Genomic DNA, 242,500 nt, shown 5'->3' on the forward strand with positions numbered 1-242,500 from the left:
CACCCAGGTGGTCGCCCAATTTCCGAGGACTAACAGTGATAATAACCCACAGGCAAGTCTCCTGACTTAAGGTAAATTCCACAAGGAGACACAGCCCAGGGGGGCGCCCAACTTCCTAGGACTAACAATGATAGCAGCCCACAGGCAAGTCTCCTGACTTAGGGTAAATTCCACAAGGAGACACCGCCTAGGTGAGGTGGACATTAAGTAAATAGCTTCACACAATTTAGCTCGGACCCTCCCTTTATATACCGGGACTTCCAGGGCAGAGGGGAGAAGAGAAAAGAGAATGGAAGAACTAGATGGGTAAGAACTTGAGAGGAACAAACTGAGACGGGGAAGAACTAGATTGAAGGGCTAGAAAAGAGTACTAGAGGAACAAGATGGAGGAAGGTGAGGAAGAGCCAGATGGGGAAGAACAAGATGAGGAAGAGCCAGATGAGAGAGAAGGAGACCGGAGAGGAGTTGATAGGGGAAAGAACTAGATAGATGAGAACCTAGAAGAGACAGAACTAGATGAAGGAATTAAGATAGAACCTAGAGGGGACAGTAGATAAATATAGAGAAATCAGGCAAGAAAGGAGCTAGACATGAGAGCAGAACAGAAGCTGTGTAGAGAGAGAACTGTCACAGAATAATAAAGTGTATGAACTAAGGAGTTTCGTGTACATAGATTCATTTCTTTTTATCAAAGATTAATTATCAGCTGGTTGTAGATTCTTCCCGGACCCTGGCAGGGGACTATCGAGGGGCTGGACCCCCCAAGTCCCGGATAATTTACAATACGATTCTTTACAGTAACAAAATTACAGTTATAAAGTAGCAACAAAATAATTTTATAGTTGGGGGTCACCACAACCTAAGGAACTATATTAAAGGGTTGCAGTATTAGGAAGGTTGAGAACCACTGGCCTAGAGTGTGTGGTGTGTGGGTCTGTAGATGCTACTGGTGTCATCTCAGTACTAAATCAACTCTCTCTTTCATTATTTAGACACTGCTTTCTTAGTGTCTGTAATCGAACACATGGAGCTGAGACCTTACATCGTTAAGACACTCTGTTACCCCTGTACAATGGGGTGGGAGGTTAAGTTTTAACATCTCTAGACCAAGATGGCTGTTAATTTCTGTGATGCCAACTCAACATAGTAAACTGGGACACCCTTTTCCAAAGAGGATAACACATCTAAAGCTTCAAAAATTCAAATATGTATGTGTGTGTGTGTGTGTGTGTGTGTGTGTACACGCACATGTGCATGTGTGTAGAAAGAAAGAGCACACTCAATAACGGAGTATGATATACATCTATAGCAGCAACAGTTTCTCCAGGTTTTTCAGTAATTTGAACAAAATTGTAGAGACACCCAGCATACTGTGTTGGGAAAAAAATAATAATAAACCCCAAATCTTAGAAAATAGCACAGTTCTGGTTTGGTTTTGGTACCAGATGCCATTTTTTTAAATTAGTTTCTTAATCACCATCTGGAGAAAAAAACATTCTGAGCAGCATCATTAAAGACGGCTCTAAAGAGCACGGTCAGTACCGAGCATCCTAAAACAGGTGCACACTACTTCCCACGCACAGAGGTGTGCTACAGTCCATGCTGCGTCTACACTGCTGGCAGACATGTTGTTTGAGACTTGATCCCACTTTTCCAGCAGAGGGTCCAGAGGATGACACGGCACAGCTCTGTAAAGAAATGCACCCTCCCAGCCAGAATTTCCTTTCCATAGTGGGAAGGTTCTAAGGACTCAGTCTCTTCATGAACATCAGCTTAAAAATGTTATTTACAAAAAAAAAAGAAAAAGAAAAAGAAAAGGCACCCTCCCCTCCAGAACATGCATACAAATATACTGAGTAGAGGCATGCAAGATTCAGCCTTCCTCATGCTTTCCAAAATCTAAGACATGTCCTTTAAACAACTCCACAGGGCAGATGTCGGAAAAGGAGACAAGTAGAGTATGTGTTGAAAGCACATTTAGAAATCATCCCTTTCTGTTTACAGATGAGGAAGCTTAGGCTTGGAGACTGAAGCAATGCGACTTGAGAACCCTTGAGGAGTAGTAGCAAACCTGAACCGACCCCCTGGTTCTAACTCCGGACCCAGCCCTTTCCATTCTACCACATAATAGACAATTTTTGAGAGCTGTGAGATGGCTCAGTGGCTGAGGGTGCTCGCTCCCAAGCCTGATGACCTGAATTCAACCACTGGAACTCATACGGCAGAAGGAGAGAACTAACTCGTGCGCGGTGTCTTCTGATGGGGTATTTAACACACACACACACACACACACACACACACACACACGCACGCACGCACGCACGCACGCACGCACACAGAGTAAGTCTTTAAGGTACTTCTAACCAACTAAGGGAGCACCTTCACAAAAATGACAATGTTGATGGTAACCAAGGGAGCCTTTGTTGCGTGATCTGTGCTTTGCCTTTGCGGTATCCTAATTTTTCTCAGATATGCAATAGGCACTGTGATGAATCCACTTTGTAGATGGAAAAGGCATAAAAGGGTAGCTTACCTGCTCACAGGTTTGTGATAGAATCACGACTTAGACTGGGTAGCTGATCTAACTCAAGAACTTAGAATTGCAGCCTTTGAGTTCAGGAGAGCATTCACCTGTTTATGAATGTGTACTTCTACATGTGTAAAGTCACCAACTTTAAGAGAACAGAAAGTTTTGAAACATAAGCATTTTCTGCAGTTTCGCAGAGGGCTATGGCTCTGATGCTGCTTCTTGGGGACAGGCCAGAGCTGCACTCTCATGGCAGATGGCACCTGCCTCCCTGCCAGCTCTGGAATGCCGATTCTGGCCACAGTCACACTCTCCATCTGGGAGAAGAACTAATGTCGTTTCTTCTCTCTCCATAGACACCACCCACCCCTGAAGTCTGTTAAAGGAACCTCTCTTAGGGCCTGTATTAGGTACTTTTCTTATTACTGTGACTAAGTGTCTGACAAGAAAAACGTGTTGCTCCTCCAAAGAACTGGGGTTCAGCTCCCAGCCCCCACATGGTGACTCACAACCATCTGTAACTCCGGTTCAAGGGGATCCGATGCCCTGTTCTGACTTCCACGGGCACTAGGCACCCATGTGATACATGCATATGTATGCAAGCAAAACACCTATGAGCCACGTGGTGGGATTTACCACAGCAGCAGCTCTTTCAGTATCAATTGTGTGTGCTACTTCTCTTGTTGTTGTGACAGAGAATTCAACAAATGCAACTTAAGCAGAGAAGGATTCTCCACAAATACTGCTCATAAAAACAATTTTTCTGTTAGCCTAGCAACTCCCGTGGACTTTTCTTCTCTGGTGGATAAAAGGATATACACCCTTATTTTACACACTGATGGTTGATTTTTATTGTCCACTCGACTGGATTTGGAATTACGTAGGAGACACACCGTTGGGAATGTCTGTTAGGGCATTTCCAGAAAACGTTTAACTGAGAAGAGGAGTCCCACCCTGGAAGTGAGTGGAATCATTCTGCTGGGCGGGGGTCATGGACTGAAGAAAAGGGAGGGCAAGAAAGGGCTAGCTGAGTACCAGCAATCATCTCTCTCTGCCTCCACCCTCTACAGACGGCTTCACGGATCACAGAAAAGAAAATACATACACTGCTGGTATACATACAGTAACTGGTTGTACAGTTACTGGAGCTGTATCCTGCTGTTGACTCCAGAAATTTTCAAACAATAATGCTTAGATTCCAATTAGTCACACAGATATAATCATGCAAAATCATTGGCTCAGTAATTTCTTTGTAACTCCAAAATAAACCCACTAGAAGTGTTTGCTTAGAGTTAAGAATCTGTATACAAGAACAAAATCCTATGGAAATGTTAAGTCACCTTGCATAGACAAGTATGAAGTGGGTACTGGAGAAATTTTGAAATGCTTGCCTGTCTTCTAGAAGTGGAAAAACATCGAACATCTTCATAATATAAAAGACTCAGAATTAGGCAATGTATCGTTTTTTTCACACCCCTCTGCTGACATGCCATAGGCTGAAGACCTTCAGAAAGCCATTTCCTCAAAACATTGTTTACAGCATTCTAAGACCTCCGTATTCTTCCTGGAAACCCATTCCAAAGGCCCAGAGCGGCAGTGTCCAGTTTATCAGAAGCCACCTGCAGCATCAATGGTTAGCATTTGTCCCTTCTCTTGTCACTGTGACAGAAAACCTGACCAATGCAATTTAAGGCCATAAGGGTTTTATGTGGCACATGGCTCAAAGGTTATCATCTATCGTAGTAGGGAAGGCATGGTGGTTTGAAAGAAAATGGCCCTCAAAGGGAGTGGCACTATTAGAAGGTGTGGCCTTGTTGGAGGAAGTGTGTCACTGTGGGGGTGGGCTTTGAGGTCTCTTTTCTCAAGTTTCCCTCTGTGTGACAGTCAGTCAACTTCCTGTTGCCTCTGAGTCAAGATGTAGGAGTCTCAGCTCCAGCACCACATCTGCCTGCACACTGCCATGCTCCTCTGAACCATAATGGACTGAACCTCTGAACTGTAAGCCACCTTAATTGAATGTTTTCTTTATAAGAGTTGCCGTGGTCATGGTGTCTCTTCACAGCAATAGAAACCCTGACCAATACACATAGTATAATAGTGGGAGTGTAAGGCTGCTGGTTTCATTCCAGGAACTTTCAGGAAGCAGAGAGTTTGGACTGCAAGTGGAGCCTACCTATAACCCTCAGACATCATCCCGAAGAACCCAAGTCAGTCATCCAGGCCACATGTCCAAAAAGTTCCACAAGGGGCTGGGGATTTAGCTCAGTGGTAGAGTGCTTGCCTGGCAAGCGCAAGGCCCTGGGTTCGGTCCTCAGCTCTGAAAAAAAAAAAAAAAAGACAAAAAAAAAAAAAAGACAAAAAGTTCCACAAGTTTCCAAACAACATCAACATCCAGGGCCCAAGTGTTCAGACACACGAGCCTGTTATGTACATTGCACATTCAAACTCTGTGGGCACGAACTGCGTTGCTGTGCGAATAGCTTAGGTAGACACAGCCACTCCCAGGCAGTGATGAAAACCTTCCTGCAATCTTTTCTAAGCAGCAGATCTTTCCAAGGGCAGCATTTTAGGCTTACTGTCAGCTCTGTCCTATACTGTAGGACCCAGAAAGCTGTATACAGAGTCAGCCAGTTGATGGGGTCCCAGATGTCATTCTCCTTGGAGCCATGTATAAAGAGTCATCTTTATCCCCTCAGATGCCCTATGCTTACCTCGAAAAATGCAGCAGTGCACTGGGAAGGTAGCTCAGTGGTACAGTGCTTGCCTAACACATTCAAGACCATTCCCAGAAATATATACATGTGCGTGTGAGAGCACACACACACACACACACACACACACACACACACACACCAGCAGTAAACCAGGAGAACAGAGTCCTTGTTCTGAACCCAGTGTGAGAGGGGTTGATAAGTCATGGCAAAATGGGAAGTGGAGGAAGAGCCCAGTATATTCTGCCACGCCAGCTGTGCTGGGCAGCTCTGGACCTGGTCATGGAGAAGATGACAGTGCTTGGGTCTTAAGCAGGTCATCATGAAGCAGGTGAAATATAATTTTCAATATGCAGTGACTGGTCACTTTTATAAAATACAATCATTAGAACAATATAGCCAAGTGGTACCAACAGCATTACAAGAAATGATCCCTGAGGTTGCAGAGGTGATTCAGTGCTTAAGAGCACTTAGCTACACTTCCAGAGGACCCAGGTTCAATTCTAGCACCTATATCGTGGTTTACAACCATTCCATAATGCCAGTTCCAGGAGATCTGACACCCTCTCTGGCCTCCAAAGGCACTGAACATGCATATGATCAATAGACATGCATGCAGGCAAAACAGCCATATACATAAAATAAAAAATTTAAAAGAAATGGTTCCTGAAATCTAAGTCTTAGGTCCACATATGTTTTTTACAGAATTTCAAGGTGACGTGGTTCAGGTGTTACGGGGCTTGGAAAATCCCCAGAAGTGCTTCTTGCAACTAGAAGGACCAGGTTCTGGTGAGGCAGGGTGTCAGAACTGAGTCTCACACATGCCCCATGATCACGACAAAATGGAGAAGCTGTGTGTATGAGCCGTGTTTATTCCACCATAAAGCCTCCTGAGCTCCTCGCTAAACACACAGAGTAAGAACCTGTCAATCAACAGCATTATGATGCATGTTGGGTGCTTATTTTCTCCAACCCTCAAAGGTGAGGTGACCACCCTTGGAAGGTTAGGGTTCGGGCCAGCTGTGTCTGGGATGCAGCAATGGGCCTGGCATGAAATGAGGCCGCATTTGTGGGCAGCAATGGCATTTCTCACTTGGTCTCAGTTAGATTATTGGAACCGTGTATGCAGGCACACATGTGTGTTTCTTTCTCTCTGTGGAAAGATCTCACATGAATGCAAACATGCATGCAAAAAAGATAAAGAATTTCCTTTCCAGACAGCAGTCCTCATGACTGCACAGAGGCAGGATTTTTAAAGCAATTGTAAGACAGGGAAGAGGTGCGCACCTGTAACCCCAGGATTTGGGAGGTGGAGGCAAGAGGATCCAGAGTGCCAAGCCAGCCTCAGCTACATGAGGCCCTGTCTCAAAATGACAACAAGTTGAATGAAAGGTTTGGAAGCCGAAATGTCAGTATGTGTCCTAGTGACTCTTCTCTTGTCGAGATAAAGCACCAGGACCCAGAGCGACTTGGGGCAGAAAGAGTCTACTTCATCTTACATTTCCACATCACATTCCATCATCGTAAGGGTTCAGGACAGGAACCTACAAGCAGGATCTGATGCAGATGCCGTGGAGGAATATTGCTTTATGGCTTGCTCCTCGTGGTTGGCTCAGCCTGTTTTTTTACAGCACCAAAGACCACCAGCCCAGGGGTAGTACCACCTACAGTGAACTAGAAAATACCACCCCCAACACACACACACACATCCATCATCACTCAAGAAAACGCCTCACAGGTTTGCCCATAGGCCAGTCTGGTGGGGGAATTTTCTCAGTTGAGTTTCCCTCTTCCCAAATAACTCTAGCTTGTGTCAAGTTGACCAAAAACTAGCCAGCACAGTAAATAACCAATGAAATCATTAATTTGTCATGAGAACTTATTAATCATTCTCATTTGTCAAATGTGTAAGGGCATAAAGTAAACCTGAATAAATTTCTAAAGGTAACGGAATGGTTGGCACCAGATCCAAGCATTAATTGAAAAGTTTGCCTCCCAGGAAACCCAGTTTACCCTAGGTTCTCGGGTCCCATCAGTCACCCTCAGCAACCCTGAGAGCTGGCCTTAGCCAGTTTACATATGCTGTAAGAAAAGGTGGGACGTAGAAATTCTTAATAGCCCTAGAAGAGCTAGAATGAAAATAATTTCACAGAATGAGTCTGAGGCCCTGTGTTCTCATTCACTTAACAAGAAGAACATTGCTTCTGGGTGGAATAATCATTATTTACCATGAATAATTCACAGACATAACTAACATATGGAAATTAATCAGAAGTGACTAAGCAATGGCAGACTAGTTGTGCTACAGCAATCATTTATTTATGAAATGATAATAAGTACAAAATGTTAGCCGGTGTTGAGATTCATCAGCTTGTTACTCTCTGCAAGATTACTTCAAAGTGTGATGACTTCTGACGTGAGATGCTCAGATATTTAATTATTCCTCTGTGCTAAAAAAAAATAAAGCTTCTCAAAATTAAAAATTATGTAAAACCTGTTTACGGTTTACTATCTTAAAGCAAGGTTATAAAATCAAAGGTCATTTCTACGGAAAGAGAAATATTAGAAACTGGGTGTGACGGCAATCACAGCACTCCAGGGGCAGAGGCAAGGGGAGTATCTGTGTGAAATCGTCATTGCAACAGATACAAGAAGCTTATTTTTGTGAAAAGGCATATACTTATATTTCAAAACAGTATATACTATTTTTTAGTTATCTCCAGTTATACAAGCAACCTGGAGGCTTAAAGCAATTTTCATTTATTCCCTAACAATGAGTATGAGTCAGGATCAGGGAGCATTTGGCCTGGCCGTTCAGCTCAGAGTCTCTCACGACTCAGGTGTTAGCCAGGGCTACAGACAGCTGATGGGTCCACTAAGACTGGGCCATCTGCATCCAATCTGGTGCCCTCACAGGGCCGGCAGCAGAAAGCCTGTGGTCCTCCCTATGTGGGTCTATCTTTGGTACTGCTCATTCTCACTTAGGTGAGAATGCCATGGGTGGGAACACCAAGAAGCAGACTGTGAAGACCGTCTCACAGCTTGCCTTTCACACTAGATGCTACTCTGAATGACAACCCCCCAGTCTTACCTTAAAAAAAAAGTACTTTCTAAAATTTGATTTGTATTCCTGAGAGTGTTATATATGTATAGAATAAGATGTGAATATCTGGGGCTGGAGAGATGGCTCAGAGGTTAAGAGCACTGGCTGCTCTTCTAGAGGTCCTGAGTTCAATTCCCAGAAACCACATGGTGGTTCATAACCATCGGTAATGAGATCTGGTGCCCTCTTCTGGCCTGCAGGCATTCCTACATGCAGAACAATGTGTATGTGATAAAAAAAAAAATCTTAAAAAAAAAGATATGAGCTGGGCGGTGGTGGTGCACGCCTTTAATCCTAGCACTCGGGAGGCAGAGGCAGGAGGATCTCTGTGAGTTCGAGGCCAGCCTGGGCTACCAAGTGAGTTCCAGGAAAGGCGCAAAGCTATACAGAGAAACCCTGCCTCAAAAACCCAAAACAAAAAACAAAACAAACAAAAAAAAAGATATGAATATCTATCCCCAAAGGAATACTTATAAAAATAATAAATGTACAACAATTTAAAAACTGATTTGTAGAGTTTATGTGGACTGATTTCATGGCTGCTTTATTGAGAGTTAATACACTCATGTGAAAAAAGTTTTCACAAGAGGTGCTTCAACATTGCATCTTGGGGCTGTGCAGTCCGTGATGCTCGGCTGAACAGTTTTAGGGTCCACAGACATTATTTATTTGCAGGTGAAACACCAGCACCTCCTGCCCAGATAACACTTCTAATTTTTTTTTTCCTTTTTTTGGTACTGGACATTGAACCCAGGACCTCACAGGCAAGCAGATGCTCTAACCACTCAAACTGTGTCCCCAGCACTCCAGGCTGCAATGCTCCAGACTCCAGGATGCCTCCTACACACAATGCTGTGTAAATGTTCTGCAAGAGCCTCAAACTCAGCTCAGATGAGCCAAACCCAAACCTACTTTCCTCAAGCTGACCTTGGTCCTCCTCAGAATTGTTTTGTTTGTAAAGATGTGGTCCCAAACAAACCACCCTAGTCCCTTGTAGTCAGGTATTTGGTCACAGCAATTGGAAAAGTACCTAAGACCAAGCTTTAACAGATGTCAATTAATACAGTGTGACAAGCCTATTTCCTCCACCTTTAAACACAGAGGCTGTCGCATCAGCATTATCCAGCTGTGCGTTCTCAGTTACTGAACAGTCATTCAGTAAGTAGGCTGTGTTGTGTTGTTTTTGGAATAGAATTTCACTCTGCTCTGGGTGTCCTGAAACTCACTATGTAGAGCAGGCTGCCCTTGAACTCATAGAAATCCACCTTCCTCTACCTCTGGAGTGCTGTGATTAATGACTTGAGTCCCTATTCCTGGCTCACTCAGTAAATATTAGTGAAATCCAGCACTTGGGAAGCTGAGACAGGAGGATTGCAACTTTTGAATTCAGCCTGGTTTGCACAGCTAGACTTTGCCTCAAAAACAAAAAAGGAAACAGAAGTAGAAAGGGGTAGACTGCCTTTCCCTTTCCCACTCAGGCATGTGTCTGGATCCAGAACCTTGGATTGCCTAGGCTCCTGGGATAGGAAAGTGCTGTGGGATGTATGGCAAATGTGTTGCTGATTAATCAATAAAACACTGATTGGCCGTTGGCTAGGCAGGAAGTATAGGCAGGGCAAGGAGGAGAATAAAGCTGGGAAGTGGAAGGCTGAGTCAGAGAGACACTGCCAGCCGCCATGATGACAAACAGCATGGGAAGATACCGGTAAGCCACGAGCCATGTGGCAAGGTATAGATCAATGGAAATGGATTAATTTAAGATATAAGCACAGTTAGCAAGAAGCCTGCCACGGCCATACAGTTTGTAATCAATATAAGTCTCTGTGTTTACTTGGTTGGGTCTGAGAGGTTGTGGGACTGGCAGGTGAGAGAAATTTGTCCTGACTGTGGGCCAGGCAGGAAAACTCTTAAGCTGCAGGAAAGGGAGGCAACCCTTCTGCAGAGCTGGCCTTGTCTGCACCCTGAGTTATACCAAGTCTTTGTGACGAGCATAAAGGTTTGTCAATATCCATTTCCTGTCCTTTTCCATGGAATCTTTTCTTCTAAGGCAGAAAACTAATTGCCTTGCTTTCAGCTTTCTCTGTGTCCAACAGTGACCTTGTGACATAGTTCTAGCTGCTGAGACTCGAGCAGAAGGCCTGAGAAGGCCTCCTTCCCCAAAGGGAAAAGCAAATCCTTAAGCTGGAGAAAGCTGCTGGCCATTTTGACCTTCTGTTTTCTCTCAATCTGGAATGGGGTTGTGAGGCTTGTTGGTACAGCAGCCATCCTGTGACCATGAATCCTACAGCCTGAGACTGAAGGCCTGCAGAGATGGGCCAGCAGTAGTGTGGGCTTGCTGCTCTTGCAGAGGACCTAAGTTCTGTTCCCAGCACCCATGCCAGGTGGCTCACGACTATCTGTAACTCCAGCTCCAAGGTGATCCAACACACCTGGCCTCTTCAAGCACTGACGCAACAGCACATTAAAAATAAAATGTTTTTAGAAGAAAAGTGTACACTAAGCAAAACGAATGAGAAGGATGGGGAGGGACTGGAGTCTTTTCGGGACATTGTTGAGCACTAAATCAGGCCTGAATTGGCAGTGTCCAATCATACTTTGAAAGAGTAAAGAAATCCCTGCTTGTTTAAGCTAGCATAGCTCAAGTTCACTGTTATTTCAACTAAAGTTCCTAGAAGAAAAGTCTAGGAGCTGGGGAGACAGCTGTCAGTAAAACTCCAGCCTTGCAAACATCGGGACCTAACTCTAAGCCCCAGAACTCATGTAAAATGCTGGGCACGGTGGTGTGTGACCCTATCAACAGTGAGGTGTAAGGCAGAGGCAAGTTGACCCCTGGAACTCACTGACCAAGGAGTCTAGACCACTTGGTGAAGTTGCAGGCCAGTGACAGGCCCTGTCTCAAACAAAAGGTGAATATCTTCACACTCAGACACACCCATGCATGTTAGCAACACATATGTGCACTCCTGCACCAACACACATGTGCACAAAGGCGTTTCTGAAGGCTATATTATCCTGTGGAGGTATAGTTCTCTCCTCGGGCTCTTTGAATTCTTACGCAGTATAAACAACCAAGCAAGCCTTATTCATTGAGCATATGCTGCAGGAGCAATGGTTGCTAGTCTCTTTGTCAGCCTCCTCTAAGATATAGCTGGCATCACTCTGACAGGGCGCAGGAGTGGAAGGAGGCCGTGTGGAAAAGACACCGTGGGGTCAGTGTGGGTGCTGTGCTCTCAACCACTGTAAGCTCTGCCTTAAATAACACTGGCCATTTCATCTTACCTTTTGGAAGGTAGACATTTCCCACAACTTAAAGCCTTCCTGTTACTCGAGAACTGTGAATGCAGCAGGGTTTGGCTTGATAATGAGGCTTACTGCACCTGCCCACAAGCAAAACAGGCAAAACCAGACGAAACAGTGTTCTCTGTCTTCAACCAGTTTATCTTTCCCTCTTGTGGAAACCTGAGCAGGCATGCCCCTTGGAAACATCAAAGTATTTGTCTTTTAAGTTCAAAATGGCTTAAGCAGGGAAACACGGAAAATGTTTAAGCAAAATGAATTCTTGAGAAATTCTGGAATTATCAGCTGGTGCTGTGAGAAGGAACTTGAAGGAAGCTCATAGTAAACCGAGGACTTGTCATCATGAAAAGTGGGGAAACCTCCCCCTAGTGGAGAGTTACAGGATTGCAGGAAGAGTGCAATCGGACCTTTTGTTTTTGTCCTCGCAAATGTTAAAAGCATCTGGTGACCGAAATACCCGTGTAAGTGATGTTTTGGAGAAAGGAAAAAAAATCTCAAAAATCCACATTGAGTGGCCAGCGGCAGAAATGAGCATAGGTCTCCAGATGAAAACCGCAGTTTCCAGCGGCTTGTGGATTAACTCTGTTTTTCCAAAATGCTGTCAGCCTTCTGACTCTGCAGGTTCCACACAGAAGAAGTCAAGCAACCTCACTTGGAAAATTATTTAGGGTAAAAATTGCATGTGTACCGTATAGATTTAATTCCCATTGTCAATTGGACTGGATTTAGAACCACCTAGGACAGTGGTTCTCAATCTTCCTAATGCTGTGACCCTTTAATATAGTTCCTCATGTTATGGTGACCCCCAACTACAAATATATTTTTGTTGCTAGCCTGGTGGTGGTAGTGCATGCCATTAATCCCAGTACTCAGGGAGGCAGACGCAGGAGGATCTCTGTGAGTTCTACAGAGTGAATTCCTGGACAGCCAGAGCTACACAGGCAAACCCTGTTTCAAAAACCCAAAAAAAGAAAAAAAATATTTTCGTTGCTACCTCATAACTGTAATGTTGGTACTGCTATGAATTGTAATGTAAATATCTGATATGCAGGATATCACAGACCCCTGTGAAATGCTCATTCAACACTACCCCTCACTTCTCCACTCCCCCACCCCATGAGTCATGACCCATATATTGAGAACCATTGACCTAAGAGCTATACCTTTGGGTATGTCTGTAAGGGCATTTCAAGGGTAGAGTAACTGTGTTGCAGAGATAGCTCAGAGGTTAAGAGCTACTGCAGAAGACTCAAATTCAGTTCCTAGGACACATATAGTGGCTCACAAACAAATGTAACTCCAGTTCCAGAAGATCTGATGCCTCTTCAAGGCCTCCACAGGCAGTAGGCATATGTGTGGTACACAGACATACATGAAGGGAAAACACCCATGTATGCTAAATAATAATAAAAATAATAAAATAGTGAAAACAATAAGGTTAATAAAATTAATAATGATAATAAAAATAATATATAATAAAGTTTTACAAACAAATGCTCATAGTGCATTATCTGCTCCCCAGCACGTCTGTGATAAAAGAAAAGAAGGAAGTTGCCAAGCAAGGACAGGCCAATCAATAGACCACAAGACAAAGCAATAGATTCTTGCCTAACCAAGTATTGATTCCTGCAAGGCCAAGCATCCATTTTCTCGCTTACCTTTATATCTAATTTGTTAGTCTTAATACAAAACTTAGAGTTTTATTTACGGGTGTAACACATGTGCTCTCAGCCACATTTCACAGTGTTTAGTGAGTGACCCCAACTCTTTATCTTGGTGACTAGATAGGCAGTGGACACTCAATTACAAATAGCAGTTCAATATAAAAACATTCACTAAGGTTGCAGGAAATTTTTAAAATATTAAATAGAAATATCAACTTGGAATCATTTTGATCATTGCAATAATTTGGTCTTTCAATAAACAATTTCAGAGTTTTAATAGAAATATATGTAAATCACTAAAACAATTTAAATTTAAATATTTTTACACTTACTTAATGCTTTTGATGTAGATATTTCAAATTTTATTCACTTCTTTTCCTGCCAAGACAGGGTTTCTCTGTGTCACAGCCCTGGCTGTCCTGGAACTCACTTCATAGACCAGGCTGGCCTTAAACTCACAGAGATCTGCCTGCCTCTGCCTCTGCCTCTGCCTCTGCCTCTGCCTCTGCCTCTGCCTCTGCCTCTGCCCCTGCCCCTGCCTCTGCCTCTGCCCCTGCCCCTGCCCCTGCCCCTGCCCCTGCCTCTGCCTCTGCCCCTGCCCCTGCCTCTGCCTCTGCCTCTGCCTCTGACGTGCTGAGATTAAAAGTGTGTGACACCATCACCCAGCATTTTGTTCAGTTTTTATGCCATAATCTTTTAAGTAGTCTCTAGTCTAAGATAATAAGTTATGTGAAATTTTTCATAATATAACATAATGATTTTTCTGAAATAAAGGAAAGAAAATTAATTTATGTAATAGACACAAATATATTAAACATTTTTACTAACATACTTTAAAAAAACACATGCATTTTAGGAAACATTACTGCCCCCCACCATGTCCCCCAAGTGTGTTCTGCTCCTTGTTATTGTTTTCACCATTTTTTACATTGTGATACATTTTAGTCATAGAAAAGCCAGAGCTTTTATGTATTATTTGTCAGCGTGCAATTCTATTTGTTCAGGAAGAGGACAAAATACATCTCCCTTTCCTCATCCTTTACTTTTAACCCAGATACAGTATAACTCACACAAGTTTCTTGAAGACAACATGTTGTTAATTCATGGTTCATTTTTCTTTACCTTTCTGTGGTCCGTTTAAAATTTGTATTTGCCTATTTTTAATTGAATTCATCAATTTATTTTTTAATTATCATTCTATTTTTAAGGATTTTTTAAAAATGTTTTAATCCATGCTGACCATCTCTTGTCTCTCTGTCTTCAGCTCTTTATTTTGTAGTTGCCCTGTATTATATCCATAAACACTGAAAACTGCCAGACAGTGTAACAACTTCCAAAAAGGCTCAAAAATACTCAAGCCTGTCAAGAATGTAAAATAACTGAAAATCCCATCCCATGGCAAGAGTGTAAAGGATGTGGTCCTTTTGAAAGAACAATTCATTGATACCTATAAGGTTCAATTACAACTGTCATCTGATTTAGCAATTTGAACTTTAGATATTTTTCCATAAGACAGTTTAAGACATATGTCTACACAACGATTTACTCATAGTAACCCCAAACTGGAAACAGACAACATGGTGGCCAGTAGTATATGGATACATGGTCATTGTTATTCATACAATGAGGTACTATTTAATAATGAGAGTAGTGTTGTGGATTTTTTTGTATGTTGTGAAAATATGTTGTTATGATTGATTGATTGATTGATTGATTGATAAATAAATAAATAAAATGTTGATTGGCCAATAGCCAGGCAGGAAGTATAGTATAGGTGGGATAAGCAGAGAGGAGAATTCTGGGAAGTAGAAGGCTGAGTCACGAGATGCTGCCAGTCTCTGCCACCAAAAAAAGCAAGATGTAAAGTACTGGTAAGCCACAAGCCACGTGGCAAGGTATAGATTAATAGAAATGGGTTAATTTAAGATATAAAAGCTAAATAACAAAAGGCTTGAGCCATGGCCATACAGTTATAATTAATATGAGCCTCTGTGTGTTTACTTGGATGTGAGTGGCTGAGGACTGGGAGGGACACAAAAAAACTTCAGCTACAGAGTAGCTATTGATGCAACTTGGATGGCTCTGTAGTTACTAATGCAGCGGAGATGACTCTAGGCAATGCTTTAGACACTAGGCAATGCTTTTTGTAGGGTTTCACTGATGTCCAGGAACCAATGAAACTACTCTGTAGTGGTTGAAATCGGAGCCAGGTGCCTCTCACCAGGTTGCTGGGTGATTTGAGAAACTGGAAAAGAACACAAAGGAATATTCCCGAGAAATGAAAATGCCCCAGCTCTTATTTGGGTGGTATATACAATTGTTAAGTGCAATTATTATTGAATATAAAAAGTTTGCGGACTTTAATGTTTGAAAATCATGTCAGTTTTAAAGTTTGTTGGTGCCACGGTCACGCAACCATGCCTCTAACATTGTATATTTGTTTGTTCACCTTTTCAGTCACAAATTAGGACACATTATCTTCACACACACACACACACACACACACACACACACACACACACACATCTTGTGTATTCTACACTAGCCTTGAACTTGCTATGCAGCCAAGACTGAGGATGATCTCCTATTCCTCCTGCCTCAGCCTCTGGAATTCTGGGACTCCAGGACCACACCACCACATCTAGTCTTTCCTTTGTGTGTGTATTAAGTTGACCTATATGAAATTACCAAATGTTCAATAGTTTTGTCCTATAAAAATAAAAATTCTTATGATCTAAACTAACAGGGTTTTTTTTTTAAATGTTTTTGGATTATTTTCTTAGATTACATTTTCAGAGAAGGGTATGGAGCAAAATTCTTCAACACAAAAGGCTGTACTGGATACTCCTACCTTCCTTTACCTGCCATTCTACAAGTTGATATTCTAGCCTTTTAAGTGTCTGCCTTGTACCTTACTTTGAATTATTTGCACTTTGTAGTCACCTGCACACCTTCCCATTTGTTTACACACTCCACTGCCCAGCAACCCACTAAACACATTCTGCATCAGTATGTGTACAGCTGACAGTCCTTAACTATAAAAACAAAAACAAACAAATAAACAAACAAACACGCTAGCTAAATACTGATCACTCCAGGAACACAACTGTTAGGTCTCAAACTTGAGACAAACATGCTAGGTGCCTATTTAACACATCAAAGTGGACCTGGCTGCCAGGTTCTTCCAGAATCCCTCAGTCCTTACCTGTTACAGGGTGCTTCTGGCTGTCACACCCTGCCCCTACCCTTAACTTCTCCAGCCCAGGGGCTGGGCTGCCCTTCCTCCAGATGTCTAACCAGCCATTTTGGGTACCTGCCCCTTAATTCCTCTACTCTTTATACTCCTGACTTTCCCCTCTCTCCTTCCCCCTCTCCCCACTGGGCTCGGCTAAAGGTCATGTTCACTCTGGACTCTCCCAGATGTCTCTGCCTCTGGCTATGATCTCCCTTTTATATGCAATAATAAACCTTCTCCTCCACCATAGCTAGGAGCAGTTATGTCCTTTCTTTTTATTTCTTTTTTTTTTTCATTCAACAACAATTTCTTTTTTCTCTATCCTAGTAGTGTTTTGTGCGTTTTACTCATTCATTCAACAAACTTTTTCAGTTTTACGCAAAGGACCAGTAACTGTAAAGTGCAACAGTCTTTCAAAAAGTTCTGAATTAAACACTGCCTGTTTCAAGTATCTCTTTATTATCCCAATAGTCTAATTTAACATTCGTACCCCAGGTTTTACGTTTCCACATTAGGACCTTCTAATGTTAATCCAAAACAAAAACTGTAGCCTGTGTTGTGGTGTATACCTTTAATCCCAACGCTTAAAAAGCAAGGCCAGACTGAGGGTTACATAGTGAAACTTTGTCTCAAAAAAACAAAACTGTGAACATTTAGTTGTAAGTGTATTAACTCTGAAAGCATAGTTCCCAACGCCCTGTGAATAATTCCTTAAAACGCAACCCTAGGGAATTTGAGACCCGGGTAGTTAATAAAATCTAAGCCAGTCCAGTGGCCAAGGACTTTTCACAAGTCTGCTAAGGACAAAGGAGTCATTAATATTCTTTAAGGGCAACTGTGCAATGAAAATGTAAATCGCTGCAGCAGAAAGCGCAACGTAATTTTCTGAGTGTCTCCAGCGAAAAAGTGGCTAAGACGCGCCCTAACCCGGTTGCCAGAGACAAGGTCACCGCAGGCAACAGCAAGGGGACGAGGGGCGTGGTAACCAAAGGCCGGCCCCGGAGAGGGTGTGGCTACGGACAAAACAGGGAAGGGGCGTGGTTACAGCGGCCATAGGAGGGGTGTAGTTATACGGCCCTGGGGAGGGGCGTGGTTAGGGCGGGCCTAAACGAGGGCCGTGGCTACGGGATGGGGCGTGGCAAGGGCGCACTACCGCGCCCGCCGCCCCCGGGCAGGAAAGGGCAGGTCGGCACTGCTGCCCACGCTCGCTCCCGCGGCGACTCGTGGTCGGGGCCGCGCGGGAGCGACATGCTTGCGCGCCCGGGCCTCTGACCCGCTCGGGGATGGACAGCGGCTCCGTGGCGGGCGAGCGGCCGAAGCGCACGCCGGGCCGTCAGCGGCTCCTGCCCTTCGGCTGCGGGGTCCAGGCGCGCCCCGGCGTCTCCCCGCTGCCGGGCGGACGACGCTGGCTCAGGCTCCGCGGACGGGCCGCCCGCGCGTCCCCGCTGCTGCTCGTCCTACTCGTGCCCTCCCCGCGCCTGGCCGCCACCGCCCCGCGTAGGACGCTGGCTGAGCGCACGCGCCCGGGCCACGCCGTCCCCGCGGTTGCGCTCGGCGCCGGCAGGAACGCGCAGGGCCGTCTGCCGCTGGGCGTCGGGCGTGTGGCCGCCCTGGCCAGCAGCCGGAGAGGTGAGAGGTGAGGCGGGCGGGAGACGGGTCACCCAGGTTGCCCGCGCCCAGGTTGCCCGCATGGGAGGGCACCCGCTGACAGCATGCTCGGGTCTGCCCCAACGCACCTGTTGGAGCCAGGGAGAAGTGGGGAAAGTTCTGGAAGCGGATGCCCAGGCGTGCAGGTCCGAGGGGAGCAGATCCGGGAATGAAGGGATGGTATTGCGCTTTGATTTGATTCCAAACTGTATTGATTCATTCTTGGCCCGCTGGCATCCATTCTGTGCCTGGCACTTCACTAGCTGTTTGGGGTAATTAGTTCAACAAAATCTTTTTTTTTTTTTTCTGAAGCTTACTTACGCAAGATATGCAGCATGTATGTGTTTTGTATGTGCATATGTACTTATCCATATTAACTTTATTAATATGACATACTTTGGAGAAAAAGAGAGGCAGTATGCATAGGAGATGACGAGGACCTCCGTTTGTGCGTTAAATTGGGTGACTGTAGTCTGATGCATTGATGTGTCATTTAAGTACTTGAAGGAGGGGAGGGACATCACTGAACTGCGTCAGATTTTGAAAGTAAACTAGCTGGAATTTGCTCGCATTAAATAGATAAAATCTTATCGTGCCAGCTAATCAGAAAACATGGCATAACTACACCTTGGATAACCTGTTTCTGTCCATTAGTAGCCATCCGCACCCAGCCGTATTTTTTGATGAGTATTGCCTGCATCTAAAATTTAAGAATACCTGTGGCTAGGGGAGAAACTGATAAATAGTTCTGAAAGATGAAGGACGCTTTACACGCAGATAGGTGTTGGAGCCCACAGAGGTTTCCTAGTGAGAGCTGAGCTTGCTTTACCAGCAGGGCTGTATAAAAGGATGATTGGACCACGGGCCTGGGCACCAGGTGTTTGAAAGGGTCTACACTTGGTTGTAGCTAGCAAGAGGGAGGTCTTTTGCCTGCCCCTTGGCATTGTTATAAAAAGCCTTTTGAATAAAGTTCTGGGCCATTGCATAAGGATCCAGGCCCTCCTGAGGCTATCCCGTGTTTCTGTCTGTCTCCTCTCCCCTCTATATTTCTAAATCTCTTATCCCTCACTCCTCAAGAGTACCTTGGGGAAAAAGGTGGGGATGGGTCTCGCAGAGCTAGGGAAATGAGCAGTGAGCTTTATATCAGTCTTGTAGGAACTAGGAGTTGGAGGTGGGTCTGGCTTCTTATTTCGTACCTTGCCTTTCTATGTACTGTTTTGTTTTGTTTTGTTTTGAGACAGGGTCAGAACTATGTAGCCCGGGCTGGCCTCAAATTTACTGCAGTCTCCTGCACCTCCCAAGTGCTGGGGTTAAAGGCTAGGCTACCACACCCTGCTTGCTGTACTTTTGACAAAGTGTTGCCTTCCAGTCTGTTTGCTTCACAAAATTTACTATTTTGGAGCAAAGGAAGGGGTTCTTTCTTGTTGCATTAGCAAGATGGTGCCATTTTAGTGGCATTCTTCAGTCAGACGTGAGGATAGATGGATTTTTAAAAGGGAAACAGCAGAGACAGTAGGAAGCTTTCATGCCCATTTTTGTTCCTTTATTCTCAGCCCAGGGTTGGTGGTTTGGTTTTGTGCCTCAGGTCCTCAATAGATAGATCCACTTCAGGATGTTGTGCCTTGAGAATTTGCAGTTGGTTTCTCCTCTCTTCAAGGTTAACTTTGGACTTCTTTTGTAATTACGGGTTTAACATCCTTTTGCTCTGATGAAGGTTTCCAGAAAGGAGAATTGTGTGTTTGTTACATTCTAATGCGCCTCAAGTTACTGGCTTCCTACTGTGAGTCCTAGGAATTCAGAACTGCTATGTCCACACTGTTGTCCTTTGACGGAGAATGAGGTGGCATTCCCTTCCCTCAGTAGGAGTGGAATGCCAACTGAGAAGTGGCCAGCCCTTTTCCCTACTTTTTAGAAGATAGCTTTCTTGAAATAAGCTTGCTATTTCTGGTTTCAGTTGTTTTGGGAAAAAGAAAAAAAAAATAAGTGTACAAATCACTGCTAGCTCTTGGTAGCAGTGGTGGTGTGTGGGTCTGGGGACTTAGCTCGGTGGATAAAATACTCAAGCAGGAGGACCAGACAGAGTTCAGATCCCCAGAACATAAATACTGGGCTTGCGTAGTGATCTACCTGTTGTTGTTTTTTTACTCTTTTGGACTTTTGTAGGGGCCTGCCACTCAGCTCCCAAATAAATCAAGCACGGAGGCTTATTCTTAATTATAAATGCCCAGCCTTACCTTGGTTTGTTTTTAGCCAGCTTTTCTTAAATTATCCCCGTCTACCTTTTGCCTCTAGGCCTTTTCCTTTTCTTTCTTCTGTATATCTTACTTTTACTCTTACTCTGTGGCTGGCTGTGTGGCTGGCCCCTTCTTTTCTCACTCCTTGATCTCTCTTGCTCTTTCTTCTCCTCCTAGATTTCTTCTGTTTATTCTCTCTGCCTGCCAGCCCTATCTATCCTTTCTCCTGCCTTGCTATTGGCTGTTCAGCTCTTTATTAGACCATCAGGTATTTTAGACAGGCACAGTAATACAGCTTCACAGAGTTAAACAAATGTTCCACAGCATAAACAAATGTAATACACCTTTTTTTTTTTTTTCTTTTCGGCTTTTCAAGACACGGTTTCTCTGTGTAGCTTTGGAGCCTGTCCTGGAACTCACTTTGTAGACCAGGCTGGCCTTGAACTCACAGAGATTCGCATTGCAGAACTCTGCCTCCTTAGTGCTGGAACTAAAGGCATGCACCACCACCACCTGGCTAACACATCTTAAAATAATATTCCACAGTATTTCCCCCTTTTTGTCTAAATAAAAACGAAAGGTTTTAATGTTAACATAGTAAAACTACATAAAACAAAAACAATTATCAAGTAAGAATTACATTTACACTATTCTGTACATTTATAGTTCAGAGAAAATAATGCATTATCTATCCTTAGTCCAAAGTTTTACACCTAACTTTCTATCATAACTAAGAAAAACTGCAACTATAACTATCTAGTCTTCAACTCCATCAAAGACCCAGAAGGATGTAATACTATCTAACAACAGAGACATTTGGCTGCCTGGACAGTCACCCAAAGTTCCTCTGAAATGTTGGGGCATCCTTCTTCAACCTACAGGTCCAGAATATCTGGCAAACTTTTCAGTGAAGCAGGAAATTTGAAGGACTGTCCTGCCTTGTATTGACAAAGTTTGTCAGTCACTTTCCTCTGTGTCCTGCAGAACATCTGGCAGACTCTTCTGTGAAGCAGGAATTTTGGAGGACTGTCCTGCCTTGTTTGGGCCAAGTTCAACAGTCATTTTCCTGTAGGTCCTGCATGTCCAGTCTGTACAGCACATTGTCAGCAGTCAAAGGAAAGAACAGTTTCTTTGCCCAATGGTTAACCTTGCCACAATGAAAGCAAACTCCATAAGGAGTTTCTTCAATGCCCATCATCTTCTCTGAAGTACATTATGCTGCCAGGAGCAGATGCGTCTCATTGTCATGAAAAACCTTAAGTTAATAAAACATTTTAAATGCCATATTCTATAGGTTTTTGAAGTGTTTGAAAACCATTTATCTATCTAAAATATATCTCTATATGATCTAGAAAACATGCCTAACATATCTACAAATTTGATTGTTATAGATGACTAACTACTAACCTATGTTTCTTGATTATCCTAAGTTGTTTATAATAATAGCTTTCAAAAACTAGAACTTTACCTTATATTTTAAACGAACTGCATAGGTACAATACCTTAAACAAAAGTAGAAACATATATATATATATATATATATATATATATATATATATAAAATATGTTGTAACAAAAATAAACTTAAATTTGTATCAATATACAAAAATCCTTTAAACAAGAGTAGAAACATATATACAGTGTATTGTAACAAAAATTACCTTAAATTTGTATCAATATACAAATCCTTTAAATAAGAGTAGAAACATATTTACATTGTTATAACAAAATTACCTTAAATTTGTATCAATATACAAATGTCCCTACAAATACAAAAGATTTGAATTTATAGTTGTTCTTTAGTTTATAGTAGATTCAGTAATCTACCCTACTATTTAAAGTAGATTCAATAATATACCCTTTTATCTTATCACTCCTATATTCCTCCTCCTTTTTTTGGAAATAGATCCCTGAATGTAATCTCATTTGTATAGTTTCCTCCCTTGCCAATACCAGTAACAATTAACAAACAACCCCTATAAAGGATGACAAACATCCATAACCCACCGAATGACCAAATACCATTCTACCCACCTCTTGGGAATATGGGTGTCACATTCTCTAAACTACTTCCTGCTGTCTGTGGACAAAGTATCTTTAGGGTCCTTGAGAAAATTTGAGATAATGGCCAAGTCCTGGGAAGACCAGCTATAACCTTTGTGGATAGATATCACCTGTCAAGTTTCAGGAGGTCTCCCTTGATCAAACCTGATCCATATTATTTCTGAAGGAATCCACAACCTCTTGTCTCCTGTGGGAACAAAACTTGAAAGCATTTTTCATTTCCATTTGACAAATGTATTTTTTACTTCTTTTTTAAGGTTAAGGCATTCCTAAAGCATCTAGGTTGGTTCAGTTAGCAGTCCGGTCCACAACCCCAAGTCCCTCAGCAGCTGTTGTCTGCTTGTCAGCATTCAGAACATTCAAAGTCAACACAATAACATACAGGATCCAGACTCCCTGTGCATTTCTCATCTTTATGCGGCTTATTCTTTTTTATTATTTTACTTTTCTCTTTAAAGGCCTTATTATTTTTAAACTCTTATTTCTTTCTATGACTGTCCATACCCTTTTTCTTTCTTTCTTAAGCCTACACACATTGTAAAACACACTGGAAACTGTTTAGAGGTTTTTCTGTCTGGACTTCTTTTACTATGTATCTTTTAGCCTTTTTTGACTATACCAGCAAACTTTAGACTACTAAACTACACCTAGATACTCTAAATCCATGTGGCTTTCTTGGCTGGCTCTGCTCACTTCTAGGTTTGTGACAGCCAAGCCTAAAGCTTTCAGCCCTGTCCAAGTTTGTGACTGAGAACTGGATTAAACCTTCCTAGCTGTAGGAAGCTGGTACTTGTGCTGTCACAAGTGTATTTGACTTATCTTGCCATTTATATTTAGTGCTGCTGGCTGAACAGCAGCACCTCTTAAAGGGGTCATGTCTCCTCTCTCAGTCTCTCTCCCCCTCTCTCCCTCTCTCCCTCTCTCCCTCTCTCCCTCCCCCCCTCCCCGAGCTTTCATATGCCCTACATGGAAATTTGGGCCCACATTGGTACACTAAAACATCTGCCTGTCATTCCAGCACTCAGAAGGTGCAGTTGGGGGCAATCTCTAGCTACATCCCCGAGTTCTGGGTTCAATTGAGAGACCCTGCCTGGCTGAATAAGGTAGAGATTAATCAAGAAAGATGCCAGATATCAACCTCGGGCTTCTACAGGCAGACACACATAAGTTGCATATGCACCTGAACACACGTGTTCACACATGTGAACTAACTACTATGCGGGTGCTGGGAACTGAACTGGGTCCTCTGAAAGAGCAGCCAGTGCCCTTAATTGCTCAGCCTTCTCTCTAGACCCTGTTGTGATTGTTTTGTTCTGCTGTGTAGCTGTGGTAGAGTGAGGCTGCTGTTGATGTAAGTCACAAGAGTTGCCTTTGCATTAGACTCAAGGAACTGGGGACTAGAACCACCCTGTCATATACTCTAGACTCGTGTTTTCAAGCACCTCAGTCCATGGCATGGTCCAGCAGAGGACTCAGATGAGGGAGGTGGCCTAGGAGTGTAGCCTGAAGGTTTCTCTTGTCCTACCCAGCCCTGTAGTCCCATGTTTCTCTGGTCCTACCCGATCTAAGGTCCCGCAGCCACTTATAAAATAATTACTCAGAGGCTTATATTAATTACCAATTGCATGGCCTATGGCAGGCTTCTTGCTAGCTGGCTCTTATATCTTAAATTAACCCATTTCTATTCATCTGTGTTTTGCCATGTGTTCCATGGCTTTACCAGTCTGCCAGCATGTTGTACCTTTGGCGGCGGCTAGCCTCTCTCTCTCGAATCCGCCTTTCTCCTTCCTGTCTCTCCCAGATTTTTCCACCTGCCTCTAATCTGCCTTGCCATAGGCCAAAGCAGCTTATTTAGTAACCAATGGGAACAACGTATAGTCACAGCATACAGAAAGGCATCCCCCAGCATAGGAGGACCCTTGGAGGAACACTTTCATTCATTCAAAACTGGTTTTTGAGCTAGCTCTGCTTTATGTTGGACAGATCTTTTTGCCGGGGGGGGGGGGGGGGGGCGGGGAGGGCTCAATATAGCCCAGGCTGGCCTCAAACTCCCAGTGTAGCCAGGGATGACCTTGAACTCCTGAATCTCCTGCCTCTTCCTGAATGCTAGGATTTCAAGTGTTGTAGAGACCCACAGAGGTTTCCTAGTGAGAACTTACTCAGGGTCTGAGAATCTGAGCTTGCTTTACACAGCAGGGCTGCATAAGGGGATGACTTGACCGTGGGCATGGTTACCATGGTTTAGAAGAGTCTACACTTGGCTATGCAGTGTGCATTGATCCAGCAAGGGGAAGGTCTTTTGCGCCATCCCCCCCCCACCGCCCCACTGCCCCCGGCATTGTTATAAAAAGCCCTTTTGAAGAGGCAGAAGGGACCATTGGGATTTGATCCAGGTCCTACTGGAGCTATCCTGTGTTTCTGTCTCTCCTCTTTGCTATCTTTCTATCTAAAAGTTTCTTAACCCCCTCTCCTCCTCATAGGAACCCTTTTAAAAGTTAAGAGCTGGTTTCCTACAAGGTATGCGCCGCCACACTTGGTTTTATATGGTGTTGAGCATTGAATCCAGGGCCTCAAATGTACTGGGCAAGCACTCTACTGACTAAGCCTCATCTCCGACCCTAGACATTCTTGTCCTGAACTAGAGATAAATGGTGATGGAAAAGGCCCAGGGTGATGTGAATTCACTCACATGAATAGGCAGACTAGCTAGTGTCATAGTCTAGATCCTAGACGTTGTTATAGGTTAATTACAACGTCTGAAATTATTCCTGGCTCTCCGTACAGAAGGCCCTCTGATGGATGCTAAAAATGAAAACAGTGAATCTGGCTGCTTCTGGACCATCTGGACTACTGGATGATGCAGCTGTGGAAATACAGTGATAAGTGCTGTAGCAAGGCTTCCTGTGCCTGCTTGAGAACACAGAAAGGAGCGATAAAGGCTGTTCTTTACCTGTGTGGAGGAAATAGACAAAGTTTATGCCAAAAATATCACAGCTGGGAAAGGAAGCACCCTCGTAAAGCAATAAGGGTCCATTTTTACCATCAGAGGCACAGGTCCCTGCATTTTATATTTTGTTGGGCAGCAGACATTGCAGATACAATTATTGGATCTGTTGTTCTTAGCCTGATCTCACCATGAGCACAGCTACTTCTTCCCAAGTGGCCAGTAGTTCAGGATGACTGCTGAAGGCCACAGAGAAACATCAGATCTGTGGGGTCTCGCCCACGCTACCTTGAAGGTTCCAGAATGGTGGTTGATCAGCTTAAGTGTTTTTCTGGTTATGAGGGAGGCCTGCTGAAGAAACTCTTTTATCCTTGAGTTAGTAAAGGATTCCTCTCTCCTATTCACCACAGTAGCTGGCCTCACTGCAGCCACACAGTGCCAAAGTTAGAAGAGTAAAGATAAGTATGTAGCAAGGTTTTTGTGTTCCTAAAGCTTGAACAAAGTCTTTATTTTAACTTGCCCTGTTTTTGTGTCAAAATGCCTCTTTTAATAAGAAACTATTAGGTTTAAATACCCTTTTCTTGACAAAATTAGATGGAGCGAAAGGACCTGGGTTTAAATCCCAGCATCTCTGTAAGATGCCAGGCAAGGCTGCCTGCATCTGGACCTTGTTGGGAGGGGAAGCCAAGAGGATCTCTGTGGCTTGTTCACTGCCTATCCAGCTCCAGGTTCAGCAAGAGACCTTGTCTCAGGGAGTAAGACAGAGAATGCTAACAGGACACCAGACAGCCTCATCTGGCCTCCAGGCGCCTAATAGGGACACAGTCCTGTACACATGCGTGTGCATGCGTGAGCGCGCACGCGCGCGCGCACGCGCACACACACACACACACACACACACACACACACACACACAAATAAAATAGCAAGAATTGGTGGTACCAGGTGGCAGAGGCAGGGAGATCTCTGTGAGTTCAAGACCAGCCTGGTCCACATAGAGAGTTCCAGAAGAACCAGATCTACATAGACCCTGTCTGTTTTTCCCCCTAAATGTTATTCTAATTTAAAAACAAAACAAAACTTTTACTGGTTGGTGAAGCACAAAAAGCCAGGAAAACATTGCAGTGTGCCTTGCTTTCTGCATCAGATGAAGACCTTGAAATAAGTTTACAGGATGGGTTGGATCTGTGATCTCAGAACTTGGAAGGCAGGAGCAGGGTGATCTTGAGTTCAGAGTCAACCTGGACCACATAGTAAGACCAAAAAAGGCGGGGACGGGGGGGGGGGGGGGGAGGGTGTATGAAGCTGTCTATAGTGTCTATAGAGTGGGAACTTAAGTGATAAAGAAAATCTTCAAAACCAGTGTAGATACGATGAAGAAAGACTGAATTTTCCTTCCCAGATCAGAGTCTAGCCTTGCACTTTGGGAAGTTCTAGCCGGGGCAGTTAGTTAGATAAGAAAATGAAACAACAGGCATCCAGACTGGAAAGCAGATGTAGCTAGAGTTTTCCTGCCTGGCCCACAGTCAGGACAAATCTCTCTCACCTGCCAGTCCCACAGCCACTCAGACCCGACCAAGTAAACACAGAGACTTATATTGGTTACAAACTGTATGGCCGTGGCAGGCTTCTTGCTAACTGTTCTTACAGCTTAAATTAATCCATTTCCACAAATCTATACCTTGCCACGTGGCCCGTGGCTTACCGGCATCTTCACATGCTGTTTGTCATTGTGGCGGCTGGTAGTGTCTCTCTGACTCAGCCTTCCACTTCCCAGCTTTATTCTCCTCCTTGTCCCGCCTACACTTCCTGCCTAGCCAATGGCCAATTAGTGTTTTATTTATTGACTAATCAGCAACACATTTGCCATACAGAACATCCCACAGCAAGCAGAAGTAAAGCTCTCCTTCTCTCCCAGATGGCATGACCTTGTTTGTAGAAATGCTAGAGATGCCCCTGAACTACTAGGAAAAGCCCGGAGTCCAATCCAGAGTCCAGCAAGGCATCTGTGAATGCAGTCAGGTATATGTTTACGCATCTGCAGTACACACTCTGAAAGTGAAAGTGAAACAATTTGATTCCAGTGATAGCTTCAAAGACCTTAATTAACCCTTAGGGATAAGTCCATGAAAGATCACAAAGCACTCAGAAAACGACAGAACATGATTGGAGCAATCAAAGACCTAAATCAGTGGAAAGATGACTCGTGTTTATTGATCTGAATGATGTATTACTAAGATGACAGTCCCCTCTAATTTATTCATAGAATGCAGTCCTCAAAAATCTCAGAACCTCTTCTTTGCAAAAAAAAAAAAAAAGGCATACTTATCCTAAAATTCACATATACTAGCCCAACAATGAGAATTAAAAACCAAATCTATTTCCTGATGAGCACAGATGTTCTGGAGGGATTGAATACATGGAAAGTCCAGAGGTGAACCTTCACACACAGTCTGCTGACTTTCAACCAGGATGGCAGGGCAGTGTCATAGAGAAAACAGTGCTGGCACAGCTAGATGTCCTCATACAGAGCAATGAGGCCACCTCATGCCATACATAACTCGCCCTGGATCACAGACCTTAGTGTAAGAGCTAACGCTGGAAACCTTTTAGAAGAACACATGGTGTCAGTCTTCATACACTTGGATTAGCAATAGTCACATGACATCAAAAGTAGAATAAGCACAAGGGGGAATAGGTTATGTGGGCGTCATCAAAATTGAACTTTTCAAAAGTTCAAAATATATAAAAAATAAATATGAAAATATAAAAATAAAAAATATTAACTGATAATAGGAGAAAGTATTTGTAAATAGTTTGGTAAGGAACTTGTGTTTAGAATATATGAGGAACTCTTCAGTTCAATAATGGAAAAATAAAAGCCCAATTGAAATAGACAAACAGGCTGAAGAGATGGCTCAGTAGTTAGGAGCAAGCTAGGCATGGTAGCTCACACCTCTAATCCCAGCACTTGGAAGGCAGAGGCAGGTGGATTTCTGTACATTTGAGGCCAGCCTGGCCCACAGAGTGAGTTCAAGGACAGCCAGGGCTGTACAAAGAAACTTTAAAAAAAAAAAAAAAAAAAGAGCATTTGCTACTCTTCTAGAGGATGTGAGTTTAGTTCCCAGCACCCACATGGGGTGGCTTACAACTGAGTTGTGTGTTTGTTTGTGACAAGGTCTCTATGTAGCTCTGGCTGTCATAGAACTCTCTGTATACCAGGCTCTCAACCTACAGAAATCCTCCTGCTTCAGCCTCCCGAGTGCTAGGAGTAAAGGTATGTGCCACCACACCTGTATAAATATCTTTTTAAGTAGACAAAGGTCTTGGGTAGACATTTCTTCAAAGATTCTCAGATTTCCAGTAAGCATATGCAAAGAAGACCAACATTGTTAGATATCGGAGAACTGCAGGTGAAGCCACACGATACTGGTTTTACCCCTAGGGTGCTTATAATATAAAACAAACATCCTAAGTATTAGTGAGGATGTGGAGAAATTGGGAGCCTCTTTGGCTGTAGGTAAACAAGAAAATTGGTGATGCCACTTTGGAAAAAATCTGGCAGTTCCTTAAACGGTTACCATATGACCCTGCAGCTCTGCTCCCAGAGACATTCTCAAGAGAACTGAAGCAGTGGCCACAGGATCATTCCTGAGAGCCATGAAGTGTAAACAGTATACATCGTTCAGTGTGGGATAGCTGTGCAGTGGAATACTATTCATGAGAACCAGGAGGTGTAAACAGCACACATCCTTCAGTGTGGGATAGCTGTGCAGTGTGATACTATTCATGAGAGCCAGGAGGTGTAAACAGCACACATCCTTCAGTGTGGGATAGCTGTGCAGTGGAATACTATTCATGAGAACCAGGAGGTGTAAACAGCACACATCCTTCAGTGTGGGATGGCTGTGCAGTGGAATACTATTCAGTGATGCAGAAATAAAGTGCTGGCACGTTCTGCAGCGTGGATAACCATTGACCATAATGCCAAGACCCCGTTGTATGACTCCATGCCCGTGAAGTCTGCAGAGTGGGCAGACAGTAGGGCAGAATAGATTTCTGGGTGTCTAAGGCAGTGATGGAGAGGGGGGAGAGGGTTGAGTGTGGTGGCTCAAGCCTGCAATCCCAGGACATGGGAGGCTGATGAGGCAGTGGTATCACTGTGAGTTTGAGGCCAGTTTGGGCCAGGTAGTTTGTTCTAGGTCAGTCTGGACTGCAGAGTGAGACCCTGTTTGAGATAGTAGGGACAAGACAAGATGGTATGGAGAAAGTTGACTGCGGGGATGAGTGCCTACTCTTAAATATACAAGAAACAGCTGAATTTTATGCATGAAACAGGTTACATCATATGTGTGCATTCTGGCCCTGTAAAAACGAGACAGGTTTCTGAGGTATTGAAACATAACCTGTAGCATCAGATAACTTGTTTCTTGCTGACTGATTTCGGCTTCCTTTCTCTTCCCTTGTAGAGCTAAGCCTGTCTGCTGGGTGCCGACAGCTAGAGCACAGAAAGGGGAACTTGCCCTCGTCAGTGAGTCGGAAGCTCTACTTTGACACCCACGCTCTGGTGTGCTTACTTGAAGCAAATGGTAAGCCCTGCAGGCGTCGGCTGCGCCTGCACCCTGGGTCAGTGCAGCTGACCGGGACTTCTCCTTGTGTGTGCTTCCTTTCCTTTCCGGTATTTCTCTTTCGACTTTTCAGCCTTCAGGAAACTTTTGGTTGGTGTTCTAATTTGCTTTCTGTTGCTATGGTAAGCACTGTTACCAAAAGCAGGTTAGAGGAGGAAAGGGTTTATTTGGCTTACATATTACAGTCCATCATTGAGGATAGGAAGTATGACAGTAACTGAACTTGAGACCTAGAGGAAGGCTGCTTACTGACCTACTCCGCTGCCTGGCTCAGTATGCTTTCTTCAGTAGTCCAGGCCTGTAGCTAGAGTTTTCCTGCCTGGCCCACAGTCAGGACAAATCTCTCTCACCTGCCAGTCCCACAGCCGCTCAGACACAACCAAGTAAACACAGAGACTTATATTGGTTACAAACTGTATGGCCGTGGCAGGCTTCTTGCTAACTGTTCTTACAGCTTAAATTAATCCATTTCCATTAATCTATACCTTGCCACGTGGCCCGTGGCTTACCGGCATCTCCACATGCTGCTTGTCATCGTGGAGGCTGGCAGTGTCTCTCTGACTCAGCCTTCCACTTCCCAGCTTTATTCTCCTCCTTGTCCCACCTACACTTCCTGCCTAGCCAATGGCCAATCAGTGTTTTATTTATTGACTAATTAGCAACACATTTGCCAAACAGAACATCCCACAGCACAGGCCCGCTTGTCCAGGGATGGCACTGCCCACGGTGGGCTTGGCCCTCTCAGATAAATTAGCAATGCAAAAAGATCCCCCCACAGACATGCCCATGGATCATGAAGGCAGTTCTTCAGTGAAGCTTGCTTCCTCTTCCCAGGTGTGTGGAATTGGCAGCTGGAGCTGACTGTGACAGATACTTAGCCTCTTTTTAAGTTCACTTTTTTTTTTTAGCTTGAGGACTTTTTTGAGAAAGACACTTATATATCTCAGGCTGGCTTCAGACTTACTGTATAGCTGAAGGCGACCTTGAACTTCTGATCCTCCGGCCTCTCCTTGGGATTACAGACATGTACCACCATGCAGAGTTTATGCAGGGCTGGGGAATGGAGCATAGTGCCTGCTGGGTAAGCACCCTGTGAGTTGAACTGCTCCGTCAACCCTACTAAGGGTTAAGCTTTTTTTTTTTTTTTGCTTTATCAACACAATGGAGTCTTTTCTTAACAGTCTTTCTCTATTGAAAAGACTGCATTTTTGCTTATTTAGAATTTGTTAGTGTTTTTTGATTTGTATTTTGAGTGTCTTTTGGTTTTGTTTTATTTTGGGTTTTTATGTATATTTATTGTGGTTGGGGAGGTCAGATGACAACTTGGAGGAGTTGGTTGTTCTTCCGCTGCATGGGTTCTGGGGATAGAATTCATGTCAACAGTCTCGACACGGAGCACCTTTAAGCTCTGAGCCATCTCTTCTGCCCTGTTTGGGATTGTGGTTTGGCTTTTTATATTTGTTTGTTTTCTTTTCTTTTTTAATTTTTAAGATTTTATTTATCTATCTATCTATCTATTATTTATTTATTTATTTATTTTACGTATCTAGGGAAGGTGCCTTCAGAAGCCAGAAAGGGGTATCAGATCTCCTGGAACTGGAGTTACAGATAGTTGTAAGCTGGCCGAAAAGGGTGTTCTGTACCAAACTCAGATCCTCCGGCAGAGCAGCGAGTTCTCTTAACCACTGACAAAAACTAGCCAGTACAGGAACTGGCTTCAGATCCCAGCACCCACGTAAACAGCCAGGCATAATGACATGCCTGTAATCCCAGCACCGGGAGAGGGGAGAGAGAGTGATCCACAGAGCTTGCTGGCCAGCCCGTGTATCTGAGTCAGCAAGCTCCAGGTCCAGTGAGAGACCCTACCGCTAAATAAATAAAACAAACAAGCAAATAAATTAAAAAATGGGGAATGATTGAGGAAGACCCTCAACTATCACCCCCTGATCCCACATACACACACACTCTCACACATAGACCAGAAAGGTTGCCATGACACAAATGCTGTTCACTGAAAGTACACTTGGAACACAGGATATCATCTTATAATTAATATTCAGAGAAATATGCTGACTACAGTTCTCCATTATATGGCACATACATCCTCAAAACCAGGTTTTGAATTAACATAGAATATGCCTTTGAAATGAACATGTCTGTGTTTCCTTCACTGAGTATATTTACCCAGTTATACACATTCATGTTGGGTGAGCGCAGCAGCCTCTGGTGGGCAGGCAGACACCCTGGTTGCTGGGTAGCTGTGGAAGCCCTGTCTCCTCAGCTTCTGTGGGCCTGCCCATCTGTACCACAGACATAAAAAGAATCCCAAAGTTCCTTTCCTCTTGGGTGTTAAATGCAATAATGTATACAATGGGCTTTGGAAAAATGGTCAAGCACTGTGTAATAGTTTGTTCAGCGTTTCTCATCAAATGAAACAGCAGGCCTTTTCCACCAAATGTCTTCCAGCCTAGAATTTAAGAGAAAAGAGGAGATGAGAAGGAGGACATATAAAATTGTCTTGATAAGCAGAAATGGTCTACTTTTCTTGGTTTGGAACCTGAGGACGGCGATGGAGATTGCTGATGATCCCAGCCGCTGAAACACATTCAGGTGTTTCCTTCTGGTCAGAGTGGCAGACATGTCAGAGCCTGTAGGTCTGTCTCACTCCCCCACTACACCATTCTTTCCTCTTTCTTCAGAATTCCGGCCTTCACAGAAACGTGTGTGCTTCCTACGTGTGTGTCTTGGTTTTTTTCTGAGTCCGGTTGTTTCTGTGTGCTTGTCTAGGGTTCACCACTCAACAAGCAGAAATCATTGTGTCTGCATTGGTCAAGAACACAGAGACCAACATGGACATCGTCTACAATGATATGGTCACCAAGGTGCAGCAGGTAATGTGGCCAGGGTGGATTGGCACATTGGAAATCTGAAAGTAGGATATTACTTGTGATAAATACTCAAGCAGCCTTTTGGATGAGGTTCTATTGAAAAGCGTATGGTAATTTTAACCATAGTTCAGAGGCAAAAATCATAACAAAAGTACTTCATCAAAGCTAGTTAGTTAGGTATTATGGGCTTGGGCTTGAGTGCTCATTGTGTCAGGATGACTGTTCCAGGCAAGCGCGTGTTAACGACTGCAGATGTGGCCGGCACTGTAGGTGACAGCGTAGCGTTCCGGTCTTTCTCCCACTAAGCTGTGACTCACCTGCTTTTGCTGCGGATTAGTGCCCTTCTCCTCACTTTCTCACTTTGGAGCAGAGGGGGCCCTTACCAGTCCTCTCTCTACCCCACTGTTCCAGTTTCTTTTTAGCCGTCTTAGCAGGCAGAGGTGAGAAGAAGTGGGTTGGGGGGCCAGACGAGAGTCCGTGTTTCGTTTCTCTCTTTTTCTAGGAAATCACTCTTCAGCAAATAATGTCTCAGATTGCTAACGTGAAAAAAGATATGGTCATCTTGGAGAAGAGTGAGTTTTCAGCCCTCAGAGCAGAAAATGAGGTAAAAGTGTGTAGCCACTCTATTCTCTGTGAAGACACTGAACTACACTCACCTAGAAGGGCACAAGAAAATAACTCACAGTGATCTGTCCAGGGTTTGCACTACTCAGCACATCAAGATGATTCCCAGCCCTGGAAAAACTGCCCAGGCTCCTTCCAGTCCCTCCTCTCGAGAGGAAAACAACCCTGGCTGATTAATCTTCCACTGATTTTGCCCATTCTAGACTTCTGTTTAATGGATGCATACGGTGTGCCTTGCAATAACAGAATCCTTTGTTTTCTCTCTCTATGGTGTTATATTAATATGTACATCATCCTAGTGTGGTGGATATTAGGTTTTTTATTTTCCCTAGTCTAGAGGGTTAGGAATAAATAGTTCTACAAAATACTCTTTTCCTGTCAAATAAATAGATAAATAAATAAATATTATTTCCTTTTAAGTTTATGTTTATAGGTGTTTTCCCTGCATGTATATCTGCGTGCCACTTGCATGCATCGCCCTACTTCTGCGCAGGCTAGAAGTAGGTGTCAGACCATGTGGAATTGGAGTTACAGATGGTTGTAAGCTGCTGTGTGGGTGCTGGGATCCCGATCGCCATGGCTCCTCCCTAAGAGCAGCAAGTGCTCTTCACCACTGAGCCATCTCTCCAGCCCCAGTTTTGTTTTGTTTTTTTTATTGCATATAAGTCCAGTGCATGTGTGTGCATGTGCACTCATGAATTCTACACCATGCTTGTGGAGGTCAGAGGGTGTTGTGGGGCTCTCCCCTTCCACCCTCGCATGGGATTTGGGGATAGAATTCAGGCTGTCAGGCATGCAAGACAAGTGCCCATTGAGCCCCACCCCCCAGCCTACTTTCTGTCTGTCTAGAGTGTGGGGTGGCGGGTGGCTGAGGGGATGCTTCTTCTCAGCCTGCGTTCATCCTCAGTCCTGTTGAAATCCTGGAAGGAGACTCTGTTGTTGCCTGCTGAGCTCATGGTTGTCTTTGAACTCAGTCCCGTTGAAGTCCTGGAAGGAGACTCTGTTGTTGCCTGCTGAGCTCACGGTTGTCTTTGAACTCAGCTTGTAGAGGGCAGAATTGGTTGAAAGAAAAAGCCAAGGAGGAATTAAAAGGAAAACGGGGTCCGTGAGGACAGAGGTGTGCCACGGCTGTTCCTCACCTGATGTGACCCACAAGGGGGTGAGGATACTTTCCCAGGTGCACATGATGTATTATAGGATGATTATAAATGGGGCGTTGGTTTGTTTAGTTGGTTGGGGCTTTGGTTTTTTGAGATGAAGTCTTATTATGTAGCCCAGGCTAGTGATCTACTCGGATATATAGCCTAGGCTGGCCTCAAATTCATTGCACAGTCCTCCTGCCTCAGTGTCCCCAGTACTGAGATTGGAGGCTGCACCACCCCACCCAGCCTAGGTAGTTCTGTGTTCTGAGTATAGTCGCGTGTGCTTAAATTAAATGTTCGTGGTGATGTTTGTTTTGTGTTTTCCTCTGTCACACGTCCTTGACTTTTTTCTCTTTACTGTGTTTTTAGAAAATAAAACTTGAACTACACCAGTTAAAACAGCAAGTGATGGTAAGCTCTCTTTCCTGTCCTCGGGCGTGTATGTAATCACACACATTTACTAATAGATAATGTTACAAATACATCGTATGTGCTGGAGAACTCAATTCTGTGAATTTGTGCAATATATTTCAAAGCATAGATCAGGTGATGTATCAATTACCCTTGTCTATGGCCACTTTCATTAAGGAAATTGTATTGTAGGAGGGTACGTTTTTCTTTCTTAAGAAAGGGTTTCAGTGTGTAACTCCAGCTCTCTATCTTCCTCTGTGTCTCCTGTGTGCTGGGGTTGCTCACCTCTGCCACCACTCCTGGCTAAGTCATGGTAAATCAAAACTGCTCCAAAGAGACCCTTCTAGCAGAGGGTGGCTTTATAGGATTCCATGTGGGTTTAGATGGTTGCTCACCCAGCAGCTGGTCACTTTGTAAAGTAGGAAAGAACAGTGGCATTAGAAAGATTTTGGTGAGTCTTAGTGAGACAGCTTTTTATAAGTAGAGTTGAGTATTTGTCCTTTGGTCCATCTTTGCTTCTCAAATGGTCTAAAGAATTTTATTCACAGATTCCATGAGGGAGGTCATAAGGAGAGTCTTGAGGTTAAAACAGCTGAGCCCTGGCAGGCTGATGTTCAGCTCAGGTGGGATTATTTGTGCAGATAACTGGGAGGGCCAGACACAGAGCTGATTTAAGAGATGGTTGCTCCTGAGTCCCTGTCTCCGAGGCCTCTGGCATGTCCCTCCTGGGCTAGCTTCCTTGGGATAGACAGCAGGCAGTCCCCAGTTTAAGTCCTCAGGAGGTTCAGATTTCTTACACTGGCTTTTTCATTCTTTTTGTCCTCTGCCCTCTGCCCAGGATGAAGTGAACAAAGTCCGGACAGATACCAAATTAAACTTCAATCTAGAAAAGAGCAGAGTGAAAGAATTGGTATGTTCCTTTATTCAAAGTCAATTATTAATTTCTTCTTAGAGTGGAATGTTTGTTGAAGTCTTAATCTTATGTACAAGGCACAAATATCATTAGACACTTGTCCATTTATCAGAGTTCACAACTTTATTTTAAATCTTAATTACATTTTAGGTCAGACTTAAATTTGGTTCAAAAGTATCCTTTAAATTAAAAAGTTGTTCAAGTTGAATTTGAATATTTTATTTCAAATGTAGTAGATTATATGTTATATAGATGTTAGTAAGAAAATTAAACTCAATCTTAATCCATTTAATACTGGTTTAATCCCCAGAAAACTAAACGCAATCTTAATCTATTTAATATTGGTTTAATCCCCACAGTTCCTAACTTTTCAAAAGCTCCTGATTTTCTGACATAGGTTATATTGTTATTATGTTAAATTCTACATAGAACTTTGGCAAAGTGTATTTCTGTATTGTGTTTTAAATACCATGAGTAGTTGTGTGTGTCAATGGATGTATGTTGGGTTGCTCTAGTGGGTTTTTATTTTTTATATTCTTAGCATTTCTGAGACTCACTAATGTGATACCACTGAGCCATAGTACCCCCATCCCATGTTCCTCCTGGGCTACAATACACCCCCCACCCCCCCCCCACCCCCCGTGCACTGTTGACTTTTTATCCTGTCTAAATTCTCCCATCTTCTTGCTCAGACTCTCCTTTATCTTGAGTAACATAATAAGGTAACTTTCTTACTTGTGGCATAAGAAAACTAGGGCACGTGGAAGAGCATTTTCACACTTAGTGTGAACGGAATCCCATGCAGACGAGTCTACACAGCCCTTCATGTTCATACACTTTTCAGTTTGTCTTCGGTCAGAGTGTGTCCCCGTGATGAATGAAGCTAACCTTGGAACTCAGACAAGTGCATAATTGTATCTGGAGCTGCTGTTGGATTTCAATGGTTACATTGAGCTTTGTTATGCAAAATAATTGCTGGGTCCATCCCCTGCCTGTCTTTAAAGTCTTAGGAAACTTTTCAGTCACAAAGATCCAGTCTCCAGCATATGGAAGCCTTCTGTGAGCTCCTTGACAGCTAGGTTTTGCTGCAGTTCACTTGGCTTAGGAAGATAATAGTGTGCTTATGCATCACCAAGCTGGAAAGACATATATCTCAGAGATTGGGAGCTGCAGGGTGTGAATATAGATGAAAACCTGTGAATGTATAGGATTTGCTGAGTGAGGAAGTCGGCAAATGAGGGGTTTGACTTTCTTCTTGATATTAATTTCAAATTTAAATTAGGGCTGAGGTTGTAACTCACTTGCCGAGCACTTACTTAGCATGTATGAAGCCCTGATTTTGATAACCCAACACAGTCAACAGAAATTAGCTGTGGTGATATTTACAGCCAGTTTCCATAGCAGTATAGAATACTGATGTCTTGGAGTTCCAGGAGATAGGGCCAGAGAATTGTCATTTTAATAATCGTGACAGTGTCAAGATATAAGCCTTTCTTTCCCTGTGGATTTGTTAATGCTGTGAGCTTAAAGGTGTACAGACTATCCAGCTCCACTCTGCCCTCTGGTGGTGATATGATGAATGGCATGAATCTGAAACCCTCCTAGCTTATGTATCAGGGTCCTGAGTCACCAGGCTGGTCCTTAGTATAGGATTCCGGAGTTTGGGGGCGCATTTTTACTTCTGACCACTGCGTTACTACATTCTATTGCTTCGGTAGTTTGAAGAGAATATTTTATAGTTAGAAATTTTTCTAGGTACTTTAAGACATTACCATTTTTCCTGTTGACAATGTTGTCTTTAAAATGTTCATTTAAACTACATTTAAATTTAAATTCCCATTTGCTCAACTAAATACTAATGCTTGTTATTATGGAAACGTGTCTGATTTTTATTTGATTGTCAATGGAACTATACTAAGTCTTTCTACTACCATTGATGGCTAAAGGCCTTCAGAAACACTAGGCTGCTGTTTCCCACAGCTGGATTCTTTTGGTCACTGTTGTTAAGACAGTTTGTGATGCTTTGCTGATTTCTTGCATTTATGTTATGCTTTATAACAACGGTATATCTTGTTACAGAATCATTTCTTGAACTAGTTTTTCCTAATATGTTGTTCCCGTCATTCCTCTGTCAGTAATGCTTGTAGTTATGGGAGCATTGTTTCTAAATTAAACTGGTGCCCCTCCCCTTTATTAACCCTCCAAACCTCAAAAGCATTTGATCAGTACCCATCTAAGTGGGACCCAAGATAAGCTGTTCCAGCAGTGCGCAGGACCGAGTGATATCATAGCCAAGAGACGTGAAAAGGGACGACACATCCACAGTGTCTTGGTTCCCTTTCTGTTGCTGTGACAAACACTGGGACCAAAAGCAACTTGGGGAAGAAAGGGTTTATTTCAGCTTACAGCGTGTAATCCATCATCCAGGCAAGTCAGGGCAGAGACCTGGAGGCCATGGAGGAGTGCTACTTCCTGGCTTGTTCAGCCTGCTTAGAGCTCCCCAGCACCAGCCCAGTCAGCTGGGCCCTCCCACATCAAATAGAGAAAATGCCCCAAGGTCAGTCTGGTGGGCTGTTTTCTCAACTGAGGTTCTGTCTTCCCAAATGACTCTAGCTTGTTTCAAGTTGACATCAAAAGCAGCCAGCACAACCAGTGGGTATAAAGAAGAAGGCTCAACTGCAAAGCAGGAGCTGCGGGCTGCAGTGATGCAGGGTGACATCTCCTGCTAGATGCTCGGGGAAGCAGTGAGCACGGAAGGTTGATGGCCGCAGACAGACAGTGCCTGGACTCTAACCGTGTTGCGTGTTTGTTTCAGTATTCACTGAATGAGAAGAAGATGCTGCAGCTGAGGACAGAAATGGTGTCCCTGGTAAGGACTGAGGCCGGCCTTACTGTCATCCTGTTCCTCTTTGCCTCTCCCCACGCATGGCTTTGCCGTTAACCATCGTCTGACGTGTTATAGGAGGATGTGCACGTTTAGTGTGGGGTTCTTTTTCATTGTGGTAAAATGTATGTGAGAGTTATCACTGTAACGATTGTATGTGTATAATTCAATGGCATGTCTTGAAGATTTGCTTTAATTGTGTGTGTGTGTGTGTGTGTGTGTGTGTGTGTGGTCTGTGGTGTCTGTTTATGGGTATGTGCATGTAAGTGCAAATACCTGTAGAAGCCAGAAGAGGTCATTAGATCCCTGGAGCTAGAGTTACAGGAAGTTGTAAGCTGTCCAACATGGGTGCTGGGAACCAAACTCCAATCCTTTGGAAGAACAGCACGTGCTCTTAACTACTGAGCCATTTCTCCATCCCCAATGTCATTTATTCTGCAAAACTGAAACTGGTTTTTTCTTGGGGGTGGGGTGCACAACTGTGTGTGCACTGCTAGGGGTCAGAGGTCAATATCAAGTGTCTGCCTGCATAGCTGTACCTCTTCTGTTTCGAGACGAGGTCTCTCTCTGAAGCTGGAGCTCAGCGACTGGCTAGGCTGGCCGGCCAGTGAGCCCCGGGATCCACCTGTCCACTTCTCGGCCCTGGAATGTGACACCTCCACACCTGAGCCGTCTTTCTGGCCCTCAAACTGTGTCTCTTAATCCCTAGTTCTCTACTCCTTCTCCTAGCAGCAGCAACCACCTCTCTGCTCTCTGTGTGTCTGCTCTTGTAGACAACCTTGTGTAAGTAGAGTCTGGGCATATCTGTCTTCCCACAGCTGACAGGCTCCAGTGAGTGGAATGCCATGGTCTGCCCGTGTTGCTGCCCATGGCAGGCTCCCTTTTTAAGACAGAGCCGTTCCGTTATTACCACATCTCATCCATTCATCTGTTGATGCACACTTGGGTTTCTCCTGTCACCTGGCTGCTGTGTAAAATGTGACAAGCCTGGATGCACAGACAGGATTTAGATTTTTCTGCTCTGGGTTCTTTGGGGTAGATACCCAGAAGTTGAATACCGCAGGACTTTTAGACTTCACAAAACAAAATCATGTTTATGAATGTTAAGTCTCAGTGATTGACAAATAATATGAACATTTAAATCTCAGTGACTGACAAATGACAAAATATAAGACATTACTTATATTCTTAATTTAAGGCATGAATTAATTTCTGTGTGTGGTGTGTGTGTGTTTCTGTATATATTACATACATACATAGCTTAGCGGTAGTGGCCTGAGTGTAGCTTATAGGCTAAGGAGACATCCATATTGTGTTGCCTGGGACCTGTGCTGCAGGACCTTCCATGGGATACAAAGGTCTTTCTCTAGAATGGCTTCATTTCCTTATTATTTACCTGCATTGGTGTTGGTCAGAAATTGCTTGACAGGCAGAGGAGCTCTGTGAGTTTGAGACCAGCCTGGTCTATAGGGGAATTCCAAAACCCTGTCTTGGAAAACCAAAAATGAAAGGGAGGAAGGGAGGAAGGGAAGGAAGGAAGGAAGGAAACAAACTTCTTATCCTTGAATTTTCAGTAGAATATTCTCAGTGTTTTTATGCATTAATTTGACAGCCAGAGTCATTGCCCACTGAGGGTTAAATGTGTAGTCTGGAGTTGTCTTATGTTTGGAGAAGGACATAAATCAACCCCTGGTAGCTGAGCTTTGTGTTAATAAAACACTTGATGTTAGACCTGTGAGAGAAGACGGCCTGAAAAGATGTGGCTAGAAATAGTATTGAGTCAGCATTGTTGCTGTCAGATCTAAGGCCATGTTCGTCTCTCAGCAGAACTTTTGTGTCCACTGTCCCCTGCAGGGGCCAGACAGGGACTAGACATCACTCCATCGAGAGCAGGCTGGTCTCATAATGCCACAGCATGTAAAGCAGTCTGGTTTCAAAAACTGCCACATAGATGATTGTCTTTGACTTTCTCAATAGCTCTTCTGGAGGCAAGACCAGTGGTAGGTTGTTGGTTTGTTCTCTTTCTAATTCCTCTTTCCAAACAATGAACCTGAGACAGGAGACATGAAGACCCTGGACAGTGCAGTGTGGCCTGAGGACAGCGGAGCCAAGACTAACCCCAGCTCCAGCTCTCCATCCAGGACTGCACCGTGCTGAAAAAGAGCTCTGCGTCAGAGCAACAGGGAACAGAATGGCACCCACAGACTCTAACGTTCTCAACCTCTTTGCTTTCAAAGCACGCCCAGCAAGACAGAGCCCTGACCCAGACAGACAGGAAGATAGAAACCGAGGTGGCTGGCCTCAAGACTCTGCTGGAGGCGCACAAGCTTGACACGATCAAATACTTAGCAGGTGAGATGCTTCACACCCAAGCATTTCCAACGGCTGGAAAGAATGTCGTCCGCGTCATAGAACAGTCAGGGGCAGCAGCACGTGCCATTGGCCGCCGCCGCCGTCTCTGCTGCTTTAACATCTTTTTGTTGCAGTACATCCTGCAGTTCCAGTAGATGGAGTACCTCCTTTACAGTGCATTTTCTTCCTTAGGAATAAAGCTACCTCTGTACTTTGTAATTGATGAGACCTTAGATCTGATAGGATGCTATCCTTTCCCTATGGTTTAGGGATTTCAGTGAAGTTCAGTACAGGGAATTGCTTATAAATAGAATGGAAGGCCTTTGATTGTGACCGTCTTACTTCATTGGTGACACTTTGAAGGGAGTACCCGTGTGTGCACCCGAAGAGGCCAGAGGATGACATGGCTTCCCTACTTTGTCACGCTCTACCTTGTTCTCTCTCTGAAGCTGGAGCTAAGCTGGCAGCCTGCACTCCCGTATCTCCCCTCCCACCCCCACCCCACCCCCACCCCCACCCCCACCCCCACCCCCACCCCCACCCCCACCCTCACCCTCACCCAGAGCTGGGGTTATTGGCATGCACGCTTTTTATGTGGATTCTAGAGACTCAGACTCAGGTTGTACTCACTGATCCGTCTCTCCAGCCACAGGACAGTCTTGTAAAGGAGTGATTTTTGCTTTTGTAATTCTTAAGCCAAAGAAGGAATATTTTGGCATCAAAAAAAAAAATCACTAGGGGGCTGAAGAGATGGCTCAGTGCTTAACATCACTGTTTGCTCATGCAAAGGACCTGGGTTCAATTCCTAGCACCCAACTGCCTATAACTTCAGTGAGTTATAGCTCACAACTGCCTATAACTTCAGTTGCAGGGGATCTGATGCCTTCTTCTGGACTCCATGGGCACCAGGCATGTACATGTTGCACATACATACATGCAGGCAAAACACTCATTCTCATACAATAAAAAAATAAATATTTTTTAAAAATCACTATTTCAAGTCAGTTTTGATAATTTAGATTAATCAAGTATTTTGAAGTTATAGCAGCCTTTAGTAGTGAAATTTTGCTCCTTATATGGCAGTGCGTAGCACACACGCATGCACTTTGATCCTATAGTTGCTGTGATTCTGACTTGCATTGGAAGGGTTTCCTGACTCTGGACACGTTTGTACCGGGAAGATGCTGGCTGCCGGGTGGAGATTTGTTCTTTAACAAGCAGTGTTTCATGGATTGCAAGCCTTTGGTACACTGTTTCCAGGTCTTGACTGGCACAGAAGAGTGAAGAAGTGCCGGTAGCCAGCACTCACTGGCTCCCTCCTCACTCAGCCCTCTAAGTGGCTTCTCACACCTGGTACAGTACAAAAGAAAATCCCTGAGAGTGACGTGACAAGGGGGCTAATGGTACTCTTGGTTCTTGTCTTGCAGGGTCTGTGTTTACGTGCCTAACAGTAGCTCTGGGATTCTATCGCCTGTGGATGTAGTAAAGTGTCTCTTTAAAGAAATTTCCATGATTTTGCCTTAAGAGTACCCGATTGTTATCTCACCTACCCCACCCCACCCTTTTTTCTTGTTTCAAGTTCTAATCCTAATTTGACTTCATGCATATTATTTATTTCTGTGCAAACTGTGGATCCATAACCAAGGTGAAGAAGTCGGAATTTCTGTAATTATTCTTCGGAGCTCCTCTCTTTAGTTGGCTTTTTGACTGAGCAGTGTGGACCACGCTTTCAAGACTCCATTCAGCCAAACCAATGGACTTGGTCTAACCTGCAGTATATGACAAAAATAAATACTAGTGTCATCCTCTACAGCTTGAAATAGTCTGTAATGTGGAGAACTGGGGGACTCATTTGAATCGGAAGAATCATTGGAATTCAATCCAGAACACCAGCTCTTCCCGGCCTCATCACCAGGCGCTCCCTCGCAGCCTCGCTCTGCTGCTGCAGCTGCAGCATTAATGATGCTAGTGCACCTTCCGGGCCTTTGTCTTTGGTTTCCATTGTCTACGTAACAGTAACATCGCCGCGGTGGTTGTTAATGTGCCTTGCAGCTGGAAGTCTCGGAACCTAATGGAGCTTTGTAATTCTAACACAAGTTCTTTTACTGCTACCACTCAGGTGTTTCTGGTGAGACAAGGTCTTGCTATTCAGCCCAGGCTAGCCTTGAACTCACAGTCCCGAGTCAAGATACCATGCCCAGCCTCTTAACCATCCGGAATGCTAACTTTCCTCCCTCTCCATCCTCTTACTTTCCCTCATGATGTGCGAGTTTAACACCACACTCGTGGCATTACCTACCTAGAAAACTTAGAATTCTTGGAATGAAACCCTGCTTCAGTCTGTGGTTTAGAGTGAACTTCCTTCTGGTTGTCTACCGGTTTTTTTATAAAATGACACACTGCACTTTCTTCCTGTGGGCTATCTAGATAGTGTACACAGTTTTTAGAATGAGTACGCCTGCGCCTATGAGCAACGCAGGTTGTCACTTGCCCGGTGAGAGAGCCGCCATGCTCGGCATTGGCCTCATGTGCATTGATTTCTTTGTGGCTGGAGACACCCTCACATCCACCTTCCCTCTGTATTTAGAATGAGCAGCAAGGTTATTCTGGAGACGCACATTCTCCTCTAGTTAAGTTGTTGGCGGATGGATGAGAGTGAGCATTTGGCAAGCGGTAACACTGAGGAACCCTTCCTGGCTTTCCCCACGCAGGCACAAATGCCCAAGCTGGTGCACGGTGCAGAAACCCCAAGAGACTGCACCATCAGATTGGTGGAATAAATCACCCCTTGTCACTGTTCCAACCACAGTGCTAAAAATAAAAACTACCTTTTGTTCCTTGGATGTAATTTCCAAGTTTTAGAAATCATTAAGTCCTTGCCTCTTTAGAAAACATTTGTGTAAAAAGATTCTGAGCCCCACATAATATGGAAATCAAGTGCTTTTGTACTAGGACAGTATCAAGGTGAAATAGAAGTTCATCCTTTTCAAGTAGAAAACAAAGTCTCAACCACCTAATAAAATACTTGGTTGATATATTCTCCCCCTATTTCAGAAAAGAGTCCCCTTACACATGGCAGGCCTCCATGAATGCCGTCCCAGTTAGACCAGTTAACTGCTTCATGGTAGCACAGCTTCGGAGCAAGGGCTCCAAGCCCAGATGCTCTTATCTCTCCCAGAGGAAAAAGCCCGGTATGCAGTTATATTTCACAGAGGGTACGTTTCCTCGTGTCCTGATCAAGTATTCCTTAAGGAACACATCCGTGTGTCTGCTTCAAGTATTCCACAGCACTCCTGGGCTCAGCAGGCTGTGTTGTCTTTAATTTTGCTCTAGATTTTGTTTCTTTATGGCACATGACAGTCTTATTTGGCCTTAGAAACTTGTGCTGTCATTGAGAGTGTGGGTGCTATGCATATCTGAAGGTTAGGAGAGTTCAGGACTGTGTTCCCCTATTTCCTAATAAAGTTGAAAAGCATTGAGCTATAAATAAGCATGTCCTGTCGTCGCTGCCTTGGACATACGTAAATGTGTGGGTGCTGTGACCAGACACTAACTGAACTTTCCTCACTGAGGCTTCGGAGCCCTTAGGAAATGTCTGGCAGGTTTCCAGGCAGCAACCATGGGTCAGGCCTGTGGGGACATTTAACAGTAGCTACATGGGGTAGAAGAGTCCAGATCTTAAAGTGTTCCTCTGCCGCCTTGCTGTCCCCTCTTTTTCCTGTGGTACTTGCTAGGGACCAAACCACAGACCTTGATAGTGCTATCATCCTGCCTCAGCCTCAGCTGGGGTTACAAGCTTTAGTCAGCATGTCTGGCTCCCTCTGGCTTTTTTTTTTTTTTTTTTTTTTTTTTTTAAGAGCCTCCAGTCCAGTTTCACTCTTTTCCTGCATTCAAAGGCAAAACCCTTTTGGGGCTCTTTACTGAAGACATTTGCTTTGATTTCTGTACTGCTTTTCTTGCTTAACATCTGGCGACATGATTTTTCCTTCACGTATGCCCAGCACCTCGGGTAGAAAGTCACATTCAAGAAGAAAGGCCTGACTCAAAGCAGAAAAGTCTTGCTGGGGTCTCTCAGAACGCTTTAAGCACCGGGAGCCTGAGCCGCAGCAAGCCTGTGCTTGGGCTGGCCTAGCTAATGTCTTGGCATCTTCTTCCCTCTGATTGTCTTGCCCCCCTCCTCCCCAAGCCGGTCTGCCTGCCTGCTAATTAACCCTGTCACTACTTCAAGCATTTCCCTTCCCCAACCCTTGTATGCCATGTGCCAGAACTGGCAGAGCCAACCCTAGAAAACTTGGGACTTTAAGGTAATCAAATTGTTACAGCTTTTATGGCCCTAATGCAAAAATGTGTTAACCGGAAATAATTTATTCTTTATGTATGTAAGATACTTGGAAATGTTCAGCCTTATTGGAATTGTATTCAGAAAATATCTTTTTACAGATTTGTACTTACATTCCTCCAATGACAACCCAGATCATGTAACCCTTTTATTACTTCAGCAAATATTCTATTATATTTTATTATTGTATGGAGTGAATATATTTTATTATCTAAGATAAAAGATTTATGCTTGTGTGGCTAATAGAACTTTCTGGTTCAGACTGAATGTATGAAAACAGAATATACCGTCTATCTGAACTAATAATAATAACTGCATCTAAACTAATAATCCCACCCATTGTAAAATGATACCACTCAATTGCCTCTAGTGAATTACAAGTAAATATAATACCTAAAAAATTGGATTTACAGAGAAGCTATATTTGAAAGTGAATGTCTGATTTGCAAAATAAATTTTTATTTGAAAGAATTTTTAGCATCTTTGTGTAACGTGTTTTGACTTCCTGTGTGAGGGGAAATGGTGCAGTTACTACGTGGGGTTAAGTGATCACCAGAACTGTGGGAGCAGTAGTGCAGCCATTGGGGTTTGCTCCTCTGTGCCTCACCTTGTCCCCGTGGACAGAGAGTCTCAGACCTGCTTATGCACCACTGAGGGCCTTCTGTGGGCGTCACAGTAACCAGAGAGCTCCCCTTTGAAGAAGCCACATAGAATGACACTGGGGCTAGCACTGGGGAGCAGCAAACCAATTTCTACCTTAGACATGCTCTCCCTGAGTAGGACTCTCCAGGCTGACCTAGAGTCGGGACTGGCTGCCCCAGAGGAACTCAAAGGAAGTGTTTGGGAAGGTGGGGAAATGGAATGTCAAGAGAGCCAGCAAGACTCATTCTTCTCCAGCCAGAAATCTTTCATCCAAGTTAAGACAGTCAAGAAACTAGATATAGCCAGGTTTTTTGTTTTTAGTTTTTCTTGAGGTACTTGGTAGGGATCAACCTAGTGCCTCACTCACACCTGCAATCTCTCCCAGCACTTAGGAACCTAAGGTAGCAGGACAGCCATGAGATTGAGGCTAGCTGGGGTTGCAGAGTAACCTGTTTCAAAAAAAGAAACAAACTGATTTCAAAGCGAGCCATGATTCCTCAAAGATGAAGAGCAGATGGATGAGGCAGGTTGAGGCCCTGAGTGTTTCAAAGATTCAGCTCGATATCAGTATGCATCGTTTTCTATTTCAGTTCTGCATCTCCTTGTCTTCCTCAGCCCCAGTCACATCATTAGCAACCCAAAACCTTTGTCTAGGCACTTCGATTTTTCTATTGAAAGGAAGGCATTTTCTAGAAACAGATTTCCATCCAACCTGTTTGTTACACTGCCAGACATGTGTTTCTCTTAAACGTGCAGTTTCCACAGAAGGTCATTGCCATGGAGCCACAAGGTCATGCATCAAGGGGCCCAGGGGAGGAGTAGGTGGACTGCCACCTGCATCAGCATTGGTCACTGAGAGCCAAGAGATTCTGTTTTTATGGGTATCACAGATAGGCAGGTGTGTGTGCATGTATATATACATTTTATGTGTGTTCATGCAGTGTGTACATGTGGGAGCCAGTGGTAAACATCAGGCCTCCTTGATAGCACTCTACCTCTTTAAAAAAAAAAAAAAAAAGTCTCTTACTGAACCTGGGGCCAGCCAGCCCCCGGATCCTGAGGTCTCCACTTCTCTAAAGCTGGGGTCATAGGCACCCCCACCATGCCTGGCTTTTTGATGTGCAAGCTACGAATCTGAACTTAGTCCCCTGAGTGTGCAGCCAACATTTTACTGACTGAGCTGTCTTGCCAGCCCCATAGGTAAATAGCTGTTTTTAGGCCAACATTTTAAAACATGAGTCATTGTAGTGTTAAGTATTAATCAGACCCTCACTCTTCACTTTAAACCAATCTTTTTCCTCAGTGAAGCAGCTGTCCCCTCTTATAACAGTTCTGACCCTAATAGGGCCAGGTTTTTTTTGTTTTTTTTCCAGAGGCCAGTTTGCTAACACCTCTGCCCCATATTACCTCACCATCCTATGTTGACTCATGTCTGGCTTCAGTCAGACCCTCAGGAAATATGTCCAGTCTGGTAGCCAGTCAGGGTCCTAGCCTGACACCACAATGTAATAGAATATTATTTTAAGGTGTGTTACTTTTGTTTATGCTACATTTGTTTAACTATGTGAAGCTGTGTTACTGTGCCTGTCTAAAACACCTGATGGTCTAATAAAGAACTGAATGGCCAATAGCAAGGCAGGAGAAAGGATAGGCAGGGCTGGCAGGCAGAGAGGATAAATAGAAGGAGAAATCTGGGAGGAGGAGGAGGAGGACTCCAGGGGCCAGCCACTCAGCTATACAACCAGCAAGCCACAGAGTAAGAGTAAGATTTACAGAAGTAAGAAGACAGGAAAAGCCCGGAGGCAAAAACTAGATGGGTTAATTTAAAGTTAAGGAAAGCTGGCAAGAAACTAAGCTAAGCTAAGGCTGGGCATTCATAGTTAAAAATAAGCCTCCTTGTGTGATTTATTTGAAAGCTGGGTGGTAGGCCCCACAAAAGACCAAAGATCAACCAACAACATTTTGGTGCCCAACGTGGGGCACCAATTGTTATCCTTTTATTTAATTGGCTGTCAAAATCAGTAACTGCAACTCCACTGCTACCAGCAGTGGTTAGGCCACAAGGGCCATAGCCAGAGGGAATTCCGTTCCCTCATGTTCCAACTCTTGCACAGCTACTAAAGGAACTTAACTAAACCTCTGCCCCTCTAAAGAACTCAAGATTCAAAGATTAAGGTTGAATTCTGCTCTTCAGAGAGGCTGCATAGCAAGTAGTAGCTCACCTCCTCTCCTTGCTCTCATCCTCCTTAGAAACCCTTCTCCACCTGGCTCCTCCCTACCACTTCCTGTCAGCTAGTTGCTGACTCAGCCTCCTGACCACAGGTGAATTTTATTTAATCAAACACATCTTTCCATCATTAAACAAATGTTCCAAAGCATAAACCAAAGTAACAGACCTTAAAATAATATTCTACAACACTGCAACCACAGTTGCTGACCAGATGTCATGAGCCAATCATAAAATGATTCCTGTACCAGTCAGAGTCTATACCCAATCACTTCAAAGTACACTTAACCACAGCTGGAATTCCCCTAAGCAGGCTTAAAAGAGGCTGCCTTACCCTCTCCTGGGGTCAAAGCCATTTTTGGTGGGCCTCAGCATGCTGGTTTTCTCCTGGAGAATAAAGCTGCTTTCTGTAATTGCATATTGGGTGTCCTCTGGTCATTTGGAGTGATCTAAGGACCCTACATTTTTGCTCCTGTAAGTTGCTCATATTCCTGTAAGTAACTCCAGTAAAACTCATTGGTTCACCAAGTTGGACTTTGGTGCTATCTGTACATTGGTCTGTCGTGAGCTCCCTGTCTGGAGTAAGTAGATGTGTATGTTGCATCTTCACATGAAAAACTCTTGTCATGGGGATTCTTTCCATCTTCCCAGTCTTACATCCCTTTGTGTTAGCTTTTAACTTCAAGCTGGAGGGCTTCTGATCACAAGAAGGCTGCCACAACTTCAGACATCACATCCTCAATATGACGGCATTTTAAATGGGGGGGGGGCACTTCTCATCTCCTTAAGTGTCATAGACCAAGACTGAGATAAACAGACAAAATCAAATATTTAGCATTTTTAGCCTCTTTGGTAGGGAAGTGGACAAGCCTGACAAGTCTGGAAATGGTTGTTAGGTTGTCATGCAACAGTGTTGGTTACAATGTTATGAAACTAAACCAGGCTGCACACAGTAGAAAGCCCACAGTCACTTGAGAATGTCCCTTTTAATACCAACAGCATAGGGGTGGTTTTATTTTACTCCACTTCAACAGTGTTTTGTTTTTTAAGATTTATTTATTTATTTATTCATTTATTTATTTATTATGTATACAGCATTCTGCCTGCATGCCAGAAGAGGGCACCAGAACTCATTATAGATGGTTGTGAGCCATCATATCACTGGGAATTGAACTCAGGACCTCTGGAAAGTGCAGCCTGTGCTCTTAACCTCTGATCCATCTCTCCAGGCCTCTCAAGAGTTTTTTTTTACTAGCTCTTTAATTACTTTTTTAAGATCTATTTTTATTTTATGTGTTTGAGTTCAGTTTAGCCTGCATGTATGTACAACATGTGTGTGCAGTTCCAATGGGGGCCAGAAGAGGGTGCTGGGTTCCCTGGAGCCAGAGTTACAGACAATTGTGAGTGGGTGTTAAGACCCAAACCCAGGTCTTCTGCAAAAGCAGTGAATGCTCTTAACTTCTAAGCTATCTGTCCAGCCCCACTTCTTTCAAAATCACATGAACAGTTTTATAGACTCTTACCATAACTCTGAACTAACTTAGATGTTTGAAGAGGGAGGAGGAAAGTTCACATACACATTTGGGTATTTCTCAAAACTTCATACAGTTACATATCCTCATCTTTGGTATATTATTTTAGCCAGAGAATTGGGGGGTTCTCTTCTGCCTAGAGGGAGCAGGGAACCTTCTTCAGTTACCACGTGTAAAGATGTGCATGCTCACCTGCCATCCCTCTCCTTTGCCCTCCCTGCACGCCCCCTGCACAGACACAGAAAGAAAACTCATCAGGAGGTGTCCACCCTCAAGACCTGATTACTTTGCAAAGCCCCACCTCCCAGAGTCATCGGAGACTCAGGTTTCAATATGACCTTGGGAGGACACCAACACCACAGCTCTTGAATTTCTAACATAATGGTGGTGGTGATGCTAGGGATACGGAGAGCTTTGAGGTACTGTGTTCCAGGTACAGCTCTGAAGTCCATGTGTTCACTTCATCCATCCTACACTGGTGAAGAATGCTAGGATTGTCTCTACTTTCCAGGTGAGGGCACAGAAGCATAGAAAACTGAAGTAAGTCCCCTGCCCCAAGCACCTAGTTTAGAGGGATGACTCCTCCAAACATGCTACCGCCGGAAAATAGACACTCCACTCAGAATCAAATGAAGTCTAATGTGAAAACGTTGTGTAAACAGTAAAAGCCCAAGCGTGCCTAGAAACCATTGTGTAGTCTGTGTGCAATAGCTGAAGTCATTCACTAGTGCTTGTAATTATATTTGCACAACTGCCCAGGTGAACACATTTTCCCTTTGAATGCTCCAGAGCAACCATCCAGGGTACCAAGATAGACAAACAGACTGAGAACCATGCAGTATCCTACAAAATAACCTTTTCCTTTGGTTTTTGTACAGCTAGAGTACAGACATCACTGTGACAGGCAGTAGGAGAGTACAAACTGTCCCTGGGGAATATTCCTCACTCATGTCCCAAGGGAGGTGGCAATGTTCCTATAAAGGGGTTGATATAAGCATTGGAACCCTCTGTGTAGGCCTTAGATTCATCTGAGCTTAGGCCTACCGTTTGAGTCCATTGTCTTCTGTGACATCATTGTTCATTGTGTCCTGTCATTCTTAATCACCCAAGTGGACCATCTGTAGCACTAAATGAATAATCTTCAGCAGCTTTTCCAAAATCCCGTGGAAAGCTGGAGCCAGGTCCCTGCAAGCACTCACCTCTGGGTTCCGTTTCATTCTTACCTACTGTCAGCTTCCCATTGAGTCCATGGAAATTACGTGTCCTCAATCTTCCCCAAGCAAAACAGGAGCTCAGAAGTTTTTTTTTTAATTTCTGTCTGTCAAAAATGTGCTATAATGCCAGGCGTGGTGGCACACCCTTTACCTTTAATCTCGGCACTTAGCAGGCAGAGGCAGGCAGATCTCTATAAGTATGAGACCAGCTTGGTCTACACAGAAAGCTCTAGGCCAGCCAGGGCTACATAGTGAGACCCTGACTCAAAAATAAAATAAAAATAATATACAACTTCAGAAAGTAATCCATTTCTTCTTTCTTTCCTTCCATCCCTTATTTATTTATTTATTTATTTATTTATTTATTTATTTATTTATTTATTTATTTATTTATTTATTTATTTTACATGTATGAATGTTCTACCTGCATCTATGTATGTGCATGCCTGGTGCCCTTGGAGACCAGAAGAAGGCACCTGATCCTGTTGTGGAATATTAGTTGAAGATGTGTTACATTTGTTTATGCTGTGGAATGTTGCTATGATTAATTGATAAATAAAACGCTGATTGGGCAGTAGCCAGACAGGAAGGATACTGTAAGTGGGACAAGGAGGAGGAGAATTCTGGGAGGTGAAAGGCTGAGGCAGGGAGACGCTACCAGCCACCGCCATGAAAAGTGAGATGTAAAGTACCTGTAAGCCACAAGCCATGTGGCAAGGTATAGATTTATAAAAATGGGTTAATTTAAGATATAAAAAAAGCTAGCAAGAAGCATGAGCCATTAGGCCATACAGTTTATAAATAATATAAGTCTCTGTGTGTTTGCTGGGGTCTGAGGTCCGCGGGAGCCGGGCAGAAACAGGATAACTTCAGCTACAGTGGAACATTTGTTTAATGATGCAAAAATGTGTTTCATTCTTTTATGCTGCATTTATTTATTTCTGTGAAGCTGTGTTACTTTGCCTGTCTAAAACACCTGACTGGTCTAATAAGGAGCTGAATGGTCAATAGCGAGGCAGGAGAAAGGATAGGAGGGCTGGCAGGCAGATAGAATAAATAGGAGGAGAAATGTGTGAAGAGGAGATCGAGGAGTGAGAAAAGTAGGAGAGGAGGATGCCAGGGGCCATCCGCCCAGCTACACAGAAAGCCATAAAGCAAGTAGTAAAGAAAGGTATATAGAATAGAGAAAGGTAAAAGCCCAGAGGCAAGAGGTAGATGGAATAATTTAAGTTAAGAAAAGCTGATTAGAAAAAAGCCAAGCTAAGGCCAGGCATAAGAATAAGCCTCCATGAGTGATTTATTTGGGAGCTGGGTGGCAGGCCCCCTAAAGAGTAAAGAGCAAAAACAACCAACTACATGATCCCCTGGAACTAGAGTTATAAATGGTTGTAAACTGCTATGTGGGTGCTGGGAATGGAACCCCAGCACTCTGCAAGAACAACTGCTCTTAACTGCTGAGCAATATCTCCATCCCCAATGTGGTGGTTTAAAAGAAAATGACCCCCAAAGGGAGTGGCACTATTAGGAGGTATGGCTTTGTTGGAGTAGGCATGCCCTTGTTGGAGAAAGTGTGTCATTGTGAGGGTGGGCTTTGAGGTCTCCTTTGCTCAAGCTACACTCAGTGCAGCACACAGTTCACTTCCTGTTGCCTGCAGATCAAGATGTAGAACTCTCAACTCCTTCTCCAGCACCATGTCTGCCTGCATGCTGTCATGATGATAATGGACTAGACTTCTGAAACTGTAAGCCACCCCAATTAAATCTTTTCCTTTATAAGAATTTACTTGTTCATGGTGTCTCTTCACAGCAAAAGAAACCCTAAGACAGAAATTGGTACCAGGGACTGGGGTATTGCTGTGGTAAGCCTGACCATGCTTTTGTTGGAATGTGGACCTTGGGACTTTGGATTAGAAAAGCAGCTGAACACTTTAAGTGCTGCTTAATGGGCCATACTAGTAGGAGCATGGAAGACAGTGATGTTGAGTGTAATTTGATGAACTATGGGGGCCTGACTCAAGAGGTTTCAGAGGAGAAGAATTTTAGTATGTTGCCTAAAGATCATTCTTGTGATATATTGGTGAAGAATGTAGTTGCTTTTTGTTCTTGTTCGAAAAATCTGCCTGGGGCTAAATTGAAGTTTTGGATTAATTCCTTTGACAGAGAAAATCTCAAAACAACCTAGTATAGACTCTGTCACATGGTTACTAGTGTTCATATTTATAAAGATTTATAATGAAAGGGAGCAAGCTGAGCAAGGAGTTTGAGGCCAGCGTAGTTCACAGAGCAAGTTCAAGGACAGCCAAACTTGGGCAGTGAAGGAAACTATTGAAAACAGAAAGCTTGTGAAGATGTAATTGAACAAGGGAGCCATGTTCCAGCCCCAGCAAGCAGCAGAAGAACTTAGCAGCTTTAGTCACGTGTTCCTGGTTTTAGAGTAAAGAATAGAAGAAAGGGATTATGGAATCCTCCTCCACTACATGCAGAGGCCAGGCATGCATCAGAGGTGTGTGAAGCTGTGAAGGTGAAGCCTGGATTGCCTTGGAGACTTCAAGATATTGGAGATGCCAGAGCCATGGAATACCTGCTGAGGAAAGCCACTAACAGGGAGTGGAACCAGCCCGAAAGAAGGAAATGTGTTGCAGTCAACAAAGATGAAAGGAGCTGGAGATCTGAAGAGCATTTTGACATCAGACATAGAGATGCAGAGTTTGGAGTTTGCCCGGCTGGTTTTTGGTCTTGCTTTGGTCCAGTATTTCCTCACTATGCTCCTTTCCCTATGTTTTGGAACAGTAATGTATATCCTGTGCTATTATATGTTGGAAGAATGTGATCTGCTTTTTGATTTTGATTTTACAGTAGATAACAGTTAAGAGATTGCATGAATCTCAGAAGAGACTTTGAACTTTAGACTTTTAAATAAGTTTGCGACTATTATAGACTATGGGGACTTTTGAAATTGGACTAAATGCAATGTTGCATTATGATATGGCTACAAGCCTTTAGGATCCAGGGAGTAGAATGTGGTGGTTTGAAAGAAAATGGCCCCCAAAGGGGATGGCACTATTGGGAGATGTGGTTTTGTTGGAGTAGCCATGCCCTTGTTGGAGAAAATGTATCACTGTGGGGGTGGGCTTTGAGGTCTCCTTTGCTCAAGCTGCACTCTGTGTGGCACACAGTTCACTCCCCATTGCCTGAGGATCAAGATGCAGAACTCTCAGCTTCTTCTCCAGCACCACGTCTGCCTGTGTGTTGCCATGTCCTGCCCATGATGATAACGAGCCACCCCAATTAAATGTTTTCCTTTAGAAGAGTTGCCATGGTCATGGTGTCTCTTCACAGCAATAGAAACCCTGACTAAGACACCCAGAGTCCATACTGAGCAGACCCTTTGAATCCACCTGTCCCTTCCATTCATACCTTTACCCTTTATATGAAGAGCTCAAGCCAGGCAGTTAGAGCCTGAGGAAACTGTTCACAAAGCCTGCTGTTGGGAGAGCCAACCCCTCAGTCTTCTGCATGCCACTCAATTCCTGACTGGTCTCCAGCAGCAGATGGTGCTCTGGTGGCTGTTAAATGGCCTTCTGTATGGAAGAGTAGGTTAGAGATGAGATCTCATTACCTTAGCCCAGGCTGGCCTAGAACTCAGACCTCTTGTCTCAGCCTCACAGTGCTGTGATTACAGAACACCACCTTTCTGAGCCTACGTGGTACCTTTTATTAGGGGTCAGTTAAAACTAAGTGACATCCCTGTATATGTTCATAGGTGTGCAGATTAATGTCAGGGTCTTCAATTTGATTCCATTGGTCCACATGTCGGTTTTTATGCCTGGAGGAGGTGGGAATGGGGGGTGGGCTGGGGGTAAGGTGAGGGGGGTGGGAGGGGGGAGAACAAGGGAATCCGTGGCTGATATGTAGAACTGCATTGTATTGCAAAATAAATTTTTTTTAAAAAAAAAAGAATACTCAAAAAAAAAAAAAAACAAAACTAAGTGACATCCAGCCAGCAGTCCTATGTTTACAATATCTGATGAATGGCAAAGCCAAATAAATCCTTGGGAGCACATGTAAAGAAACTGAAATCATTGCTTAGAAGCTATCTCCCCAACTTCTGGCCAGAGTGACAGGTAGGATGTACCTTTCTTTTTTTTTTTTTTCTTTTTTTTTCTTTCTTTTTTTTCCTTTTTTGTATGTGTAGTAGTTTGGATATAATTGGCCCTTATATTAGGAGGTGTGGCTTTGTTGCAGTGGGTGTGGCCCTGTTAGAAGAAGTGTGTCACTGTGGGGGTGGGCTTTGAGGTCTCTTTTGCTGAAGCTTCTCTCAGTGTGATGTTCAGACCATTTCCTGTTGCCTTCTGGTCAAGATGTAGCCAGTACCATGTCTGCCTGCACACCGCCATGCTCCTTCCATGATGATGATGGACTGAACCTCTGAAACTGTAAGTGAACCATCTCAGTTAAGTATTTTCCTTTATAAGAGTTGCTGTAGTCAGTGTCTCTTCACAGCAATAGAAACCCTAAGACATATGTATATGTGATATACAGATGTGTATGCATGTTCATGTATGTGCAGGAGCATATGTATACATACACATGTGTATTCAGGCCCCAGGTTGATGTCAGACATTTTCCTGAATCGTTCTCCATCTTACTTGCTTAGGCAGTTGAACCCAGCGCTCACTTACACAGTGGTTCTGGGGACCCAAACTCACTTGCCTGCTGAGACATCTCTCCATCCCCCATGGGGTCTTTCCTGGAGCAAGTCAGTGAGGGAGTCCAGATTCAGGGCAGGAAGGTTCTAGTTAGCCATCCAGGGAGCCCAAACCACTTGTACCAGGAAAAATTCCTCAGGGAAGCCCCTGCTTATCCATCAAATTCAGGACTGACCCAGGCAAGCAAGCCAAGGGATCCTGGTTCTCTACAGTCAGGAACAGCCTCCTTAGACTCAACCCAGATGCGCTTCCCTTCCCAAGTACCTCAGGAAAAGAGGGTTGTGAGCGCTCAAACTCTAAACTTAGGACATGGAAGACAGAGTGGCAGACAGTGTGTGCCACCACAGGCTCTCTGGCCCTCTCTCTTGCCTCAGGAAGCAACGTCTAGTGGTCCTGCCCAGCCGAATGCTGGGCCCCTAATACTCTTCCATCCTGGACCCCACAGCACTACATGCTCTGCACCAGGACTCGGGGGCTCAGCAGACGGGAAGCACATGAGGAGATATCACAGTCATTAAAAGTAGCACAAGTTCATCTCAACTGGTAGTACATGCCTATAATCCCAGCACTCAGGAGGCTGAGGCAGGAAGATAACCGTGAGTTGGAGGCCAGTCTTTCCTACATAGATGCGACCCATCATCTAGCATGGGGACTTTGGTTATTTTGTTGTAGTTGTTTTATTGTTTGTTTGTTTGTTTGTTTGTTTTTGAGGCTTGAGAACAATGTCATTAGAGTTTAAGAGAAAAACAGTGACAAATTGTGGGTAGGTGGGAAGCTGGCTGGGCTCAACAGTATTTGCATTCAGTGGTGTTGACAGAACTACTCCATTACCAGCAGCAAGCAGCGCCCTCTAGTGTTCATAGCTCTTAAGGAAGCTTTGGGGAACCGGATCCGTGACTCTACAGGAGTTGCTGTTCCTATTGTAGGAACAAAGGATCCTTCAGCCTTAAGCAGCATTGACAGTGGCCAGTGTGACAGCTCCTGGCCTGAGGTGTCAGAGATCTGTGACCCAAAAGGCTTGACACTCCCTAGGACTCTCGGGGTAACTCGGTCCTGCGCTCCTAACTCTTTGCGGCCTTCTATCCTTCCGCAGTCAAGTAGACACTCACCTTACCGCTCTGGCACCTTGCCGCGTCGGTCATGTGTCATCACTGCTACTGCACTGTCTCGCCTGCTAATTTCTTCATGTTGTGAGCTCAGTCCACACTATAAAAAAGGCAAGAAAAGATCACTCAAGAGAAGCCTTTTATTGGGCCTAACGTTACAACACAGGCCGGCAGTAGGAGAAGGTGGGTCTTCCAGGCAGCTTACTAAATTGCTTGCTTCTGGAGCCAGAGGGGAGTTTGCGCCAATCACAGCAAACCACATGCACATGATGGTTTGTGTTTGCACCAATCAGAGGGAGCACTGTCCCTTTAGCCCCAGTCACAGCAGAGGCACTTCCCCCTTTGGCCCAGGTTGGAAGTGGTTACTGGGTAACCTGAGTTCACCGAGGCTTGTGATATCAAACAGTTCAGCGCTGTCTGTTTGAACAACCTGGCTGAGGCCACCCCTTCAGGTGCAGGGACAGCCAGCTGCAATCAGAGCGCAGTTCTCTCAGAGCGCCTGTGGAGTGTTTGACGCAGCCAGTGTTGGCATTAAGTGTAGTCCAGCTGGCTTTTGATTGACACTCCTTTTGCTCAAGGCAGCCAGGGCAACAAAGGAGAGTCCAACAGCTGCCAATTAGGAAGTCAGACGGCCCATCCCCCAACATCTTTGCTTATTTACAGGAAAATGAACATCAGAAGGAGCGCTTACCACGAGGGCTGAGCGTTAGTATTAACTGATTTTAAGAGTGCTTTAACAGTGCTTAACACCTGCCCAGTACCCTGGGTAAGGATGGGACCCTCTCATCTGTCCCGAAGCAGTCCTCTGTATCCGAAAACAAGCACGCAGACACGGCAGTTAGCAAACGGGGGAACTTTGTATTCCCGACATTCTCCTGAACCGCCATCACTCTTGGACGAATCATACTTCCGGGAAGCTTGCTGATCCACGCCCTTCTTCTCCGTGTTCCTCCCAAATAACCTGCTGTTCTCCTACCTTCCCTTGGTTATATCGGTTCGTACACATATGGCCCCAAGCCCGGAAACAACTTAGCACATCTTTTTAGCCAGGTCCCTTCCGAAACAATGTCCCATACATTTCAGTGAGTGTCTGCTATCTCTTTGCCATAGCAGTTTGTTTCCCATGACAAGATATCTACCAAGGATGATCTGCCCTTATTTTTAAATTCTGGGTAATGGTCAGAGAGAAAAGTGGTTAGCGCTGGGCTTGCCTTATTACTCTGAAGACTCAGGTCCTGTTTCCTTTAGTTACAGCCACCCTGAGTCCTAGGTCTTCTTTGCTCTGCGATTCAGCTTACAGGTTAAAATTAGCTCCACAGCTCTGAAGGGGCGCCAAAGAGAGCAGGAACATGGTGGGAGTGGGTGAGAGCTCACCCGCAATGCAGACAACAGGGTAGTGAGCAGGAGGCACAGCCTCCCTCAGATGTGGTCATCCTCTGAGACGCACACGGTCTGCAGACCCCCAGGGCTGTAAGACACCACATTTATGTCGTGCTATATGTGTGCTGGAGATGAGGTCTGCGGCTCTTACCTTTTATCTGCACTAATGGGAATCTTCTAGACTGCGCTTTTTGTCTTAGGCACTGCCTTTGGAATGGTATGTGTGGGTGGTTACAGTTTATAGATGCACTTGGACCAATCTGCCTACTTCTCAAAGGAACACTGGCTTTATGCTCTTCTCCTGTGGGTCTTGCAAAACAACATATTATGTCAATCTGTTTGGGGGAGAGAAGAAGAGAAAGAATATCACTTGATTTAGGGACACAAACATAGGCTCTGGATAGAATCAGGCAAAAGTCGTTTGTCCGGTGGACCCTCCCTCCTCTGGAGACCTTCTCTTCCCTCCATGGGATTGCTGCTTCTGTCACATACTCCCTGCCTTCGTGTCTGCTTGGTACCCTAACCCATTAAGAGAGTGGAACCCATCTCTCATTTCCAGCTCTAACCTCATGATGGCCTTTGACAGCAAAGCCCCAGGTTCAGATCCTAGCAATTCATTTCCTAACTGCCTAGTGCAAATTTCTTAATCCCCTCCTGTGAACTAGAGGATGCAAAGCCCACTGTATCTGGGGGTGCACTAGTGGATGCAGGGAACTCAACAGCTGACTCAAAAAGTTTGACCAACAAGGACTCTTTTTGACCCAAACATAAGAAATTCAAAGGTAGGCTGGGCTGACTGAATACCTGTGTTCTCCCTAAATCGCTGCTTTTCATCCTCAGGATCAGCAGCATATTCTGGCTGGCTCCCTTCAGAATGGAACACCTACCTCAGAAAGAGAGTCATGCCTTCAGCCACAAAGGAATTACTAAAACCAAGGCATGGTATGTGCTGATTGGCTTAGGCCTGGGTTCCTAAACCAATCACTAGCAAGGAGGAACGAGATTCCCATGACTGGTAGAGAACAGCCTAAAGCTCGAATACTTACCAGAATCCCCCAAAGGACTGTTTTGAAACAGGGCCTCATGTAGCCTGGCTGGCCTCAAACTCACTTGTGGCCAAAAAGATGACTTTGAGTTTTCTGATCCTCCTGCCTCCACCTCCAGAGTACTTGGATTACAGTCAAGAATGACCATACCTAGTTTATGGGATGCTGCCAATTGAACCTAGGATTTTGTGCATGCTAGCAAGGCAAGCATCTACTAACTGAGCTACATCCCTCTGCCCCGCCCCCTAAAAGACTTTTTTTTTTAAAGATTTATTTATTTATTATGTATACAGTGTTCTGTCTGCATGTATCCCTTCAGGCCAGAAGAGGGCACCAGATCTCATTACAGATGGTTGTGAGCCACCATGTGGTTACTGGGAATTGAACTCAGGACCTTTGGAAGAGCAAGCAGTGCTCTTAACCTCTGAGCCATCTCTCTAGCCCCCTAAAAGACTTTTAAAACATGAATGGGGGCCTCAGCTGCAGACCCTGAGTCATTTGGTTCAGAGAAGGCCTGAGAATGTGTTTCTCTAACAAGTTCTGAAGTGACATTGGTACCTTCAGAACACTTGGATAACAATGAACACACAGATTGAGCAGGGATGCTGGTAACCTGGGTCTATTTCCCATAATACACAGTGAAGAAGCGGTGAAACAGATTTTGCAGAGAGGACCGTGAGAGCCAAAAACTTGCAGAGGAAATGGGGAGATTGTCTCATTTACCTGTTGCTACACAACAATGCACCCCAAAGTCTTGTGGCTTAAAATTGCAACACTGTGCTGTTTCTGATGTTTCTGGGGTTGGCTGGGCCCAGTTGGGCCGTTTTCACTTGGAGCCATTCACATGCATTTGTTGGTTGAGACCCGAACCATCCAGACTATTGAGCTGGACAGCCAAGATGGTGTCTTTACTCACCTATCTGGTACATGATAGCTAAGGGCTAGCCGAGCATCTCTTTCCCCACAAAACTTGAGCTTTCTTACAATATTGCAATCCCAAGAGGAGTGTGTGTGTGTGTGTGTGTGTGTGTGTGTGTGTGTGTGTGTGTATGTGTGTGTATATATATGCGTGTGTGTATGTGTGTGTGTATATGTGTGTATGTGTATATGTGTGTTTGTATGTGTGTGTGTGCACATAGAGACCAAAGATCAATATTGTGTATCCTCCTTTATTTCTTTCCACCTTAATTTTTGAGACAGGGTCTCTCCTTAGCTAGACTGGCTGGCTGCCAGGCTCCATGAACCCTGTCTCTGCCTCGCCAGCACTAGGGTCAGGGGGGTGTGCATCCAGTTCATGTGGATTCTCAGATGGAACTCAGATCTTTCTTCTTGTGCACCAAGCACTTACTGACTGAGCCATCCCTCTGTCCCTGCTTTTGTTTTTGACTGTGCCGGCTGACTTTCTTCAGAACAAGTACCCCAAGAGGCCGAAGCAGGCGCTCTCCAGCTTCTCCTAATCCAGCCTTAGAAACTCCACACAGTGTCACTTCTGCCCCATCCTACTGGTTCCTGAAGGAAAGGCACCCACCTGAAAACACAGAGGCAAGAGCTCTGGGGATCAGCTACCGCAGGGACTAAAGGAAATCATCCCAAGTCTCACCTAAGTGCTGGGGAATGAGCATTGCAGATGATGTGCTTTTCAGAGAAAGTTGCATATTATACTTATACTTTTATGTTATGGTAGAATTTAGGTGTTTCTCCACAAATGAAGGATCTCCAGGCACTAACCAGAAGATAAGGCAATATTTTCTTGGAAATTCATCTTTCTGATGTTTTCTAAAGCATATACACAAATAACTATTTTCTTTTCTCAGGAGTAAGAGTGTCTGTTGTAGGATGAAAACATCCTTTTTCTGTTGTTTCCATATGGCTCCAGTATTAAAGCTTGGCTTGCTTTCTTTTTATGTGCATCGAGGGTAGGGGGTTCGAGACAGGGTTTCTTTGTGTAGCCTTGCCTGTCCTGGAACTTGCTTTGTTGACCAGGCTGTCCTTGAACTCAGAGATTTGCCTGCCTCTGCCCCTGGAATGCTGGGATTAAAGGCACGCGCCACCATTGCCGGCCGGAATGTAGCTTTTAGTGAGGGACTTTTTCCTTGGACTTCTATAGTGGTCTCTGAAGTTGCACATATGCGCATGTGTACATGGTGACCAGAGGGCGTCCTTGGTCACAACTCCTTAGGCTCATCCACCTTGTTTTTACGAGGCAGGACCTCTCACAGCCTAGAACTCAGCAAGTAGGCGCTGCCAGCTGGCCATCAAGCCCTAGGGATTCACGAGTCTCTTCTTCCCCAGCACATGCCACCACACGTGGCATTTTAAATGTGGGTTCTGGGGACTGAACTCAGGTCCTTATGCTTGGATGGCAAGCAGTTTACCAGCTGAGCTATTTCCCTGGCCCTTTACTAGAAGGTAGTGCTTTTTATTCTGTATCGGGGCAGAGAGAAGAGCACGTGCCTGGAACACACAAGGCCGTGGATTCAATCCCAGCACAACACATCTTTGTCTATTCTAATGTCAGTGGTTAGGTAAAAGTGCCTACATGCCCTCACTCATGTTTGAGCTATGGGAAATTTCTAGCACAACTTATGAAGTGACTCTGTCATTCCTATCCAGCCACTCTGTTCTGATGACAAATATACCTTCTAATTGAGAACACTTCTACTCATTGCTTGGTTTCAAAATGGCTTTTTCTAAATTTAGTTTTGTCAAATGCACACACACACACAGAGAGAGAGAGAGAGAGAGAGAGAGAGAGAGAGAGAGAGAGAGAGAGAGAACTCTGTATTTACTTTTCCTTTTCAGAGTGTGAGAATTGGGTTTTTACTCAGCCTCCTGACTAAAAATTTGAAGGACTCTCCACTTCTGGGTGGCTTTGAGGCTGGGGAAAACAGGTGTAAACTGTAAGAAAACTGCTGGTTCTGAAGAGAAAGAATGAGGCGAGCTGGGGAGCTGAGGTGTTTGTCTGTGTGCTAATGGATCTGCACATAGCCCTGCCAAGCTAGGATGTGTTTAGACCTGAGCTCTAGGGAAAGTCGCACAAAGGCAGGTCGCTGGGATCTGTTCTGCAGTTTGAGTAGGCTGGGCTGCTCTCACTGAGCTATTTCTGTATAAAAAGCTGTCTGGAACCATCTGAGAAGCCTCTAACCACTGCGGTTGACTGCAACGTGCCTTCTACTCCCTCCCTCCTCGGTTGCATCATTTCCCCTCCATTTTGTGTTTGAAAGAACAACGGGCATGTGGACATGTATATGTCTGTCCGTGTGTGTGTTTCCGAGCTATGTTGCCATGGAGAGTGATTTGGAAAAGGCATTTTATGAACCACTCGAGCTGAACGTATAAAACCGCCGTTCAAAGCTCAAAGCTTCTCTTCTCTGCCTAGACTCAGAGAGGACAGGGAAGGGACTGATGTCAGTGGCCTCTGGGGAAGAAAACTGGGGAGGGGCCAGTGAAGTAAGAGAGAGCAGCTCTTGATGTGGATTAACTTTGATCATTTTCAAACATAGCCTGTAATACTTAAAAATAGAAAGCGGAGTTTAAATCTCTAGGCTTCTTTGGGGAAATACTTGACTCAAATATCCCTTCTGACCCCCACCCTCAGCTTCCCCAGGAAGAAATTAGGAAGCTGAACTATCATGGGCTGAAAACAAGGAAGGAATCTACCTGGCTTCTCTGAAGCAGGGACACAGTCTCACCCCTGTCCTTTAGACTAGAGGGAGTGAGTATGCTGAGACAGGAACCAGGCCTGTCAGACTCGATTCTGTTTACTCCACAGTGTGGATTAAAGAGTAATCAACGATGACTCGAGACACATTCTCTCTGGCAAGATTGCAGAAAAAGATGCAGCTGGTTGGGAATACAGCCGGGGCAGATTGCATGGAGCTGAGTGCATACATCACATGCTCCACCGAGGTCGCCTGCCAAACCAACATGAGACAGCTCACCGGGTTGGCCAAGGAAGCTTCCTACCCAGTCACGCAGAATATTAAGTATGCTCTCACAATGTGTCTGCACATGGTTTTGCTTCTCGGAGACTCCAGAAGTTGCTGTGACCTTATTCTGTGATGTTGTGTTCACTTTGTTGAGCTGATGACCCACTTCCAAACCAAGTTACAAAGCAAAGTCCCCAACAGTAGTTCCTTTTCCGTATTTACTCTGCTGGGAATCCATCAAAACAGAGTAGCCATACAGTATCTCCCAGTGATGCAAGTGTCCACTGTGTGACAAGTGGATCACGCTGGACAGGTTTCTAGTCATTGGAAATCATTAGCCAACTTGAGAGGCAGGAAAACGGAATGAAAAAGAAAAACATTGCCCATCACAAAAATAACTTGGGGATTGTGCAATCTGCCCACATCGGTTATTTGTGTTGAGTGTGCTTTCAGCGCTCAGTTAAACACGCCACACCCCACCTCTACAGCAACAGCTCCCTTCCTTCTGAATAGCAAAGTGATGGGAACTAGAGAAACTTCCTGGGAATCTGGCACGATTTAGTAAAATGTTTCCATTAGATCTAGCGAAAGTGCGGTGGTAAAGAGAAGTCCACCCATTTGCTACAGTTTTCCTTAGCTGGTCAGGAAAGGCTCCCCTTTGGGGTTACGGATACAGCTCAGTAGTAGAGTACTTGCCTAATAGGAGTACTAATAGGAGAAAAGGAGACTTTTCTCTGGAAAGTCTGAGGAGACCTCGAAGCAGATCCTTAGCTTTAGAGGATGTAACAGGATAGGGGCTAGAGATGTAGCTAGGTGGTGTAGCATGCGCCCATCCCTCTGGGATCAGTGCCAATCAGTGGAATGGTAGGAGTCAAGACAGAAAGCAGTCTGGGTGGTTCATTTTGATTGTCAACTTGATTAGATTAAGAGAGGCTTTAGGATTAATGAAGCAAAGGTTTGGAGACATCTGTGAGGGTGTTTTCCGGAAACAGTTTACAAGATGAGGGCTCTGCCTTAATGCATAGGTTAGTGGATTCATCATCTGGTGGCATCATTGGGAGGTGCTGAAAGGTAGGAGCCAGGCCTTCTTGGAGGAAATGTGACACGCGGAGCATGTCCCTGGGGTATACCTTGTAGTGCCTTCTTCCTCTACCCATTTGCTCTGTTTCCTAGCTCCCTTCCCCACCCCCTTTCTCTGCCTCCTAGCTTTCATGAAGAAGCTCCTTTGCCACAGGGTCCTGTCACCATGTTTTATCCCAGCACTCAGGGGGCTAAGTGACCCAACACTCTGAGACCATAAGCCCAAACCAAATCTTTCCTCCTCTGTGATGCTTCTATTAGATATTGTGACAATGATAAGAAAAGAAAGGAGCTGCCCCGGGGATGGGACCTTCCCTAGAGGGATAAGGCAGGTGAGCAAGGGACATGAATCAAGTCAGGGCAGAGCCAGCACCCTCCTGACTCGATACCCAGCAGGCTCTGCGCTAGCTGTTCTATAGATAGCAGGAAACAAAATAGCCAACTCTTTGCCCTTGGGAAGCTGGAGTCCAAGGAGAAGAAAAACAAGGAAATGTAGAACTGCTGAGGATAAACACTACAGGAAACCTGGTAGGGCTGGTGTTGATGGCAGTGGTTGCTGGTCCCTGTAAGGTCTTAAGAAATGGTACAGGATATTTGAGTAGAGACTTGAGGGAGAAAAGGACCAAGCTTGTGAATGCAGGGAAATGAGGTTCCACAAGCCAAGGAATAGCCATTGCTAAAGCTCTGAGGCAAAGGGGTGCTTAGAGAGTTGAGGAATAGCAGAGAGGTACGTTCACAAGCTGGGTCCCCAGAAAGCAGTGTCTGAGGTGGCATTCGGAACACGTGATGTTTATTAGGAAATTATCATAGGGCCGAGAAGCAGGAGAGAAAGGAGTAATCCTGTGCAGAAGATGAGCCACGTGGCACAGTAGATGTTTTCAAAACCCACATAGAGGGATTTGAGGATCCAGTGACTGGTGAGAGGCGTTTCTGCTGGGAAGAGGCAGTCAGGCCCTTGCACTCCGTCATCCAGTTTGAGTGCTGCTGTGTGGGAAGGGCCTGCGATGAGATGCTTCAGGAAGCCCTTCTTTTCAGCCAAGAGAACTGAGCTCCAGAATATTCCAGGAGGTAGGATTAGGGAGATCAGGAAAAAAATAACAAAGAGTAATCCTGAAGTGGAGGAAGAGCACCAGATAATGGTGGTCAAGAGGTCAATTGAAGAAAGGATTCTGCCCAGTGTAGTGGGCACCTTTAATCCCAGCTCCCGGGAGGCAGAGGCAAGCAGAAGGCTTGAGTTCAGGCCTGGAGTGCATCGTGAGTTCCAGGACAGCCAAGGATACACAAAGAAACCCTGTCATGAAAAGAAGAAAAGAATTCAGAGCAGAGAGAGTAATGGGCCACTGTGAGGGCAATTTAGGGGAGGACTGAGCTGTGCTCACCACATTTGGTTGGTGTCCCTGGAAAAAGCAGTGTAGGAGATGGTAACCTATTTTAAACGGAGTCAAGATATAACGGAGAGAAAAATTAGTATGGACAACTTCTGAAGGGATTTGTGGGGAAACAGGAGCAAAGAGAAGGGGAAGTAATCTGAGTAGGTTTCAGATCAGGCGTATGCCAGCAAGCCATGGGTTCCTGGTTCTGGCTGACTCTGGGCTGAGCCAAATCTGTGGGTGGTACTACAGTTTGGAAAATTCAGGTGTTCAAGGTGTGGTCCCCAGCACATGACACTTTTGGAAGGTGGAGGGACCTTGAAAAGTGGAGCCTAGTGAGAAGTCTTCTGGTTATTAGGTGTGCCCTTTAAACAGCTATTGGCACATCCGCCTTCTCCTCTTCCTCCCTCTCCTGTTCTGGTCCTGAGGTGAACATTTAGCTACATTCACCAACACACTGCACTGCCTCACCCAGGCCCGGAAGCAACAGAGCCAGTGCAGGGTGAGCTGAACCTCCAAAACCGGGAACTAGGGACATGGAGCAGCTGTATGTGCTGCGCAAGCATGAGGACCTGAGCTTGAATCTTCAGCACACACGTAAAAAGCCAGGCGTGGTGGTGCACACCTGAGATCCCAGCAACAGAGCGGCACACACAGGGACCCCCCCCAACCCCCCCTACCCCCCGCTCACAAGGCCTGCCAGCCTAGTGGAATTGGTGAGCTCCAGGTTCAGTGAGAGACCCTGTCTCAAAAGATAAGGTGGAGAAGTGATTGAGGAGGACATCCAAAGGCAGCCATGGGCCTGCACACAAAAGAGCACATGTGAATATGCATGCATCACACGCACACGCACAAATACACACATACACACAAACACACACATACAAACACACATACGCACACACACACAAACACACACACACACACACACACACACACACACACACACACACACGTACACACTCTAAAAAGAAAACTAAAAGGAACCTCCCAAACTAGGAGCCAAAGGAAGCTTTTCTCTTTGCACACTGATTGATTGTCTCAGGTGCTTGTTACAGTCAAGCTGACTAACGCATGAAGGCACAAGGGGGGCAACTGAGTAGAGTTAGTGGAACGGGAGAGGAGACCAGCATGCGTGGTGTGTGTGGCCAGTAGAGAAAGGGGAATGGGAATGCACACATGTTTCTCTTCATCCAATAAATGGATTCCTACAGAGGCTGACAAGTTGGATAGGGACCCAGTTTTATGGAAAATATGTGCTTATTTTAACTATACTGGAGGAATTATTTAAAAGAAAACAGTGGAGATTTTTAACATGAATGATCTCTAAATAGAGCTAGACTATAAGAATTTCCATGTATCCATTTTTCCAAACCTGGGTACACCTCTAATCACATTTCTGCTTCTCTATCCACCTAGCACAGAACTAAAAGCCCTTATATAATATTTTCTTCAAATTGTCACAGAGATTTGTTTAAAAAAAAAAAAAAAACTCGAGGCCATCACAATACAGCTGTGAGATGAAAGCATAGCATGCGTTTTCAAAAGCGAAAACACGGAGCAGGGGAGTTATTTTCCAGATGTTGTGGAATAAATGCCCAGCCAAGCCTGGCAGTGAAGCAGGGACTAAGAATTCAAGGGCACAAAGCCAGTCACCCTCAGGTCCTAAAGGAAACACATGTCAGGAACAATGGGAGTGTTTTCCAGGTTTCGGGGAGGGCCTTAAGAAATTAAAAGACCAGGAGGCTGGGGAGATGACTTTGTTGGTAAAGCGCCTGCCATACAGTCATGAGGACCTGAGCTCAGATCCCCCAAACCTGTTACAGCCAGGTGCAGCAGCATGCTCCTGTAACCCCAGTGCTGGTGGGAAGAGATGAACACTTCCCTGGATGGAGCTCACTGGCCAGCCAGCCTAGTCTAATCTATGAACTCCAGGCCAGAGAAAGAGTGTTTCAAAAAAATCAGTGGAGGGCCAGTGATGTGGCTCTGCAAAGTCCAAGCACTGTACAACCCTGATAACCTGAGTTCAATCCTTGGAATTCCCTGTGAAAGGAGAGAACCAACTCCAAAAAGTTGTATTCTGATCTCCACATGCATGCTATGGCACACTCATGCCTGCTCCTGCACACGTGCGTGTGCACACACACAATAATAATAGCAATAGTAATAATAATACAATTTCTAAAATACGGTGGAGAGAGATTGTGGAAGACCCTTAATGCCAATCTTTGGTCTTCACATACTCATATACATACCCACACGCACACACATGTACACATACACACGCACACACACCATTTAAAGATCAGCATGTAATAAAATATCAGTGTGTGGAACACACCCGATCACAACATGGGAATGGGTACAAAGGACATGCATACCCCAAAATGCCCACACACAGGATAGGGGGACAATTTTAGTTTACAATAAGAATCTGGTGCTTCGAAATTCAAGGCTGGACCATGTCACCTTGAGAGTGACAACCTCGAGATTGCTACCGTAACCCTTTCCGCTCCCTAAATGGCCTCTATCATTCTTAAGGTTTTACCTGAAATATCATTTAGTCGAGAAAGATTTTTCCATCCCATAGGGCAGCATTATTCCATCTAAATCCAGTTATGGAGTGAGTTAAATGACGAGGTACAAATATATCTAACAAAGTATGTAGACATCTTACTTAATGAGGTACTGTGGCAGCTGTATATAGCTATTTCATGAGCCGATGGTGTAGATTTGAAAGACTAACATAATATGAGGTCCTGTGACTCGCAGAGTCACTGTGATTTAAAGTATGCAATTAATTGGTGTGGAGTGGACAGGGCTTCTGCAGACAAAGCCCCCTCCTTCCATTCCTCTGGGACTTTAATAACTGTCGCCAGAGGTACCAATCCTGAGTGCCCTATGTAAAACAGCCAAGTGTGATGGTTCATTATCACTTGACTGTATTTGCAATCACACACCATTCTGTGTGTCTATGAGGGCATTTCTGGATTTAACTGACCAGGGAAGACACCCCCTGAATGTGAGTGGCACCATTCCATGGGCGAGGGTCCTAGACTCAGTAAAAAAGACAAACAGGAAAAGCAAGTGTTCATCTCTTTGCCTCCTGCTCCTCCCATATGTGAACAGCCACACACTCCTTCTGCCAGGCCTTCCCCGCCATGATGGACTGCACCTTCTTGACCTGTAGGACAAAATTAACCCTCCCTCTGTGAACTGGGTTTCTGCCCAGCATTTTTGTGACAGCAATGAGCAAGTAACTGCTCTTCGTCACAACACAGGTCGCACAGTCCCTAACCTTTTGCTTTGCCTGTTTTCCAGACATGGTCTCTTCTGATGTTTTTCCATGCTCGTTTGCCTATTGGCTGACTGTCTCTTTCCCACGAGAGCCAGGAATCTGTTTTGCTCACTGTTGCATCTCCAGAACCTGGAAGAATGCTGATAAACCGTAGATGTTCGGTAAGTGTTCAATGAATGAATGAGTCCATCCGTCATTGTCAGCTACGAGGAAAGCAGGCCGCTGGGGTACAACTTGACCCCTCACAGCTTAGCTCCCAAGCCTCGGAAAATAAAAGGACTCACCATCTTCTTACCCCTTTTGTTTCTCTTTCTGTGGCTTCTCCTTTGTTCTTTGATCTTGGATCTGTTTTTCCAGTTCTTATATCTTGTCCCAGCTTTGGTTTTCTGGTCCCTCTTAGATGAAATCAATCCCCCTCGGAAACAGCCTGCCCCAACAGGCAGGCTCCAGCTGCTGTCCCTTGGCACTTGCTGTCCATTGGAGCATCTATCCCACATGCTGAGGCTTGAATGTGAGGACAGCCTTCCTCTCCCTCCACCTTCACACTCTTCTTGTCTAACGCTGACATACAGAAACACGCCTCCACACACCAGGGGTGACTATCATGGACCTAGTGCTCTATTTTTACAATTACGTGGTTCACTTTCAGTAGAGACGATTTAGCATAAATCAGTTGCTGGTTGACTCCAGTAAAGGAATGTAACAGAGTTGCTTTGGGCTGTGGTTTGAATATAAAATGCCCCCCCCCCAAGGGTCTCATGCTTGAACACTACTTGGTCCCCAGCTGGGAAGGTTAGGGACCACTTAGGAGGTGGAGCCTGCATGGAGGAAGTATGTCACTGGGGGTGGGCTTCGAGGATTTTAGACGCTACCCACTCACCCTCCCTCCCTCCCTCCCTCCTTCCCTCCCTTCTTCCCTTCCTCCCTCCCTTCATATCTCTCTCTCTCACTGAAGAAATGTAATCAGTCTGCTTCATGCTGCTGCTGCATGACTTCCTTACCATGGTAGACTGTACCCGCTCTGGAACTGTACACCAAAATAAACATTTTTCTCCTCTAAGTTGCTTTTGTCAGGGCACTCTATCACAGGAACAGAGAGGTAACTACTGTGTTGTCATTCTCTCAGAATTCTCATCTTAGTTTGTAAGAAGTGTCCTCTGTGTTGAGTGGTCTAACATTGTAGCGTTTTTTTCCCCCTTGCCTGGGGATTAAACCCAGGGTTGTTTTTTTTTTATTTTTTTTTGTTTTTGTTTTTTTATGTAGACAAGTGCTCTGCCCCCTGAGCTGGTCCATGTGATGTGAAGATATTGCATCATTATAACTTTATTTCACACAGATGTAAAGTGGCACAAATTGGTCAATCCTCCCCACCCATCTATCTGAGAAAAAAACAAAAAAAGGACAAAGGAGAGTTGAGTGCCATTCTGCAACAACAAAAAAGGTTGTTTTTGTTTAATTTTGTTGTTGTTTAAAGTAAACCTGGGTTTTACATTATGCCTAGGAAACATAAACAGGTATAGTTGCTGTGGGATGTCTTTCTGTATACTGTGAATATGTGTTGCTCTGATTGGTTGATAAATAAAGCTGCATTGGCCTATGGCAGGGCAGGATGGAGCCAAGCGGGGAAAAGCCAAGGGAGATAGTAAAAGGAGCAAGGAGAGACAAAGAAAGACTCCATCCCGCCGTCCAGGGAGCAACATGTAATGGCACACAGGTAAAGCCACAGAATACATGGCGACATACAGATTAATAGAAATGGGCTGAGTTTAGTTATAAGAGCTAGCTAGCAAGAAGCTTGAGCCATAGGCCATGGCCATAAATTGGTAATTAATATTAAGCCTCTAAATGATTATTTTATAAGCGGCCATGGGACTGAGGGGCCAAGTGGGACACAGGAAAACCTCTGACTACAGATAGTCTCTGAAATGTGCATTTTAAATTCAGACCTCAAGAAATTACCAGAAGTAGATTTTTAAGGAGCATGAGCTCACCAATAAACTATCTCAGATCATGCAGCCATCCTGCATAACAGCCAGAAAACTACGAATGATAGTTACTTATTGAAGAAGGGCCTGTGCATTATTTGATCTCTATCAATGGTTCAGCACATTTTTAAAGGAAATTGGCAAACTCATTCTAAAATCTGTATGGAAATGTCACAACGAAACCCATTATTTCATATGAACATTTTTCAAAAATTATTTTAAAATATATGGAATTTTTCAAAGGACATGGAGGAACCAAGAATTTTAAAAACAGAACAAAGTTGGGCAAATTACACTGACTAATTTCAACACTAATTTCAAAGCTACAGTAGTCAAGATGGTGCAGTATGGGGCAAGGAGAGATGATGATTAATGGACTAGAATGGAGCTGAGAAAGCTTCAGTCTAATATATGGTCAATTGCCTGTTAACAAAAGTGCCAGTAATTCAAAGTGCAAAGGCTTTTTCAAATACAGTGTGTTGGAAAACAGGATGCCCATACAGAGAAAGCATGAACCTTGAGTTTAAGTTCACACCATATACAAAATTGAACTTGAAATAATCACAAGCTTATACCTTTAAAAAGCTGGAAATATAAAAGCACTAGAAGAGGGGGTTGGATATAGCTCATTTGGTAGAGTGCTTGTCTACCATGCACAAGGCTCTGGGTTTGATGTCTTACACTGTACAAACCTGGTCTGGCAGCACATCCCAATGACTCCAGCACTCTAGATAGACAGGTAGGAGGATCAGAAAGTCAAGGGCACATCTGACTACATAGTGAGTTTTAGGTAGCCTGGGTTTCATGTGACTGTCTCAAACTTCTACAAGAAAAGATGAGTTAATCCCAGCACTTGGGAGGCAGAGGCAGGGGGATCTCCATGAATTTGAGGCCACCTTGGTCTGCAGAGTGAGTTCCATGACTGCCAGGGCTACAAAGAGAAACCCTATCTTGAAAAAAAAAAATCTTTACACTCTCATGCTGGTGTGAAGATTGTTAGATGGGACACAAAGATGTGAACAATACAATTAAAAATTAACAAATTAAACCCCCTCTTAGTTTCTTTTCCTGTAACTGTGGTAAAATAAGCTGACAAAAACAGCTGGAGGAAAAAGGGTTTATTTCAGCTTACAGTTCCAGAGATACAATCTACCATGGGGAAGGGTAGGGGAGGGGGAGCAGCAGGAGAGGAAATTGTCTGCTTTCAGGAAGCAGAGTGTGAACAGGAAACAAGACTGGGCTACAAGGCCTCACTCAAGGCTTGCCACCACCAACCCACTTCCTCCAGTGAGACTCCACTCCCTAAAGGTTTCATAACCCCCCAACAGCAGGGCCAGCTAGGAACCAAGTGTCCAAACCCATGAACCTGCAGGAGAAACTTTACATTCAAACCGTAACAACTCCACCCTTTTAACATATATATTGGAAAAGACTTGTAGCTATAATATATAAATAACTCTTAAGATCAACAATGAGAAGACAAGACTTAATTTTTAATATCTGGATAAAAGATTTAAACAAATGTTTTACCAAAAAAAGATATGAAATTGGCCAATAAGCACATGAAAAATGGCCAATATTTCTGTTTACCACAGAAAGATAAAAACTACAGCAGGGGGCTAGAGCAATTACTAATGGTTAAGAGCACTTGTTGCTCTTTCAGAGGACCCAGGTTTGATTCCTAGCACCCACATAGGGGCTCACAACTGTCTGTAATGCCAATCCCAGGAGATCCAAAGCCCTCTTCTGGCCTCCCATGGCACCAGGCACACAAAACCCCACATAATAATAATAATAATAATAATAATAATAATAATAATAATATAAATAAAAGGTTTTTTTAACTACAATAAGATACTACTGTACAGCCTCTAGAACAGCTAGAATTTTATATCTGATAACATCGGGTTATGGCAAGGTAGAAGAGCCACTGGAGATAAGAGAAATTCAAAATGGTACAACCACTTTGGAAAACAGCTGGGCTGCCACTTATAAACTCACATGAGTCATTTGACTCAGCAGTTCCACTCCTAAGAGAGATGAAAACATGTCCATGTAAGAACTCATAAACACTGGGTGTGATGGCTCACACCTTTAATCCCACTTAGGAGAGGGTACAATGAAGAATCAGTGATACCAAAGGCCAGAGAGTGAGAAGGAACAAGGGAAGGTTATTTTGTGATGATAGAAATATTCAAAATCTTGTTTATGATGATGATCACATGAAAGGGTATGTTAATGATTTTCCTAAGTGGGGCACTTTATAGGTGACTTATAGTTCCATTATATAGATTTTACCTTTAAAAAAAAGTATTGAAAATAGGAGGTTGAAAAAGAATGAAATGCAATGTCTGGAAATGAAACATAAATTTTGGGAGAACTCTTAAGCAGCCTGACCAGCCAGGTTTAGCCACCCATCCTAACATGCCAAGGGAACAAATATGTCCATAGGCAGAGAAAAGAGAGTTAATCAATGTGGCTACACTGGAAAGTCCAGATGAGGTGGGGGAGTCCCCCACAAGTTCATCTTTAGCATACAGACATGAGCTCTAGAATTAAATGGCAGAATAATTGGGGCAATGGCCACGGGTATGCATAATTAAGCAGTCCTGGTCCAGTGTGGTCTGGCCACTCATTGTCCCAGCTCTGGTTCTGCAAGACAACCATAGAAGTCCTCTTTGCTTGAGGGAAGCAACTAGGGAAAGTTGTGGAGTGATATGTCTGTGAAGTTCTGCTCTTTCTGGAATCCTAGGTGACTACAGATTTGGGACAATGACTGGAGACCTTTGGGCTCCTTTTGTGGGGGGATTCTAGAACAGGAAGTTGTAAAAGGTGACAGTAAGATGCCTTGGTTATTCTTATCACTGTGCCTTCACCGTTGATGGATTAGGTGATGCCAGTTTTTAAAGAGATGCTTTCTGAGTGATTAACATGCCGGTGGGCAAAGGTAAGCCAATAACAGAAAGGAAGGGAGCCATGCAGAATGCAAGTGGGGATGCCAGGCCGGCCTGCCTGTGCTGCATTGTGGGCCCAGGAGAAAAGTGCTTTTAGCAGGAGCAGCTTCTGATAGTAGTTACAGCTTGGTGGCCGGATGACATCACTTCTTCTCTGGGGAGCACTTGCTGCCTCGCTAACAGCCTGGCCACCTGGAGGATGGAGTGCCTCCCACCCGAAGTCCTCATGGAGAGACTGATCAGAAATGAAAAGGCTCATAGCTTAGACCAAAAGACCTATGATCTTTGCTAAGTAAACACTATTCAAATCAAAATACTAATTATTTGACTTAAAGAGCACCATGCAACTGTTTTCAATAACTAAACACTATTTTGTTATGACCACCACCCTCACTTCCCTCCATTTTTTTTTTTCCTTTGTGATTCGAAAGTTTGAATATCAACACTCCTTCAAAATTTCTCTGTCAAAGGTCACAATGACCTACTTTCTAATTGCCGATTCCAAAGTGCTCTTTGGCCTTCAATTTACCTAGATCTTGGCTACACTCAGAACTCTTCTGCTTCTGGTCTCATAGACCTGTAATTTATTTCATGTCTGAGTGGCCTGTTTATCAGTGTCTCCTTCCTTCTCTCAGATGACCCCAGTGCAGAGCCCTCTTTTTATATTCATCCCTTCTGGAGCTCAGCAAGTGTAAGAGATCAGATGGTAAATATTTTAGGTTTTATAGATCATGGGGTCCCCTCTATAAGTGCTCTTTTTTTGCTTGTCTGTTGTTGCTTTTAAATCCTTTGAAACTGTCACTGCCATCCTTAGTTCACTGGCCATGTCCACGATGAGTTTATTTCTGTTCTTGTCACCTGACCCCTTTTTACCTAGAGAGTTCTTCCTGGACCATTCCACCTACCCTCTGTCAACCATTCAGCACCCACCTGGAACCCAACTGCCTAAAAAGACATGTTTTTTATGTCCTGTTTTCCCACTAGAAGGGAGTTAAAAATACCCCCATATTTTTTTCATTCCCAGAAAAAAAAAATAGTTATAAAATGGAAAAAAAGTTCAAGTGTATGAACAGATGCTTCCCCAAAGAACAAATGTTGGGCAGCAAAGACAACTCAGTGAGAAAAGGCATCTGCTGTTCCATCATGACAACCTGAGTTCAATCCCTGGGAGCCACGGCAGGGTAGAGGAAGAGCAGCAACTCCATACATGGAGCTCCAGGCTCAGGGAGAGACCCTGCCTCAAAGGAATAGACAGCGATAGAGGAAGACACGCACTGACCTCCACACTCACACAGACACATCATACATCACACACATACACACATACTTGTGTGTATGCACACATACACACACATTTTGCCTGTCCAATGGGGAAAAAGCAAGTTCCCGGTTACAGTGTTAGTTTATACATTTTGAATCACTAATGAGACATTTCATGTTGCTGCTACACCAGTAGCTATTCATCTGGCTTGTGTCTTTTCCTATTTTTTTTTCTTTTTCTTTCGCCTTGTGTGAATTTAGGTTATTGAATCTTAGTTAAAATATATAGTGTAAACTTTGTTTTTGTTCTTTGAGAGATGGTGCTGTGTAGCACAGGATGGCTTCAAACTCACTATACAGCTAAGGCTGGCCTTGAACTTCTGGTCCTCCTTATTTCTGCTTCCCAGGGGTTGAGATTACAGGCATTCATCACCATGCCCTGCCCTAAATATTTTGTTCTAGACTACCATGGGCAAGTTTTGATTTATTTTTTGATTTATTTATTTTATGTGTGTGAATGTTTTGCCTGTATATATATGTGTGTACCATGTGTCTACCTGGTGCCCAAGGAGGCCAGATGAGGGTTGTAGGGTTCTAGGATTTCCTGGAACTGGAGTTATGGGTGGTTGTGAGCCGCCATACGAGTAATGAGATTCAAACACTGGTCCTGTGGACAAAGCAGCCAGTGCTCTTACCTGCTGAGCCATCTCTCTAGCCCTATAAAGTGTGTGTGTGTGTGTGTGTGTGTGTGTGTGTATGTGTGTGTGTGTGTGTGTGTGTGTGTTTTATGGTTTGTTTGCTTGTTTGTTTTTTAGACAAAGTCTCTTTATTATGTAGCTCTAGCTGCCCTGAAACTTGCTGTGTAGACTAGGCTGGCCTCAAACTCACAGAGATCCACCTGCCTCTGCCTCTTGGGTGCTGGGATTAAAGGCCTCTGCCACCACACCCGGCTTTAGTTTTGTTTTTTTAAACAAGGTCTCCCAAGGTACCTCGGATGGAGTCAGACTCATAATTCTCCTACCTCAGCCTCCTATGTGTTGGGATTACAGGCATGTGCCTCCACACCTGGCTGTATTCTTTTATGTAGTCACATCTCACCAGTTTTCAATCTGTGTCTTCTGGAACATGCCTTTTTAAAAGAAGGCTGGCTGTGTTTCTGATGAACAGCCGGCTGTTCTTTGTAAGGCAGGGTCACTGTTAGGACTGCGATTACCGTGAGATTTTTGCCCTGGACCACCTAGATACCGTGAGAGGTGATGGCTTCCTTGGACTGAACGAAGTACCAGACCCACCTGGCTCTCCCTTAAGTACCACAAGATACCCACCTGAGGACAGCCACCACAGCTGGAGAGCTCTGGCTCCTGTTCCTTTCATATTGACTAAACTCATTACTCATGGACATATACATGAAAGTAATAATGTGGACTGGATTGTTTCATTTATTATTACAAAGCTCTATTGTTTGGTGTGTGTGTGTGTGTGTGTGTGTGTGTGTGTGTGTGTGTGTGTATGTTTATGAGACAGGCTGGCTTTGAACTTGCTGTGTAGCCCAGGCTGGTTTTGAACTTACGATCCTCCTGCTGCCTAAGTGCTAGGAATATGGGTATGCACAGTACTCCTAGTTTATGTGGTGCTGGTGTTGTGCACATAGGCAAGTCCTGTCCCTAGCTGCCATAACTCTTAAAAAAAATAGACTCACATTTCTGCAATTCTAGCATTTGGGAGCTGAGGCAGGAGGGTCACAAGTCTGAGGTCAGCTTGAGCTACATAGCAAGACTGTCTTTCAAAACAAGTTCTTTGTTGTTGGTGTTTGCTTAAGCAATTTTTTAAGAGTAGGTCTAAGGAGGCTGGGGAAGTAGTTTATTGATAATAGGGTGTGTGTGTGAGGCCCTGGGTTAAATCCTCAACACCAAAAAGTAAAAAACCAAATGTATCCGAGGAAGAGGCACCATCCAAGGAATTATGACCAAAGATTCCATACTACCCAAAAGGTGCTTTCTAAGCAAACCGTAACAGTAGTGTGGTGAGTGGAGGCAGAGACTTGCACACACATCGGTCCCTTGCACTCTAATTGGGTCATGTGAGGATTGAGCTGAAGGACCCAGAAGCTTCATCGGAACTCTGAGCTGAGTTCTTCCTGAGATGCCTTCCAGATCCTAAAGTGTTAGCAAGCAGGGGGCAAAAAGGCAGAGGGATTGCTTTGTTGTTTCACTTTGACATTTAAATATCACACGGAAAACTCCTGGCCTTTAAATGAAAGCCCTGTTTGGTTTACAAGATGCTTTGTGATCTGTCCCAGTCCTCACAGCAGCCTCACCTCACCTCTTACCTCACCTTTACCTCCTCTCCCTGATCCCCTCCATTCCCCTCAGCTCCTTTCTTTAATATAAGGCCTCCCCTTGGAGTCCAGGCCAGTCCTGAATTCACTCTACAGCCCAGGCTGGCCTCAAACTACAACCGTTTTATTTTAGGCTCCTGAGTACGGGGGTCATGGGTCTGTACCACTACACCCAGCTTTCTTCTCTTTCTGTTCACAGAACAGTCCCTAAGTCGTCCTCCTTGGGAGGCCTTTGCATGATGCCCTGGCCTTCCTCTCATCACTTCCTTAGCTACTACTATGGGCCAAACTATGTTCCTAAAAAAATTCATACTGAGCTGAGCGCTGTGGTGGACCTGTAACCCCCAGCATTCAGGAGGCAGAGGCAGGAGGGCTGTACATTCAAAGCCAGCCTTGGCTACATATCAAGACTCTGTCCCCCAAACAAACAAAAACCATACCTTGAAGTTCTAATCCTAGCACTTGAGAATGTGAGCAGGTTTGGACATAGCGCCATCCCAGAAATACATGAATCAGGTCACACTAGAGGTCACACTAGAGTAGGGTGGCCTCTTACATGACTCCTGTTCTTCCGAAAGGGGCTGATCTGAACACACTAAGCCACAGCCTAGGGACTCAAGGGCAAGACTGGAGCTAGGCTGCCACATGAGGCACTAAGGATGGCTGGCCATCACCAGAGGCTGGGAACATGGAACACACTCATACTCACGCCCAGAGAAGCAACAGTAGTGCTCACACCAGCACCGACCTGGACTTTCCCGCCTCCAGATCCGCAGTGTCGGAGCTCCCTGCTGGTGAAGCCATGGAGTCTCAGGGCCTTGTTAAGGCAGCCCTGGTTAACTAGCACAGTCACCCATCTCTCCGTGCTGGTTAGTTTGGTTCTCTGTGTTGGTTATTTGTTCACCGCTACAACCAGATTCCTAACAGGCATCCAGCTAAGGAGAGAGCTTTATTTGGGTTCAAGGGATACAGTCCATCATATGCCGTGGGGACGGCCTGGAGACTCCATGGCAGTAGGTTCACCTCTCAGGTGACAAGAAAGCAGAGCCGAGGCAGGAAGTAGAGGCAGACTACGAACCCCAACTGTACCCCACCCCAAGAGTCACCTCCTCCAGCAAGGGCCTACTCCCCAAAGGTTTCACCTTCTCCTAAAACAGTGACACTAACTGGGACCAAGTGTTCAAGCACAGGAGCCTGTGAGGGACACTTTACCTCTAAACATTAACTCTCCGATCAGAACTCCTTTCAGGCAATTGTTTGTGGCCCCTTCTCTGGGTCGCTCACGGTTCTAGGAACTCACACAGTGAGGAGCAAAGGTTTTCTAAGACTGTTCGTGGGCCTCCCACTGCCCTTGGATGCCAACCTCACATCCCATTAAGTGTACCAAGATATGTGTGGATTCCGAGTCAAACATTATTTAATGGTGGAAACAGTTCAGAATGGGCTTTATGATGTTGTTTGGAAATGGACTAAATCCACAGTCATTGTGTGTATACCTAGGGGTTAGGAGAAAGAAAGTTCTTCAAAAATTGCTTTCAAATGTGACAACTTTTACAAATGTCACTTGAATTTGTATGTGGTTGACAGTACATTCCACTCTGTAGACACTTAAACACTTATTTGATTTTGTCATCATTTTTAATATTTTGGGCATGATTCTCTCAGGAGTCGAAAAGTTTGTGGGTCTTAATAAATTCCTCCCTGTGATGCCTAAAGAATCATTTCACACACATATACACACACACACTCACATAAACATGTGCACACACATACATATACATACATATATACACATGAACACACAAGCACATACCTGTACATATACACATGCACACTCATACATATACATATTACACACATGTACACACATATATACATATATAACATATGTGCACATACACACATATACACAAGTATACACACACAGACCACCCTGAATTTTTTTGGACTAGGTTTTGTTCTATGTTCTGTGCTGGGAGTGACCTTGTACTAGTTGGCTTTCTAAAGTGATAAAACACCGTGACTGCCAGGTGGTAGTGGTGCACACCTTTAATCCCAGAGGCAGGTGCATCTCTGTGAGTTCAAGGCCAGCCTGGTCTACATCTCGAGTTCCAGGACAGCCATGGCTACACAGAGAAACCCTGTCTCAACCCCACCCTACCCCACACTCCCAAAAAAGAAAGAAAAATAAAAGAAAAACCACCATTACTAACTGCCACTTGGAGAGGACAGGGTTTATTTCATCTTAAAGTTTACAGTCTGTCATAAAGGGAGGTCAGGGCAGGAACCTGGAGACAGAAACTGAAGCAGCAACCATAGAGGAATGCTGAATTCTGGCTTACTCAGCCTGCTTTCTTAGACACCCAACGTTACCTTCCCAGGGGTGGCTTGCCCCACAGTGGGCTGGGCCCTTCCACATCAATCATTACTCAAGAAAATGCCCCACAGACATGTTCAGAGACCAGGCTGACGGAGGCGTTTTCCCAACTGAGCTTCTCTTCCCAAATGACCCTAGCTTGTGTCGAGTCAAAGACAAAAAACAGAACAGCACAGCCCCAACTGTGAAGCATGCCGGAAGAGTCTGGTACTCTTGGGTGAGACCCCAGCCTTTACCTGGGTTTATAAGCTGATAACCTCCCATGTGAACATGTTGGTTATTTTTGAAGTACGTAGGATCACAATACGTGAGAGAGCAACATACAAGCAGAAAATCTATCTTGGCCCATGGCTTCAGAGAGCTCCCTCCATGGCCATGGGCTCTGGATACTACGCCATGGCCACCATAACAAGTGCAGGAGTCTATTCAGCTCCAGGTGACAGAAAGCAGAGAGAGGGTGGGAGGAGCCAAGACAATAAAGTCACCTCTAGGACACACCCCTAGTAGTCCATTTCCCTCTGTAACCCACCACTTCAAGCTTGGCCCCACTGCTCCAATTTTTTTTTAATTTTTATATTTTTCAATTTTTTTCTCTTTCTCTCTTTTTTCAATCTATGTGCACCGGTGTCATTGGTGTCTTGCTGCATGTGTGTCTGTGTGAGGGTGTTGGCTACCCTGGAACTGGAGTTACAGACCATTGTGAGATGCCATGTGTGGTTGCTGGGAATTGAACCCCAGCCCTCTGGAAGAACAGCCAGTGCTCTTAACCGCTGAGCCATCTCTCCAGCCCTATTTTTCAAATTTTTAAAATTACATATATTTATTTTAGTGTGTGTGTGGTACGTAGGCAGGTAGGCCACCTCGGTTAATGGAGGTCGGAGGACCACTTACAGGAGTCAGTTCTCTCCTTCCACCGTGTGAGATGTGAGGATTGAACTCAGGTTGTCAGGCTTGGCGGCAGGCACCTTCACCAGATGTGCTATCTCACAGGTCCACAGGGCCCGAAATTTAAACAACTCCCCAAAATATCATTACCAGCTGGGGACCAAGCAGTCAACCCCTGAGCTGGTGGGAACAGTGGGCATTCTCTGACAATCTTGAATGGTCCTTGAGGGATCCATCATCATCTTATGCCTTTTGTCTGTCCACTCAATATGATGTGTATCAGTAGACTTCTTCCATGAAAAAACAGGCAACTGTAAGCAGATGTGACCTGAAAAAAAAAAAATTAACCAAGTATGGCAACAATTATGTTAAGACGTTAAAGCTGCAATGTGGAGCTAAATAGGAAGGAAAGAAAACAATCCAGGATGCATGCCTTTAATGTACCCGAGGACATTTATGTCATGGCACTGTATCGCAAAACCAGATTATGAGGAATAAATTCTCCCAGCTTTGCTCCTCCCGAGAGGCAGGTGTGGATGCTGATTATTACAAAATGACCAGTTTGATTGGACTTCCATATCCCTTGGCCTTTCCTCTAAGCCTTGGCTCGGGGAGGAGAGTCTCAGAATAGACCAAGCTAAGGATTTAGAATAAATACTGTGAATTAAGTCCATGGAAGTGATAACCACCGACACCATGGCGACAGGGTGAGTGTCCTCCAGAAGGAAGCAGGCACACAGGGAAGGGGAGGGGGAAAGGCAGACTGTGGCGTTCTGTGTGACCAAACAATAGCACTAGGAGAAAGAAAGAGGCAGCCGCTGCCAGCATGTGAGCAGAACTGAACAGTGTCAGCAATGAGGCGTGAGCTTTGCAGAGCCTTGCCTCCTTCTGCCCTCGCCACAGCTGGATGCTGTCATCATCAGTCCCCCATTACACTAAAGAGGCTGGTCTGCAGAGGTGAAGCTTCACAGCTGGGGATGACAGAGCAGCCTCGCAGCTACGCTGCCTTTCTGGGGAGTCACATTCCTGTGTCTAGAGTAGGTTAGATTACTTCTCTCTTTGTATAAGTTCCCTTTATAGCTTTCCAAAAGGAAGAATGTGAGTATAATCATTATTTACCAAATCAGTTCATTCTGGTGGAGGAAAGGACACTTCTATCATACTCTTCAAGTTCATTTCCCTTATTTGTATGGAGACAGAGTCTTGCTATGGAGCCTAGGCTGTTCTTGAATTTGCAATCTGCCTGCCTTAGCCTTCTACAAACTGGGACTACAGGTATACGCCACCATGCTAGGCTCAAACTCATCTGTCTTGGCATTTATTGTAATATTTATGTGAGGGCAGTACTCCCTTGAGTCAAGACCTTATCCATTAAAGTTATTAAGCACGTCAACAGTGCTTATTCTGTGCTGGGCATGATCTCGTCTGACCTGTGTACAACTCATTTAATTAGGGCAGAAAGTCTCCACGTAGAAGAGAAGCCTACAGTCAGACAGTTGGGTATGGTGTCCTCAGATGCACAGAGTTATTTTGTTTGGGTGTGTGGGTTCGGGAGGTATGTGTGTGGGTGTGATAGCACATATGCCACAGTACACAAGGTTTGGAGGTCAGAATTGGTCCTCACTGTGTTTGAGGCTAGCTAGCCTGTGAACTTCCAGGCAGGAGCCCAAAGATTACAGATGTGTGCCCTACTGTGTCTAGCTTTTTATTTGGCGTCTGGGAATTCCAACTCAGTCCATCACACTTACACAATAAGAGCTTTGCCCACTGAGCCATCTCCCCAGTCCTAGATATATAAGATTTTCAGCCTATACCTGCTTAACATACCCATTGTACAGAACAAGGAACTGAGGCATGAAAGGAGTCAGAGAGACATCCTTAGTTAAGGGTTAAAGTCAACATTTTAATAACTGTATAGTAGGAGTCAAAGTTTGATTTTAAAAAAAAATGAAACCTAATTAATTCAGCTCAGTTGCAAGGGTGGGTGTTTTGGGAGGGAGCTAGAATTTATACTTTAAAAAGTGTATGAATTATAGAATTATTTCTAGGAAATTCGTTCTAGCACGTTAAACTAGATTTCAATTAGTTAAGTACTTCCAGATTGACTCTGAAGAGGCACTGTCATGTTCTTAATAAATGTTGATGTCTCACTTATACTCGGGAACAATCATGTATTAAAATCCTTGAAATTGAAAACGAGCTGGCTTTGTTTAGGTTGTCAAGTATGCTCCTTTACAAGTTGTCTTAGTAAAGTTTTAGTGCGGCAAAAAGACCCCATGACCGCGACAACTCTTATAAAGAAAAACATTTAACTGGGGCTGGCTTACAGTTCAGAGGTTTAGCCCATTATCTTCATGGGGGCACACAGGCAAACATGGTGCTGGAAGTTCTATATCCAAACCGGCAGGCAGCAGGAAGGAAGAGAGAGGCAGCCACTGGGCCTGGCTTGAGCTTCTGAAACCTCAAAGCCCACCCCCAGTGACACACTTCCTCCAACAAGGCCACACCTCCTAGTGGCACTCCCTGTGAGTCTATGGGGGCCATTCTTATTCCAACCACCACACAAGTCTATGGGCTAGCTTGGCAACTTGTTTGCTAAAGAGTTTCTTCTTAAATTAATATAAGACTTCACCATATTCCAAATGAATGTAATACAATTTAGAGTTGAGTTCAACTTACCAAGGTTTTATTGTCCTATAAATGACAAAATCAGGAAAGTTTTTGGCAGGAGCTCCAGGAGACAAGCATGGCGAATTTTCGACAGAATTCAAATTCAGGGTAACACAGGGTATAAACCTAATTCTGGCCTCGTATACCTGAGGCTTTAGGGTTAATCCAAAACATCACAAAAATAAATAAATAGATTAACAGACAAATCTGGTCCACTGCTAATTTAATACAGATTTTCTTGGGTCTAATTTCTATAATCAACTGTTTAAAAAAAACATTAGAAGCCAGGTGGTAGTGGCTGCCTTTAATCCCAGCATTTGGGAGGAGAGGCAGGCAGACTTCTGTGAGTTCAAGGTCAGTCTGGTCTACAAAGTGAGTTCCAGGACAGCCAGGACTGTTACACAGAGAAACCCTGTCTCAGAAACAAATAAACAAACAAAAAACCCTAGAGACTTCCAAGTTAACTTTTCTATGCATGAACACATGCGCTATTATCATGCAGCTGGCATTGGCTGCAGAGTAGTATAGGCTTTGACCTTCTTAGTCTTTGCTGTGCACAGGAATCCCCTGGGAATCTTAACAATTCTTATTCTGAAGGTCTGGGTTAAAGTGGAAGAATCTGGAAATTTAAAATACACCAGGTGTGCAGATGGGATTTTGGAAGCAAGGGCGCTGGAGCCAAGATGGAAATTCCAACTCCATACTTACTAGATCTGGGACCTGAGACAAGGCACTTAGTCCCTGTGTCCCTTTGGCTTCCTAGTCTGCAACATGGAGAGGTAGAAAGGTATGTATCCCTTCAGAAACTTTAACCAGTTCAAGCAGGGAAAAGAGAGCGCTCCCTTTTGTTCTGAGCACCCGAGGTTACAAATGTGACCCCCTCCCCATTTTGCAGATAAAGAAACTAAAGATCAGAGAGACACAATGACATGTCTGTTGTTATTTAAATAGGAGCAGAAAGTGAGCTATAGATAGGTCCACACCCCTTCCGTTCCCTCATAAAGTTCCTTTTCCACTCTGACAGGAAAAGGCAATCCTTTCTAGCATCATTTAGCAACGTAAGTACAGAACTTAAAGACAGCTGAAGATTCAGATGAATGTCCAGAACAAATAGAGTATTGACTAAATTGTATATATGGGCTGTTAAGATGGCCTACTAGGTAAAGATGCTTGCCACTAAGCCTGAGAATCTGAGTTCAATCCCTGGAACCTGCATAGTTAAGGAGAGGCCCGACTTCCACAAGTTGTCCTCTGACCTCCATACATGCAGCTGTAGCATGTGCATGTCCACATACATATAGACACATACCCACACATACACAAAAAAATAAATTTTTTTTCAAAACTTAAAAATACCACACCTCTCTTGAGAAAAAGCTTCACATTTTTTACTCAATTTGCAGATAAATGACCTTGCAGCCATATGTGTGTGTGTGGTTGGTGCTGCCTATAGTTGTCCAGTCTCTTTTTCTGCAGTGCCAGGGATTGAACCTAGGACCTCACACATGTGTGCATGTGAGCAAATCAGTGCACTACCACAGAGCTACAGCCCTAGCTCTCCAGCCTCCTTTCTAATGGGGAGCCGCCCTCATCCCCAGATGGTATGGATTTTGTGGGGTGATGATAAGCAAACAATAGACCAGGAGAGCCTCCACAAACTGTTCTTTCTAGAGGCTAGCCCTACACTCAGCACTAAAGTACTTCCCTATAGTACTTCAAGGGAACAAGAGAACTCAGAAGAAACCTCAGCAAAGCCCTTAACACAGAGAACAAAAGAGAATATAGAGGTTTGATATCCCCTGGGCAACTAACTAGATAAGTGCCCGACTGTGTACACACGTGTGTCCAATTATTTATAGAACAGGACTCAAATGATCTATTAAAAAAGCAACAACAACCTTTATATTCAATGGGGTAAAATCCTCCAAAACTGGCCACGATGATCATATCTAAAAATTCCCTTCCCCTCTTCTCCGTATGAGGTATCTTTTGTCTCCTCTTGTTTTTGCCAAGGAAGAAAGAGCACTGTGTACGTTTCTCATCACCCCGATGCACGTGCCGCGCTCAGGATCATGTTCACAGCTCACATGTTGTTCTGGCAGCCTGCATGCATTCCTCCCTGCTTCCGTCCCTTAAAGGAGCCAGACACAGCAGAGTGGAACTGCAACTCTCTCGCTGGCAGCAGGTGATGGATGTCCTGTGGGTGGTGACTGTGTGATGTTATGCTAAGGATCTGTTTGGGGGATGCCAGATCAGGGTGATTAGGGAAAACGGGAATATAGTGTGCAGCCTAAAGCTACAATCTTATTCATAATTGTGAATACCATGGGGGGAGGAGGTAATATCTACAGGACTCCAAGAAAATACACCGGTTCAAAGATCAAGATTTCCCACATTTGATGCTTTTTAGTGATTCCAGTCAAGGTATTTAAAAATTCTCCCACCCTAGTTAATATACAGCCTATCAGGCAAGAGTGGCAGACATCTGTAATCCCAGCAATTGGGAGGTAAAAGGATCAGGAGTTGAAGGCCAGCCTTAACTACATAGCAAAGCTACATGAGGCCCTGTCTCTAAATAAACAATAACAGCAACAGCAAGAGCAACTAAAAACAACCTGTGTAAATATCCAATCTCTACACAGTTACTTAGAGATTTTGCTATTAGACCCACTTCTGATTTGTTATTATAAATAGCTCTGACATTCAAAGCACGTGTAGCTTCATACACTGAATAACTCAAAGATCTGTGAGGAACAGCATTCTTAAACAGCATCACTGTGATACAGCAGGGCTTACAGTAGGAAGGTGGTCCTCATCTACCATTGCAGCAAGTGGTGCCACCTTGTCAAACTCCAATCCAGAAACAGAAGACCCTCTAAACCTTTGATGCTTCTGTTTCAGATTTGCTTTTTTAAAAGATTTATTTTATTTTAGTGATGTGTATGTGTGTGCATGTACATATGTATATGTACACTTGAGGGAACATGGAGTCCAGCAGGAGGCATCAGATCCCCCGAAACTGGAGTTATTGACAGTGTGAATGACATGGTATGTGTGCTGGGAACTGAACTTGGGTGCTCCACAAGAGTGATACATGTTCTTAACCACTGAGCCATCTCTCCAGCACCTGTTTGGTTGTTTTTGGTGTTTGAGATGGTCTAATGTAGCTCAGGGTGGGCTTGAAACTTGCTCTGAACTACAGGGTGACCTTGAACTTCTGATCTGCTTGACTCTGCGTCTGAAGTACTGGGATCACAGACATGCATCATTATACTTGGCATCTTTCTGTGGCTTATAAATATAATTGTGCATCTATGTTCAGTGAAAGTCTCTAATTTAGTAATCCTGTATGATGTACAGGAGACAGAAAAACAGGGGTCTCAGTGAAACTGTCCTAAATTTGCATGCATTCCATTGTAATGGATGTCATATATAATACATGTATCTATAGTCAGTTGTTCAGGAGAGATCATGGTTGATATACGTATCAATTTGACTTCAATTTACAGTTATTGAACATTTCCATGTTGTGTTTACTCTCAACACAGTGAGCTCAGCAAGAGAGTAAAACATGAAATGGCTGATGGGCCACCCTTCTGGAAATATTCCCACTTCCTGTTCTTGACAGTAGAGGATGTCTGTCACTCAACACATGTTGGAAAGTCACTGGAAAACATATCTTCAAGGAACATCTATCTACTTCAAGAGAAAAAAAATATGTGTGCATGAGAAACTTAGAGATCAATGCCAAGTCATGTGGAATCAAGAGCTGAAGGTAGATGCAAAGGTGTATGAATTGTAAAAGAGCCCGGCGCTGGCTGGGACAGTCATAAACTCCCATAGAAGAAGAAGGAGATCTCAGAAGCCGGCCTATAGAGGAAGTGCAGCTCTGAAGTAATTCAATACAAAAGAGAGAAAATTGGGTATTTGACAGTGAATGTGGAAAAGCCTCATCAGGGCATGAAGAAAGAAGACAAGGACTATGGATACCCTGCCCCTTCCTGTTGCAGAGTCATACATATATTAGCCATCACCTTTCCACTCCAGTTAGTAAGCTGTAAACTCGCAGACCAACCACTCACACTTCAGACCATCAGTTGAGGGAATATTTTATACTCTCGATCATCTTTCGGGGAGGGGAAGAGAAGCACTTACTGAAGAGAAATGAAAGCGTTGAAAAGAAATGTGTTATGTTTTTTCCTATCCTTTCCCTTCTTCCCGAATGACTCAGCTGGAAAGCATTAGAAGAGGCAGAGCAGGGTAAACATCTATGGTGCAGGGCCAGAGAGTGAGCTTCAGAGTGTCAGAGCCCTGAAGGTTAGATGGGGCCTGCATGTCAAGCAAGGCTTCCCATGAGGGATCTGTTCCCATAGGGTGGGAGGCATCTGCACACACAGGTGCAAAATGTGTGTGTCAGAGCCCAAGACAGACGACAGAGGCATTCTTACATGGAATGTATTGGTCCATTTTGCTATAAGGGAATATTTGAGACTGGGAAATTTTAAAGAAAAGACATTTACTTAGTTCATGGTTCTGGAAGTCCATGAACTTGGCTTTTTTGTTCAATTCTGGGCTAGCTTTCTGGCTATTCCCCAATATGGTGGACAGTATAGTGCAGTCCATACAGAAAGCCAGAGAGTGTGGAGGTATCAGTTTTTCTAGAACCCTCAAGGGATTCCATGATAACTGCATTAACCCCTCCTGAGGGCATGAACCCAGTGACCTATTCACCTTTTACAAGACCCTCATCTCTTAAATATTCTACCTCTTCCTAAAACCGCCACGTTGAGACCAGGCTTCCAACACATGAACCTTTGGGGATCAGACCACATCCAAACCAAAGCAAAAAGCAGGCATCAGAGCCTGGGGAGAGACTTCCTTAGTTGTGTGACCCCCACTATTGAACAACAACATTTTTTTTTAAATTTCTACCTCTGTTTCAATCCATCAAAAGTTGATAGTAATTTTTTTTAAAAGCACAAATTTACAAGCCTTTAGAACTGTTTTTGGAGAGAGGATGGAACTGTTTATTTAGAGTATACCATATGCCAGACTTCATGATAGTTTCTTTGCTATAGGAAAGAAAACCCACAGCTTTCCAGACACCCTCTAGAATTTCAGGAAATTGAGTTGACCATAATTCTCTCTTCCAATCTGTGGAATATTCTAGCTTTACACAAATCCATTGTACAAACATCTAGATATTGTTTGCTTGGTGTTCCAAAGGAGGAAAGCACCACATTCACAGTGTTTGGTGGCCATGACAAAAGCTTTCATGACACATGTCATTTTTTTCTGGAGGGCCAATATTAGTTATTTTTCTGTTGTTGTGCTAAAGCATGATGACTTCACCAGCTTATGGAAGAAAGGGTTTATCTGGGCTTACAGCTCCAGTTTAAGCTTACAGTTCCAGAGGGTTAAGAGTCCATGATGGAGGAGCAGGGGCATGGCCACAAGCAGAAGGCATGGCAGCAGGAACAGGAAGCTGAGAACTCATGTAGTGAACCACAAAAGCATGAAGCAGAGAGAGTGAGCTGGGAGTAGGGTGAGGCCTTAAGAGCTCAAAGCCCACTCCCAGAAACATACTTCCTCCCAAACTTCCTCCAACAGCGACACCAACTGGAGACCACGTGTTCAAATACCCGAGACTATGGGGGACATTTCTCATCCACACCATCACAGAGTAAGCTCAGGGCCTCAAACTCCAAGGTAAACACTATGCCTCCCAGCCTTGTAATCTTTTTAAAAACATTCTAGCCGGGTGGTAGTGGTGGTGGCGGCGGCGGCGGCGGCGGCGGCGGCGGCGGCGGCGGCGGCGGCGCACGCCTTTAGTCCTAGCACTCGGGAGGCAGAGCCAAGCAGATCTCTGTGAGTTCAAGTCCAGCCTGGGCTGCAGAGTGAGTTCCAGGAAAGGCACAAAGCTACACAGAGAAACCCTGTCTTGAAAAACAAAACAAAACATTCTAAAAAGTACAGATTTGTTTTTATTTTATTTTATGAGTGTGGGTTTTTTGCCTACATGTATGTCTTGCATGCCTAGTGCCCATGGATGTCATAAAAGGGCATTAGATCCCCTGAAACTGGAGTTATAAATAGTTGCAAGCCACCATATAGGTGCTGGGAATTGAATTAGGTAGGGTCCTGTAGAAGAATAGCCAGTGTGCTGAACCCCAAGCCCATCTTTCTAGTCCCTTCTTTTTAAAATTTTATTAATTGAGCTGGGCATGGTGGCACATGCCTTTAATCCCAGCACTTGGAAAGCAGAGACAGGCCTCAGTGAGTGTGAGACCAGCCTAGTCTACAAATCAGGTTCCAGGACAGCTAGGGCTACACAGAGAAACCCTGTCTGAAAAAACAAACAAACAAAAAAAAATAATAAGAATAAAATTAATCAATTAATTAATTTTAATTTTCTTAGTCAGGGTTTCATGTATGTCAGGCTGGCTTCAAACCTGCTTATGTAACTGGGGATGATGTTGACTTCAGATCTTCCTGCATCTACGTAACAAGTTCTGGTGTCGCAGGCATTTCCCACTCTGTCTGATTTGTGTGGTACTAGGGATCAAACACAGGGCTTCATGCATGCTAGACAACACTACTTATGGAGCTACATTCTCCATTCTGTAAGATTGATTGGTCAATTGATTGACTGACATATAATTCACATATTAACTTTTTCATTTAATTATTTTTAGTATATTCAAAAGATTATACAATCACTAACACAATGCACTGGGAGCCTTTCACCACTGCAAAAGAAATCCCACTTCCACTTACTCCCATTCCTTCCTCTTCCAGCTCCTGGCAACCACAAATCTGCTTTGTATCTCTAGAGGCTGCCTAACCTGGAGATGTCGGACATATGAAAATCATGTGATCTTTCATGATGAGTGTCTTTCCTTCCCTTAGTATTGTTTTTTTGTTTTGTTTTGTTTTGTTTTGAGACAGGGTTTCTCTATGTAGTTTTGGTGCCTGTCCTAGATCTTGCTCTGTAGACCAGGCTGGCCTCGAACTCACAGAGATCCATCTGACTCTGCCTCCCAAGTGCTGGGATTAAAGGGGTGTGTCACCACCACCCAGCTTAGTATTGTATTTTTTTTTTTTTTTGGTTTTTCGAGACAGGGTTTCTCTGTGTAGCTTTGCGCCTTTCCTGGGACTCACTTGGTAGCCCAGGCTGGCCTCGAACTCACAGAGATCCGCCTGCCTCTGCCTCCCAAGTGCTGGGATTAAAGGCGTGCGCCACCACTGCCCAGCTAGTATTGTATTTTTAAAGTTCATCCATGCTATAATGTTCATCAGAACTTTATTCTTTTACATTGCTGAATAAAATCCCACTGTGTGGCTGTACAACATTTGATTTATCCATTCCATCATGGAGAGACATTCTGGTTGTCTGCTTTTGGGGCTACTGTGAAAATGCTGCTATGAATATGTGCCAGATGACATGTGGGCATATGTTTTCTCTTGGGCAGATACCTAGGAGTAGATTGAGTCATATGTGAGTCTATGTTTAAGCCTTTGAGAAACTAGCATACTGTTTCTACACCAGCAGTCTATGTAAAGGGGACTGATTTCTTCACATCCGCTCTAACATTTGTTATGGGACCTTATGTAATCTTGCTTCATAGTCAAACCATGAAAAAACTCACTCTCAGGATGAAAAAACAAAATCCACTATGTGAGTTAGAAAGACCTGGAATTCAGCCTTATGGAACAAGCTTGTCCACATCACCAGAAAGTGCTTAAGAAGCAATATAAGAAGAACCCACTCTTATAAGGTGTTTTGGTGTTAGTCAGCTGCCCGTCTGACTCAGACTTCCCTGGGTGAGGCAGGGAGTGTCCACAGATCCTTGGATCTGGTTCTTCAAGATGGGGCAGCATGCCTGGCGAGTCTGGTGGATTGTTTTACCCAAGGTAGGTAGAGACAAGCAATGACAGCTTTGGGCTCCTTGGTGACCCAGACAAACAGAAAACAGATCCACGACATCTGTAATTGGTTGGCATTTCCAGCTCTCGGAATTCAGAGCCTTTGGGCCACCTACTGGTGACCTATTGGCCAGCTCTGCCTCCTACAGGTGTTTTGTTTGCCCTGTATAGTATTATAAGCACTCTGATTTACGATTTCGTGCCCGTCAATCTTTTATTATACCTGGCATGGTTCACTCTCCTACAGGGGTTGTCTGGAGTATTTACATTTGCAATTCCGGTTTTAGATGATGCCTTCGCCACATTGTTAGAGCTTCATTATTAAATAGGAGAACGCTGCCTCCAGGACAGTCAACAGTCACGTGTCCGCACTGCAGCAACAGGAAGCAACAGACTTAAAAAACAATAAGCACATGTAACTTGTACCTACTGAGTCAGTACAGAGGCACAGACAAATTGTGTGTGTGTGTGTGTATGTGGCCGATGGAGAGTTGAACAAGACATAGAGACCTCAGAACCAAACAGACTAACTTTCCTAGTTTGCTTTCTGTTGCTCTGTGAATAAACAGTATGACCAAAAGCCAGTTGGGGGAGGAAAGGATTTGTCTGGCTTACACTTCTGTGTCACAGTCCATTGTTGAGGGAACTGTGACAGGAACCTGAAGGCAGGAACTGAAGTGGAGACCACAGAGCAATACTGCTCACTGGCTCGCTCCTCAGCTGAGCTTTGGTGGCCTTTCTCACACAGACCCAGTCTCACTGGCCCAAAGAACATACCTAAGGCCCACAGTGGGCTGGGCCATGCCACACCAATTAGAAATCAAGAAAATGCCCCAGACATGCCTGCCCACGGCCAAGCTGATGGCAATTCCTGTTGAGATTCTCCCTTGTCAGGTGTGCCACGTTGAAAAGCAAGATCAGCCATCACACAAAGTCATGGACTTGGGCTCCTTTTCAAACTTGCAGTTTAAAAGCTGGTTACTGTATGAAAATGTGAACATATTTGCTGAATGTATGTCCCTGATATAAGTTGCAAGACTCATGAAATTCCAACTATGTTCAGTAATATTTGTGTCTCTTTTTTTTTCCCTCTTACTTTTCTCTTGGATATTTCTTAAGCAAATGTACTCTTTGAGATAAAATTAGAAATTAGACACAGAATTATTTTTAAAAAATGTTGGAAGTAGGAGACACATACCCCTTTGAAGCCCTTAGTGTTCTGAGCGGTACCCATCTGAAGGCTTCTGGGAGTGTTGGTTGCCAATAGTTCCTTACCCACACATGCAGGGATGTTGTGCCACCCAAGGGAGTGATAGGGCTTGCAGCTAATGAGTAATTAGTACAGGTTGTAAGAGTTTGGGCTCTTACTCAGGGAGGAGGGACAATTATGGGATGCGTATATGCTCATGAGCTCCCTCGGGGGAGGCTGAAGACAGACTTCCTGAGTAAATGTCTGTGCCTGCCTTGACTGCTCCCTCCCCTCACTGTCCTGCTTCCTTCCCTTTCTTCAGAGGGAATTTGGGAGGCCTCTCTCAAGCACTTCTATCAGACATTGCATGGCAGAGTCTGGTGTTCTAGAAGCCTGATTTGGACCACTTGGCAGCACATATCCTGAGGAGGTTGGGTCTGTAAGTGAGCAGATGTGGTGCGAGGCATCTAATGGTTCAGAGGTAATAACCTGTGCTCCAGCAGCCATGGCGACCTTCTAATGGGATCCTAAAAGATAACTTCATGGCCTTGAGGCCTTTGCTACTAGAACATCCCAGCTCACATCTCAGTCAGAAAATTACTTTCCCACTAGCCCAGATACTTATATAACCTGCCTCTTTCCTGAAATGTGGAGGAAGGGAGAGAGAACGGAGAGAGAGAATATTATGAAGACAAGAAAGAGACTCGATTTGCCTCATCAAGTTTTATAATTTATGTGGCATACTGCCTTCTGTGTCTTACAGAAAAGTACATATAAATTAAAGGCATTACAGTTCTGATGGGGGAAATATGCCTACTATTTCACTTTACCTTCCAGAACACACAGTGTACTTAATGTTCTCACAATTTGTGCCTACACAGGAGGTGTCCTTGTCTGTATTCTGGTTTTCTGTGCCTTCCTTAACAGATTGCTACACTAGAAGCTTACTCTACTAGAGTTCAGAAGGCTGGACATCCAAAATCAAGATGTCACAGAGTTGTACTTAATCCAGCACCACAGGGAGAATCATTCTTTGCCCCCTCTGGGTTGGGTGGCTGGAGCATTTATTGGCTACGGCCACATCTGTCTGCCCCACCTTACCATGACTTTTTCTTCTGTGTATGTCAGCAGTTCCCAACCTGTGGGTCGTGACCACTTGGGGTGAGGGGTTGGGACAACCCTTTCGCAGGGGTCCCATGTCAGATATCCTGCATATCAGATATTTATATTATGATTCAAAGCAGTAACTAAATTAAAGTTATGAAGTAACAACAAAATAATTTTAAGGTTGGGGGCCACCACCACATGAGGAACTGTATTAAAGGATCGCAGGATTAGGAAGGTTGAGAACCACTGGTGTATGTGGTGGCTTGTATGAGACTAGCCCGCAAGGGCTCATATATTTGAATGCTCGTTCTGAAGCTGGTGGAACTGTTTTGGGAAAGATTAGGTGGAATGGCCTTGTTGGAGTAGGTGTGTCACGTGGGATGGGTTTTGAGGTTTCAAAGGCTAACATCCTTTCCCAGTTAGCTCTCTCTGCTTCCTGTGGAACTGTGAATTAGCTGTGCGCTCTCAGCTACTTCTCCAGGGCTATGCCTGTCTGCCTGCTGCCGTGCTCCCCACCATGATGGTCATGGACTCTAACCCTCTGGAACCGTGAGCCTCAAATTAAATGCTTTCCTTTATAAGTTGCCCCTGATCATGGTTTTTGTCATAGCAATAGAACAGTGATTAATGTGTATCTTCTATTTTCTGTCTCAGATTTCCTTCTGCCTTATTCACATCAACACCTGCTATGGGATTTAGGGTTCACAGGACAATCCAGGATTGTCCAGTTTCAAGATATCCACCAGGACCCTTTTCACAGATTCTAGGCATTTGATGTGGGCATCTTTTGGGGGGACACTTCGAAGCGTGTGTGTGTGTGTGTGTGTGTGTGTGTGTGTGTGTGTGTGTCTGAGAGAGAGAGAGACAGACAGACAGAGAGAGAGAGAGAGAGAGACAGAGACAGAGACAGAGACAGAGAGAGGACACAAAGGGAGAAAGGATCTGTGTATTATAATCTGGGGGAGGGTGGAAAGGCGGCTCAGTGGATAAAGTACATGGGGTTCAAGCATGAGGGCCAGTGTTTAGATCCGTAGAACCCACATAGAGGTTGGGCAGGCCTGGTGACCACATGTAATTCCACCACTCAGGAGGCAGAGATATGGGATGCCCTGGGCAAGCTGCTTATCTACACGAGTTGGAACAGGTGAGCATGTTCAGAAAGCAACTCTGCCACAATAGTGATAAAGCCCACCTTCAGACGTTCACATGCAAACATATGTAGATACTCACACATGTACACACACCCACACCCCATCCGCCCCCCCCCCACACACAATCACATTGACACAGGAAAGTAAAAAGAAAAGGAGAGTATAACCAGGAAAGCTGGTGCTCATGTAAATCTAGCACTTGAGAGGTGGAGGCAGGATTACCAAATTTCAATGCAGGCTAGGCTACACAGGAAGGGTGTTCCAAACAAAACCATATAACACAACACCCTAGGAAAAACCTACAGAACCCCCAAATCTAATCAGGGCAGTACTTGCATACATGCACTCACACTAACTTCAGAAGCAATTCAGAATGGCCTTGACATAATTTTACCAAGCACCAAGGATCCCATGAGGACAGAGGATGGTACAATGCATGGAAGCATATCCTTGGGTGTTGTCAACTAGCCAGCCACTCAACACCCAATGCCAGTATGCCTCAGGCAACACCCATCACACTGACTGCATTTTATGGGGTGGTATAAGACTCAGTGAGACCTGGGTCTTTCATGAATGTCAAAGCCCCGTGTGGAGCAACTTATCTGTCACACTACTACCTATAGCTAGTTTCCACGTGGACAATGACGAAGGGTGTATTTGAGGGGCTATCAGTAACCAGTAACTCCACAGCAAGTGCTACTGGTCTTTAAAGAATTGATGTCCATTTTTAAGTTACATACTGTACCTGAAGCAGAAGATCAACTAAGTATTTGAAAGAGCCTCATCATTTTAAAGATGCAGATGTTTTAATATCTTTGAACTAACAAAGGGTTCTGGAAAGCCTCACACATTGCTGTACACATTTCTCCTGATGAATCTTTGAAGGTATTTAAAGGAAACAAAGTTGTTAAAACCTTACCAAGCATATAGAGCCATAATGAAAGAAATTATTGCTGAAATGATTTCACTAAATCACTTCAGATTGTGGTACTTCAATCACAAGTGAATTTTATGCCTTCTCTGAGGGCATCCTGAATAAGAAAAAAAAATCAGTTATCTCTATGCTACAAACAACATACAAAAAAACTTGAAGAATTAAGTCATATTATTCAAAATAATGGGTTAGGTTGGAGAATACAGTGATACTAGCCTGACACTCAGCATTCTGGTTTGCTTTGAGTCAGGTTAATAAGTAGCCCAAGCTGGCCTTGAACTCACTACCCTCTTGCTCAGCCTCCCAGGGCTGAGGTGATGGACAGCCATTACTACACCTGGCTTCCCTGACACTTTTGTCTTTATTAGAGTACTTTTCATACTCTGAAAAAGCTGATTGTGTAAGTAACATTCTTTTCCACAAATGATACACTTCTTAGTGGCAAAGATGGTGAATTATTTCAAAAATGGTGTTTGGGGCTAAGTGTGGTGGCTTCTAATCACCATACTCAAGGGGCTAAGGCAGAAGGTCATGGTGGGTTCGAGATAGTTAGTTTCTGGATCTAAGCTGCAGAGGGGGATCCTGTCTGAAAAACACAAGACAAAATGAAATCAAAATAATGCATTTTACTCCTAGGGTCTAGTATTGTAGCTCAGCGGTAGAGCAAGCTCCAAGTCTTGGGTTCAATTTCCAGTGGCCCCTGATCTGTGTGCTGCTTGCATTGTGTATTTCATCCAATTGGCACTGGATAGTTAATGAAAGGCATGCAGGCCACATTTTGGGCCAACCCACAGTGGGTAGGCAAGTTATAGCCCCATGATATCTGGCACTTTGGAGAGCTATTTATCATGGCCCTAAAGCACCATCATTTTCTCCCCTGTTCCCTACACTGTCTATTTTTGGCTCCTATGTCCCCTTTCCTGTGTCATCCTTCCTAAATATGCCTTTGGCTGCCTGCACAAGAGAGCATCTACTTAACTATGGCACCTCCAAGGATGGCAGGTGCCTTTCCCTGGGGCTCAAGACTTTCTGGGTCAGCCTTCCTTGTCAACAGTTCCATCGTGAACTTGACCTTTGATCCAGAAGCACTAGGGAGGAGATGAGTTCTTGCTGTCTGCTCTCTGTGGCTGCTCCATTTTGAGTGCATTGACAGTTAGCAATAAACTAGAGGGACTGAGACATCAATGTGGAAAAGAGGGTGTAAGTTCTGTCAAGTAAGAGAAGAGCCACAGGAGTCTGGAAAGAAAAAAAAATTAAGAGGGAAACCAAGAGGTTGAGACTGTATTCACTTGTCAAATCATTATTAATGCAGATTATTTCATCCAAAATTGTAATTTTTTTGTCCAAAATCTTCAAGAGCAGATGAATGAAACATGCAGTTTCCTCTAAAATAATTGGTTTTCCACATGGATTTTATTTCATGAACTCTGAATTATAACCATTAAAAACTATGAATATGAAATATCACATTTGCATTGTCCCATGTAATTCAACAGACCCTTTTTGCCACACTGCCCTTTGGTGTGTGGCAGTCACCCGCAGTACCACCTTTGTGTTCTGTCCAAGACAGCATGGCAATTCAGATGCAGAGTACCCCCTCTTTAGACCTTGGTCTATCTGCCTGCCCCTGGACTAGAACCATGTGTTTCTAAAGCGCATCAACTGGCTTTCAATCTTTGTTTCTTGTGATCTGGTGCACTGACTGCCATCAGTATTTCCTGTAATCCTCTGCTGCGTTTACCTAATTATTCTTTAGCAATAAAAAACCGGGAGTTATATATTGGGGTAAGAACCTGAATGATCAGAGAAGCAACCAGTGACCTCCTATTTCTTCTATTCCTCCATCCAAAAGGACTGAGATCCTTTCTAAGCCCCACCCTACTACTTCCTGTCTCACTAACTGTCCCACTGTCCTCAGTCCTCCAAAACCTCTATGGTTAGTTTTGGTCAGCTAGTAGCTAGCTCCACCCTCTGATTCAAAGCAAACTTTATTGTCAGAATGCAATTAAAACATCACACAACAATCCCCTTTTCTTCTCTTCTTTACTCTCACACCTAACACGGTATTCTGTATGTGTGTAACAGTTACTTAATAAACACAAACTGAAACAAACCGCAGTTTGGACCTCTTCTTGCTGTAGCTCCCTACGTTGCAATAGCTATTGGCATTCATTTTTATCTGTCACAGGCTAGCTGCCGAAATATCCAAAGCCTGTTCAGGTGTGGCCCAAGCCCATTCAGGGTAGAACTGCAGTATACATTGTGGGTCCGAGTGTAGCACAGATTGTGGGTAACAAACTGAACTTCTTGACATCTGGGATCCCACCCCTAGTGACCTGGTCTTGTTATATAATGATCTAGAGCAGGTGTCACCAACCACATCCTGTAGTGTCTAGCTTGTTGTATATTTTTGTGGGAAAAAAAAAAGATTTTGTTGACATACAACACATCTACATCCATTTGTTTACATGTTGTCAGTGACAATTTCACGCACGATGGTGAAGTTGAGTAGTTTCAATAGACACACTGTGGCCCACAGAACCTAATGTATTAAGTACATAGCTTACTGTAGATGAGGTTTGTCAGTCTCGGGTTTAGAATCTGTTCATGATAAGGTTAGAGCAAGTGCAGTCTCCAAGAGTCATAGGAACTTGTCATAAATGTCAAATTCTATTGTCAATGGCCATGTCTAAGTCCCTCTGCTTGAATGTGAGCTGGCGTAGTGGCTTACTTTTAACAGATATTATGGCAAAAGTGACAAGTTGTCACCTCTGTGGTGAGGTTACGAAATAACTGGGGTTTGTCCCAGTGCTGCTGTCTTCTTGATTTGCACACCTTGGTGAAACCAGCTACCATTTAGAAGAGGCCCACTCTGAGGGCCACTTCTGGCCAATTGCTAGCAATGACCTGAGGTCCTTACAGCACCCGGAGAACTGAATCCTGCCAATAACCACCTATGTGATCTTGGCAGCCGCTCCTTCCCCAGTCAAGTCTCAAGATGACTCACAGCCACAGCTGACACACTTTGAATGCCTGAGATAGGGTCTGTCTTAGGGTTTCTACTGCTGCGACGAAACACCATGACCAAAAAGCAAGTTGGGGAGAAAAGGGTTTATTTGGCGTATACTTCCATATTGCTGTTCATTATTGAAGGAATTCAGGAACTGAAATAGGGCAGGATCATAAACAGGGCAGGATCTTGGAGACAGGAGCTGATGCAGAAGCCATGGAGGGGTGCTGCTTACTGGCTTGCTCCCCCGGCTAGCTCAGCCTGCTCTCTTATAGAAGCCAGGACTACCAGCCCAGGGATAGCACCACCCACAATGGGTTGGGCTCTCCCCTACTGATCACTAATTGAGAAAATATCTTACTGCTGGATCTCATGGAGGCATTTCCTCAACTGAGGCTCCTTCCTCTCTGATGATTCTAGCACGTATTAACACATAAAAACAGCCAGTACAGGGTGGTCTGAAGCAGAGGACACAGGGAAGGTGCGGTGGTTTGAATGAGAATAGCCCCTATAGGCTCCTATGTTTGAATGCTTAACTGGTCCCCAGTTAGTGGAACTGTTTGACAAGGATTAGGAGGAGGTGTAGCCTTGTTGGGGGAGGTGTGTCACAGGGGTTGAGCTTTGAGGTTTTAAAAGGTCACACCAGGCCCAGTCAGTCTCTCTTCCTCTCCCTCCTCCTCCCACTCCCTCTCTCCCCCTCTCCCTCCCTCCCCCTCTCCTTCCACCTCTCCTCCCCTCTCCCTCCCTGCTACTTTCAGATCAAGTTGTGAGTTCTCAGCTACTTCTCTCTCATAATGTCTGACTGCATGCTGCTATGCTTCCTGCCATGGTGACTGTGGACTAACTTTCTAAAATAGTGAGCAAGCCCCCAATTAAATGCTTCCTTTTATATGAGTTGCCTTGGTCATGGTGTTTCTTCCAGCAATAGAACAGTAACTAAGAAAGAAGAAACTTGCTCCATAGATACTGTTTGATAATAAATTTTAAGCCACTAAATTTGGGGGTGTTTGTTATCCAGCAACTGATAACCAATACAAACCCTAAACTTGTAGTCTAGATCTTGGCACACATTTTGTGCCAATTTTCAGTACAGAGAAGGATAAAATCATGGACATACATGAAGATGGCCAGTGTCTGAACCTCTTTTCTGGTGTTCAAGACCCTCTATATCGAGGGTCTTTTCCCACTAGGGCAGTATGTTCTCGACTATTCCACGTCAGGCCATAGTCAGAAAATGAGATGCCAGCTACTCAATAAATACTGTCTGAAGGGTGGACTCCGAGGACTACAGTTTCTGCAGGGCTATCCTGAGCTGAAGGTGTCAATAAGTCAGCTTCCCTGTAACGCTTGGTTTAAGCTATCAGTGTCTATTGGTAGCCGCTGGCATGGGCATGAGATGCGTGCTTGCCAACTTTGAAATGTGGACGAGTGCTGTGGAGATCAGAAGTCAGAGAGCAGAGAGTCCGGTGTAAAGGTGGTATATTTGGGGGTGAGTCTGTGTCCCTTCAGGGTCTAGGCCTACTCTTTTTGACCTTTGTCTCTCTGGTTGCCCAGCTTTCTGGCCAATTCTGAGAACCTTCCAATTTTTTCCACTGGGTTCTCTGTCTGCTGAGGATAGTCAGATCTGGCTCTTGTTATTTGTTACTGAGAAACTCAGCAGATGTGAATGAACAGAAATAGTGTAGTAATATATGATAAAGATGAAAAACTCAGCCGGGCGGTGGTGGCGCACTCCTTTAATCCCAGCACTCGGGAGGCAGAGGCAGGCAGATCTCCGTGAGTTCAAGGCCAGCCTGGTCTATAGAGTGAGTTCTAGGAAAGGCGCAAAACTACACAGAGAAACCCTGTCTCGAAAAACCAAAAAAAAAAAAAAAAAAAAGATGGAAAACTCTAGGCCCAAGAAGAGCGATCAAGCTAATGGATCTTTACCAGTTGTCTATGTACAATTATAATATTTTGTAATAATTTATTTTTAATTATGCATTTTAATTGTCTCTCATTGAAACATTTTATGATGTTCTTTCATGTCTTTTGGTAATGATTTGGACAGTGCTATAATTATTGGATAGCCTCTTTTCATTTAGTACAGCATAGTCATTTTTCCATGTCAGTAAAACCACGTTTTAAAAAGGCCATAAAAATTGGGCCTGAGATCCACCAACTAGTTTGAAAGGGGTGGTGAGTGGTGCCTTTATCTAATTGCTTGGCTCTCTTTTGGCAGTTCCACTGCCAGAAAGGGAGGCTTTTAGAAAAAAAAAAATTGCACAGATATGCAGTATGTGCCCCTGTAACCATAATCCCATTAAGTGGCATATGGATAATTTCTTCAACTGGTCTGTTTATGTTGGGCATTTCATTCGCTCTATACATTCACCTACCATAATATTCCCACACTTGGCTTTTGCTGCTTGGCTTCTGCTTTTATTATCTGCTTATTTATTTAGGGTGTATGTGGTTCTCTCTCTCTCTCTCTCTGTGTGTGTGTGTGTGTGTGTGTGTGTGTGTGTGTGCTCCCAAACATAGAGAGAGGCCAGAAGTCACTCAGGTGTTTTTTCCTCAGGAACTGTCCACCTTATTTTCTGAAACAGGACCTCTTACTGTCCTGGAACTCGAGCTGTAGGCTAGATGTGCTGGCCATCCAGTCCCAAGGACCCTCTTGTCTCTGCCTCTCCACTGTGACTACAGGTGCGGGCCACCACACCCCACTTTGTATGTAATTGTTGGGGCTTGAACCCGGGTCTCCATGCTTGAACAGCAAGCACTTTACCAACTGAGCCACCCTCCCTAGCCTGGGTAGCCAGAAGGTCTGGTTACCTTTGTGCCCATCAATATCCACCGAACTGATATCCCCAGTGTTCTCTTCCTCTGTTGATGTGCCATTTTACAGTGTCCTCTCACATTCCATCAAGTTTTTGAGGCTGACTGGAGGACAACCAGTCCCTACAAGAAAAAGCTTCCAACAAGGTTTTTAGAGAATTCTATTCCCTTAACAATGCCTAGGATATGTAAGAAGTTCTAACTGACTAAAAAACAGTACATTTCATGAGTAAAATTTGATGACTCTTTCAAGAAACTTTGATGAGGCTTGGAGCCCATATGTTCCATCTTGGCTACCAATATGTAGAAGAACATGGCTCCCATTGAATTCATTGCTATTTTTATATAAATATAAGTTTTAGTGTGCTTTAAATTCAACGGCATCATGTAAGAGTGCTGTGACTTGAAGAATTCAGACCACTGGTTAGAGTTATGTGATATTTTTTATTAAAGAATTTTATTAAATTACCTAGTGTGGGTAATTTAAGATGGAAATTAGGCGGAATGACTGCTGGTTCTGGCCAGGCGCTATGGGAGTCTTTAATTAAATCACCATTGACCCATGCTCTTTAAAAACAAAATAACTAGCGCTCCATTCAGCCAAACGCTCAGTGCTTATATGGTCCAATAATTAACCACCACATCTTCTCGGGAAGCAAACACAGCATCAGAATCTGTATTACGTAGCTGACATGTGTGAAGCCTGATTTTTGCCGGCTAAGGAAAGGGTAAGCTAAACAAAGAAGTGGTGAAAACAGAATAGTAATGCTATGCGGGGGTCAGAGGGCAACACTGGGCAAATAGTGTCCAATGAGTTGACTAGGCACTCTACTGAGAACTGCAAAGTAGGAAGTCCCTTAAAAACAAAACAAAGCAAAGCAAAAAAAAAAAAAAAAAAAAAAACAACTCTGCTGACCTCAGTATATAATCCTATGTTTAAAAAAGTGGGCATAATTCTCTGCCACCTAACAAAGAGGCCTATGATGAGAATGAATGATCTTATGAAATGTTTTGACGTCTCCAGAAGCCCTTCCTAAATGTACACGCAGTTTCCCGTTCCTGAACTTTGACGATCTGCCAGTCTTGATTGGTATTCCTAACGTGTCCCCCCCCCCCCCCGCCCCGCCACCCCCATGAAGTTGACTCGGACTCCTCATAAACTAATTAATTCATTAGTGGGAGAGCCACTATTTTAAGCCTTCGTCTTCGCCTTCAGAAATGGTTTCTGGGGGTCCTGTACTGACCCGCCCGCCTTAAGGCGTTAGGAACCCCAGGCTCAGCTCCCCGCGGCCCAGCGGGGCTCGATTGCTCTCGCCTGGGCGCGCCGCGGGCTCCCCGCGGCTGAGGGGACAACACGACGAGCCGTGCGGGCGGCTGGCCGGCGCAGCGAAGGGTCCCGCGGCCGCCCGCCCGCGCCCGCGCCCGCGCCCGCCCGCCCGCGAGCCCTAGGCCGCCCAGGAGCCGGTCCGCGCGCGCACCCGGCCCGCCCCTCGCGCCGCGGCCCGCCCCTTCGCCTGGCGCCGCCCGCGCGCAGCGTCTCGCGCCGCCCGCCCGCCCGCCCGCCCGCCGGGAAACAGCCGCGAGAGCAGCGGCCGCCGCGGCCGCCCGCACCCCTCGTCGCCTCCCCGCTCCACCGCGTCGCTCCGGGCCGCGCGCCCGCCCGCCCGCGCCCCTCGCCGTCTCACCGCGTCGCCCCGGGCCGCGCGCCCGCCAGCTCCCGGCCAACGCTCCCTCGCGCTCGCCTTCGCCCGCCCGCCTGCTCGCCCGCGGCCGGTCGCCTCAACCGCCGCGCTCCGCCGGGCCGCGCGGCCCGCCGCCTGCTTCCGGGGCGGGCGGACTCTGGGCGCCTGGTGCCGGCGGCCGCAGCGACAGCGCCCCCCGGGAAGCGCAGGAGGAAGCAGGGACGAGCGGAGGTGCCGCAGGCTGAGTCGCGGCCGGGATGTCCGGGCAGCCGCCGCCGCCACCGCCGCAACAGCAGCCGCCGCCGCCGCCGCCGCCCGCCGCCGGGGCCCCGGGCTCCGGAGTCGCCCTGCCCGCGGCCGCCAGCGCCGGCTCCTCTCCGGCCGGCTCGCCCGGTGGAGGCTTGGGGGCCGCGGCGGCCGCCCTGCTGCTCCACCCGCCGCCGCCTCCGCCGCCGCCCCCGGCCACCGCCGCGCCGCCGCCCCCCGCCTCGGCGGCCGCCCCCGCCAGCGCGCCGCCCGGCCTGGCCGCGGGCCCCGGCTCGGCCGCAGGCGTCCCGGCCCCGGGCCTGGCGGCGGGCAGCAGCAGCAGCTCCGCGGCCCCCTTCCCGCACGGCGACTCGGCCCTCAACGAGCAGGAGAAGGAACTGCAGCGGCGGCTGAAGCGCCTCTACCCGGCCGTGGACGAGCAGGAGACGCCGCTGCCCCGGTCCTGGAGCCCGAAGGACAAGTTCAGCTACATCGGCCTCTCGCAGAACAACCTGCGGGTGCACTACAAAGGTACGGGGCGCGGGGTCCCGCGGAGAGATCCGACGGTGCGGGGCGAGGCTCGGGGCGAGGGAAGGTGAGAGTGGGTCCCCAGGTGGGAAGGAGGTGGGATTCCTAGGCCGGGAGCTGGACGCTTTGAGGGAATCCGGGATGACCGGACACATTGCACCTCCTGATTTCCCCGAGATAAATCTATGGGCCAGAGTTGGGTTACATTGTTCTCCAGGTGGAGGGTCAGGCGGTCTCCTCTTACGCAGCGCGGGTGAGAGGCACGATTCCGAGGTACAGTTTCTAATTAAGGGAGCGCAGAGATACACAGGAGGGGGAGGGAGGCGTGATCAGTGGAGGATTTGTCCCAAATTAGGCCAGAGATTGTCTAGGGGGACAAAAGGACAAGGGGCCCAAGTTGGCCATCATTGCACCTTATTGAAAGCAACCGGGAGCGTGAGAGGGGAACCTCAGGATTCCCTGTTTTCTTCGGGGAGCAGAAACCCGCCCCTCCGGATGGGAAATGCCCTGTGTTTCCGGGTTGATGTTACATGAAGTTTTGTTGAAAACAAGGGGTTTTAAGACATGTTATTTAGCATTTGGAAGAAAATTGGCTTGTATTTTGCACCTGCAGTTAGCAGACTAGCCACCTTAGGCTTCTGCTTCCTCCCACCCCCACTTTTCCTAGGTTAAAACAAAGCTTAATCAAATCGGTTGTATAGAAAATCATAAATGGCAGTAGGGGGTTCTTGAATTGTAGCTCAGATTAATGGCATGCTTCAAGTTTACTTGTGTGGAAGGGGTAAAAAAAAAAAAATGCAGTGACATCAGTTTGGAAGCACATTCTGTGTTTCAGGCCCTAAATCTAACGCAGGAGCTTTTACATTCTAACCAGGTTCTTTTTGATTGGCTCTAAAGGAAGGGTCTTTGGATCCTAGTGACAAGCATGTAAGAGGGCATAAACAACCTGGCGATAAGATTCTGAAAGAATTCAGAACTGGGCTTGGAGAAGAATCTTGATAAATCAGCTACTATTTAATTGGAAACGAGTATGGCAACAGAAATCTGCTGCATGATTTGGCTGTAAAGAATCTACACAAAGATAGGCCTTGTTGAACATTCCTCTCTATTCTTGCCATAGATCCAAAGAAGTGCTTACCATTTCGAACGCTGTGTTCCTTGATCTAAGTGGCTGAAAATTTCAAAATACTGAAGGTTCCCTCCCCCCCTTTAGTTAGGACATTTTGTTGATTTCTTTCTGGATTATTACCTAATTTTGTTTTTAAATTTGTGTGAACAGTGAGTGCTATGTTATGAAGTGTTTACTTCTGTTTTGGCTACCAGAATGCTTTTGTTAGATTTGACAAAACTTTATCATTTTAAAATTGTGGTTTATGGTAAATAAAAAGCTTATAAAAGCAGAGACTGTATATGGGGGAGGTTAGTGAACAAAGAATCGTAGCTTTCCTGAGTCCTGGCAGTCACTGGTAATATTAGGTATGTTACAAGAGAGGGCCTCAGTTTCTTCTGAGAGATGTGGGGAGTTGGGCTGCATAGTCCCTAAGGAAATTTCCATGGAGCTTAAGACTCGTGATTATGGCTTATTTAACATTATAACATGCCTTGATTAGTTGTATTTACTGCTTTTATGTAAAATTAATCATCTGGGCCAGAGACAAGTGTGTGCTTATGTGGTTGGGGTTTGAATATTACGATACTGCTGTCGCAATTATTTTTTCCTGTTGGCCTTTTTATGACTTTCTGTTGTGTAACGTTGAGATTCACTTTCTGGAAGCATCACTGTTTTATAAACATAAACCATTAATTCTGGAAGAAGAGATGTGTTGTTGTCATCCTTTTCCTCTGTTTTATCTCCTCTTTGTTTCTCCCTTTCCCCATGTGACAAAGACTGTGTCTCTTTCCCAAACCTTCTTCTAGTCTTGTTATTTTAAAGTCTGTGTGTTTTCTGTTGTTACTATTTTTCCTGTGTGTCTTTTGAGAGGAAACCAAATATACTGGGCAACTTTGACTCAGTAGCAAAAGGGAAGTATTGTAGGTAGTGAATAATAAAACTTACAAGTCACAAATAAGAGTAGATGTTTTATGTAATGTATCATTGTGCTGCCTTGGTTTTTTTTTTTTTTTTAGACACAAATTATTCGATTGACATTTTTCTGTATTACAGAATTTTAAAAGATTAATCATACTTGTTTTCCAAGAATGATGATCTTGATTTCTTTTCCTCTGAATAAATTCTGTGTTTAAATGTTTTTCTAAATTGGAATTGCTGATTATGGAAACAGTTTCTTTAGTGATTTAAAGGTCCCATGTTAACAATGACAGATACCTAGATAAAATGAATTGAATTGCAGAAGAGTTACCATGTATGTAGAATAGGGTATATTAAGTTTTTTCTTTTTACGATGTGTGTGTGTGGTGGTGGTGGTGGTGGTGGTGGGGGAGGGGTGTGTAGGCACACATCATGGTGCAGGTGTGGAGCTCAGAGGACAACTTGTAGGAGTAGGTTCTCTCTTTCCACCATGTGGGTCCTAGACTTAGCTCATCAGACTTACTGGCAGATGCCTTTACCCACTGAGCCACCTTGCTGGCCTTATATTAATTTTTTTGAGGCTTTTTATTTAACAATCACACATCCGTTATCAAAACAGGGATGGCCCTTTTATTTAAAAAATTGTCGATATTGACTAATTCTTAAAGTGACAGGTTTAGACTTAATAATAATAACTTTATTTTATTTTTTAATGAATATTAAATAAACAGTTAATGAATGTGACATTGGGTTCAGTGAGCCTACATGTTTCAATTACAGATAACACACACGCACACGTGTGCTATCACTATTAGGATGCTTTACAGAGACCCAAGTAGATGTGGAAAGTGGGAGCATCTAAAGGTTAGATTTTCTCAATCACAAGTCAGACAGATTTAAAAATTAATTCTGTGGGGCTGAGCAGAGGTTCAGCTGTTAGAGTACTTGTTGAGCTTGCTGAGACTTGGGTTCAGTTCTCAGCACCAGGTCCAAGGAATCTGATGCCTCTTCTTACCGTTTTGGGCATCAGGAACATATACATGCGTGCAGGCAAAGCACTTTTTTGTTTTGTTTTTATTTTTCGAGACAGGGTTTCTCTGTGTAGCTTTGGAGCCTGTCCTGGACTAGCTCTGTAGACCAGGCTGGCCTCGAACTCACAGAGATCCACCTGCCTCTGCCTCCCAGTGCTGGGATTACAGGCGTGCACCACCACCGCCTGGTGGCCAAACACTTTTACACATAAAATAAAATACATCTTTAAAATTTTAAAGGAAAAAAACTAATTTTTGTTGACTCCAAATGTTGTGATCTTTGTTTTATTTTTACTACATCTTTCCATTTGTGTGAGAATAACTTCACATTTCTAAAAGACAGTTGTGTTCAGAGGCACTTCCCATTAGGGGAAAAGGTAACTGAAGGTAAATGCAATAATGCTTCAGAAAAGTTGGGACTCTTTGATACTCCTGACTTAAAATGCTTAGGACAGACAGACGCCAGAGAATTGAAACTTCAAACCTGAGGAAGTGATGAAATAGTGAATTGCACTTTTTAATTGAAGCATCTGTAAAATCTCTAAGTAGATATTGTTTTTGTGTGTGTGTGTGTGGGGGGGGTGGAGGTAGAGGGGTATGTATGCCTGAATGCATGTATGTGCCTTGGTGTCCAGAAGACATTGGATCCCCTGGAGCTGGAGTTAGGGCAGTTGTGAGCCACCTGGTGTAGGTGCTAGGAACGGGTCCTGGGAGAGCATTAAGCTCTCTTGAATTGCTGAGCCAAGTCCCTGAAGTTACTAATTTTTAACCCTTACTAAATATAAGTGTTTATGATTTTTGTATTTTTTCCTTAATATCTTTTTTAAAATTTATGTGTGTGCATGCAGGCTTGGGTGTGATTGTGTGTTGTGGACATGTGCGTGTGGAGATCAGAGGACAACTTCCAAAGTTGGTTGGTTCTCTTTCCATCTTGTAGGACCTGGGGGATTGAATCTAGGTCGTTAGCAGCACTTCTGTTCACTGAGCCGTCTCACTGACCTTGTTTGTATTCCTTAAGTCTGAACAAATATTTTAACACATGTTTGCTTACCAGGACAAAGGCCTGTTAAGGGTGCTGAGAAGAGGCTTAGTGGATAAAGTGTCTGCTGTACAAGCAGGAGGGCCAGAGTTCAGATCCCACCACTCCCAGGAAAGCAGAGTGTGCTAGTGTGCGCCTGAAACTCCTGGGGGGTGGGGGGCGTGGCAATAAAGGACACAGGTGTGTTTTGGGAACTTGTTAATCAGAGAACAGTCAGTTCCAGGTTCAGTGAGAGATCATAAAATAAGACTAAAAAGTGATTAAGGAAGAGAACTCTCTCACTCTCATGGGGCGATTTAAGAGATCTTTAAAATCAAGAAATTTATATTGGGCATGGTGGTAAACACCTGTAATCTCAGAATGTGTGAGGTGGAGGCGGGACTTCTAGGCCAGCCTGGCCTTCATAGTAAGATCTTGTATTAAAGAATCAAAGAGATTAAAATCGAACTGAGTTTTCCCTGGGATCTCTTTGCTAAGATTTTGGTAAATTGGCTTTGATTTAATTTAATAATTATACTCAGGAAAAACTAGCTAGTTGCCATGGGGCAGAAAATTCTGGTAAGTTTGTATGTATGCCTTGTTTATTCCACTCATTCATTCTTTCACTTGAGCTTTTCTCCATGTTTACTTGGTACTGGTTTCTGGGCCCAAAGATGATTAAAATACTGTCTTTGCCTCACACAGCTCAAAGAACATAACTGTAGAAAGGGAAATGTTAGAGGATACGGTGGAAGATAGGAACATCGAACTTAGGCTGACCCTGAAAGGATTGCAGTGGTTCTCAACCTTCCTAATGCTGCCACCTTTTACTACAGTTCCTCATGTTGTGGTGACCCCCAAGCGTAAAATTATTTCATTACTACTTAATAAGTGTAATTTTGCTACTGTTAAGAACCATAATGTAAATATCTGATACGCAGGATATCTGATAAGAGACCCCTGTTCGACACTCAAAGGTTGAGAACTCCTAGATTAGAGAGTCAGTCATGGGCAGTTTTGTGGAGTTAAACCCAGTGGCCAAGCTTAAAAGATGAGAGCAAGAGCTTAGCCCTTGCTCATAGGAGTTGGAAACCATCAGAAGATTTTAAATAGGAAGTGCTTGGATCACTTGTACATTTTGTCAGCCCTCACAACTGATTGAAAGATAGATCCAAGTGTATGAGACAAAAAAACAAAAAACAAAACAAAAAAAAAAAACAAAAAAAACAACAAAAAAGCCGATTCCTTTAGAAAACTTGCTTTAAAGACTAACTTGATCAGTGTAAGGGGTAGAGAAGCACATCATATATCTGTGAGATTTTAAAGGTAATATGGAGATAGGAGGAATAATGGGAGAAATCTAGGAGGATTTCTAGCTCTGTTGTTCTTAAAGTGAACCTTGAGTCTAACAGGTTTGGAAGATGTTAGCACTGTCTGTTACAATGTCTTGGGGATGGGTGAAAATGGGAGTCTTTTGTTTGTTTCGGAGACAGGATCTTACTATGGAGCTTTGGCTGGCCTGGAACTTACTATGTAGACCAGGTTGCCTTGAACTCACAGAGATCCTTCTCCCCTCAGCCTTCCGAATACTGAGATTAAAGGTGTGTGCTACTGTGCCAGGCCCCAGAAGTGGGAATTTTAATCTGAGATCTTCATGGAAACCAGGAGATGCTGGGGACGGGGAGAATGCCCTACAGAGGAACAGAATCAAGGGTCTTTAAGTGATCTCAGCAGTGAAAGCCACAAGGTTCTCGCTATGCTGCAGTTGAGACTCAGCTACAGTTGCAGATTTTGGATCTCCCCCTATGGGCAGCTTATCTTTCCTTCCCCATTTGAAGCCCTAGGGCCGTAGGGTATCTGCTGAACTAATTCTCAGTTTATTGGATAGAGCTTTTCATGGGCTGTTACTGTGTGAGCTGGTAGTGTTCAGATGGGGTGCTGACATGTTGGATTAGTTACTTTCTCATCACTGTGACAGAAGAACTAGCAGAAGTAACATGGGGTAGGATTCGCTTACTCCGTCGGTTGACTCTTTGGAGAGGGTCCACAGCCTTCATAGTGGGGAAGGCTTGGTGGATGCACGTGGCTGCAGGACTGGGAGACTGTTTGCTTACATCACTATGGATCAGGAACTAGACAGCAGTTAGGCTGCAGTAGAGCTTGGCTATGGCCTCGGATCTGTCCCCAGCTACTCACTTCTTCCAGCTCAGTGGACACCACCTCTTCAAGGTTCCACAGCCTTCCCAGATAGAGCTAACAGCTGGGGACTGGTTCAAACACATGTGCCTGTGAGGGACAGTTCCCACCCAAAACCATAACAGCTGTGTTGACTTAGTTTGGATTGTGGGTAATTATAAAATGCAGACTATAGTAGCAGCAGCATAGTCTGAGTCCTACTGTCTTCATTAGGACATTGTGAGGCACTTATTCCTGGGAAGGGTTTGTAAGTCACCTGAAGCTTGGGAAGAGGGATCTCTGTTAGACCCTTGAGGACTCACTTTGAGGTGTTAGTTGAAACTGAAAATGTTGAGTGTATGGAGTGAGGGAGCGCCATGGCTGAGGCAGAACATGTACTGCGTTATTAAAAGGCAGGTGGGGGCCCAAGAAGAAACCACTTCAAGGAACCTGACTGGAAAGGAGTGTAGTGTCCCAGGAGCCCAGCAGAGGAGATGAAAAAGGTGGAAGAGGCCCTTTGTGTGTGTGTGTGTGTGTGTGTGTGTGTGTGTGTGTGTGTGTGTATGTGTATGTGTATGTAGTGTGTAGTGGAGGAGCCCAGCAGAGGAGATGAGAAATGTGGAAGAGGCCCTTAGTGTGTGTGTGTGTAGTGTGTAGTGTGTAGTGGAGGAGCCCAGCAGAGGAGATGAGAAATGTGGAAGAGGCCCTTTGTGTGTGTGTGTGTAGTGTGTAGTGTGTAGTGTGTAGTGGAGGAGCCCAGCAGAGGAGATGAGAAAGGTGGAAGAGGCCCTTAGTGTGTGTGTGGGTAGTGTGTAGGGAAGCAGGCCTGGGAATTTTTTTTTTCCCCCCAGAGCTGAGGACGGAATCCAGGGCCTTGTGCTTGCTAGGCAAGCACTCTACCACTGAGCTAAATCTCCAACCCAAAAGTATCATCTTAACTATTTTGTTTGTTTGTTTGTTTGTTTTTTCAAGACAGGGTTTCTCTGCATAGCTTTGGAGCTGGTCCTGGATCTCACTCTGTAGACCAGGTTAGGCCTGGGAAATTTATTACTGGATTTGGAATAAGATCATTGTAGCCTTGGGGAGAACAGTTTGGATTTCATGATGGGAACAAAGCCAGGTATCAGGGACTAAATAAGTGGAGGGGTCCAAGTAAAGAGAATACAGCACACAGAGCACGCTTGAGAAATGTAGGAAGATTAGGCAATACCTAGAGAAGGTTAAGGGGGAAAAAAATCTTTGTTTTTGATGACTGATAATTGGTTACATTTTAGCTGAGGGCTGGATTCGGATGTCATCAGGACAGATGAAAATCCCACATAATCAAGACTTCTTAAAATCTGAAAGTACTGTTAGAAACAGTTGTATCATTTTTAAGTCAGTCTTCATTTAGTGTGTGGGTAAAACTGAAGTGATGTGAAAATTGGTATGAGACTACGATTTTATTTCAAGGTCTGGTTCCTAATAATTATAAAAAAATTAATAAATAAAACTGATATCAGCAAGGCCTTTTTTATTACTTTGAAATTTAAAAAATGTTTTTATTTACTTCCAGCCTTAATACAATACTGGCAATGGTTTATCACACAGAGGCACAAAACTTTGTGAGAAAAACACACATTTTGGGAACATTGTGCTCTTAAAGGCTGAGGTGAAATTAAAGAGAAAATGGCTGAAGGTATTTAGCTTGTGGACTAATAGGGTAAAGGCTGGGAGGGGAGTGCAGAGCACAGGTGAGTGAGTGGTCTTGGAGAGGAGAGAACCTTCTGTTCCTCCAGTAGTAATAAACTGATGTGGACACAGGTCCCTTTGGGATAGCAGAGTGGAGAGCTGACTGTTAGCACATCTAATGGCTTCCCTATTTTCTTCACAAAATAGGCTTCCTGAACTTAGCGTAGTGTGAATGAAGAAGGTGTGGATGAGCCTTTTGGACTAATTGGAACAGATTGACTGGAGATTTCTGAGCATACCTTTAGTAGCACTGGGAAAGGCCAGGTGAGGTGATGAGTTCACAGCAGTGACCATTTGCCACATTGTTAGACTCTCCAGCAGAGGCTGACTGCCAGGGTGGTATCAGGAAGGTGGACTGTGACACTGACGGAAGGCCATGGCTATGGCTTTCCTGGTCGGTGTGGTGGAAGGATAGGCTTATGAAGGAAATCAAGGGCATTTGAGGCCTTTTAAGAGATTCCCATTAAGTTTGTCCTGGAAGAAGAAAAAGGAAGAGGAAAAAACCCAAGGAAAGATTCAGAGGATTAGATAAGGTTTAGAAGTGAAGTCTTCGGAAAGTGTGTTGTGTAAGAAGACAATAGTCACCTCTGTTTCAGTACCACAGAGGCATTGCTGAGGAAACCCTGTTTTCCCACAGCTGGGAGCTTGGGGCTGGGGTCATCACTTAGTGTGGGACTTGGCTACCTGCAGCAGAGCGATGCAGCGGTCACAGTTCTAACGGTCTGCAAGCCTAGTTCAGTCCCCCCTGACGTTTGTGCTGCTCTTGCGTGTGACTGACTCTGCAGCCCTTGAGCCTGGGTCTTGGGCTTCCTTCCTTAGGGTGTAAGTGCTTGACACCTAGTTAATTGAAATGAAAAGCCTCTTTAAAAACAAAGCCTGACAGTGTGCCGGTTGTTGGTGAGGATACCTAATAGCAGAATCTCAAATTATTGTTAGTGGGGGGATGCAAAATGATACGGCCACTTTGCCAGTTTTTGACACAGCCAAATATATTTTTACCATACTTTTACCTAACTCATCTGAAAACTTAAACCTGCACAGAAACTTGCATGTGAACTAATTCCCTCCCTTCAAATTGAGCATGCAAGGCAAGACTACTCTGAACTTGCTCCCCCTGCCCTGCCTTTCAATGTTTGCAGCAAATTTATTCATGGACTTTAAAAACTGGTAGCCACCAAGATATCGTAAAGTAATTGGTGATAAGATCAAGACCCATGAGAAGTTTAATGTCATGGGATATTATCAGTCACTAATGAAATAAGCCATCAGGCCATGTGGACATGTATGAATTTGATCTACATATTCCTAAGAGGAAACAACCTGTCTAAAAGGTCTAAGTAGAAAGGGCATAACTGTAGACAGTAAAAAAGAGTGTTGTCAAAGGAATGGGATCAAATATATAAAGCATGAAGGGTATTTTTAGGACAATGAAAATATTCTGTGTGGTACTATAGTTGTAGATAAATAGTCTTAGGCAAACCATAGAACTTTGTAAACCAAGAACCATAATGAACTCAAGTTAAAAATTCATTTAGGAGACAGGCAAAAATCCCAGCGTAGAATGCAGAATGTGGTTCTTTTTTTACGTAGAGTCTCAATTCATGCTGGCAAGTAGTCCTTGACTTTGCAAGACTCCTCCTTCAGAACCCTGGGTAGCTGGGTGGCAGGCCAGCACTACTGGGCCCAACTTGACAAAATAATCTAGGTCCTTTCTACCTTCTCTCATTTTCTTGCCCCCTCACTTCTTGCTCTCCACTCACCTCTCTCCTGCTCTTTTTGATAGAGCAGTGATTCTCAACCCATGGGTTGTGACCCTTGGGGTCAAATGACCCTTTCACAGGGGTGGCATATCAGATATCCTGCATATCAGATATTTACATTACGATTCATAACAGTAGCAAACTTGCAGTAACAAGTGAAAGTAAGTTTATGCTTGAGGGTCACCATAATAGAGGAACTGTGTTAAAGGGTTGCAGCGGTAGGAAGGTGGAGAACCACTGTGATAGGGTCTCATGTAGTAGCCCAGGCTGGCCTTGAACTCACTATGTGTAGCTGAAAACAACTTTGAACTATAATTCTGTCTTTACCTCCCAAGTGCTGGTTTTGCAGATGTTTACCACCACACCCAGCTTGATAAAATAGTCTTAACTGGATAACAGATGCTTGAAATAACTGTGGGAAAGAGGGTAAAGTGTTGACCTCAGTAACTTTGAAAACTAATGGAGTCTAAGTAAAGGCAAAGCAAACTATATACTGAACTCTAGTTGGTAAAAGTCACATCCTGTGGGATTGTGGGCTAATTTTCTCATGCTAATTCTCATACTGTTAGCTTCTTATACATGTTTGCTGGAAGTGAGATGCATGAATCTGCACTCATAGAGGAAACCTTATTAGCACCTCTAGCCTGTGGCTTTGCATTGTTGCCCTGATGGTTTTGTGCACTGTAGGGATATACATACTTGTGTAGGAATCCCAGCTGTTTGTTCTCAGGGTCTTTGCATATTGTTAAGCTTTTAAAATTGATCAGTGTATTGAGAAAAGCTATGTTATAGACCAAGTGGCATCTTTATTTTGCTAGCACCATTCCCATATTTAAATGTCAGTGAGCTAATTTGTATTTAAGGAATGTATTTTGTTGTAGTAGATCAGTACTGGTTAGAATTTAGTATTTCTGGGGTGAAATAGTTGCAGGGGCCAGAAGTTAGAGTGTGGGTCCAGGAAGGAGTGCTTTAAGTTGGAGTAGAAAGTCCATGATTATCACAAATAAGTGCTAGTATGTCTTCTAGGCTAATAGGGGAGGTTTTGCAGGAAAATTTCCAGTAGTGTCTCTTAAGGGATGTTGTAAGAAAGGCTGACCAAACCAGGCGGTGGTGGTGTATACCTTTAATCCCAGTGCTCGGGAGGCAGAGGCAAGCGGATCTCTGAGTTCGAGGCCAGCCTGGGCTACTGAGTGAGTTCCAAGAAAGGCGCCAAAGCTACACAGAGAAACCCTGTCTCAAAAAACAACAAAGAGAGAAAGAGAGAGAGAGAGAGAGAGAGAGAGAGAGAGAGAGAGAGAGAGAGAGAGAGAGAGAGAGAGAGATAGGGGTTGGAGAGATGGCTTAGAGGTTAAGAGCATTGACTGCTCTTCCAGAGGTCCTGAGTTCAATTCCCAGCATCCACATGGTGGCTCACAACCATCTGTAGTGAGATCTGGTGCCCTCTTCTGGCCTGCAGTCATACATGCTGTATATATAATAAATAAGAAAATTAAAAAAAAAAAAAAAAAAAAAAAAGGCTGACCTACTATTTCCAAAAAGGTATTGACTGGCTGGCTGCACATTGGCGAGTAGGTGGGAGTGGCTGTATTCAACTTTTTCCATTTCAGTTAAATGGAATCAACAAGATTGTTTGAGTACAGTCTGACAGCTAATCTTGCTGGCTTTAGAGCTTTTAAGTAATACATTAATTTTCTTTTGGAGCTATAAACATTTTATTAGCATTGAGGCCTTTACAGTTATAAAGATTTAAATTTAGCAGGGTATAGTGACACATGTCTTAATCCCAGCACTTGGGAGGCAGAAGTAGGAAGATCTCTGAGTTTGAGTCTATATAGTGAGATCCAGGACAGACAGCTAGAGCTGCATAGTGAGACTCTGTCTCAGGAAAAAAAAAAAAAAAGTGTTAAAGTTTGGGTGGGTCAGTGCAAAGGCTCAGTAGGTAAAGGCACTTGCTCTGAAGCCTGAAGGCCTGAGTGTGATCCTGGGAACTTATGCAAAAGTGGAAGGAAAGAATGGACTCTACAAAGTTGTCCTCTGATCCTCCATTAGGTGCCCTGTGACATGTGTGCCAACATACATGACATACCCCTGCCCCAGACATTGAAAGAACTCTTTTAAAGTGAGATTCATGAATCTATACTCTTAGAAAAAGTGAGGGGTTCTGTAGTCCCCACCTCCATTTCATCCTCCAGTGGGGATTAAATTTAGAGCCTTCTTGCATATGTTAGGCAAGCATTCTGCCACTCTAGCCCCAGCCTCCTTTTACATTTTACTTTGATAGAGGATCTCACCAGGTATACTGGGTTGACCTGGAATTCATTTTCTAGCCCAAGCAGACACTGAATTTCTGTCCTCTGGCTTCAGTGGGATGACAAATCTGTACTTCTGGGCTTGGCTCCACCTACCCCCTCTTTTCGTTCTTAAAAACTACAGACTTTAAAATAATCTTACATCTGATGAGCATAGTTAGAGGTAGGCCCTATGCATCTGATATTACCAGCCTTGTCTAAGAGATAGTACTTTTTTTTTCTCCAAAATTGTATTATGTCTGTCTTTCTTTGTTTATATCTTTAGTTTCTGTGCTGGGAATTTGCTGTGGGATTGTCTTTGTGTACGCTGTGAATGTATGTTGCTCTGATTGGTTGATAAATAAAGCTGCATTGGCCTATGGCAGGGCAGGATGGAGCCAGGCGGGAAAATCCAAGAGAGATAGTGAAAGGTGAAAAGAGAGTAAGGAGAGATGCCAAATCACCATCCAAGGATCAACATGTAATGGGATGCAGGTAAAGCCACGGAACACGTGGCGATGTATAGATTAATAGAAATGGGTTAATTTAAGATGAAAGAGCTAGCTAGCAAGAAGCCTGCCATAGGCCAAACAGTTTGTAATTAATATAAACCTCTGAGAAATTATTTTATAAGTATCTGTGGGCTTATCATTTACTAGCTCTTTCAACTTAATTCAACCCATTTCTATTAATCTATGTATCACCACGTGGCTTCGTGGTGTTACCTGTGTTCCATTACATCTTGCTCCCTAGGCAGCACTCAGCGTCTCCTGACTCTGCCTTCCTTCTACCTGTCTTTTTGCTTGGATTCCCCACCTGGCTCTATTCTGCCTTGCCATAGGGCATAACAGCTTCTTTATTAACCAATGATAGCAACACATATTCACATGTAGAGAAAGACCATCCCACAGCACTTCCCCTTTTCTGTCTAATCAAAAAGGAAAGTTTTCATTTTAATACAGTAAAATTACATGTAACAAAACAGTTACCAAGCAAGAATTATAGTTACAATATCTAGTCAGTTTGTATTTAGCAAAATTAAAGAAAATACTCTATCATCTATTCTATTTTTGTGAGTCTGAAGTTTCATATGTAATTTACCTTTTATCATGGTTAAGGAAAACAATAATTATAGCTATCTAGTCTTCAACTTCATCAAAGACCTCAGAAAGAATATTACCTCACTAAACAGTAAGTGCATTGTAAGCAACTTCCAAAATTCTAGAAATGACAAAGACAACTGGCTGCCTGGACAGTCACCCAAAGTTCTTCTGTAGTGTTGGGGCATCCATCTTCAGCCTATAGGCCTAGAGTCTCTGGCAGACTTTTCAGTGAAACAGGAAACTTGAAGACTGTCCCACCTATAATGGTAAAGTTCGTCAGTCACTTTCTTCTGTGTCCGGCAGAATGTCTGGCAGTTTCTTCTGTGAAGCAGGACCATCTGAAGGACCATCCTGCCTTGTTTTGGCAAAGTTTATCAATCACTTTCTTCTGGGTCCTGCATGTCCAGTTCATTAGTCACTTTTCTCTGTGTCCTGGAGAATGCACACGGTGGCTTTGGTCCTATCTCTCTTGCTGTTCACAAACACCAGCCCCACGTTTTTGAAGTTACTCATGTGCCCCGTGAAGAACTTCATCAGAGAATACACCAGCCCATAACTGGCCAGCATCTCCACAGCACTAATCTGAATGGATTTAACATGAGTCTACCAATTTGCAACAAATCATGTCATCTCTGTAAAAGTTTCATTTTAAAAAATGATGCTAGAAAATGCCTGTTACCAATGTTGAATGAGAAAATTGCGTACAAAAGCACCTACCACTGTGAGAAGTTGTGTGCCTTCCAGTATTCTCTTTTTCTTCTGCCTTGACGTAGAAAGAATAGATAAGGATGAATATGGAGTGATTCCCAGAATTCTTGGTGTCCCTAAATCTTTCATGTGTGGTCAGAGCTCTTGCTGGATCAAGCTACTTGAATTTAAATTGCAGCACATATCCTGACTTGGAATTCTCAATCAGCAGGGTTCTAAAATGGACATGGTTTATCTCACTTTGTTTCCTTAGCTGTGAAATGAGGCTATATAGTATTTCCTTCGTTGGATTGTTTTGAATATTAAATGAGTTATTAGATACAGTCTACTCAAAACAGTGCTTTTCCTATAGTACTAGATATGTAAACTATTATTTCTTAAGTCTATCTTGAGATTACTCCTAGAAGTTGTGGCTACTACCAGAAACTTTATTATTCATTTAGAATAAAATTTTTGGTAAATTAAAATAAGTTTTGGTCACTGCCAAAATTTACTATTTATATTAAGAACCCAATAATAAGATAATTGATTTAGAATTCCATCAGGGTTTTCTTTTCTCCTGTCCTACTCCCACTAACCCCCCCTTTATTCAACTAATCTCCTTTTTATTACCACTGTGTGCATGCGAGCGTCTGTGTGTGTGCATACCACCGTGCGTGCGTGCGTGTAACTCAGTTTCATTAGGGTTGCTTACAGATCTTGGGTGATGGGTTATTTACAGGGGCAAGAACAACTTACCAGTGGCTATACCACTAAAGAAAATGTCTCAGCCGGGCGGTGGTGGCGCACGCCTTTAATTCCAGCACTTGGGAGGCAGAGCCAGGCGGATCTCTGTGAGTTCGAGGCCAGCCTGGGCTACCAAGTGAGTTCCAGGAAAGGCGCAAAGCTACACAGAGAAACCCTGTCTCGAAAAACCAAAAAAAAAAAAAAAAAAAAAAGAAAAGAAAAGAAAATGTCTCTCCTTCACCTAATAGCCATGAACTACCTGTAGATTCTTCACATGAAACACAGTGTTGACAGACCCAAGCTTGTGCAAATAATCCTGTCTGCTGAGAGTTCAAGAAGTATTGGCTGTGCCCTGCTTGGAAGACAGCATTCCACAATCCTCCACTTCATCCTTTAGCTCTTAACATTCTCCTCACATCTCTTCTCTGATGTCCCCTGAGAGGATACTATAGATGAGAATTCAGCGGTCACTTATTCTTCACACTTGGACCAGTAACTGCCACCCACTGTGGAAAGAAAGTTCTTTGACCAAAGCTGACAACAGCACTAGTCTGTGGGCGTAGACATAAATGTTTAGAATTCAGTTTACAGGCACATCATGGTCCATTTACAAAACAATAGCCGTAGCTTCCCCACCAGAGCCTGTGACCTCAGCTATGGGCTTTTGACCAGGTTTATAGAACTAGATGTGAGCTGATCCCAAACCCAAGCAGAGTGGTTGGGGCCTTTACTGTTTATTGCACCAGTAGGCATAACTTTCCTGGCAGGCCAGTAGTATAGCACACAGTGTCCACAGTTGAGTAAGACTGTTGATGACTCCTCCTCCAGCAGCCTGCATAGCACCTTGGCGCTGTGAACATTAGTTATCAGGGAGGAAGTTGCCAGCTCAGCTCCAACATGGTTTCTTTATATACTATAACTAAAGCTTGTCTTTGGCAATAGAGTCTTTACCATCTAGTTCTGGTGGGCAACCAAAAACAATGGCAAATAGCCTGTATTGTTTTAGGGGCCATATAGGTCTCCCTGGCCAACAGCTCATAGGCAGAGGGCCCAACTCTGACTGTCTAATTTTTAAATGTGCAGTTTAGTTTGCATGAGTTTTGTATGATCAGGTAGTCTAACTAGTTGAGTATATTTTACTGAAAAGCTATTTCCCTGTCACCACAGTTGGGTTCATGTGTGTTTACTAAGTAGTTACCATACTGGGGTTGGGGAGACAGCTCAGTTGGTGAGGTGCACACCACGCGAGCATGAGGGCCTGAGTGTGATCCTTAGGCCCCATTTTAAAACACCAGCTGTGTGGGTGGCGGCGTGCATTTGTGATCCCAGCCCCAGGGATGCAGATTGACATATCCCTGACCAACCAGCAGATCCTACTCTGTTGAATTCTAGGCTAGTGAGAGTCTCTTTTTCATCAGGGTTGATGGCATCTTCGGAACAATACCCAAGGTGATCTCTGGCCTCCACATGAGTGCACACATTTTCACACATGCACAGTATAAACACACATATACACGTGACTGTTTTGCATATTTGTGCAGTTATTTTTTTCTTGCAGCTCAGTGTAAATCTGTTACCTACATATGTTAACATTGTTGGGCTGTGGGGGGAGGCTGCATTTTGCTGCTTCTTTTTTTGTCTTCCTAGCTAGCTTCCTAGTTCTCTGTGCTCACAGGGCTGAGTCTTATTTTTGCCTTTGTCAGAAGTTTTTGTGGTGGACCTGGTGAAATAAGTGCAAGTCCGGTAAGCTGAGTTCAGTCCTTAGGACCCACAGTGGAAGGAGAGAGCTGACTCCTGAGTGTGGTGGCACATCCATCTTGCCGTATACATACACATCCTACAAGCATACAGTAATAAGAACATTTGTCTTCCTGGTCATAGAAAGGGAAGGGGAGGCCCCGCTTTGATTCCTGCCACTACCAGCACCACCAGGGGGAGGAAAGGAGTAGCCGAACTGAGGCCATGTGCTTCATTCGGATTTTTCTGGGCCAGTGAACATGTACTAAATTGACATTTCAAGTGTAAATGTAACTATTTAAATGATAGGTGTATGTTAGTAATTTGGTAAAGTGAATGCTAAGACACATACCTCATTTGTGTTGTATTGTAGGTCATAAGGTACAATTTTTTACTTGAAAGTTTTAGAGCAGCCACGGTGACTTTGTGATCAAAAACTCCACTGCCCGTGAAGGGTGGCCAATGACAGTTTTGTACTGAGTGACATGTACCTATCTAGAACATTGTAGTGATTAAGACTGTTTCTCAAGCAGTCCTTCTGAGAGTGGAGATTGAACTCACATTCTGAGCATTTCTGATGGACTATTGCCAACTCTGTCTGTTCATTTGTAGTTGTTGGGTTTTTGTTTTTTGTTTTTAGTTAGGTATATATGTATGTGTCTGTATGTAGGTATCTACATGTGAGTCCATGTGTCCTCTGCAAGGAAGAGTATGTGCTCTCCACTGCTGAGACGATTTTTTTATCTGCTTCTTTGTAACCTTATGGACATATTTTCACGTGCTCATTTTGTTCACAAAGTAGCTTTCAGGATATATAAATCTTGAGGAAGGAGTTAATAATTGATAAAGTAAGTAAGGTAATTGTGAGTGATAGAAACCTGTGGGGTTAGAGTACAGGAATGGCAAGTTTAGAAAGTTTAAAAGCCAGTGCTCAACAGATGGCCCCTAATGTTAACAATAGCACTGTGTTACTTCCTTTCCTAAAAAAGGGGAAAAATTACAAAGCTGTGCTTATCAATAGATTATCATTGAAGAATTGTGAGTTAGTCTTTTTTTTTTAAAAGAAATAATGATAAGAATATATCAACAGAATTATAAATTCTTTGAGATCTACCTATTAATGTAGTTTATTTAAAATTATGCCATCATATAAATACCTCTAGTTTAAAAAGTGGTTCATTTTGCAGAAGAATGTATAGATTGTTAGAAATTAAATGAAGATTTAGATCTGATAGAAGATCCTTTTCTCATGTGCTTCCAATCCAGAATAACTTAAAATATATATACCCTACCTTAAAATACTGTAATTTGGGGACTGGAGAGATGGCTCAGTAGTACTGGATGTGGGTTCAGTTCCCAGCACCCACATGGCAACCTCACAACAGCCTGTGAGTCTAGTTGCAAGGGACCCAACACTCTCTGGACTGCAGGCAAACACACATAAAGTAAGAATACATCTTTTTTTTTTAAAAAAAAAAATCCAAAACTTTAGTTTTTATTGAGGGCTCCTGCCAGACTCAGTGTGTTCAGACACTGAACTCTTAATTCAGCTAGTGATAGTTAGTGTAAAGAGGTCTTTGGCTGGTTTCAGCTGTTTTGCATATTGGATTCATTGTGATGATAAATGTTTCATTACCTCTTTATTTATTTGTAATTTTCATTCAAGTGCATTATTTTCTTGAATTGTTTAGGATTTTCACTTGAAATCTCATTGCCCTTCTTTCTTGTTTCCCATGCAGGACATGGTAAAACCCCAAAAGATGCAGAAAATCTCATTTGCTCTTTCCTTCTTGTTTCCCGTGCAGGTCATGGGAAAACCCCCAAAGACGCAGCATCTGTCCGAGCCACGCATCCCATACCAGCAGCCTGCGGGATTTATTATTTTGAAGTAAAAATTGTCAGTAAGGGAAGAGATGGGTAAGTGTAAATTTTGGTGGGCATGACAATTTTCTGTTCCTGTATAATTATATTTGAAATGATTCATAAATGTTTGTGATATAATTGGAAAGTTGCAGTCTTAAATCTTGGTTTTGGAAAACTAGACTCTAAATATTACAGTACAGCAGATTGATTCTGGTTCTAGTTAAGTCCTAGTTGAACTAAAGCTTGAGTTCATGATTTTAATAGTCTTTCTGGCAGGTTCATTATGAAAACTGAGAGTTGAGGTTTAAGCAATAGAGTGACTCATTATTCTGAGTTCTGCCAAGATGCTAGATCTAACACTTGGTTAACCAAAGCCAGTAAGTGACTTGCAGGTATTGTAAAGGGTGTGGGGTTTAGAGTTTGAGTTAATACTTGGAAGATGGATGCTTGTGTGTTCTTGATTAGGAATCTTCCTAGGAGGTTAGTGTATGGTATGGGAGCTTCAGAGTGAAGACTCTCTGGTTGATTGTGGAACCAGCTTTTGTTTATTGCTCTTAGTCTTAGAATTCATGTGTGTGATATGTGTGTACGTCAGAACCATTTCTTAAAATATAGTTTAGGCCTTAACTAAAATACTCTGAATTAGAATTTTAGAAGTAGAGCTTTGTTAAAGATGTAGGCATTTTGAGAAAGGTGCATGGGGAATTTTGGTGCATATTCCTAGTTAAGAACTGATTCTCTAAAGTCACAGTATTTTCTTACACTTCATTGGGATATTTGAAAGCCCTTTAAGCAACCTAGGGTCATTTTTCTAGCCATCAAGATCTTGGGCTCTTCAGGTAAGCTGACCTGTATTTGAATCCCTCTTGTTGATGTACCTGTATTTAATTAACAGACATGTCCAGTACATTATTCTTCACTTTGCTGAATATAATCAGTGCTGGGAATACTGAAAGGAGAAGGGGAAGGCTTGGGCTACTACAGTGACAGCTTTTTAACTGCCTATTTTGCCAACATCATCAAACAAACCATAAAACCAGAGATTCCCAAGCGAAAGCTTCTGAGAGAGACGTTGGCCTAACTCTGTAGTTGTCTGTTCAACTTACTCAGCTCCATAATGCTGGCATTGCTCGTGGTGATCCCCAGGGTTCTCTATAGCTTTCATTCTATGTATTCCATCTGTGAATCGTCTCCACCTCACATTTTCTTGGGTGCAGGTACCCTGAGCCTTAAATCTAGTGCTGTGTCTCACTTGTTCCCTTGAGCTGCAGTCAGGTACATCTGCTGAGATTTTCCACAGCCATTCAGTTTAGCCTGTTGAAATGCCTTTCTCAAAACCAGTTGGGGTAGTGTTTTCACTGTTGGTAGAAACTTGAGAAATTCCCGTCTGTATCTTAGCCTTGTTGTCTCCACGTCATCTCCCTTAGTTGGATGGGTCTTGGTAGTTCATCTCTGGAGTTCCTGGGTAGTTGGTAATTACCTCGCAGATGCTCCATGTTTATAACTGTTAACAGTGCCTTAGACCTGACTTGGCTCTGTCTCTTCCTTAAGAACATCTGGAACATATGCTTTGAGGCCAAAATATGAAACTTTTTACCAGAGTCCTTTATGGTGTGATTGGATCCTATGCAGTTGTTCATTCTTACCTGTATGTAGCTAGGATTGCTCACCGTTCTTTCCCTTTTATGTTTAAAATTATGTATGTTTTGCATATAGTAAATCTGGTCCCTTTTGGTATAGAGTTCTGTGAGTTTTTATAAATATGTGTAGTCATAACCACTATAACTAGTGTGTAAATTAGTTCCCTCACTCTCTGTCCCTTGGTAGATGACCCTTTCCTATCTCCAGCCTGGCAACCACTGATGGGGTTTTTGCCTATCTTTTGCCATTTCTAGAATGGCATATAGATGAAATCATAATATGTAGCCTTCTAAAGTCTGCCAGCATCTGCTCTGTATAACATGTGATGAATTCAAGAGCTATCCTTACTGCTGCATGTTTTGGGAAAACAGCCCTTTTTATTGCTGAGGGTATGGAAGATCAAACCAGTATGCAACCCACTCCCCAAGGGTTAGGTTTTCATGATTACAAATATAACCATTATCAACATTTATATGTACAAGTTTTTCTGTAAATGCAAGTTTTCATTTCACTTGGGTAAATATCTAGGAACAAGATTGCCAAATTGTAGTTAAAACATATTTTTAGCTTTATATAAGGAACTGTGAGGTTATTTTTGCAAAGAAGCTGGACTAATTTGCACTTCCACCAACAGTGAGAATATTCCTTTTGATCTGCCTCAGTGGCACATCTTGTGTTGTCAGGGTTTTAATTTTTTTTTTTGTTGTTATTTTTTTCCACTTCTTTAAAAATTATTTTGGTAAAGTATACAAACCACTGTGACATTTTTATATATAAACATATGCCATAATTACTTTGTCCTTATTCTCAGTGTTCTCATGGTTTCTCACTGTTGTAATGATGTCTGGTTTTTCCAAATGGCTGATTCTTAATTCTTATCTGCTCTTCATCTATACGACACTTTCTTGACACTTTCTGCACATGTGGGCTTAGGGTTTTTTAGTTCTTTATGGTTTCCCTTTCCCTTTCCCCCAGAGTTAGCTTCCTGTTTCCTCTTCGTATTTGTCATTTCAACTGATCAGCTTTTAAAGTCCTAGCTTTGGGCTATCTTCTTTGTGTGTCACTGCCTCTTTCCCAAAAGAATATTGTCTCCTTTACATTTTGATCAGTCTAATGATGACGCACATACTCTTCAATTGTCTGTGTGCCAATGATTTAAGGGTAGGGATTATTTCCAGTTTCAAGTGCATTCAAGTGAGTAATTGAATGGTTTTTGTCTCTACTTCCCCCATTTCTAAAATGGTATATAAACAGAATCATTCTACTTAAGTAGTCCTTTAAGGTGGCATCTTCAACTTAGCATAATGCATATGAGATGCAGTCCTGCTACAGCATATATTGGAGAACAGACCCCTTTGTTGTTGATGGCATGGATGAGCAAACTAGTTCACTTATCCACTCCCCAGTTTTCTGGGAGAGATGTTTGCCTATCTGTTTGTTTATTTCACTTTAAAGAGTTTTCTTTAGACCGTGTTTAAGAATAGGACAGGTAAAATTATTTGAATCCAAGATCTTAGTTTTCTAGAAAAATTGTCATTGACAAGTTTACTCATGAAATGACGGGTTTATTGTGATTGCCTCTTTGGACAGAGTGAGAGAGAGCAGGAGGTGTGGTGTTAAAAGTACCGTGTGTGTGTGTGTGTGTGTGTGTGTGTGTGTGTGTGTGTGTGTGTATGTGTGTATGTGTGTGTGTGTGTAAAGGCTGTGTTGCCTATGCCCTGGGCATCGTTTCTAGGTCTGCTGAGGAAAGAAAGTTAGGAGCATGACTATGAGGGGTATTTTTTTTTCTGCCCAGAGAATAAGGCTTGAAGGAAATTAATTTTACTACATGAAAGAATAGAGTTAATTTTCTGAGTTAGCTTTTTTTAAACTGAGCATAATTTTATGCATATTCAGAAAATTAATTTATAAGGACAAATTATCTGAGCAGTAACCTGTCAATTTTTTAAATTTAAAAATAAAATTTGAACAGATTTCATAACAAAAAATTAAATTGTGTTATGTACATGACCATATTTTTAGGAGACATATTAAGGGGTATATCTTCACTTTGTGTATTTAATATTGATCAATGGCTGGTAAAAAATTTGTAAAAATATTTTTTTCTGAATGTACTTTCAGCTCAGGAATTTCATTCAAGCTTTAAATTATGCATGCTAATAGACACAGAGGTAGCAGAGAAACAGTTAATTCAAACTGTGAGAGATAATAACATTTTATTTGAGAACTTTTAGTTATAATTTATTATGCATATGATATTTTTAACTCTTCAAAGAAAATATTGATACCACTGTTTGACAGTGATTCTGGAAGAATTGGCACGTGCTTCAGTCTGTATTCTATTCCTCAGTTTTCCTGCTGGTAATAATATACTCTCAAGGTGTTCCTTTTATGCTTATTAACTTTAGAAGCTATGTTTTGTGAAGAGTAGAAAAGAAAGTTTCCTATCTAGCTTTGAGAAGATGAAAAAACCAGAAGGCCTGGGGCTGGAGAGGTGGCTCAGCAGTTAGGCGCATGTACTGCCCTTGCAGAGGTCCCCACTTCAATTTGAGCACCCTAATGGGTAGCTCACAACTGCCTTGTAACTCCAGCTCCATGGGTATCAGCACCCTCTTCTGGCCTGCTCAGGCATTGACTCAAGTGCACAAACCCATGTGTAGACACATCGGTTTACACTGATTTAAAAAACGAAACTAGAAGGGTACTACCTCCTAGTTCCTGTTGGCTGTTATCAACAAATGAGTGCTCACAGAGGAAGCTGTGAGCAAAGAGAAAGTAACATAAGTGAGAATCATGGTTAGCAACTTAATGTCTATTGGGTACATGGTTAGAAGTTCCGTGAGCCTAAGCAGCATTACTCTATTCATGTTGTCTTACTTATTCATGGTTATCTAGTGGGCTTTCTGACATGCAGTAGAAACTGTATTTAGCAAGTACAGTGGGGTAGGACAGAGCAGTCATGCAAAAAACTCTAAGACAGTGTATATTGAATGAAGATTGAGATCATAAATGGGGGAACTGAAGTAATTCTGGCTCAAGAAAACCGTGTATCAAGGAAGTAGTATGTGCTAGCACTTTAATATTAGTAAGAATTTGAGAGGCTTTGTTGGAGAAAAATATTCCACAAGGTGGTTAATGACTAAGGTAGTCTTGGGTAGAGTATGAATCCACGTGGTTTTTGGCAGAATCATTATGGCTCAGTGCTCCTGGGACTTTAGGGGATTGTAATGGAAACAGACAGAAGAAAGAATGGACGTAGATATGAGAGAACCCTGATGGCAACTCTAAAAACTCTATAGGTAATAGCGAATCTTCTTTATTGTTAGTAGGAAAGGGAGAGGATATCCATATTCAGCAGAACCAACTGGGAACTAGGGAAAGAGTACCATGTGTAATGGCAGTGTACAAGGTAGCTGGAAAGAGTGTGGCCGAGGAGTAGATTGCAGTAGGGATGAAAAGGGAGGAAGAAGTTTCTGTGTTGATTACCACAAACTGGGATAAGAGTTAAGACTAATAAGGCTTGACAAGGATGAAGACAGGGCTCTAGACATCGCCCTGTCCCTACTGTCCAGAAATTTATAGGAAAGGGAAGAAATGGACATGTAATAAATAATGAAATCTAGTGTAAGAAAGTATAGTAGTAACACAGATGAACAAACTGAAGAAGTGCAGACTAGTTGTTGGAAGACGATGGTGATCAGGATAGACTTCGTAACATCCAGCACTGCAGAAGAGCAAACAGGCAAATGCCTGGATCTGGCTCCTCTGTTCTTCAGCCATCTTTACACCCCGTGGTAGACAAGCTTCTTGGGTATCCTATTCTAGATGGTGTGTGATTTTTTTTTTTTTTTTTTTTTTGGTTTTTTCGAGACAGGGTTTCTCTGTGTAGCTTTGCGCCTTTTCCTGAAACTCACTTGGTAGCCCAGGCTGGCCTCGAACTCACAGAGATCCGCCTGGCTCTGCCTCCCGAGTGCTGGGATTAAAGGCGTGCGCCACCACCGCCCGACATGGTGTGTGATTTTAAAGGTAAATTCCTGTTTTACAAGCCGGTTACTTTTTGTCAAGAAGCATAGTGGACATTTAAATCTTGCCTCTGCTATTCACTGGCTCTGTGATTTTGTACTTTCAGTAAACGATTTCAGTCTTAGTCCTGAAAAGGAAACAGTACTGCTGACCTCATGGGACTAACTTAAATAATGCATTTGATACATTTATTAGAGTGTCCTGTTCATGGCAACTCATGACTCATTGATGCTGTTGGTAACAGCTGAACTGGTACCCAGCAAGCACTGTACCTCTGCTGCTGTGCTACTGTTGAGCAGGGGCCTCAGCATAGTGATTGTTGCCTAGAGAAGACCATGGAGAAGTATCTAATGCTAATAGGCCTTGATATTACCTCTCAGGTGCTAGTTTTAAATACAAGGCAGTGATATGGGTGGATTTGTGTTATTAGTAGTCTTCTCTGAAGTTATGGAACATATGAAAATAGTTGTAACACAATATTGAGGTTTTAATCTGTATAGTAGGACTTTAGTAAAGTTGTTTACAAGTCATGCATCTATCAGTGACAGTAATACGTTCTTAGAAATTTATCCTTCTGTGATTTTGTAGTAGGATCCTCACATACGATCATTGCATGCCATTGTAGGTGATACATTTGTGTGCTGTGTGGTGTTGACCAGTATATTCTATGACATGTTATGGCCATTCTTGGTTGTCAGTTTTACTATATCTGGAGGACATACCCGTGAGAGGTTTTCTGTTTGGTTTGAACTGGGTGAGTCCACTTTTAGTCTGGACCTTTGAGATTGAAGACACACACCTTTGGTCTGGATTTTAAGGCAGGAAGACATACCTTTAATCTGGGCCATACCTTCTGCTGGAAGTCTATAGAAGGACATAGAAGATTTGCCTGCTTGCCCTTACCTTGCTAGCACATCCATTCCTTTGCTGGCATTGGATTTGGCTAGCATTTGGGATTCCAGCATATACAGAAGACCAGCTGAGACATCCAGCCTCATGAGACTGATCACAGCTAGCCATTGTTGGATTAGCTGGACTGCAGCCTGTAAGTCATCCCAGTAAATCCCCTTTCTATATATCTTAAATGATTCATTTCATAAGTTCTGTGACTCCAGAGAAACCGGACTAGTACAGAGAAACCGGACTAGTACACCTTGCAAAATTTAAGAAGTGAATAGTGGTCGAGGTAGCCGAGAAGAGAAGGAAGGATGGTGACTCCCAGGTCTCTGGCTTAGAGAACTAAATAGGTAGTAGTGTGATTAAACAAAGTGAAAAATTAGGACCTAGACTGGAATTGATTAGACTTAAGTATTGCTACTTTGGAAGCTTATCTGACAGTCTTTCCACCTCCAAACCACATCAGGCTCCTTGGTAATTGACCTCGCCCCATCCTGTGCTTTTTTGTCCTTCATAGATTTTGTTATAGCATAGTCCTAATTACTGTGTTTAAGATCTGCTTTCTTGTTAGTGTCGACACTAGAGGAAACAATATATATATATAATATATATATATATTATATATATATATTTGTCTATCTCAAAGCTTTCTTTTGTTCCATACCTAGTGTCTTAGTTAGGGTTTCTGTTGCTGTGAAGAGACACCATGATCACAGCAACTCTTATAAAGGAAAAACATTTAATTGGGGTGGCTTACATTTTTAGAGGTTTAGTTTGTTATCATCATGGTGCTAGAGAAGGAAGTGAGAGTCCTACATCTTGACCCATAGGCATCAAAGAAGTGGTCTGAGACACTGGGTGTGCCTTGAGCTTATATGAGGTCTCAAAGCCCACCCACACAGGGACACATTTCCTCCAACAGGGCCATACCTACTCCAACAAAGCCACACCTCCCAATAGTGCTACTCCTTTTGAGCTTATAGGGGCCAATTACATTCAAACTACCACATCTAGACAGATGGTAAATGTTCACTGATCAGAGAAGCAAAAATCTTGACTTATGAAATTAGAAACCATGAATTTGAAATGTGTATTGTGGTGATCACCTTTGCCTTTAAGAGAGACAGAGGCTGAGTTCAAGGCTAGGCCTCATCTACATAGTGAGTTCCCAGCCAGGCAGAACTACATAGTGAGACCCTGTCTCAAAATAAATAAATAGTAAATAAGTAAGTAAATAAATAAATAAATTAAATAAGTAGCAAAGCCGTAAATTTGTTGTGTCAGCAGTTCACATATACAAGGTGCTTGTCTGTACTCAGTTGGTAAGGGAAGAAGGTTGAATTGTGTGCTTGATATAGAATGAGGAATTACGGTAACCTTGAAAAACAGTCTCAGTTGAGATCACTGATGAGGGAATATGTAAATGGATTGTTTTAGTTCAGGCTGGGTAAAGAAGGAATGAAATCTGTAAGATAAGAGACTTGGGCCAAATGAGAGATTTATATATTTTTATTTTTAGTAAGGTTTAAGAAGAGGTGTTTGGGTTGGGGGTTGAGCTGGATTTGCTAAAGATGCTGGGGATAGACATCACAATGAATGGCTAAAGAGAATCAAAGCTTCTTGAGAGGATTTGTGTGTTTGTGTACTGTGTATCTGGAGTGTACAAAAATACAAAACGTCTATAAATATATTACCTGAGCCAACACGAGGGAGTAGTCTTTTCTTCTGTCCATCACTAGAACTGTGAACACTGCACAATTTGAATGGGTAAATCGTAAGCTGTGGGGTTTAGGTACTTCTTTGTATACGTTTGTTTGTTTTTTGGATGGGTTTCTGTGCCTCCTCCATCCCCCTCCCCCAACAGGGTTTCTGTGTGTATGTGTTCTTGGCTGTCCTGGAACTAGCACTGTAGACCAGGCTAGCCTCAAACTCGATAGAGTTCCACCTGCCTCTGCCTCCCGAGTGTTGGTATTAAAGGTGTGAACCACCACCACCACCACCACCACCACCACCACCACCACCACCACCACCACCACCACCACCACGCTCTTATATATGTTTTTTAAAAATTGGGTTTTTTTTTTTTTTTTTTTTTTTTTTGAGACAGGGTTTCTCTGTGCAGTTTTGGTGCCTGTCCTGAGTCTTGCTCTATAGACCAGGCTGGCCTCGAACTCAGAGATCCGCCTGGCTCTGCCTCCCGAGTACTGGGAATAAAGGCATGCACCACCGCTGCCCGACGTAAAGTAAAAAGAATTTTTATTGCGTATATGAACTCAGAGACTGTGATAGTATAGCATGCACAAGATCTGTACAAAGTTTATGCCAGATAAAATTGTAGTGTGGAGAAGTGGATGTGGACACACAGTCCTACACCTAACCAAGAAATGTTCACAATTGATATCTGCTAGGAAGGGGTTGAAAAAAGTCGGTTTTCTTCAGTGAATGACACTAAGTCTATCAGTCACACTCCAAGGCAGATTGCACCCTCAGAAGTAGTTAGACAACATAAAAAGGACTCCATGGTTTTTTGTTTTAAGAGAGAACATGAAGTTGGGTGGGCGAGGGTAAGGTTCTGGAAGGGAGTTGGGGGAGGGGAAATGTATATGGTCAAGTATGAACATTTTAAAAAAATAATAAAATAATTTTGTTGCATTTAGTCTGTGTATATGTGTGTGTACATTCATGCCATGTCCTATGCGGGAAGAGGTCAGAGCGCACCTTGAGGGAATTTGCTCTCTCTACCACATTGGTCCTAGAGATTGAATGCAGATAGTTTGGTTACAGGGACTTTACCCACTTAGCCATCTTGCCAGCCCACATTTTTATTGGTCATTCAGCCCTTTTTACTCTGAAATATCTTTACCCTTTAAAAAAATTACATTTATTTATATGTGTGTGTGTGTACATGTATGTGGGCACATGTGTGCCACTGTGTGTGCCTAGAGACCAGCAGATAGCCCACAAAGTAGGTTTTCTTTTACCATGTGGGCCCTAGTGATTGAACTCAGTCCTCAGGCTTGGTGACAGGAACCATCACTCACTGAGCCATCTAACCAGCTCTAGTGATTATAGTTAGGGCCAGGTGTCGTGGTGCACACTTTTAATCCAGCACTTGGAAGGCAAAGGCAGGCAGGTATTTGTGAGTTCAAGGCCATCCTAGTCCACAAAACGAATTCTAGGCTAGCCAGGGCTACATAGTGAAACCCTATTTGAAAACAAAAACTAAAAAAACCTCACAAAACCAAAACTTACGTAATTTTATTTAATTAGCATTTAAAATACTAGGTTTCTTTATCCAGCTTCCTGCCCCACCCCCATATTTTACGTTCCCAGTAGTCCTCTTTTTACTTTGTGTCTGTGTGTTCTACTACCTTCCTTGATCCTCTCCTACGAAGTTTCTTTTTATGTCGCTCATGGACCCCCTTCTGTAATACTCCACATAAATGCACATATATAAAAATTAAAAGCTAACATCTACATATGAAAGCAAACATGTGGTGTTTGTCTTTTGAGCTAGAGTTACCTCATTTAATACAGCTTTACAGTTCCCTCCATTTCCTGCATTTTTATTTTCCTTGTTTGAATCAGATTCCATTGTGTATTTGTACCACATTTAAAAAAATCTGTTCATCTCTTGAGGGACATTCAGGCTGATCCTGTTTCCTGGCTATTTTGAATAGAGCAGCAGTGGATGCACAAGTGTCTCTCATGTGTGTTATGGAGTCCTTTGGGCATAGTGTGTGTTGACTTTTCATTTTTTAAGACAGTGATTTCCATGGTGACTACACCAGTTTACACTGTCATCAGCAGTGGCTAAGTGTCATCCTTTCCCAGTATCCATGCCATCACTTGTTTTCTTGATGATAGACATTCTGACTGCTATGAGATAGAACTTTCCAGACGGTGGAGGCAGCTCCTTCTTTTGAGATTTCTAGTCAGTTCTGTTTTTATGCCAATACCAACCTGTTTTTAGTAGAGCTTTAGGTCAGGGATGGTGTTGCCTCCAGAAGTTGCTTTATTGTAAAGGATTGTTTTTAGCTATCCAAGGTTTTCTGTTTTTCCATATGAAGTTGAGTATTGTTATTTCGAGGTCTGTGAAGAATTGTGTTGGGATTTTGATGGGGATTGCATTGAATCTGTAGATTGCTTTTGGTAAGATTGCCATTTTTATTATGTTGGTTCTACCTATCCATGAGCATGGGAGATCTTTCCATTTTCTCATATCTTCTTCAATTTCTTTCTTCAAGTACTTAAAGTTCTTGTTATAAGGGTCTATTTCTGTGATGAATGATGTTAGAAATTTAATTGGGAATCTCTAGATTGCTCTTGCTACCTTCATTTTGAATGGATTAAGGAAGGAGGATGGAGGGTGCATTTTTGTTGGAGCGCAAGATGAATTCTTTAATAAGACGCTTAGTTAATGTGTGAAAAGTGACTTGGAGACACAAAACCAGCATATTCCTTAAATATTCTCCAGTTGCATATCTTCAATACACTTGAATTGCAGTTCAATTCTTGCTGTATCAGTAATTTTATACATAACAAATACTGCTTTTTAATTTTTCTTCAGTTATAAGGCATTAGCATTCTTAATTCAAAGGAGGAAATTAACATCTTGTGAGACAGAAAAGAGCATAAATATTTGTTACTGTGGTGATGATAATGCCATCGAACTTGGGCCTCATGCTCTGTGCTCAGCATAGATGTTCTTGAAACCCCTATGTGTGTGGGGGGAGGGGGGACAGCGGTGCTAGAGAGATGGCTCAGAGGTTAAGAGCACTGGCTGCTCTTCTAGAGGTCCTGAGTTCAATTCCCAGCAACCACATGATGGCTCACAGCCATCTGTAATGAGATCTGGTGCCCTCTTCTGGCCTGCAGGCATACATGTAGGCAGAACATTGTCCACATAATAAATAAGTCTTAAAGAAAAAAAGAAAATCCCTATGGTTCTATAACCCAAAATAACTATGCTGACATTTTGTGTTATATTTTCTTTTCTCTCTCTCTCTTTCTTTTTTGTATTTTGAGACAGGGTTTCTCTGAGTAGCTCTAGCTATCCTGGAACTCGTTTTTGTAGACTAGGCTGGCCTTGAACTCTTGTGTTTTATTTTATTATCCTGTTTTTCTCTATTCAAACTGATTTTAACATTAGTCAGAGAAATAGAGTTTAAGGTGTCTTGGGGTCACAAAAGAGAAACTTTAAAAATATGTTATTTTTAGTCAGGCATGGTAGAGCATGCCTATGATCCCACCACTCAGGAATCAGAGGCAGGAGGATCTCCAAATTCCAGCACAGCCAGGGATGTTACAGAGAAACCCTGCCTTGAAAAACAAAAATAAACAAATGTTATTGTGTACCACTGCTTACATGTTGATTTTAATATAAGATTAAGAGTTCAGGGAAAATTCCCTTTTAATACTGTCTTAAAGATACCCATAATTTTCTATTATAACTTTTAACATTGTATGACCTCATCTTGACATGCTATTTGCATTTTGTTATATTTATTACTTGAAGTGATGTTTCTTTTTTTTTTTTTTTAACAAAAAGTAGTATATTTACCTCAAATATGTGGAGTATTTGTTTGCTTCTGCTAGACTCAGGTGAGAGTAATCTTCCAAAGTCAGGAAAAGTAATTTGTCCTTGGTCTTCATGCTTTTAATAAATGACTTGGTACTTAGTTGAAGTGATTTAGGATGATTGAGGAGTAGTACTTGGGGCTGTATGGAAAAACGAGTTGGTAAAGAATGGAGCTGCTGACAGGTGAGATGGCTGAGTGGGTAAAGGTGCTTGCTGCCAAGCCTGAGCGCCTGAGCGAGTTCACTCTCTGGAGCGGTTTGGTGGAAGGAGCGCCAACTCCCACAAGTTGTACTCTAACCTCCGTGTGAACGTGCTTGTAACTCGAATGTTAAGAGGTCTTTTAATAAAAACCTAGAGCCTCATACTGGGATAGATGCTGAAAGATAGAGAGACAAAGGAACAAGCCACAGCCACCACCTCTTACCTCACCAACTCCTCAGCCTGAAAAGGTTTTCTCGCTGAAAGAAGTTCCTCAGCTGAAAAGGCTTTAGATTCTGTCTCCTCACGACTTATATACCTTTCTCCACCCAGCCATCACTTCCTGGGATTAAAGGCGTGTGTGCTTCCCAGTACTGGGATTAAAGGTGTGTGTCACCACTGCCTGACTGTTTCTCTCCTAGACTGAGTCAATCTCATGTAGTCCAAGGTGCCTTTGAACTCAAAGAGATCCAGACTGATCTCTGCCTCCCAAGTGCTAAGATTAAAGATGTGTGCCACCACTGCCTGGCATCATCTAGGTTTAATCTAGTGGCTTGTTCTGTTCTCTGATCTTCAGGCAGATTTTATTAGTGTACATAATATATCACCACACATGCTGGCATGGTCGGTCTGTCTGTCTGTCTGCCTGCCTGCCTGCCTGCCTGACTCAAATGTACCAGGTGTGGTGGCACACTCCTTTAATCCTGTCACTTGGTAGGCAAAGGCTAGGTGAATCTTCATGAGTTTGAGACCAGCCTGGTCTATGTAGTAAGTTCCAAGCCTAGCTAGGGATACATAGTGAGACCCCGTCTCTAGAAACAAATAAAACCAAAAATGGACTGGAGAAATGCCTCAGCAGTTAAAAGCAGGAAGATGAGGGCTTTTGAAACTTTGAACCTGGTTGTAAATCACAGCTTTTAAGCAGTGTTAATGTTTGAAAAGCCACCAAGTCCTATGAGTAGCTATTGTTTATATAGGCAACTCTCAAGCCCTTGCTTTAATCTAACAAGTACATTGTCTCTTGCTCTTTATCTTTCAATAACCCAACTTGCGCCGGGTGGTGGCGGCGCATGCCTTTAATCCCAGCACTCGGGAGGCAGAGGCAGGCGGATCTCTGTGAGTTTGAGGCCAGCCTGGTCTACAAAGTGAGTTCCAGGAAAGATGCAAAACTACACAGAGAAACCCTGTCTCGAAAAAAAAAAAATAGGGCTGGAGAGATGGCTCAGAGGTTAAGAGCGCCGACTGCTCTTCCAGAGGTCCTGAGTTCAATTCCCAGCAACCACATGGTGGCTCACAACCATCTGTAATGAGATCTGGCACCCTCTTCTGTATACATAATAGATAAATAAATCTTAAAAAAAAAAGAACCCAACTTGGCTTCATACTGACTCACTCTGAAATTATTTTTAAGATCCTAGCCACACCCAAGGAGGTCCTGGTGGGATTTGTTCCTTAACGCTGTATCCTTCAATGTGGGCTGTGTGCCCGCCCTGTGGCAGCCTGCATTCTTGTGCTGCTTAGATATTGGATATTAGCTTTTGTATGTGTGTCTACTTTTTTTTTTTTTTTAAATAGTTTTCCCCATGGCATTTCAGTTAGGGAAGTCTTCATGACCATCTTCATGCTCACAAATTCTTTCCTTGGTTCTACTGATAGCTCAACAGAGACATTCTTCATTTTCGATGTCTGATGTGGAGTTCAGAGTCTCCTTGTAGCCCTTAGCACATTAATCAGCTGTTTTTAAACTCCCTGTCTGAACGTTCAGCATCTGTCCCATCTTAGTTGGGTTGACACTTGGTTTGCTCTTCAGACTGTACTTTTTCTTGCCCTTTCCATGACTTCTTGTTGGAATCTAGATACAAATTTCTGGGTGCTAGAAACCCAGGTAAGTAAATCTTGAAGGTTTCATAGGAGTTGGATTAACAGCACACACAAAAATTTATTCTTATGAAGTCTGTTTTTCTCTTGTTGCTCCTGCTTTAGATGTTAGATCTAAGAGAACATTGCTTAAGACAAAGCCCCAAAGACTTTGTTCAGTGCTTGAGAATTTTATACTTTCAGCTCCTCATTTATTTTCTACCTCATTTGAGTTCATTTTTCTCTGAGTGCACATGCAATTGTTTAAGCGCTTTGTTTAGAGGTTGTTTTTCCCTGTTGAACTAACGTCTTCCTGCTGTCAGTGATCACTTTACCATAGTGCTGAGCACAGTGCACACACCTACAGTTCAATACTTAGGAAGTAGATGCAGGAGGAGTTCAGGGCCAGCTTCAGCCATATAAGGAATCTGGGACTAGCCTCATTACGTGTAATCCTATCTTAACAAAACCAAAGACAAGCAGAGAAAAAAAAAGTCATCTTAACATAGATTAGATGCTAATTTCTGGATTCTGAATTCTATTGCAGTGATCTCTTAAGTCCAAATATAGGAGTATTTCTTCTTGACTGCTGTATTTTGTAGTAAATTTTGAAACTGGGAAGTGTAAATTTTCCAGTTTTGTTCAAGATTGTGTTATAGATGTAACCAACCGTCTTATTAAATAAGAAACACAGAACCAATGCAAAGAAGAAAGCCAAGAGGTCAGAGCTAAGAGCTAAAACCTTACCCTTCCTCCTGTGGTGGTCCTACCTCTCCGAAAGAGAGCTACTTCCTGTGTTAAAGTCTTTATAAAGACTTTCGGTTCTGCCTTCTCATTGGTTGTAAACCTAACCACATGACCACCTCGTCACTGCCTGTCTGTACAGACCTCCAGGTCTTCTATGGTTGGTATTGAAATTAAAGGCATGTGTCTTCAATGCTGGCTGTATCCCTGAACACACAGAGATCTACCTAGCTCTGCCTACCAAGTGCTGGAATTAAAGGCATGCGCCACCACCGCCTGGCTTTCCTATGGCTTGCTAATAGCTCTGACCCCTAGGCAACTTTATTTATTAACATACAAATAACATTTCAATACAAATAAAATATCACCATATTTCCCCCTTTCTATTTTAATAAAAAGAAAAAAGGAAAAAGCTTATAACTAACATAAGAAAAACTATATACAAAAGTACAATAACTATATACAATATATACAAGTAATAAATACCTAAACAATGTCTAGTCCATTTGTATTTGACAAATTCAGAGAAAATAATTCCATTATCTATCCTATTGTATCTAATTTACTTTCTATCCTAATTAATCTTCAACTATAACTAATCTTCAACTCCCTCAGAGACCCAAGAAGGAAATAATATTAGCTAACAAAAATAAAAACAGGAAGTACATGCAAGCAACTTCCAAAAAATTGGAAACAGAAACAACCAGCTGCCTGGACAGTCATCTGAGGTTTCTCCGCAGTGTGGGGCATCATCTTCAGCCTATAGGCTTAGTGTATCTGACAGACTCATTTGTGAAGTAGGATGTACACAAGGTCAACAGTTCAACCTCACATTGGGTGAGAGCAGTCCATGTACCAGAAACACCTGAATTCCACTGGTGTCATGTCATGATTCAGGATTTTAAATTCTGGAAATTGTTGATGTTTTTTGAATTCAGCTGTCCATTCTTCTTGGCTATGTGTATATGTGGCTTCATCTCAGCATCCTGTTCTTCTCCACATCCCTCTATTAAATGCCATCCTACTATTGAGAGGTGTGAGCTTAATTACTTTTCAAGAATAACTGTTTCAGCTGCTGTTCCACTGCACATCAGAAGCCCACTGCCTGTTCAGCTGCCTTCAAAGAAAAGGGCACTATACCTTTTCCGGATTGCGAAGGCCACTTCAGGGATGGTGCCATATTGTCCTGGCCTCAGAAGATGCCTCTTGATAAAGCCATAACCACACTTGTTTTGGCAAGAATCAGTAGTCCTTTGTTTCGTGTCCTGTCTGTCCTGTTTGTCAGCAGTTGATTCGAGGATACTTTGTTGTCCAGTGGCTAACTTTTGCCACAATGAAAGTTAACTCCAATTGCAGTTTTTTCAATGCCCATATTTTCTCTGAAGTAGATTGGTACTGCCAGGAGCCGACATGTCTCATAGTCATAACAAAAAAGAAAAATTTTCTAAGTTATTGAAACATTTTAAATGCCATATTCTGTAGATCTCTGAAGGGTTTGAAGATGACCTGTCTATCTAAAATATATCTGCTCAATCTTGAAAACATACCTAATATGACTACAAGTTCTATTATAATGTCTAACTACTAACTTTCATTTCTTTATATCCTAATAGTTGGTAATAATAACATTCAAGGATCAGAAAATTATATTACATTGTTAAATGAACGGTATAAATACAGTTAGAAATATACATATAGCATTTTTATCAATTTCAATATATATATTTTGTATACAATATAAAACAATCCAATCCAATGTAAAGTATTTAAAACTAGTAATTGTCTTTTTCTTTTCTTTTTTTTTTAAACAAGAACCTTAAATCTAATCTCCTTTGCTTAGCCCTTTTCCTCACCCTTGACAACAACTTGTAACCAACCCCCCTAATCAATGAAAATTATCCCAGACCCAAAACCCATTAAAAGACCAAAAAAAAAACCCACCCACCCCACACCACCTCTTTGGGAATGTGGGCGTCGTATTCTTAAAATTGCTTCCTGCAATTTTATAGGCGAAGTTATCTTTATCCTGAGAAGAAAAATTTTAGGTTAATTGTCAAATTCTAGGAAAGGTAACTATATCCTTCGTTATCCAGTCTGTGTATAATACCAAAGTTCAGGGTTTATCTCAAATCCTTATTCAAGTAGTCTTTGAGACTGAATCATTTCAGCTAGCCCTCTCAAAATTGCTCTGAGCACTTTGTAGTTCAAAGCTGATCTGTAGATGATGTTTGTCAGCTTAGTGATGTTATTATTGTCCACTTGGAATTGTTGTTGTTGTGGGGCCTCATCTTCTTCCTGGAGACTTCAGTTGATGTTAGGCCTGGCGGTGAATTCCTGCAGAAAACTGATAAGAGACTCGAACACAAAGACATATATATGCAGCTAATTGAAGCCCTTTTTCTTTCTAGAGTTAGTTAGTACTCTATATGACCATTCATATCTTAACAAAGTTTAAAATGTATATATATCTATATATATTAATCTTGTAAATTTTGATATAAAATTCATACTTTAAGAAAAGTTTAAAGAATCAGAATAGAATCAAAGAGTTGAGATTAGTAATAGAATAGTCCCTTAATTAATTTGGCTTTTCTCCTGTCCCATAGCAGAAGATTGCTCTTTTCTTCTGGCATGATACAGGGAGTTTGCATTTTCCTTTTAACAACATGCTTGAGTTTAAAGAAGGAGAGAGCCATTCTCCAGCTCCAAAGTCAGCTTTAAATTTTAATTGAACTGGGACTATTAGAAGACCAATAGTGTTAAATCTTTAGAGAAAAGCAGAAACAAACATTTAGGAAGACATAAAATTTTTTAGATGATATACCCATATGCCGTTTTACTCTGTTTCCTGGGATAGATGATTTGTCCCTTTTCTTCAGTTGTCTCATTTGTCCAGTGTTCTTCAGATTTCTTAACCTTCATTCTCCTAAAAGACAAAAACAAAAACCTTTCCCCAAGGTTTTTTTGGGATGTTCCTTTTTGGTAAGTTATTATCTAATTAAATGAAAAGGCATGTGTTAATGGTATAAGTTAGTTTAAATTGGATGTTCATGCTAGTTGATGAACTATCACCTCCTCTAATTAAGAGGTCTCTCTTGTTCAAATCGAACCTTTATCAATTTTGATGGTACCCACAGCTTATCTTCTCCTGTAGAAACAAAAGCAAAAGCTCGTCCCCAATGTAACACATATCCTGGTTTCCATTCTGAGGTCAGCACATCCTTAAAGTATATAGGCTGATTTAATTAATTCTGTAGTTTTTTCTATTATCCAATGTCTCTCTGCAGTTGCTGTTCCTTTCTCATTGGCATTGAGAAAATTCAAAGTTAATAGAGCATTATGATTATTTAGCATATCCTTTAGAGTTCTGTTTGATCTTTCTATAACTGCTTGACCTGTAGGATTATGTGGTATACCTGTAATATGCTTTATATTGTAATAAGCAAAAAACTGTTTCATTTTAACAGAGACATATGATGGAGCATTGTCAGTTTTAATTTGTGCAGGTATACCCATGATGGCCATAACTTCTAGCAAATGAGTGATTACAGAATCAGCTTTTTCAGAACTCAAAGCAGTTGCCCATTGAAATCCTGAATAAGTATCGATGGTTTGGTGTACATATTTCAATTTTCCAAATTCTGCAAAGTGAAACACGTTCATCTGCCAGATTTCATTCCTCTGAGTACCCTTTGGGTTACATTCTGCTGGTAATGGCATTTGATTGTAGAAGGAACAAGTAGGATATTTCTTTACTATTTCTTTGGCTTGTTTCCAGGTTATGGAAAAAATCCTTTTTTAAACCTTTACTATTGACATGATGTTTTTTATGAAATTCTGAGGCCTCCAGCACATTTCCTATCAATAATTTATCAATCTCATCATTGCCTTGTGCTAGAGGGCCTGGCAGACCAGTATGGGATCGGATGTGAGTTATATATAAAGGATGACTCCTTTTCCTGATTGTATCTTGTAATTGAATAAGTAGTGAAGTTAATTCTGAAGCATCAGGGATAAATTCTGCAGTCTCAATATGTAATACTACGCTTTCAACATACTGAGAGTCAGTTACTACGTTGAGAGGTTCTGAAAAATCCATTAATACCAACAGAATAGCATACAATTCTGATTTTTGAACTGAATTATAAGGACTTTGAACCACTTAAATCTTCTGATTTGTAACCTGCCTTTCCTTGTTTGTTGGCATCTGTATAAAATGTACGAACTCCAGATATGGGTTTTTCCCGTACATTTCGAGGCAAGATCCAATCAGCTCTCTTTATAAGATCAATTCTATCGCTTTTGGGATATTTGCTGTTAATTTCTCCCAAAAAATTACTGAAATCTTTTAACCGGTTGAGAATTATTATAAGTAGGCACGACTGTAGAGAGCCCATTGGCTGAATTACTTTGTTAATTGCTCTAAGGTCTGTTACCATTCTCCATTTACCAGATTTCTTTTTAATAACAAATACAGGAGAATTCCAAGGGCTGGTTGATTCTTCAATATGCTGAGCATTTAACTGTTCTTCTACCAGCTCTTCTAAAGCCTGGAGTTTCTCTGTTGTTAAAGGCCAATGCTGAACCCATACAGGCTTGTCTGTTGACCATTTTAAAGGTAGAGCTGTTGGTGTTTTTGGAAGATTATCAGTTGTTGTGCCCTGTTCTTGTATGACATGGATGGCCGGTGACCACTCATTAGAATAATATCTTCTAATATTTCTCTCAGAAACATTGTGTTGGGCTCTTGGGAACACCATGTATTTCTGGATCAAAAAAGCAGGTTATGTTTTTGGTAAGGACTATTTGAATCTCAAGGTCAGTTTGCCATCTTCATGTTAAATAGTTTAATTTTTGATCATGTCATTTATTTAGGTTCTCCTTAATTTCCTTTATTGATCTATTGTAGATTTTAGTGCTTAAACCCTATACCAGTTTAGTTAAATTTATCCTATATTCTCCCTCTGCTTTGTAGTATTACTATTATGCCTTTATACATTTTAAGCTCACAGAATTTTGTTTTGTTTTGTTTTTTTGAGACAAGGTTTCTCTATGTAGCTTTGGAGCTTGTCCTGGAACTTGCTCTGTAGACCAGTCTGGAGCCTCAAACGCAAAGAAATCGCCTGCATCTGCCTCCCAAATGCTGGGATTAAAGGCGTGCCACCACCATCCAGCCAGAAAATTTTTTTTAAATTGACCCTGTTTTAAAAAATTGATTCTTGGGAATTTCACATCATACACCCCAATCCCTCCATATCCATGTCCTTCACCCTTGTAGTGCCCCCTGCAAGGAAAACTTAAAAAGAAATAATAAAAATAAGATAAAAATAAAAAATACAATTAAGAATATTAATTTAAAAACAAACAAAAACACCACTTTGCTCCCCTGTCTTTCTCTCCTATTGCCTCTTCATTCGTCTTAGTGGCATTGGGAGCTGCTGTGTATCATGCAGTAGACCCTTTTGTCCAAACAGTTTTACTTGCACATGTTCATAGTATAATGTGTTGGTCAGGTTCAAGGCCTCTGGCTTGTGGTACATCATCAGAACTGGACCCTCATCGAAATTCCTCCCAGGTATCCTGCAGTTGCCCTGAGTCATGGAGATCCTGTGGCTGTGGTTCTGCAGGACTGGTCCCTCTACAAGCTTCAGCAGGGCATAGATGGGATAGATGTTGGGGAGTGCCAACCCAAAGCCCTGCATGTGTGCCTGGGTGGTACGTGAGTTGGTCTGAGGGACCACCCCCACCTCAGACAAGGAGCCGAGTCAGCTTTCTCATGCCCTTGGTGGTGGTGATAGTGGTGGTGGTGGTGGTGGTGGCGGTGGTGGTGGTGGTGGTGGTTGTGGTGGTGGTCGTGGTGGAGGAAGAGGAGGAGCAGATATCCTAGGGTTGACAAGGGGCTGGGGCAGCTCTGCACTATCTTCACACCTGAACACATTGTTCGCATGGGCCTCTGTGGAACATGGGCAACAGACATCAACACAGACCCCAGCTGTGGCAGGACCACAGACCTAGACATGGCCGTCAGCAGTAGCCAGGGCCCAGATGTCATCAGAGCCCCTGGGTAGCAGCGAAGACCTCTCAGATCAGCATGGGCCTAGCAGCAGCATGGTCCCTGGACTCCACCATGGCCCCAGGTTGCAGCCCAGATACTGGGCTGTCACATGGCCTTTGATGACAACAGGATCCACAGACCTCAACACAGACCCCAGCTGTGACAGAACCAAGACCCAGACATGGCCGTCAACAGTGGCCCCCAGCCACAGTGCCAGCCATCAATATGGGCCCAGGTGGCAACTCAGGCCACCCTGATCTATATGGCCCTGACAGCAGCATGACCCTCGGGCCAACATGGCCTCTGGTGTTGGCCCAGACCCTGGGCATCTGTATTGCTTTTGGTGGTAACGGCAGTTATGGACATAGACACAGACCCTGGCTTGGCAGCACCTCGGACTTGGACAACACCATGGCCAGGAGTGCAGGCCACTCAGGTCAGCATGTCCTGGCAGTAGCATGTCCCTCAGACCCCAACATGGTCACAGATAGCAGCCCAGAAGCCAGGCATCCTAATGGCCTTTGGTGGCACCACGGGCCATGGACATCAATACAGACCCTGGCTTAGCATGGTCCTTGGCAGCATGCCAGGCCTGGGGTGGCAGTGCAGGGCACTCAGATATGTACAGCCCTAGCGGCAGCATGACCCTCAGATACCAACATGGCCTAAGGTGTGCCGAGACCCCAGGCGTCTATATGGCCTTTGGTCGTAACAGGAACTACGGACCTGGACATGGCCTTGGCATCAGCTTGGACCCGATCAACACCTGTGAGCCATGGGTAAACCCATAGAATTTTATAGATACTTCCCTGTGTTTAAATCAGATAGAAGACAAAATTATAAATAATGCATTTACAGAATTTTCTATATATTTCTTTGAAGATATTTTTTATATTGGGGGGGCAGGTGCCATAGCACCTGTGTGGCGCCAGAGGCCAGCACATGGGAGTTGGTTCTTTCTTTCACCTTGTGAGTTCCAGAGATTGAGCTCAAGTGTTAGCCTTGGTGGCCAAGCACCTTTCCCTCCTGAGCTACCTTGCCCACCCGTTATTATTTCTTGTGGGGTAGAATATTAACAAATTCTCTCAATTTTTGTTTGAAAACTTAATTTCTCCTTTTTAAAAGTATAGTTTAGCTGAATATAGAATTATTGGTTTGTATTGTTTTTCCTTTTGGCAGTTTGAGTACAATTCTCCCACTGGAACCTGGCGTCCATAGTTTGGTTAAAGTCTACTGTTACTCTCACTAGGTTAAATTACACTAATTGCTTAAAACAATAGTAACAGAGTTGTGCGGAAGTGACAACATGAAGGCATGAGACATGATGAGACTAGTAAAAAATAAAGTGTGAGGAGGTAAATAGGCTTTACATTACCAGAATGTGATAAAAACACATTTGAGAATGTAATATATGAAAGATACATTTTTAAATTTATAAGATTTAAAATTTACTAGTAGTCAAAATTTTTTTTTAAAAAAAAGATAAATGGAGCGGGGAGTAGATAGAACAGATACCAAGATAATAGGCATATATCTTTAAATATGCTAGTCTCTGGTATGCACTGTTGGGTGTAACTTAGTTAAAAATACTTAGGAATTAATAATTTGAAAATTTCTGTCTTGAAACATTGATCTGAAGAAATCTTCATGACTTAATTTTTATGAACATGTAGTACCACAACAATACATTTCTTGCTCGTGTAGGTAAGCAAATTTTACTCTCATTGAGTTTGAGCCTTTTCTACTACACAACCCCTTGAACATTTATCGACTGTTGAGGTGCTGTGTGCTATGAGCCAAACCCAGCTTGTGCTTGCAGACTTCCTTCTGCCAGATAACTTTCCTCCCATCACTTGACAGTAACTTTAAGCTGTGGTCTTGTGTCTTAGTCAGGGTTTCTATTGCTGTGAAGAGACACCTTGATTATGGCAACTCTTATAAAGGAAAACATTAAATTGGGGATGGCTTACAGTTCAGAGGCTTAGTCCATTATCATCTTGGTGGGTGGGCCATGGCAGCACACAGGCAGACATGGTTTTGGAGAAGGAACACAGTTCTACATCTGGATAGGCAAGCAGCAGGGAAAGAGAGACAAATGGGCCTAGCTGGAGCATTTGAAGCCTCAAAGTCCAGTGACACACTTTCCCCCACAAGGCCACACCTCCTAATAGTACCACTCCCTGTGAGCCTATGGGTGCCATTTTCATTCAAACCACCACACCCTGTGACACTTGCTTCTCACCTAAACATCAGGCTGTTTTCAAGATAAAGTCTAATTTATTGTATTTTATAATTTTAACACATGGAAAATCATGTTATTTTTTAACGTATGACAAAGGTTTTGCATGCCATATCCCTTTTTTTCCTGTAAGCCCTTTTAAAATTGTTTTTGTTTATATATATAGTGTTTTGCCTACGTTTGTGTTTGTGTACCATGTGCATGCAGTACTTGCAGAGGCCAGAAGTGTTGGATCCCATGGAAATGGATCAGTTGTAACTGCAGGTGCTGGACATTGAACCAAGGTCCTCTAGAAGAGCATCCAGTGCTCTGAAGCACTGGGGTTTCTCTTCAGTCCCAGCCCTTTAGTTTTTATTGTGTAGTTTCCTATAGTGTGATTAAGAACGCTTATCAAAGTATAGAAGTGATGATAATTGCTTTATTTCACATCCCATTTCCCGGTCCATCCTTTGATTCCTCTTCTTTTTTGATGTTTTTCAAAATAAGTAATAACTGATAATAACTGTCACAAGCATATCTTTAGCTGCAGTGGTTGGCTTTGTCAGCTTGACACATGGTCAAATAGGCAGCATATGTCTGTGTCTCTCCTGGTGGAATCTCAGGTAATAAGGTGGGTACAACACAGTGCCTTGTCTGTCGTAAACAACAACTGTTTGGGTTCTGCGTCGGTATCTCACTGCAGTTGTAATTTGCATTTTCGTAATGACTAATAGTGCAAAATGGCGTTCGTACCTGTGGATATTTGCAGTGAGAACAATAGTGATTTTTTCCCCCTACCTTATGGCTTTCTTTGTATTTAACTTACTTAAAAGTTTATTTTCTTTGAATCTATAATTTTTTGTCTTTCCAAGTTTGGGAGATTGTTGTGAACTATTTTTTCTGCTGCATTCTTTTCTCCTTGGTGCTCTGAGTTCTGTGTGTGTTAGATGTGTTGATACTACTCCAGGGACGTCTGCCCACTCATTTTCAGATCTGTGGTCAGTTTTACTTACATTGCCATCTTTAATCTGCTATTAAGCATATCGGGAAATATTCAAGTTATTTTTGGCTCTAGGATTTCCAGGATTTAGTTTATTTTAGTCTCTTCAGGCTGCTATAATAAACTACCTTACACTGGGTAATTTATTTTGTAAACAGCATATATTTTATTACTTAAAATTATGGATACTGAGGAGACAGAGACCAGGGCATCAGCAGTTTTGGTCTCTGGTGAGAGTTCTTTACTTTATAGATAGTGCTGTGTGTCCTCATTTGGTCAGGGTGGCTCTGTCCCTGGGGCATGGGTTTTACAGGCCCTAATCCCATTCCTAAAGGGAGAGTTTTTATGATCTAATCAACTCCCCAAAGGCCAGACCTCACGCATAACACCCCACTGGGAAGTACCTTTCAAATAGGAGAAAACAGAAACACTCAGGCCTCCCAGTTCCTGTTCATTTTTTTTTTCCTTCCTGAGACTTCCTGTCTTTCCTTTAAAACAAGCTATCTTCTTCCTTTTCATCCTGAGCACCTTAACAACTGCTTTGATTTCTGTGTGTGCTGATTCTCAACATCAGGGTGGTTGTCTCTTGAACAGATCATATTTTCAAGTCATTGTTAGTTATAGCTGGGAAACTGTGAATTATAGATTTTAAAATCTCAATAACATTTAGTCTCTGACCATTTTAGGGATGTGTTTTGTTCTTTTCTGTGCTGATAGTTTCTTTGGCCCATGCATTCATCTGTTTCTGCTGAAATACAGCCTTAAAACATTCTTTGGTAAGAGTCTGTGGGTAGTAAATGACTAGTTTTTAAATACCTTGATATACCTCCTCCTCCTCCTTCTTGCTGCTTTCCTTGGGCGTTAAGTTGGAGGCTGGCAGTTATTACATCAGTATTTTGACCTGGCTCCACCGTTAGCTTTTGTCATTGGTTGTTGAGAATGGATGGCCAGTGACAAGTGTCACTTGTTGGCTGGTGCCTCTCCTCCCTGGTAGCTTTTTACATTGTGTCTTTCATTGATTTTCGCAATGTATCCTAAATGTAAATTAATGTTTAACCGTTTTTTTTGTTTATTTATTTATTTATTTATTATGTATTCAGTGTTCTGCCTGCATGTATGCCTGCATGCCAGAAGAGGGCACCAGATCTCATTGTAGATGGTTGTGAGCCACCATGTGGTTGCTAGGAATTGAACTCAGGACCTCTGGAAGAGCAGCCAGTGCTCTTAACCTCTGAGCCATCTCTCCAGCCCATTAACCTTTTTAAATGGTATACATTTTCAGTTCAACAATATACTTTTTAATTCTGGAAAATTACTAAATAAATGATGTCAACAGAGAGTGATGGTCCACTGTTTGCTCCTTCCTTCCTTCCTTCCTTCCTTCCTTCCTTCCTTCCTTCCTTCCTTCCTTCCTTCCTTCCTTCCTTCCTAAAGTGATTATGATTCTCCTTTGACATGAAATTACCTATTTGCTAACAGGTTCATGAGGTGGGTCATAGGTCAGTGGGTAATAAAAAGCACATGTGCATGATTGGCAACTTGAGTCGGATCTCCTGAACCTTCAGTGGGAGGAGAGGACCAGTTGTGTGAAGTTTTCCTCTGACCTATACATGCACACCCTCTCACCCTACACTAATGGTCAATAAGTAAATGCTGCTATTCATTGAGTTGCATCACCCAGAATTCATGGGGCTGTTAATTTTGTTTTATATTTTAGAATTTTTTTTTTTTTTTTTTTTTTTTGGTTTTTTTGAGATAGGGTTTCTCTGTGTAGTTTTGTGCCTTTCCTGGATCTCGCTCTGTAGACCATACTGGCCTCGAACGCACAAAGATCTGCCTGCCTCTGCCTCCCTAGTGCTGGGATTAAAGGCGTGTGCCACCACCGCCCGGCATATTTTAGAATTTTACAACCCCATTTTAATTAGGAAGTTTAAATATTCATCTTTTTTCATCTATTTTCTGTGTGGATTAGCATTCTGATTTTTAATTTTTATTTGATTACAGTTTATACTTGTTCCTAAACCAGTGGTTCTCAAGTTATACTTATATACAGTTATACTTTAAAACAGTTCCTCATGTCGTGGTGGCCCCCAACCATAAAATTATTTTGTTGCTGCTTCATAACTGTAATTTGTTACTGTTATGAATCATAATGTAAATATCTGAAATATAGCCCCTGTGAAAGGGTCATTCAACCCTCCAAATGGGTCCCGACCCCCAGATTGAGAGCCACTGATCTAGAGTTCCTTTTGGAGTTTCTAGGTCTGCCTTGGGATAATTGGAGGAGCGTTCCTGATTTGGTGACTGATCTACTAATAACTGATCTAGATCCTTGTCCAGAATTTCCCTCGTTCTCTCTTGCCTTCTACCCAGACCATGGCATCTAATAAGCTCAGTTAACAGGTGGTATCCTGTTTTCACAACTTCATTCTACTATGAGAGAGGCGTGGTCCAATCTCTGTCATTATACAGTAGGCTTGATAAATGGCACTTGTGTTGACTGACTAGTTTGGGAACTAGAGGTACTTGGGAAGAAGGAACCTTAACTGAGAGATTGCCACCATCAGTTGGCTCATAGGCAGTTATTATTATTAACTAATTAATATTGATGTGAAAGGGACTACCTAGCCCACTTCCACTGGGGATGATCCCACCCCTGAGCAGGTGGTCCTGGGGTGTATAAGAAAGCAGATTGAGCAAGCTGTGGGAGAGCCAGGTCAGCATTTATTTCTCCATGGCTTCTGGCTTTGGTTCCTGCCCCAGCTTTCCTTTGTGATGGAGTATTCCCCGACGTGTAATATGAAATAAACCCTTTCTGCCTCAAGTTGGTTTAGGTCATAGTGTTTGTTGAGAGCAAATCAGGATGTCCCTGTTCTATAAGAAACTCGTAGGCACCTGAAGGGAGTACACACAGTCACAACCTGTGTTCTCCTGTGAGCTTGGGCTGGGACTGCTATCTGGAAACAGCACAGGGTGTGTGGGCTTTCTTACCAATCTACAGCCAGCCTCCAGTTGTTTCTTCCTGTTTTGTCACCCTGGCCTCACTCACAGCAGGCTCTTATGAGTAATATTCTTGGGAATTTTCATTAACTAAAAGTTATTAGCAGGGAATGGGCTTCTATTTACCTAAGCTTCGACTTTTCTTGGAATTCTATATTTGTATATGTAAACTTTAAAATCATTTTCTTCTGGATTAAGAAATTGGATTGGAATGTGCCTTGAAATGTACTATGTATACATGAAGAACAGTGGGTTGCATGACCTTTGGGGGTTGAATAGCCCTGTTACAGGGAAGACCATTGGAAAACACAGACATTTACATTATGAGTCATGAAGAAGTATGAAGTAGCAGTTATGAGGTAGCAACAAAAATAATTTTATGGTTAGAGGTCACCACAACATGAGGAAGTGTATTAAAGGGTCACAGCATTAGGAAGGTTGAGGATCGCCGTTTTAGAAAAATATTTATATGTTGTCAAGTTATCTAGATATGTGTTGTGCCTAGAGATTTGTTACATTGTTTTTGAGCTTTGCCACAAAACTTTTTTAATATTGTGTAGTTTTTGTGATTAATACATTGCTCCTGTTCTCAACTGACTATTGCTGGAAGTCAATTAAAATTGATTTCTTTAATATCCAGTTACTCTTATAAAATACCTAACTAATTTTAAATGCTTTGAAGAGTTTCTGTGGTTTTGTATGTATATAATGATTACCAATTACAAGTGAATACATTATCTTTTAGTGTTTTCCTGGTTATTTTTGTTTTATATTAGGCTTTCTAAGATCTCCAAAACAATGTTTAACTGTTACAAGCAGCTCATTGTTTCTGTTTGTAATGGAAATTACTTCACTGTGGTTCACGGTTATTGTTTTGTGTGGGGGTTGTATTGGAGTTGAGGAAAACAGAGTATTATATTTAATTTCCTTTTATTACTTTACTGGATGTTTTGTGAGGAGTGGTGGCTGAACATTATCAAATGACATTGGAAGTCATGATACAGTTGTAGTCAACTTGGATTTTTAACAAATTGGATTCAGTTTGCTGTTTTAGTTTTTGCACTTAGGAGATGTATTATATTTACTTGTTTTAAACCTTCCCAGCTTCTGTTGGTGTTTATAAGCTTTTGAAAATTGTGTATTATCCTAGAAAGTCTTTATTGTCAGCTTGATAAAGCCTAGAGTCATCTAGAATTTCCTAAATCAGATTGACCTGTGATTAGGTCTGTGGGAGTGTCTTGATTACAGCAAGCTTTTAAATTCAATGGGTCATCTAAAAAAAAAGAACAAGAGTAGAAAATGGCTTTGTTGGGGAGAGGAAGGAGATCAGTGGGGTGGAGCAAGACAGGAAAGAGTAAGGCCAATATTTCAAATAATTAAACACAAATGAATGTGTTCTAATGAAACTTATATATAATTAATATATACTACTGAAATCTTTTCATCTCTCTAAAACAGCCATTTAGGATTATAGTTTTTCAAAACAAATATAGAGGAACTTATGGGGGATATAGTAAATAACACAAAATAATGTTTCCAAAAGGAGTGAAACTTCAGAATCCCCCAAAATGGGATATGAATTCTTTTTTGGATAAGATGTCAAATTCATGCAAAATATTTGAAATTGTTAATAAGATTATACTAAAAATATACACTTTGATGTTTTTTGTTTTTTAGCATTGATTTGTTTTTTGTTTTGCTTTTGTTTGTTTTAATAATTTAACTTTATTTTATGTTCATTGGTGTGAGGGTGTGTCAGATCCCTACGAACTGGAGTTACAGACAGTTGTGAGCTGCCTTGTGGATACTAGGAACTGAACCTGGGTCCTCTGGAAGAGGAGCTAGTGCTCTTAACTGCTGAGTCATCTCTCCAGCCCCCACCTTGGGGTTTCTGTATGACAATTTTCTAAAACTGAGCAAACTGATAAAATCTAAACAAGGGACTTGAGGCTGCTAATTTATAAAATGTAGAACAAAATAATCTCCACAAAAGAAATACATAATAAAAGTTAACTATTAAAGATATGTGTTCTAATTTGTCTGATAAAATTCTCTGACCAAAAGCAACTTAAGGAGAGAAGAGTTTATTTGGTTTACACTTCCAGACCACAGTATCACTGAGAGAAGTAAGAGCAGGAGTCATGAAGGGACACTGCTTGCTGGCTCAGTATTTCAAGCTCCTGTTTAGCTAGCTTTCTTATATAGCTCAGGACCTCCTGCCTAGAGCTAGTATGATATTGCCCACACCTGTCATCAATTATCAGTGCAGCAGTTATCATGCTGTATCACTGAAGAAAATGTTTCCCAGGCTGTTGAGATAGTGCAGTGGGGAAAATTCAGACTCTCCAAGCATGAAGGCCTGCTTGAGATCCCCACCTAGATATGGTGGCTTTTGTCTGTCACTCCTTGTGGTAGGGTTCTGGTAAAGGTGGATCCTGGGTTCACTGTCCAACCACTCTAGTTAAAATGGCATCCTCTAAGTTCAGTGAGAGACCCTGTTTGGGAAAACGGAGATGAAGGCAGCTTCACTTGCCTTCAGTAAACATTCTGACTGAAAATAGACTCTAAAGAGTAGTTTGATTTGCATTTCCCTCATGGCTAAGAACTTTAAACACTTTGTAAGTATTTATTGGCGTTTAGTACTTCTTTTGACAACTGTGTTCAATTACATAGCACATTTTTTTTGGTTGTTTGACTTATTGTGATTTTAGTCTTTATATATTCCAGTTATTTAATCTATTGGATTATAGCTGGCAGTGATTCATTATGTAGATTGCTCAATTAACTGTTTTCTTTGCTGTGTGGAGACTTTTTTTTTTTAAGTTTCATGAGGTCCATTTGTCTTTGCTGGCATTATTTTCCAGGTGTCTGGAGTCCTATTTGGAAAGTCCTTGCCTTAGCCAGTGTCTTGAAGTATTTGATCTACTTTTTCCTTAAGCAGTTGCAGAGTTTCAGGTCTTGTGTTAAGGTCTTTGATATAGTTGGGGTTGATTTTTGTGCATAGTGAGAATAAGCATTTAGTTTCACTCCTCTCCATGTAGACATCCAGTTTACTAAGGCCGTTTGTTAAAGAGACTGTCTTTTCTGCTTTGGGTATTTTTGTAAAAACAGACACAACAAAAACCAGGTGGCTGTAGCTGCATGACTTTGTGGCTGGGTCTCCCATCTATGGCTGTGATGTGGGTGTCTGTTGTTGTTATTGCTGTCTTACTTAGTACCATGCCGCTGCTTTCCTAAGGCTCTGTCTGTAAGTGAAAATCAGCTGCAGTGATAGCACCAGCATTACTTTCACTCAGGATTGTTTGAATGTCTGTCTGAATGACTTTACACTTTGCTAGGACCGAATGAATACCTAGCAAAAGCAGCTTCGGGAAGGGAGGATATGTTTTGGTTCTGAGTTCAAGGTTATAACCCTCTCCTGGTGAAGTCATGGCAGCGGGAACTGGCGGTGCCTGCTGAAATTGCATTCACAGTTAGGAAACAGAAAAAGATAATTGAATACTCAGTTCTCTTTCTTGTTTTTATTCAGTCTAGGACCCCAGCCGATGGAACAGTCCCACCCAAAATCTAGATAATCCCTCATAAGTATACTCCATTGTCTAAGCAGTGCTAGACCAATCAGTTGAAAATAACAAAGACCACTCTGAGTGAGGTCTTTTTAATGTTGTTTTGTCATCATTGTACCACATGCTTGCCTGGTGCCCATGGAGGCCAAAAGAGGGCATAGGATCGCCTAGAACTGGAGATACACACAGTTGTGAACTGCCATACGGGTGTTGGGAATTGAACCTGGATCCTCCCAGTGCTCTTAACTGCTGAGCCATCTCCAGCCCTTGAGTGAAATCCTTTGAATTTTTGAATGAAATTTAAGATAGATTTTTTTTTCAATTTCTATGAAGAGTGGCATTGGAATTTTGATGGGATTTGTGTTGAATCTCTAGATTATTTTGATTAGGAGAGTCATTTTACAGAATTATTTCAGTCCCTAAGTATGGAAAGTTGTTCTATCTTCTCATGTTTTCAGTTTTGAATGTTTGAAAGTTTCCTGGGTTGATGAAATGGCTCCTCAAGTAAGGGTGCTTGCTGACAAGCCTAAATACCTGAGTTCATTACGAGAGAGCCAACTCGTACGTGTTGTCTTTTAACATCTACCTGCACACACACAGATGCAGAAACCATAAATGAGTAGAGCTCTTTACTTTGATTAGTCTTTTTTTCAAGGTGTGTGTATGTGTGTGTGTGTGTATTCACCTTGGCTGTGAGTGGGATTCTTTCCTTGATAGCTTTCTTGGTATATAGGAAGGCTTCTTGGCTTTGTATATTAATTTTGTATCTTGCCAACTTTCCAGAGTTGTCAGTTCTAAGTTTTCTGGTGGAGGCTTTAGGGTCTCTTATATTTAGAATCATATACTCTGCAAGTCAGGATTGACTTCTTCCTTATCTGTGTCCATTTTGTGTAATTTTTGTCTTACTCTCTAGCTAAGACTCCCAGTACCTTATTAAGAGTGAGTTGAAGCCGGGCGGTGGTAGAGCACACCTTTAATCCCAGCAATCGGGAGGCAGACAAGGCGGATCTCTGTGAGTTCGAGGCCAGCCTGGTCTACAAAGTGAGTTCCAGGAAAGGCACAAAACTACACAGAGAAACCCTGTCTCTAAAAACAAAAATAAGAGTGAGTTGAGAAGAGGATAGCTTTGTCTTGCTCTTGGTTTTAGTGGAAATGCTTTTGTCTTCTCCATTTAGTGTAATGTCTGTAGGTTTATCATACGTAGTGTTCAGTATGTGGAGTTACATTCTTTATACTCTGTTTCCTCAAGACTATTATCATGAAACAGCACTTTCAAAAGCCTTTTCTGCATTTTTTGGGATGACCATGTGATTTCTGTCCTTGTCCTTTTATATAGTCTGTACTGTTTATTTTAACCTACCATCCCAGTGTCTCTGGAATTAAGCCAACTTGATCATGATGATAATCTCAATCAGTGTTTTCTCAATTCAGTTTGCAAATATTTTGCTGAGTTGATTTTTTTTTCTCCCATCCCTCCCCTCTACTTTTTTGTACCTTTGTTTTCTTATTGTTCTGTTACTGTGAAGACATCATGACCAAGGCAACTCATAGAAAAGCATTTGCTTACAGTTTTGGAAGTTGGTCCATTATCATCATGGCAGGAGTATGGTGGCACACATGGTGCTGGAGGAGTAGCTGAGAATTTAATATCCTGATCCACAAGCAGGCAAGCAGAGGCGAGACTGGGCCTGGCATAGGCTTCTAAAATCTCAAAGCCCATCCCCAGTGACAAACCTCTGCCAACAAGGCCTTACTTTAAATCCTTCTGATCCTTTCAAGGAGTTCCACTCCCTGGTGACTAAGCATTCAAGTGTATGAGCCTATTGGGGCCATTCTTCTTCAAACACCACATATATCCATCAGAGAGATTGGTCTATAGTTCTATTTTGTTTTTAATGTCTTTATCTGGTACTGGTGTCAGAATTAATACTGGCTTTATAAAAATAATTTGGTAGTGTTCTGTCCCTTTTTCTTTTATGGAAACATTTAGGATACTTTGGTGTTTTGTTTCTGAAGTTCCTACAGAATCCAGTAGTCAGTTTATTTGGACTTGGACTTTGATTAGTTAGGAGATTTTTTTTTAACTAAGAAATTGTGACATTTATTTACAGGGATGGTGTGTAATGGTCAGAATAGTTTGTGGGGAGTTAGCTCCTTATTCCTTTGTGTGAGTCCCAGCAGCTTTACCTGGTGAGACATCTCACTGTTTTTAAATTGCTGTTTCTGTCACACTACTTCTTATAGATCTGTTTGAAATATTCATACATGTGTAGAAGAAATTATTCCATTTCTTTTAGGTTTTCTAATTTAGTGGACTGTATATAATGTTTTTAAGGTTTGTCTTTGTAATTTTCTGAACTATATTAGTATATGTTTTAAAGGCTTCCTTTTCATCTCTGATTTTTAAAACTGGGCCCCCCTTTTTTTGTTGTTGTTAATTTGGCCAAGGGTTAACAGATTTTAATCTTTTCAAAGAAGTAACTTGGTGTCATTAATAATGTGTATTATCATTAGTTTCTAATTCATTAATTTCAGCCCTGATCTTATTTCTTTCCTTCTACTGATGGTAGGTTTTCCCAAAGCCCTAAGGTTATATCATGAAGTTATTTGAAATCTTTCAGATTTCTTGTTGGCACTTAGAATGTAGTATTGGCACTTTGTGTATATGGAGGTCAGAGAACAACTTCGGAAAGGCAGTTTTCTCCTTCTCCTTCATGGGTCCTGAAGATTGAACTCAGGTTACCAAGCTTGGCCATGGGGTCATCTCACCTCCTGAACCATCTCCAGCCCTTACGACTGTTTTTAATATCTTTATGAGGGATTGCTGTAGTTTGCTGAGAATCTAGGTTTTATTGCTGGTTAGTAATGCTCTTTGTTGCTATGGAATATATTGTAATAACATTTCCATTGCTACCTTAGGAGCTTCAGTTTGTGCTTGGTTCTGATTATGTCTTAGAGTGTTTAGTGATTGGTCCATACCTGACTGTAATAACCTGCATTTCCTTTCCTTTGTTCTCCAACAGCTACATGGGAATTGGTCTTTCTGCTCAAGGTGTGAACATGAATAGACTACCAGGTACACTTGCAAGTGAATTACAGTATTGTTAGAGTCTTAGGACTGACATTTCTGGCTAAAATTTCCAAGTAATTGAAATAGCTAAAAGATACTGATTTTTTTTAAAAAAATTGATCACTTATGTTATGAATTCTAAGTGGAATGTGTATTTAAATTTCATGTTCTTCTGCAGAACTTAACATAGCATAATACCTATCTATGCTTTGTTTTTCTGTTAATGTTTTGTCCTTTTTAACTTTACAGACTTGCATCAGCCACTTGGAATATTTTAATGTGACTGGTTCTATTGTCACCAGTCACATCCCAACCTTTAACCATATTAGTTTTGTGACCTTGTGAGAGTATAGACAGATGACAGAAGTGAGCTCAGCTGTCTGTGGGCGATGTGGAATGCTGTGTGAGAACTGGTTAGCAGAAGGAATTGATTCTGTCTCCTGATGTTAAAAGTCAGTAGTAGAGGAAATCTTTTTTTTATGTAAAATGCAAACTGACCTATGCAGAACTACAGGAAATACACTGAGACAGGAACATACCAAGCCAGTACCACTGCCATCTAATTATATTCTTGTGTAACTTGATGTGCTTTCATTGTACATTTTTGCTAAAAGTTAAGAGGGTTTAAGTGAGGTGTTATAATAAATAAGAATTGTGTAGTTGAGTGTGTAAAGAGATCACAAATTACATGACTTTTATATATGGATCACAGCCTGGAGAAAATTTGTGGTAAATGAAAATTATAGTCTATTTTACATTAAAGTATATGTGTGTTATTCATATTAAAGCAAAATTCCTTTGCTATATTAGCTAAAGAAGTAATGCATGGAAAAAACATTCCCTGCTGTGTTTGTGTTCATGTTCCTGGTAGGAATCCTTTCTCTTCAGTACTTCTTTTTAATGTTGTGGGTGGTGAGTTTATTTTTCTTAATGTTTTAGACAACATTTTAATGCTGAAATCACTTTATAGTATAGTTGTTGAGAATGTAGATATACATTTGGAGATTTTATTTGTATATTGTCTGTTGTGCTCTTCTGGCTTATCTTACAACATCAGTGAATAAGTGGCTGCTCAGGAGCTTTGTTCTTCATTGTAAATATACTGAACCTGTCTCCCTAGGTTGGGATAAACATTCATATGGTTACCATGGGGATGATGGACATTCGTTTTGTTCTTCTGGAACTGGACAACCGTATGGACCAACTTTTACAACTGGTGATGTCATTGGCTGTTGTGTTAATCTTATCAACAATACCTGCTTTTACACGAAGAATGGACATAGTTTAGGTACTGAGATGTATTGCATGCACAGTGGCCCAATATTGTGATTAGTTTATTAATGCATGATCGTTATATTTATTATGTGATTCTGTTTAATGGATAGATGCCTTTTTATTCTGTCCATATGGATGTTAAGTGATAAAAATTCATATCCTGTGAAAGCTAACTTATCTCATTCATTCTAGTGATAGAAATTCCAGGTTTGGCTTGAAAAAAAAAAAACTTTATTAGTTATCTAATTCTCTAGTACAATTAAAAAAAAAGTTCAGTTCTAAGAATAGTGTGGGGGAACAATTAAAAGGAGTAAACAGCTCAGTACATCTAGTAAAAGAACAGGACGGACATAGTTAAAGGGTAAATATGCTAATGGTGATTGCTGAAGGATGGTGTCTCAGACCGTTTGTTGCACAGGACCCAATTAAGAATATAACAGAAAAAAAAGACATGGGCTAAAATACGTTAATGGAACAAAGAAACACTGTAAGAATAATAGGAAATTAAAGGCGTTAACTGAATGTGGGTATGCTCATTAGCATTGTGTGTAGTTATTAGTAGTTTTTTTCCTTTAAAAAAAGATATATTTTTATTTTATGTGTACACATGGACATGTTTGTGTGAGTGAATGCCATGTATGTGTGGGTGCTGGAGGAGGCCAGATGAAGGCATGGGATCCACTGAAACTGGAGTTACTAGTGGTTGTGAGTTGCCCAGTGTGGGTGCTGGGACCCGAACTTGGATCTCTGGAAGAGCAGGAAGAGTTCTGCTGAGCCATCTCTCTAGCCTTTTCTGTTTAAATTGCAAGAAATATGGAAGGTAATAAGACTAACACTTTTAAAAATCTTACATTTTTACCATTGGGAAAATTAATATGCTCATAGCAAATTACTTCTGATGGGATCAAGTGAAAAGAAGCAAAAACTAAATAACCTTAGAGGGCATACACAGTTTTACTTGTGAATAGTGTTTTGAACGTTAGATTGCAAGTAGTCTGCTTATCTATAATGGAATTTCTTGAGTGACAGACATTTGTGTTACATTACAGAGAAGAGAATTTAAATTTCAGTTTGCATTGCAGCAGCTTTCTGTAGTGCCCCAGCACAATCCAAGTATAAAATCTGCATTTCTGTCCAGCTTAATATTGTCACTTAGAATTTTTTTTTAAATTCTGAAACTTTTTTTTTATATGAATTGAAAGTTACAGGTCTACAAAGAAAGGTCTTATATTCTCATCCATGTATCATGTTAATGATCCATGAAGATTATATGCAAAGTAGTTAACTGATACTGGCTGCTTAAAAATGTTTAAGATCTTAAACTTAAGGGAAGTCTGCTTTTAGGTTTGACAGCTCAAAAATGCAAAACAAGACATTTTTAGAAAACCACGATTAGCCTTTTTAACACTAATTTTTTAAACTTTTCAGAGAAGAAATTTTATTTTGGGAGATGGGAAGATCACAGGTGATGTGATTTTTTTCCTATTAGATTTTCACAAACATTTAAATCAAACCTTTTCATTGAATAAGAAAGCCATTTTAAAAGGTAAGATGCTTAAGAAAAGGGTACCTAATGATGGAATTACGTTCTGATTTTCTGTAAATTTGAAATGTTTGATGTTGTGCATAAATCTAATAAATATTGAGCATATAGGTGGTATAATAGTGGTCAGAGTCCATTTCAGTCAGCCTTGACTGTTTTTGACTTTTGACTTCTTTGCCATGTGACCTCGGGCAACTTACTGAACATTTCTAAGTTTATAAAAACAGTACCTGTAATACCTCCGTGTTTAGAACCACAGTAAGCTCATCAGTGAAAACTGAAATGATACCTGAAAAGTTCAAGATGCTGGGCACCTGTTTGGAGATTCTAGGCTGGGTGCTGGGGAGGGCTGCAGAGGTGACGCTGGTAAACAAGTTAGTCCAGTGAACGGAACACTTCTCTAGAAGTGACAGCCAAAGCTGCTCTTGAACATAGCCACACCTTTCATTTACATGTTCTCCATGGCTGTAGTGGCAGAGTTGAATAGTGGTGACAGAGACTCTATTACCTGAAAAGCAGAAAGTATTAACTAGTTGGCCGCTTACAGGAAAGGTCTTCATGCTTTTGGTCTGGAGTCCAGAGTCTAGAAGATCCAGTACTACTCAGCTCCTGTCCCAAGCCCTTCCCACAGGCATCCACAGAGGGGACTATACAATAAAGCTGGCAGATTTGTGTTTATGTCTCAAGCAAAGTTTTCAAAATGTACGTGTGCTTACTATATAAAGAGAAATGCAGAGCTTTTTATTTGAAAAAAAAAAAAGAGGTGTTTAAGTATAGAGCTTAACTAACTTGAAAAAATGTAATATATTTTCTTATCAAACAACATTTGTTAGCTGAAGATAACATTTCAGAAAGCTTCTTGACAAGTCAGGAAGTTAAAAGTAAAGTTTACGTGGTAGTAAGTACCAGCTTCCTTATAGGTACCTTTTTGTGGCCTGAACCACACAGCTTGTGGATGCTTACTTGGCAGATGTCCCAAAGTATTATCTCTGGAACTAATTTGGATTTTTTTATTAGCATTCTTGATAAAGAGCAAAAACTTTAGTAATTATTGACAAGAATTTTTGGTAAAACAATGTAAATTTGGACAGATTTATTATAAATACATATCTTTGAGAAAAGTAATTAGGCTACATTATTAAAATGTTAAAAATGGGATAGTCATGTTTTGTTAAAATGGTCTTTTATTTTCTGTATTGTTTAATTTTCTGACGATCTGGGTATAAATTTTTCTATTTAGCTCCCAACCACTATAAATGAAACTAAATATAGTCAAAATATTTTGTATGGAATTATAAAAACAAAACACCTTCCAGCTTTGCTTTCCTTTTGACAGATGAACAGAGTTTACTTATTGGTAAGAGTCATAAAAACAGAGCTTTACCAACCACAAAGCATTTTTACATTAAAAAAATACATCACATCTTTTATCTGAATGCTTAGGACGAGAATCATTTCAGATTTTGGACTGTAGGAGGGGTGTGTGTGTGTGTGTGTGTGTGTGTATGTGTGTGTGTGTGTGTGTAAAATATATACATATATAAAATGAGATCTCTTTGGGATAGAACCCAAGTGTAAACAGGAAATTCATTCAGGTTTCATATATGCTTTACACACACAACATGAAAGTAATATTATGACCTATTTTAGGTGTGCCTGCATTTTGAATATGACCTATTAGGTGTGTTGAGGTGGAATCGGACACTAATAGCATCGTTGGTTTTAGAGTTTGGATTTTCAGCTTAAGAGTTGTTCAGCCTGTGTATTTATATTTCCCATGTCTTTTAACTTGATTATTTTAATACGTAGAGTAGATAGTTTATGGTTGTATGGCTTTGCTGTTGGTACAGCCCAGTACTAGATGCTCTTCTGCTTTAGATGCCTCTCCCAACAGGAGAGATGCTGGTGCTAGGCTGGCTGCTTGCTTCCAGTGTGTGACTAGACAGTTGCATTGACCATCACTGGAGAGGTCAGTCTTTTAAAACAGGATAGTGAGATACTACAGAAATACTTGCCTTGTTTTTTTGTATTCTTTGTAGTTAAGAATACCAGTATACTTATGCCACTACCACTGTTCCCGTTGTATTTGGCATGTGGCTGTATTGAAATTCCACTTGAGGCATCCAGGAGCAACCTCCATTTTTTCAAGATTTGTTTTGTTTTGTTCTGTTTCTGAGGTAGGGTTTCAGCATGTAGTCCAGACTGGCCTCATATTGAGGTCCTTGTACCCCAGTTTCCTGAATGCTAGGGATAACAGGACATGCATTATGTCCTGTCAAGAAACTGTGTTTTGTTTTAAAAATAAGTACTATACTTTCTTTTGTTCATTTTTTTAACAGAAAATGTCTGTTCCTTTCACCTAAAAATGCTTTTTATTTTTGTCTATTGGAGACAGAGTCTCTTATACCACAAGCTGAGTTTGAATTTGCTGTGTCGCTAAGAATAACCTTGAACTGATCATCTTGCCTCTGTCTTCTGAGTGCTAGAATTACAGGCATGCACTATAATGCTGAGCTCCACCTAAAATTTTGTAAAAGCTAATTCTCCACAGCCATTAAGTGTTGAGGTGGATAATACAGCTTATAGGCGAAACAATCAAATCTGACACTGTTACAACCAGTGTTCTCACTCATATGACTTGAAGGTTTGTCTGTCTGAGATCATTTGAAAACTCTGTAGTTAATGCCAGTGTCCCAGAAATACAATGTGTGTGTGACCAGTAGGACTGATGATCTGTAGTAGGACAGCACTCACCCAGATAGACGTTAGTGCTCTTGAGAAAAGTAGGCTTGTCTTTCTCTTCTTCTTCTCCTTTGCTATTCTCTCCCTTTGTTTTAGTTAGATATTCAGCTTTTTGTTATTATCTGTCTTTGAAAAACGCCACTAATACCTTCCTTTCTTTTTTTTTTTTTTTAGGTATTGCTTTCACCGACTTACCGGTAAGACACAATTTTTTGAAAGACGTTTTTCATTTTTAACTAAAAGAAGTACAAGAAACAAGAAGGAGACATGTCTTACTCGTACATACTAAGTGCATGTGCTGTGCATCAAATAGAGGGCCATTCTGTAGTCACTCTGGAGCATCAGAAATTAAGCTTCAAATTGCATGGCATCCTGCTGTACAACATAAGATTATCCAAAATACCTTCTTTGATTGTTCCTGGATTAGACCTGTGGCCACCTTTGTAATAAGCACCCCTTTACACTGAGTTACACCTCTAGACCTAAAACACTCTTTTGTTACTGTGCATTCGTTTAAAATGTGTTTCTTGGTTATGTTTGAGCATGTCGGCAAAAGGTTGTACAATTGCAACTGTTCATTCACCTGAGGTATATTGGAGACCTGCTGTTTTAGGTCCTGTGCTTTTGGTGTCGTTTGGTAGCCAGATTAGAGAGTAAGCGCATGAAATAGTGAATTGTGACATGTTAAGGAGTTTATGTACTTTGGAGAGAAATAGGACATGCTAAAGGCAAAACAGAGTTGTAGAAGCTGTTCACTTTGCTCACAGTGGGACTTGAGTGCAGACTTTTGACAGAGTAAATTAAAAGTCAGTGGATATGTAGAGCAAGAGTATTTCAGACAGTAGGGAGAAAAGTGATCAGGCAGAGTCCAACACAGGATTTGGGAGCCAAAGAGATGGCTCATCAATCAAGAACACATACTATTCTTCCAGAGAACCAGAGTTTAGTTCCCAGCATCCATGCTAGGCAGCTCCTAACTCCCTGTAACTCTAGCTCCACAGGATCTGACATCTTCTGGCCTCTGTAATCTTGTATTCATACAATACACATAAATAAGTAATCTTCAAAGAGGACTTGACTTTAAGATAGTAGGCCTGAGGAACTGAGAGGATGGACTATGGAGATAGTGATGTGCAGAACAGTTTTCTTTGTTTGCTTATTGTTTGTGTCAGAGGAACAGACTCTGGATTCCTGTGCTTGCTAGGGAGAAGCTTCAGCATTGAGCTGCACCCCAGCACTGTGTTTTCTTTTTAGGACAGATGCTCTCTGCCTGTGGTTCCGTCTGCCCTCAAAGCTCTGCTTGAGCAACTGCTCTAGCAGTCAGCCCTTCTGTCATAGCCTCCCTCCCTAGTAGACACCACACCTGGATTTGTTAGAACGTTTGGGGCCAGGGTGAGTAAGTTAGTTTGGTGTAAGAGTCCAATATGGTCAAGTATGGAGTTGGAGTTGCAAGGTGGAATTAAAGAGAATTGTCTGCTGTAAACTTGGGAGCCATTTGGCATTTAGGTGTCAAAGTCTTAAAACTGGTTGTGTGAACAACATGCAAGTATGTGTTGGCCCAGAAAAGAAGTAGACGGATATTTAGGACAGGTAAGTTTAGAAGAAAATAAGGAACTATCAAAGAGAAACTGAGAAGCAGTTAGTGAGGTCAGGAAGACAATGAGTTAACACTAAAAGCCTGATGAAGAGAGGAGTCAAGGAGAAGGAGTTGTATCGCTATTTTCCTGTTGCCGAGATGGTAAAACATCACCACCAAAGGGGATTTGGGGAAGAATTTGTTTTGACGTATGTTCCAGAGGGCTAAGAGTCTTATCATGCCAGGGAAGCCCAGCAGCAGGCGTGACGACAGGAGCAGGAAGTGGGGAGATCACATACTCAACCCCAAACATGAGCAGAGAGAACTTGGAAGTGAAGAGAGATCATGAACTCTCCAAGCTTGCCCCCAGTGACATCCTTTCTCCTAAACTCCAGACAGTATCACTAGGTGGGGACCAAGTGTTCAGAGGCCCAAGCCTGGGAGGACAGTGTCATTAGTGTCATTCAGACATCGCAGGAGTCATCAGCTGCGTCAGTGCTGTGATGTAGCCTGTCATGTAAGAACCAGAGCTGACCTGTAGTAGAGTAGAGGTCCCCAGTGACAGTGACAAGGAAGTTTTGGCAGAGCAGAGAAAGTGTGGTGGGAGTGGACTTAGGAGAGACTATGGATGACTTTGGAGGACTGTGGTTACAGGGGGAGTAGAGACATAGGGCAGTAACTGGTGGTAACAAGGGGCTGAATAGAAAAAAAAACATTAAGTTAGATTTAACAGAATACTGTTTTGCTGGTAAATGATTCACTAGGAAAAAAAGTTGATATAATACAGAGGAAAGCTGCTATAGTGACCATGTTCTTCAGTGAGCAAGTGTGTAAGTGGGGGGAATTCGCTTTTGAATACAACATTTATGGTGGTGACAAGCAGGGTGGCGAAGTATGCAGGTGCCAGTTATTTTGTGTGGGAGGGGATGCATACGTGGTGAGGGTGGCGCACACATGCACATGCTGAGGCCGAAGGAGGAGAGGATCGGGCATCTTCCTCTGTTGCTCCCACTGAACTAAAACTTCTCACTGTTTCTCAGCCAGTGAGCCTCTGCAGTGTGCCAGTCTCTGCCCCCAGCACTGTTGGTACAGGCACACACAGCCATGTTCAGCTCTTACGTGGGTGCTGGCACTTGAACTCAGTTTCTCTTGATTTTACAGCAAGCTCTCTACCCACAGCTATCTCCCAGCCCTGCAGGTAAATTCTAGTAGGTAAGCTGATGGCATCCTTAACTATTACAGGGTCTGTCATAAAAAGACTCCCAAGATTCAGTTGGAGCTAGTTAGGGGGTTTTGTTGCTGGGCATTTTGCTTGTTGAAGCTCTAAGCATGTTCAACCCCATCATTGGGTGGGCTGTACGACAGTGGTTCTCTTGGCTCTTAGTTGGGCAGTGCAGTCGTCATTTAACAAAGGCAGACCTGGTTTTAGGCATGTATGGTTTTTATCTGCTTCTTGGGATTTTCTTTCCCACTTTGTTGTTGTGTGGAGGTCCCCCCCACCCCATTTATAGTGAAACAATGCAACTTTATTGTTACCGAGCAAGGTAGTTGTGGTGGTATTTCTTAGAGGTTTCCTATATAGTGTCTCTCGAGGTCTTCTGCATGCTAAAGTTCACTGTTCTACTGCAAGATAAAAGAAAAGCTAGTCTTCCCTTAAAGGAATTACAGAGAGTACTTTTATGTTCCTTACCTATAGTTTCTTTTGAGTTAGTTGGAGCATTGAATCCTGAGGGCATATATTTGTAAAAAAAAAAAAAAAAAAAAAGCCTTAATTTTCTTGACTGTATTGTGCTGTTCATTGATCATAGTGTGCTCACACAGCTCTAACAACCTTACATCTCTTGTTGTTTGTTTGAGACAGTGTCTCACTGTCTGGTCTGAGACCTATGGTAATCCTTTCCCAGCCTCCTGGGTGTTAACTCCTAAACCTTACATTTCTAAAACATACGTTTTCTTCCTCAATTCACATCAGTTTGAGAAATGTCTTTAACTTTAAACAAACCAATTCAGTTTGGAATCGGGTACATACTCCTTTTTTTGTCATTAGCTGTTCTCGTTTGAGATTGATTTTTAATTTTATGTGTACTAATGGTTTACCTGCATGTCTGTCTCCACACCACATACATGCTTAGTGCCCACAGAGCCTGTAAGGGCATATATGATCCCCTGGATCTGGAGTTACAGGCAGTTTTGGACTGCCATGTTGCTTCTGGGAACTGAACCTGGGTTGTCTTCTGCAAGGGCAACAAGTGCCTTTTTTTTTTTTTTTTTTCAAGACAGGGTTTCTCTGTGTAGTTTTGGTGCCTAGATCTCACTCTGCAGATCAGGCTGGCCTCGAACTCACAGAGATCCTCTTGCCTCTGCCTCCTGAGTGCTGGGATTAAAGGCGTGAGCCACTACTGCCCAGCAGGTTTAAATTTTTTTTAATTTCTTCTGCTGATTATTGAAAGTTAAAGCTAGGCATGATGGATCACACCTATAATCTTAGCACTTGGAAGGCTAAGGCAGGAAAAGTGTCATGAGTTCAAGGCCACCCTGAGACTCTTATCTTAATAAAGTATAGCATACATAACCATATCTCCCTACCAAAAAGAATCAGTACTTTGTCTTACTGTGTATCTTAATAATCTAGAAAGACTTCATATTTATTTTGACATACTATTTTGTTTCTGATTTGTGTTACTTGTTGAACAGTTATTTTTAAATATACACATTCAGTCTCTTATAAAATCTTTCTGTACATGTTATCCTCTTTTAATATTTCTCTTGGTTTGTTGTGAAAATACTTGGGATAACTATAATTAAAAGCAAAGAAACAAGGCACAAATCCAAGTACTAAAGGTGTGGGAGGATTTGGAGTCCCAAGAATAAAGATGGAACTTGATCTAGTGTTGTTAGCCTTTGCTTGTTGGTAGTAGAGCAACTCTGAGCAAGTTGTTTAACTTGCACATCTATGAAACGGCACCAAGCACCTCACAGGTAATTCTAGTGAGTGGACCTGGCTTTTCGTGAACACTCGGTGTGTGATCTCTTTTTGGATGCAACAGTGGATTACTAACAGCAAAAGAAGGAATCCGACATTTTTTATGTGTGTATTTGAAGCTACTTCTTTTTACATTTGATGACTTTTCCACTTTAAAATCTTAGGGTATATTTGAATGCATTTAAGTTGAATATTCATATTTGCCTCTTCTTCCTTTGAAATTGTACATTTGAGGTTTTATTTTTGCATTAAGAACCCTCTAAAATTGGAATGATAGAAGATTAGCATGGCCCCTGTGCAAGGACGACATGTAAATTCACAAAGCGTTCCATATTTAAAAAAGAAAAGAAAAGAAAATATCCCCATGGTGACACTATCTCTTGCTTAAAGCAAGTTTTTACCACTGTCTTTATAAAGGCAGAGCTTCCAAGTGTGCTGTTAATGATTGTAGTAAATTGTAAATGGTATTTTCTGTGAACTAGCTGTAATGTATATTTTGTAGATAGACATGTAGCTTATATAAAGGCTGGGATAAACCTGAGTTGTGTGTTAATTTTAAAGCTTTGTAACTGTTACATGACATTCTTAAGAGCACAGGTTAGATTTTTAATATATTAGAAATACAGTGCCACATGGATTATGCAACAGGGTCTCAGAATCATTCATGTGGATATCTTAGTTGTTTACATTTTCTTGATAATTAGAGTTTAGCAAATAACAGTTTTGATCCAACACATAATGTGTTGTTTTAGTTGTCTTTCACTAATATTTTGATTGAGATTTAAAAATATTCATGAAGTAAATTTATGGTTCTATTCTTGCATTGAAAAGATAATGAAGTCTTTAGTGTACAGTCAATAGATATTTAAAGAAATATGTTGTCTTACAGCCAAATTTGTATCCTACTGTGGGGCTTCAGACACCAGGAGAAGTGGTTGATGCCAATTTTGGGCAACATCCTTTTGTATTTGATATAGAAGACTACATGCGAGAATGGAGAACCAAAATACAGGCCCAGATAGACCGGTTTCCTATTGGGGATCGAGAAGGAGAATGGCAGACCATGATACAAAAGTAAGAGCAAGGGATTTTGAATGTACAGAATTTAAACACTGAGTGTTTATAAGGCAAACTATTCTTTTTTTAATTCTAGGATATGTATCTAGAAGTCTAGTTTAAATCCAAATCATTTGTGTGTACTACTGCTTGTATTTTAATCTCTCAAAAAGTAATTTGCCTGTTGAAATAGAATAGTGTTGACTTAAGCACATACAGAATTGTATTTGTCTGACTTAACTAGATAGAGGAAATAGTGACACTTGGTCATAAAGATAGTTTAATTCCTTTGTTAACCTTAGTAATATGACTGAATGAATTCTGTAGAATATACAGTCAGATTTCTAATAATGTTGACAAAAAAAGATAAGAAGTGTGACCTAGATCTTATGTTTGGGGTTCTCTGACTTAGGGACATGACCTTGAGCACCTTGCTCAGCAGTAGTTCAGGTACATATGGAGGAAAAAGAAGGCTGATGCTCACGCTCAATGTGGAGAAGTACAGCCAGGATGTACATACACTGTTTTCCAGGGCGAATTGTGTAAGTTGCTCTATCTGTGAAAGTGTTAGCAGGGTGGCTCTAGTTATTGGAGTGAGCCCCTTCTTTGTATTTAGCATTTAAATTCAGGGAGACTCTAATTGTTCCTATCCAAGAATCTAACTGTAGTCCTCTACCCAAAAGGCTTCGAAACTTAAATTAAAATTTAAAAATTGGGCAGGAAAGATGGCTCCATCAAGATGGCCTGCTACCAAGCCTTTCTTTCCACCCGAGTTCTATTACTGGGACCCACATACTGGAAGAGAGAACCAGCTCCTACAAGTTGTCCTCTGACCTCCACATGTGTGCCATTGTGTGCGTGTACATGCACACTCACTAAATTATTAAATGTAATTTTAAAAATAAACAAGCCTTAGTAACTATTTTTAATGCTATTTCTTATATAAGTTACCATTAGACACTTAGGATAAGATAAAGGGAATGAAGACCAAGGAGCAATTGACTGTGGAGTTAGCCCAAGTGCAGCATAAATACTTTGAATTCATAAATAATAAAGGAGGATGGCCAGCAGTAGAGAAGAAAGTAAGTGTTAAATCTGTTACTAGGAAGAGCTTTTTAGTGGCTTTATATATTTGTTTTATTTTGTAGAATTTCATAAGGAACAGCAAGAAAATTGAATTCCTATGATAGTCACCTTTTTTAGACTATACATCTGTTCAAAAGTCTAGAGACAGTGCCTAGATATCACTAGTATTAAGTGACAATTGTTAAAGCTTGAAGTAGATAGTGTGTATACAAAAATTAATACCGTTAAGTTGAAATCATTCTGATTGTATAATCTAGTCCAAGAAAATACCTAAGACTTTTAGATAGCATCAGTGTGACATGGTCATGAAAGTGTCTTTATAATTGCTTTTAAGCCAGGCGTGGTGGCGCATGCCTTTAATCCCAGCACTCGAGCCAGGCAGATCTCTGTGAGATCTGTAGAGGCCAGCCTGGTCTACAGATCGAGATCTAGGACAGGCACCAGAGAAACCTTGTCTTGGGGAAAAAAAAAAAAAAAAAGATAATACATAATGGCTTTTAAGATTCTTCAGTTTAAAATTCTAAGAAAATCTTTTTGGGCATTTTTTAGAGAAGATAGTGGTTGGAGGTAATAGATTTTTTTATTAATATTATTAGATTACCAGTTTTGCTAACTGTTTTAATCACTTAGTGACTTTTTAAAACGTAAGATTATTGTCTTAGAAATATATCACTGTCTGTAAATCTTGTAAAATTAATTCCCTGTCCAAAACCAAATTGACTGCAAGACTGATTCCTCATTGTTTAGTTGCTACCTTGGGTTTTATTCTGGGCACTTCTCTCTCTGGGCTAACATCAGTGTCTCTCTTCATACTTTGAGATCCCATCTCATTGGACTGATGAGCACAGAAAGTAGTTGGAACTCCAGAACACCAAGTATTAATCAGTTATCTCAAAACTGGGTCTTTTACACCTAGCTAACATGTTACTGGAATATCTATAATTAAGGTGAGGTAGAAATTATGATTAGTAGGATTGAGTAATAGAAAAAATGAATGAGGAACCAGGGGGTTAACAGGGATCCAAGAATTTAAAAAAAACCAAAAAACAAAAACCAGAGATGACTTAATGCCTTTGGTCTTACTTTAGATTATCTTTTTGGACTATTGATAACTTATTTTAAAGTTGAAAGTCATAGAGCCTGGCTTCAAGGACATTGATTAATTCTGTAATACCAAGTTAGACTTTGTTAACAAAGCTTGTCGTCTGACGCATGTATTCTCCTGACTAAAAGATGTGTTTTCTTTTTTTTTCTTTTAAGAATGGTTTCATCTTATTTAGTCCACCATGGGTACTGTGCCACAGCAGAGGCCTTTGCCAGATCTACAGACCAGACTGTTCTAGAAGAATTAGCTTCCATTAAGAATAGACAAAGTAAGAACATCGTGGTACACGGCGAATACTTATTTTTAAATTACAAGTTTGGTTGCTTTAACTTGTAGAAAAAAACTTTTTTTTAATTAAGAATTTCCTGCGTATATTATTTTAAAGCAGATGCCTCTGGATTTATTTCCATTTATTTTTGTGAGTATTTTTTGTTTTGTGCCAGGGATGGGGAGCTCTTTGGTTTGAGACAGGGTCTCATGTAGTCCAGGCTGACCTTGAGCCTCATCCTTGTGCCACATTGACAGTTTTGAAATTTTTTTTTTTTTTAATTTACACTAGAGTTTTAAATACAGAAATAATTTTGTAGAACCTTACAAAGAAATGCCTTTATCATGTGTCCATTAAAAGACTGCTTTCTAGCTGGGCAGTGGTGCCACAAGCCTTTAATCTCAGCACTCCGGGAGGCAGAGGCAGGTGGATTTCTGTGAGTTCGAGGCCAGCCTGGTCTACAGAGCGAGATCCAGGACAGGCACCAAAACTTCACAGAGAAACCTTGTCTTGGGGGAAAAAAAAGACCGCTTTCCTGTGGTTTGGGATTGAGGTGGTTGACAGAGCCTGATACTCTGGGTTTGGTTTCAGCACCTGGTGGGTGGAGGGTGGGGTAGGACAACCTTCTTAAGTTTTAAGAAATAGGAAGCATTTGATACAAAGAAAGTTTTCTTTTATTGTTTTGGTAGGAGTCTTGATGAGAAAGTGGAGATAGTATATGAAAGAATTTTTTCTTTGAAAGAAATTAAAATTTCTTCTAATTTGCTGCCTAAATTTGCCTAAATTTAAGGTAGTGTTGGTCCTAAGTATTTATTGCTTAAGGCCTTGTGCTGGCCAGCACTGGTACTGGTTTAACCAGGGCAAAGCCGAATGACAGCGGATGTAGGTTAGCCATCAGAGGAGGTCCCCCCAATGGGCAAGAGTAGAAAGAGGAAGCAGAGCAAACAGGTGGCGGTCGAGAGGACCTACTGTAGGTCAGGTGGCCAGAGGGGCGCCAGTCACAGCATGCTCTAGTACATGGCATGCTCTGTCCGGCAGAGGAGGTCACTAACTTGAGTGTTCTATATCCTTGGTGTCTAATTTAGCAAAGTTCTGACCCTTTCAAAGTCTGGTGTTCTAGTCCTGAGTCAGAAGGCCCAGTAAGACATTGTGTCATTTCTTTAAATCATAGTCTTGTAAATCTTACCGTTTGAAATATAATACTGCTCAATGGATGTTTTTCCTATAATACCTACTCATTCATGATATTTGAAAGTTGTCTCTGAAGATACTTGTTTTTTAAATTTTTAATGTCTGAAATTTTGCTTGGATTCCCTAATCTAAACTTGAAAGGTTTAGAAAAAGAGAGTTTAACAACAATTATTTTAGAGGATTTCACTGTTGCTTTTTTCTTGAATGATTTAAGGTTGTCTGCTTTTGTAGAGCTAATATTTTGCTTTCTTTTCTGAATAGGAATTCAGAAGTTGGTGTTAGCAGGACGAATGGGAGAAGCCATTGAAACAACACAACAGTTATACCCAAGTTTACTTGAAAGAAATCCCAATCTCCTTTTCACATTGAAGTGAGTTTTAATAAAATGTTACTTTATGTGTTACACATCTTAAGTAGTCAAAATTATCTTCATGATTTGTGGTTTTGCTTTGTTTTGGGTATTTCCATATATTTTTATAATGTAGCACATTTAAATGATATTTTCAAAAATGTAGAGCTGAGAATATTCAGCTCAGTGGCAGAGCAGGTACTTAGCAAGTGTGAACAAATGCAGAGAGTGCTTTGTGTTAAGATCTCTAAGCACACGATACTTTGTTTGCTTGTATCATTCATTCTCTCCCTTAAAATGTGAATGTCTTAACTTAGAAGGCAGTAATCTCAGTTTTCTTCTGAAAGGTACCAGAATAACTCAATGGATATATTGAAAAGTTATAGTAAAATATACATAAAAATTACTGTTTTGCCCATTCTTACGTGTATTCTTATATGTTTAAGTACACTTAGGTTTTTTTGTGCATCCTGCCCATTAAACACTAGCTTCTCCCTTGCTTGCTTGCCCAGAGCCCTCATTTTTGGTTGTTTTGTGACCTGCTTAGTTACTTAGCATATCCTTAGGTTCCGTCTGTATTGTAGCATGTGCCAGAATGTTTCTTAATTTTGAAGGCTGGCGATCCCAGTGTGCAGATGCACTGCATGTTGTCTGTTCTTCTGTCTTTGATGGGTGCTGGGGTTGCTTCTGTCCCTGCCATTGTGAATAACTCTAATGTGCACACAAGTGTTTGAGTATCTGCTTAAGTCCTAGCTTTCAATTCTTGGATTGTATGCTCCAAAGTGGCATTGCTGCCTCATGGCTGTGCTTAACATTTGAGGCCCTCCTGTACTGTTCTCCTTGGTGCATCCTTTGATTTCCTTCTGTGGAGTAGAAGGGTTCCAATCTTTACATATCATCATCAACACTTGCTTTCTGCTTTTTAGCTTATAGACATACTGATTTGGCATTAAAAAGTTTTAAATGAATCTTTGTTGTTTAAGAAAGTTGAATGTGGGGCTGGAGAGATGGCTCAGAGGTTAAGAGCATTGGCTGTTCTTCCAAAGGTCCTGAGTTCAGTTACCAACAACCACATGGTGGCTCACAACCATCTGCAATGAGATCTGGTGCCCCCTTCTGGCCAGCAGGCATACATGCAGGCAGAACACTGTATACATAATAAATAAACAAATCTTAAAAACAAAAAACCTCGGGAGGCAGAGGCAGGCGGATCTCTGTGAGTTCGAGGCCAGCCTGGACTACAGAGTGAGTTCCAGGAAAGGTGCAAAGCTATACAGAGAAACCCTGTCTCAAAAAAAAACAAAAAAAAAAAAAACAAAAAAAACAAAAAAAGGAAAGAAAGTTGAATGTGTGGGGTGTTGGGGTACATACTCATAAGACAGAGGCAGGTGGATCTCTGAGACTTCAAGGCCAGTATGGTCTACACATAACAAGTTCCAGGCCAGCTGGGGCTACAAAGTGAGCCCTGTATCAGAAAGAAAGAAATTTGAATGTTACTGAGCTTAGGAATTCAATCTTCCAAGCAAAAGAAAGTCTTTATAAGTCAAATGTCAATTATTTTGCCTCACAGTAAAAGCCAACTGAGGCCCATTTTGTCTAAGAGGTTGGTAATGCAGCCTGGGGTAAGGAAGGGCCGGGAGAAGGCTGTGCTTTGTACCTCTCCAGGTACACGTATATCTAAAATCTCGTTTTACATAACTCACTTGATATACCAAGAAAAATACTAATTTTAAGTTTGAAAATGCGGTCTGTTTTAATTTTATAGCTATACACAGATTTGATGATTATGCCTAGGTAAACTTTCTTTTTTCTTTCAGAGTACGTCAATTTATAGAAATGGTGAATGGTACAGATAGTGAAGTGCGGTGTTTGGGAGGCCGAAGTCCAAAATCTCAAGACAGTTACCCCGTCAGTCCTCGGCCTTTTAGTAGTCCAAGCATGAGTCCCAGCCACGGAATGAGTATCCACAGTTTAGCACCAGGCAAAAGCAGTACTGCACATTTTTCTGGTGAGACACAATCTTTGAAACTTTTACTCTTTATGTCATTTTGAGTCCTAAAACAATTTTTCATCTATACATTGTTATCCCTTTTTTTCAGTTGTACATGTACAGTCTCATGTTTTGCGTAAAAAAAAAAAAAAAAAGATTTATATGATATTAGCACCAAGAAGTATCATAAGGAACTGAGATTATTAATAGATCTTCATAAATAAATGTCATCATTCAAAATGAGCTGCCACTAAACCCATTGACAATAATGAGAAAATAATCACATTTAATAAAGTATGGATTTAAAATGATCTGGCTATGCTGTCCCACCAGTTATCAAGCCTCTCTGGCTTCTTATCTCTCTTGACTCATTCCTGGCTTTTTTTTTTTTTTCCAAGTTTATTTTCTTTCCTGTTCCTTTTTCAGCTCACTTACTACTCACACTCTGGCTCTTGGTACTGTCATAATTCCAACTCTGGCTTTCCTGCCGTTACTTCTACAGACCTTTTTCTGATCCTCTTCATTCTTCTCTCTTTGCCTATCTCTTTAATTCTGTTTCCCAACAGGAGCTCTTAGCTCTGTGTATTTCACTTTATTTTTGTTGTTGTTTAATTCTTCATTATTTAGTCCTGTGTTAGTGGATTAAACAAGTATTATTTCCCCAGGTACTGATTTAGAGATGTTAAGAAGCACCAACAAGTTTCACAAAGACTGACTTCTTTAAATGCAGTTTTAATCCTTATTATAAGCTAAGTACAATAATAATTTAATGTAATAAGCTAAATACACACACAGCCTGCACATCCTGAACTACAAGAGTGGTTTGTATAGCCACATATGCGTTTATTCAAGTATATATTTCCACAATGAAAATACTTAAAGTTATGTCAATAAGTCACCACCCCAATGCTTGTCCTGCCATTCTTGCTACTGAAAGCATTTATAAGCCCCAAAAGGTTTTCAATCAAAAGGCTCCTCAGCACAGAAGTCCTAACATAAAACTTAGTTTCTTTACAAAAACAAAAAACAAACACTGTTCTTTTGAAAAGACTATTAAAGGATCTATTAAGACAGATAAAAATTTCTTACTAAAACTTGGTTCCTTAAAAGAAACAAACTAGTCATTATCTTTAATAACCTCTCAGGCCAGTGTTATTTAAAACCTTCAGCTACATAGAGCATGAGCCTCAACTTTGATAAAGTAAAAAGGACATTTAGATTTCACATATTATGCACCTACTGTACATAGCTTGTAATGCAATCTACCTAAAGCATAAACCCGACTTTACCCTTTACATCTGGAACTGCATGATTTATAAAGTACTGTAGTACTTTAACTTGGGTTTAGTCATTAAAACTCAGGAAGCAGTTCAAATGTGGCCAGATAGGGCAGGCTACTAAAGGCTAGGGTTAGAAATCTAAAACTGAAGACCTCTTTGATTGCATCTATCAGGACAGTTACAATATATGGTTTCCACAGAAAATGCCTTAATTTCAGAAATTGTTGATGGTATCAAGATCCATAGTTGGCTTCACCAAAAGCTTTTTTAGCCAGTTTGAATTCATCACTCATAGTAAGTCTGTCGTCAACTCTAGCAAACTTCCTTGGGTCCTTTTTAATTAAGAACACAGTATCGGCCGGGCGGTGGTGGCGCATGCCTTTAATCCCAGCACTCGGGAGGCAGAGCCAGGTGGATCTCTATGAGTTCGAGGCCAGCCTGGATTACCAAGTAAGTTCCAGGAAAGGCGCAAAGCTACACAGAGAAACCCTGTCTTGAAAAACCAAAAAAAAAAAAAAAAGATCTTCAGTAATATCCACTGATTCAGGCTTAAGGATTCTGGTCATCCCAAAGCATACACACATACCCCATAATTCTTTAAAAAATCTTTATCTTACTCCTCTACGTTCTGCTTTTTCAGCTTCTTTATTTTCCTCCTCACCTGCCATCCTACCAGCTCGTCAGCCTGCTAAACCTGTATTTATCTTCATAGAGCAGAGCCGATATTGGGATCGTTTTACTCCCCACCAAGTCACACCTCTTCTTTCCTACAGTCCGTACTGCTTTACTTCAGCCTTTTTGACTCACTGTCCCGTCTGTTATCTCAGCCACCACAACTCTTGAATATCAGACAGCTGGTGTATTCATATATAAAAGATAGTGATTATAACGTGCCACATGATGACCTTTCTGTCAGTGACAAACTATGCAAAATGGCCCCATGTAGTCATGGAGCAAAAAATATCACAAAATCACATATTTTTATTGTAATCATTTCTGTGCCAAAATAAACAAATATATACCATTGTATTATGATTTCTTTATGGGTGTTTTGCTTGCATGTATGTATGCTTGTGCACCACATGTGTGCATTGGCAGGAGAGGCCAAAAGAGGGTGTTGGATCCCCTTGAAACTATAATTATAGATGGCTGTGAGGTACCATGTCAGTGCTGGAAATTGAGTCCAGGTCTTCTACAAGAGCAGCTAGAGCTCTTAACTGCTGAGGCATCTCTCCAGCCTAATATTATGATTTCTTATATCATGTAGTATAGTAACATGCTGTCCAGATTTGTAGCCTAGGAGGTATAGGCTATCCCACATTGCCTAGATAGGCTGGACCATCTAGGTTTTTGTAAGAATGCTCAATGTTAGCACTACAATGAAATCATTAACCCAGTTCTCATAATTTGTCCTTGTTACAAACACTGTAGGGCCCTCACAAGTTATTGTGGGGATTAAATAAGATCTGTAATTAAACTAGGAGAAAATAATAGTTTACAATAAAGTCTTAATACACTATCAGGCTCAAAAAAGAAACTATTTGCCGGGCGGTGGTGGCGCACGCCTTTAATCCCAGCACTCGGGAGGCATAGCCAGGTGGATCTCTGTGAGTTCTAGGCCAGCCTGGACTACCAAGTGAGTTCCAGGAAAAGGCGCAAAGCTACACAGAGAAACCCTGTCTCGAAAAACCAAAAAAAAAAAAGAAAGAAAAAGAAACTATTTAAATACCCCATTGGCTTTCCTACATTTTAGAAGTGTAAAATTTAAAAGAATTATTTACAACCTAATCAAATTGTTGTTTGTTTCAATGTGGTATCTTTTTCTGCTTTCTTCTCAGGTTTTGAAAGTTGTAGCAATGGTGTAATATCAAATAAAGCACATCAATCATATTGCCATAGTAAACATCAGTTATCCAGTTTGAATGTACCAGAGCTAAACAGTATCAATGTGTCAAGGTCACAGCAAGTTAATAACTTCACCAGGTAATAAAGTGATTTCCCTAACTTTTATATTAGTAGAAACAGCCAGGGCATAGATGCCATCTTCACTGATAATGTTTGAAGAACTTGTGTGATCCACACTGGGGCCTGCCGCTCTGAGCTCCCAGAAAGTAAAAGGGTAGAGACTATTTCCTGTAGGTTTTTAACTTCCTTGTGTGCAGAGCTCTTCTTAGCTCTTCCTTTTCCTACTGTGTTCTTCTCCAGGAGGGTTTAAGGGCAGATGTTGGGTTGTGTGCATTGTCCTCCTGCCAAGTGCAATGCAGTAAAGTGCAGATGCTCACAGGAGAATCTGCCATTAGCATGACAGGAACATTGAGGACCTGTTGGGTACCAAACATGCCGCTGGCTATGTTGTCTGACTTCTAAGATTAGAAAGGTAGATCCTAATGTATATACTATGGACCTTGACACACTCAGATTTAACATTCATGCATTCTTAAAATCCATGCAGTGAAATCACTTGAATACAAGCATCCAAGAGAAATTTATGTGTTTCAGCCTGCCCATTGATGTAGCATTTGAACCGGGTTCATACTGATGTGGTCCTGCAACTAGAACCAGAAACATTGCATTTTCAAACAGTGTTCTAAATTTCTTAATGAAGGAGAACCAGCTGTTCTCATGGAATCTTATAGCAAATTTGATTCTGCAGAAAGTCGTTTTAAAAATTATATTTGAAAATTTGGAGATTTACTGAAATTTCTGGGTTATCTTATCCCATGACAGAAATCTTAAAAGGTAATAGTATATGTTACAGGATATGAGGGGTTGGGCACAGAAGCCTGAGAACAGTAGGAAAAAGAACTGCTGGAGGAGGATAGGGACTCATTCACAGTGAAGTTGACCTATTAGAAAATAAAATAAATTCTGATTAGAAAATGTAAATGTTAATTAGAACTTTATAATTGGTATTTTCATTGTTGACAAGAGAGTCCTTCTTTTGTTTGGAGGTAAGATTGCTGTTGATCTGTGGCACTTTATCTTAGATACTATCCTCTTGACAGAAAGTTGCACAGTAAACCTGTTCTTGCTTAGCTGCAGGGTTGATGATACAACATCCTCCTTTGCAGGAGAGAAGGAAAAGACAACAAACTTAGCTTTTTAAATTGCTAACCAGTAAGAAGCATTTGTATTTGGGTAATGACTTCTGCACCAATATTGTGAAGTCAGTAAAGATGGAATTGACTGTTTAAACCATTTTACAGATGTATAGCTGATTATCAGAAAGTAAATGCTATTTTTTAAGGTCACCAATTAGATAGTAAGTTGCAGAGGTGAAAGTTCTTACTGGGATTTCTGACTTAGGGTCTTGTGCTTTTCCTTACCACTGTCTGAATGCTCTACCCACTCATTCCTTCATGTTCTGACCTTAAGACCCGAGTCCAGGTGTTAACCTCTGGTAGGTGACCTAGATGTTACCTCATTGTCCTTGCTTTGTACTGCCACACCACATGCTCCTTAGGATTGACCTTCTACATAGCACTGATGGAGAACACTCTGGGATACATGAACTAACTGAGCACAGGCCATTTACTCTTGGAGAGCAGTATAATATCCTTAGTGTCCCAACACTGAACAGGCCTCAAGGCTTATTAAAATATGTGTGAGTTGATGCGTGAATAAATGAATGCCTCCAATACTAAATTGGATTGTTCGAAATCTTTAAAAGCTTATATAATTTAAAGCTGTGACAGTGAGGATTTTAAAGTTTAAATCTTGTTTATTTTCTTATTAGATTTCTCTGATAAACAGACTTTTCCTATTGAATCAGTCTGTTCTATAGTCCTGAATCCCTTGCCTCATCTCCCAGGTCTGTCTTTACCTTATAGACTGTTGCACAGGAAGCAGGGGTGGGTGTGGGTGTGTAATGTGTGTGTGCACACCTCTAGTCACATACTCACAGCTCTTAACTAATGGGTTATCTGTACTAGGGTTTAGATTTTTTGTTGTTGGGTTTTGTTTTGTTTTTTCTTGCAATGAATATATTTTCCTTTTATGATGAGAAATGCCCCTTTCTCATGTTTCCTAAATTTTCACCAGTTCATCCACTTCTGGGTTAAGTGTTGCTTAACTCTTCATAGGAGCCATCTGAAGACTAGAGTATTGATTGTCTCCTTAAGTCTGGGGGGATCTGAGAGGGCGTGTACGGAGCACTAAGGTGTTGATACATTACAGGATAAGCAAGCATGAGAACCTGTCCAGAAGCAGTCTGGCTACTGTTGAAAAATACAACTTAGTTGAGCTGAGCATGGTGGTGCACACCTGAGATTTCAGCTACTTAGAAGGTGGAGGCAGGGGGATTGCAAGTTCAAGGCCCGGGCCACGTAGATCCCATTAAAATAAAAATCAAAGTGAAGATTTGATAGCTTTTAATTTGACTGGCCAACAAGATAATCTGGAGAGTCGTAGTGCTGTTTAGGTCTTAGAAGCTGGAAGCTGATAAGCCTCAGTAGTTTGGATTTTGTTTTGTTTTTTATTAGTTACTTTTGAGAGCATATTTTTAAATAGTGAGGCCAGAGACTAAAACAAAGTATCAGTAATGTAGATATGGAAAAGTCTAGAGACTTGTAAAAAGTCTAGAAGTAAATAAGGATAGGGAAGCAGTGTACTGGGTTCTCTGAGCCAGATTTATCGGTTTGGAGAACAAAGCTTCTGCATTAAATGCTGGAAATGACTCTTGGGGGCAGTGGAGAGGGTTGTCTCAGGAAGACTCAGGAACAAGAAGAAAGTACAGATCTGAGTTTGAAAAATAAATATAATGCCAAAGCATGATTTTTCCATATTTTGCAAAGTCTTAAGAGTCACTACACTTGTGCACATGTGCCTCTGCGCCTTCACCTCTGGGAGTTGAGGTTTGTTACAGATCAGTTATGTGTGTGCTTTGATACATCTGAGATTTAACCTCATTTACCTCATTTGCAGATTGCTATCGTCTTACGAAAATTAGTTTTTTATAGGCTACATAGTTGTGTAGTAACTTATCTTAAACTAATTTCTAAAATTAGGTTTGTTTTTTCATTTTCAGTAATGACGTAGACATGGAAACAGATCACTACTCCAATGGAGTTGGAGAAACTTCATCCAATGGTTTCCTAAATGGTAGCTCTAAACATGACCACGAAATGGAAGATTGTGACACCGAAATGGGTTTGCAGTGATATTTCTTACATTTAAAAAAAAAAAAAAAATGGTGGCTACAAGGTTATGTTTTTACTTGGACTGATTTACAGCTAAGCATAAGCCAGATTTCAAAGATGAAATATCTCACTTAACACTCTTTATGAGCATGGCTTGTTGGAGAGAACAGGCACCTTTGGGCTCCTGAGGGGAGGTGCCAGCCTTCCTGGCTCAGCTCTGGTGATATCCTGTGCACTTAACTACCTCAGGGGTGAAGGCTGGGCATAAAAAACATTTTTACACTCATTTCCAGTGTAGTCAATAAGACCAAATGGGTAGAAATTAGGTTGTAAATTTCAGTTAAACTGAATCTCTTAAATCTATTAAATGCAAGCATATGGCATGCATAGTGCTGTTTCTAGGTGTGACTTCTCCCATTTTAAAACAACACCTTGATGCTTTTGAATGCCTCCCTTTACTTTATTGTTGATAATGTCTGTAGAGTTAGATGGTCAGCAGACATCCTTATCAAACAATGAAAATGATTGGAGCTTATAAATTATTTGTGGAATTCGCTTCAGTATTAGACTTCTTTGTATTTTGAGACTGAAATTTAATCACTGAAGTTGCTTAAGGGAGAGCCTAGTTAGTCTTTCCCAGATGTGAGACCCTCTGTATCTTGAGACACGGAAACACACTGGTAGGGGCAAGAGTTCTAGAGCCAGATTTACCTGGACTTGAAAGCTGCAACTGCCACTTACTAACTGCGTGGCCTCAGACAGAATACTTAACTGCTCTGTGCTTCAGCTTTTTCATCTGTAAAATGGATAAAATGAATCTTCTAGGTCATTGTGAAGAGCAGATGAGTTCATCTGTGAAAAACTAATTATATCAAGTACTTTGTAAGCATTAGCCATTCTTTATCATCATATGAATGCTGTTCATAGTGATTTTTATGCATACAGTGTTGTCAATTACCGAGTATTAATTAACAATATATAATAGAAAATACTTCTAAAGGTAACATTTCCTTAATAGTGTAGTTAGTTTTTTTTCATTAGTAAGATACAATATCAACATTTTATTTTATCTGTTTCCTATTTTTTCTGTTAAAACCTGAGAGAGAACTACTGTGTTTCGTATTCTCATATTCTCATTCCCCCGCCTCATCTCCTCTCTCATGTTGTTTCATATAGTTTTAGGGAGTAGTTTTACTTAATTTTCCATGCAAACACTGAAAGATCCTTGCCTCTTGGCTGCACTGAATGTTGGATCCCAGTCTCTTGAGACAGATAAAGTGTAGCTTTGAGTTATAAAGTTCCATATAAAACAATTTTGAATCTCTGTAGCAGCCAGGCATGGTGGTACATACCCTGTAACTCTAGCACTATCTGTTTAGATGAACTACTAAAAAGTAGATACTAAAGAATATACAAAATATTACATAAAAAATTGTATTCTCACTTTTTCCCATTGTTTCCCATTCAATAAGTAGTGAAATGGCCATTTGTTTTGTTTATAGAAGTTGACTCCAGTCAATTAAGACGCCAGCTATGTGGAGGAAGTCAGGCTGCCATAGAAAGAATGATCCACTTTGGCCGAGAGCTACAAGCCATGAGTGAGCAGCTGAGGAGAGAATGTGGCAAGAACACAGCCAATAAAAAAATGCTGAAGGTAAGAATGTCACTTGCTTTCCGTGATAACATGGGCAAGGGGCTTATTTTAGCTCACCATTCTAGAGGTTTCAGTCTGTTCTATCTGCCTCCATTGTTCCTGGGTCTGTGGAGAGACAGAACCTCATGGCAGGGAACTCAGTAGAGCAAGGCTGACAGGGAAAGGATGAGGTGAGGGATAAACTATACTCCTTGCATGCAAGCCTCCAGTGATGTATTCCTTCCAAGTAGGCTCCACATTTTCCAGTTTCCATTATGTCAGATCAATCCATTGATGGAGTTAGAGCCCTCATGTGTAGGTGGACTTTTCTTTCCTGTCCTCCAGTTCCCAAATAACCAACACAGAGATCTAATATTAATTAATATTAATTTTAAATGCTCGAGCAATAGTTCAGACTTGTTACTAGCTAACTCTTACAACTTAAATTAACCCATTTATATTCATCTACATTCTGCCATGTGGCATTACCTCTCTTTCATCTTATACCTCCTATTTCCTCAGGCTCAAAACCCCTCAGATTCCACCCTTCCTCTTCCCAGTGTCCATAGTCTGGTTCACCCACCTAACCTTATTCTGTCCAACTGTTGGCCAGTCAGCTTCTTTATTAATCCTATCACAGCAACATATATTCACACAGTGTAAAGGAATATTCCACATTTCCCCCCTTTTTGTCTAATTAAAAAGGAAGGTTTTAACTTGAACATAGTAAAATTATACACAGCGAAAACAATTATTAAGCAAGAATTACAGTTACAATATCCAGTCCATTTTTATTTGTCAGATTTAGAGAAAATACTCTATTAGTTATTTTTGTAATTATAAAGTTTTATACCTAATTTACCTTTTATCATAACTAAGGAAAACTTTATCTAAGACTCTATAGTCTTCATCTCCATCAAAGACCGCAGAAGGATGAAATGTTACCTAATGACAGGAACATCTGACTACCTGGACAGTCACCCTAGGTTCTTCTGTAATGTTGGGGCATCCAACTTTGGCCTACAGGCCTGGTATATCTGACAGACCTTTCTGGGAAGCAGGGAATTTTGAAGGACTGTCCTACCTCGTCTTGGCAAAGTTTGGCAGTTGCTTTTTTTGCATCTTGCTGGTCCAGTTTCTTTGCCTAGATGGCTAGCTTTTGCCATAAGGAAAGCAAACTCCATATGGAATTTCTTCGATGCCCATTATCTTATCTGAAGTAAATTGGTGCTGCCAGGAGCAGATACGTCTCACTGGTCTTATGTTATAAAACATTTTAAATGTCATGTTCTGTAGTTGAAGTGATTGAAGACCATCTATCTATCTAAATATATCTGTTTAACCTTGAAAACATAACTAATATGACTACAAATTTGATTATTATAGATGACTAACTACTAACCTGTATTTTTTTTTTTTTTTTTTTTTGGTTTTTCTAGACAGGGTTTCTCTGTGCAGCTTTGTGCCTTTTCCTGGAACTCACTTGGTAGCCCAGGCTGGCCTTGAACTCACAGAGATCCACCTGGCTCTGCCTCCCGAGTGCTGGGATTAAAGGCGTGCGCCACCACCGCCCGGCAACCTGTATTTTTAATTATACATTACCCTTTTTAAGTGAGTTACATAAGCACAATACCCCAAACAGGAGTAGAAACATACATATAATACAACAAAAAAACTTTAAATTTGTATTAATAAAACCAAAATCCATACCAATGTAAAATATTTAAGACTAGTAGTTGGCTTTTTTAGTTAAAAGTAGATTCAGTAATCTACTTTATTACCCTGTTATTTATATATCCCCCTTTTTCTTTTCAGAACAAGATCCCTAAATCTAATCTCCTTTGTTCAGTTTTTTTTTCCTGACCACTGCCAATAACAACTTGTAACCAACCCTCCTAAATAGTGAAAACATCCATAATCCATTGAAAGACCAAAACCCACCCATACCCTATCTCTTGGAAATGTGGGCATTGTTCTCTAGACTACTTCCTGGTGTGTGTGGTGGGTGCTGGTATCTTTTGGGGAACCTTGAGAAAATCAGGATAATTGTTAAGTCTTGGCTAGAGTAGTTTGTGCGGCTGGACCATCTTAGTGGACAGCCTTGAAGCTGTCTGACTGGATCTGTCTTTACTGAGGATCTGTATTGTTTTAATCGCATGAGACTACTCTTAAACTGTTACATTAGTTGCCAGCATGGTTCAGCTTAGCGAATGGCATTGGCAGCTGGCTCCTCCTACTTGTTCCCTGAGAGCTTAGCTTCATCGTAGAGGTATTAGTGGGAGCCATGTTAGTGCTCCAGCTCTGGGAAGTGGGTCCATGCTGCCACCAAATAGCATGCTGCCTGCTGCTCATAAACCCCATTTAAGTGTTTGGTAGCAGGGCCTCTTAAAAGAGCTGCACTTGCTAGCAGCTAGCACTGAGCCAAGGAAGCCTCCTCTTAAAGGAGCTGTACCTCTGTTTGTTGTTAGTATTGAGCCCACCCAAGAAAAAGCGGATATCAGAAAGTCGCATTTGGCTGTTTTTGTGGGTTGTTGTTGTTTTTTTTTTTTTTTTTTTTTTTTTGGCTTTGTTAGGTCTTATGTGGAAATTCCGTCCCCCACATTGGAATGCCACTCATGGTCCAATCACCTTCCAGTGACTCCACTTTTACACGGGGACCAAGTCTTTATTTTTTTGAGACAGTGTTTCTCTGAGTTACAGCCCTGGCTGTCCTGGAACTCAGACCAGGCTGGCCTCTGACTTACAAAGATCCACCTGCCTCTGCCTCCGAAGTGCTGGGATTAAAGAGATACGCCACCATGCCCAGCTTTTCTTTTTTTCTTTTTTCTTTTTTTAAGATTTATTTATTTATTTATTATGTGTACCGTGTTCTGTCTGTGTGTATGTCTGTACACCAGAAGAGGGCACCAGATCTCATTACGGATGGTTGTGAGCCACCATGTGGTTCCTGGGGATTGAACTCAGGACCTCTGAAAGAGCAGTCAGTGCTCTTAACCACTGAGCCATCTCTCCAGCCCCATGCCCAGCTTTTCAAAGTTATTGTTTTTGTTAGGGTGGGGGACCAAGTTTTATACTCACGAACTTTTGGGGGATATTTCACATTCAAACCATATCATATGTTTTTCCTTGAGACTTACAAATGTGTCAGAGGCGCCAAGATATAGTTTTATTAAACATTGAGCAATGTCTTGGAAATTCTTGGGAATTTATACCTGGAATTTCCCCTTAGAACCTTGCCCATTTGTGAATCAAAACTCTTGATGGCATTAGGCAGCTTTGAGCTAGAAGAATGTTCTAGATCACAAATAACAGTCTTAAGTGCCAGCTGTTCTGCAGAGCAGTGCCCTGTCCCCTGTGACATACTATGCAATTGTAGTGCGCTGCTGAAACCATAAACTTGAGGTGTATTTTTTAGTAAACATTATTCTAGAGTTGGAGCAAATTAAATGGATTTTTTGGGGATCAGTGAAGGAGTAGATTGTCTTTCATGTCCAGAATGGTTAAAATACATTTTGAAGTCCATGATATGTCCATGGTGGATGATAAGAGGGATAAAATTTCATCAATAAGTTACCCACAGTTTTGTGTATCAGTTGAAAATGGAGTGTTTTGTTAAGCTAGATTGCATTAAATTGTATTGATTTTTGAGTATTTAAAGTTAAATTGTTAAAGATAAACATTACACAACAAAATTACAGAGATCCATAATCTATATACAGCTCAATAAACATCCATATAGTTAGAACAGCCATTCTGAAGCTGTGGGGCTTCACATTGGATTTAACATTTTTCACTGTCAAATGTATTTTATGTACTTATCCACCACTAGAAACAAAGAATCTATGAAAGAAGTAGAACTAGAAAAAGTTCATAACTCCTGACTATTACCTGCATTCCACCCATAATCCTATTTGATTCTGGCCCCTTGATAGGGCAGAGTACCAAGAACAGGAGCCCATGGCAGAGAAAAGCAAAGAAAAAGGAAGAAAGGGAAAAAAAAAAATCTATATCCTTCAAGACATGGTCCCAGTGACCTACTTTCTGTAGCGAGGTCCCATCTTCCAAAGTTTCCAGGGCTTCCAACAATAGCACCACCTGCTGAGACAAGCCATTGAACTTACAAGCCTGTAGGAAACATTTTATATTCCAACACAGCATAGCATAGAAAGCAAAAGGAGATGTAATTGGTGACCCTTGTGACTAAAGATTGGATATTACAGGAAAAGGCAAATGATTGTTGGTGTTTATTCTGGACTTGAACTAAGAATTTAGTGATCAGCAACTTGTAATATTATCTAATACCATAGCCTTGGCCAGCACTATGGCTTTATGCCAAGGGTATGGTAAATACCTGCTTGCTAGTAAATATCTACTTGCTTGGTAGCCTCAATTAAAGGCATCACACCTTACATTCAGTAACTAAGGTAGGAAGAAAAGTGTAGTCACCATACCACATCATCTGCTGTGTAATATAACATTTGTGTTTCTAGTGGTAACCCTCAGCAGTCAAGAGAAAGAGACTTCAGTTACTATTTTGTACTAGATATAAAAGAATTGGAAACAGGTATTCATGTATCAGGAAAATGGCTGTCCACATTTGCCTTAGAAGACATTCAAATGGTCAGATACATCTTTATTAACTCTTCCATTTTAAGTATGTCTCTTGTGAGTACATTTGCAATACATAGTACCAGTATGCATTGCTTTTCAGAGCTGCTTGGTCAGGAGTGTTAAGAAAGTTAACATTTAAGCTCTTTATTAAGTCTTTAGGAATCTAAATAGTACTTCTTTGCTAGATGCTGAAGGCTGCTTTAGGAAAATGGTTCTTAATGTTCCTGATACTTCAGTCCTTTAAAAATCGTTGATGGAGGCTGATAATTTAGCTCAATAGCATGTGCATACCTCTACTGCAAGAAGCTCTGGGTTTTACCTGAGCACTGTGCACCCCCCCACACACACACCAAGCAAAGTTTATAAGGGTTTTGTTGTTGTTTCTTGGCTCTTTTTGGGGGACCCGCCACCCAGCTCCATCACCTACAGAGAGAATTATACTTAATTATAAATGCCCAGCCTTTAGCTTGGCTTCTTTCTTGCCAGCTTTCCTTAACTTAAAATTATCCCATTTACCTTTTGCCTCTGGGCTTTTCCTGTTCTCGTACTTCTGTAATCTTACTCTTACTCCCTGGCTTGATGTGTAGCTGGGTGACTGGCCCCTGGAGTCCTCTTCTTCCTGTAGCTCTAGCTAGCTCTCTCCTCCCAGATTTCTCCCTCTATATATTCTCTCTGCCTACCAGCCACACCTATCCTTTCTCCTGCCTTACTATTGGCCAGTTCTTTATTAGACTATCAGGTGTTTTAGACAGGCACAGTAACACAGCTTCACAGAATTTAAAAAATACAACATAATCAAAAGTAACACACCTTAAAATAATATTCTACAGCATTTCCCCCTTTTTGTCTAAATAAAAATGAAAAGGCTTTAAGTTAAATATAGTAAGACTATATACAATAACAATTATCAAGTGAGCATTACATTCATAATATGTCCATTTATAAGTTAGCATATTCAGAGAAAATAATGCATTATCTATCCTTAGTGAATGCAAAGTTTTACACCTAACTTACTTTCTATCATAACTAAGGAAACTGCAACTATAACTCTCTAGTCTTCAACTCCGTCAAAGACCCAGAAAGATGTAATATTATCTAACAAACAGAGACATTTGGCTGCCTAGAGAGTCACCCAAAGTTCCTCTACAACATTGGGACATCCGTCCACAACCTACAGGCCCAGAACATCTGGCAGACTTTTCAGTGAAGCAGGAAATTTAAAGGATTGTTTTGTCTTGTATTGGCAATCAGTCACTTTCTTCTATGTCCTGCAGAATGTCTGGCAGATTCTTCTGTAAAGCAAGAATTTTGAAGGACTGTCCTGCCTTGTTTTGGCAAAGTTCAACAGTCTTTTCCCTGTGTGTCCTACATGTCCAGTCTGCACAGCACATTGTCAGCTGTCAAAGGCAAGAACAGTTTCTTTGCCCAGTGGCTAACCTTGCCATAATGAAAGCAAATTCCATAAGAAGTTTCTTCAATGCCAGTCATCTTCACTGAAGTAAATTGGCACTGCCAGGAACAGATGTGTCTCATTGTCATGAAAAACCTTAAGTTAACAAAACATTTTAAATGCCATATTCTGTATGTCTTTGAAAGGTTTGAAAACCATTTATCTATCTATCTAAAATATATCTCTATGATCTGGAAAGCATACCTAACATATCTACAAACTTGATTATTATAAATGGCTAACCACTAACCTGTGTTTCCTGATTATCCTACAGAGTTTATAATAATAGCTTTCAAAAACTAGAACTTCACCCCACATTTCCAAATGAACTGCATAGGCTCAATACCTCAAACAAAAATAGAAACATACATACAATATGTTGTAAAAAGAAAATAACTTTAAATTTTTATCAATATACAAAAATCCTTTAAACAAGAGTAGAAACATATATACAGTGTAACAAAAATAACTTTAAATTTGTATCAATATAATATTCCCCTAAATGATAACAAATATCCATAACCCACTAAATAACCAACAGCCACCCACACCCCCCAATTTTTGGGAAAGTGGGCATAATTTTCTCCATACTTCTTCCTACTATCTGTGGATGAAGTATCTTTAGGGTCCTAGAGAGAAAGTTTCAGATAATGGCCAAGTCCTGGGAAGACTAGCAGTAATTTTTGCTGATAGATACCACCTGTCAAGGTTCAAGAGGTCTTGCCTGATCCAGCCTGATCCATATTAACCCTGAAGGAATCTATAGCCTCCAGTCTCCTGTGGGAACAAAACTGCAAAGCGTTTTTGATTTCCATTTGACAAATATATTTTTTGACTTTTTTTTTTTTGGTTTTTCGAGACAGGGTTTCTCTGTGTAGCTTTGCGCCTTTCCTGGGACTCACTTGGTAGCCCAGGCTGGCCTCGAACTCACAGAGATCCGCCTGGCTCTGCCTCCCGAGTGCTGGGATTAAAGGCGTGCGCCATCACCGCCCGGCTTATTTTTTGACTTTTTAAAAGTTAAGGCATTCCTAAAGTATATAGGCTGATTTATTTCAACAGTCCTCCTTTCAATTCCAAGTCTCTTTGCAGCTGTTCTTTGCTTTTTAACAGTCAAAAAATTCAAATCAGCACAATAACATACAGGATCCAGACTACCTATGTATTTCCCATCTCACATGGCTTTTTCCTTTTACTTTCTCTTTAAAGACTTTATTTTGTAAATTTTTTTTTTTCTGTAACTATACCCTTTTCCTTTTCTTAAGCCTACACACATTGTTAAACACACTGTAACCTGTTTAGAGGTTTTTCTGTCTGGACCTTTTTTACTGCACATTTTTTAGCCTTTTTGACTGCATGAACAAACTTTAAACTGCTAAGTGGCATAAAACTCTGCCCCAGCTTTTGTGACTGGCTCTGCCCACTTCTTGGGTTGCAGAAAGTCAAGCTGAGCTCACGAGCTTTCTCAAAGGTTGGTGCTGAGAACTGCATTCAACCTTCGTAGAGCTCTAAAATGCTGATGCTTGCACTGTGGCAGGCGTTTTTACTTAGTTTTTTTGTTCCTACTTAATGTACTGGCTGCTCAAGGGCTTACCAGCAGGCAGAAACTCTTAAACTCTTTTTTTTTTTTTTTTTTTTTTTTAGCTTTTTCCAGTCCTACATGGAAATTTGGGTTCATGTTGGATGTCAGGGTTTTTTTGTTTATATGGGTTACATCTATTGCTATCTATGGTATTAGAAGTTAAAACTAAATTTCCATAAATCGATTTATTTTTAAAAAATGCTCTTACTTAAATGAGAAATAGCATCATTTTTATTTTTTCAGGACTCTAATGTTTAATAGATGAACTGGATTCTCAGACCTAGTCTGCATTGAATCCATGAAACAGATGAATCAGAGATTCATTTATGTGGGAAATGGGCTATGAAAGTGAAAAGGCAAGGAAAACCTCAGTGATACTATGAACAATTTCGAGCTTGACACCCCCTTGAAAAGGGCCTAGACACCATGTGTCCTTGGACCACACTATTGAAAATTTCTCATTAGGTGATATTTGGGAATATGAAATGTGCTCAAGAATTCTTGGGCTTTTTTCATACTCAAGTCATCTATCTGACTGTGTACGCTGTCAAAACTCTGTGCTAATTGAGCTGGAAGAAGGAATGTGATTTTACTACTTTTGAGTTATACTCCATCTTACTGTGTTGTGTCTTTGGTTCTCATTTAAACATGAAGCTCATTATGTGACCATATCTCAAAAGTATTTCCTGATTACACTGAATTTATATATATATACATATGTATGTATATACACAGTTTTATCATCTTCATCTAAAAATAATGATTAGCTTTGATTTTGTACTTCTGACTCCTAAGCAGCTATGTCTTTCAGAACTGCTTCCCTCTCGTTTCCCAAACTTACCTTGCTTCCAATAACAATCAGTGACTTAACTAATTTACAAGAGATCAAGAGAATCTGAGGAAAATGGAAATGGAGTTGATGTTTTGAAATTATTTCTCTTTATTCTTTGAGATTGCATATGGTTATGCTTTTTTCTTTGGTGTTTGAGGGTTTTCAGAACCTTTTAGTTCACACATGTAATTATGTATCACTTAATGAAGAGGATATGTCTTAAATACATTTTTTGTTCTTTTGCAAACATCATTGTATACTTAACACAGACCTAGATGGTGTAGTCTACTGCGCAGCTAGCTGTACGGTGTGTGTGTTTGTGTGTTTGTGTGTGTGTGTGTGTGTGTGTGTGTGTGTGTGTGTATTGTGGCTGGCAGTGCTTTATACTTTGTTTATACTTCCTCAAACACATGAGTAATACTGGCATGACAAGAGTAATGTCAGCAGGCAATAGACATTACCCAGCTACATTATAATCCTAAGGGATCACCTTGTATGTGCAGACTGTCAGTGGCCTAGACTCTTTATGCACAACAGTGTCCCACACAAAGAGACTAGTTTGAAGTTAAGGATAAAATTGTACTGTTTGTTCCTAAGGGCAGTGTTTTTTGCCTTCATGTGCGCCACTCTAAAGTAAATGATTAGGGAGCTCTTGCAGCTGTAGGCAGCCGGAAACATCTCTGGACCTTTGTTCTTCCAGGTTTCCAGTCTTCCTTTCCTCTTTTCTTGTCATCTTGGTTCTTTGTTCCTTCCAGTAGCTCCCAGGGAAGCCGCCTGGATTGGTTGGTCTGGCAACCATTTCTAGATGCCAGCAGTGTGACTCATGAGCAGTCGTGGCCTGGGGGGTGGGGGGTGGGGGAGTTTTCAGTACAGTGACTGAACGAGAAATAGAGCCAGCTAAGATCACACTGTCCAGAAACCATTCTGGCTCCTATGTCAAAATGGAGATGTTTGAAACTGCATTTCCTGACATTATTTCCATTGAAGAAGTCTTTTTCTTCAAAATGGAGCATAACCTGTAGTGGCACCATTATTTCAGCTGTCTGTCTTACCTCCCACGTGCACATATTTCACTTAATTAGTAATTATAAGACCTTTTTGTCTTAAAGCAGGGTCCCACTGTGTGGCCACCACTGGTCTCTTAACTTTCAAACCTTTTCCCTCAGCCTCCCAAGTGTGAACTGCCTTATGTGACTTGGGAGGTTTTTTTTTTTGTTTAGTTTTGTTTTATCTTATTTCTCCCAGTTTCTCCACCTTATTTATGGATACTTTGAAGTGGTTATGTGACTTGCTGTTTTGTTTTTATGTCAAGGTGTTTTGTGACACCTTTATATACATGCATCTTTCTTTAAAGATTTTCCACTGAGATAATATTTTTAGAAATTCCTGAGAAAAGCTGAGTATTACCGTGGCTCACGCTGCCTGTTGCTAGATTGCATTCCAGAAAGTAGGGCCTTCATCCTGTCTTAGGGGTAACACTTGGTTCAGTTTTAGAATTGGTTATTAGCACAGCATTGCGGGGTAAAAACATTCATATTGCTTTTCTAATTTTATTTGTGTTCCTTAACTGTGAACTTTCTAGGTGTTTATGCTTGGGAATTTAATGCTGGTTTTCTTGCTTAGAGCTTTATTCTGCTTCTAAGCCTGTGATTCTCAATCTGTGGGTTGCTACCCCTTGGGTGGTTGTATATTAGGTATCCTATATTACAATTCATAACAGCAAAATTACAGTTATGAAGCAGCAACAAAAATAATCTTATGGTTGGGGGTCACCACAGCATGAGGGACTGTATTAAGAGTTGCAGCGTTAGGAAGGTTGAGAAGCACTGAGCTGTATTTTGTGGTGTTGCTCTGTGGGTCTTCTCAAGTTGAGTCTAATCCCTGCCAAGCTCTTTTCTTAAGTCCCATTGCCTCCCTTATGGAAAACATGTTTTCATCATATGGTTTTTTGAGTGTTTTAGGATCTAGCTCCTCCTTAGCCATGCATTTTTCTTTCTTAGCCTCAGTTTACATGCTTCCATTAGGTCAATAGAAATATGCTAAAAGCAGTGATTAGGTTCTAGTCGTTGCTGTGTGTCCTGCCTAGCAGCTGTGCTCACCAAAGTAAAAGGAAAATTTAACACTCATGTGTAGATTCAAAGGGAACCTCTATCTTACTGTACTGTGTGATCTTTACCTCTCACTGTGCCTCAGTTTGCATCTGTAGGATGGGCATACCAATCTCAGGTGAAAGTAGTTGAGGTGATCCATGAATGCCTGAAATGTTGTCTTATTACAGCTATTATTTCTGGGAGGTTTTGCTTTTAAATCTAAAGGGAGTTGAGATTGTGAGGCTTCAAAACCTGCCATTTGGTGGTGTCAGGGTGTAGATCCATGAATAGTTTTATACTGCCATTTGGTGGTGTCAGGGTGTAGATCCATGAATAGTTTTATCCTTGGCTCTATGTACTAGTCATTCATTGGACATATTCTTGGTGTATCTTATAAAATGTACCTATATGGTGGGAATGACACCTCATTAGATGGCTATGGTTTGCAGGGTAAATTAGTGTTGATGAAAGCATAGTTTTTAGAATTAATAAGACTAATAGTAAGTTAGTTCTGTGAGAAATGGACTGTTCTTTGAACAGTAAGCTGGAGGTGGGGTGTGGGGTAGGGAACAGAACAGCTCTGTTAGACACAAAAGCATAGTGCCATAAGAAGCAGTTACTGTTATCAAGCAAGTACATAGAGACTCTCTTACACCCAACACTTATGACTAATTACTGGTAACTCTAAATGGTTTATTATAAAACTTCTGTGTTTCTATAACTTTCATTATGATTGGGGCAGTCTAAACTGAAATGAAATGAAATATTCAGCAATATAAGCCAGTGGATGAGTCGTGTGTACTTAGTGGCATATGTATTCCATTTTGTAGCCTCAGACTAACTTCAGATTGTTTCATGGGATATATGGATGACATGAGCCTAAGTACAACTGAACAGGAAGTACCCTTCTCCCCCTACACACCTGCTTTAGTAAACATTCAGTAATGTTAGATAAGGGGAATAGAGTCTGCTTGAGCAACTAAATGTAGAAGTTCAGAAATTGTAGCACACACCATTTTTAGAGTGCTATGGTTCCCACCTTCATAAGTTTACAGCCTCTGTACCACCCTTCATATGTCTATTGCCAATGGAGTCTCTTGTCCATTCATGTGTGTGTGTGTGTGTGTGTGTGTGTGTGTGTGTGTGTGTATGTATATATGTGTGTATATATATGTATACATATATATATGTATACATGTATACATATATATACAGAATATTACTCTGGGTTAGGCTATTGACTTGGCATACAAATACACACGCGCTATAATTGTCCTAGTTACAATTCTATTCCTGTGAAGAGACACTATGACCAAGGCAATTCTTAAAGAATTTAAATTGGCTTGCTCACAGTTTTAGAGGGTTAGTTCATGATCATCATGGCAAGCAGCAGACAGTTATGGTGCTGGAGCAGTAGCTGAGAGCTTTACATCCTGATCCATAGGCAGCAGCAGAGACTGGGCCTTGATGTATGCTTTTGAAACCTCAAGGTCCACTCCCAATGAAAACCTCCTCCAACAAGGCACACCTAATCCTTCCCTAACAGTTTCCCTAACTGAGTACCAATCATTCAAACATAGGAGCCTGTGGAGACCATTCTCATTCAAACCACCACAGGACATTGCTAACTTGATTAATTCTCACACAATTCCATGCAATTACATCTCTTTGTAATCACCCAAAATCACATGATGAAACTGGTATTTTAAGACACAGTTTTATGGTAGGGGCCAAAGCTAGCAAGTCGTACAGCTTGGACTTGAAGCAAGCATCTGAAACTATCATATCTTCCGTGGTAAGAGTGAAAAGAAAGCCGGGCGGTGGTGGCACACGCCTTTAATCCCAGCACTCGGGAGGCAGAGCCAGGCGGATCTCTGTGAGTTCGAGGCCAGCCTGGGCTACCAAGTGAGTTCCAGGAAAGGCGCAAAGCTACACAGAGAAACTCTGTCTCGAAAAACCAAAAAAAAAGAGTGAAAAGAAAGCTGTGTGCCAATTGTTTTAAAGTTGTAAAAGAAGTTGTTTCAGTGTAGTTGGAAATAACATACTGAATGTCTACAGGATCCATCTTGGCTTTATTTTCTCCACTACTAAACTTAAGAGGATATTCAGTGAGATATGTCCAGTTCCAACATTTGTTTAGAAATTAAGGCAGGCCTTATTCATTAATGTCAGTTTTATATCAGTGATCACATGTGATAAGGCACCTAGATGTTTGGTCTCTCTTCTTTCTTCATCAATGTGAGCCCATTCCTTTGGACTTGGTTTTAATTTCCCCATTGGGCTTGTTGCAGAAGTGGTGGAGGAGTGGCAGAGATGAACAAAAGTGACTGTTGACAAGAAAACTGAAAACCAGTTACACTTTATTATATAGTCTGCTTTCTGAAGCATAAAACGTGTTTAAAGGTTATAGTCACCTAGTGTTGTAAAACTGTACCTTAACCTTTCATCCTGGAACCACTATGAACACATCAGCTGAACTACCTGAACATTGTTTTCAACAGGACGCATTCAGTTTACTAGCATATTCAGATCCTTGGAACAGTCCAGTTGGAAATCAACTTGATCCAATTCAGAGAGAACCTGTGTGCTCAGCTCTTAACAGTGCAATATTAGGTAAGTAACTAAAGCAAGATAACTAGACTTCAGCTACATATCTCTGAACATTTGAAAGGATATTGTCCTAACATTTGTTTCAGTAAAACAGGAACATATTTATCTTAAAATACAGAAAATTTCCTCCATACCAGATTACATGGATTCCGATGGAATAAAAATGGTAAGATACTGAAATTTTGGAATGTTTGTTTGAAAATATATAAGCACTTAATGAGTCTTCTCATTTAGAATGCGGTAGTTGGGTGATCTTTGTGTTTAAGTGAAAAATCCTACCATAGAGGCAGGCACCCTGTAGTCCATAGCCCTCACTTTGGGACTAGGAATAACAGGCAATGTTTTTTAAAATTTTTTGATCTACTGGGCCTAAACTCCTTCTCCATTATCATCACTGGGGTGAGTTGTGGAAGATGTAGGGAGTGTGTGACCTTGACTGGCCCAGGTGAAAAAGGTGGCTTTATATTGACAATACAGGAAGAGACAGACCCTCTCTATATCAGCAGCTGTGTTTAATGGGCTGATCAAAACTTGGTTTCACTGCTGTGGAAGGAATTTGGGCGTGTTTAGAAAGTTTTGATAGTTGCTCCACAGGAAAGGGAAGCTAGAAGGGAGTACTTGACTAGAGTACTCAGGAGTCAAAGCTGGTACCACTCTGATACTGCATTCTGCTTCTTTTGACTCAAGGTATTTAAAAAAAGAATGAGGGTTACCTGAGCTCCCCACATCATAGGTTCTGTCTTAAGATATAAGCAGTACCAACCCCTGGACTCAAACATTTGCATTCAGATTAACCAGTCACTTAAGTGGAAAGGCTTTCTCAGTGTGTATGGGAAATGGGGAACTAGAACCTGTTGTTCTGTTAGTTTCTATTCCTCTCAGTATGTCACACAGTTGTGGCAATAGTAATTACATACTGAACAAATATTTTATGCAAATTCTGTAGTTGCACTCCTATGTAAATGTTACTGGGTTGATCTGCACATAAAGCTTAATTTCTGAGCTGTTTTCTCAAAGGTAATTTAGATAAGGGTTATTTTACATCTAACTTTAGACTTTTAACTTACCCAATAAAATGAGACTTCAGTCCAGTTTAGAAGTTTGTACTGTTGTTATTTGGCCTGGTGAAGTTTAAAAGATTTGTAGTCGTGTGTTTCAAACAATTTGGAATTGCACTGTCACACAAGTAATTTGGACATTGGTACTTGTATTGAAGGCTAAATTTCATGGCAAGAAGGTAAAGGAAGCCATGAGTGCTCATATTCTAAATCTGATAAGGGTCAATACTGCCATTTGAGAATAAGAATAGTGGCCTTTGTGTTACAATTTCTTAAATTAGAATTTGTGTGTAGAATAATATGAATTTGGTTTGTGTGTTGTATTTTTAGTGTCCATATATGTATCAGTTCTGTTGGTAAAAATAAGAGAATTTAGTAACTGTGACAGGAATGGTGGCTCACTGTGATTGTCTTTCTGAAACTACTGCATTACAGGTAGTCACAAACATCTTGATTGCCAATTTTCTTGTGGCAGGTTTTAATTTCTTGAATTCTTCAAATCAAATGCTTAGGAGCATTATCCAAGATAAAAGTGTTAGGCTGGGTGTGGCAGGCAGGCCTCTGAGCTTGAAGCCAGCCTAAAAGACTTTCAGGCCAGACAGGAATACAGTGAAACTGTGTGTCTGTGTGTTGGGGTTGGGGTGGAGGCTATAAACAATGCTTATTTAATGCTTACAGTAAAAATGATAAGTTTCAACAGTCCCATGGATGACTGCATCTTTTGTGCTACTAATGGGCAGACCTATATGTAATTCATAATATATTAAATGTATGTGTTTTGTAGACCTTAAAAGCTTAAAGATGCTTAAAACCAGAGGCCTCTTTTGGTCAGAGAGTGTAATAATGAACCAGGTGCTCACTTGAACCTTCCTTAAGCTTTAAAAATAATAATTTTTCCTTTGTATTTATCAGTAAATCAGTATTTCAATAATCTTAACCCTCAGACCACTTTTTATTAAACCATTGTTTTCTCATCTATCTGCTCCATGCTTTTATTCATGTCTTACTTAAGTCCTTGGCTTGCTTTTCTGTGTTTCTTTGTGCTTCATTCCTTCAGAATTTTTTTTTTTTCTGCTGTATTGCACACTCTGAACTGAGGCTGTAGGTGATCAGATAGAGCTTGACAGCCACTGTCATGGTTTTGCCCTGTGAACTTCTCCTGTAGAGGACTGATTAGTTTCATGAACGGATTTGGACACCATCTCCAGAGAGAATTACTAGCTTTGGGGTGGGTCGTGTGACCCTTAGTTCACTTCATCTTTGGTAATTACTGCATGTTTAATTCCAGCACTCAGGAGGCAGTTTCAGGCCAGGCTGGTCTACATAGTGAGTCCCTATCTCAAAAACAAACCAAAAAAGTACACCTGTCTGAAAGTTGTGATATGTAACACCCAAGAAATATTCTGTTTATTAAAACATCTGAAGTGGTGGTTAGAAGTTAACCTCTTCAGTTCTAGTGTGGCTTTGCTATGTATTCTGACAGCCATTCACTTGCTTCTGAATAACATTTACCAGGGCGCCTTAGAGACAGCGCAATAGCTCTCACTGGACTTTATCCACAGGGTAGCATCACTGTCAACTGAATGAAAACATGGTACTGCCTTTTCTTGTTAATGTCAGCTGACCTTGGCTAAGTAGATGGGTAGAATTTCTTTATATCAACCCCAAATGTCAACTAGGTTACAGCTTTCCCATCATGGTTAACAGAGAAGGAACAAGTTGAGTATATACTTTAAAAATCTAGTTCTGGCCAATATGGTGGTACACACCTTTGATTCCAGCACTCAGGCAGAAGCAGGCAGAGCTCCAAGTTCCAGGCCAGACAGGAATACAAAGTGAGACCATTTATTAAAAAAATAAATTTAAGAAATCTTAGCTCCGGCCAAAGTTTTTTTTTATTAGAAATACTAATCTGCCCTGCTAGTCAGGTAATTCAGATCCTCACAGGCACTGATGTAGCAAATGTTGTATTTCCTAGATTGAAAGATGGTTTTAAAAAATGGTTTGTTAATTGCTATTTCCATTTTCTAATCCTTTTTCCTTAGAAACCCACAATCTGCCAAAGCAACCTCCACTTGCCCTAGCAATGGGACAGGCCACACAATGTCTAGGACTGATGGCTCGATCAGGAATTGGATCCTGTGCATTTGCCACAGTGGAAGACTACCTACATTAGCTATGCACTTCAGGAGCTCACACTTACATTGTGGCAGATAGTCAACATGGAAGTAGACCGGCTCTGCTGATTTGAAATTTAGATTTTTTAATTATGTACTGGAGACAGGTTTTTGTCGCTTTACATTGCTTCCTAGTTTACAGCATGATGCAAATGATTTTCTAACTTAGTGTTAGGAGAAAATATTTTCCATCTTTTAACCTCTTAGTTGTCTAAGAGTTAAATATTACTGAATTTCAGACGTTCAAATTGATCATCAGAAATCCTTTAAAACAATTACCTAAAAGAAACCAAAAATCCTGCCTTCTTTGTTGGGGGGAGAAGGGGGGAGGAAATGGAACAAGTTGTGTTTGTGTTAGCATGTGGGTGATGTAAACTACAAATTGGGAGCTGTTCCGACCCCCTGCTCCTGTGTAAGCATTCAATCAGTGTAACTTGCAAAATGCATAAACATCCGACAGTTTGAATTTAATAGTGTTGATGGAAGAAATCATTTTTAATGTGTACTGTAAAACTTGAAATACTCAGGAGCTGAGTGAGTACGTTTGTTGCTACTTACAATCCCGACCTGTTAGTCCCAGTAGTTTTGTTTTAACATGGTCTTTTTCAACTTTGTTTCCTGTTTAACTACAGATGACTTCTGTTGTAGACTCACAAGTTTAACTGTTGTATTATAACAGTATTACATGTCAACAGTGTGGTTATGACCTTTATTTATATAAAAACCAAATATTTAGTCAATTTACCGTGTCTTAATTTAATCTTTGTACACCTTCCATTTTTAAGTGCTTAAATGAGTACTATATTGCAATAAAAATGTAGTGATATAATTAACCAGCCATTAAAAATTTACTTCTACAGATATTAGTGTCAATTGAATTTATGTATTAGGTTCTCATATACTTTTTAGAGCAACTAATAATAGCAATGATTCTTACTATCAGCCCAAGTTAAGAGTCTAACACTGCCTTCAGGTGACTGCATTAGTCAAACCTGATATTGTATGTGAAAAGAAAAGTAAGAATTTAACAGGTACTGTAACTGCAAACCTCCAAACTAGTTAATAAAATCTGAAAAGCTGTTCCAGGGCTGACAAGATGGCTCAGCAAATAAAGGCACTTGCTGCCAAGTCTGATTACTTGAATCTAGCCTCTGGAACCCACATAGTAGGGAATTGTCAATAAAAATTGACTTCTGACACACCATGCATGTATGCACACACATACCTTTTCTTTAAAGAACAAAGTCCCCGACCCCACCTCCCAATTATTTCAGATTAATTTAGTCAAAGGTGCTGGCTGACATTTCAGTCTTCCCCAGCAGACATTTACCTACTCTTGGGATTTTTTCCCCCATGCTTTTTTGTTTTGTTTTGTGTTTTTCTGTTTGTTTGTTTGTTTTTCAAGATAGGGTTTCTCTGTGTAGCTTTGGAGCCTGTCCTGGAACTCATCTGTAGACCAGGCTGGCCTCAAGCTCACAGAGATCCGCCTGCCTCTGCCTCCCAAGTACTGGGACTAAAGGCGTGCGCCGCCACTACCACCACTCGGCTTCCCCCCATGCTTTTTAACAGTGACTTCTTACTCCCTGACAGCAGAAACCATATCAATAATACCAGCATAGATTTTCAAGCTGTACTGAAGACTTTACAGATTGTCTCTTTATCTTCTTGTGCCCACACAAGGATGAAAATTCCTTTCTAACTACTTTTTCCTCCAGGACACTAAAAGTATTTCAGAAAGAAACGTAGCCAGCTGTTTTCCAAGACAAAAAGGTTTATGGTTTTTATAATGATTTTTTACAATGATTTATGAATAACTAGATTTTGAGAAATCAGTCCTTTCTACACCAAATAATCTTAAATTGTATACATACAAAGTACAGGTTCTTCATTTAGCTTTATTTCAATTCACTTATAACTTTTCTTTTTCATCTTTCTGGCCATCCACCGTTTTTTAAACCTCTTGGCATTTTGTTGTTTCTGAGCACCTATAAGAGAACAACAGAAAGCTTCATGTGAATGAATATTCAATAGGTATTAGTTAAAACCCTGAGAAACATAAAATTCGGATTCTTTTTTGAGAGTGTAGTTTACATAAATGGATACACTATAAAAGTAGGTCTTTCAATTTATAATTATGACCCCTCTCCTTCCAAAAACACTTCCTTTGTACAATTACTAAAGAGCAGATGCTCCATCTTACCCCAGGTGCTGTTGAGAAACTGGGCTGCGGCCTGTTTCACTGGTAACCTCTTGTTGTTCAGTGACAGGAACTTGTTTACTAAAGAGAAGAATTACTTATCATTTCTTTGTCATTGTGAGAGCGTGACAGACAGACAGACAGACAGACATGGTCCATAAGAAAATTACCAGTAGTCCTCTTGGATTCTGAACCATATAAACAATTGTGGATGAAGTGTTTGGCTGCTTCTTGCCTTGAATTTCTCAGGTCTTGATCTTTTAGCCTTACAGCCAAATAGCTTTTGGTCTGACTGGTGATCAATACAAAAGGTCAAAATGAATTAGAGGGTACATGCTGATTCTCCTAAGTGATTCTATGTGTGTATGTACACACATATGTGTGGTACTGGGGAGGGTCAACCCAAGGTGTCCCACTAAACACTACCATTCAGCTGCATCCTTAACCCACCTTTTTTATTTGGGGACAAGGGATGAGAACTGTCAAACCCAGGGCCTCACGAAGGCCAGGCAGGTATACTCTACTCTACTACTCCCAGTCCTAACGACTTCAAATAGTCATTTTGTTCCTGCTCATCTACTGTCTTTAAGTGATTGTATGTGTTACACAATACTGCTAAATCACGTGCTGTTTTATAAGAAAAAGATATGCATTAACACACTATAAGGCAGCAAGTAAATGTTACTATCAAAACTGGTATTTTTCTACAAATAACCCAATCAGATACACTACTACTTTCCCCTCATAAGCCAAAACTTGAAGAAGGAAACTTTACATCCCAGTGGGAAAACAACAAAACTCATTACCTGACAGACTGCACTTTTTGTATTTTAGCTTTCTTGGAGTTTCTTCCTTTTGCAATGTGTTCGTTTTTCTTTTTCAAATTAACTGAAAAATTAAGATCCACTTTGTGAATAGTATTTATATAAATTAACACTTAATGGTGCTCACTTCATGTGAGTGCAGGTTTTATTTGGAAGAAAATAATGGGGAATGGGCTTGAGCCAACTTTGGCCAGGCCTAAGGGCCTCAAGCAGCCAAGATTATCTGCAAGTGACCTCACCCTTACATGAAAAGTTACTTGAATGAGAACAATCCATACCTTTTACACTTCCTGGTGAGTTCTTTATGCTGTGAAAAAAGAACAAAAGCTCAGAATGGCAGGCAGTAAAGAATACTCAAAACAAGTAACATTAAGATCCCCTTCCAGCTTTTATGACCACTACCCCTAACTTTGATTCATCATGCCACACAGCACTGCCACCAACTCAGTAACTACACTAGCATGGAGTGTCTTCTCAGAATTTAAATCTGAGCACTGTTAGTAGACATCCAAAGAGTATGCTCAATGTTCTGAAAAACTCAGGAACTGTTTGTATAACTCAGTTTATCTCAACAATGAGAAATAACAGATTATTCAACAGTTTGGACACTGGAGACAAGAGACAGGCTCCAGACAACTATCAAATGACTAAACTGCCTCAGATGAGGTACAGAAGCAGCCGTACAGATCACACACGAGAGAGTGATGGGGGAGCGTGAGAAGGGATGACACGAACTTGGTTACGAAAGACAAGGACCTCACCAAATACCTGCTTACATGCCTCATGGGATTCAAGATCGGAACATGGAAGGCCAGCCACGTATTGTTCTGGTAAAAATGATTTCTCAGGTTACACTAAGGCCGGGTGTGGTGTTGCACACCTTTAATCCCAGCACTGAGAGGCAGGCAAATCTGAGTTTGAGGACAGCCTGATCTACAGGTGGAGTTAGAGGACAGTCAGGACTACACAGAGAAGCTGTATCTAAAAAAGCAAAAAGAATACACCACGGAGTGCCAAGAGGTAGAGGAGTAAATTTCAGTAGGGCTTACTTGATGGAAATAAAGACCAATGTAACTAAAGCTCTGGCTTTATTTTTAAGCACAGATCACAGGGCAAAGCTGCTAAATGAAATGGGGATGAGGAAGGGTGGGGGCAGGTAAAACCAGCTTAAGAAAAGTTTGGATTTTAGGAGCCTGTGGTTAAGTGCCTGCCACACCACTAAATGGTAAGTTTAAGTCCCCGATCACTATTCTGCCCCAGGACAGGTGCTGGGCAAAGTTTACTTGATAGACTGGGATCAGGAACTCCAAAACCACTGTAGCTTTTAAGTTTGGGCAAATTTCTTCAGTTATATAGACAAATCAAAGATGGCTTTACATAAATAGAAGCCCTGTTACTTACTCAGCCTCTGGAGCAGCAGTTAGTTGCTCTAAAACAGCATCTGGAAGCAGCTTTCTTTTCTTTCAGAATAAAGGCATGAAGACAAGTTAAAAGTGATGTACAGGTATTTCCGGAGTTGCTTCTAAAAAGTTACTCATTTCAAACAGCCCTGCATCCGGGCCAACACTGCCCTGCTATACTACCAAGCCGTCAGAAAGAGTGGGCTCACAAAGCCCAGAACAGTCTCTCTAACTGCCCGCATTAGCTCAACGTTCAAGTGTCCCTGTGACTAGAAAGTATCTGTCATGGCCACTTTGAAGTCAGGTCTCTGGGATGTGAAATAACTAATCTGTACGTGCCATTTTTACTTTACAAATCACATTTTCAGAGCCCTAAGTTTAAGACCCCACTACCTCTGGAAGCCTAAAAGACCAAGGCGTCAAGGCCAGGTGAGGGTCAGCGCTTCCACTCTGAATAGGGCAGTCACCAAGAAGCACCAGTAAGCCCGCTCCAATACCCTGTTTCCCCAAGAGCCTTGAGCGAGGGAACTCTAGCCCGGCCGTGTTTTCAAAGCGACCCGTCCCGCCCCAACCTTCTGTTCGATGAACAGCTCCTCGCGCCGCTTCCTCTTCTCTTTCAGCAGCGTTTTATCCCTGGAAGAAAAGGGTTCAAGTCAGCGGGAGACGAGCCCCGACAGTCGCGAGGCGCCCGGGTTCCGCGGCGGGCGCCGCACCTCCGTGCACTCTCCCGCACGCGCAGCTCCTCCTCCCTCGCTTCCGCCTGAGCGCTGGCGAAAGTCAGCTCCTCTGGGCCTTCGTCGTCACCGTCCTCGTCCTCGTCCAGCGGCTCGGCGGCAGCGCCGCTGCTCGGCTGCCCGAGGAGCAGCCCGTGCTCCGCCTCCTCCTCCTCCGAGGCCGCCTGGTCCTCGTCCACCATCGCCTCCGCCGGCGCGGGGACACGCGACGGACGCGGCCGGAGCTGCACCATGACCAACGGGAAGACGGCTGTCTGACCCTTGACCCGGAAGCAGCCGCTCGCTGTGCGCGCCGCGCGCTCTCCGCGCCCCCTGTTGGTCGGGAGGCCACAAGACGCACCTAGGCGCGTGCGCGGAAGGAGGGCGGGGCTCCCCACGGTGGGTGTGACTCGGTAGACAGTCTAGGTAGGAAGGGACATGACATCTCGTGGCTCAATGTTCCCAGGTTGGTCTGATCACGGAACAACGGCAAGAGCGAAATAATACTTAATGACATTGTTGTGGGATGCACATCTCTGTGTATTCTGGGCATACACGGCCCTGTGGTCTCTGTCTCTTACCCATTATGTAATACGCACTGATTCTTCATGCCCTATTCAAGCCGTGCATTTGAATGAGCTGTCCTCCGATATGTGTTCCTCCACGCAGAAGTGTTGACGCTTCCAACCTCCCACCCAGACTAAGTTCAAGGATGGCAACATCCACCCCATGGCCACTCTGGCATGTCTAGCTACACTATTCTTTAAACCTTGCACACATTTCTGTCACAGTTCCACACTCTGTAATCAGTTCGCATGCCAGTTGCTTCAACCATTCTGAAATCATTGATTTCTAATGTCTGTCATACACTATATGTTCAATAAATGGTTAGTTACATCATATATACTTTATACTTCTAAATCTTATTTTATCTTCTTATTTAGAAGCAATTTCCTGTTTAAAAACAAAAGCAAGTGTGGACAAAAAAAAAAAACTGCTGGAGAAGAGGTAGGCAGAGGGGAAGGGAGCCTGGGAGCTGGATGAGGGTGGGGGGTCTCTGATAGAAAATACAAATGAAAACAATTCTCAGAGTCAGGCACAGTAACACGTGCCTGAAATCTCAGCACTCAGGAAGATGAAGCAAGAAAATCCTAAATTCCAAGGTAGCCTGAGCTAAAGTGAAACCATATCTCAAGAAAACAAAACAAACATTTGGAGCAGTGTGCTGATCCCTACCATAACTAACATTAAGAAAATGGAAACAGTTAAGCTGAAGTCCATTGACAAACGTATTGAAAGCACATAATGGTACTGTATGTACAAAACCCACATTGAAAGTATCACAGAGGGTGGAGAGATGGCTCAGTAGTTAAGAGAACTTGCTGCTTTTGCAGAGGACCTAAATTTGGATCCCAGAACGTGTGTCAAGCAGCTCATAACCATCTGTAACGCTAGCTCCAGGGTCTCCAACATCTCTGGTCCCTACAGTACACATACCCACTGCAGACACACACACTCACACATACTTTTCAAAAAAGGGTATCACTGAAGTTATTACCATCCCCTAGCTGTACAGCCTTTGGTCCACCCATCTAAAGTATGACTCTGGAGGTGCCTAGCTAGTTCTCCAGACTCCCAGTAGGTGGGAGAAACTATCTTCTTGACATTTAGGGACCTTTAGGATTTGTTACAAATGACTGTCACATATGGTACACGTAACTGTACCTTGTTGCCAGTGGTAAGTCATATCAGTTGTCAATATGATTGTTTAATAAACATCTGTGGGGAGCCATGAAGTTCTGAGTGAATGTGTATTGTTGACATGGGCGTAGCCTTGACATGGGCGTAGCCTTGACAATGTCAAGGGCCCCAATGCCTCAGATCCATGGGAATGGCAAAGCCTTCCCTGGGTCAGGTTCTCGGAAATGGCAAAGTCTTCCTGTGCCAGTGTTGACTGTGTGCAAAGACTGGCCACCACTGCTCCCCAGTCCTGGGTGACTGCAACCTGAGACTGCCCCCCTACAGAGACCTCCCACGGAGTCAGCTGAACACTTCCTCCTTCTGCGGCACACAATACACTTGCTGAGTTTCCAGGTTGCATAGACAGTGCCCCCATCAGAGTGGCACAACCAACCCGACCCCAGCTTTTCTGCGCGTGTTTCTGTCATTTGTCCCTCGTCTGTCATTTCTTCATTTCCGAGCTGCTCCCACCGGGTTTCCAGCACCCAGCCATGCAGCCCTCACCAGATGCATTAATGAGGCACACCTTCAGATGTGTCTGTAGGGAGTTCCCGGAGAGGATTAACTGAGGAAGAAATCCCCTGAGTGTGAGGAGCAGACTGTGTACAAAGGAGAAAAGGAAAACGAGTGGAGTCCTGGAGTCCCTTTCTCTGCTTTCTGAACAGCCATGGACCAAGTCATTCCCTCTACCATGCCTTCCCTGCTACGCTGCATTCCTTTGAACTGTGAGCCACGCTAGACCTTTCATCCTTTAAATAATTTTTGTCAGGTGTTTTGATCACAGCCATGAGAAAGGTAACTACTGACTGAAATAAGTGGAATTCTGGGAGGGGCTGAGGTGAGGCAGGCCAGGCACACAGTTACCTGGGGGAACTGACTGGACCCGAGGGAGAGCCTTTTGTATGTCTTTATCCTCTTCACTGGTGGCCACGGCTCCTCTCTAGGCCTCTCATCCCTGCCATAATTCAGGTCCAGTGCTGCAGCAGCAGGTGGGGCCCAAAGACAGTGCAGCGTTCTTGCTATTATATTGCAAGGTAGAGAGCTCATTTTCAGGTCCCATGGAGCTCTTAGACCAGTAGAGACCACATGCTCCCTCATTTATGACACTAAGCAATGATGAAGACCAGCGGGGATGATGTTCTCCTTCATTTACGACACTAAGCAGTGACCACCCATCACTCCTGTCCCTCAGAGGCAGCTCTTCTGCTTCGTCCAGGATCTGCTTTGTCTTTTTCTCATCCTGACGTTTCTACTTGGTTATTCCTTTTCTCTCCTTGCATGAGCTCCTGCTGGAAGTTATTCCATGTTCTTTAAGGTGAGGCACCCAAGTGAGGTAAATACTGAAAAGTAAAAGAAGCCTCCGACAAAGACAGCTCTTGGAGGAACCTCCGTACACAATAAGTATCAACTATAAAGGATGGGTTCATTTCCGCAAAAAAATTTGTGCAAAAAAATAAATACTAGGATTTAACTTTTAGTGTTTTAATTCTCTATTTCTATCTTTGCCTAAGATGCAAACAATTAGGAATGGATCACCTTCTTCTCAAGCAATTTAATTACAGATGTTTCCCTCCCAGTAACTGACCAAGAACAGCAAATCCAAAATACTCATATTTCAGTTGAAATTGAATGATACGGGAGAACTTGACAGCTTGTCCGCTCCCGCCCCCGCCCACCCCCACCCACCCCCCCAACCCCCAGAGAAAACACATTTGCTGTTGGTGAAGCCCGATCACCACTTCACAGATGGACTGTCCTCTAGGGACACGAAGGGTGTTTTTAGACTTTCCAAAGTTCAGTTCACCAGCCACAGAATCACCTCTCCTGCTGGTGCCCTGGTTATGTGCGACACGATCTTCTCCTCTTTGCACAGGGTAATTAAGAAATCCTTTCAGTTTCATGAGGAGCAAGGGCTTCAGGAAGAGTTGTCCCACAGGGTCCTGAAAAATGAAACCTAAACAGAAGGAGCGATAGAGCAGAATTGGGAGATACAAGTTAACAAAAGGACACGCAACTGCAGCTGATAACACACAACTAATGGTGACTTAAATTTTTAAGGGATTTGTTTGGTTGTTTGTTTGTTTTTGTTTTTTTTTTTTTTTTTTTAGACAGGGTTTCTCTGTGTAGTTTTGGTGTCTGTCCTGGATCTTGCTCTGTAGACCAGGCTGGCCTCGAACTTACAGAGATCCGCCTGATTCTGGCTACCGAGTGCTGGGATTAAAGGTGTGTGCCACCGCTGCCCGGCAAGGGACTTTTTTTGTTGGTGTTGGACAGGGTCTCACTATGTAACCCTAACTGGCCTGGAACCTGCCATGTAGACCAAACTAGCACTGAACTCACAGAGATCAGCCAGTTCCTTCCTCTCAAGTGCCAGGATTAAAGGTGTGTGCCGACAAACCTGGCTTTCCTGGACTTCTTTTATCCAAGTTCTGACAATACTAAATGTAACACATCACAGACAACTGTCTAAAGTCTGTATGCTGTAAGACTTTTATTCTGATAGATGGAGGAGGCATGATTGCTGTGTGTTTTACCTTTATAAAGCCAAATTCATAAGTGAAATTATATATATATATCCATATTTATATATATGAAGACACAAATGGGTGGAAAGATATCCCATGTTCATGGATTTGAAGAAAAGAATTAACATGGTTAAAAATATCTATACTATAATCCCTATTGCAATTCCAATGTCATTTTTTATGATAGATATAGATAAAAAAATAGATGCATATACAAACTTCAATAACTGATTAACTCACGAGCATAGTAAACAAAACCAGAGCCTCTCCAGTAAATGACCTCCTCACAATGTAGTACAAAGTGACTGAAATTATAATAGCATGATACAGGCATAAAGATAGACATATCAGCCAGCATTACAGAGTAAAGTACAGAAAAAAATCTGTACGTCTATGGTCAGCTGACTTCACAAACCTACCAGTGGCACAATCGGGAAAGGAAGGTCCTTAATAAAGACCACAACAGCAAGAGAAGACAAATGTGATTATATAAAATTAAAATCAGTTTGGAGAATAGCTCAGTGGTTGGACTCTGTGCTGTGCTACCCTAGGCTACACTCCTGTCATTGGAAGAAGAATAAGTAACCACTAGAACATGATGTGGGCTGTATTTTAGATGGACTTGGTGAGCATGCCTATAATCCCAGTACTTAAGAGGTTAAGAGCGGGTGGTGGTGGTGCACGCCTTTAATCCCAGCACTCGGGAGGCAGAGCCAGGCGGATCTCTGTGAGTTCAAGGCCAGTTTGGTCTACAGAGCGAGATCCAGGATAGGCATCAAAAAAACCCTGTCTCAAGAAAAAAAAAAAAGGTTAAGGCAGGAGAATCATGAGTTTGAGGCCAGCCTAAGCTATGTATTAAACTAAAGTAATATATTTAGTGCTGGAGATTTGTCTTAGATTTAGAGAGCTTTCTAGCATGCTCTGAGTTCAACCCCCAGCATTACAAAATAAAATAGAAAATAAATTGGGGGGGGGGGCTAGAGAGATGGCTCCGTAGCTAAGAGCATGTACTGCTCTTGCAGAGGATTAGGGTTTGGTTCCCAGCACCCACATCTTGCAGCTCAAAACAGTCTCTAACTCCAGCTCCAAGAGATCCAAAACCTCTGGCTTCCACAGACATCTGTGTACACATACCTCCACACAGTCACACAGACATATACATAATTAAAGAGTTCCTGTCAAGAATCCACTGGCCATTTGTTAAAGTATAAACAGCTACTGCCAGCTGTAAATCTGATTCAGGATGTCTGGGTGTTAGCTTTGTTTTATTCATAAGAGCTAGGAAAGATTAAAGGACCACCAAGAAAATTATGGGAACAAGGAAAGGTAAGGTCCTGTTAGCAGACCCCATCTCAAGTGGAAGGCCTAGGTGTTAACAAATACAGCAAATAAATAAAGCTAATGAGTATTCATTTGTGCTATATATATCTATATATCTATATATCTATATATCTATATATCTATATATCTATATATCTATATATCATTCAAGACATGTGTCCTTTTTCTTTAGATCTCCCTTAAGTAAACTTTTAGGTTAGAGTTCAGTAGGGGCCCAGCTACACAGGTAAAGAAGGCTTTGTTCCCTACTGGATGGCACAACCAGATGAGCATTCAACTACCCCATCAAATGTGGCCACTGTGACTTAGAAGCAAGGGCTCTTTAACCCTTTGATAAGCGGCATCACTACCTACATAGTTCTCAGGCTAATTCCTTCCCCAGGTGTCTAGCCTCCTCCAGTAATTGCATTCAGCATCAAGTACCTTCCCTCCCACATATCAGTGAATTACTTTATTACCCCTAATTGCCTCTCCTGGAACTCCCCCCACTGACTGTCCCTGCAACCAGGTGGACTCCTCAGGGGTCCTCGCACTGCCCAGCTGTGCAGCTACGTTGGGCCTCTGTATCAGGTAGTCCTCGAATCTGGAAAGGTCAGCATGCTCTTTTACCTCTTGAGGTTTTCCTTTGGGACCGCACCAAATCCTGATGTCTGTCTGCCCCCCACCCAATTACACCTCGGCTCTTCCCACTGCCTCCGCACCTCAAACGCTGGCTAAGGTGCCCACTGTGGAAACTGCTTGCCGCAGCCTCAGCCGCTAGCATCTGATCTTCACAGGGTAGGTTTTGGTCTTGGTCACTGATCTCGCCTATCCTTAGGACTATGGCTGTGTCTGTACACTGTGCACTTCAGCTAAATTCCGAAGATTAGACAAAAAGACAACATGGTAGCTGAGAGCACTGATGGGTCCAGGTGCCGAAAGGCCCCAAACAGAGCTATGATGAGCGCACACCCCATCTCTGTTTCAGCCATGTACAAATCCTGGCATTGCAAGGACTCTTGAGGTTCATTCACTCAGTCAAAACATTGAGTGTGGTGGTATTGTGTTCCCCAAAATATTGTGCATCCTAATAAAGTTATTGGGGGTGGTCAGAGAAAAGAACAGCCACTAGATGACACACACGCTTTTAATCCTATCACTTGGGAGGCAGAGATTCATCCGGATCTCTGTGAGTTCAAGGCCATACTGGAAACAGCCAGGCGTGGTAACAAGAGCCTTTAATCCCAAAAAGTGATGGCAGAAAGGTATATAAGGCGTGAGGAACTAGAGCTGGTTAAGCTTTCAGGCTTTCAAGCAACAGTTCAGCTGAGATTCATTCTGGATGAGGACTGAGAGGCTTCCAGTCTGAGGAAACAGGATCAGCTGAAGAACTGGCAAGGTGAGGGAGCTGTGGCTTGTTCTGCTTCTCTGATCTTCCAGCATCACCCCAATAACTGGCCTCAGGTTTGATTTTATTAATAAGAACTTTTAAGACTCCTGCTACAATTGAGGTAATCAGAAAATGCCTTACATTTACTATAATAGCGATCAGGCAGGAAAGCTATCTGGAGGGGGAAATGGTACCTCTCACCTACAGGTAAAGGCTGTGACCACACCTACTTAAAAATCTACAAATGCAAGCATAAAGTCTAGAGAAGAATGTAAAGTGCCAATGTGAAAAACGCAAGTTCTATGGAAACTCCCATGTACCGAACCACAGCCACCCAGCCTGCAGTTAACGGTATTTTGTTCTTTCATAAAAGTCGACTACAAACCAAACAAGAAACCACAACCTCCCTCCTTTGTCCTCCTTCTTCCTTCTCTCCTCCTCCATAGAAATCAGAACTGACAGTCTATTGGGATGACATCTCCAAGCCTGCGCTCCACCTCCCGTCACCCAGCTTTGGTCGTCCCTCCCCATACCTGAATCTGTTGGTGGCTGGGGTGGTTTCCATGTTAAACTCAGCCACTGGGACTCCCCTGGCAGCCACCTGAGGGGCAAACATGGCAGCGGGGTAGACCACAGAGGATGTTCCCACCTACAAAGCAAGCAGATGGAGTGCAGTGGGTGAGACGAAGCGTAAGGGGAGCTTTACTCAGGCAGGGATGTGGAGGGAGGCATGCCGGAAGCTAAGTGACAGAAAATGCGGGACTGAGGCGAGTAAAAGGCATGACTCGTCCTTGGTGTTTGGTGTTCGGCCAGTCACTGGAAGTGGGAAGAACCACGTGACACAAAAAGACAGTCCCACGAGTAGACAGAGAAGCCAAGGAGTAGCCCAAAGGACACGACTAGGGGTCCCTTCTGTTCCGGTCTTTGAACTTGTGCCAACGATCCATGTTCTTTTTCTAAGGTAGGAAATAATCACTGTTACCGTTTTGACGTGCACACACACCCTTCACAGAAATGGAAAGGCCACAACACACTCCGTAAACCAGGTTTTCTCACTAACACCACCGTGACCACAGAGGCTGCACTCAACATGGGATGTACACAGTAAATACAGAATGGAAATAGACCCACTACAAAGTGCCTCTGCTTTTAAAGACATATTAGAGGAACTGTGGGCTCTGCATGCTCTCTCTAGTTAATTCCACCTTTAGAGAATGTGTCCTAAGGAAATTGCTTGAGGAACATGCTGAGATTCCCATCTACATGTATTCATACAACACTGCTTCAAATACCAAAATTTGAAACAGCCTAAGTTGGATCTAGAGTAAAGACCTGTAATCCTAGCATGTGGGAGGTAGAGGCAGGAGGATGAAGAATTTACATCTGGCTTTGGCTGTACAGCGATATGATACTCTCCAGGGCCACGTGAGATGCTATTCAAAAAACAACCTGAAACAACCCAAATGTCCTGAAACAGAGGATTTTCTCACTGTATCATGTGTGTACTAGAAAATCACACAGCAAACTAAAAGATGTCACAGCTTTGGATATTTAGACATGGGATATGCCAATGAATTATTAAATGAATAAAACAGTCTCAAGACAGATGTGTATTATGTGTATTTGGTGTACATACATCTACATAAGGAAGGGTTGAAATCAGAAGTGGCCAACTTTTTGTGGAAAGAGCCAAAGGTAAAATTGTTAGGCTCTGTAGGCCATCCATCCACTCTCTGCCAAAAGGACTCAATTCCTGGTCTAGAAGAAAACATCAAAATGCTACCAGTGATTATTTCCAGATGGTACAATGTGGTGATCTCTAATTTCCTTCTTATGTTTTGATTCTTTCGTATTTTATCAATGACATTTAATAATGAGCATGCACTATATTTAAAATCTAGGCTAGGGATGGCAAGATGGCCCAGCAGGTAAAGGAGCTTGCTGAAAAAGTCTGTTTGTCCTTAGAACCCATGTAAAGGCAGAAGGAGAGAACTGACTCTACAATGTTGTCCTCTGACCTCCACACATGCATGTGGTACATTTGCACACAAACATCATGCATACACATATGATAGATAAATAAAATCTGATGCTTCTACAATGGTGTTATGATAATATGTTACGTCTCTAAATTTATACTGCTCTTAAAAAGCATGCTCCTTTTGTTATTTTGTGGGGGAAGAGAAGGTTTTAAAGGTGCTCAGAACATGGTCGTGTATAATTTCATATTTTAAGATCAGTTCTTGGGGCTGGAGATATGGCTCAGTGGTTAAGAGCAGTTGCTGCTCTGCCAGAGTACCCAGATTTAGTTCCCAGAACACATGCCAGGTGACTCACTACTATTTGTAACTCCAGGAGATCCAAAGCCTCTGGCCTCTGAGGACACTGAGCTCACATGCACATACCCACATGCAGATACACACACCTAAACATAATTAAAAATAATAAAACCAATCTTTCTAAAAGATTAGCTCTTATTTATTGCTTCTTGGTTTTTTTCTGCAGGTAGCTTTGAGACTTCCACACACATCTGTGGAATATTCCTTTACACTGTGTGAATATGTCACTGTGATTGGTTTAATACAGAAGCTGACTAGTCAATAGCTGGACAGGTAGAGGTTAGGCGGGACTTGCAAACAAAAAGAGTGTGAAAGAGAAGAAGGGAGGAGTCTCAGAAGAGCGAGAAGACGAGGAGAGAAGATGAACTTGCCATAGTGAGAAAAGGTACCAAGCCACATGGCAGAGCACAGATAAGAAATATAGGTTAATTTAAAATGTAAGAGTTAGCTAATAACAAGCCTGAGCTATTGGCCAAGCATTTATAACTAATACTAAGTCTCTGTGTGGTTATTTGGTAACTGGCCGGCAGGAAAGAAAAGTCCACTTATACACATCTTTCAGGAGAGGGAAAAGGGGAGGGGTGAAGGAGAAAAGGAGGAAGAGGAAGTGGAAGGATAAGGAGGAAGGGAGGAAGATGGCAACCAGAAGACACTCCTCCCCAGTCTTTCCAGGGCCTGGAGACTAGGGACCAGCGTGACGTACCACTAGGCACAGGTCACAGAGAGCCAGTTCTCTGTCTACCTCCTCCAGAACAGCAGGATCCAGGTTTTCTCCAAACCACACCACATGAGGTCGCAGCAAGCCACCGCATCCTGCCTCCTCACACCTGGAAGAAAGTCAACCTTAAATCATCTCTAACTGCCCAGCTAGCTCAGTTGGTAGAGCATGAGACTCTTAATCCCAAGATCGTGGGTTCAGGTCCCACGTTGGTGCTAGATGTAACCTGAAATCTAATAGGTCTTTTAATTTAAAAAAACAAAAAAACAAAAAACCCTGGAGCCAGATATTGGGATAGATGCTGAAAGATCAGAGAGACAAAGGAACAAGCCACTGCCACATCTTACCTCTAGGACTCCTCAGCCTGAAAAGGCTTTAGTTCCTGTCTCCTCACGCCTTATATACCTTTCTCCGCCCAGCCATCACTTCCTTCCTAGTGCTGAGATTAAAGGTGTGTGCTTCCCAAATACTGGGATTAAAGGCATGAGATCTCAAGTGCTGGGATGAAAAGCGTGTGCTTCCCAAGTATTGGGATTAAAGGTGTGTGCCACCACTGCCTAGCTTCTTTGTTTAATCTAGTGGCTTGTTCTGTCCTCTGATCTTAAGGCAAATTTTATTAGGGTACACAAGGTATCACCACAGGGCAGGACTGCCTGGGATCCCAGGAAAGCAGGGCTGCCACTCAGGCGAGAAGATGGGAACTTGTCCTGTATGTGGGACACTCAGGTGACTTTGCCCTAGTAAGTTCTTACCTTGTCTTCATCCACCGAGCTGTGTAGACACTGCTTCAGCTAAGCTTGGCTTTCTCATTCTAATGGCTTGTTTTTCTCCACATTGTGCACTCACTGGCTCTAATACACTCCCATTGCCCAGACCTGCGCACAACAGCAGCCTCAGGGCTGCCTCCAACACCCAAACCACCTCTTCCCACCAGTAACCTCCTTCACTTTCTCTCAGATCACTTCTTTCTTGAGACTGGCCTACAGCCAAGTTCTCTCTTCTCCAGCTCACTCCAGCTCACTCTGCCTCTCACTGGAACCCAGGGCTCTACATGTAGTAGAGCTTCCCCAACTTCCTTTTGACATTTTACTTTGAGACAGTTTTTGCTAAATTGCCACAGCTGACCTTGAACTCACTTGTGGGCCAGGCCAACCATGAACTTCTGATCCTCCTGCCTCAACCTTCCAGCCTGTCCTGGAGTGAGTTCCAGGACAGCCAGAGTTACACAGAGAAACCTTGTTGGGACAGGAGGTTTCTCTTCTTTCATGCCCTATTACCTCCAGGTATTATAGTCTAGGTTTATGTGCTAAAATCTTCTACCTTCTACAGCAGCTCCATCTTAGGAGTTTCCTACTCAGGAAACTTCTAGAATCCCCTAATCTTTTCAGATTGAAACTTCAGAGTTTAGTCATGAAAAGCCTCATTTAAAAAAATGGAAAAAGGGTTTGGGGATTTAGCTCAGTGGTAGAGCGCTTGCTCAGTGGTAGTCCTCAGCTGGGGGTGGGGTGCGGGGGGAGAGAAAAAGAAAAAAAATGAAAAGGATCTGCGGTTAAAATAAACCAAAGAAGTATGAATATAGCATAACCATTTTTCAGAAAGCACTGACTCAGGGCTGCAGTGGTGGCTCAGTGGTGAAGAGCACACTGCTCTTGCAAAAGACCCAAGCTAGTCCAGTGGCTCACAACCGTCTCTGACTCAAGCTCAAGGGACTCCGAATGCCTCTGACCTCCAAGAGCACTGCATTCAAGGGTACTCACCCACATTGGGGGGAGGGGGCGAGGCAGGAAGATCACTTGAGCCTAGGAGTTTGAGGCCAGCCTGGGCAACACAGTAAAACAGGCTCTTCCAAAGGACCTGGAAGATGTTTCATCTTTTGTCCCTTTGCCCCTGGACTCAGAGGTCAGGGATGATTGCTGCATCTGTACATTTAAAGGTCATCACACACACACACACACACACACACACACACACAATTGAGATTTTGATTTTCTTTCCTGCACTCTTGAACAGCAGCTGTACATCAGGTTTTTATTTACCTGGGAAGTTTGTCAACTGGGATCCCGGCATCTTGAGTCTCTGGTTCTGGAGCCCTGAAGTCAAGAGTGTGAAGAGAATGAATACCCGTGGTAAAATCAAAGAACAAAGGAAGGATGTGGCATACTCATTGTGTCTTACCTGGGAGCACATGGTACAAAGGTACTTGCTTGTGCAGGCTAACTTAGAAGGCTCACAGAAGCATGGACCCTGAATACTGACTATTGGTTTTGCTCCAAGAGGGAATTTGTGTAGGGGAGAGTCTCAGTGAGGTGGCTGATGCTTCTCCAATGAAATTATGTTAGTATTTTATGTCTGTAAGTTTTTACTGCTCTGAAATGATTCAGAAAAAATTTTTCTCAGTAGTTTGAGTTGCCCTCTAAATTTTTCCTAATTATAACAATAATACACATTCATCATAAAAATGTTGCAAAATTCGCAATGAGATGAACTAGAAATAACAATTACCCATAACCTCTCCATTCCTCACAGTCACAGCCAATCCTTTCCTGTGTTTTCTTGTGGTCTTTTAGCTAATATACAGATACATGAAGATGGAGTGGGAATTTATATAAATAAAATTTTGGGATCATACAGCCAATACTCTGGCATCTTACAGTTTTTACTTAGCATGGTAAATTATGAGTCAAATATTTCTTTCATCAGATATCTGTATAGTGTCTAGTCTTACACATTAGAAACATTCACGAGAATCTTCAACAAACATTTAATTTCCTCACATACATGTTCAATTCAAGGAGAAATGACATTTATTCTGCAGTACATCATAATTACCCTTTTCCTGCTAACGCTGGACAAATTGGACTCTTGTAATTCTCAGCGACAGCGCCACAAGAGGTGCACCGAGTTTTAAATAAGGTTCCTGAAAGAAAAGACATGTGCCAAGCAAGTTCAGAACTTAGTATCATAGAGAGCAAAGTCTCCATGTTTGAGAGGCCAGAAAACATTTCATCTTCCTATGTTCATTTTTACTAATGGTCTACCCTAGGAATCATGGGAAATACAAAAACATGCTGTCTTAGTCACTGTTCTACTGCTGTGAAGAGACACCATGCGCACGCCTTTAATCCCAGTACTCGGGAGGCAGAGGCAGGTGAATCTCTGTGAGTTCGAGGCCAGCTTGGTCTACAAAGTGAGTTCCAGGACAGGCTCCAAAGGCTACACAGAGAAACTCTATCTCAGAAAGAGAGAGAGAGAGAGAGAGAGAGAGAGAGAGAGACCATGACCAAGGCAACTCTTATTAGAGACAGAATTGAATTGTGGGCTTGCTTACAGTTTCAGAGGGTCAGTCTATTGTCATTGTCCCCGGGGCATGGCAGAAGCATGGCAACACTCATGGCACTGGAACAGTAGTTGATCCACAAGCAGAGAGAGCAACACTGGGCCTAGTGTGGGCTTTCAAACCCTCAAAACCCACCCCTACTGACACACTTCCTCCAACAAGGCCACACCTCCTAATTCTTCTCAAACAGGGCCACTCCCTGCTGACTGAGCGTTCAGATATATGCGCCTATGGGGGTCACTCTTACTCAAACCACCACACATGCTCTACTGTTTAACCAACCAAAAACAAACTCCTTCAAGGACGGCATGACCTGGCAGGGAAATAACTACAAGGCTAACATCCCCCATATGCCCCTGGGGTGATGTTCAGATGTAACTGAAGAGATCAAGAGGGAAGCAGCCACTCCACCTGAAGCCAAGAGTCTGAGTTCCCAACTAGGTGCACAATTACAAAGGCCAATGGGCTGGAAAGACGTGCAGCTGTTAAAGGTTTAGTCTCACACCTTAAAAGTCAATCATTTAGAGTGCGTAAATTCTTTGATTTAATAGAACTTGAACCTTTTCCACCAAAGAAGCTCACTAACTAATTAACTAATAAATAAAAATAATTGCTAGCAATAGCAACTATCTACAGTGCAATGGCGGTGGTCGCAGATCGAACAGTTGCTGCTGCTCACGGCGCTCTGAGCTCTACACTCACAGTGCACACAGATGGTGGCAGCCTGCCTCCTCTGCCTTCTTTGGAGACCACCTCTCCTCTACGCCACGCTGAGCTGCAGGGGCCATCCATCATATGACAAAAGAAGCCTGGCCACAGGCTCCAGACTAGCACATTCACAGTATGTCACTCTGGCAGTGGTGTGTGACCCTGAGTGCTGCTGCAGTATAACCAGACCCTCACACAACGAGCCAAAGTAATCCACGCTTACTGTGCCACCTCAGACCCCGGGCCAGATAAACGGCCTTTCTCTGAAGTTATTTTTTCCAGGCACGTAATCACAGGGATTTTAAAAAAGTAACTATTTCAGGGATTTTTTTTTTTAAACAGGGTGCTGCTATCTTGTTCAGTTTGGTCCCGACTCTAGACTCTAGACTCCAACCATTCTCCTGCCTCAGTTTCCCACTTATTTGAGACTATAGGTAGGTATAGTCAACACTTAGCTTATGTATCTTAAAATCATAATCGAATTCAATGATACGGAATTTCTTTTATTTTTACCTTAGAAAAGAGTTCTCACTATTTGTAACAGGACCGAAAAAAAAAATCCCACCTAATATGTACATGCAATCTTTTGTAATTCTTCATTGCCTTTACTCTGTGCATGGCAGGGAAAATAGTCACGTGTGGGCATTGCTGAGAAACAAGCAGAAATGCGTGGGAGACGGCACACAGCCAGGGGAAGGTAAGTGTTAACCAGAGAACAGAATTCCGTATCCGGTGACCTGAGCGGGCTGAAGGTGCTTTTCACTGCACCCGTGCGGCACAGACAACATGGGTGAGCTGCTGCTCACCTTGTACACGAGGAAATGCACTCCTTGGGGTTATAGTTTTGTGGATACTGATACTAACAGCCTTGGGCGGAAATAAATCCACACAGGAAAGAAGCCAGAGGGACGGAAGACAAACTCCATGGGTGGGCTTGATACAGATAAGGGCCAGGGCCAACACCTCTCTCTCGGGCGCTCTAGGGTGAAGCAGGATGGCTTCTGTGACAAATTTCCTACTGCGGACGAAGGACAAATAAATAAACACCCCGGGAGGTTGACGTCACAACTGGCCATGTCCAGTCCTGCTGAAGCCGCAGTGGTCCTAGCATCCAGGCCGTTCTCCTTCACTCCCTCCACTCCTACGAGGTGTGCACCCCTTGGCCTCTCCCCCTCCCCCCCTCCCTCTCTCGTTCTCTCTCTTTCTCTCTCTCCCCCTTTCCTATCTTCTCTTTGTCTCTCTATTATAATAAACCATTCTCTGAGGATGCAGCCTCTGGGTTGTGAATGTCCACCCGCCGCCCCGCCACCATGCCCGCCAGCCCACTGCTACATCTGCCCAGCCAGCATGGTTCACTGCACATGTGGGATACCCACGCCCCCCCACCCGAATAGTAATAATTCATAACACTGGCACCCGCATACAGTATCATAACACTTCCCTCCCTGGGTAGCTGTGTCACAGCACAGCCTCCTTCCACAGATGTCCCAGGAGCAGGGACGTGTGACTGTGTAGACAGCACTTCTCTGGAGTACAGGAACACCGATAACACCCGACACTGTGCAGTGGGGCCCTTGGGAGAAATGCAGGTTCTGTTTTGGTGTGTCCAGGCAGGACCTGTCTAACTGAAACCCAGAGGAGTTGACACTATTGGTTCTCAGTCCGTAGTCCAACTAGCAGGTTGCAGGAAATAACAAGTGAGTGGTGCCAATGGCCAAGGTGTCTCTCCTTGCCAGCAGGAGCTGTTCAGGTGCTATCGGGCACCAGTGTGTCCTCCCGAGGGAAGTGCCACAACATCCTGGGGGAGGGACAGGTGTGAAGCAGTGTAGGGTGGAGAGACTGTTTTAAAATCTGGTCTCCTGCAAGGGCCTTGGTGTTGCACACCTTTGATCCCAGCACTTGGAAGGCAGAGGCAGGTGGATCTCTGTGAGTTCAAGGCCAGCCTGGTCTACAAAGCGAGTTCCAGGACAGCCAGGGCTATACACAGAGAAATCCTGTCTTGTAAAAACAAAAAACAAAAAAATCTGGTCTCCCTCACCGTGGATTTCCAGCAGGTTCTTGGTGCCAGCCTTGCGGTGCAGCTCATCAATGTTCTGGGTGATGACCACAACCCGGCGGCCCTGGTCACGCAGCCGAGCTTCGCACTGGGCGATGGCTATGTGCCCCGGGTTGGGTTCCTTGCTCTGCATGACCTCTCTCCGGTAGTGGTAGAACTCCCACACCTGGGATGGGTTGCGGGCAAAGGCCTGAGGGGTCGCCAGGTCCTGAGGGGAAAGGCAGAGGTCAGTGAGGGGCCTGTGGAGGTGGAGATGGGCAGTTGTAGGTCTGGCTAGACTGTGTAGCACGGGCCTAGATCCCAGTCCTGGGACCAACCCGGGACTTTAGACAGGTCACTCTTAACTTCCCTGCTGATGAGACAGAGGCAACCTAACCCACCTCACTAATCTCACAAATTATGACAAGAAGTAAAGCGACGGGTGGGAAAGTGTCTGGGGTTGAGTTTACTCCCATAGAGCTCTAAGAAATAAAAATTCAGTATCATTGTGAGGGAGCTCCAAGAAAAATATGAAACGAAAAATGCCCTGTGAGATCCATCGGGCACAGAAAAGAGCTTAGACACGCAACTACTCACATATACACAGACACACACACCTACACACAACTAAAAACACAGCACATACAAGCAAGCACACAGCACACAACTGTACCAATTATATACACACATGTACAGACACATATCTACACACAATTAAAAACACAGCACATACAGACACACAGCATACAACTATACACATCTACACAACTACATACAGTTAAATGTATTGTACACAAACTACACATATGTGTATGTACACACACAGCTACCCCCATTCATATATTCATATTTATACATAAACCCTACCTATATATATATACATACATACAACATATACATAGTCACATGTATTTATGCTATAAGTATGCATAAATATTTGCATATACACAACTGCATGCATATATACAGCTACATGTATTTATTATGCATAAGCCATACACATATGCATGCATACACATAACTATATACAAACATACAGTTATACCCATGCAATCAGACACATATACACACAATTACATGCATGTAGCTACATGTTATAACATGCACAGTACACACACATATATATGTATATACTCACACACAACTATACAATATATCCAGCTATGTACAGATAATTACATGTACTCAGAAGTACACATGTATACAACTAAACATGAACATTTAGTTACACATACTTATACATGAACAAATATATACAAACATACATACAACTATGTGGATACATTACATCTACTTACACACAAACCGCATGTATGTATGTACATATAAAAAACTACACACATGCATATGGCTATGTACTTATAAATTTTATATATATATATATATATATATATATATATATATATACTATATATATGTATATATATAAAAGGAAGGTCAGGAGAACTTGGGCCAATCTGGAAAACAGCGCCTAGCCCCTTTAAGAAAAGCTGCTCCTTCCTTGGGAGGGGGGCACGGCACCCCCCACTCTCCCACCCTCCCACCTCCCTCCCACCCCAGGAGACAGAACTGCTACAAAAGGCCAGCCTATAAAACGTCCAGACAGCCTCTGGTGGGCTCCGCCTCCAGGGCCTCCCACCGAGACAGGAGTTGTTTGTCCCTTTGTGGTTTTGCTCTTTGCAGCAGGTCCTTCCCGCCCTGCTTCAGTCTGTGACTGACATCACTGTCCCCAGGATGACAATCCGCTTTCCCTCGGGACCCTCAAGGTCTCTGCTTCCACAGTGGGGCGGGCGGGGCATGTCCCCGCCTCAGATCTCTGTCACGCTGTCAGTGGCTTCTGTCTTCCGTGGGTCACTCCAGGACATACAATTAATTCTTCGTTCCATGGAATGAACTCGGTGGTACCCTAGATGACCACCCCTCACCAAGATAATCAAACACATATGCATGCATACATACAGCTATACAATACATACTCAAACTCTACAGAAATACACGCACACCCAGCCATACACATATGTGAGCCACATTAAATACATGCATACATACACATAAAAACAAAACCTATTAACAGAATACGTGAAATATCTGTATTTCAGGCGCTGGCCCTCTTCTAAGAAGAGTTCTTTCTGTGATAGAGGCACAGCACAGCTGTCTGGGCTGGAAGCTGACAGGAAGAGGACAAGGTAGTCCTTAACGGTCATGGACATGTTCTGTATCTGCCTGTTACCTCAGGTCCACACTGAACTGTGCACACAACCAACAAGTTCATTCCGGGCTGCGTTTATTTTGAAAAGAAGCATATCATGGGTGCCCCACATTCATAAGCACGTCTCCACGCCAAGCAGAGACAGCAGCCTTCCCTTTGAGAGTCATGGCAGGCACAGTGCATGGCCCTCCGGGACCCTGTGCTCCTTCTCAACACCTAGGACACCCTGGCCAGGAGCACCTGTGCCATTGACCTATGAACTGTAACCGCATACATGGGCTTTGGGGCAGGGTTGGAATCAGATGTGCCCTCTGACCTCTCTGCTTACTGGCGAACGCTGAGCTTCCTCTGACACCAGAGCAGCCCCTCCCAGTTCTTCCTGCCACCTGCTACTGTCCCCAGGGATGCCTCTGGTGGTCCTTCTCTCCTGCTGGACTCTTGGAGCCCTCTACCCCCCTCCGGGGCCTGAGGGGTGCCAGGCATCCCAGTTTCTCCTGCTTCAGCATTTAGGAGGAAGGAGGGGACAGTGCTCGCTCTGCACTCGGTGAGAAAGCCCTGCGGATTCTTCAAGGCATGCACTAAGGTGGTTAATTTTGTCTTCACTCAACTAACCAAAATGTATGAAGCCTGCATCATGTGCTAGCGTTCTGCATCTGGGAGCTTCACAATGGACACAACACATGAAGTTCCCTGCTCTCTAAAACGAAGGATTCCAGGATGGGAGAGACAGTTAAGAGGGCCCAAGCACAGATCCCAGAACCTGCATTAGGCTGCTAACAATCACCTGTAACTCCAGCTGCAGAAGACATAATGCCCTCTTCTAGAGTCCGAGGGCACCACATGCATCTGCAGCATCCCACCCACATACATACAATTAAAAATAAAAATGAGCCGGGCAGCGGTGGTGCATGTCTTTAATTCCAGCACTCGGGAGGCAGAGCCAGGTGGATCTCTGTGAGTTCGAGGCCAGCCTGGGCTACAGTGAAAACTACGCGGAGAAGCCCTGTCTCAAAAAACCAAAAAAAAAAAAAAAAAAAGACAGAAAGATTTATAACTAAGGATTCCCAAGCTGGGGGGGGGGGAGGGGGGAAGGCAGGGGTAGGAGGAAACAGAAGAAGGCAAAGGACCAGAATGGAATATTCTGGAGAACCAGTGCTATAGTTGGGGTCTGGAATGTCTTCTAAAGGCCCAGCATGTTGGAAGCACGGCTCCCAGCTTGGCACATGTGAAAAGATGTGAGCCTCTGAGAAGTGGGGTCTAATGGGAGAGTGTAGGCCACCGGGAATAATGTGAAGGAGACCATGAGGCCCTTGTGGCGTCAGCCTTTTCTTGCTATTATGTGTACCCATGATCCCTGCCGTGATGTTCTTTCTCATCACAGGCCCCAAAGCAACAGGGCCATGGATCATAGAGTAAAACTTCCAAAACTCTGAGTCAAATTCAATCTTTTCTCTTTAGAAGCCAAATATCAGATATCTGCTATAGTAACAGAACACTATCACTTATGTGTAGTTTGTGTATAAGTGCCTGTAGTTGTAGGTGTGTGGAGATATGCATATGTGCACGCATATGTGTGTTGTTTGAAAGTACCTGTAGCTGTATATGTGTGTATGTGTACTTGTATACGTGTATACCACCTAGGTATTTGTCAACTTGCCACAATTCATCTGAGAAGGATCAGTTGAGAAAATGCCCCCATCAGATTGGCCTGTAGGTAAGTCTGTAGGGCATTTTCTTGATTAATAATTGATGTGGAAAAGCCTAGCCCACTGGGGGTGGTACCACCCCTGGGAGGTTGGTACTGGGTACTATGAGAAGCAGCACTCCCCCATGGCCTCTGCATCAATTCCTGCCTACAGGTTCCTGCCTCTAGCTCTTGCTTTGACTTCCCTCAGTGATGAGCTGTGACCTGAGACCCATAAGATGAAGTAAACACTTTGCTTCCTCAAGTTGCATTTTGGTCATGGTCTTCATCACAGCAAAAGAAAGCTAACTAGGACTGTATATAACATAGACATGTCCTGTGTTATAACCGTGGTGTTGACTATATAACTTTATCCATCTGTTAAAACTCACTGAATGGTACACTAAAAATGGGTAAATTCATCTGTATGTCTATTTTAACAAAAACTAAACAATAAAACAACAGAACAACCAAGCAGGGGCTAGAGAGATGACCCAGTGGTTAAGAACACTTGTTTCTCTTGCAGAGAACCCAAGTTCAGTTCTCAGCATCCACACTGGATGGCTCACAACTGCCCATACCTCTAGCTCCAGGGGACCCAGTGCCCTCTCTGGCTTCCTTGGTGTCTTAGTTAGGGTTTCCATTGCTGTGAAGAGACATCATGACCATGGCAATTCTAATAAAGGAAAACATTTAATTGAGGTTGGCTTACAGTTCAGAGTTTTAGTTCATTATCATCACAGTTAGAAGCATGGCAGCATGCAGGCAGATATGGTGCTGGAGAAGGAGCTGAGAGTTCTTTCTACATTTAGATCTGTAGGCAGCAGAAAGAAAGAGTGACACTGGGCATGGCTTGGGTATCTGAAACCTCAAAGCCCAACCCCAGTGACACACTTCTTCCAACAAGGTCACACCTACTCCAACAAGGCCATACTTCCTAATGGCACCACTCCCTATGAGCCTATAGGGGCCAATTTCATTCAAACCACCATGCTGTGGGATGTCTTTCTATATGCTGTGAATTTGTTTCGCTACCACTGGCTAATAAAGAAGCTGCTTTGGCCTTTAGCAAGACAGGATACATCCAGGCAGGAAATCCAAGCAGAGATACATGGAGAAGAGGGTAGAGTCTGGGAGACACCATCCAGCCACCCAAGGAGCAATATACCAGCAGACCAGTAATGCCACAGCTATGTGGCAATACACAGATTAATAGAAATGGGTTAATTTAAGTTGTAAGAGCCAGTTAATAATAAGCGTGAGTGATTGGCCAAACAATTATAATTACTATTAAGCCTCTGAGTGATTATTTTACAAGTGGCTGCAGGATGGGGCAGGACGGAGAAAAGCCTCTGGCTACATTTGGCACCCAATGTGGGGCATGGATCCACAGAAGACCTAAAAAAGCTCTAAAAAGGGTTCTAAAACACATAAACAGAGCCAAAAACAGCTTCCTAGTTGTGTCTCTCATACAGGCTGCAGTACACAGACTCCCTGACATTCAGGCTTGAGCACAGCATGGCAGATTCCTGCTGCGGTACACAGAGGCGTCTCCAAGCCGCACAGCACAGTGGTGGATTTAGCTTTTACTCACACAGATGAAAAAGGTTTTGGGCTGTACACTACCTGGTGGCAGCATAGACTCCAGAGTTGGGGGAGTAAGCGTGACTATCCTGGGTATCTCCACAATGTTGGGAAGCCCAACAGGGTGGAGCCAGCAGCCAAAGCCACTACTTTGGTCCTAGCCACACTGCTTAGCAGTTTAAAACAACGATAAGAAAAGGATTACAGGTACACAATAAAGACAGATTCAGACAAAAAGAAACCACTAAATGGGTCACAGTGTATTTGAAAAATGTACGTAAGCTTGGGAGAGAGAGGAAAAAGAGTACAGACAGTTATAAAAAGAAATAGTTTTAAAAAATAAAAGTAAAAGTAATATAAAAGAAATAAGCCACATAGAGATGGAAAATACACAGAGAGTCTGGATTATGTATATTATTGTTTTCTTTGAATTTTTTGACTGTTAATGACTGAGGATATGTTGCTTTAGAAAAAAGGTTCTGCTTTTGCTTCCACAGAAGATGAGAAGCTGTGGGTCCCTTCTAGGTTAATACGGTTTGATTGAGTAAGACCCCCTAAAAGGTCTCCAATGAGAACCATGGCCCAGGTGATCAAACATCCACAACAGCTTCAAGGCTACTGGCTGAGATGGACCAACCACACAAAATACCCCAGTCAGGACTTGACCACATTCTAAATTTTCTCAAGATTCCCATAAGATTACCAGTGCTCCCAATCAGCAGAAAGTAGTATAGAAAACTACACCCAAATTCCCAAAATATTGTTTATGAATGTCTGTTTTCATTTAAAGGGGGTTGGCTATAAATGGTTAATGGTGATAGTCAATCTCTTTCTAAGGAAGAAAGGGGGACATGGTGTAGAAAAGATGGAGAAGAGGGTAAATTATTGAATCTACTTTAATTCAAAAAACAAATGTTAATCACAAAATACTTTACATTGGTATGGATTTTGGTCGACTGATACAAATTTAAGGTCAATTTTGTTAAACTATATGTATATTTCTACTCTCCTTTAAGGTGTTATGTTTACACAACTCATCAAAAAATGTAATGTATAGTTAGAAAAATACAAATTAACTGTCATCTATAATTGTCAAATGTATAGTCATATTAGTTAGGTTTTCTAGATATGCAGCGATATATTTCAGGTAGGTAGGTAATCTTCCAACACTTCAAAGACCTACAGAATACAGCATTTAAAAATAACTTAGACTTTTCTGGACAGTGAGAATCAACAGAAGAAAAAGTAGTAAAGAGCTGCTGTGAGCTGAGACGCTGACCTCTGACCTCCCCAAGAGAAAGATGTTCAGATTACAGAGCTGCCTGCAAGGCACACGGAGGAGCTCTGGGGTCCTATGTACTATGGTCACAGTGTGTGGGAGTCATCACACACGGTGAGGTCGGCTTTCCAGGGATGCTGTTAGTTACAGTAACCCCTCACCCATACTCTTGGTATAACCCAGTAAAACCTTACTCCTTCACCCAACCAGACAGTGATGCAATCATGACTTTGGTCTGTAGTGCACTCCCTTTCTGGGGTGAAGTGTGTGTGTGTGTGTGTGTGTGTGTGTGTGTGTGTGTATGTGTGTGTGTATGTTTCATACACATGAGTATGCAGATGTGCACATCTGTGCATGAGCTTTCAGAAGCCAGAGGACACTGAGTGTCTTCCTGTTGCTGTCTGCCTTATTCCCTTGAGACACAATCAATCTCTCAGTGAAATAGAAGCTTGCCCTTTAGGCTAGGCTGGCTGGACAGCAAGCTTCCAGGACCCTCCTGTCCCCACTTCTCAATGCTGGGGTTCCAAGCATACCCAGCATGCCCAGCTCTTTATGTGGGTGCTGGGAGTCAAACTCAGGTCCTCATGCTTGATGCTTGCACAGCAAGTGTTCTTACACACTACACCTTCTCCCTGGCCCCAAATTTGCTGTTGTAGTCATCATAGAGACCTTGTTAAAACAAAAACAAAGAGGACAAAATAGTTACTGCCAATTTCAAACACTGCCCCTGTGCTCCAGGCATCAGTATGAATGCTGAATCAACCTCCATAATAGTGTCATTCAGAAAAAGCCTTTGGGATTCTGGGAGCATTACTAACCTGAGCTTGCCATTTTCTCCAATAACCTCCAGCTCCTCTGAAAGTTGGAACCCCACTCTCCGCACTAACACCAGCCCCTGAGATGATGGCTATGTGCTTTGCATTTGCAAAACATTTCCGAAAATCTGCCATATCTAAACAGAAAATAAAACCTGCGTCAATCCAGAGTACCAATGGGACATTTATATTCCACATCCATTTTCTATAGCATGAAATTTGACACTGAATGAACTTACACTGTAAGATACTCCAATAGGGCCTGAAGAGATGGCCCAGCAATTAAGAGTACGTTTTGTTCTTGCAGAGGACTGCTGTTCAATTCCCAGCACCCACATGGTGCTTTACAATCATCTCTAACTCCAGTTCCAGAGGATCTAGTGCCCTCTGCACTAACACTAGCCCCTGTGGGCACCAGGTACACACATGCACAATACAGGCAAACGCTCATACACATTAAATAAATAAATCTTCAAATAAAAAAGAAAGATTTAAGATATTCCAATAAAAAGCATTCCTCAGGGCTGGTGAGATGGCTCAGAGAATAAGGGCACTTGTCACCAGGCCTGATGACCTGAGTTCAATCCCTGGAAGCCACAGGGTGGTAGGAGAACAGATGTCTACAAGCTGTCCTCTGACCTAAACACACACTCTGGCACACTTATGTCCCTCTCCCTTATATAAATAAGGTTTAAAAAACATTTCCTGTGCCATGAAGACATCATCTTGGACACTTGACGGGCGGGTACACGGTATCTCCAGGAAATGAGGGCTTTGGGCACACACCTAGCATGGCATCTCAGCTCCACCTTCAGCCCACTGTGTGATCTGAAGTGCTTATGCTCTGTATACTTGGTTCTGTGGGCTGCTTGGTGTATTCTCTTTTTTTTTGTTTTTTTTTTGTTTTTTTTTTGGTTTTTCGAGACAGGGTTTCTCTGTGTAGCTTTGCGCCTTTCCTGGAACTCACTTGGTAGCCCAGGCTGGCCTCGAACTCACAGAGATCCGCCTGGCTCTGCCTCCCAAGTGCTGGGATTAAAGGCGTGTGCCACCACCGCCCGGCCTGCTTGGTGTATTCTTATCACAGAGCACAGTTGTGCAAATGTGAAAGAGTTGATGGATCCAGATTTCTTGTGGAAAGTCAGGACAAAGCCTTTGTGCTTGTGGCCGAGCTGAACCGAGGCCCAGTAGACGCCAAACATCTAAAATTCTCCTCATATTCACCTGCCCTGTGAAAAGCATGTTAAAGCTTCCCCGGCACCGTGACCAACATAGGCATTTATAAGGATGACTTACTTGAACTTGGACGAGCCATGGTGAGGCAGATCTTGCTTTGTGGGGAGGACGGAGCCTTCAGTCTGCAACACAGCTGGGAAATGAATCGGCTTGGAACAATCTGGAGTGGGCGCATCAGGTTTTCTTTGAAGTGCTACTCCAGCAGGCTTTAGAAAAGTTACAAAACAACATAGAAACAATCATAAAACATTCAAATACATAGTGTGTCTTTGTCTTGTTAGAGGTGTTATTGCATGTATGTAAGTACAAACGTTTTGCTACTCAATTCAAGATAACTAGTCCTAAGTGGAGAATCTCCTAAATATACTCAGCCAGCTGAACATTGTTAGTCCAGCCTACTTCAAATGTGCTCACAACAACACTCACTGTGAAATCTGTTAGAATAAAGTATCAAACATCTCACAATTTCTAATTTTATTTCTATGTATTTACTTGAAACAGAATCTGGTTACATATTACAGGGTAGCTTTGAATAATGTTCCTCTTATTGCAGCCTCCAAAGCCAGAGATTACAAGCCTGTATGCCACCATGCTGAGAGAAATATTTTTTAAGCTTTTGAGGGTGGATGAAACTTTGATTTCATCGTTTGTACCAGGCATCTGGAGTTCCACCAGGTCCTTTCTTGTGACTCATTGAACACTGAACTAAAAAGGAAACATGGCAACAGCAAAGCTGAAAACTCCTCAGTGAGCTCATGGTGAGTAAGGGACTATTTCGGTAGCAATGCCCTAACATGGTGGAGGCAGGCAGGGCAGGAGTTCAAGGTCATCCTCAGCAACCAAGGGAGTTCAGAACCACACCTGGGCTACATGAGAGCCGGTCTTAAAAACAAGCAAGACAAAAAAAAAAGCAAGACAAAATAAAACAAAACAAAAGGAGAAAGATAAAACACAAAGAACACCCTTAATTGAAGTCTTTAGCAACAGAACGTCATGATATTCAGCCTGGTTGTTTTCACTCAGGCTCTGGACTGTTGCTCAGGTATGCAGTGCCTCTCATGTGGGGCTGTACACCTACAGTCACTTCTGAGAGCCTCAGGAATGCGAAGCTTCCAGGTCCACCCCAGACCACAGTCTGGCCGAGCCCACAAGCCACAGGGTAATCTCGATGGCCACTCATGTTTAGAATCATGGTTGTAGAGGCTTGGGAAAGTGTTAAACATGAGGGATGTGTGTGTGTGTGTGTGTGTGTGTGTGTGTGTGTGTGTGTGTGTGTGTGTGTGTGTGAAATGGAGACCAAAGGACAACTTAAGGTATCTATCTATCCTCAGAATTTGAGACAGGATCTAGAATTTGCAGAGTAAGCTAAGAGACCCAGGGATCTACCTGTTTCTGCCTCCCTAGAGCACACACCACCACACCTAGATTTTTTTTTTTAACATGGGTTCTGAGATCAGACATAGGTCTTCAAGCTTGCAAGACAAACACTTTACTGGCCCCAAACATGAGAATTCTTTAAAAAACAAAAAGCAAACAAACAAAAACCCTGCTGCATTTGTAACAGTACAAAACATTTTTAAAAACCTGGCTACCTTTTTCCAATCTATTTTTTATTTTTATTATGTCTATGTGTGCATATGTGTGGACAGGCAGTTGTGAGCTGCCCGACATGCTGCAAGAGCGGTTCCCAACTGCTAAGCCATCGAGCCAGCTCCCTTCCTGAACTTTTGATGAAAGAGTTTTGAGGACAAAGTGATTTTTGAAAACTGAACTATATGGTGATAAGTTTGAGGCCTCCTGAAGGCCTCTCTGCCGTCGCAACAAACTGAATCAGACCAAACTGGAAAGCCCAGGTTTAATGGGTAAAGTGCTCCAGGACGATTCCCTGGCCCCAAAGAGAGGCGACTGGGACGTGAGACCAACGAGAAGAACCAAGAGTCTGTTTTCTGGGATGCCCCTTATATATCCCCTGTGGGAATCCTGAGCCTCTCTAGGGGAGGAGCTGTGTTTGGCGGGCTTTGAAGGGGTGGGTTTGGGGAAAGAGATGGGGAAGGGAGCCAAGGGGGATCTTCCACCAGACTCCTTCCAGACATTCCAGACTCTTTGAGTATAGGGATGCCAGGGTGCCAGGGGTTGAGGTGGAGCTCCCACCCAAACAGATGGGTTATGTATACTGCCACAATAAATAAGGTGAGGGTGACAACGGGTCAATGAAACTTGTAAGTTGGGAGGCTCATTTAGTAAAAGTTTCTACTTGAGAAATTTTGTAAGAGGAAAAACGGGTTGGGCATGGAGGCATATTCCTGCAATCCCAGCACTCAAGAGGCCAGAAACAGGAGGATTGTTAGTCCAAAGCTAGCCTGGTCTACATAGTGAGTTCTAGGTTAGCCTAGTCTACATAGAAGACCCTGGCTCACACAGAGAGAACAACAGTTGGATTGATCCAAGATGACTTTATCTACAGACATTAGAGAATTGGGTTAGTAGAAGAGCCTAGAACAGGCCTAAATCCCCATCCACAGAAACAAGTTCAATAAGCAAGGAAAAACATTCGCAGTGTGCAATACAGCTATTATTCAAAAAGAAGGCAGGGCTAGGGAGAGGTTACATCAGTTTAAGTCAGTAAGATTCTCACCGTGCAAGCATAAGAACCCAAATTCAAATCTCCAGTACTCATATAAAAACTCAGGGGTGCCGGGCAGTGGTGGCGCATGCCTTTAATCCCAGCACTTGGGAGGCAGAGCCAGGCGGAGCTCTGTGAGTTCGAGGCCAGCCTGGGCTACCAAGCGAGTTCCAGGAAAGGCGCAAAGCTACACAGAGAAACCCTGTCTCGAAAAACCAAAAAAAAAAAAACAAAAAAAAAAAAACTCAGGGGTGACGGCAAATGCCTGTAACCTCAGCACTGAGGGGCGGGGGCACACGGAAAAAGACTAGAAATGGCTGGCCAGCCAGCCACCAAGCCTGATGGCCTGAGCTTGATTCCCCAGAACCCACATGGTGGAACAAGAGAATCGACTGCCACTAGCTGTCCCCTGACCTTCACAGGGACATGAACGTTTATCCCCACACACCAATAAATGTAAAAATGAAACAAAACAAAAAACAAAAAACAAAAACTCAACTTTTTAAAAATCAGAGGAATAGAGCAAGACAATCAGCAGTGGTCTCTGGCCTCCACAGCACACACATGTACACACTTGTACACACATGTACACACTTGTACACACATGTACACACTTGTACACACACACTATGTCCATATACATTCATTCATGTCCAGAAAGATTTTTGTAAAGAATTCATGATTGTATTCCTATGACACTCCAAAATAAATAAAGACTATATTTGTGGTCATGATGCAAGGGTAGGAAATACAGAGACTTGTGGGCAAAGGGGAGCAATGAATGTGCCCTGTGTCCCGATCACGGTAGCAGTTACATGGCAATGTCTATCAGAGCTTACAGAAGTCTACACTCCCAAAGAGTTATTTTTACTGTAGTTGAGGTATATTTAAAAATGATGGGTTAAAAAGTTTCAGTTTTATAAGATGAAAAAGCTCTGGGGAAGAATATCCCAGCCACCAACCATGACTGCACAGAGTGGTTTTAAAATGGTTAGGACAGTGTGGTGGTTATCTGCATTGTCAACTTGACTCCATTTAGATCACCATGGAAACATACCTCCGAGGCCACCCATGAGGTTTAATGGAGGAGGGAAAACCCACTCTGAAGGTGGGTAGCACCATCCCACCAGTTGGGGTTGAGGAGCGTTCACTTTCTCTGCTTCCTGGCTGCAGATGCAGAGGGAGCAGCTGCCTCCCTGCCACGATGGCTTGTCCCCAAACCATGACCCAGAATAAACCCTTCCTTCCGTAAGTGGCTTTGCTAGGTGCTTTGTCCCACCGATGAGAAAAGGAACTAATACAGATGGTGAACTTTATGTTCTGTGTATTTTGACCAGTTTTTAAAAGTCAGAATAAGAGAGTTTGGTATCAACTGATAGAGATCACCAGAACACAATTTTGGAGGGAAAAGGTCAATTAGTACTTTGTAAGAGATGGGAATGACAAAAATCTGGCACTTACTAGGATGTTTATTTTAAAATTAAGAATTCCTAAGAAATCAGTGAAAGAATTGGGTGTGGGTGGGAAATAGTATATACAGAAATAAGAAAAGAAGCCAGGGTTTCAATATCTATGTGAATATCTTGCTCAGACTGTCAGTGTCTTCTAGGGTGTTAATTTTATTTTTATTCATTTATTTTAGGTGCACAAATGTTCTGCTTGCATGCATGTGCTTGTGTGCACCGCATGCCTGCATGTCTGGTGCCCTAGGAGTTCAGAGGAGGGTGCCACATCCCCTGGAACTGGAGTTATAAATGGCTGTGAGCTACCATATGGGTGCTGGGAACTGAACCTGGGTCTCTACAAGAGCAGCAAGTGCTCTTAACCTCTGAACCATCTCTCCAGCCCTGTTTTCCCGAGATGAAGGAGCAGCTTCGTGAAAATTGCTTGCCAGCACATCCAAGGCTGCAAGTGTCTCAAGAGATTGATGGGAGGGTTCAGGCTCCTGTGAGGTCGTGGGGGGAGAGGTCACATAAGTGTCTGGCTGCTATGAAAAAGCAGGCCACTTTGACTGGACATTGTAGAGGTCATTATTGACAAGTAAGAGATTGTTGGAAAGCAGCAGGCTTTTGGATTCTGTTATAGACAACATACTCACTTGTATCTCAGTTGAGACAGAATTATCAAGTGGTCTGGGTTTTCTCCTGATCCACTGTGGTCACGTGTGGCCTTGCCTGATGCTGGTGTTCTGTGGCAGGGTTTATATTTAACAGAACACCAAGGCCTATCAGATAGTTCTTGACTCCAAACAGAAGCAAACTAAACGCCATCAACTTACACACAAGTGAACAAATTATGCTTCTTCACAGAATGAAGACTGTTCCAAGAAAGAGAACAAACTGCTCACACACTCAACCCCATGAATTCAGGCTCCTTAGAGTCGAGTGCAACAGCAGCTTCACCATGAAAAACATGCCAATACAACCTCGGCCAAGCCATCCAGGACAGCACGAGCAGCAGCAAGACCTGGCGACCTCACCTGCCTCCCACAGATGATGCAATGGGAAGGGCAAAGGTTTGCTTGTGTCATTTTTCTCCCAAGACACATTATGTAATTACTAGAAATACCATACAAACCCAGTTGAAGGGCCCTGTACAGCATAATCAGCAGCACCCCCCACACAGCAAAATTATGAAGGGTGAAGCCTGGGAAACTGTCTCCAGGGGGCCACACGCCTGAAAATGGACCTTAGTGAGACATCTTGCAAAAAGTGACTATTCATTAGTTAGAAGTGTAGCTACACTAGTTGGTAGGAGACATGTAAATGTCCTAATTTAGATCACTGTACTCCGGTTAGGTAAGATGTAACATTGGGAGAAACTGGATAAATAATACACAGGAAGTCTACTATATTTGCATTAAATTTGTTTTGTTTTGTTTCTTTCAAGACAGGGTTTCACTGTGTAGCCCTGACTGTACTGGAACTCCTATGTAGACCAGGCTGGCCTCGAACTCACAGAGCTCCACCTGCCTCTGCCTCCCAAGTGCTAGGATTAAAGGTGTGCACCACCACCACCCAGCTATGTTTGCATTATTTCTGGAAGCCTTATCTTATTTCAAAAATAGAGTTGCTTTACAGAAAATAAAACAAAAACACAATGCTAGGGCTGGAGAGATGGCTCAGCAGTAAGAGCATCCAGGTTCCATTCCCAGCACTTACACTGTGGCTCACAATCATCTGTAACACTAGCTCTAGGAGATCCTCTTCTGGCCCCCATAGGCACCAGGCACACACATGGCACACATACATGTAAGCAGCACCCACACACATAAATAAAAACAATGAAAATAAACTACATTCAATGCTAATAAGCCCAACACAAAAGTCACACTCTGAAACCATTTACATGATGACAAAGGAAAGCTATAGGTATAGAAATCCCATCCTTGTCTTGGTCAGGGTGAGCAGACAGGGGCCATTAGAACAACGGGAAGTTCTGTATCCTTATTTTTGACATGCTTTTTTGACAACTTGTAAACCGTGAAATAAAGACGGTGATGTTGACAGTTGTGCACTGTACCTCAGTCAACCCCAATTAAAAACAAGACGCAAGCACGCTGGCACTTCCAGTGTCACCCGTCTCTGTTGTGGTGAGAGATACTGCACAGGAAGCTTGGGAAGCTAAAAACGGCAGGAGAGAAAAGTCACCAGAACGAATATCTGAGCTGGGTGACCGTGAAGAAGATTGACACAGGGTCTCATACTATACCCCAGACTGGCTTAGGACTCACTATGCGGTCCAGGCTGGAATTCATGGCAATTCTCCTGTCTCAACTTTATAAGAGCTAGGATTACAGATGTGAGCCACCAAGACCAGGCTTCATTGTTGCTTGCTTCATATCACATATAAAAATCAATTAGAAATGGATTAAAGACTTTAACACACCACCTGAAACTGATACTACAAGAGGAAAAGAGATGGGAGTCCTGACGTTGCTTGGGCAATGATTTCTTAGCTAGGACCCTAAACACAGGTAATAAAAGCAAAAACAGGCAAACAGGTTGATGAAGGAATCAGTCATTTCCACAGTGGGAGAAAATATTTCAAACCATACATTTGGAACAAAGTGGATGACCTTACTAATGTAAGTGAAATAAGCTAAGCACAGCAGGGCAGGTGTACTGACCTGTGGAGTATATGAAAGTATATATACTGTGGAGTATATAAAAGTATATACACTGTGGAGTATAGAAAAGTATATACACTGTGGAATATAGAAAAGTATATACACTGTGGAGTATATAAAAGTATATACACTGTGGAGTATATAAAAGTATATACACTGTGGAATATAGAAAAGTATATACACTGTGGAGTATATAAAAGTATATACACTGTGGAGTATATAAAAGTATATACACTGTGGAGTATATAAAAGTATATACACTGGAATATAAAAAAGCATATACACTGTGGAGTATAGAAAAGCATATACGCTGTGGAGTATAGAAAAGTATATACACTGTGGAGTATATGAAAGTATATATAGTGTTGAGTATAGAAAAGTCAAACTCACAGAAACAAAAAACGGATGATGGTTACCAAAGGCTGGGTGAGGGGGACAATGTGGGGGCATGGAGATGTTTGTCAAGGGCACGGACTCTCAGCAAGAAAGAATACGTTTTCCTGGTCTATTGAACAGCACAGTAACCATAGTTGATACCGATATAATGCACGTTTCAAAATTTTGAAACAAGTAAACTACAAAGGCTCTTACCACTAAAAAATAGCGAGATGATAGACATGTTGATTAGCTTGGCTTACTCTTACTGTATATAATACATGCATATATCAAAACACCCCATTGTACCCCAGAAATATATACACAGTTATCTCTTGTCAACTGAAATGCAGTTTTAAGTCATGGGACAGACGACATGGCAACTGTACTGGCAGAAATGTTCACAGGCTGTCGGTAAAGATTCATCGGACACGAAAAGCTCCACAAATGAGATCAATACACCAGTCCCAGGCTTTGACGCTGACTGGCTCCACTCACACCCGCTCCTGTCAAGGCTACCTGCCATCAAAACCTAAAAAAGGGTACAGCCTAGGACCCAGCCTCTCTGGCCATGTGCGTGCCCTGCTTCCAGCACCCACCCTTGGGGGCTTTCCTCCAATCTGTCTACAGCTGACTGCTCCTGATCTCCCATCTTCCCAGAGCTGAAAACTGCATCCCCAACCTCCCGCCCCAGCCCCCACACCACTCGCAAAACTTTGGGGCACCATCCTCCCGGCTCCTGACTTGGCCTTAACCTGTCCCCACTTCTCTGCTGCCATGATCATCAAATCCTTCCGGCTCTGCCTTCAGACTGTGTCGCGATCCGCCCCTCTCTGCACTCCTACCACTACCACTCCAGCCTGCCCCTGTCACCTTAGCCAAAATGCCCTTCCTCCAGGTCACCGCCTTCCGGGCCCAGCTTCTGCCTCGGTTTCTCTCCCGCCCATCGCCCATCCCGCCACCCACCCTGTCGCTGGCTTCCCTATCGGCGCCCGTCCGCGCATGCGCGGGGTGGGGCGCGCAGAGCCGGGACAAAGCCGGGACCCCCGAGGCCGGCACTAGACGCACCTGCAGAAGGCGGTGTGGATAGAGCAGGCAGGAGAGGCGGCGGGGCGGAGTGCTCGGCGTCCCGGTGTCCCGCCCCGGCTGCAGCGGCCCCTGCCGGAGACCCGGAGCGAGGCCAGGGCCGGGCTCTGTTTTGCTTTGAGGTTTTGGTGGGACCGCGAATCAAAGGAAGGCACAGGGACTTGCTTGCATCTTTATGACCTTCCAAGGTTCATTCCACTTCCCAGATGGGTCATGAACTGCCAACAGCCCTGCTGCCTCCTTGAGCACCCTGAGGGACGGCAGTTTCAGTACAGGGTTTAGCAAAATCAGAGTCATTTCCCTTGAATTTCTGTGGCAAACCCTGGCGAGTCAGTTCCAGGCTAGCCCAAACCTCTCTTAACTTGAGAGGTTGTGGTTCACTACTGCTGAAGTAGAGATTCACCGGCTTTAGGGACTTCTCCACCTTTCTAAGATACTGGTGATGGGCCCAGGGGACCAGAAGGTGAAATCATCTGAGATCTTGGGAGCGAATCAGTTCACATTTATCTTTCTCTTTCCCAGCTTAAATCTCAAATGTCCCATTGGCTGGACGTTCTGCCCACTTTGAAGCCTACCTGGACAAAAGTGTTGTATTCCACTACTTTTTTTTTTTTTCTTTTGGTGTTGGAGATACTGAACCTCATGTTAGGCAAACTCTCTCCTACTGAGCTACATCTCCATCAAGTCCTTTTGTTGCTTGGCATGCTTGTGATGGCTACCACCATATGTTAATTCTTCACTATCAGTACTTGGAGGATTGGGAGAGAGACAGCTCCTCATTGCAACTTTCCATGGTCCACAGACCCAATATGTAGCCCTCCAGCACCCATGGGTTCTGCCATTTCTGCAGCACCGTATTCCATCGAAGTCATCCACACTCTGATGGGTGCGCATGGTAGAAGATGCCATTAAAAGAGGCCTAGCTGGTGAGCTGGGAGGATAATAGAGAAGAGTCTCACAAGCAGAAAGAAGGATTATAGAGCCCTGAAAAGCAATCCCTTCTAAGGGAAGACAGGAAGGTACGTTGAGCAGCTGAAAAAGAATCCACGTGGTTCTGAAGTTTGGGGGAAACAGCATTCTAGGTACTGTACAGTTAGGGTTTCTGCCCTGCTCCTTGACAACATAAGTGCTTGAAAGTGGAACAGGCTGATAGGGAATTAAAGCACTTGGCTCATTAAACCCTGCCATGCTCGAATTCTGAGGAACCATCCCGGGGCCTCTGGAGTAGAAGCTTCAAGAGAGCTGAATTTGTAAATCACTACTCATCACTCCACAGTGCTCAGGGGACACTGTCCAAGGCAACTGCTGAGCAGAGAAGAGTGGCTCGGGGCCTGAGGATGCTCCTTGCCCTCTCCCTTGGAAAAATAAAATAAAAATGAAGTCTGGGAAGCTGTGCTAGTGCAGATGTGGGTGTTTGATGGGCAAAGATAAAAATATTTAAGCGATAAAGTGATCTTGCTTGTTTTCCACGGGCGATGACATTTGGGGCAGGTTAGCTCTAGAGCAGCATTTCTCGATCTGCGGGTCCCCATCCCTCTGGGAGTCAAGCAACCCTTTCCTAGGGATCGCATGTCCTGCATATCAGATATTTATATTATGACTCATAACAATAGCAAAATTACAGTTATGAGGAAGCGACAAAATCATTTTATGGCTAGGGGTCATCATAACATGAAGAACGGCATTAAAGGGTCACGGCATCAGGAAAGATGAGTACCACTGCTCTAGAGGAAGAGCAGTCTGACCAGGGCAAGCAGCAGAATCAACGCTGAAGGGCTGATTTGATTAGAAAAAAATGATTTTATTAATACTAGATAATAGCTGTTCCTATCCCTCCCCAAATGGAAACAATTTCTACTGATCAGGGTTCTCTAGAGGAACTGAGAGAATGAATATATATTAAAGTGGGATTTAGTAGACTGTCAACTTGTCACAAGCTAGGGTCACCTGGGAATAAGGAATCTAACTTGAGAAAATGTCTCCATCAGATTAGCTTGTAGGCAACTCTATGAGGCATATCCTTCATTGATGATTGCTGTGGAAGAGCCCAGCCCACTTGGGTGATACCACCCATAGGCATATAGTCCCGGGATACATAAAAAACAAGCTGAGTGAGCCCTAAAGAGCAGGCCAGCAAGAAGCATTCCTCTATGGCCTCTGCTTGAGTTCCTGCCCTGACTTCCCTGGATGATGGACTGTGATGTGGAAGTGTGAGCCAAATAACTCCATTCCTTTCCAAGCTGCTTTTGGTTGGAGTGTTCTATCACAGCACCAGGAAGCAAACTGATACAACAATAGAGGCTGGGTAGTCCAACAATGGCTGTCCGCACATTGAGAGCCTGAGAACCCAGAAGCTGCTCCGCCCATGAGGCCAGATGCTTCAGCAGGTGCTGGCACTAAAGGCCTTGAGGATTCCTGGAGGGCCACTGGTCTTCAGTCCTTCTTGGAAGCCTGAAGAAGCTGGATTCTGATATCAGAGAAGGGATGTAGGAGCAGCACCAAGATAGGAGAATTTGCAAACAGAGTAGACAAACCTGTGAGCAAGATAGATGAACTCTACCCTATAGCAGATGTGAGGACAATAAGGCAAAAAGCAAAAACTTCTCTCAGACCTCCTTCTATCTGGGCTGCCACCAGCAGGTGCCATCCACATTTAAGGTGGGCCTTCTCACCTCAAATACCCTGATCAAGAAAATCCCTCACAGATGTGCCCAGCAGTTTCCATCTTGGTTCCGGTCAAACTGACAGCCCAGACTAACTTACACGACTCGAATGTCTCTCGGTGGGAGAATGGATGGACAGACTGTCAGAAATCACCTGTCAACTCTCCAGTAAAAGGGAGTGGGGCAACTTGGATGAGTCTGAGCACACCAGTCACGAAAAGCTTCCTAACAATTGTGTGATTCTACTTCTATGACATTCTAGAAAAGAGGACTTTGGTGACAAATAACACATCAGCTGTTCCCAGGGGTGAGGAGTTGGAGAGGGTAGAGCTGTCTATAGCAGAAAGGAGTCTTTGGGGTGCTGAAATGTGTTCTGTAAGATTGTGTGATGGCTAACAAATGTATGTAGGTGTCAGAACTCAAGCAGGGCAAGAGAGATGGCTCAGCCATCTTGTCAACAAGCCTGAGTTCTATCGCTGGGACTCACATGTAAAAGGAGAGAACCATCTCCTGCAAGTTGTCCTTGGACCGCCACATGTACACATGCCATTTGTATTCTCTCTCTCTCTCTTTCTCTCTCTCTCTCTCTCTCTCTCTCTCTCTCTCTCTCTCTCTCTCTCTCTCTCACACACACACACACACACACACACACACACACACCCCAAATTAATGCAATAAAATTTTTTTAATAAAAAAGAACTCAACACTAGAAAGAGAACAAAAATATTACTTGATTGTAAGTATGGCTGGGTAACTACATTTTCAAAATCTCATTGGGCTGTTCAATGGTAATGTGTTAGTTTTATAGTAAGTAAATTACACCAGAAAGGGGCGGGGGAGATATAGAAGTAGGGGATGAATGAAGAGGGTTCGTTAAGTTATTGTTTCTACCTTTCTGTGTGTTTGTGTGTGTCAGTGCACATGTATGTGTGCATGCACATGGAGGACAGAGGTGGGCCTCATATCATTCTTCAGGTCCTATCCACCTTATCTTTTTGAGACCGGAGCTCTTATTGGCCTGGAGCTCCCTGATGGAGGCTGGATGGCCAGTGAGCTCTGGAGATTAGCCAGTTTCAGCCTGCCCTGCACTGGTATAACGAGAACTTACCAGCACACCCAGATATTTTATGTGGGTTCTGGGGATCAAACTCAGGTCCTCATGCTTGTATGGCAAGCGCTTTATCAACTGAGCCACGTCCCAGTCCCATGTTACTTCTGTCGTTGTATGTGTTTAAAATGTTCATATTAACTAGTAACAGTGAAAGTAAATTATGGAGCTCACAGAATTCCCAAGACCAGGCCTAGGAGCTTCTGACAGAGCTGACTCAAAATCCTGCTGGAGAAACCCTGCAGAAGGTCTCCCCTGTCGTCCACCATCAGGACCCATGAGCTTAGATCATGCACATTGTTTGCTCGACATGGAAGTTGCCTTCTTGGTTGCTACACAAAAGTTTAACTTTTTGGGTTTTTTTGTTTGTTTGGGTTTTTTTTTTTTTTTTCCAAGACAGGGTTTCTCCATGTAGTTTTGGTGCCTGTCCTGGATCTTGCTCTGTAGACCAGGCTGGCCTCGAACTCACAGAGATCCATCTGGCTCTGTCTCCCAAGTGCTGAGATTAAAGGTGTGCACCACCACCACCCAGCCATTTGGGCAAGTTTTTAACAAATGTGTACATTATTTATAAAATGTCCTATGTCCTGAATGACTTTCTTTACGTATATGCCCACTGCCTCTGTATTTCTTCTTCCATACCCCCCACCAGAGTGTCTAGATGAGCACACACTGCTAACCAGCTCTGACGTGTTCTGTCCCACAACTTCACTCTCTTCCTTGTGGCCACAAAAGGTCAAAAGAAGGGCTGGAAGGTGGTTCAATCCGTGATGTGTTTGTTCTTAGAGCATGTGGGCCTGATTCTGCATTCCCTGCACCTCCCTAAAATGTGGGGGGTGGCAGTGTGCTCCTGTCACCCCAGATCTTGGGAGGCAGAGACAGGAAGATTCTTGGGGCCTTGATGGCCAGTCAGTTAGTCTAACCAAATTGGTGAGCTCCAGGTTCAGTGAGAGACTCTGTCTCAAAGAGTTAAGCTGGATATCAATTAAAGAAGACACTTGAGGCCAGCCTCTGACCAACACACACACACACACACACACACACACACACACACACACACACAGACAGAGACAGAGAGACAGAGACAGAGAGAGAAGCAATGCGGAGATCCTGTCTTAGGGTGTTTATTGCTATGAAGAGACACCATGCATGACCACGGCAACTCTTATAAAGAAAACATTTAATTGGGGTGGCTCACTTACAGTTTCAGAGGTTCAGTCCATTATCATCATGGTGGGCAGCATAGCAGCATACAGGCAGACATGGTGCTGGAGCTGAGAGTGCTACATCTTGCAGGCATCAGGAAGTGGACTGAGACACTGAGTGATATCCTGAGCATAGGAAACTTCAAAGCCTGCCTCTTCAGTGACACACTTCCTCCAACAAGGCCATACCCACTCCAGCAAGGCCATACCCACTCCAACAAAGCCACACCTCCTAAGAGTGCCACTCCCTATGAGACTATGGGGGCCAATTACATTCAAACTACCACAGATCCGAACTTTTTATGAGTTATTTTTATAAACAGCAATTCAGCCCCGTCAAATTGCTTTGATACACTCAGAGGGAATTGAGCAGAAGGCAAGTTCACAAGTATCCACTTACTTAGATGTATTTGTCCTTTGGCAAAAACCTTGCATCAATGAAGAGTTCCCTCAATGCTTTAAATTTCACAGAGCACCAAAACAGCACCTAAGTGGTTTATTTCTGTGAGGTCAATTGGCCATCACGCTTCACTTAGCTATCCATACATTATTGTAGGAAGATTTTTATAACACTTGATACATCCTAAGTGCTTTCAAGTCATTAATAAGCTATCTCTCTGTGAATCTTCAGGTCAGTATTGACATCGTCCACTTCGAGTGTGGCTATCCAGAGTCAGGGTTAAGTGGCTGGCCCAAGGTTAGAGAGTGAGACAATGATGAGCCCAAATGAGGAAAATCCAACACTCCATTATTCATTGAAAAAGGCTGGACTCAGCCAGGCCACTGTAAAAGTCAAAGGCAAGAGGAGGATTAATTGCATACTGAGATGATCCCTTTTAAAACTTGGCCTCTTGAGTTAATTACCTGCCTGTCCCAATCCAGCAGGGCCCCTCAACTACAGACACCAAAACTGTCACCTTGCTCCAGGTGTTTATATAGCATTCACACTTACAGTCTAGCAATGACTTGTTTTTGTTGTGTTGTTTGAGGCAGGGTCTCACGGGGCCCAGGCTGGTCTCAAACTCACTATGCAGCAGAGACTGGCCTTGAAATCTTGCTCCTCCTTCCACGTCCCAATAGACATGCGCCGCCATTCTTGGCTATTCAAACTGCTTTCTTAGGGATCGATGGAAAAGGTGATCTAGGCCCAGAGTTAACTAAATTTGATATTTAAATTTTTATCTTAATATAGAAATCATTTTAAAACATTTGATACTTTAAATTTTTATCTTAATATAGAAATAATTTTAAAACATTTGATCTTTATTATTTTTATGTGTCTGTGTGTGGGTGTGTGCAGGTGACTGCAGATGTCCAGGGAGGCCAGAGGTGTCAGGTCCCTTGAAACTGGAATTCCTGGCATTTACTGGGGGCTAGGACTTGAGAGGGAGTCCTCGGCAAGAGCCGTTTGTGTTCTAAAC

The 242,500-nt window shown here is 42.6% G+C and overlaps 4 protein-coding genes and 1 non-coding gene across 6 annotated transcripts; 3 read left to right on the forward strand and 2 right to left on the reverse strand.

Moving 5' to 3' along the window:
* The first annotated feature begins 17,820 nt into the window (after positions 1-17,820).
* On the forward strand, positions 17,821-45,040 carry Mcur1 (mitochondrial calcium uniporter regulator 1). Its single transcript, XM_059263111.1, has 9 exons — positions 17,821-18,166; positions 29,896-30,015; positions 32,842-32,945; positions 33,445-33,546; positions 35,078-35,119; positions 35,958-36,029; positions 38,848-38,901; positions 41,154-41,268; positions 42,696-45,040. Exons 1-9 carry the CDS (start codon positions 17,821-17,823, stop codon positions 42,749-42,751), a joined length of 1,011 nt encoding a protein of 336 aa, XP_059119094.1. The 3' UTR covers positions 42,752-45,040.
* A 58,531-nt stretch (positions 45,041-103,571) lies between these two features.
* Positions 103,572-197,862, forward strand: Ranbp9 (RAN binding protein 9). The gene is made up of 14 exons (XM_059263112.1): positions 103,572-104,202; positions 122,311-122,422; positions 156,172-156,224; positions 157,339-157,506; positions 161,953-161,975; positions 167,227-167,411; positions 169,740-169,852; positions 171,305-171,413; positions 173,210-173,400; positions 176,501-176,645; positions 179,689-179,810; positions 181,303-181,454; positions 194,497-194,608; positions 197,709-197,862. Exons 1-14 carry the CDS (start codon positions 103,683-103,685, stop codon positions 197,837-197,839), a joined length of 2,136 nt encoding a protein of 711 aa, XP_059119095.1. The 5' UTR covers positions 103,572-103,682; the 3' UTR covers positions 197,840-197,862.
* LOC131912101 (U6 spliceosomal RNA) lies at positions 166,573-166,675 on the forward strand. The gene has a single exon (XR_009379519.1). It is a non-coding gene; the product is annotated as a U6 spliceosomal RNA (small nuclear RNA).
* A 1,731-nt stretch (positions 197,863-199,593) lies between the features above and the next one.
* Positions 199,594-203,295, reverse strand: Nol7 (nucleolar protein 7). Its single transcript, XM_059263113.1, has 8 exons — positions 202,975-203,295; positions 202,834-202,894; positions 202,263-202,321; positions 201,140-201,168; positions 200,844-200,925; positions 200,208-200,329; positions 200,041-200,118; positions 199,594-199,825 (listed from the first exon to the last, which is right to left on the reverse strand). The coding sequence occupies exons 1-8, from the start codon at positions 203,226-203,228 to the stop codon at positions 199,746-199,748; spliced, it is 765 nt and encodes a 254-aa protein (XP_059119096.1). The 5' UTR covers positions 203,229-203,295; the 3' UTR covers positions 199,594-199,745.
* A 3,172-nt stretch (positions 203,296-206,467) lies between these two features.
* Positions 206,468-236,150, reverse strand: Sirt5 (sirtuin 5). 2 transcript variants are annotated; one of them, XM_059263115.1, is made up of 9 exons: positions 236,086-236,150; positions 227,951-228,096; positions 226,661-226,794; positions 219,090-219,315; positions 215,836-215,923; positions 215,043-215,096; positions 212,992-213,115; positions 210,483-210,598; positions 206,468-206,668 (listed from the first exon to the last, which is right to left on the reverse strand). In XM_059263115.1, the coding sequence occupies exons 2-9, from the start codon at positions 228,063-228,065 to the stop codon at positions 206,593-206,595; spliced, it is 933 nt and encodes a 310-aa protein (XP_059119098.1). In that variant the 5' UTR covers positions 228,066-228,096; positions 236,086-236,150; the 3' UTR covers positions 206,468-206,592. The 2 variants fall into 2 exon arrangements, with proteins under 2 accessions (XP_059119098.1, XP_059119097.1); XM_059263114.1 differs by lacking the exon at positions 236,086-236,150 and adding an exon at positions 235,891-236,004.
* Positions 236,151-242,500: the final 6,350 nt, after the last annotated feature.

This window comes from Peromyscus eremicus, chromosome 5 (genome assembly GCF_949786415.1).
Source record: "Peromyscus eremicus chromosome 5, PerEre_H2_v1, whole genome shotgun sequence".
In the NCBI taxonomy this organism is placed as follows: Eukaryota; Metazoa; Chordata; class Mammalia; order Rodentia; family Cricetidae; genus Peromyscus; species Peromyscus eremicus.

Bases quoted from the DNA above. Each gene is read 5' to 3' on its own strand.
- Mcur1 (XM_059263111.1), top strand. From the start codon at position 17,821: ATGGACAGCGGCTCCGTGGCGGGCGAGCGGCCGAAGCGCACGCCGGGC. The intron at 35,120-35,957 runs GTAAGCTCTCTT...CCCTCTGCCCAG, and splicing joins AGTTAAAACAGCAAGTGATG to GATGAAGTGAACAAAGTCCG. The intron at 38,902-41,153 runs GTAAGGACTGAG...TTGCTTTCAAAG, and splicing joins GGACAGAAATGGTGTCCCTG to CACGCCCAGCAAGACAGAGC.
- Ranbp9 (XM_059263112.1), top strand. From the start codon at position 103,683: ATGTCCGGGCAGCCGCCGCCGCCACCGCCGCAACAGCAGCCGCCGCCG. The intron at 167,412-169,739 runs GTAAGAGCAAGG...TTTTCTTTTAAG, and splicing joins TGGCAGACCATGATACAAAA to AATGGTTTCATCTTATTTAG. The intron at 169,853-171,304 runs GTAAGAACATCG...TTTTCTGAATAG, and splicing joins TTCCATTAAGAATAGACAAA to GAATTCAGAAGTTGGTGTTA.
- Nol7 (XM_059263113.1), bottom strand. From the start codon at position 203,228: ATGGTGCAGCTCCGGCCGCGTCCGTCGCGTGTCCCCGCGCCGGCGGAG. The intron at 202,322-202,833 runs GTTGGGGCGGGA...TTATTCTGAAAG, and splicing joins AGCTGTTCATCGAACAGAAG to AAAAGAAAGCTGCTTCCAGA. The intron at 199,826-200,040 runs GTAAGATGGAGC...GTTCTCTTATAG, and splicing joins GTTTCTCAACAGCACCTGGG to GTGCTCAGAAACAACAAAAT.
- Sirt5 (XM_059263115.1), bottom strand. From the start codon at position 228,065: ATGCGCCCACTCCAGATTGTTCCAAGCCGATTCATTTCCCAGCTGTGT. The intron at 213,116-215,042 runs GTAAATAAAAAC...ACTTTCTTCCAG, and splicing joins CCAGTTGACAAACTTCCCAG to GTGTGAGGAGGCAGGATGCG. The intron at 210,599-212,991 runs GTACGTCACGCT...CTTGCTTTGTAG, and splicing joins TCTGTGACCTGTGCCTAGTG to GTGGGAACATCCTCTGTGGT.